Source organism: Nesoenas mayeri (assembly GCF_963082525.1).
Source record: "Nesoenas mayeri genome assembly, chromosome: 3".
Classification (NCBI taxonomy): domain Eukaryota; kingdom Metazoa; phylum Chordata; class Aves; order Columbiformes; family Columbidae; genus Nesoenas; species Nesoenas mayeri.
In genome coordinates this window covers 114,248,661-114,537,018 of record NC_137544.1, presented here as the reverse complement: position 1 = coordinate 114,537,018, position 288,358 = coordinate 114,248,661, and the positions used below count along the sequence as shown (strand labels likewise).

Here is a 288,358-nt window from a genome sequence, read left to right as displayed (position 1 = left end):
TCTTATTACTCCCAGCTAGAGTAATAAATATGCACCTTAGGTGCCCAGGACCACAACTTTCTCATCCTCAAATCACGCACAAAGCACCTCTTGTTGTTTTGTCTCTTCCCCCATCATTGGGAAGGAGAATAAGTTCAAGAGATCTCTTTCAGACAAATCAAGTTTTCTAAGGAACGGGTTTGGAGCCCTTTGTTTTAAACACCACACTAGAAACCAAACATGCACTTATAGACACGCAAAGCTGCAGAGACTCTCTGCACACACAGGAACTTTCTACATGTTTGAGCAAAAGCAAAATAGGTTTAACACACATACCCCACTAAGAAGCAGCCAGTCACCACTTACCTGTGTCTAGCAGGAGATATATTCCCACAGCTCCCATCCCAAATGGTGGTTTCACAGTAGCTCCTGGTCCAAGTTAGCAAGGCAGAGTTGAACTTGGACTCCCAGCCTCACATTCATTCTGAACCTCTTGCTAGAAGAGGAAAAACAACCCCAAATCTGCTCTTACTGCAGTAGAACAGGCTCTGACCTAACACTACAAAGATTGCCACAGGTGCAATGCATTCTGATGCAAAATTTCCCTCCCATTTGGCCCCAGCCTTCCTTACCAGGTGCTGCTCGTTTTGCACATGTGGGGCATTAGTTCTTCCAGCTAAAAAGTGATATTTTTTTAATTATTTCTTTTTTTTCCTGGGAGACATCTTTTCCCTTTATGGTATTACCCAACAGCAGCTGGAAAAGGTTGTTGCAAACACCTCCAGGTGAGCCCCTCCAGGGCTGAGAGATCTCAGGCTTCTCCACAAATATCACTTTGTTCCAGGAGGGGCACAACCTCCTGCAGCAGCCCTGAGGAAACGCTCTTCTAGGTTTTAACAAAGCAGAACCCACAGGAGGATGGAGGTTGAAAGGTTTGACTTGTGGCTGCACAAGGGACAAATAAAATACAATAATATAGCAAACAAAGAAACCAGACAAAAAAAAAAGGGGGGGGGGGGGGGGAGAGGAGAAAGGAGGCAGGACTGGCAGACAGGGATCTCAGTCCACATGGCCACCATACGGTGGGGTAGAGAGGGGTGTGCAGAGCTGAGAGTTTGGTGTGTGGTCAAGAGTGTCACAATTACAAGCCAGATTTCATTGATCTGGAATGGCCTGTGGTGGCATTTTTCACTCCAAGTATGTTGTTAAGAATTTACTTAAAATAAATATTAAAAAAAACACATTTTCTTCCATAAAATTGCCTCTGAGGACTCGCAAAGCTGAGTGCGTTTGTGGAGTAGGAAATGGGAAAAAAGAGATTTAAATAATTACAGCTTTCTTCCAGTAAGTCTGCTTAAGAGGAGATTAAAAAAATAAAAAAAACATATTGAAAAAAATCCTCTTGACTCTTCCCTCTGTTAGCATCCATTACTGCTTACCTAACCCATCCCGACATATGCAGGGGAGCTGTGGTGGCGGTGCTGCTGTAGGGGACCACTGGATGAAGGTGACAGGATGGCTTTTTCCTCCCAAAGACTGACCTGATGTCCCCACACGTTCTTGGCTGCCCCTCCTGCTCCTGCCTCCCTCTCCACTGTGGTTTCAGTCTCACACTGAACGTATTTAGATATGTTTTTAGAATAAAACACTATATACAAAACTAAACTATTTCAGTAGGAAACTTGTATTACCTTCTGCAGAGAGATCCCAAATGCTTTGTTTCACAGAATCACAGAATGTCAGGGATTGGAAGGGACCTCGAAAGCTCATCCAGTCCAATCCCCCTGCCGGAGCAGGAACACCCAGATGAGGTTACACAGGAAGGTGTCCAGGCGGGTTTGAATGTCTCCAGAGTAGGAGACTCCACAACCCCCCTGGGCAGCCTGTTCCAGTGTCTGTCACCCTCACTGAGAAGAAGTTTCTTCTCAATTTTAAGTGGAACCTCTTGTGTTCCAATTTGTACCCATTACCCCTTGTCCTATCATTGGTTGTCACCGAGAAGAGCCTGGCTCCATCCTCCTGACACTCACCCTTTAGATATCTGTAAACATTAATGAGGTCACCCCTCAGTCTCCTCTTCTCCAGGCTAAAGAGCCCCAGCTCCCTCAGCCTTTCCTCATAAGGGAGATGCTCCACTCCCTTTGTTTCCTGCATACTGACAAGGACCTGTTAAGAGTTACTTCTCTGGGGGGTCCGTATCATCCCATGCTACCTGTGTTCACAAAAGGGTCCTGGGGAGTTAAATTAACAGCAAAGTGACATTACATGGGAGGCGCCGTGGTGCAGTTGACCTCCATTTCCACTCAGCGTGGGATTACATCTGCAGAGGACAAAAATTAAAAAAAAAAAAAGAAGAAAAATGTTGTGGAACTCATTTCTGAGAAGTTTTCAGTGCGACAGATACTGATATCAGTATTTTTTCCCCAACACATGGCCCAGGAGGAAGAACGGCTGGTGACAAACGCCAGCAGAGAAATGGCTCCCAAGCCACCATGGAGATGATGGCAGCTGAGTCCCAAAGGCAAAAGCAAACGGAGAGGAGAAGAAACATTTTAATATTAATAAATACAGCAAAGCTACAGTGAACATTTGGAAACAGTTAATGAGGACCTGGGGAAACCTTTAGCTATTTGCACCGAAATCGGTGAACACGCCTCAGAAAGCAGGCTGGCCATGCGATGGCGTGGGGGAACTTCATGGAGCTGTGTGCACGGTAGGCTGCCTCACCGCCCCCGTCCCTCCTGATGTCAGATGCCCTTTTTCTGTGCTGGATGATTTATCTCCTTGCCCTGGGGTAAGAAAAACCCATTTGTGTGCTTTGGTGTTTCTGGAAGGGAAAGGAAACATCTTTCTCACTGTGGAAATCCAGAGAAGTTGCAAGCATTTTCTGAGTCTGAAAAGCCTGTGTTCCAGTGTGCGATGTCAGTGCTTATGTATGCAATTAATTTACATAAGAAAATTTTAATAGCAATGCCTGATGAATTCTCAGCTGTGCTTTGCCTGCTTGCAAATGGGGAATCTCTGACTAAACACCCAGTGCCAAGCAGCAGAGGAATTAAATCGACTCCAACAGCAGCGAGTGCCAGCAGACCCAGGCACTGAGTTAGAAACCAGCCTTTCCTCCCACCAACTCGGGCAAACCCCTGAAATGGAGGATGCCAGAGCCCGGGAAGCTCCTCTGGATGTAGAGACCAGCAGACACCTGTGCTGGGATGGGAATGGAGGAAGAGCTGAGTCTTCTGTAACCCCTGGCACAGGGACCACTGTGCTTCAAGGAGCCAGGGGTACTTGGATCTATTCCCCTGACATGAATAATCCTTCAAGCACAAGGAACATTCATGAACACTGTCAAACAGACCAAGAGGAAATAAATAAATATGCAGGCATCTTATGTGTTTCAGGTTCTCCTTCCTTACGTATTTAAGTTCTCCTTCTGTGGCAGTTAGCAATGACAAACAGTTGGCAGAGGTCCACTCAGTGTGGCACATCCCCTTGGTGACCACCCCATTAACTGACCATAGCAGGGAGGCTGTGGTCCAGGACCCTTCTCAATCCCACTCTTTTCTGCTGCATAAGGTCCTCAGCTATGTCCTACAGGCTTCAGGGGGCTGAGCTGCACCCCTGGCTTCCAAATTCCTGTTGCTCTCTCCATCTGCTTCTATACATCTATGGGCAAACCAGAACCACCCCCCAGCCACATTCCCCCATGCAGCAAGCTGAACAGCCGTGTCAGGTCCCTATCCTGACATGACCTGCTCTGCAAAATAACCAAGTCATCTCTAATTAGGTGTAAGATGACTGTATTCATTTAAAGGTGCCATATTGATCAGAGCTCATGCTGCGCCGATCAATCACTCCAGTTTAAACTTCCTGCCTCTCTGGGAATCGATACACGCAAATAAAACTGCTAGGGAATTTAGATGATTTAATTCTTACCAAAACCGCCAAAAGATGAGAAAGATCTCGAGAGGAAAGCCAAGCGCAGGCCTGCCTGCCTGCCACACTCCAGAAAGGTGTTTCGTAATGTTCTTACACCTTGCTTTTGTTGATGGGAGCTTAGGTCTTCTTAGGGTTTGGGGAAGGCAAGCAGACTTACAGGGGTAGGTGGCATGCCAAATTGAATTTCATTTGACTTTTATTATTTCCTCCAGTCTCAGCAGGAGCTATGGAACCTGCTTGTGATGGTCTCCAGAGGGACAGATGGTGAGGTCCAGTCCTACTGGTGGGCAATGCCTGGCAACCCTGGCCCTCAGAAGGACCTGAGCTATCTCCTCCTGCTTGCCTCGCAGGCAGCTCATGGTGGGGGAAGTATAACACATTGGTGGATAAAATAGGCAGAGAAGAAAAGTTATAGAGGGGAGGAAGAAGAAGGGATGAAAAAGGACAACTGTATATATATATAGAAAAGCTCTTAGGAAAGGCTGGTTTGAAGCTCCCCCCCCAAAAAAAAGCTTTCACAGCTTCAGCTTCACAGGATTTTTCAAGCCATTAATATAAAAGAAACATTAGGAAGTCATCATCGTCTCACCATCACCCATCTCCACTGCTCACTTTCAGGCTTGGTCCTGGTAACCTGTGGGTGAAGGAATCCCATTTTGAAAAGGATGGTGGTCTAATTTCATCTCTTTCTTCTATAGGAATGATGGCAGCCTCTTTGATTACCTCACAGATTGCTCTAGTCACCAGGAGACCACTGCTTCTCAGGACAACATCATCACAATTAGACAGCCCCTAATTAGATCCCTCACCACCCTGATGCACATTTAAATACAAAGAGGAGCCACTCGAAATCTCCAACGTGCTGCTGAGGTAATTGGAGTGTTTCATATTTTGGCATGTCAGCAATTAAATCCAGACCAAAATGGTCAAAAGCATTTTGCCATTTTCTTTCTTACTTTCCCTTTTCCCTTTCTGTATCTTTTTGCTGCCACAGGTAAAATCTGGGGAGGACTGAAAGCTTTGGCTGCAAAACCAAAGGCAGAAGTCAGTTACTTAGATAACTGCCCCCAGACAGACTCCTGTTACAGCTTGGCCATGGATTATTGCCCTTTTAAAATCCTCTTTGGAGGAAATACACCTTTGCAGGGATTTGGTGACACCAGGGGAGACCCTTCAAGCACTTAGAGCCAGGGGCTGGTTGGACAGACCCAGGTGCTGGGAGGAGATAGATTTGTATGTACATGTATATATAGAAAAAAAAAGCTCCTTCACCAGCCAATCCAATGTCCCATTTTGAACTGCTTCTCCAGGCAGCAGACTGGGAGCTAATTGCCAGGCATCAAGCTTAAATAGCCTTGTGACAGGAAAAAAAACTGCGGCGAGGTGTGCTAAACGCCTATGCGATAGGCTGCCTCAGCATGTGTGGTTTGCTGCTGGAGGCATTTGATGCAGATTAACCTCATCTAGGGTGTTATTAAAGACAAGAAGAGTGGATGAAGCCAAGGGTTATGGAGCTCATTTATCTTTGCGTGCCTCCCTGGGTGCATTCATCACTTACTCTCTTGCAGATGGTGTCTCTGTAAGTGCTCCCGGCGCTCAAGCAGGGCAAAGCCACGTCCATCTCCGCACCCGGGCAAGGCGACTGCCAGCCATGCTGGGACCCGCTGGCTACCAGCAGCTGTGAAAGGACAGCACTTGAAGGCTCATGCACATGGTGATGTGGGTGCCCCTAGGATTAATTTTCAAGCACCATCAACTCAGTGTGGCAGCAAAGCTCTGCTCAGGTATCTACACCCCCTCCATACTGCCTGGCCCTGCGGTGTCAGCTCTGAAAGACAGGGATCAGTCTCCCTGTCCCCTTGCTCCCGTGGACTCGATGATAACCTGATTAGGTGGGATGGCAAGCAGAGAGGGAAAGTGTGGCCATGTATGGCCTTGACGAAGGCCACGAGCTGGATCTCCCTCTCCCTCCACACAAACTCTGGCCTCTCGGGTTTCTACATCTATCAGAGGCAGGTCTACCCCTTTCTCTAACAGATGCATCTTTAAAAGTGACACTTGGGAAGGACTCAGTATCATGTGTCCAGTCAGGAGCGTTGTCCCGATCTGGATTTTATGGAGTTAGAAACCTGACATTTGTAAAAGTTCCAGTTTTGGGCACTCTGACCCCAGAAGTACCTGTGACAGCAGGGTTCTTTGCCCCTCCTTCACACATATGTACGTCAATCCTATGTGATTAATTCATTAACACATCTCCCTTCAAGGACAGCCGATTGTCTTAGTGGGCACAAATCCCCTTTGGGCATGCATGTTGCGTACTGGAGACCCAGCTAATTGGAGAGGCTGTGACAGCCCCTTTGCTCACCTCACAGCCACTCAGGACACAAGGCAGTGCTCGTTGATCACGTTGCTGTGGGGCATCGCTTGGCATTTTTTAGTGGCATTAAAACATCACGGCGCAAATGAAGCCATAAGTAAGCCTGGTTTGGGGATGATGATGTCTCCGTAATGCTGCGGATGGCGACAGTCAGTGTGAGCACTGGAGGCACTGCAGACACTTGCAAAGACGCTGCCGAAAGCCAGCCCGCAGCCTGACTGCTGGCGATTGAGTGCTGGAATACGATGACTATGCTCCGTGCAACTACTCTGCTCTCTTACAACCCTGTGAGGAAAAAAAAGGGAGAAAAATAAGTGTTTCAGCTGCAGATTAAGTGTTGATGTCAAGCTCTGCTCAAAGACAAATCCCGCTCAGTATTAGCCTGAAAAAAACACTAAAGCATATTCACTAAAGCAAACAGCGTAAGCAAATGAAGAAATAAGGCTGCATATGCATAAAACAAAGCAAAGACCAGAAAATGAGGTGATATTTCACCTCTTAGGAAATCACAGCATTGACACGATCATTTTACTGATTTGAAATGCTAAACAACCGAGTCACCTCTAATTAAGTGGAAAGCTGCAATATTAATCCAAACGTGCTGTATTGATTACAGCGAACTCTGAAACCAATCAATCTTTCCATTTTAAGTACTGTGAGTTTAAGAGCCATTTCCATTTTAAGAGCCACAAGTGAAGCAGCAAACACGGGCAACGCTTCCCGAATGCTATTGATAACTTCACACCCTGTTTCCAACCCCTTTCGAACGCCCAGCGACCGAAAATGTGTCAATCCCATCATTTTTACTCCCTGTCACTGCCTGCTCCTTACAGAGTTTCCCCATCTCTCTTCCCGTCTTCCTTGCTCCCACTTCTTATTTTGGGGATTTGCAATGTACCCAATGCTAAATCAGCCTGAAATGTGGTGAGAAAACCCAAGTATGGTTGCTGGGCTGTGCGTGGATGCTTGAATGGCACTGCAGTGATTTTTTTTTCGATATTGGAAGCAAAGCAGCACAGTAAGCAGCAGATCAGCTCTCAAAAGGGGATTTATTTATTTTTAATCTGATTTGTGCAGTGTGCAGCTCCTCATCCCCAGCCCTCGGGCAGAGCCGGGGCACAAAGCATCCCTGAAGGACACTCCAGCTTACGGGCATGGGAGCAAAGGACACTCTGGGCTGACCTTTGTCAATTTAGCTAATTTGAGTGGGTCAGGGATTTTTCTGGAGCAAGGAGAGGAGTGCCTCCCTTGCTCGTGGTGGCCTGGTCCTTATTTTGTTTTGCCTCCAACGGAAAAGAAAGAAGAGTCTTAAATAGCTATTAAAAGTGAGTTTCCATTTTGGTCTATTGGAGTTTCATTTTCCGGAGAAGTAAAATCTCAGACTCATTGTACCATTCCAGACACACATGCACCTGACCTGGCATTGGGAAAACACAGGCTGATAAGCCCAGTGTCGCCCATGTAACAGATTCCCCCCTACCTCCTCAGATCTCCATTCCTTAAAAAACATATACTAGGGGTTAAAAGAAGGCACAAACATACCCTTTCCCTTTCAGGTCAAGTTTAACTAGGAAAGCAAATCACAGCCCTTCTTGGACGTAGATGTGCACGTCATGAGCAAACCCAGTTTACCTGGCGTGAGGTCCAAAGTGGCTCTGGGCAGACATGGTCCTCATGCCACCCAAATCTACCAGGCAGGAACAGCAGCTTTCAGCAGAGCTTTTGTCACCAGTGCTGGTGGAGAAAAAGATGCTTCCTTTCTGCTTCAAACTCTTCCAGCTCTGCAGATATCAGGCGAAATAAAAAATAAAAAGCCAAACACTCCTCTATCTGTCTTCATCATTTTAGGCCAGTCACTTTAATTTGGTGGGGAGGGGAATTAACTCTTTAGACTGAATAAGTAGGAGTGGTAATAACAACAACAAAAAATCACCTTCTGGCATCAAGAAATAATTTGCCATTTGGAACTTTTCTCTAGCTCATTTCCCAGGAATCTGCAATCTTATTAATTACACGAATGCATTATAATGCGCCAGCATTGCGTGAATTTAGAAGTTTAGAAAAATGAGCAGCATGTTATGATTTAACTTAGTGAATACAGTTTTCTCGCCAGAAATTATTTTCTCGGTTTCAGACTTCTTTGAGAAACTTGCAGTAATTGTTTAGGAGTGCCAGACAATAAAGTGAAAAACTGTAATTAACCATGTAGAGAAGCAGTAAATGTTTTGCTCAGAGTAAGGCACGTATCTCCCATTCATGAAAAGCTGGGAACTGAAGATTTTTATATTTTTTTGGTAAGAGTCATGTTTGCTGTCAGAGATGAAATATTAAAAAATCAATATTAATGAGAAGCAGATAGAGGAAATGCTATAAATCCAATCGTGCTGTTTGCACCATCTTCCTGAACGGAACGCTGTTACTTCCTTTAAAAAATTACAGTGAGGGAGGGGGAAAATAAAACTAGAATGGGATAACAACCCCCAGCCTGAGGACATTGCTCACAGATGGGCCGGTCTCTTTGCCACTCGCTTGGACGAGAGCGGCACAGCTCTGCTTGCCAGTCTACGAACTTTTCAAACACTTACGCCATATGTGTACTGCCGACTGGATGCCATCTCCAACAAAACGAATTACAGAGGCTCCCTCTGGTGCAAATTGGATGCGTTCTCAGTTTTCTTTAACTTTTTAAGCCTTGCGTTTTCAGCCAAAGCTGGTCCTTAACTACTTGGCGTGCAAGGCTGAAGCAGAACGTGGGAGCGAGAAGGCCAAATGGTGAAATGGCAGCTCCCCAAAGAGACTCCTCTCAGAAGAGCCTTCTGCTTACATGAGGAAGGCTCTGCAAGGAGCAAAGCTGATGGCTGGAGAATGAGGAGACCAGAGGACTTTGATGCCAACCAAGCACGAGATCCAAGCCATGTGTGTTCAAGAAACCTACAGGAAACAGAATTTGGACGAATTTGCTTAGTTTGGAAGAAATCATGCATTGCCTGTGCAGACCAGAAATTGTCACCAAGCTTGAGATGCACTGGAAGGTATCCTGCAAGACGGGCCTAATTCAGAGCAGCTTAAAGCAACTGACTGAGGCTCGTCTGGACTTCACCCATTCTGGATAAAGTCACTGAGAAAACTTCTTGAAAATGTCACTTTTTCCAGGAGACTTCTGAGTTCTTTGAAACCCCTTCAAAATACTTGAGTAATGGAGAAGCTGCTGTTGATCTGAAACAGGACACCTTGCAGAGATTTAGTGAACTTCTTCTTGGAAAAGCCAATCTTAAAATTAAAAGCATGAAATATGTATTTAAAATATTGTTAAATAGGCCGTGTTTCATTATGTTTACAAAGAGATTCCCGATTTATTTCCGATCTTTCCATTAACCACCATATACAGCAATCAATGATAGAGTCACGATGTTTTCCTCCAGATTTGGTTATTGACTCAAGATGTCCCAGGATAAATAATTTGGTCAAGAAAGTACCTGCTTTGGGCACACACCACCTGAAGTCCAGAGTCCTGAGTCTGTTGACGTTGAAGGCAAAGCAATCCCCGACACAAGTGAGGCCAGGTGTCCTGTAGGAGGTCCCTGGATTTTTGGAGTCTAGAGGGATGGACAACCACTGTACTTGCCGTTTCCCGGGACCCTCTTGTATTTGACAGCTAGTGATTTGCCCAGGGCTCATTTGTCGCTAACGTCCTCTGCTCAGCTCTCCAACAGCCCCAGTGACACACTTCCTGGATTCCCATTTCTTGTGTGGTTTAGGAGCTCAGGTCTTCTTTTACCTTTATTTAAGTCTTTGTTCCACCCTGTACTTCAGTGATCCTTATCAAACATTTACACTTCTCTACTTCCCCACTGCAGACCATTTCATTTCCACTCCACTGTGACATTTTGTATCTTCGGCCTGCTACTTTCTTTCTTTTTTTCTTACCTGCTACACAAAACCAGTCTTTTTCATACAGTTATATCTTTTTATTCCCAATGTGCTGCCTTCTGACCCACATCATCTCTCTGCAATGCAACATTTAAGGATGCAGACAACCCTCCTATGACACCCTTCTTTCCTCCATGCTTTCTTGTGCCACTCTGAGTATCTCAGCCAGACATCTGCCCCTTTCTTTTCTCTCCTCTGGATATTGAGCTCTAGATCATAATAGTCTAGACTTTTCTTTACTCTAGCTAATGTTATTGATGACTGCATAACCAACCTGATGAATGACACAGGAAGCATTTGGGAGGGTTGGACCCCATTTGAATTTATTTTGGAGACCTCAATGAGCAAACAAGATAATCTATAAAATGGTAATTGTGGCCCAAACACTGCCTCTTGTTCAGACTGTTGCTGCTCATCAGCTCTTACAGATCTGCCTCTGGGTGAGGTGCCACCTTGTCAGTAAAGCAAATAAACAAAATCTTTGAAGTGTGTTGTCATAAACTATGCCATGGTTGTACATGGATAGAAGTTTTCCAGTGACTTGGTAAAAGCTAAAATCAGGTCCTAGCTCTTTTATTCTTTTTTCCCCACAACTTTCTCACATCCTTTTGAGCAGCTAAGTTATTCCAAAGTGCCAGCGCAATGCTTAGTGGCACGCAATAGCCATGACCTTCAGAAGGAAAACGGTGTGGTGCACCCACTAGCATGAGAGTTTTCTGAAGGGAAGAGCTTCTAATGAACATATTTTACTAAAATATGCCCATTCCCAAGGGGCAAGAGAATTCTGATTTTTTTGAAAGACATGGAACTTTCCAGGAAATAACACTGGCAGATTATTTTGTCTTGGAAAGTGCTTACCTGACTTTCATGTGAAAAGCTGCACAGGAGAAACTTCGGTGGGACATGAGGCAGCACTTCTGGCGGGCAGCACCAAGAATGAAATCACTGCAGAAAGGCAGGGGGAGGATGTTTCTGAGGACTTCAATAAGCTCAGTTTCCTGTAGACGTAATGAGCAAAAGATGACATAAAAAGAAAATCTCCCAGTTTCATCCACCACAGTGATTATTGCAGGTTGGGAGATAAGGGTCACAGCAAAAGGGAAAATTCCAAAGGTAAAAATTGGGCAAATTGAGTTGCTTCATGTTCCCAACAGGAAACTCAAGACTTCGGGGGTGTAGGATTGTATTTTTCTTCTATTTCTCTTGTTTTCAAAGTTCATATTGTTTTTATAAAGTCAGTTTTAACAGTGTCACATTTAGACAAGCATGCCAATGCAAGTCAAAGAGACAAGAGAAGTGCCACAGAAATGCATGGATACAAGAGGCCCCATGAGACTGCAATGACAGATCAATACCCTGGAAAGTTAGTAGGTTATTAAGATAAATTATTATCGTGACATTGGTTTGAAAGTTTGCAATACCTGCAGAAATTAAAAGGCCTGCTTAAATTATGGTGGCAAATGTTACTGCTTCAGAAAAGTTCTCCTAGCAGCAAGGAATATGAGAGGGACAATATATAGGAAAAAAAAAAATCAATAAATGCCTGTGAACTAAATCTGGGGTTTCATATTAATTGCAAAGTGTTTTTTTAAGGCATCTGAATCCTCAGCTTCTGTTGCAGTGTTTAAAGCATTAACATAGTGATACTCTGGTTCTAAAAGGAACCACAGGAACAGAGCAAATATAAGATCTATTTCATAGGAAATGAGTCTCTATGAAAAGGATAAGGAGGTATTATTTTTTGTAACTTTTCTATACAATGAAGTAGTTTTTAGGTAAAAGGGAGAGGGTGTAAAAATTCATGAAGCCCAATGGCCTTTTTTGTCCTTGTGGTGATTTGTGCTGGCATTAGAATACTATTGGCAATTAACTATTTTAAGTCCCAAAGCTATTTGACTTGAAAAAAGTTGTTATAATTTTGTCTCTGATGAGGCACAGGTCAGATTCATCTAAAGAAAGTCCATTAATCCATTCTGACTCAAGAGACAAAGTACACAGCAGTTTAACTGCCTTGCCCAGTGCAGTTCTCCCTCTGTTTTGATTCAGAGGTTCTGTAAAAGTTGAAGAAACACTGATAACAACTGATTAAAAAAGAAGAAGTTTCAGCTTATCATGAGTAGAGTAAACGCAGCTGGGCAGATTGCTTTGGAAAAAACCACAAGTACTGACAGAGAGAGAAGGTACAAGATCTTGTGCTGACCAAATATCAACCACTATCTGGTTGGGTCTGAACAAATCCCCGATGTGGTAAAGCACTGCGTTTTGATGTACTGCTTAATGCAGAGGGCATCAGGGCTTCCAGCTGTGCAACAAAAACACCTTATGTTTTTGTCATGTGGGATGTGATGTAATCTGAAGGTTAAAGACAGACTGGAAGCCATTGGGTTAACTGGGTTTACATTGTTTTCTTGTTTAGAGATGGGGTTTCAACACAAACCGCTTTTTCTCCTTTATTTTGCTGGCTTGGTACCTCCTGGCAATGAAACCTCCTTTGGATAACTCATTTCTTGTGTCTGATGCAGAAGTAGCCTCTGGCATTTAACATGTTTTGGGTACACGGTTTGGAGCAGTGGTTTATTGCCAGCTGTCGCTTCAACAACTTTGCAAATGTGAGCACTGAAGGACGTCTCTAGAAATCAGCTTTAAAGCATGCACAGTGGCATCTCCTGCACGCTCTGGAACACCGTTTCCAGGATGCACTATAGACAGTATCCACCCAAAAAGGATCTCTCCATAAAGAGGAGACAGAGAACTTGATAAAAAATTTGGAGCTAGATACTGTCTCATGTTTTCATCTGAAAAAGAATAGCTTAAAACAGTATCTGATATGTTTGCCGTAAATGTTCAAAGGGGCAGTTAGGAAAGGGAGAGCATCGCCCACAGGTAACAGAGGAGTGCACAGGCCGCACGTTCCTTAGCAGACTTTTCGTGGTGCAAGAGCTGCTATTCAAGGTCAGTGATAAACAACTGCTGTGTTTAAGATAACAAAAAACATAAAATGAAGTTCTGCACAGAAAGTGGACAGCCTTGCACATCAAGCCTCTCTGGACACTACAAACAGACAATAAGAAGGACTGCATTTGTGCATCTTCCTGGAGAAAGGAGTTGTAGAAAAAAGTAAAAAGCCCCAAGATGTCTCTGTGTACTGGAGAAGCCTCATTTTATATGGTCTGCCATCAAGAGTATGTTCTTCCTTTCAGCAGAAGAGGATCAGGACTCACCATGGAAACCTCATTCCTACCTGATTAATCTGTGCAGAGGGTCACTTGCTTGGCTGTTTGGTGTATAAGACGCTGCCATGAGGTTCTTCAGGACTTCAGATGAGAGGTAGATTATTCACGAATGAAGGGAGGAGTGTCAAGGTTCAGAGCATCACCCTGAAGATGGTATAAGGACATGAAATCTTAGCACAAGAAAACAAACAGGGAAAGCTGAAATAACTTTGAAAACAAACATTTGGAAAAGATTGGGAGGATCAAGTAGAGAAGACGTCAAGGAGATAATGAGGCATAAATGGCTGTCAGAGAATAGGAAGCTCCAGAGGGTGGATGAGATGCTCATGACAGAAAAGTGAAAACAGACAAAATAAGTGATGAAGGGTGAGCTCAGATATTCAAAGAGTATCAGGCTCTTCACTGGAGGACTGAGATGCTTTGAAGCAAAGGATGCAGTCGGGAAGGTGTTCAAAAAGGGGTGGGGACCGAGCAGGAAGGAGATAGAGATGAAGTCAAGGGACAAAGACAAATGACACAAAGCATGGCACTGCCAGAGACCAAAGGGAGCCCATGTTCTGTGTGCGGCAGTGCAAAGCGCCACCAAAGCTGGGGTGCAGCCTCTGCTTGCCCACGTCCATGGGGCATTTCTGCAAGCAGCAAATTCAGGCTGATCATTAACGGAGGGCAGATACCAGAGGGAACATGGGCTTCAGAGCAGCAATGGAATAGGCCATCTGACCAGCAGCAAATCTTAAAGGATCAACGTGCAGCTGGGAGGGGGGAAAGGGTGAAGTCTCAAATTGAGTGATCTGCTTGTTCTTCTGCCCACCTTCTTTCCCAAGCGGCTGCGGCAGGCGGCTGGGAGGTCCGGCATCACCGCAGCTTTTAGGGCCAGTGTGGTGAAAAACTGCTGGAGTTTACAGGAAGCTGCCCCACTATCATCCTGTAATAAGGCATTTTTTTACAACTGTTGATTTTCTGTCCACTAATATCATCCAGACTTAATTAAAAGCAACTAGAGGGAGCAAGAGAGACAGAGGGAGGAGGAGAAAGGGGAAAAATAAAGTTATTTGACTTCATGTTCCAGAGACCCAAGCAAAATTTGCCAACAAAGTGAGACTCTTGAGGGTTTTTTTCTTTTTTATCTTTTTTTTTTTTTTTTTCCTTCTTTTTAATGATATGTGCTAAGTTTATATTTATAGAGCTCCAGCTCCCTGGCACTGTCACTCCCAGCCAGCCTCATTACAGCTCTCGCAGTACATGGCCGTTAATACTAATTCCATAATGACAGTGGAGCACTGAAGTAAAATTTAACAGTTCCTCAGTTAATCATTAAAATTAGCCTAGCTCGGTGGATGCTGGATCTTCTAATGTTTCAGTGCAATGCAATTTCAGGTAATAAATGAGATGGCAAAAGAGGGTTTTAATGTGTTATCATCACCCCGTGGAGGGCAATAGGAATCTCTCCATCCTGGCTCAGAAATGTTGGAGGGGGCTGCGTGAGCCGATTCCTTTCCACAACGGTTCACCAGGCAAAATCTATTTGGATGCAGCCACAAGGGATCGAAAGGTCAAAGATGGTTAAGCAAATCAAAGACAGCAGGAGCACATGGCAAGCAAACCACCGTGCTGTATTTTTCTGATGTACTTTCAGAGATGATGCTGGGGAAAGGGAAATGAAAAGGAAGGCACAATGCTGGTCAGGTTGATCTGTACTGTGATTAACCTCACCACAAACAGATGCTTGGGGCTTTTTTCTGGCTTCAGTCGGATTTTTTTACTATTATTATTATTCATTATTTTTTATTTTATTATTACTAAATTGGATAGTCTTGCCTACAAGATGAAATGCTGTGGCGTGACCTAGAGATTAAAGCTGCCTCAGAACCTGGGGGGGATGTTTGAAATGGTTCAGGAAAGGGACAGCTGTCTTATCAGGGTAATGAGGAATTCTTGACGATGAAGGCTTTCTACCAGGGGAAGAGAAAAAAAAAAGAAAGTATTTTATAACTGAAAAGACAAGACTGGCAACAATAAAAGATGAAAATTTTGTTCTTCCTTACGAGTGGATGACTGGTGGGAAATCATTATTACAGATACTTCAGAAATAATCACCGTCGTCTCTTCTCAAATGTTGCTTCTTAAAAGCCACAGACAGGTTTTCTTAAATAATGGCCTCAAAATCTTTGCTCCTTTCTAGAAGAAAGCCGCTGAGCTAAATAACTGCTAGGCTAATAAGTACTTTAAGTTTTGGTCTAGTTGCTCCTTTATGAGCTATCGGCTTTAATGCCATCACCTTGAGTGCTGTGGCCACACAAAGCTGTCGGTACTCCATAGGGCGATGATTTTATTTCAGAAAACCTTAAGGTAATTCATCCTGTGGGGCTGGAGTGCCCACCTCTGCATCCTAATTGCAGATATCATCAGTGCTGGTGACGGACGGTGTTTCAAGGCAGCCCCTGTAAATAAGTGCAAGTTGGTGTAAGTCAGAGCCGCTGAATTTGTTTTGATCTTTGAAGTCAATTTGTGGCGCTTGTGGTCCTGCTGCTGCCCTGCGTGTCCTTTTCTTCCACCTCGTCTTCGTCCCTCTCTGCCTCCTGCCACTAACACCCCAATGCCGCCAGCTAAGTCAGGATTTGTCTTCTAACAGCTGCTGTGAGTCCGTGACCAAAACCAAAGCTTGAAATATTTTGAACAGACAGATGCTGGTAGATGTTGACGGAGGTTTCGAGTGACTGATAGTACCACATACTGTGCTTATCTTTCTTCAGCTGTAGGAAATGACAACAGCAAAGAGGAAAGATGCATTTTTGGGAGTTGGTGCTCTCATTTCCCCTTTTTGGCCTTTGCATATACTGTTTTGTCTTCAAGAAAACAGCATACACTCTTCATAACAAAAGCAACTTGCAAGACCTCAAGGAACTTGTCCTCTTAGGCCACCTGTCCTCCCAGGAGACATTCGGGCCCTCTCTTCATCTCAACAGACTGCTGAACCAGGGGCATATCCTTTTCTTAAAATAAAATTATATGCAAAATAACATTTTTACTGCCAGTGAACGTGTGCGAGAGGTCAAGGCCAATCGCAGATCTTGTTTAGCTACATAGCATTGTTTAGTGTCAAAGCCAAGTTACCACCTGTGACTCCCCATAGCTGTTTATTCCCTATCATTAACAGGGCAGAAAAAGCACGTTGTGAATGGCATCACTGTGGTTTTAAGCACACAGGGAGTGGCTGTACCTGCTCCATGGCTTCACAAGGGACCCGTCCTGACGATGCTCCTGGTACTGCCTGTGAGCAGCCGGCGTTGCCGCCCAAATCACGGTAATAAATGCTAATCCCCAGCACAGCCCTGTGTCATTTCCCATTGACTTTCCCGCTTCTGCTCTGCGTTTTATCCAAGGTCACAGCTCCAGGCAAGTATTTGCAACCCTTCCCTGGCTATTTGCAGGAGATTGTTTATTGCTGGAAATAAATCTTGTCAGGGTGCTAATTGACCTCCTTTCTAGTGTTTATTATCTTATTCTTCTCTGCAGCTTACAAAAAGGAGGTGCTCGATGTAATAGATATTGCTTGCTTTGCTGTTGAGCTTTTGGAAGCAAAGCTGGTATTATCCTTAAGCTTTCCCTGTAGCATCTGCTTGTAACAAATCTCAGCAACTTGCAGACTGAAGCCAACCTCCCCAGCAAGGCAGGAGGGTTACTCTCTCCCTTCCAGGTGGCTGCTGCAGTCTGGCAGCGATCAATAGACACAGGGCCATGAAATGAAGCTTCGCAGAGAGGCTGGAGAGCTGCCTGCAGGTGGGACCGCTTGGTTGGTGGTTGATTTTGCTGCTGCAGAAAGCCAAGGAGATTTCCTCATGCTGCTGCCCCCTCTCCCCTGGCCCTCAACGCTCTTTCCGTCTGGCTGCCGGACACCCCAAATACTTTATCAAAGCAAAAGGATGCTACATCATCAGGAATGGTGGGAAAATGCTAATTAAGCAATGTGTTTAATGAGCTGGGAACAAGATCAGAGTTGACTGTGTAGCTGTGAGGCCTTCTTTAGGCAGCAAGAAAACAAAAATATACGGAATAAGGTTAGTTAACGTTGTCCGCCTAAACGAACATTATAAGGACAAATATTCTGTTCACATGTACCCTTTCAGAAGCATGTTTAATTTGTTAAGCCCAAGTGGATTCATAAAATGAGCCCCTTTATCTTCATTAAAACTGATGAGAATGAATTGCAAGATGTAGCGTTATTATTCTGGCGTGATTCACTCCGTGTGCAAGCCTCCGAAGCATTAAAGAGTGCAAATAGGCTGCAGCACGGCCACATTAGGCTTTGCCATCGCTAACTTGACAAACCCGAGCTGTTCGCTCCCCCACCTCAGGATACATTAAAGTTATGGCAGTCCAGCAGCAGTGGCTAATAAAAAAAAGGCAGAGAAGTCTCTCATTTAAGGCGAAATTAAAGGAACTGGTTTTCTGATGTCAAAAAGAGACTGCTACAAACCCAGCAAGGAGATGCCGAAACAGCTCTTCAGCCTTTACAAAATATTGCTGCATGCCCCTTATTGTACGACAAAATCGGTACTTAATGTTTGAAACCGCTCTTTCTAGGCGTACAAGGATTTCAGTTGACATTTTCTTCATCATAAAGAGGCAGAGCTGTGTCACTTCTTGTTCTCAGATTGCCTGTAGTATGCACCTTTCTTTTGGTCTCTCTCCCTGGCGCTGATATTGCTTCCAGAGCTTTTCAAGGCTTTCTGAGAAAGATCATTACTTGGGTCATTAGTCTAAATTAGGCCAAAAAATAAGTTTAAGAGTAAGCAAAGCATGTAGACAGACTGCTCCAACTAGAAGGTGCCTGTGGGCTGGGCAGAGCATCCTTGAGGCTCGTAGATATAACCATAAACCTTCCTTTGTTTTGCAGAAGAACCAGTAAAAGTCTTACAGGAAATAGCAATGGCCTGTCAACAATGATGCCACATATCACAGCTTCAGGAAAAGGCATATATGGGACCATTCAGGAATGTGCTTTATGTGGACATAAGAGTAAAATGCTACAGCTGAAGGAGGAGACAGCTTCTAGCAAATCATTGCTTTCCTAGTGAAACCCTTTGGTGAAACCTTACGTGAATGCCAAATTCTTTAAACAGAAGAAGAGTCCACTAAGCACCACAATGCTTGGTTACAGATGGGCACCAAGAGCTCATCAGCCTTCCTTTGCCAAGTATGCAACCCCAGCAGTAAATTATCTTTGCCTTGTGGGACACAGCTATGGCTTGGTCACCCAAAGCAGCCTGAAAGTGTTTGATATGATATTTCATCGGGAGAATAGTGTTGCTGCTACTAGTTCAGTGCCACAGCGTCTCCCGCCTCTGGCTTTCTCAGGATGAGAAATTTAATAAACAGCTATCCCAGACATGGTTAAGTGCTAAATGCAATGCACATATAGAGCAGATTAGACCTACTGTTCATATATTACAGCTTCATTAGATCAAATCCATAGCCTCACTTCGGTACATGAAGAATGACTGTCATTCAAGAAAAAGACTTCTTCTCTTGGCCAAAAATGCATCTTACCTCCAAACTCTCAATCAGATGATCACAGCATCTCAAACCAAACTATGAACCCCTAATCAACACCTTTATGTGCTTTCTACCCAAGAGTGCAACCTGATTATACCCTCATTCATTGATCAATCTTCTCCCTTTGTTAGACTTGTTTCTTTGAGATCCTCTGGGTGAAGGCCAGGAGAGGACGAGGTCTGTATCAAGTTCTGAACATGATCCATACAGAATTGATTTCCTAGAAGAGGCACTCGCCCAGCAGCACTGCTACCGGAGGCACCTTTCTGCAACTCAACAAGCTGGTGCCATCCCTTCCACCCTGGATTTGGGTCTAAAGAGGGTGAATTCCTCAGACATTGGGGAAGCTGTGGTCCACCTTGCTTTGAAGATTAAATTCAAGACCCTGCACCACAGTAAGATCAGAACTGAGCATAAGCCTCTCACCTGATGCATTTTCAGATCCTCTCTGCTCCTTTGGCTGCTCACAGAGATGGCATGAAAAGAAGGCACAGTGAGCTTTGGGCAGAAGGAAAATGCCACCATAAGGGAAATGCAGTGGCAGGGAGCCCAGAGATGTGTCCATACCCAGTGTTTCCCCAAGAGACACAGACATCACTGTGTGCTGAAGGTGCAGCTGCTCCTGCGGGTACATAACACTCAGTGAGCAAAAATGAATCCAGTGCCTCTGAGACTTTGGTTCATTTTGCTGTCAAGAGGGCAGGCATCCCCACCAGCTCCTGGTAATCAGATTTTGACTAGCTTCTCAATACATTTCTTTTTCCTTCTCCCTTATTTTTGTTAAACTTCAGACAGTTGTCGCTTATCCGCATACGTCTTGCTGGTGCACACTGTGACATCTGTTTAATGTGCTGTCGAGGAAGGACGAGGAGCGAAACAATCCCAGCATTTTGGTTATTAGTTTTTGAGGAGCTAAAGGCTCTTTCTAGCATTTCAATGTCAGGAGGAGACAGCTCTGTTCTTCTTCAGTGGGACTTATAAATATGGATATGAGGAAAACGTCAGAAATAAGAGGCAGGAAGAAGCAAACAGGCTGGCTCTGACCTCAGGGCGGGCACTTGCTCGCTGTGCTGGGTGTATGAAATCTGTAAATAGATGTAAATAACCAGGGCAAGGTTTTTCCTTCATGTGTTTGCTTTTTAAAACAATGGGTAGACAAACCAAATTATTGCTTGGGTGTTTACCCACCTCACAACTCCTTAGAAAGAGATTTGCACATAAAAATCTCTTGTCTGTGTGGGAAAACTTGGCTGTAGCTTCTCCACCAGCACCTCCAGGCAAAGCTGGGTGCAGCCCTCAGGCACCAAGTAGCAGATGAATGTTTGATGATGCCACGTCTGTCCGCAAAGGGATATCGAGTGGCTGATGGGACAGCGGGGAGCGCAGAAACCTCCTGTCCCCTGAGGCAAAAGAGCAGGCAGGCATGCAGATTAACTTATAGAAATTAATAGTTAGCTCACTGGAAGACCTAAAGGCAGCACTTAGTACACGCAGGGAGAAGCCCATGCTGGGGAGCTTTAATTAAACTAAGCAGCTTGCAGAACAACATGGCAAAAAAGTGGATAAAAAAGCACGCGGTGCCAAGGAGTTATTACCATAAGCCCTCACCAGACATCCCACCGGGGACGCACTCCTTTCCCCATGCAGCTGATTTAGGATGCCAGCGATCCCACAGCAGCTGATGGATGAGCAAGCGGGTTGCCAGAAGGGATCCCTGCTCGGGGCTGGCAGCGGGAGCGCGGCACAGCGCGGCGGCCGGCTTTCCTCTCATTACACCGGCGCTGGCTGACGGCCAGGGCTCTCGGGGCTGTCTTGGCCCTGGCTGTGAGCAAGGAGCCAGAATTGCTCCATCTTGGATTTTGGAGCTTGCAGAAAGGGATTTTTTTCTTTAGACTGTCTCCTTTCAGACGGCACAGCTCGGCTCTCTGCAGATTGTGTAATTTTGTCCCCAGGCTTCTCTGGGCAATGTTGTGGCATTTGCTTGGCACCAGCATTTTTGTTGTCCTTTCTTTGCTGGCCTTCTGAAGACAGGTGCCCTTGCTCTGATCCAGTTTGGAGCGCCAGTTTGAAAAATGTAGGCACTGGCTTTGCTGTTATTTCATGATGTTTTATGGTCGCTGCTGGAAAAGAGATTTTTATTTGGAAGCTGCCTCCTCTGCTTATATAAAGGGGGGAAATCTCCACAAATCTTACAAATAAAATCCTCGTGGTATAAAATGAACACATGCATTCACATGTGATTCCTCTTTAGTACCTCTTCCTCTTGGTATCTATAATTTAGCAGTGAACTCGGTGCTTTACACTACAGCACAATGGAGCTTCTGAGTGAGCCTGTGGATTACATGATTCCTCATGGGTGGGATTGAACTCAGAAATGTTTGAGAGAAGCCTAAAAACAATCGATGGATGGATCAACCCAAGTGAATATTTTACCTCTGCTACAGCCACAAAGCATCACCTACCCTTGCTCACAGTGCCCTGACTGCTGGGGAAGGGGTCCAGGATGCCAACAGAGGTAGCTGGACTGAGGATTTTCAGGTTCATTTCTGGGTTGTTTTCACTGGTCTTCATGGTCACAGGGGAGACAAGTTCAGACAAAGCTGTTTCAGAGCCAGCATGCAAATAGCACTGCTTTCTCCTCTTCTGCCCCACATCACCCCTTATGGGGTTGAATTGCTCCATTGCACCAGTGGGCAGATGGTGAAACTCCAGCAGTGGTGTTTTCTAGCCCACAAAAGTGCTTGTGCAAGAGACACCAAACATCAAAACCATCTATTTTATTTGCTGCAGTGGGTCTGAAGGCAGAGAGCTCGGAACACAAGTCATGCTGCTGAAACCCCTTGCTGTTGGGTATTGCCGTGTGTGGGATGAAGTGTCCTCCACCAGCACGTAGACTGGTGGCGTGATGCATGTTGGAGATCACTTTGGCCACGACAGGGCACATCGGATGCAAGGAGACTGTGCCAGGCACCCACTCCTCCGCTGCATAGCCTGTGCTCAGTATGTTGCCAATACATGGGAACTTTTACATAATCGATATTTGAGGGAGGGATAATTACCAGCTTAACTTGCCCACTGACATCAATATTATCAAAGAAGCCTAAATGCATGCTCTCTTTTCTGAGGAATTACCACCCTGTAACGCAATACCTTTGGCTCGTATCGATCCACTCGTGGCGGATTATGCGCAGCTGTTGACAGATAAGACCGAAAATATGTAACAGCCCCCTCAAAGTGCTGGTACCATACAAAGCCTTTATTGAATAGCAATCTAAACATTCAGGCTGCTCCTCTCAGATAACCTAATCTTTTCCTGCGTTAACACCTCCGTACTGAAAGGAATCAATTATGTCTATCATCAGTCCATATAGATTGGGTGCTGCATTTTTGGAAGCTTACTCTTGTTCCTTCATTATTGGGTGATCAATAAATCCTTTCAGTAGGAGCATTTCATGGTTATGTAATGAAAAACATCATATAAGTTTGGCTTCAGCTGATCCTCTGTGTTGTTCTTTTTTGGGGGGGTTGGATATACATTTTTTTGTTGTTTAATGACTATGAATTAATCACATAAAGCAGCCTTAAAAACAGAAATCCAATCTGTTCTTTCACAAACTGGGCAATTATTTTGTTGCTTATAAAGAAGAAAAAAAAAAAAAGGAAGAAAAGAAAACTAGCAATAATAAACCAGAAATGAGCTGTAAATATTTCATGTTTTCATTTTCACTGAATTAATTGTTACTCTTCCCTTATTAATAAGCTACAGAAGCATTGTCATAGCAACAGCAGCAGCTCATTGAGGAAAACACAAGTGAAATGTAACCCTGAGGTGGCTGCAGCCGTGCCCTGTGCAGGTGGGACCAGAGCGATTGTCCAGATAGGTTCCAAGGGTGCTCCAGGAAAGGTTGTGCATGCCAGCACACCAACATAAAAGGTGCCAACAAACTCATTACACCAGTGCTTGGGGCAGAGGAGGCTACTCCTTTTGTTCTTGACACATCTTACCTTGCTCCACTTTTCTTCGGAAAGAGATCCATCGCTACCATTGCATCTTAGTGGATGTACCTGCAAAGCTTCTCCAGCTGAAAAGGTGAAAAAGTCAGTGAATTTAAGCAAAAACTTTCAATAACACACACCCAATTAAAAAAAAAAATCATTGGAAAGGAAGTGTCCGGATTCCCCAAAGAATTTGCCATATTTCCCCAAGGTCACTGTGAGATAAACTGTTTCTTTTCTTTTAAATCAAAGTATGCTGGAACATGGTATGGGTTTATCGAGCTTTCAGAAGGATGTTCTCTGTTTATGAAAAAACTTTGTCAGTGAGGGAAAACTGTGCCTTGAGTTGGGATAAAAATTCAGCATTCCCCACTGAAATGTATTTGCAGACAAATTTATGGGTGTTTTTATGGCATGTATTTTCACAAATATTTTCTGCTGAAAAAAGTCTGACCAGTTCTGTGTGGGTTGTTTTTATACTATGTCCAATGGAGCACTGCCAATCCCAAACATGCACAAAACCCCCATGTGTCAGACATTTAAACCATTTAAACTGGCTTTTCTTAAAAGCAACAAGGACTAGGGTTGCCACACCATTTCTGACTTCTAGGATTTATTTCAGTGATGTTTCCAGGTTTTTCTCTGCAAGCATGAACGGTACAGACCTGGAAGGTACAGGAGACATGGACACTTCTTTTTTGGTGGCCAGCTGTTGATGTCAGTCAGGCTTCTGTGGAGTGAGGTGTCCACTGTTTTTCAAGGGTTTGAAGATGTTTCTCTGTCACCTTTCCTCCTCTTTCAGCTGATCACCTCTGTCAGAAGAGATGCAAAATCTGGGATGTTTTCTAGACCAAGTTTTTCACAGAAGCAAGATGTTGAGTGATGGCAAAGTTGAATCCATGTCCTCTGCCTGCTGCAAGGCCACCAGCAGCACCGAGGCTGCTCTTTAAATGCCCCCTGGAGTGGGGACAGCTCAGGTGCTGTGAAAAGGAGCCATTTATTTTTCCAAAGCTCTGCTCAATATCAGATAATTCAAGAGACTTTCTGCATACGTGCAGGAAGCAATCTGTGGGAAGCATCCTATCAAGCAAGACACTCAGGATGGTGATCTGCATCCCTGGTCTCCATCATTTGATATTAATTTACAGGCCAGATTCAGCGAAGGCAGAACACCCTCAGCTGCTGTTTCACCTGGTTCGGCTGCTTTAGGTTTCCAGTTCGTGGCAGGCAGAAGATGAGCTTTGTAAAGGTTTCCACTGGCTCTTGCAGTACAACTGCTATGAGCGGATTCACCCCAATGTCAGGTCTAGTGAAGGCTTCATGGAGAGCCTGCACCTCCAAGGGTCTTTCATTCCTCCAGAACCTTTTTCACCATCAGCCGCAGCACCATGCTCAGCACCAGACTGTCACATGCATTGGCATATTGCTAATTGCTTGTTTGCTCCCCACTTGTTCATAAAGATTTACAGACTGCCCTACCTCCCTCCAATGGGAGGGAAATAGAGGGTCCCATTCAGCTTTTCAAGTGTATCTGAAAGTGCATTCAGGCTTTGTTTTCTGAAAAAAAGCCTGTAAACCACTGGACACACAAAGATGTTGTTGCCAGCAACATGCCCAGTTGTCTTAAGATGAGGGTGATTGCATGCAGATGAACATCAAGGTGTAGAAGAGCTATGGGAAAGGATGAATATCAGATGAATACATGCAGCCGTGATAATTACATTGCACTAAATAAAATGTCAAGGAGACTTGATGAAGTGTTAATGAGAATGGTTTTCCAGGCTTTACTGTGCTAAAGCAAAAAAAAAAAAAACAACATTGAAAATGTGGCCCAGAAGCCATCAATGTAATAATAATTTTGTGGTTCTCTTGGAGAGCCTGAGGGAACAGCTCTGGAAAGGACTCTGTGTCCCAGAGCTTCTCAACAGGCAGAATGCCCTAAATCCTACAAATGGGAAACCTCAGGCACTCATGCGTCAAGTCAGTAACTCATATTAATATTACAGGTGCACTATTTGGAAACACCACAACGGAGCTTGAACTGAGAGGCTGGGAAAAGGCTGCGTAAGGGACACTTTTCCATAACACCTTCCACGGCAAACCACGCGCCGTGGCAGGCTGGGCTTCCCATAACAAGCCTGATGCTGGTCATGTTTCCAGGGAGGGTGAAACCCCTACGTGGTGCTCTTGGGGCACCTAGCTTTGCAATGTGCCATAATGAACTTAATGGAATAAAACAGAGAGATTTTCAGTTGGAAGTGACCTACTTTGATCATGTAGTCCAACTCTCTGACCACTTCAGGGCTGACCACAAGTCAAAGCGTGTAATTAAGGGCATTGTCCAAATGCCTCTTAAATGCTGACAGGCTTAGTGCATCAATCACCTCTCTAGGAAGCCTGTTTCAGTGTTTGACCACTCGGTAAAGAAATACTTCTTCATGTTCAGTCTAAAGCTCTCTAGTTTGTGCGTATGGTTCTGTGGCCCTCAGGAACTCCCTTTGCTAATGAAGAGAGTACTCACGTATGCCCAGAGTTGTCTTCAACATCTTGCAGGCGCTGACATGCCAAAGAGAAGCTTCACCAGGAATAGGGCAACTGAATCAGGAGATAAATAAAAGTTAGGATTGAAACATGGTAACAATCCTGAAGAAGCAACTGAATTCCAGAATGTAAATTGGAGTGAGAAGCCCGCAGACAAGGTTTCTCTCCAAGGAACACCATGGGGCCATGGAGTGAAATGGGCTACAGGGGAAATCTCAGGTAACAGCCCAAGCTTGGCTTGGGTTGCGGTTTTGGGTTGTTTGTGGTTTTGGTTGGTTGGTTGGTTGGTTGGTTTTGTTTGTTTGTTTGTTTGTTTTGTTTTCTATATAGGTTTTCCAAATCTGTAATCAGATGCCCAGCATTTCACTTAAATAAAATAAAGTTAGTGAAACATCTATAACTAAAAGCACTGCTGACAGAGAGATCTGAGACACCCTGGCATCTCTAGAAACATCTGCCCCCAGCCTGGACTGGGACATTCCTGAAGTGCCTGGTTGACAGGGATTGTTAGCAAAGCCTTATTTATTCGTTTTTTAAAATGGTTCACACATCTTCCAGCAAGCTATAGTGGCAAGTGAACAAGCCAACCTTGAGAAGTGCCACGTCGGTGGAGAAAAACCTCCTTTGCCATAGAGAAGCAGGGCATCAACTTCCTAGGCTGTCAACAGAGGGAAATATGGACCCCAGACAGACAGCCTGTGATCTTTGGGTTAAACGTATAAATTAGGCTCTCCCTCTACACACCTTCAAAACAGCAAGGTGTCTCTCCAACAGGCACTTCAAATGGCAAGTCGGATGCCTGCATTAGATCCAACTTCCTCCCTATGGACTCCAGTGCCTCTATCAACCTTCACTTTTCTACTATTCATGGCATAATGATGTAATTAGCACTCATTATTACTGCTAAATAATGAAATACATAGCTATGTCATAAGCAAAATAGATATATATATGAAATACAAGTATTATATAAAATATAATAAAATGCAAGTATTATACAATGGATAAGTATTATATATGCACTAACAACATCCTGGGCACAAACCAAAATGACATGGTGAGTTTCTTTGCGGTTCTTCAAGACACCCTGAATGCTACAGCGATTCATTGAACTGCCCATCAATCTAGAGCAATTTGGTGCTTTTTGCCCCACACTGGGTAATTGTTTGGCTAGTTTGCTTCTAACAGCTGATTAACTGTGGCATAAAATACCTAGAAGCCATTAGCCTTCTGTAAAGCACTTATAAATGCACTCATCTGGTAATTTGTGGCTACTTCTTTGGGAAAAAAACCAAACCACCATGTCTACTAGGAGCACTTCTAGCTGCATATTTAAAATTCATAAATATTTCAGTGTTGAAATTTTCTCCTTCCCAAACTTGATTGCTCTAATATTCATAGTAAGTGAACTCCAAAAGACTGGAAACAAATGTAGTGTTACTTTTAGGCAAGGAGACAATTTCCAGCTGTATTCACCTAATGTAACCTCTCTAAGGAAAGGTCCTTGCTCCCCAGGCTTTGCTGACAGACATTGTGCCCTCCCAGGGGTCCCTCTGGGGGAACATGATCTTTAAAACCTCTGCAATTCACTCTACGGCTATTCAGGCGTACAATGTGGAAAACAAAGTAATTAATGTGGACCTAACGCATGCGATTTTTCCTGCAAAGCAGCTTATAAGTACTGAATTCATGAAAAAATAAAATAAAATAGAGGAACAGGTTCTGCAGCAGCAATGTTTGTTTGCTCAGAAAGCCTCGGTCACAAATAAGCCTGACCCCGTTATAGCCTGAAGGATTTCTTAGTTCGTGGGAAACTCAAGTATTGACTGAGTAATGGTTATAGCTCTTGCTGCCATTGGTGTAAATTTGTCCAAGAGGAAAGACTAAATCAAGTTATTAAACAAGTCAACAAGCTAAAAATTTACCTTTTCCTCTAATGCTTCTGGCAATGGCTAAATGAACTACTAAATCAAACACATCATAGCAAATTAGCAAAGTATGTTACAGCAAAAATGAAGTTTAATGGCACACAGCAACTGCCAAGATTTTTAATCAATTCTTTGCAGCCTTAGTCTTTAAATGTTTAACAATGGAGGCATAACATAAAGAAGATTAGCTCAGAACACAAAAGGAAATTCCCTAGCGAAGTTAGCAACATGGAAAGTATTTTTTTCCCCCTTCAGGACTGTCTGTACAATACCACTGCATTTTCACACTAATTTCAACTGGAGTTTCAGTACTGCTTAAATTAAACAAACAAAACAAAACATAACTGCAAATGGCCATATTTGCTCACTTCCCCCTACATCTTTAAAGGTATGAAATGGAAGATAGGAAAATTACTAGGAGATAATCAAATTACGGGCTCACCTTTCACACTAACACAGGCTCTTCTTTGGAAGAAAAACAACACATTGTAAAGTTCCTAAAACTGCTACATATGCTTGCAAATTTTATACGCTTTTTTATATCTCCATCAAATACATGATTTCTTTAAGATGCAGTATTTTTTCTCAGGAAAAGTGTTGACTTTTCTGAACCATTTTGGGTTACACAGTGAAACAAAAGAGCTTTATGGTGCCAGTTTGGCCCATGTGAAACCACCAAACATGAAGGTAGGCTTGAAGGGTGCAGGTAAGACATGAGGCCAGACAACGTACCAGTTTTTAAAAGCTGTGTTCCGTACACTTCAGGTCTTTCATCTTATTATATGCTGTTACATAGCAGAAGATATCAATGGTTTCTTCAGCAATTAATGGAGTCACATCAGTGGGAGTAAAAGGAGGATCAAAACAAGGTGCTGCAGCAATTGCAGAGAAACCAGAGAGGTATAGGGCTTGGGGCAAAGGTATTTGTGACAACTTGGGCAAAGGACAGGAATGATGAAAAGACACATATTTGCAAGGATAGAAATGTAGAGATGACTGCTGTGACCACTGCTGAATGTTTAAACACAAAGGCATCGCTCATGGTGAGAAAGGGCTACAAGTGCATCCTTTCTGCACCTGCTAAAGTTTAATAATTTTGGCTTTTCAGGCAGATTGTAAATTGTCTATGTAATCAAAAGCTGCTAGGCAAATTTGAATATTGGCAAAACAAAAACGTGGAATAAAAATCAGTTGTTAGCTTACATAATGTAGCTCCATTAAGGTCATGATAACATCAACAACATTTGTCACTAACATTTGGCACTTGTCTGTTCCTCCCGGGATGCATTTTGGCAGATTTGTGTTCATTTCTGCACACATGTAGCTCTGTGCTTATGACACAGGTGAGCCAAAGACCTACTTTGTGTCCAGGGAGCAAAGGTGGGATGTCGGGGGGGTTGCTGCCCCGGTATAAGCTCACCCCACAGAGGCAGCATTGGCTTCTCTGCAGAGGAGCTTTGCTCATGGGGTGTCAGGCATTGGAGTTGTGCATCTCAGCCACCGCAACAGGACCTGGTGTGCCCCCAGACCACTGACTGCCCTCCCTATGAGGACAGTGTCTGCTCATCCTCCTGCACACACCGGCTGGGCCATGAATATTGCATTGGGTTCACTGAAGAGTGCTTAAATACAGCCAGCATCCATGCGTGTCCTCCTAAGGAGGGGAAAAGAGGTTGCCTGAATTCACCCATCGGTGCTTGCAGGGATGTCGCCTGGCACCAGGATGTACTACAAGGTGAGGGGGCAAGACAGCGAGGAGGTACCCGATACGGTCACCACAGCGTGTCAGAAACCGCAGGTTAAACACCAAACGGGGACAGGAGTGAGAGATCTGGGACCTGCACCCACCACAGCACCTGGAGCAGAGACGAGTCTCAGAAGGGCAGTACTTAAGTAAAAAAAAAAATCATCATTTTTGAAACAAACAAAATATTTTAAGTGCAAAAATCTGACTTTTCTTCATCCCCGACCTCTTGCCAATTGCCAACTGAACATGAATATTTTTAATGTTCCTGAAAATACTCCTGCTTCTCTCCCCAAAAAATCCTCCTAAGGAAAAAAGCCCACGGATCAATTTGCTTGTATTGCTTGTTTTAACAGCATCTCTTCTATGTTTTTAGCATTATTGACCACAGCGCCTGGCACATGGGAGCAGCATTACACCACAGCTGTGGTCTGCCCCAGGGACACCTGGGGACAACCCAGCCACGTACAGACAGAACCTAAAAGCCCAGATCGGTCCGGAGCAGCTAAAACCCCAAAAGAAAACATGTAAACTAGCTAAATCTCCCTGGAGATTGATTTTTATTCACTTATTTTCTCTTTGCATGTGCCTTGGGCCCTGATATAGGCTTCTACGGGAGCTCAGGGCACATTTCAGCACATGGATGCTCCTTACTCCTCCTGGAGCTGAAACCTTCTTTCTATATTCATTTCTCCCACTACTAATAGCTTTTTTTGATTTAAACAAATCCCCAGTTATGCATTCTAACGATGAGCAATGATTCATGAGCAACAGATGTCGGTGCCGGTGCTAACAGAGCGGCATTACTTGCTGCATAGTTTCAGGTGCCAAAATAACAACATTTATTAACCATCTCTACTGAGGCCACAGGAGCTTAAAAGTAGATTTTACTGCTGGCACACCAAAAAGCCAGTGAGGGTATCATTAATAAAACATTTACAAAATGTATGTCAAAGCTTGACTCCCCGCCACGCAGAAAATAATAGAGGGTTGGTTGTGTTTTGTTGTTGTTGTTTCTCTTTTTATTTGCTTGGATTGAAAGACTTATTATGAGACTCAAGATACTTTTAAATCAATAAGAAACGCTTTGGTATGTTTTATTTATTTATTTTAAGGCAATTCTAAAGGTATAATGAAAGGTTTTAATCTTATTTCAGAGATGTAATTAAAAAAATCTCAGCTTCTAAGCAGGTCAATATGGCTTGCTAAACAACATTGATTTTTGGAATATTACTGATGCACATAGTGATTTTTTTCAAGATAACTTCCATCTCTTGAAGAACTGTGTCACATATAATTTGATTGGTAAATACCTACTCTAAATTAAACTCGCACGGTAATTACAGGTGTCTCATCACAAATTATTGGAGAATTATTCAAAACGCTGAAGCAATTCTGAGGACACATGACAAATTTCCTTCTACTTCACATTTTGAACTAGACATTTGTTTGCCAGGGCTGTGGGGGACATGAGGTCCCTGAAGTGGAAACTTAGTCCTACAGAACTTCAAGGGACTCTGAATATTGATTTGCACAGGACAAAGATTTTACCTCTGGTTTCTAAATCAGGACCTTTTACCAATTTGAGGGTTTCTCGTCTGCAAATATGGGCTGTTAATATGTTGTTTGTCTTGTACAGCATTACTGCTTAGCAGTCGCTTTGGAAGCTTTAATTGAAAGGGTCGGGTTGTTCCAATTAATCATCATTGTATTGCCCACAGCAAATACGAGGCTTGGAGTGGGGACCACCGCAATGGATTAGCTGTCTGATAAATCTGCCCCATTGGTTTTGGTTTTCCTTAGACTTGGGGTTAGTTTTCTGCAGGGGCTGGTGTGAGGGTGAGACGGCAGCTGGTACAGAGGGCTCACTCAAAAGGACCACTTGGGTATTGCTCAAACACTTTTAGTTTCACCCTGCTCTGGTCTATGGGTGGGGATAGAGAGTCTGACTTTACTAAGCCCCACTTTACAACCAGAACCAGCAATTCTCCAGCTGTAAGGCAACCTGCCAACACAGGAGCCTGTCTATCATGTCTCCCAATCAGTCTTTTCATTTTATGGCTCATTTAAACAATTCCACATAATTATTCCACAGGAAACACAGTCACTGTTGTACCTTTGAGGAGAACGAGAGATGAAAGCATCATTCCCACCAAGGTGAGAGATTTCAACATTAGAGCAGCCCTCGTGCAATGGGGACACCTTATTAGCAGCTTTTCATTTAAGAATGAAACCCAGCTTAGGCTCCTTTCAGTGACAGAGACTGATCAGAAGCGGATTTATTTACTCATGATAAATAGCACATATGGCTGCAACGATCCTAAAATAATCATCTGCTCTGAAGGATATGGCCTTCAAGAGTGCTGCCTGAGAGAGGAGCCCAGCTGCTGTACACGAGCATCACTCCCATGTTTTTGGGGGACAAGTCTGCTTTCAGCTCTCTTAGCATGACTGAGCATTACTAAGGATACTCTATTAGCTTAAGGAGTAGACACAAAGGTATTTGTTCCAATGCCACATCTAGGTAAATTCACAGCCATAACCCTCATATTACAAAGGTGTTAACGAGCACTGAATCAGGCTAAAAAGCTATTCTTGTAGCTATATACAGCAAGTGAGGTGCCACTTATTGCTCCAGTTTTCCAGCCAATCATAGCTGCTTTGTTGGGTTCAGTGAAGCTATGCTGATTTTCATTTTTACATTGTTCTTTTTCAGCACACAAGTGACAACGGCTCCAAAGACAACTCCTGGCACACTTACAAACATTTGGGTTTTGTCCTGCAAATACCTCCTGGTTACTGTGTCTGATGCAGGGAAGAGTTCTTTAGAAGAGAGAAGTGAACTTGGGTGCAGATGTGCACATAGGTCCTTTCTTCTGGGCTCCACCAGCAGGTCCCATGATGGGGACACCTGGAGTCCCTGGAGGTAGGGACTCAAATGGGGTCTTCCCAAAGGAGCAACTGAGGAGTTACTCCCAAGCTGATCATAGAATCATAGAATGGTTTGGGTTGGAAAGGACCTTCGAAGGTCATCCAGTCTAACTCCTGCCATGAGCAGGGACATCTTCACCAGCTCAGGTTGCTCAGAGCCCCGTCCAGCCTGGCCTGAGATGTCACCAGGGATGGGGCATCTTCCACCTCTCTGGGCAACATGTTCCAGTACTTTACTACCCTCATTGTAAAAGATTTCTTCCTTATGTCTAACCCGAATGTCCCCTCTTTTACTATCACCCCTTGTCCTATCACAACAGGCCCTGCTAAAAAGGTCTGTCCCCATCTTTCTTATAGGCTCCTTTTAAGTACCAATGCTGATGGGCATCTGCTTACACTCTCACCCCTTCAAACATGTTTGTTGCGGATGCCCCCACGCCCAGGGTGCTGCCTGTCCTCTCTGTACACCCAAAAGCTGCACAGCATGCAGGCATTCACACATAGCCACTAAGAGTCCCCATGTCACACTGAACCCAGCAATGAGCCACCTGTGATGGACCCACCTGTACATGAGCACCAGGGGGACACCCAAGTGAGATGGGTTTGCAGAAACTGCTATTCCTGCAAGAAACCAAGAACAGCCTTTATTGCCAAGAGCAAAATGAAATCATGGCTCAAGACATGGAGGAGATGAGGCTATGGGATCACCCCAGGGCCACTGAACCTCGTAGATGTGCAGCTGTGTGCCATCCCTCTCCTACATGCAGCCTCGAAGCAAGGCCTGGGGCAGAGCTGAGTATGGTGTTTCAGAGTCAAAAATCATCCCCACTCTCCATTCAAACGCTAGTAAATATTAGAGAAGCATCAGAGATGTTGCTTTGCTGCAAATGGAAACCACTAATAGCTCTGTGCTCTTTGAGGTTCATGAGGGGCAGAGGAAGTGCATCAGAAACAAACAAAAAAAGGTGGTCCACATTGTTTATCTCCCTGCCATTCCCACAATAAATTTAAAATAATTCATATTCCACTCATACATGCATAAAGATGTAAAATGTAGCTTGTTATTTGGCATTTCAGCCTGCTGTACAAGCACCTGTCAATTTGAGTTAGAGAATCTCCATAAAGCATCAGGCAGGAATTTAGGAGAAAAAACATTGATAACTGGGTTTAGCTCACAGAGGGGAAAAATATAGCCACAGTTTGTACGCTGATACTTTCTGCTCATAAAAGGTGAATATTTTTAACAGCCCTAAATACTAAGTTTCAACCAGAGGGATGCATATAGGAGTATCGGGTGTGTACAGACACATCTCCTCCTGATACTCGTCTGTCACGCTTTAACCCCAGCCAGCAGCTCAGCACCACGCAGCCACTCACTCACTCCACTCTGGTCGGATGGGGGAGAGAATCAGAAGGGTAAAAGTGAGAAAAATTGTGGGTTGAGATAAAGGCAGTTTAATAAGTGAAGCAAAATCCACACACGCAAGCAAAGCAAAACAAGGGATTAGTTCACCACTTCCCATGGGCAGGGAGATGTTCAGCCATCTCCAGGAAAGCTGGACTCCACCACACATAACAGTTACTTGGGGAGACAAACATCATCACCACAAACATCCCCCCTGCTTCTTTCTTCTTCCCAATCTTTATAGACTCAGTATGGCATCATATGGTATGGGATATCCCTTTGGTCAGTTGTCCCAGCTGTGTCCCCTCCCAACTCTTAGTGCACCCCCCAGCCCACCCGCTGGTGGGTGGTGTGAGAAGCAGAAAAGGCCTCAACTCTGTGTAAGAGCTGCTCAGCGATAACGAAATCATCCCTGTGTTATTGACACTGTTTCCAGCACAAATGCAAAACACAGCCCCATACCAGCTACTATGAAAAGAATTAACTCTATCCCAGTCCAAATCAGTACGTAATCCTAAGGAAAAAAATGTTATTCCTCTCTCCAAACTGGATTAATCCTTGTTAACGGAAAAGGGAGGAATTAGCTTTTGACTGATTGAAAGCTTTGAGGTTTAACTTAGGATATGGCTGTGAGAAGTAGCACTGCATCAGACAAATGGCTTCCATGTCACCCCGAGATACCTGCAACTCCCTGTCCCTGCTGCATGTGCTGAAGCTCCCGTTTCCCCCCAAAAGTGCTCGAGCGCCATAAAATTACAACCTGCATCACTCCAGCTAACGGGTAGTAGATAACAGAGAAGGGCTTTAGGAGAAGAGCCAAGTGCTGTGTGATGTGATGGGGACAGAACTGGTGCCTGCAGCCTTTGGGTTACCTGCATGTGTCCCTGTGGGGGACTACGGTGGTTCCGTGGATTCCCTGACGGAGAGCATGGGAACAGAAATTAGCCTTGAAGATATGAAGGCCTACCCGTGAGAAAGATGGGCCTAAAGAAGTATCCAGAGATGTTAAGGATGTACCCGTGAGAGAGAAGGGAGTAGAAGAGTAACATTGATGATAGCAAAAATAGCCAATGAGATGTTACTGCTGTAACTTGTAACCAATAGTGAAGAGACACACGAATTGGTAAAACTGTATAAAAATGTACTTGTGGCAATAAATGGCATCTACTACTTTCATCCTGGAAGAACTTGGTCTATGTCATTTGTCCGTCTCAATCACGACATGTCCCCCTTTCCTGGAAGGCTGGATGGAGTAGTTCTGGAAAGGTAAGAAAATAGGAGCAGCACATGAGATTGGCACAGCAAGGGAAAATAGTACTTCTGTAAGGCAAGCCTAGTCCTAGGTTTATCTAGTATTACGCCAGTCTTTTATTCTAGCTGTTCAGCCTTTCATTCATATTAAGAAAAGAGATTGCTGTCAGTTTCCAGCACTTCCTTTTTAATAAATGAGTTCAAAGAAAACTTAATCTGTTAAAAGATGGTTAATTCTCTAATTAAGCGTTCGTCTCTCTCTCTCATCAGTAACACCAAAAACATATCAAGACAAATTACCTATATGCAGATGCCTGGCAATAGCATCTTTTCTTCCTAAATCCCCTGGATAAATCCAGTTAACTGCAGCACGAAGTACGAGAGATAACACCTGAGCTCCCTCCTGACTTGCAGTGGGGAGCAGAGATGTCTGTTCTCTTTGCTAGGTTTTCCATCTGCTCCCTTTGATCACAGAGAGAAGACAGAAAGAAACACGTAGTGGAATGAACTATAACTTACAACCTTGCATGAGGCTCCACTTTCAAATCAGGGTATAAAAGGAGGGGGAAAAAAAAAGGCCACACACCAGAGGTGGAATTTGGAGTGGCAAGCAGATGCCCCGGTGGGTCAGAAGGATGCGGTCCAGCCCGGGCACTCAGTGGTTTGGTGCTGGAGGAGGGAAGAGCGTGAGTGGTTTGAGTTTTCCCTTGCCTCAGTTTTGGTTAATAGTGGTCAGGGGTTGCTCTTGCCTTATGTACCGGATTGGGAGAATAAACGAGGCTGACTCCATGCACAAGGTATCAGCATTTTTGTAGGTCACAGGCCACCTAAGAAATCCCACCCTTGTTTAATTTTGCCACATAACTGATTTGAGCGAGACATTTCATACATCCATAAACAAGCTGTTTGGTTTTGAGAAATTGAGAAACATACTAAAAAATGTTCAGCAGAACTGGGAGCCTTATACTTTCACAGAATCACAGAATCGACTGGATTGGAAAAGACCTCAGAGGTCATCAAGTCCAACCCTTGGTCCAACTCCAGTCCACTGACTAGATCGTGGCACTAAGTGCAATGTCCAATCTCAGTTTAAAAACCTCCAGGGACAGTGAGTCCAGCACCTCCCTGGGCAGCCATTCCAATGCCTGACCACTCTCTGGAAAGAATTTCTTTCTAATATCCAGCCTAAATTTCCCCTGGTAGAGTTGAAGCCCATGCCCCCTTGTCCTATTGTTAAGTGCCTGGGAGAAGAGACCAATCCCCACCTGGCTATAACTTCCCTTCAGGTAGTTCTAGAGAGTGATGAGGTCACCTCTAAGCCTCCTCTTCTCCAGACTAAACAACCCAAACTCCCTCAGCCTCTCTCCATAGGTCTTGTGTTCAAGTCCCTTCACCAGTCTTGTTGCCCTTCTCTGCACCCACTCCAGCACTTCACGCGAAGGGTCTTGACTGTTCCCTCCTGGCCAGCCATTCCCAGGCATGGCAAGTGCTCAGGTTCTCGGGGGCTCTTTCTGCACATCCTAACCCTCAAGTGGTCCCTCATGTACCTTGCAGTGGCCAGAGAAGGCCACCCTGGCCACTAATGACATATCCCAAATGCCCCAGCCCCGCTCGCCTCATCAGGGGAACGTGCTTGCCTTGCTGTCACGAAACTGAGTGCTGTGCATGGGGAGCGGGTCCCACATCGCCAAGGAAACACGCTGTCACCAGCCTGAAAATCCTTCCCAGCAATATTTTATATCCCAAGCCATGTTTTTATTTAGCGCCAAGAGCGAATCTCCCTCCCAGCCGCGTTTCTGCACTGCAGGAGCCAAAGTTCAGCCAAAGGGCCATGAGATAGAGCTACACAACAGAGGGAACACCACAAAGAAGTATGTTTGAGTAAAATGACAGTCGGTGAATACTCTCTAATTATGCCGACAAAAGAGACAAAAAGCACATACCAGCTGACACTTGGCTGCGCTTCCACTGTGCTAACCGGCTGCGATTAATGAGACGGCGGCACTGAAGCTAGAAAGAACCCAAGCCAGAAAGAAACCTCACTGATTAATTACAAAATTAAGAGAGACCCAGAAGAAAATCTCCCTACAATCCTTCCACTCTGCAGCCATCCTTGGAAAAGCTTGCCAGAGGAGGGGCAGGAGAAGTCTGAAAGGGAAGTAAGCCCCAAAAATTCAAAGTGATGTTTCAGAACTGGCCAGAGAACTTGCATGTTGTCCATCAACCTCATGCAAATCATAAAACCCAGTGGCAGGTGGCCAGTGATGGCCTGAAAATGAATAGCGCATTCGTGCTGTTAACATCATTGGAGACAACTTGCATAGATTTATGCTGTGCTAATGTTCATAAGTTGTTGCAAAGGAGCGAGGACAGATAATACCTTTGATGAGCCAAGTGCTGAGGCACAGTGGGACGTGTGCCGAGAGTACGAAGGATCTATATGGGAGAACTGGCACACAGCTGGTGTAGCTTCCCAGCTTCAGCAAAACCCTTGTCCTGCAAGAAGCAAACCCTTGTCTGGGAGCCAGGATACAGAGAGCGATGAGCAGCCCTAGCTCAACTCTGATCCTTATCAGGCCCTTTACTGAATCAAACCCCAAAAGAACCATAAACCAGAAAGGAACGAAACATAAAATGGGATTGAACTGCCACACAACTTGTCTCGAAGAAAATATTTGGGTCTGATCCAAGGCTCAGCAGTCAGTGGTCATCTTTACACTGTTTCTAACAGCCTTTGGATCTGATCACTGTATAACGTATCCTGTTCATTTCTTGCCAACATAAAAAGCTATAAAAAAGCCAAGAGAAATCCATTCATTTTAAACAACAATAGGGCAATAACGCTCACCGACTTCACAGTTGTTATGAAGACTAGTAGTATTTTCAGTGCATTAAAAGACATAAACTCTGTTTTAATCAAAAAGCACTATTAGTAAAAATAGTTGGACATCAGAAATAATTTACATTTCTATTACTCTAACCTCTTTCAGCTCAGACATTAAAGTCTAGACTTCCTTAGTATGCCAGATTCATACAGGAGTCACACATATATATATATGTAACTTGAAATACACGTATTACTAAAGAAACTAAAATCCTAACCAACTAGTCAAAGCTCCTTTGTATTAAAAGACAATGGCTTGACTTCTTCCCTCCTCAATTTGCGCTAGCACAAATGTAGTTACTAATCACCTGTTCATTGAGTGAGCTCTGCTTGCATATTGAGCATATCTCATTGCCTGTAGTAGGATACCCACAGCACACAAATAGGGTGCATGTGTGTGTCTGGGGGCAGGAAGGCATCCAGATGGGAGCAGAACTAAACAATGGTTTCATCTCTTGCCTGTTATGGCCTTAAGTTGCGCCAGGGGATGTTTAGATTGGATATTAGGAAAAAATTCTTCATGGAAAGGGTTGTCAGGCATTGGAACAGGCTGCCCAGGGAAATGGTGGAGTCACCATCCCTGGAGGTGTTTAGACAAGGTTCTTAGGGACATGGTTTAGTGCTAGAGTTAGGTAATGGTTGGACTCGATGATCCTGAGGTTCTCTTCCAACTGAAATGCTTTTATGGTTCTATTTTTCTGTTTTTCCTGTTTCACAGCATTGGCACCACCACACAGCCTCACAGCTCTGTGCTCTGTCCCTTACTGAGTATCAGAAGATGGAGAAGAGCAGTTTGGAGGGCAGCAGGAACACAAGAAGGGTAACCACTCATCAGTGGGGCACTTCAGCTCATGCAGCTGTTGTCACGCATAAAGAGGCCCTGCAAGGGGGATATACACTGTACGTGTTGGCGGATGTACACCTCAGATAGGCAAAACTAAAGGGTCACTAAGGTGAGCATTAACACACCCATCACCCCTGTAAGATGCCTTGCGAACCTTGAGCAGTGGGAGATCTCCAGGCTGGTGGGGCAGCAGATCCAGAGCATGGCACTATTGACTCGCTTGACCTGCAGCCTGCAGTGCAAAACCTCTGGCCACCACAGAAATAATGGACCAGCATCTTTTTTCCACATACTTGGGCATGAAAAAAAACAAATTCTGATGACGTTAGTGTTGATTTTTTTCATGAATGAGTCAAAACTCACCCCCTGTTTGGTTTGACTATGCAGTCCACTTTCACACAGTATGCACCACTTCAGCTTATCCCACCTATTTTATTAACAGAATTAGCATAAAGATTTACACAATCTTTAGAAGACTGTCTGCCATAAACTTAATTTGCCTTCTGTGTCACTCAAGGGAAATCAAGGACTGAGATAATCAATGAAGTTCACAGGAGTTCCTGAATCAAAAAAAAAGTCTTGAGAGGACAGAGTTTCTGTGTCAGGATGCACTTAGGTGTTAATTCAGGCAAATACATTATTTTCTTCAACCACGCTAACCCACAAGCTCAGTGATAATAACCTTCATGTTAGATTGCTTTGACCCATCACCACTGCTCAGGATTTGGAGAACAATAGATTCCAGTCTGGCTTTTTGCCACCTCAAATAAAATGAAAAAGCAATTTATCCTGCCTCTTGGAGGAAAATGATAGCACTCAAAGAAAAGGTGCTCAAGATATAATTTAATTTAGGTGTGATGAGCTTCACACATTTCTCCTGGGTAAATCAGTCAATGAAGTTTCCACCTCATCCATTAGATGTGTTAGACTATTTTAAACTTTAAAAAAGAAAACTCAAAACTCTTATAGAGCAGGCCAGGAGAGAAGGTCGAAGATATTAATAAAGATGGTTGAAACAACATAACATCTAAAAAAATTGTGAGGTACCATCAGCCTGGGGCATATCAAGATGGAATCTGTACCTGAGACCAACTGAGATTTCCAAATAGCTGAGAGTGCCATCGATACAAGGGAGCTGGAGGTGGGCTCCTCCTCCATCCCCAGGATCTGCTCCCCCTTTGTTGACTCTCTGATGAACAGTCCTTTATGATCTCATAGCCTTCACCAGCTTGGTGCAGCCCTGTCTCATGTAACCACGGGAACTGGAAGCAAACGTGCATGGCAGACGTGAGGAACAGGCCAGAGTTGCACAAGAAGGTACCTAAAGCCAAGGTGAAGCAATAACTATACATCTCATATTCATACACGATGCGAAGATATATATTTTATATACTTAAGGACTTCTGGTCGGCATGTGGACAGTGGCCAACTTCGTGAAGAGGGGAAAGGACACAAAATGCATAGGGCAAAATAGCAACAGGTACCATTAACAAGTCTTTCTTTAGGGTGAGGTAGCAGAATACAAATACAATATACTTTGTTAGTATTTAGGTCCCCATCCCCAATTCCTGCTTCTTCCTGCTGACCCCTCCAATGTGAATGCTGCCTTTCCTCAGTGTGAAGTTCAGTGTATACCTGTATCCTTACATGGACCAAAGTCTTAAAGGCGGGGAGAAAAAATGCATCCTAGCAAAGCCCACTTATGATTTCTGCTGCCAAGAGGAGGCCTGTATAAAATGTTGCCCATTTTACATGGGCAATGTATTGCAGGCACACAAATCTGTGCCCCCAACAAAACGCCCCGAGAGTGCAGATGCAAATCAGCAATTTGACCCTGTCGAGATACTCCACAGCAGCAGGAGACAGTAAAACATGAGGTGGTACCTTGTTCGTCACCTCTCCCAGCCTCCTTGGCCCACAGGGGACTTGGCAGCTTCCCTGTATCTTGGGATATTCAGCTGGAGATAAGGTCTGCTTGGGCAGGATGAATAATTAACGGCAAGCGCTTAGTGCAAATGTTTCCGTGCAGCTCTCACATTGGGCATTAATCAAGCAGCTCCCTGATCTTTAATTGCCACATTGGCTGGTGTTTTCCCTCTCTGTATAAATGCAAAGCTGATATCGCTCTGGTCCCTGCTTGTTGTGTATTTACAACTAGAATCAGAAGAAACCCAACCTGCTCGGTGCAGATGACATTAAGAAGAGACAAGGAGGCAGCGAGGTTAGCTACTGTCAGCTTATGTGTGAAGGAGAGAAATGAGAAAGTTTGGGCTGAAAAAGGAGAATGTCATCCAAAGAGATCCAGGAAAAAAAAAAAGAGATAAACAGGAGGAGTAAACAAAATGAGAAAGCACTTGTTAGAGTAGGGAAAAACAGTAACATCACCAAGGTACCAGGAGTGCCCAGGAAAGCAGCCTCTCTGAGCTAAAAAAGCTGGCTTTGAGAAAGATGCTTGGAGAATCAGAAAACCAGCAAGGGTTTGCTGGAAGCCTCTGCTGCAGAGGAATATTGGAAAATTTGAGCATATGCTATCCAGTGATAAACATTCCTCAGCAGGGAACAAATTAACTGAGGAGCTCGTTGCACCCAGATGCTTAATTAACCAAACTCTGAACAAGCTACTTAGGGTGGCAAACAGAGCAGAGCAGCCTAAACATGGCACTAACCAGCAAAGCATCTTGCTGTGAGAGGGGCGTCACTGGATGTCACGGGCCATTGCTGGGTTGAAAGGCAGCAGGACTGGCAGGTGAAAGGGGGAAGGCGCTTGGGTGGTTTCTGCCCAGGACACTTTATTGCCAGAACCTTGAAGTAGCAAAGCTTGCACCTGGATTTCAAAGTGAGCAAGTGACAAAAGGCTTTCCAATGCTCAGCAAGGTCAGAGCCTGAGCTAGAGCAAGTTAAGTCTAGAGATCTCAAATTAAAGCCACTTTGGGATGAGACAGGTCAATAGTCAAAGGTCTAAAAAACATCCTCGCACCTCTCTGCCAGCACAGAGGGGTTTGTCATAGAATCATAAAATCATTTTGGTTGGAGGAGACCCTCAGGATCATTGAGTCCAACCATAACCTAACTCTGGCACTAAACCATGTCCCTAAGAATCTAATCTACACGTCTTTTAAACACCTCCAGGGATGGTGACTCCACCACTTCCCTGGGCAGCCTGTTCCAATGCCTGACAACCCTTTCTGTGAAGAAATGTTTCCTAATATCCAATCTAAACCTCTCCTGGCACAACTTGGGGCCATTTCCTCTTGTCCTGTCACTTGCTCCTTGGGAGAAGAAACCAACCCCCTCCATGGTACAACCTCCTTTCAGGCAGTTGCAGACAGTGACAAGGTCTCCCCTCAGCCTCCTGTTCTCCAGGCTGAACAGCCCCAGGTCCTTCAGCTGCTCCTCATCACACTTGTGCTCCAGACCCCTCACCAGCTTGGTAGCCCTTCTCTGAACTCTCTCCAGTATCTCAATGTCTTTCCTATAATGAGGCGCCCAAAACTGAACACATTTTCTCCTCATTTCACTCCAGCAACTTCCAGGTCTTCCAGTTGTGTATTTAAGATGGACTTTGCTCTGTCAGCCCACAGCTGCTGCACCAAGCCCCTGGCAAGGGCTGAAGGTTGAGCGGTTCCTCTGGCCAGTCTGTACCACACTAGCAATCCAAACACAGGAAAGAAATAGGACTTGAAGAGACAGCAAGCAAAAATTCACAGCCCCTGTTTGAATTTCAGGGCCAATTTCTGACTGAATCAAATTGCAATGCAGTTTGGTTAAGTAATTAATTTCTTCACATGCACACAAAATAACAAGAAAAATGCTGCTGGTGTCCTGGGTTTCAAGAGGCTTGAGATATTTGCTGGTTCTCAACCTCACTCGTTGGTGTCAACGCCTCAGCCACAAGGCTCAGCTATCCCTGTGCTCTGGGGAAGTGCTACATTCCCACAAACATTATTTTTTCCTATTTATATTCTTAGAAACAACCTAAAATTCTAAAAACCTGATTTGCCAAGTGTCCAGGGGGACAGCAAGTGCCTGCCTAGAGGTTTACAGCATTCCTCAAAGACTCTGGTAATTTCCCAGGAGACAGTGACTAAACAAATTCAGCCTTTCATCTGCAGCTTCCAGTTAAATCACCTTCAACATAAACTCGGGAAAGCAGCCTGTAGTCTAATCTTCCTTGGTTTTCCACAGCAGTCTCAGCTACGCAGAAGAGCAAAGCCCTGTCCTAAACCAAGAACTTGGCTTCAAAGCCTCTGTATTTCTGCAAGGGAGAAGATTATGACCATGTTGGCTTTCGAGCTGGGTCAACTTCTGGGAAGACTGATTAATCTTCAGCTTCCAGGCTTACGTGCACTTAATGCTGCAGTTTCTCTAAGGTGTAACAAGGACAAGATTTGGGTCAAACCCCTAAGCTCCTAACTGAAAGTCATTTAAGAGCCCATAATAAACTCTTGGAGAAGATCTCTAATTTTTTAAGATTTTGAAAGAAAAACCTCATAGGCTCCTCTCCTGAGCTCTCTGACTTCTGATTTTTATCAGTCCCCATGCTGTATTCCTCCATGCTATGCGTGTTAATGGTCTTCTCATGGAAGTGCAGTTAACTCTCTTGACACTAATTCCAAAGCATTATTTTTTAGTTAAATGTACGTATTGCAATAATGAGATGATCTAAGCTTTTTTTTAAAGCAATCCATGGAAAGCCTAGCTGATACAAGAGGATAGGGGGAAATATAAATGTCTCATTGGTTTCCAGTCCTGGCAGTGTAAATGCTGTTGCAGTGATTTACAGTCCTGCTGTACAGAGCAAGGACATGGTTACATCCCTGGGGGTGAGCAAATGTCAACAGCACAGCCAAGAAAAATCCTGGCTCCTGGTCACAGGGTGAAGAAGGGATTCGGGGTGTCTCAATAAACTGAAGCCAAGTTTCCGACCAAATAATTAGGAAATATTAAGCGGAATGCATTCCCTGCTCTCCGCACACCTCCCAGCACCAAGGCTGACGTGATGAGGTGGACGCCGACTGCAGCGCTTTGCTTCTAGCGGGACAGCAAAGCCCTTTAGCACCCTCACAGTTAATAGCACCAATTTGGCATTCACACCACCTCCACAGACACATCCCTTCTCCTTTTCTTGCCTCAGAGACATTTACATGGGCTTTTCAAGCACTGGCATCGCTCATTTTTCAGACCCGCTTAATTTTGCTTTCAGGAGGCTTGGCTGCTCTGTCAATCACACCTTCATTCATATGGTCCAGGTGAGGAAAACCTGCTGCATTTTAATAGGCTCAGGTAAATCTTCCAAAGTCTGAGGATTTTATGAACTCCTGTTCCTCATCTGCTCACTGATCTCACCCTTTCATCTTGTCCCATTAATTCGCGGGGAGGAGAACTCCAGTTTTCAAAACTCTCCTGTTCCCACTTTTCCTGTGGCTATGCCGCCGTCTCTGCTGTTTTCTCTAATCTGATTTGGATAGTGATATTGTTCACCTTGGATGTGCAGGCAAATCACAGCTTAATCTCGGCAGATAAAAGGAAGTTCACCCAGCTCGCACCATCTCTGCCTCGTGCTTTTATCCAGGAGGAGGTGCAGAGAGGCAGCAATCGGAGCGCTCTCCCAAGTCGATTTTGCAGACTGAATCTCCTTTAATTATGCTTGCACATGAATTAAATATCACCCCTTCCCTCACGCACACCCTGAGCTCTGTTTGCCAGGTGGGTGTGGGAAGCGAATGCAGCTGATTACAGCCCTGACTCACATGTGGCTGCAAAGGGAACCGCCTTGTGCTCCCGCAAAACCCTTTGCACGCAACTGCCATTTGCACACAGTTATTAATGGGCTTGCACTCCCATGGTGCAGCACACATACAGGCACACACATGAACCGAGCCCTAAGAACATAAGTAAGGTATTCAAACATACACATGTTGTGTTTTGTTTTTTAAATGCATGTTCTCATAAATCAGTTTGTTATGGTTTTTATATACTCTGAGGTGGGTTGATTCTAAGCACAATCCTAAAACCCAATAAACATATTTCATACTTCTCAAACACATGCTCAGAGCATTGCTGCATAAATCCCCTGGCAGGTCCTCAATGCTGCTATCTGGGGCACTTGAAGCAGAGGCGGAAGCAAGAGAGTTTGCTCAACAGACATAATATCCATAAGGAAGTAAGATATGAACTGCAAATCAGAGCTTTTATCAATATAGAGGTGGATCACAGCGTTACACTGGAAGAACTAGAAAACTTTGAGGAGCTGGGAAAAATGGAAATGGAATGAGGCTCAGTATTGCAGAGAGAGGGTCGTGCATTTGGGGATTACCAAAACATCTACTCTGTTGGGGGTGCACAAGATGAGTGCATGTTGGTGGGTGCTAATGCAAAGCAGAAGAAGACAAGATTTGGACAAGGGAGCTCTGCTGAGCCGCCATCAGCTCATGGCTACGCAGGAGGGAAATTTCCTCCTAAATAGTAATAAGAAAAAATATTTACAGTAGAGCCAAAGATGCAACTATCAGTGTACAAGCAATCGGTGCTACATTTACCGTATAGCAGTGAGATTTCTGGGGTGTATTGCTCAGCTCTTACTGCTCCTGGGAGCTTGTCTGTCCCATAAATTATCTCTCATTATGCTTGTTATTTCTGAACAAGTGGGGAAAGAAGAGCGACGTGATGAGATGCTGAGAAAGTCTGGCCAGGGGATTAGCTGTGAGATTGGGTTTGCTCGCGTCCAAGCCTTCCTGGGTCAGCCAACTCATGGTGACAACCCCAACCTCCCCCAACGGGTGTTTATTCATACACAAATATGAACACAGAAGCTCTCTTTAAGGTTTATACAGAAAATTACAGGAAAAAACAAAAGGGTGAGAAGGGGAGAGGTGCAAGCTGATTAAGCCCAGCCCAGTCAAGACAAAAGGTAAAGTTCTGGGTGCTTCCAGCCAAAATTCTCTGAGGTAGAGAGAAGGTGCTGTCAATCCATTCCAACACATCAGTTGAAGAAAGGCTCATCAGCACCAGCTGCTTTTGAGCATCCTTTGGCTGCATAGTCCACCCCTTACCTCTACACACAGAAAGCTCATGGCCAGGACAATGACAACCCTGTGTCCTCCACCATCTACTGCCAGAATTTCCCTTGCAAATAACATTTTGTTCCTATGTACATTTACCTCGAAGCAGTTTGGCGTTAGTCAAGCAAAGATTATTTTAAAAAATTAGCAGGAGAAAGGTGGGCTAACTCTGATTTTCTCCCAAGAAGAGTATATTCTCAAAGACCTGTGAGTTAATTCACTTGGGTAATATGTGGAGCATCTCTGCTTTGCTGCAGAAACACAGCTTCCTAGGGGATTTCCTTGCTAGGTTTTCTTAATATCACCTCTCAGCTGTCAGGTTTATTTTCTGTACACATGCTCTTCTCCAGATTAACTTTCAGGCAGGTGAAGTCCCCAGCCAGATTATTTTGTGGTGAAATCACTGGATGTTTCAGGCTTCTACAGATCCCAGCGAGAGCAACGTGTAAGTACAGTCCATCGCTCATGGAAAAGTGAGACAGAATTAAGAAAAATCACCATAGAAAAATGAGACTGAATTAGCCAAAATTCACAGTAACAATCTATCACAAGCATATCACAAGGGACAGAGTTTCACATCTGAAAGGGCTTTTCAGTCCACTGCTGAAGGGTAGTATATAAATGCTACAGGTTATTTAAGTTGGCCTTTCGAGTAGTATAAATTGGTGAGTCAGCCCAAATATTAATCATGAGATAAATGTTAAGTCAACCTGAGTTCTTTTTCTTGGGTTTTTGAGTCTGCAGGGTCACATTTGTGACCATTTTTCTTTAGCCATGAAGAGTAAAAAGAAAATAAAATGCTTTTTTGATGAAAGCTGATACTCGCACAGAACTGAAGAATTCCCAGCGCTGGGGTGTTTTGTAACCCCCAGCACCATGAAACACGCAGCGGGAGCTCACAATACTAAAACCACTACAAAGCTGCACCTCCCCTTGCAGGGAGAGCCCCCTCGCCTTGAACTGCTTCTTCCAGAAATGCCCTTCTGCAAATCTCACACCATTCCCTTTGAAATGCTTAGCAGTCAACCTTTGGTTTGTGTGGTATACCATGATAACCAAATACAGTGATTATTTATACTTTTTTTATTTATCTCCCCAGAAAGCAGCGTTTTAGCAAGAGCATAATAAATTATTTACAAGATAGAACAAAGCAAATTCGTTCTTAAAGACACACTCAAACACACAGAAAAAGAACTGTTTAAGCATAGCCAGTGTTGATATGAAATCATCCTTCTCTCCAGCCATTTAATTACTCCAGGATTAGGAGTGCATAAGTGATGGTCTGCACTTTAATTAATAAAAACATCCATTATTATTCTTTTATGTGGAGCAGTGGAGCACCTGGAGGCCTTCTGCAGCTGAGCTCCTTATGCCTGCACCCAGGCTTAGGAAAAATATGCCCACAAACACATTTGGATCGTGACAGATTCGACTGCTAGTGAACGTGGTCTCATCATACAGCAACTCTGAAATACTATACATTTTAAAAGCAAAAAAAAAAAAGTTGAGTCCTTCAGGAAACTGGCTTTGGGCATATTTGAGTGATACGGGTGAAAGTGTCTTGCTGAGCAATAGCGCTTTGAAGTTGTTCCCAACTGGATAATGAATGATTAAAAGAACAAAGGAGTTAAGCCAAGTAAAACGCATGGGTGTGCCCACAGCACCCTTCATCTCTGGAGCACGCTGGCTTCGTAAGACTATTTCAAATGTGAGAAGGCATCTCCCTGCAAAGGAGTGCAGCACAGCACCTGACTGCCGACAGTGTTCAAAAAGCCCATGTCAGCTCGCAGCCAAAATGCTCAATGCCAGATGGATGACACACATCAGATATGTAGCCCTAGGTTAGAAGACACAATGTGTTTGGGTAGGAAAAAGGCACCTAAAGACTCAGTCCAGCCTTGTGGGTGCTCTGGGGGAAGTATGACATCTCATACCTAAGTACTTGCCTAATGGAAGGAAGGTTTAGCCCAAGCCCTTCTCCTGTCCCTTAACACCAAGACATGCTTTTCTAGGCGATGCTGCAGAGCAGCAAACAGGTACATGCTCTGGTCCCTGATTTAACTGCTCTGTTAATTCTCATCTCCCTTGCAAGGCTGTCACCAGCACAGTAATTGCTGCTGTGTCCTTCTTCCAGCTCTGTGCCTGTGTGACAGCAGTGCTGGGAAGGCTTCTCCTTCCACAGAGCAAATCCATAGCTCATTCCTCTCAGGGCAATCAGAGGAGGGATTTCCACTTGGGAAAACCTCCCTGAGTTAAACAGCCCCTGATGGGGCAATCTATGCAGCACCCTGAATAGATAATTAATTACAGTGGAGAAAAGACAGAGACTGCTCAGACATACGGGCTTTTCCGCTTTAAAATCAAAGGGACTGCAGTTAAAAAAAGAACCAAGGACAGAACTGGTAAATAATGCCTCCTGAGGCCCTCTGAGATGTGCGGATGACACTCACCAGCTAAGAGATTTGCGAGTCACCTGCAGAAATGCCACCTGAGACAAAAGCACAGACAGGAACTGAAAGCAAAGCTGTTTAGTCCAAGAGGAATTAGATGCAAGCTACAGACACTCCAATCTGAAAAGCATCCCTTGAGAAAGGATACCGGTGGCCAAATCCTCTATTTTCAATTTGATACCCCAACTTCCACAGGAGAGGGTGTCCAGAAAAACTCCACACTGAACTTAAAGCAGCGGAGGAGTCGCAGAAGCCCACAGCATCCATTTTTTAGCTCTGGACATTACTGTGTGACTATGAGCAGCAGCAGGGGAGGTATAAGGAGACAGCATAATGCTTGTTTGCACAACTTTTATTGCTAATCAACATTTCTGCAGAGGTCCCCAGCCAGTCCCAGGCAGCACTGGTTGGCTGGGCCACAGAAAGCGTCCTGTGCAATACCCAAATGGGGGCCAATTTCTGACAGAGACTCCAGCAAAGTAGTAATAGGTATAAACATGCCTAAGTGTGCTGAATCTGAGCAAAAGCACTTGCAGTCAATCTTTGTTCAAACAATAGGACTGTCTTACAAATTGCATACTTCCTTTAATTTCCACATTTGTTGTGAGATGAGCTAAATGCCTCAAGGACCATCAAAGCATCTCATTTAAGAAATATCACTGTATACAAAGGAAAGCTTTCCTTTCAACCAGTGAGAATGGCTTTAGAAGCTCATGAAAGGCTTTCTCTTGTTTTGTTATTCTCTGCATTTAGCTCATCCATCTAGGGAAGTAACAAGGTGTGAAGACAAACTTTGTGATCGTAGAAGAAAGTTGCTAATGATTTCCCTTTCAACTGCTTGCTCAGCTTTACCTTTGCTAGAAAGCACCACCTGTTGCTGACAAAAGGTGTCATCTCCACTCAGATTAATTGTACTCACATTAATTACTAGTGTGGACCAAGGCTGACTGTGTGTAACATCATTTCAACACATTAAATCTAACAAGCTTTAAGTAGAGCTTGTTGTAATCGGACAGCACATGGTTCTTCCAGTCAGATATACAATCGCTGACCCTGTTATTCACAACCAAATAATCCTTTTAGTGTGACTCGAACCATGACAGCCAGGTTTTCAAGCCTTTTCTTTCTCATTACTTCTTCTCCCTTTATATCTGCTTTTCCTCCCCTCCATCACGGTACATCATGGTACGTTGCCTCGAGGTTTATTAGGTGACTTGTGGCAGCCCATTTCCCAGCGAAGAGCCCTGCAAGAGCAATGCTCTGCTCTGCTGAAATTGCATCCCCTGAAATACACCACTTTCAGGATTACATTTCCCCACAGCACACAGTGAATGCCTCAGACTCTATAAAACATCACAGCACCACTGACTTTAGATTCATAGAATCATTTAGGTTGGAAGAGACCCTCAAGATCATTGAGTCCAACCAAAACCTAACTCTGGCACTAAACCACGTCCCTAAGGACCTCATCTACAAGTCTTTAAACATGTAGAGAGCGATAGAAACTTTGATTGAGCCCCAGCAGCAGGCGTGAGTTGAGGATCTGCTCCAGCCTCAACAGTCCTGTTGAAGATTTTGCTGATGCAAGGAGAACAATAAACTTATCCAGGTACCACAGGGTCCAAGCAACTTCCCGTGGGTTGCGCTGGTTGCAGCCTTCAGCTGACACACACAAACCATAGAGAGGATGAGCTGGTGCCACACCAACTGGGAGGCAACCACAATTTGGTCTCAGAGGTTTCCTAATGCTGGAGTTGGGATTAGTCCTACCTGTACCATCGGTAAATTTTCACTTGGCTCAGCACCTGCTTAATTAGCTACACAAGAACATGACAAGTGGAGATAAGAAATCTAAGAGAACTTGTACCTTAAGCATTTCTCTATCTGTAGGCAGACCCAACACTGCAGTGATGTTGCAAGAGTTCATTTGCCACCAGCCCAAAGGCATGTGCTGAGCCAAAGCCCAGCAGGAGATTGATCTTCCCCTTCCCGGCGAGGCTCAACCCATAGATGAGGAATCTGCTTCCCTCAGAAGCTTTGCTCTGCTTTGAGAAGCACAGCACAGCACCACAGAACCTGGCCAAAGCTCTTGACGGGCTCAACCAGCAGTCCAGAGCCTAAGAGCAATGCTCACTGAAGGGTTCAAAAGGACTTTTTCCACTAGAGCTGAACTTGATGCTTGGTAGGACAAAATCGAGAGCTGAGTTCACATGAGGCAGAATATCTTGCAAGCAGGGAGCTTGTAAACGTATGTAATTTCTCATATAGACACAGGGCAAATGTCAAGGTTTGATTGCGGGGCGACAACAAACCGTGGCAGATGTATTGTTAGCCCACTCTCCTCCTCCTCGCCCCCCTTCCCACTAAGGACAGGTGATTGGGAAGGAAAGAAGGATCGAGAGAAGAGAGTTGGAAAAATTAAAAATGTTTTACTAATGCTACTAATAAAAACAGAGAAAATAATACAAAATACACAAAACCAATCTTGAAAGTCCCGGTAACTGCCCCACCAGATGAAGGGCTGGCACTCAAAGTCCTGGACTGGACCCTGCAGCCAACCGGAGCTGGATTCAGTCTGTCACTAGGCCTCAGTTCGCAGGGACGACTCGCAAGGTCCTCTCTTAATGTCAGCTATAAGGAAAAGGGCCAAGATCCTTGTGATCTCCCACTTCTATATGAAGTATCACATGAATGGGATGGAATACTCAGTCAGTTTTTGGTCACCTGTTTCTCGTTGCCCCTCTCACGGGATGTACATCTATCCTTATCAATAACCTCTCATTCCATTGCTTTGTTTACCAAAACACGTATCTAGCTCTTCAGAAAAATGCAGCTAATAAGAAGGCTATAACTGACAGGCAAATTCACTAAAAGAGAAACTTGTTTTTAACAAAACCAGGACATTCCACTCCTTATAACATGCCATTCACGGCATACTTAGACCTTGGCAATACAATCTAATTAATCACTACTACTATATATATATACACACACATATATACACAGGTGTAATTTATCATTCTCTTAGTCTATGGACCATCCTTTGAAAAGTTCATTAAGTTCTTTTATCACAACAGTCACCCAGGGCAGGAAAAATGGTACATCTAGTACATCTCATGACCACTGTTCGTGGGTTAAAGACATAAATTTTGAAGAAGTTGTCAGGCGCCACTCAAAGAAGCTAGCTCTGGTTTCATCACCACTGTCTTGATCTGAAAGACACTTATTAAACACTGTTAGTATGGCAATTAACATCACACAGTTCAGTATTGAATATTTTCACCTAAAATCAAATCATCTTGAGGTACACACCGAACTTCTTCATCCCACCAGGTGCTGCCAGGTCCTTGAGCAAAACCAATCCCACGAATGGGCTTGCCTTTGCCTGAGGCAGGAGTAATCCAGACTGCCTTTCCTAACATGTTTTTCATGTATACTACAGGGACTTTATCTCCTTCTATAGTACATTAGAATTTCTGATTGGGCAGGCCCGGCTTGATTGGTTGATCCCCTAGTGTTGACCAACCAAGTGGCTTTTGTTAAATGTGAAGCCCAGTTTTTAAAGGTTCCATCACCCCATGCCTTTAGTGTAGTTTTTAACAAACCATTGTACCTTTCAATTTTCCCAGAGGCTGGTGCATGATATGGAATGCGATATACCTACTCAATACCATGTTCTTTGGCCCAATTGTCTATAAGACTGTTTTTGAAAAGAGTACCATTGTCTGATTCAATTCTTTCTGGCGTGTTGCCAAAGGACTTGCTTTTCAAGGCCCAAGATAGTATTCCAGGTTGTAGCATTAGGTATGGCATATGTTTCCAACCATCCGGTGGTTGCTTCCACCATTGTAAGTACATAACGCTTACCTTGACATGTTTGTGGAAATATAATATAATCAATTTGCCAAGCCTCTCCATACTTACACTTTAACCATCACACCCCATACCACACAGGTTTTAACCATTTAGCTTGTTTTATTTTGGCGCAAGTTTCACATTCACCAATAACCTGTGAAATAGTGTCCATAGATAAGTCCACCCCTCGATCACAAGACCATTTATATGTTGCATCTCTACCTCGATGCCCTGAAGCATCATGGGCCCACCGAGCTAAGAAAAGTTCACCTTTATGTTGTCAGTCCAAGTCCACCTCAGCTACTTTGATCTTAGCAGCTTGATCTGCTTGCCGGTTGTTTTGATGTTCCTCGGTGGCTCGACTTTTAGGCACATGAGCATCTACATGATGAACTTTTACAGGCAGACTCTCTATCCAAGCAGCAACGTCTTGCCACAGTGTGGCAGCCCAAATGGGTTTACCTCTGCGCTGCCAGCTGCTTTTGTTCCATTCCTGTAGCCATCCCTACAGGGCATTTGCTACCACCCATGAGTCAGTATAGAGATAAAGTACTGGCCACTTTTCTCGTTCAGCAATGTCCAAAGCTGGCTGGACGGCTTTCACTTCTGCAAATTGACTAGATTCACCTTGTCCTTCAGTGGCTTCTGTAACTCATTGTGTGGGACTCCACACAGCAGCTTTCCACCTTCGATGTTTTCCTACAAGACGGCAGGATCCATCTGTGAACAGTGCATACTGCTTATCAGTCTCTGAAAGAGTATTATACGGTGGTGCTTCTTCAGCACGTGTTACTTCCTCCTCATCTGGAGACATTCCAAAGTCTTTACTTTCTGGCCAGTCTGTAATCACTTCTAAGATCCCTGGGTGATTGGGACTTCCAATCCGAGTTCATTGTGTGATTAATGCAACCCATTTACTCAACGTAATATCAGTTGCATGATGCGTAGAGGGAACCAACCCTTTGAATGGGCAGTCAAGGTGCTAGGAGCAGCTGTGCTTCAGTACCAATCACTTCTGAAGCAGCTTGAACGCCTTCATAAGCTGCTAGTATCTCTTTTTCAGTTGGAGTATGGTTGGCCTCAGATCCTTTGTATCCTCAACTCCAAAAACCTATGGGTCAACCTCGGGTTTCTCCTGATGCTTTCTGCCAGAGGCTCCAGGTAGGTCCATTATCTCCAGCTGTGGTGTGCAGCACATTTTTAACACCTAGTCCAGTCTGAACTGGTCCAAGGGCCACCACATGAGTTACCTCACGCTTAATTTGTTCAAAGGTTTGTCATTGTTCTGGGCCCCACTCAAACTGGTTCTTTTTACGAGTCACTCAATAGAGAGGGCTCACAATCTGGCTGTAGTCAGGAATATGCACTCTCCAAAAATCTACAATGTCCAAGAAAGTCTGTGTCTCCTTTTTATTAGTAAATGGAGACATAGCTGCAGTTTTGTTCATCACATCCATTGGGATCTGACAATGACCATCTTGTCATTTTATTCCTAAAAACTGAATCTCTCATGCAGGTCCCTTGACCTTGCCTCATTTTATGGCAAAACCAGCATCCAAAAGAATGTGAATTGTTCTGTCACCCTTCTTGAAGACTTCTTTCACTGTGTCACCCCATACGATGATGTCATCAGTATATTGCAAGTGTTCTGGAGCTTTACCTTGTTCCAGCGTGGTTTGGATCAGTCCATGGCAGATGGTAGGATTGTGTTTCCACCCGTGGGGCAAGTGATTCCATGTGTGCTGGGTGCCCCTCCAGGTGAAAGCAAACTGCAGCCTGCACTCTGCTGCTAAAGGAAGAGAGAAAAATGCATTAGCAATGTCAGTGTTAGCATACCACTTAGCTGCCTTTGACTCCAGTTCAAATTGCAGTTCTAGCATATCACTCAGTGCTGGCATAACTTCATTCAGGCCACTGTAGCCTACAGTTAGTCTCCACTCATCACTAGACTTAGGCACTGACCAAACTGGGCTGTTAAAAGGTGAGCGAGTCTTACTGATCACCCCCTGGCTTTCCAGCTGACAAATCAACTTCTGGATAGGAATCAAAGAGTCTCAACTGGTGTGATATTGCTGGCGATGCACCGTCGTGGTAGCAATTGGCACCTGTTGATCACCAGCTATCAGCAGTCCTACAACAGAAGGGTTGTCTGAAAAATGCAGCTAATAAGGCAGCTTTAGCTGACAGGCAAATTCACTAAAAGAGAAACTTGTTTTTAACAAAACCAGGACAGCAAGACATGGGGATTAGACCACATGTCTTGGCATTTTCTCATCTTTTCCTGTTCTAGTGAGTCACTAACTTGCAGTGGCCTCTGTCAGACACCCTGTGGGGACTCTGGCCACATCTCACCCAGCCTCACCATCAGGAGCTGCACAGGACACGACTGCAGGCCTGCTCTGCAGAGCCCCAGACCCCAAACACAAATGTGGGGTCCTCCCACTCATGAATCTGAGCAAAACCCATCCACATGCAGCTCCTCTTGGGACTAGTTAATAAATGAAAGAGCCAAACCTGCCCTCTTTATGCAGGACTTAATAAGGCAAAGCTCTCTTACATACCACATGTGCTGAAAGGTCTGGGGTGTCTCACAAGCACAACCCACCCCACGAGATGACATCCATGGGGCGGAAGGAAGCTGGTAGGATTTGCTCCACACCCGCCATGGTCCCACATGAGCCTCTTCCGCTGGGCTGCCACCAGGAGGCCAAAAAACCCAAGCCCCATAATACCCAACCCAGCAAAACTCTGCTGTTCCGTGATGTCCATGTAGCCTCGTTAAGAAGGGTTTTATCAATATGCTGGTAAACAGCAAGAAAGTTAAATTAGTTCAGTTCATACATATTTAAGTACCATGACCTGCATTATCAAGCTCAGGCTCAAAATATTTGTAATGGCACAATTAGCCTCAGGCACATTATCTCACTAGTATCAGCAACTGTATGTATTTATTTACAAATGACACAGGGGGGAATTAAATATTGCTGTTGCTGTTGTCAGGGAAACAATCTACTTCTAAATTTTTAATTTTTTAATTTAAAATGTTGTATTCTAAGCAGGGATAGTCATTAAAATTGTATGAGAAAGAGGGGAAAAAAAACCTGGTGTATCTACCTATGGTGGAATTGATGTACACTGTAATTACAGCAGGTTACAGAGGGAAAAAATGTAGCTTTTATGTGAGACCATGGTTATGAATGTTTCTGCACATTACTTATGATTACTGTTGCTTAAGAAGGAGAAAATAATTTATTCTGCATGTGTAAATCCTTGGCAAAAATTGCAGGTTGGAATACGTAATTTACCTTGTGTACTGCAATTTTTATGCAAATACTAGGATCATCACCATAAAAAAATGGTTGCTCAGTAGAGACAGATTTGTAATGATATAAATGATAATTTGTGTAGTCGAAGTTAATAACTAATATCCTAATTCAGTACTTTCACAGAATTGGTGATACCGGGAACACGCTCTCCTTGAGCAGATACCTTCCAAAGCTTCCACAGTAGAGATGGACTATCAGATCTGTCAGGAAAATTGCTGCAAATCTTGTAAAGGCATTTCTGTAGGAAAAAAATGAGGTGACACTAAGAGGAAGACAGCATACTTTGAATAACATAAGGTGAGACCGCCAGTCTCCAGCCTGATGGACCCAGGAATTACACGTAATCAGTGTTTCAGCCTGTTCCTCCAAAAACATGAATCCCTGAAGATTCAGCATCCTCTGCAAATCCAAACTCACCGCCTCATTCCCTGCCCATCTCCTTGTGTTACATCGCATTCGCATTTTGCTTTGTAAACTAATGCGTGATTTGTGTGGCCAAAAACCGATGCTGCACTCCCAGTCCGTACCCAAGCGGTGTGGGGAAACAAGCCAAATTGCTGCGCAAAGCTGGGAGCAGGGGCGGGCAGCGCTCATCCTGGGGATACCCGCACTCTTGGGGTCCTCCTCGCCGTCTGGCCACAGCTCTCGCTCCCATCCCATGCACTGCAGGGAAGAAGCATTTGTTGATGGAATCAGATGGAAAAGCTCAATTTTTTTTGCTCCCTGGCCTATTTGTGTTACCTGAGCTAATAGCTGGCAAGGAGGGGCTCTCCGGGGTATGCCGTGCGTCTGCGGAAATCCTGGCTTTGATTTCTCAAACGCGCAAGCCATCTGTCAACAGCTCCATCACTGGGAGCAGGGGATGCCTTGGAGGCCATCTCCACTCCCGTGTCCTGGCGTGGCCTTCCGAAGTGTCCACGTGCCCTCGCCCACGCTCATCCCACATCACACAGTTGGACTGGCGCTTGGGGGAAAACGTGCCCAGAGCTGGGAGATCTGTGGGACAGCTTGACCAAACCCAACAGCCTTCCCACAGGCAGCCACTCCAGACCAGTCTGCCCAGTCTGCTCCAGCCCCCGTGGTGCCACAGGTACCACACGCACCACCCCACCATAGTTGCACTGAGAGCAGAAACGTGGAGGAATATTTAATAATTAACAGTTGGTTTTGCCCTGAGGCCCATTAACATGGGATACATCTCTCTTTAATTACTGCTGGTTTTCACTCTCAGGCCCTTTATTCACTTTCCTTTACAGCTCTGAAGTAGTTTGGTTTTCTCCCAAGTCTATCCCCAAATAAAATACCTAATAACACACGTCCTTGGACATTTTTGTGGTGGGGTTAGTAAGTCACAGCGCTAGCTGTGATTCTGTAGATTAAAGCTGAGGACATTAAACAGTGGCTAATGGGTTAACCCCTTGGTGTCAATAGGTTTCCAGCTTCGGTAACTCCATTTGATAGAGTTGGAAAATCCTTGACATTTCGCACCAAGGGGTTAATTTGAAAAGGGATGAGAGTTGTTTTCAGTTACAAGCTTGGGTTTAGTAATAGGGGAATGAAAAATTTAGATTACCTGGAGACCAACCAGAGTATAAAATTGTTCTTGAAGGTGCATTTCTATGTGATGATGAAAATAGGGGTTTTTGAACATCATAAAGCTGGAGGAACTGAGAGGAAATATAAAAACAAATGGGTACTCCAGCTTGCTTTTTTTTTTTAACCACCTACATCCCTGGCAATATGTAAGGGGACAGTTAACAAATTACACCCAGGGAATGAAAAGCGATCAACACAGCATGTGCGTTTAATCTCTGAAACAACTCAAATTTAAACATGATTCACATTAGAAATGGCCTGAGCAGAAGAACCAGAGGAAGTGAACATCATTGGAAACCCCCAGAGACATCACAGAGTAGCTGCTTTGCACTGTTTGTGGGAAGTCGTAGGAAGTAATTAGCTTTGTCAGGCAGATTAACCTGCGGAAGGGGTGTTAGACGTAGCTCTTCAGGTACCCAAGTGGCACCAGTACCCTTCTTGGTCCCCTTCTGCCACCACTAGTTTCCTGCATTTTGAATGGGTATGTACCACAGAACGAAAGTTTCCACCTGAACAGTGAATATTGGCTGAAGTGAAGACAAATCACAGGCTCACAGAACAAATTAGTTGTCTTAAGTTCAGCATATCTCCAAGGAGAGAGACATTGAACACTAAATTTTCAGCACAGCGCTCTGGGAAGCCTCAATAACCACAGCCCCATCTCTCCTATCTGAATAATAAATCACTCAACCCAAGAAGGTCCTGTCCTCACTGATTTTCAAGGATATCATCTAGGCAGTCTCACTTACTAGCTTTGTAAAACTCTTTCTAGAAAGGTATTACAACAGCCTTCGTAACAGTATAGTGAATATTATGCCATGCTTTTTGTTGTGTAATGTGCAGGATACCAGATGGGCGTTAATAAAGCAGGCACACTTGCCCTGTAAAACCTCAGCTTGCAGGTAAAGGCCAGACTACTCAGTACAACTTCAAAATGCCACATGATTCAGTTCACACAAAATGAAATACACATTGCCAACAAAATTGAATAGAGTCCCAGTTAGGACTGGGAAACCCTCAGCACTTCTCACTGCAAACCTTGCTCCACCACTAAAAGAGAACCAGGGAAGTGAAATCCTCTTGCACGTGAGGTGTGCTGTGCTGAAGGATCCTCTCACCTGGTGGTGAGCTTCCCTCATTTGAGCAATACCAATTCCTTTCAGTGGATAATGCTGTGCAAATATTATTGTTAACACAGATTAACAAATTTGTGATATATGTGTTTTTAGAACAAGCACTTCTTTTTATAATTTTCCTGCCATTTTTTTGGCTTGCTTCCATTCTCCACTGCTTTTCCTAATGACACTTAGTGCTACTGACACAACGGCTAAAGCCGAAGTCTGGCATATAATTAAGATGTTAAGAGGTAACTTCATCTGGACACATAAACCTGAGCACCTGCTTATGAAAGCTGGTGCCAGAATCAATACGCTCAAGCAGCTTGGAAGCTTGTCCAAGCGTCTGATTTCACAGGCTGTTGAACAACCTTTTCGTGTCGGAGCACAGAGGGCGTCCGCTGTACCTCCTGGAAGCACTTGCTTTCCAGAACTGGCAATTTCTTTTAACCATGCTGCACTAATGAACACTCCCAAGCTCAGAACTGGACAGATGTGAGTACAGGACAAACTGAGGTATGCATCTAATTTCTCACATGGTCTTAAGCTACCCTGTCAGAGGGTTGTATTGTCCCTGTGTTGTCCAGTGCTCTTCCCCTGTTACTCAGGCACCAAAAAGACAAGAATTAGAGGTGGTTATAGACAGAAATGTGTCATGGCTTGTTTTTTCAGTAGCAGTACATTACCTTGTCTTATGTTGAAACCAGTGAGAACAACAGGTGCTTTGATACACAGATAATTTCTGCTTCCATAGAACAATCCTTGAAGCTCTCGTTATTAGTATGCTCATTTGCACCATGAAAAGGAATAATTTCCAACCCACGCATCTCCCAGCTATCAGTCTTTGGGAATAAAAGACAAGTGTGACATGGAAGTCCTGAAAACATGCTGAGATTTCCCAGGTCACATAATATCATCTCTTTTTCCTCCCTCATTTTTGAGATCCTGATTTCTGATGTAATTCACAATACCAAAAACCAAGAACACTGATTTTTCCAGAAGGTGACTAAAACCTGGTTTCCATCGGTGACCTCATCCATATCTTAAGGAAGCAGAAAAACAGATTACTACAGAATAGGTACTAACCCTGTCTCAAGGTGACATTAAAATAGGTTAATGTGGAGAAAATACACTGTTGGGCAATGATGCTGACAAAAGTCAGAGTCCCACAAAGACCTCCTGACCTAAACAAGGAGGTATCATTAAGTAGAAGGCTCTCTCTCCTCAAACACATTGTTTGAAGAAAGGCTCATGTCAAATGCTAATTACAATGGAAAAGAATATAGGGATGATCATGAAAAAGTAAGATGCCCCAAAAAGCTGTAGCATGCGAGACCTTTGAAGGCTTAGAAGTTCAAAATATGTAAAAAGATCAAAAACTCATGTTCCACTTTGCTACATCAGAAGAGGATGAGATAACTACCTCTTTTCAGATAATAAAGGGCTTTCTTCTTCTTCAATTCTTCCCAGCACATTCTTCTAAATTGTCTGTAAAACAAGAAAACAGAAAGGAAAGAATTGAAAACTTATGAAGAATGAGAACAAGCCATTTGAACAAAACTGCTATAAGATAAAAGAAGCTATCAAAAGAAACCAAGAAGGACTTAGAAAAAGAAACAGATCTATGAAGAAAAGTCTACAGACTTTTTCAAAGACTGATTTCTTAAAAACAACAACAAAAACGCTGCCAAAACCCTGTGTGAATGCACAAGCTGTGCTACGGGGAGCTGACACTTCAGCTGTCATCATGACACTGGAGAAAAATGTCAGTGTTTATAAAGAAAACACAATGATAAAGAATAGACCAGAAACAGGGCTCCTTGTGCTGCCGCTAGCATTTTTTTGCTGAGACACAAGACTAAAGCCTCTAGTCCAAAATCTTGCCTCCATTTTATGAAACATCAATGGGATCCCTTAATAAGGCTTCCCCACACACCCACTCCTTTTAAAACTGTTTTAAAACTCAATCTTGAGAAGACAAAAGAACAATATCTTTTGTGATGTGGTATTCTTGTCCAGTTGGACAAGATCTTTTACTGATTTAACTGAAGCAGACAGGATGGTGTAATTGAATTTTACAGATTTCCCCCAAAAAAACAAACCAAACCCCATGTTTTCAGGTCACAGCTCTCTTTCCCTACTTGTTTTAGTTTTGAGTTTCTTTTTTTATTGACTTTGTTGTCATTCTTTTGACAAAAGTGCATCCACAATAGCATTCTGCTCTGCAACCAATTATAACAAAACACTCCCTTGAAATAATAAACCAACAATTTAAAAAAAAATAATCAAAAATTCACTTCATAGGTCCCCAAGAAAATATAACCAGACTTCAATCCTTGAACTGGATCTCAAGGTCTAAGCAACTCCATAGAACTTAATTGCTCATGAAGACTTGCCCGCAAAAGAACATCCTCTGTTTCCCATGGTGAGGTTGAGAAACAACAATTTTTTGCTCTTTAGCCTATCAAATCTATTTTTTTTTCCCAGGATTGAATGAAACACAGAGAAAACAAACCCAGGGGTGGACATGAGAATCTTGCTAAGTGAAAAGTAATTCATTTCTTCCAATTCTGAGATAAAGCAGCAAGGTGGCAGCATGTAAAGTTTCCAGCTTTATCACAGTCTAGTACAAATGCGTTTGTTATTCTGATATACAGGATAGGTCGCATGGACAGTAAATAGGAAATTCTGCAATATCTTTTAAAGGACCACTGATTAAACTGGACAGATTGGGTCTGATTGTCTGGAGCAACATATTCAGTGCCCGATGGCTTTATATATCTATTTATCTATCTATAAATATATCTATCTATATCTCTTTCAGTTCCTCATTTTACCTGCAACTGCTCTACCTCTTTCCATATTCAGCATATTCATAGGAAGGGCACTTCCAGTTGAAGGAGTGGAGGGTCAAGACCAACCAGAAGGCTTTGCCCAAAGTTAGTTTGCATCTTGATCAAGTCATCACGGAGAAAATAGCCCAGTATCATCTCCAGTGGGCTTTTTAGCCTTTTTTGTGCACTACTATCAATGACAAATTGCTGCAGAGTCAGCAAGAATATGAGCCAAATGGTTTGGTGACTTAAATGGAGGCCCAACTTCAGTTACACTGGTAGGAATGATGACCCCAGTTCAGTAAAGCACTTAAATACACGCATTGCTTAAAATGGAAAAAGTCCTGATACAGAAGTTAAGGTTTCATTTAAGGACTTTGTTGATGTGAAGCCCACAGGCCAATTACAGAGGCACCTAAAAAACCCAAAAACCAAACAAACAACAAAACAAAACCAAAAATAACAACTGTATGAGTCCTGGAGATGACTTTAATAATATCTTTGAAAGTGTTAATATTTTAAAAATAAAATTCATAGAGAATTTTAGAGCCTGAAGATACCTTTACAGAAATGCAGTTTGAACATCTTGAAAATAACTACTAAATTCAACATGCATCTCAGCTTTTCGACATGCATCTCAGCTTCTGCTGAAAACTTCTTATAAAGTCTGGATTTAAAGACCATAGGTTATAAGATCCATCATATCTTTAGTGATGAAATTGTTATAAGATGCCTCTTAGTCCAGCCTAAGCTTGCAGTCATTGACTAAACTGTGAGTACCATTGAAGGATATATAAGAAGGTGGAAAAAGCTGGTAGCCTGGGGCTGCGGTCCTAATTGCATGCTTACACTTGTGTTTCTGTAGCTTTTAACTTGATGACATCTTAAACAGAGCGATTAATCAGCCTTTACTTTGTTATTTGCTACATACACATTTAATGCTTCAGGCCAGATAAACTAGCCAACATAAATTAGCCACTTTATTGGCAGGTTTATATCACTAGAGCATCTGGTCCTCCCTGAATTAATTTGTATCATAGACAGGAACCGAGTACAACTCGTCTTTTAAATTAATGTGAAAAATATGAATATTAATATTCTTCACTTGACTTAACTCTCTGTCTAGTTGTGTTTTTCTTAAACAGGTTCTCCAAATCCAATGTGACACAAAGTGTGGGACTTACCTCTGGGAGTCCTGTGCGCTCAACCCTTCTCGCAGATCAGCATTTGCCATGTGGCACGATGGGGTGTGCTCATCAGGCTCTGCGCTGCTTGCCATGGAAAAGCACTTGACACTACTGGGTTTTTCTTCAGGTAGGACATCTGCAGAAACTGGGTTTGTGCAACACACAAAGCAGCTTGCCATTTCTTGGCCTGCCAAGTCTTTTCATAGAAGTTGCACACAGGAAGTAATACTCTACAGTTATGTAAAATTCATTATTTGAAATTCTTAAGCATTAATTCTTTATCATATTACATTGCAACGAAGCAGAATTGGGAGCAGGCCAAGGGAGAAGGAGACACAGAAAAGACTTTCCAGTTTTAAAGTGAGATTTAGGGTCAAAGTTCCCAGGCCACTATGAGAACCAGCAATACCATGCCCAGTTTCTGCCTCTGAAGCATTCCTGTTGGGTCACGAGGGTCAATACAGCCAAGTGAAGAATCATAGAATCGTTTTTGTTGGAAGAGACCCTCAACATCATTGAGTCCAACCATAACCTCACTCTGGCACTAACCCATGTCCCTAAGAACCTCATCTACAAGTCTTTTAAACACCTCCAGGGATGGTGGCTCCACCACTTCCCTGGGCAGCCTGTTCCAGTACTTTACAACACTTTCCGTGAAGAAATGTTTCCTAATATCTAATCTAAACCTCCCCTGGTACAACTTGAGGCCATTTCTTCTCATCCTATCACTTGCTACTTGGGAGAAGAGGCCAACTCCCTCCATGCTACAACCTCCTTTCAGGCAGTTGCAGACAGCAATAAGGTCTCCCCTCAGCCTCCTCTTCTTCAGGCTGAACAGCCCCAGGTCCCTCAGCCGCTCCTCATCACGCTTGTCACCAATCTTCCATCAACATGTGCAGCAACATCAAACTCCAGTTCCTCAGCTCACTGTAGGAACCCAGCAAGCACCCAACCTCCACTTTCTGATTGGGGAAGCAGGAACATCGTCCAACGACAGGGTGAGGAACAAAGACATGACCTCTTGGTCAGGGGGACGATACGTGCAGAGAGAGGCCCTGGGAGAGGTTGGAGAGGCATAACACAAGCACAGGGCATGGTAAGGATCGCAGGGGCAGGTCCCTGTCAGTAATGAAGTGCAGGGGAATGCAGCACTCCAGTGTAGAAATGCACGAGGGAGACTAGGAATGGCTTGAAACACAGTGCAAAACCAGCTGGGGAATCGACCGTTTTGTTTGCAATGTTTAGCTTAAAAACCTGGCTCCCAATTGAAGGCGTTAAGATGTCTAAGTCAGATACAGTTAGACACATCCAAAGACATTAAAGTCTAACCTGCTGATAATAGGGCTTCGGTGGTTTAGAAATTTTACCCTAACTTTTGTTTTCACTGAAATGAATAAAAATAATAATCTCAAAACTTATATGAACTATAGTGATAAATTTTACTTTCTTTTTTTTCACTCCTTCAATTATAAATGCTTATTGTAATTGGCTAGGCTTAGTAATGGAACCCAATTATCTTTACACATCATATTAAATGTAAAACATTAGTGGTCCTATAATGTAGGTCATGAAATAAAAATGTCACCAGTGTTGTTATATTAGGCTTTAATAATAATTTTGCATATATCTTTGTAAACATTCAAGTTACCCAGGCTCTTTAACTCTTCTTTGGCAAACTATACAATTATACAGTCAAATAGTTTAAAAGTGTGTCTGGGAGGGGAAAAAAAAAAGAAACAACAGTGGAGTATGAGCACGACCTTAAATGCCGCAGTATGCTTAAGGAAACAGAAGAGAAAATGTTCTTTCAGAAACAGCTTGGCCAGAAACTGAAAGGCTGCTCAGAAACCCTCTGTCCGCACGACACGTCGCCACGGCAAATGGGTTGCTCTCACACCACCAGAATAAATCCTCTGAGCAATCGGGAAGGAAGCGCTCCGGGCTAAAGAGTGGATCCAAACGCAGCATGAGACTCAGAATCTTTGTACAGTATTAACAGAGCAACTTACAAAAAAATGTTTGTATACCCCATGCCGGGAAAATGCAGGCACTAATATGAGAGCTGGTACAGGGGACAGGCTCGCAGTCTGTAACTGGAGTTGTTTGGATGCAACTCCCCAGGTAGGGAGGCAGATACCTGCTTTCTTCCCTCTATTCCTCTCGCAGCACAGAAGCGAAGGCACCACTCTGACTGCGCTCCTCTGGCAGAAGGGTCCTGGCCCAAAAGTTAGCTGGTCCCATGGCTGCTGTAGTCAAAAACGCCTTTCCTGAAGAAGGAGGAGAACTCGCAGATGGTGTGTTTCGACAGAGTGAGCCCCACTTTGTCAATGTGCAGCGGAGACGATGGAGATTTCAGCATGGCAGAAAAAAAGCTCCTGAGGTATTTCTGTGGAATGAAACGCAAAATGTCATAAGGTTTACTTGATCAAATTGATTGCGACCACTTTGAAGAATTAAATGAACAGTAGAATAAAAAAAAACCAACAAGATCTCCATGGACTGTGAAAAGTCCTTCTAATAACCATCAGCATTTAAATCCATCTATAAAACCTGTCTAGTGAAATGCCTGTATAAAGCTCAGGAAAAGCAGAAAAGAAGTATTTTCCAATTTCCTCCCCTGCCAAGCTTAGTGACTGTTTTATTCTGTGCTTGTGTGATGCTTTCTGGTTTATTCTGCAGTCATGTAATGCTTTCTGCTAACCATGACCTGCTAATGCTGCCGTCTAGCATTACCAAACACCATAGCAGGTGCAAACCTCAAATCCATTCTGCAGGAATTTCACTACATATGGACACAAAAGGCCTTCAGAAATCCTTCCCTCATCAAGCCTCCACAATCCTTGCATCAAAAAGGATTTGTTTTGATCAAGGCCATCTGCACAAAGATTGCGCGACTTTCATATCATCTCAGAACCCACCAGCATCTTTTCACTGAGCTGCCCTCTAAATTTCATGGCTTTTAAAGCCTTACACATAAGAAGCATTCCCCTTCCCAAACGTTAATATTCACCAACTGTTGTGCAACTTGCATCCATTTCTACCTAGAGAAATTGTGACAGATGTACATTAACACAAAGTTTTCACATTCCTGATGGGGTTTCCTTCACATATGGGTGGAATTATTACAATCATTTAGCATGATTTAATAAGTCATATTTATAACTTTTGAATGAAACATAGTACGTAAAACATTGATTAGTCAGGTGCTAAAAAAAGTACCCATTGTTACCCAAATAGCTGTAAGGCAAATCTCATGTGGAGCACAGGGATAAACTCCTTTGCTCTGCTATAGACCGACCACACTAAAAGAGAACTCGAGAAATTATTCACTCATCTTAGATGTAGTGGGAAATACATCTGCAAGACAGAACAGCACAATCTCCTGTAAAGACCACAAGGTTGAGTTATTTGAATGCAGCAGCTTTTGGGTCACAGAAGTGGTTCCATGTTCAGAAAGCAGTCCTAATTATTCACTCTTTTCTCAAGGAGAATTCCTCCATGCTCTAACAACCTGTTACCTATTTAAGTACCTTGGAAACCAGCTGTAGTAATTCCACAGAAAGCAGGATAACAAAAAAAACCCACCAACAAAATAAAATCAGCTGGCGCATAAGCTACTCTCTTGGCAGGACTTGGGGATTTTCTTTTATATTCAGATCTCCCACAGGTTGTACTAATGTTCATGAAAAATAATTTCATTACAAAAATGCCTTCAAGATGAATTCCAACAGACTAAGAGGTAATTTAAAGTGAGTAACAGATGTCATATCAACATTTGCCACAAACGGTTCACAAAGTAGGGCCCTTTAAACAAAGTCCCAATCCAGTAAAGCCTGAAGGATGAATATGATAGAAAATCAAATGTAAAACATGGGATTCTATTAGAGTTTTAGCACTGTGCTGAAAAGTTACTGCAGTAATTCCAGTTTATGGCTACTGAAGGCTCAAAGGTACCCAAACATTTCGCTGGAGACATTGCAAGACCTATTGCGTTCACCTTGGTATATATGGCCAGATAATTGACTGTCATGCCTTTCCTGTACAGCCATTATTCATTGTTTTGGCATGATAGCTCTAATGGCAGAGCAAGAAAATCCCTGTGCTATAAGGGTATACTTATCTGACAAGGAAACACTAGGAACAGCAGGTATACCTATTTTCCCAGATCTGCGCACAGGAATTGCTCAGTGAATATCACAGATTCTTTGAACATGAAAAAGATCCTTGGGAAAATGGCAGCAAGCGGACCCTAGCAGATTATGATGGAATTCATTTTGTGTGAAGGTTTCCAGCCATATGGCTTGGCATTATGTGCTCTTTAACAACCACCTCTGAGCAAATTAGCCCTCTTTTAAATCCCATATCTGCATTTGCCCTTGTTTGCAATACTGATGTATTAGCATAGCACAGAGCTGATGTGCCCTTGACACAAAGAAGCTGTTGCTTCAATGAAATTAAGGCAGATATGCTGGCTAGGAGTTAAGTCACATAGTGAGGAGAACAGTGACTGATGGCAGAAGTGTTTTCTCACCCCACAAGCATATGTCTCGATTAAAGAGCTGTGGCTGGGCAGTAAGGGGAAAGTTGCTCTGTCCCGTTGGCTGCAATGTGGACAACAAAGTGGAAAAAAGTGGTCACAGAAAAGGAAGAGCGTTCCTTATCGCTGTGTGGAAAGACACTTCCCAAATTCAGATGGGACAGGGAGAGGATGAGGGTCACGGCAAGCTGGGAGAGGGGCAGGGGCACATCCACACCAAGCACCAGAGGTGATGGAAAGTAAACTTGGAGTGATCCAGGAGATACGATCCAGAAGTTTGTTGCAAGGCAGGCAGCCACCGCAAGCTGCTGGAGTGGGAGCAAGGCTAGATGAAAGGACTCAGGGAGAGAATTATTTGCAAAGCTTTTACATTAAATCCATTTCCAGCAACAGATATGATTTTTCTCTGTTTACCAAACAATATTATCTGTGTCGAGTTAAAACTAGGTGGGAAGCACTCTTGTATCCAGCAGGCACTGGCAAGCTCAGGGTACCTTTATAGAAATGTCCAGATTTTTTACAAATCAATGCTGTGACTTCCTACCAGCATTTCGCCCCTAGCATCTAAATCACTGCCCCTAATATGCAAAGCACTACATTATAGCAACCTTACTTGTGCTAGGTTTGCAATAAAAAAAATAGATCACTGCTACAAATATCCCAAAAGGCTTGGATTTATTACTTGGTTTTGTTTGTTAGCCTTTCAAAACTCTAGCCATTAGTTCTGGATTATTTAGTCTAGTAATCAGTGTTCTTCCAAATATACTTAGGAGTTTTGTTTCACTAACAGTGTTCAACTTGCTGCATTGCTGGTTTGCTGGAAAAGTTCCTAATTATAAATATGTCAGCATCTTAATGTGAGGGCAAAGGACCCAGGCACTGTAATAGGGTTGTAAAATGGGTAACTTAACACACCGATCGTGTTGGTTGCTCAGTCTAAACACACATTCAGGAGCACTAGTTTAGAGTGAAATAGTCTTGGCATGTACAAAACTCATACAGATTGAAAGCCAGGTTAAAAAAAAAAATATGAAATAGGAAAAGTAGTGATTTTGCCCTCTTGGCATGTATTACAACTTTCATGGCCTTTAACTTACAACTTATGACAGCCGTACCTGCAAGTTTTAACTTTGTATTCCAAGTGTTCGCAAAGGAAAAAAGATTGGAGAAAGTGTTGTGAGGCCCAAAGATTATTCTTTACTTACAAGTTTGAGTAGCTTTGCCTCCCTTTTAATTATGTGAATAGCAAAACGGCAACCATTTTAAAAGCTTATTAAAAATCATTTTAATAGGGTTCACCTTTTTAGCAGTAGGCCAGTGTTCATCTCATGCTCAATCCATCAGCACAGCAAAGTCATTCTAATGATTTTTGCACTACTTTGTGATGTGGGGACCTCATAATTTTGCACATTTTAATATAAATCCATAACTTAATTTAAAGTTATTAAAGTTATTACAATCAAAAAGCTTTCTGGAATGTGAAAGTGTTCTTATCATCCTTTCAATTGTGGCATATTAAAGAGGAGTTCAGTTCAATGACATTGTTCTCATAATCCATTACAAACAGCGACAGCCTCAGAGACCAATAGCAGAGCTTAGTAAGAATTGGATTTTTCATTAAACTTTGGCGTGTTTAAAAACTCATCAACTCTGGTACTTCCAGAAAGTGAAGAAACTTGGAGCTTTCTCTCTCCTGCTGCCATTTCTACCAATTTCCTCAAAAAAAAGTCAGTGTTTTAAGTTCTTTAAATGTAACACTTTACAATTAGCATTATAAATATCACCTGCTAATATTTGACGCAGCTGAAAGCACAACAAACTTGAATAAGATAAACCTTACAAGGCTTTGGGTATTTTTGAAATGATAGGCTCTTTTCTTCAAAACAATACCCCTCTTTCAACACCTACACACCAATGTGACAGTCAAAAGCTCTACCACAAGGTCACAGAAGGTCAATGGCAGCAGAGTCAGGACTAATTAACTTGCTAATCCAACTTTTCACATTGGTTCCTCTCTCCTTTTAATATAGACGCTAGTTTCTCTCAGCACCAATCACATAATTATTCTGTTGACTAGTGTTAAGTGCTGCAAGCTCTAAATCAAATCTTCATTTGAATTATTCATAGAGCAAAGCATATGCAGGTATCAGCAGCTGTTTTCTATAGGACAGGAATCTGATTACAAAAAAAGAAGAGACAGATTGAAGCATATTTCCTGACTCTGAAAAACTACATTATGCTGCAATTAGATATTTGCAAAGTAAGATCTTCCCAAAGAAGACTCCGGCCCAAAACAAGCAGACAGGAACATACTGCACTTCCAATCTGTGATCACAAAAATAAGGACTTGCTTAGAGAACTACGCCTTCTGTAACGCAGAGTAGGAGTGCTTCTGCCTTTGTCTCATAGAAATAAATCATTGGGCATATGCAAAGGAAAATGAACACTTGAGGATCCTTTCCCAAATTAACCAACTCTCTCTATTTTGGACCTTTCCATTGGTGTCGTGAAGAGAAGAGAAAATAAAATAAAAAGATTACCTCTAGTGTGGTTTTTCAAATGCAAAACGCTACAGAAACACTATCATCACTACATACAGTTACCAAGCCTGGCTCACATGGCACCGACAGGAGATGGTGCCCCACAAAGACTTCAGGCTGGCAAAGGGCCCTGTCTGGGGTGATGCTATACACAGGATCTGAAGATATTATACATGTTCCCAAGAAAAACAGGATCCAAACTTCACATTGGATCTGTTTCTTCCATAGCTTGTTTTTTTTATACCGCAAGTGATATTCAAACTGTCCAAATCGAGGTGTTTTATCCAAGCAGCGGTCCCAGCAGGCTCCTCCTGTGGTCTGCAAGGTTAACTTGGCCCTCCAGGTCACGATTCGGTTCACCACATTTAAGCTTCTTCCCCACGCCTGCCACTCAATCCATTTTCCCTTCCCTTGGGGACCACCTGAGGCTAAACCGGCTAATTAGGAGTGACTAATTGCCAGCATAGTGCTCTGATAGCTCACTGAAGTAGTTTCAGATCCATTTCTGGATCTCTTAAATATGAGCAAGCAGAGAAAGAATTGGCAGATAGCAAGAATATAATATAGGAGGTGGCATTGCTTTGGAGTACAGCAGCTCAAAAGGATGGGGGACCATACACAGATTATGACCAATATCTTCACCTCTAGCAATTCAAGATTCAGATCAAATGTCAAGCTCAGAAACATTTTGGTCTTCTGTGGGGTTTTCTTTTTAATTAATAAAGAAAACATGAGGCTTCAATTCTTTTCCCCAACACCTTGACATATATTGCAAGATATCATAAAGCAGATCTGAGTAAAATGTGTGCGCAGGATAGCAAGTGATATTCAATATCTCAAGTGATACTTCAGGCCCTTCAGGAAGCACCTAATGTCACCTCTGGGTTTTACCTCCTGCACACACCCTTAGGTCATTACGTGCAGCTCTGATTTCACTGCAATGAGAAAAAGACTGCCTGGGAGGCTACCTTGTGCCTGAAGGATCTTATTTCTGTGCAAAATTCAGAGAGAAAGCTTCTAAAATTATGATATGATCACCCAGGCGCATTTCTTTTGCAGAAAAACCAGGATGGCTGGATTCTCCTTACAAAAACTACAGCATTAGACACTGTCAAAGTCGTGTGCAAAGCTTCCTTGAGGAGTCAGAGGCAACAAATATCCCCAGAATGTATCTATCCCATAGGTATCAGAGACCCTGCTCTGGTCACACACAACTTGTGTGAGCACAGAGAGATTTTTTCAAGAGAATAAGACAGATTCGTGCATGTTTGACAAATCACCACCACATCAGTCATAATACTAAAGAGGGAGGTTATTTGCTTCAGATTAGCAGACATTAACTAGGCTGAGGACCAGACTAACTGGCTTCACATTACGCAAGCCAAGAATAAAGAAATGACTTGTTTTAATCAAACCTTTCCTGTTCACTTTGATTAGACCTAATCAGAAGCAAGGCTGTTTACAGATAAGGCTTAGTAGTCACTGAAAAAAAACCCCACAAAACCAAAAACCAACCAAACAAACAAAAAATAACTTCCCAATCAGTATAACTTTTTTTTTTTATTGCATGTCTTATACCTCTACATACAAGTCCACCCCATACACCAGCGATTTCCATCCCAAATAAATTCCACATACAGATTCTGCATATAATTCTACAGCCACGCACAATGCACCCCACAAGCTCTTTGATTGTGTGGGTTTTGTTGGTTTTGTTTAATATACTTGCCAATGTGACTGTATGTTTACATACATAAACTCTTGTTAGACTGAACTTCTTTGCTCAGGAGCTAGATAGGAGGAGCTGAGATTGAAAGCTCCTACCAAAATATAGTGTAGCTCTCTTGTTAGCAAACAGATTTACCTATATAGCTCCCAAATGTTGACATGGCTGCAAATGCTGGATCTATGAAAACAGAATATGCCTTTGCTAGCTGAGAATTTAGCCTTTGCTAGCCGAGAATTTAGCCTTTGCTTTTGTTGTTGGAGCTACAAAACTGAACTATGGAGACCGGTGTTCTTGCCACTGCAGTGGCACTAACACTGCAGCAGTCTGCGTTGGTGGTGGACTGAACCCAAAGCAGAGAGAGAAGCAGCAATGCCATCCACACTGCTCCTCTGGGCATCTTTAGAGGTACCTAAATTACTTTGGAACTAAGTAGGTGAGAATCAAGCTCTTTAAGCAGCTACATTCCATTAAGAAAAAAGAAGGACTCCCATTTTAGCCCCTTGGGAAACTCTCCAGTTTTTATGCACAATGTAATGCAGGTTCCTTGAATCAGGGTTACAGTTTCCCCCACAGCTATGCAGGTGAAAGCAGATTTTAGCACTACCTCTTCAGAAGTATTTGAGTGCCACTAAAATTAAATTTTACCCAGGGTAGTACTGAAATTTACTTGCATTCATACACCTTTTTGAATTTTTGTAATGTACAAGCATTCTGAGAGATGCCAGTTATGATTCAAGGTGAAATCGCTCTCCTGGGTATTCAAAATCCAAACTATTCATTATAGCTATTTAGAGTGTTTTTCTGTGCAAGTCTAATGGTATGAGCACATTATGTTGAATTACTATTATGCCGCATCAATTGAATTAACTTCTGAAGTCAGTCTACATCCCAAATTACAATCTTATTCTGCCTGAAATTCATTTAAAATCCACAGGACTTAATATTTCTTACAATGCCTGCATGCTAAAAGCTTAGATTCATTGGCTTTAAGCAGCTCCAATGGAAACTGAATTGTAGGCTAGCAGGAAAAAAAAGGGCAGCTAGGGCTATGATTTATAGGTGCTCTATCAGTGCGAGTCTTCTTTTGGAAGGGAACAGCCATATTAAAAAAGATCAAAACAGACCTGACTAGTGAAGGAAACCAATCCTTCCTCCGGAGCGCAAGTCAAAACAAGTCCTGTCAAAATCTATTCCAGAAAGAACAACAGGATTGAATTTACCGCGCCTCCCTGGGCCGGCAGCGGCAGCGTCTCGTCTGCTGGAATGGCCTTGGCAAACAGCTACCAAAGCACTTGATACGCGTCTCCCTCTGCTTTGGCGAAATCAGATGCCGGGGAATGACTGATACGCTTGCTTTGAAAATGCATCGCGCCAAGTTCAACCCGGCATCCTTGGGCGAGCGCTCCCTTTATTCATCTGCTCACATCTGAATGTGGAGGGCAATGACTGGAGACCGGTAAAGGTAAACAGCTTCAAAACGTGATTTGTAGCAGGATGTTGGGAAATTTATTCTGAACTGAGAGCAAAATACACTGTGATGTGGAGCTAAACTAGAGTTCAAACTATACACTGTCACGTTTTCTGAACTTACTAAATTATGACAAACATACTTCCTTATTTTCTGATGCTCTGGCATCTCTAAAAAGGGAAGAAAAAAGGTCTCTGATTTGCACATCCTACTTAATTATTTGGTAGTAATGGAGATGAACTTTTTATCACAAAAGCTCCAGTTTTTGAGGTAGGGATCTGAAGTTATACATCTGAAGAAATGCTAAAATTACTGTAAAGGCGTATATGTATTGTATGTAAACTTACCCCTAAGCAAACTCTGCAAAACAGGGTTTCAGACTCTACCTTGAATAAGGCACTGAGTCTAAACAAGTGAGACCAAGGGGCTGCTTATGCTCAGCGTTCCTTTTGCACCCAGCCTGTTGGACTTGAGCCTAAAATTAACTCATTCAGAAAATAACCCCAGGCTTTCACTCCTCCTAAACCACCATCTTTCTCTTCTATTGCTATTATAAGAATAATATCTTGCATTTGCCGTGGGCCTGGCTGAGAGTCTATGGTATTTAATCAAAGTAACATCTTATTGGTGTAGGATCAACTGCTGATGTACGCAAAGTCCTAATTTCGACTTACTTGTATGCAGTGACTGTAATCAATAAGTAAAATTAATTTTATTTACTCACTTTTTGAGGCCAACATGCCTTGCATGAGAAGCAGGACCACTCAAACAAAGATGAAGTGCTTCACTGCTGAGTGCTGCTACTCCTCTTTGAGGGCTGCCGCTTCAAAGCAGAAAAGCCAAGGCCTTGGGCAGCCCCGATGCTGCACAGAGGCTAGAAACCTGGTGTGTGAAATTGCTTGCAGTTTTACTGGCTGCAAGCAAGTCAAGACTTTGGTGTCATTGCTGAAAAACAGTTATTTTTGGTTTTAAACGGTTATTAGAGGTTATGAAGGGCACTTGGTACAGACTGAGTGTACCTAATATATTTATCCTTGACATAGATTTAACATACTCTGCTCTAGTAAGACCCCACCTGGAGTCCTGTGTCCAGCTCTGGCTGGCCAGAAATGAGAAAGATAATTTTTAAAATGAGGGTGTTGAAACCCTGTCCCAGGTTGCCCAGAGAGGTGGTGGATGCCCCATCCCTGGAGACATCCCAGGCCAGGCTGGACGGGGCTCTGAGCAACCTGAGCTGGTGAAGATGTCCCTGCTCATGGCAGGGGGGGCACTGGATGGGCTTTGAAGGTCCCTTCCAACCCAAACTATTCTATGATTCATATAATTGATATTCACAATATAGCCCAACCAGACACACTTTTTTCTTGTCTTTGTGGATGCATCTATGCTCTTTCCTCCTGTGCTCCTGTTGCATCCGTATTCCTCTAGTGGGAAATTAAAAACATCAATCCAAGATGTTGCATTCTGTAATTTAGACTATGGCTATGAAACAATCTTCTCTAGGATTATCAAACACTGACATTTGCAGCAGTTCGCTTTTGTGCTAGCAGTCATATCTAGTGTGCATTCATGTCCGTAACAAAAGGAAAAGCATCCTTTTATCTTTCAATGATTATCAAATGTATTCTGAATGCTTTCTAAAGTCCTTCTCATTGAGATGCTTCTAAGAACAGTATTTACAACCACGATGTCAGAGGCAAACATTCAATCTGCAAGAGCCAGGCTGGTGAGCAGCTGGCTTTAAAGCTCTTCAAAAAAAGCTTTGGTGTTAGGGATGTTGTTGTAAGCTGATACTGGAGTCTTATAGTTTCCTTTTAATAATCACTTTGAATGGACACATAATCAGTGGGTTTGAAAGGTCTTTGTGTCTGGCATCAGAGTCAGGAAAAATCAAACAGAAATGGTAACTCTGACTCCACGTGACAGGGCTTTGGCACTAGAGAGATCAGTTCACCTGTAACTAGTATGAAGCAGGTTGTCTCAGTTAAAACATAATACAGGATGGGGCTGTGATACAAAGGCCAGAGGGATGTACTCCTAAAGTTCATACTGAATGTTCAGATGACGAATCATCTAAAATCTCATTTAAATGCTTCTGTCCTCATGACTGCCACGAAAATTTCAAAAAATGAGGTCTCAGACAGACTCAAACATCTTGTTTGCCCACATTCGTCAACAAATACTTTTGAGGGTCTTCATTCCCCTCACATGTTTCTTCTGCTGGTTGCCATTGAGCTGTTACTTCTGAAACTAATAATGCATTTAAAAAACAAGAATGAATTCAAGTTCAAAGAAAGGTGCCATTTTCATTATTTAATGTTTTCCTTAAGAACCAGATGCTTTGAGCCATGCAAAACCAGCAGAATCTCACTTTTGAAAGGGAAAGGCAGAGCAGCTAACTGTAGAGCTTTATTAAAAACAAACAAAATCCACCAAATCAAAAACCTAGAAACAACACAACCCAAAACACCAACATCAAAATAATCCCCTGGAACTTCAAAAGACTCAGGTGAAAATACAAACTAAAACCAAACCAACGCACTTGGCTTCTAATTTAAAGAATCTTGTTTTGGAAGCTTAATTTTGATTGTAGGGAACAGTAATATTTCAATCAGATCAGTGTCTATGGTGCCTTCCCCAGCCAGTTCTACAGATTCAAGAGCATAATTGAATTATGCAGTTCATACAAGATTTATTTCTGCCTCTTGCATTAACACCTATCACTGAAAACCTCATCAGATGACAGCAGGAAGTAAGGAGGTTAAGGACAATTGTATTATTAATTTTAAATAAATTGAGCGTGTCTAGCTTTTAAAGAGGTTCAAAGTACCAAGAAAAAAGAAGAGCAGAGTCAATGCCAGGAAGATGTATGTGCTCCAACAAAACCTGAAGTAGGCTTCGCTTTACCATACTGTTCCAGCTTGACTTTCTTTCATTCCCTGAGCTCTGTAAGTGGCAGCAAAAGGAAACACACGACTCTACCAACTGTTGGTCTTTTTGTCGGTGCATCCTTGACTGGGGATTCTGCTTGTCCCACTTTGCAGTCCACAAACAACCTGAAGAAATGCAGCAGTAGGAATAGGGAACGGGAAACTGGGAACACAGACAAGGAGACAAGCTGAGGCCTGGGGGAGTTTCTGTTTTCCTTTACACAACCACCTCTTGGGGTTTTGTCAGCATAACATTTGGGGTTTTTTTCTGAGCACAACGGTAACAACAAGAGCGGAAAAGAAAGGCTTATGTGTCCATGACTGCAAGGCTTCTGACCAAGGAGTAAAGAAGCACAACTTGATCTGCTCCATCAGCTTAGACAGTTACTCCTGTCCAGTTTTTCTGGCTGCACAATAGGACAGTGGGGCTAATAATAATCTTCATTATTACAGCAAAGCATGAGTCTAAGAGAAGAAGAGAAACAATCAGGGCAATGATACGATATATGATATGCAGTATCCAAATGCTGTATCCAAAGAAGCTTGGATTTCAGGAAAGCATCTTTTTACTGTCATCCACAGACCTAACAACTCACTAAGGAATAAAAGATAGTTTGCAGTTAAAATAGGAACAGATACATTCACTTAATCACGCATCTTGTGCCATGTGTTTCCTTTACAAAGTTTTTGCTTAAAAAATACAAAAAGGAAAACACATCATCTGATTTCATTTTAAAAAAGGATCCTATACTCTTATCTACTGATTTCTAATTGCACGAAAGGATAGATACACACTACCTTCTATTCATTAACTTTAATCAAAAGAATTCTTGGCTGTTTCATTTAAGGCGGATTTAATCAAGCAAGGTTGGCTCTGAAGTGAAATTAGTGTCTTTAGACTGCGGAACAATTAATTTAGAGTTTTTTTCTGCAACAGGTCCCTGATGAAATACTAAATTAATAGATTGCAATACAGCGTTTTGGATAGGTAATTTTAAATACAATTTAGGTGTTTTCTTGTAAGATGTATAGGCAAAACCTTTGTGCAAACTTGCGTGTTATTTTTCCAAACCTCAATGGAAATGTAAGATATTGCTCAAAAGACTTTGCAGTACCAAAAACCATGAAAACAAAAGTGTCTGCATTGCAACTACTTATCATGCTAGAGATCAAAGACTTCTTCTCAGGTTCATCTCACACAAAAATAGTACACATAATGTGCTTTCCTACCAACAAGGTATTGTGAAGCTTTTGGTTATTAAGCATTTGTACCAGGTAGGATAAATAAAATAACAATGTTTTACATAAACTTTGAGGATTGTGATTTGAAATCACAATAAATGCATAATGTGGGTCTCTCTGGAGTCTTTTACTCCAAGTAATTTCATCTCCATTATGATGAAATATGCCCATTTCTCATCTCAAGCTGAAATAAGGTAACTCCACACAACCACTGTAAACCAAAGCAAACCCTACAGTCAGCCCCCCGATTCTAGTTGCCTTGAAAGGTACCAAACCCCCCCTGCTGTCCTCAGTACAAGAATCCAAGAGGTGATGCACAGCAAAGAAACGAACTCTTCCTAAACTGTTCCACAACGGATGTTTTGGACAATTTTTTTATAACTAGGTGCAAGGCAAATTTCCCTGACTAAAGCCACAGTGAGTCAAATAAAATAACAGTTTAGATATCTGCACTAGAACCAGTTGTCTGATTGTTGTATGTTTAGTTAATTGGAAGAGTAGTTTTGCTCCTACAGTGACTTCCAGTCTATCTGCTTCATTCCTCTGGATCAGACCGAGAGCTGCAATTTTGTTTTGGTGTAAAGAAAAGAGCCTTCAGACCATTTCAGTAACCAGCTGCTGATTCCAGCAAATACTTTACCCAGGTTGTTTGACTGAAACAACAACTTAACTTACCCCCTCACACAGGTATACAGTGGAGTTTGAATGTTAATTTGGTATGTGCATACTTTAAAAAGAATAAAAAGTAAAAAAAGAAAATGCTGTTACTCAGAGATGGCCTGTGCATGATGGCACTGGCCTAGCCAAAGCTGTACTATCCCACTTCAATCCAAAAAGTTCAGGAAAAACAATGTGAAGTCACAGCCTGTTCAAGAGGTACAAATACCTAATGTAAAAAACTGAAGAGCAATTTTTTTGTCGCCCACCACTGGGATGACAGCTCCACTAAGGATCTTACAATACAGAATATATGTTCAGAACACTTATCAGACTGTTTATCAGGCTGTCTAGTCAATGAAGTCAGCTCAAGACGTTGGATAAGAATATACATGTTTGTTGGCCTGGAAGCTGTGCTTTGCTTTTTCTAAAGATACTGTATTAGTTCATTAGCTCTTGACTAACCATGTGGAAAAACCAAATAAGCTTTTATACTATATGACAGCTCTAACAGCACATCACCTGCGAGGCTTGGAAGAGATTGCAAAGGGTTTCCGGCAAATCAATGTACAGGATCAGGTATGGAAGTCAACCAAATACAAGCCATGTTTCTGCTTGTTACCAAGGTCTAATGCCCTCGCCTTTTACCTGATCAAATTTCCACCTGAGAAATGCGCTATAGTCAAAAGGCCACGAACCCCCATCCCTTACAGAGGCAATCCATCCATCTACCTCATTCAAGTTAGCCCTCTGAAGCATGCTCAAGGTTCATATCAACCTGAAAACCACTCGGCGATAACACTCAGTGTTCTGAATACAAGTGCTGCCTGTGCCGTCTTCCACCATCGCACTTTGCCTGCCGAACACTTTCTCAGTATAACTCAACATGTACCTGGAGTCTTCAAAGCATTATGTGACTTTGGAAACTATCACTACTTAGGTGGTTTCTCCCACTGTTCGCCAAGTAGGCTGTAGCTATGTTAGCTGAAGCTCTCCAGTCGTTGGCCTACAGTACAGAGCCAGAGGAAAACACTGCAAATACACAGTGGAAGGAAAATACCACAACTAGAGATCCAGACATAAGGGGGTTTTGACCAGCTTGTTGCATCAAATCCCTTGTCCTGGTTTTGTTGGCAAGAATGGTAACATTTACTTGACTGCTTGTCCTCTTTAACTTTCCCTGGGCCATAAGGGATCTTCAGTGTCAAGATTATTGAATGGCAAGACCAAGTATACTATATGGCACACGGCAAAATATATGCACGTGAACAGTGGTCACATATTATTTTTTATTATTATTACTAGGTTTGCAAAATGTATATGTTGTAAGTTTTAATGACTTAACTTAGTTAAAATAGATACAATTTAATTCCAAGCTAAAAACTGGCTATATAGAGAGAGCTATAAGTACTGTATGACCATGATCAAAGCATCACTATACCCAGCAGTTTTAACATTTAGAAATGTTACATTAAAATTTGTTATTAAATCAATGAAAGGTCAGAAAGATTAAGGGATTAAATTTCTTACTGGTACAAAAACATGCAAATCAAGTACTAGACCGGAATGTGGCCATGCCTTTATGCCTTCTATAGAGGACACGAACAAAAACCAGATTACATTTTGTGCTCCATGTACGACAGAATCACATCAAAAGTCTGCGGGAGGATGTTTTGTTTGTAGATCAAAGAAAAGGTGAAGTATGTAGAAAAAATTCAAAACATGCATGAAAATATTCCAGTTGGAAGCAATCTACTTTTATATTAATTTCTCTAAAGCTCTACTTAATGCCACTTTAGGTCTACAAAGGATGTAGTTCTTAATGATTTGCATGATCAGGTAACCCACATGCGGCTACAATACAGTTGTGGGGTGTATGGTTTAATTTTTGTTCATGCCTCCTCTTCTTTCCCAAAACTCAAGCTCCTGACTTTGGGCTGCAATAACACAGGCATTAATATAGAAATATAAAGACTTAATGTGTGATAGGAGTCAAAACTGTGCCATCTACATGGCACTGCAAAAGAAGCAATAAAACCCAAACTCTTATAAACTCAGTAACCTTGTCCACGGTAAAATTAATTTTAAAAACTAATTGAAAGAAAAAAAAAATACATTTGGAAAGCTGGGTTACAAAATAAAGCTCAAAAATGCCTAAATATTGCTTTCTTTCTGTCATGAGATATTTGGATATAAAAACTATGGTAAAATAGCAAATCTTCAGCTCACGAATTGCATTTGAAGTAGCGATATTTTTTTTGATCTTTTGTCTTGCACAGAGACCATCTGTCTACAGCGAACACTTACCTCACCCACAATCTTTCCCCCTTAAATAAATGTATCTCCTATGAATATCTCTAAAGAGACGCTTGTTTCCTAGACTATGATTGTTTTTTTTACGGCAGTTTCATTACTTTGCAATCTACTGCTGCCATCTCCTGTGTTAAATGAGGCAGCAAGTAACTTCATTCATACAAGCAGCTATTTAACTTTCACCATATGGGAATGGTTTCTGTTGGTCAAGCAGAGAGCACTCCACCTAAATATGTTGCAGAAACCTGTTAAAAAGTTGGCATTACCTCTAAGTGACTCCGTCGTTCTGCAATCACTCGTTCATCCTTGTTTCCAAAGAGCTTCTTTGGAGGGAATTCTAAAGTGGCAAGCTGGAAGACATTAAAGGATGAATCTGCATCAGAAGTGACAAGCTCAAATGAGAAAATTCTCTTTAAACTACAAAGCAACTGGGAAAAAGAAAAAGCCACATATTCATGAGCTACACTATGTGCTATTCGCAAATATCACGTTACACATTTCTACTGATGTTAGTACGATCTGGTCTGTAGTACTGCTAAGATAACAATGCGTTTTGTCACAAGTGAGTGACAGAAAGCAAATTTAGGAATTAGGCTGCCACGGTTTGCCCACATAAGGATTACAAAGCCGCAAATTGAATCTGATGTGATAACACCAACTAAGAACTATGAAAGATCTCTTCAGAAATTCTGTCTTAGAAGAATGCCATTAGTCTCTTAAAACCTGTGGTCTCCAACCACACTGTTGTGTTAATTTGATTGCCTTATGTTGTATCATAAATGTAAGATCACTGAAGTTACATTGTGGAAGATGGCATTGTGGGACTCCAGTTGACATCTGAGCTGGATCTGAGGGACCTTTTAGTTGTGCCTTGAACTACAACTTCTTCCTTCACAGTGGGGACAGACTCAAGAGCATGTACCTATACTGTGATGGCAGCTAAGATGATGGGAAATGGGGCTTCTTGAGCTGTAACTCAACTGTAGCTCAGTCACATTCAAATGTGTGTCCACGCTGGAAGCTGATAGCTTTAATTTCTGAAGAGAATCCACACAAGCAGGCAAAATCCCATTTAACATACTGAAAATGAAAACCAGGCAGCAGCACAGCTCCTGAAAACAGCTATTCAGATCTGTCCTTTTAGGAGTTCTTCCACAGAGGTGTTCAAAGCTATCTTCTCGTTTCTCTCTAGGAACTGTGGCAAGCTACACTGGTAAGGAAGAGAGTGAGGGAACTGTCTTCCTTTCTTGTACACTGACTAATAAAATGCTTGAACAAATTCCAGCCAGCTATATCTGGAAAGCACACAAAAGACTCAGGAGTTGGTAACAAGTACCAACGAACCTGGTGTGCGAAGCCGCTGCTGCTGGGAAGGCTGCACGCAAAAGCATCATTTGTGTTTGCACTTGAAGACACATCAAAACTAATTTATTCCTCGTTCTCACTGTATGAGACAGAAATGTGCAACCTCACACTGGTATTGCTGGAGCTGTTCTGCAGGCGAAAGCCCTCTGTAAAAATGCCTCTTACATGAATTCCCCTGGCCATTTGATGATATCGAAATAATAAACAAGATGCATCATTTTTAGTATATCAGCACATAAAGCACTGTAGAGAATTTATGGCGCAGAAGTATACTGAATTAAATGAGGAGCCTCACTATTAACATTGAATGTAAGCATCTTTAAAATAGAGGAATTCTGCAATACAAATAATTTATGCCCATTCTCTGGTTCAACTCCAGCTTGGAGAATGAGTGACACAAAGTGACGAGAGACACTGAGAGGAGACGAAGGAGATGTCTGCTCAGCATCAGTCTCACCAGTGTGTCCCAGTTGTATTCCTCAGGTTTCTCTGACCACATTCTCAGGGTGCTGCTGCTTCATCTTGGCAGGACAAGCAGTACACAACCAAACTGTATCCTATAATTATGTCCTTGAGACCTACTTTCACTTCTTAATCTATACAAGATTATAAGTGCTAATATTTTTAAGGACTTCAAAATCCCACACCTGCAGAAATTTTATTTTTTAAAACACTACTGCATGATGTAACTGCAAGAAACAAGAAAAGTAAAACAACTACCATCACAATCCCCTTCAGGCCCTAGAAAGACTGGCTTTGTATTTATTTACCGATAAATACTTTCGTTACAGGATTTTAAATTTGTATGTTAAAAACCAATTTGCACTAATAAAAAAAGCTACTGCTACAACATCCTCAGACATATTCTGTAGAGTCAAAGCAAGGTATTATAGCTAAAATCAGGAATTGTTTCTTCATCCAATATAATTTGAATTTAACAGACATTTGGGGACTGATTCTACCAAACTATGGGATGGGAAAGTTGCTTTTCTAATCTGTTAGCTTTCTGAATACATTTTAGGAGAAGAACAGTTACATTTTCTAAAGCCAGAAAGTTTTGCTAAACTCATTTAAACCGAAGTAGCTACTCACATAGTTCTAACATTTCTTATCTCACAGATCACCATGATGCACAAATCTTTGAGAGCAAGCCAACAGAAGTCCATTATTACAGTCATGATTTTAATATGCAACAGAAAGGCCTCAGCCAGTAGAACTGGCTCCAAAATGTTCAAATTTGCAACATGTACCTAAATGAAAATTATAATTTCAATGGTGATCAAGACCTGAATCTGAATACTTTGGACTTGGAGAACTACAGATAACAAGGAGTTCTATCCAATGGGTCAAATTATACTTGGCATATTATTTGTGTTTATATTACATATATTATTATGCATATTATATAATCTATAAAATATAATATATAATGTATTATATATTATAAATAAAATATGTATACAGAATATACCTATCCATGCAACTATGTACTTGGAAGGATTTTGCATCTTGCAGGTGATATATCACGAGGCACTGACCACCTCCTGCAGTCACCACCTCTATGGGGCTGGATGCAGAAGGCACAAAACCTCGTGCTGCTGGAACACTTCCATGTCCTGTTCTTTGCTGGCATCTTTCCAAGGGCCCTCGGCCTTCCCTCTTAGCCAAATGATTGGCAGATGTCCATCACGCAAAAAAATGAAGGCCATTTCTGTCCCGCAGATGACCACCCAACTATATGACAGAAAACCTCCAGCCATAGACTTCATCACCACGGCAGCAAATCTTGCTGATGACACCAAGTTGGGAGGGAGTGTCAACCTGCTGGAAGGCAGGAGGGCTCTGCAGAGGGATCTGGATAGACTGGAAAAGTGGGCTGATTCCAATGGGACGAAGTTCAATAAGGCCAAGTGCCGGGTGCTGCACTTCGGTCACAACAACCCCCTGCAGCGCTACAGGCTGGGCGCAGAGTGGCTGGAGAGCAGTCAGGCAGAAAGGGACCTGGGGGTACTAATTGACAGGAAGCTCAACATGAGCCATCAGTGTGCCCAGGTGGCCAAGAAGGCCAATGTTATCCTGTCCTGTATCAAAAATAGCGTGGTCAGCAGGACAAGGGCAGTGATCCTTCCCCTGTACTCTGCATTGGTGAGGCCACACCTGGAGTACTGTGTTCAGTTCTGGGCCCCTCCGTTCAGGAAAGACATTGAAGTGCTGGAGCGGGTCCAGAGAAGAGCAACACGACTGGTGAAGGGACTTGAGCACAAGACCTATGGGGAGAGGCTGAGGGAGCTGGGGTTGTTTAGTCTGGAGAAGAGGAGGCTCAGAGGTGACCTCATCACTCTCTATAACTATCTGAAGGGAAGTTATAGCCAGGTGGGGATTGGTCTCTTCTCCCAGGCAGTCAGCAATAGGACAAGGGGACATGGGCTTAAACTCTGCCAGGGGAAATTTAGACTGGATATTAGGAAGATATTCTTTACAGAGAGAGTGGTCAGGCATTGGAATGGCTGCCCAGGGAGGTGGTGGACTCACCGTCCCTGGAGGTTTTTAAAGTGAGGTTAGACATGGCACTTAGTGGCATGATCTAGTAAACAGACTAGAGTTGGACCAAGGGTTGGACTCGATGATCTCTGAGGTCTTTTCCAACCCAGTCGATTCTGTGATTCTGTGATTCTTGCAAGCCCTGAATTATTCCAATATGCTGTACTCCACTACATGCCAAGAGTCTGAATCCAGTAAAATAAAAGAGATTTAAAACTCGCCAGACTTGAATTTCAGGCTGTCGAAACGCTTTTGCAGACATGACAGCACCAGTTTCAACTTGGTTCACAGCTTGAAAATTATCTTTGCAACATGAGAACTAGAACCATTCATGCGGCAATGTGAATTATGCAGTCCTCTATGTGACCGTGTAATTTCACTGTAATAGGAAGTTGTCTATTGTAGTACATTGATCTAAAAATACAATATTAATATATTTAGCAGAGGTCATGTGCTTATATGTATGCACCATTGATCTCTGTCACTCTAACTTACAGAGTTATTCTTTTAGTGTGGGGAAAAATACATTGGTGTAAGAGTTCCACAAATATGCGAAGTGATGACAAAATTTTCTCATCTTGTCAGAACTGTGGTTTATAAAAAGAAAAGAAAAAGCCCAGCAATACAATTATACTGAAGTAATGACAAACGTTACAATAATTTTCTATAAAGAACCTCTATCCTGATGTATCATTTGACATACAGACTCTGAATGTAACTGTGTGCAATTCAGAAATGCAATGATTCAAGAGAATTTTGCGGTTTATTTGCAATACTTTACTCATTTAAGCCAAATTGCAGTAGAAAATATTTCAATAAATCCAAATTTTGTTATTAGTAGGACTACAATGCCTTTAAGAAACGGCGCAGTAACTTCAGATGAGCTCACCCCTGCTATGGGTTAATGCACATAGCACAGTATGTGAATGAGCCGCATTTGTTCTGTTGCTTAAATATAGAAGAGATCTGCAGGTGGAGATTTTGCATCGAGATGTTTGCCTCAGCTAAAACACCGTAAGGGAACTTCACACTATCTAGATGCAGGAGTATAAATTATTCTTTTAGAATTAAATGGCCATGTACCCTCTGGCTCAAGTTAATTCTTCAAGGGTCGCACCTTGACTACAAGACAAATAATTTGCGGCACTAAAAGGCGTTAGAGCGGGACTCCACAGGTAGCAAGGTAAACCATTTTACTTGCTTGAAATTTCTGCAGCACGCCCATCCTCTCCCTGTCCCCCTTACAGCAGCAGCAATGACAGCGTTTGGCAGGCAGTCTTTTTCAGCAGGGATGTTTTGTCATTTTTTAGGGCTGCTGATAAGGCGATATGTTTTCTGTCAGGGGAAATTAAGAGGCATATTCCCTGGCCTGACAGGAAGAGAGAGCTCAAATGATTTCCTGAGAAGCTTCTGCATGTAGTGTGCAAGAATTCTAATTTGTATTTTGGCTGCAGAAGCATTGCTGCATACAAATTCTATTACATACACACGAGTGTGTACATGTATACCATGGAACAGGCTGGGACTACTCTTAGACCTAAAATGCAAAGCCAGATAATGTTTTAAAACAGTAGAGACACACCTCAAGACTGCACATCAGCACATCTAATGTCTTTTAGACATTAAAGTTTTTACAGTTAATGATGTTTATCCTATCTGGCACTCGTTGCTAGGCAGTAGCAGTTTTAAGGAGAGGCAAACAGTCATTTGCAATTTATTCCCTAATTTCTTTACAATAAATAAAGGCTGTGTTTCATTTCTGAGTCTTGTATTACTTGGGGGTATGCTATTTGTCTGTCTCAGTAACTTCATCTGTAAGAAGCAATACCTACCTACCATGACATAGTATTTGTGAGATTAGTATGATCTGGTTTAGACAGTACTTGGCCCAGTCCTCAAGGGGAAAGTGCTACATCCCTAGCAATTATTATTCTAGCAAATTTTAAACAGCTTAATGGATTCCTGTACTTCTCTCACTTTTCTGCCAGGAGATGGGTTTTAACAAGGTTATCAGCAGGTGGTTAATGCTGGTAAGAGTAGATGGCAGAACAGTAAGCAACCCTATTTTATCTTATATACAACTCTTTGACATTAAGATTTGCCTACTTTGGGCAACAGCATATACCTAACAACATCTATATGGAAGCACAGTCCTTTCAAGTGAAACCATACATCTTCAACTACTGAGCCCTGAGAAGACATGTAAATTTGGATCACGACCTTCTGGAAGCCGAGAGAGTGCACATGAAGGTTCCAAAACCACGAAAGGCTCTGCCTGGGACAGGGTGAATTCTCATTTTAGGACCATTACAAAATGAAGCCATCAGCATTTCAAGGGTGCCCTTTAATTTCTATTATATTCAGTTGGAGACTCTTCACTGACATTAATTGAAGGTAGCCAGGGACCTGCTGGATTTAATTCAGTTCAGGGGTTTTACAGTAGAGCAGAATATAATGTTAATAGAAAGTCTTGTACAGTACTTTGTAGATCATATTTCAATATATAGTGGACCAAAGTAAAATACCACATAATACAGTCATGTAGGCTTGTCACTTCTGAAGTGTGAAATTGCTCCAAGTGTTATGGCTCCCTAAACATTAAAAAAAGGGCCATTTTCAAACATCAAGCAAAAATCTACAGGATTTGAAAGATCTCATTATTTCTGGTGAGTAAAATCTACGTTTTAGTGCCTACAACGTGGTAAAAGATTTTTTTAAGAAGAAAAACAGGGCAGACACTGATGGAGGCTGAATCATCTTTAATCTTTCATCCCAAATTCTCTTTGTGCTTCAATGTTTTGATATATTTAAATGGGGGGAAAAGGAGGAAAAAAGAAAATTAAGAAAATGCTAACTATAAAATTTAAAAGTCAGTCTTCTTTAACTCTCCTGTTACTTTTACAACTCTGAATTTTCTCATTTTTCAAAGAGCACGCCTGACTTTTGATCCTTTGTACCAGAAATCTCTGTCACAGATGAGAAAAATCAAAGAGAAGAATGTGGCTTGGTTTTGCAGCCACTGTGGCTGCACCTGACTTGATTTTGCAGTAAGTAATGAAAGAAAAAACTGTCCTACTTTTAGGTTTTGAAGTTCAAACAAAGTAACTTAAGCCTCAGCTTCTCAAGATGTACTAAGACTCTAAAGAAACTGGACAAAAGCTGGAATCTTAACTAGGAACCTGCACTAAATATTCAGGGATTTGACAACATAGTAAAAAGAAGAAAGCTTAACTTCTGTATTTTTACTAGTATTTTGTGTGAAATAAACTGTGACACACCTATTCTAAACAATTTCATAAAAGAGCCTTAGGCAATGGAAAAGAGTTAACACTTAATGAACAAATTAAAGCAACTTTATACATCCTGAGGGAAAAAAAATCAAATACGGATCAATTTGAACATGTACTATCCACTAAAAAAGAAACCAACAAAATAACTTAAAAACCACCTAAGTCACATTTTCAGGTGATATAGCTCAAACTATTTAAAGTTAAAATGATGTTTTCCCAAATAGGAGTGAATAAAACTCTAAACTTATTCTCTATTAGAAAAATAACAGTATAGTCCTCCATCATGTAAGCCCTGCAGTGCTTCATTGATATGTATGCTACAGGGAAGTGATGCTCTCAGAGGACAGGAAAATCAAAGACAATACTTTCCATTATCACCTAATCCAGGAGAGGGAATATCCAGGAGATTATTTTCTGGATATCCAGCTTGTCACCTACTCTCCTCTTCCATTTCTAATATTCTCTCTCAAAATTCTTTTCCATCTCTTCCAACATGTTCTCCCACACTTCCCAGCTTGCCTCTACTTTATTGATATGTTTTTTCCACCCTCTATGATCTAACTAATTATTTTTCTTGCTCCATCGTCCATTTGCCATATCAAAGTTCCTGTTCCACCCCATCCTCTCTACTATGTGCCAGAAGGAGAAAAGGATTTGATATTTTCAGAGGCAGGATAGATATCTGAGCAACTACAGATCAGCCAAAGCTCTGAGGTGGACCCATGTCAAACTTCTTAACGTAGCAAACTCCTCGGAGAAGACTGAAGAGCTTTTAAAGAGCAACAAAAGGCACCACTTATTATAACAAACAAATAGGAATAATTAATCTCCTAAACCAAAGAAAACTCAGATGACCAGGAAACAGAACTCCCCAGGTCTTCGTGGTGTTTGGGACCTGAGAAGCTGCTCCATCAGAGACAGATTCCAGCCCTCTGGGGTTGTCCCTCCTCACTGCTACAGGCTGCACCTCACTCAAAGCAGACCAAATAATTAGGAGACAAAGGAATTAGCATCTTACTCGTTCCTTGAGGGAGTCTGCTTTGAAAAATCCTAGCTAAATCAGTCAGCTAATATTCTCTTTCTGACAAATACAAGAAAGACCACATTGCAGAGTGATGTGGTAGAGTTTCATTTTTGGGTTTTTTGGTCTGTGTGTGGTCTCTCCCAGATACAATTTATGCCACAACCTGGTTTCCCTGTTTCTTAACAGTGCAGCCTTTCCTCAAAGAGGAAGCTGTTTTGCCCCTTATACATGAGAACACTTTCTTCTCCCTGCTCTCCATCCTTTTTGCTCTGTGCTAAAGATTCACATGCCCACAGAACTGCTTTAACCTTTGCATTTCTGGCTGGCAGCAGCAACTCCAGGTTTGTAGGTTGTTATTTGCCTGGCCCCTAGTGCAGGCAGCCTGGTGAGCCAGGTCTCTTCTCTGCCCTCCAGAACACACCCCATTTTGGCCAGAGCATCCTGGAGACCCTGTTGGGCTTAACCTGCCCGGTAAGCAATTCTGTAACTTCCCCGCTGTACTCAAACTGGAGACAATTCCTTGCCTTCTTCCTACTTATGTCTCTGGCGCGTCACACATTTATAAATAGGTACCTCCTCTGCACCATTTCCCTGTGATACTGGCACTAAGACATGCCAAGAAGCACAAGCACTTAACATCTCCTCCTGTAAGCAGATGCAGTTCTGTTCTGAGGCCCCTCAAAGTCTGGACGCTGTGACTAACCCCCACACATCATCTTCTCTGGATTCACCAATACATGAGCATCTCCTCAGGATGCACAAGTTCTTACAGCTCTGCTCTCTCTAATTCTGCGAAACTCTCTTTAAACTTCTAAGATCTTCCCGGCATGCTTCCCAGTTACCTTCCTCAAAGACAGGCCCAACTGCATCTCCAAAGAACATTTCAACTTCATCTGTCACTGAAGAGGGCTAAGAATACAAAAAAGAAATTCACCTCCTGTGAACCTCTCTGAAACCTCAGTCTGACGATGCAAAATTACCAAGTAGAACTGGACACCAAAGATTCCTCTTTTATATTTCACTAAGTGTGCCTCACTGTCTTTCTGTTCTGCCCACCTGCCTATCAAACATAATCTATAATTATCAACAAGGTTTGGCAGTTTCATCCAAGTTTCTCCTTAAACAAGCAGGCTGACCTGCTCAATATGCATTTTTGGAGCTATGGTGAGATGTGGAGGATTATTTTAACTCCATTTAGTCTGCCTCCTGCTGCTGAGAAAAACTGAATTAACTGCAGCCAAAGAAGTTACCTTGCATTACAGGGGGGTTTTTCTTTTCCTTAAAGCAATTTCTAGACTAGTCAGAATAATAACATACTGAAAAAGAGCTATAAACGATGGTTAGTATAATATTTGACAAATTACTTCATTGTTTTGTTCATTACAAGTAGCACGATAGCATTTAAATACAGAATAACTATAAAAATGAGCAAGAGGATGTATCAAAGTTCATGTAAACCTTTCATAGTTCTATAAAATTATGCAGCTTCGGGCTTTTAATCTCTCTTATGAAAACTGGCAACTAATACAGCCAGGGCATCTTTCTAAATGTGAACTACTATCTGCATAACTCAGGATTATGAACTAAGGAAAGAGGGACAAAAACTGGCTCAAATGCAAAGGAAAATATATTAATATATTCTGGCTGCAGAAAGGCAGAATAAGATGGTGGAGGAACAGCATACACCAACCCAAAGGATATCATTATCTCACCTGTAAACCAGTCAAAACCAAAATAAAACATAATTAAATACTCTCCATAGATGTGGGAAATAAGCATGAAAAAAATTGTAACATACTATGGATTTTGCTCCCCTATTCATCTATCCCTTGCCCTAAAATATAGGTCTCTGGGGGAAAAATACCAGTACCGCATGGCAGACAGTGGCCTAAGACAAGGGCACGTGCTGACCTAGAGAGTCTATGGGCAAGTTTAATACATATTCTCTATGATTTCAGCTCATGATTTTGCAAACTAAACTAAGTTTTTGTCATGTAATCTCAGGTCATGGTGCTTGGTTATTTCTTTAAAAAAATGGAAACTACCAATGGGTTTGCAAGGTCACGTCTTCAAAGCTCAACACATTCATCAATCTTCACCTGTGCATGGCTCAAATCCCACTTCTCAAAGAGAAGGTAAAAAAGGAAATTTCTGGTACTCTCTGCAGAGTTTATTTTCCTTTCAAAAATTATTAGGGATTTGATTCACTATCTTCCCACTGGGATTTCTAGCAAGGTTAAGGAACTGTCCCTGCTGCACGGCAGACATCACTGTGGCAATGCCATGGTGTCTATGAAGCCACTTCAACTGCACACCGAGAAGTCCCAATCCCATTTGACTTCAGCAACAGAAATACGTTCAGAGAGGAGAACTCACCAATGCAGTTTTAACAGCTCTTCCAAAAAAGATTTGCTTGTTGCGTACGAGCTCATCGCGGTGACAGCTGGCAGCACTTATGAAACATCCTCATCTCGTGCGGCCAACTGATGCCATAAATTTCAGTCACCCTCGCCTTTGAGAAATGCTAATAATGAAAACCCAAAGAGCGGCGATAATTTCTACTGCTGACTAGATGGATGCCTTTCTGACTACTCAAAATTAATGGCAGATCTCAGGGTCCCAACGAACAGCTGTCAGAGAGAAACACACCTGCAAACAAACACGCAATGTGCCTCTGAGTTTGATTTGTTACAGATATAAAGCTGCCGCTCTCACAACAAACTGGACTGATTAGAAGGAGAAGCCAGCTAGCCTTCTGCCTCACTTCAAATGATACAACCCGAGAAAGCGCAGTGCAAGTACACAAATGGGAAGCCTAAAAGGAACTAATTAGTGCCCCCTCCAGCAGTAAGACTGAGTGATAGCCACGTAGGTCATACATCAATTCTCACTTATGTCTAGTCTTACAGACATAGAACTAGGTGCTTTATCACAAGACTAAAAACTAGCTGTAAACCTCATACAAATTCAGGATTTTCCTCCCACTATTGTTGTCATTAGGTAAAGTTGAAAATGACAGATAACTAATTAAATGTAATACCTTGAAAAGATACATTTTCAGGAGCTTCCTTGGCAAAGGATTTTGAATCTGCAGGACAGAAAAAGCAATTATGGGGACCAGAAAGATCATTGTTATGATCAGATTTTGAATTGCTCTTGAGACCCTAGATGCACAGTGGTGGGTGAGAGTAGATATTCGTTTCCAAGTATAACAGAATTTCTTGTTCAAGCACTTGAAAATAAATGCTTAGCAAGCAAGATCCATGTATATACCACATACAGAGGGAAAACTCAAAGACGCACTTGATTAAAATGACATGATATCGAAGCCACCATCATTATTAAGGGTCAGGGAGAAAACAGGGATGCGTTTAACTATTGCAAGTATTTGGGTTTGGATTACGTCAGTAATTTCACATCTACTGTCTTATCAGATGATTTCTAGAAAGCTATATTTCCATCCTCAGCAAGCACTAAATCACTGAGTCCATATACATGTGATGCTGCTCCACCTACACAAGTTTTAGTAACCCAAGAAAGCCAGGGCAAGCTACAGGATGACACGGAATTATTATTTTTTACAGCATCCTTAGAATGAGTTACAGCACATAGGAGCCTTCAGGTACGATCAGAATGGAAACTATGCTATTCTAGATATGTAAATCAAACCCTGCAGTACCTAAAGGGGGTACCTGTGCCTACAGGGGATGTACCAGAAAGCTGAGAGGGACTTTTTACAAGGGCATGTAGTCATGGCTTTAAACTGAAAAAAGGGTAGATTAGATGTAAGGAAGAAATTGTTCACCCTGAGAGTGCTGAGGCACTGGAGCAGGTTGCCCAGAGAAGCTGTGGGTGCCACATCCTGGGAGTGTTCAAGGTCAGGTTGGACGGGGCTTTGAGCAACTGGTCCAGTGGAAGGTGTCCCTGCACATGGCAGGGGGGTTGGAACTAGATAAGCTTTAAGGTCCCTTCCAACCCAAACCATTCTATGATTCTATGATCTGAAACTATTTTACTGATAATAAAACATGATTATGATACTATGCAATTCACTAGATCACTGAGCAGAGCCTTGAAAATCAAATTATCAAACAATCAAAGCAATTATTATGTCCAATGGATCGTGCATTATGAGATGAAGGACTCACCCCCCTCCAAATGTTTGGTTTTGTTTTTTTTTTTAATTTCTACATTACTAATGTAAAAGACTTTTGCACAGCATAATCAGTGAAACCTGGCATTTGATGTCTGCCTGCAGTTTAATTGTATCTTGTGCTGAATTTATCATAAGACCTATAAAGCTAATGGTATTTTCACGGAGAACTATTTGGAAACTCATACGTTTCATTAGCTGCTCAGGATAGACAAAAACCAAACATACACAAAAAACCAGTCTCATCATTGACCAAAACACAGGAGAGAGGACGGGAAGGAGAGAAACTCTTTCTGCAGGATTGCCTGTACCAAGCCAAGAAAACTTTGCTGCACAAATCTAGCACACAAAACCCCAATAATCACAAATTAGTCCCAAAGCCAGGCTCTCACAAGGCTCTTACACGTTCAGATTCAGTTCTACAACGAGAAATTCACACACTGAATTCATTTTACCACTAGAAGTACATTGGGAATTGCATATTATGCTGGTAGCAAATATACTGGGGTTGGGGGGGGGTTGCTGTAGCTCAAGATACAGTCCTGGTTAGCAGCTATGAATTCAGAGGGACCACACGGAATAAATACACTTCCCTGTAATCGAACTTGCATTGAACTACATGATACCGTTAGCAGCAATGTTTTTCACACTTCACTTATGGGAACAAATTCTCCTGTTCATAGATATCTGTAGACTGATGTACTGAGCAAAGTCCTGAAGTTTCTTTTAAAAACAGCAGCAGCCAAACGTCTCTTGCTGCCGAAAGGAAGGCAAGAGAAAGTATTTAGAGATCTATCTCTTAAATCGCTTCTGTAGCTGGTGGCAAACTAAAGCTGATCTGGAAGTACTACATATATAAACCTGCAGGCTTTCAGAATGCTCTGAACATACTATAATTAGGAATGGGAGCTGGAAGCGTGTATATGACAAAATATGCTTCCTGTGTATGTACTTCTTGGCTGTTATAGGTGACAAGAATATGAATGTTAAAAATCTAAAATTATCTATACCATAATTACTGTAATTGGTACTGAATGAAGGTGAAGGCTATAATCATATGCTTGTATAATGGTATTACAAGGTTTACACACAGATATGGATTCTAACATTTACTACTTTGTTTTTCTTTCAATATTTATGGAAAGATATATTACTAAAGCTAATGAAGTTCCAGGCTAGAAAGTAAAAATTAAGGTTTACTATTAGTTTTGGTTTTACATTTCAAAAACAATTTTCTAAATGCTTTTCTATATACTTGCAATTCTGCTAGAGGTATTATTTTAATACACATCATGGCACTTGATATTTACAAGCATATCAATGTTGTAAATAATTTTCATTCTAATCTATGCTCAAACGTAGAGTTTCTTGCAAAAAAGCTTTTAGACTTTTCATGCACGCTTGGTGTTTGTCTTTAGGTTGCCATGTTAAATTTGTTACTCTTCTATTATGTTTTCCCATTGTATAAAAGCAAATCGACAATGCATATTCTTGATTATTAAAATGCATATGTATATCCAAGTTTGGTAGTTAATATCCAAAAGCATCCTTCCAATCCAAGCAGAACACATCAACAAGCTCATTTCTTCACTGGATCAAATTTACACATACAGAAATAAATCTTAAAATATTGTCATATACTATGCGCACTAAGGGTTATGGAGCTCCTAGAGGCTGAAAAAATCCGAATTAAGAATCCATACACAGGCAAAACTAGACTTTTTAAAATAATGAGAACACATTTGTAGCAAGATTTGTACCATCATGTTCAATACTATGTGCTATATCCTGCTGTCTCTAGTACATGTAACCCTTGATTTTAAATAGTTTCTTGGTCAATTTGGTTTCTATACATCAATCTCAATAATCACTGAACTTGTGAAGGGATTGGGACTTTAGTCACTGCAGGATCAACGCTTCAGCATAAACATTGAAGGTTTCAGAACAAACCAATATAAAATATAATCTTAGAAGTTTTTAGTTACAGTTATGTACAGCTACAGTGCTTTACACTACCTACAACACTAGAAGCATCCAAATGTCCAGAACTTGGCATTCAATACGAGCATACTCCCTAGATCTTCTATATTAATTAAATATCCAGTTACTGACACCAATAAATGAGGCAAAAAGAAAAAGGTAAAACCAGCAGAGATTCAGGCTGGCCAGCTCTGATGCACCAAGCTTTCTCCTGCTGCCAAAGCAGCTCCCAAGCCCCAGGAGCTCACTGGTTACGTGGCAACCAGCTCGCCAGCCGTGCAAGCCAAGTGCCTCCAGGGTATTGCTTCCTCCTCCTTTTCCCTTTCCAGGTCATCCCAGGAGATTAACACAAATTTTACATTTGATGAGACACTACAGCTGCACAGTTAAAAATCAGAATCGGCCAGATAGCCAAGACCTCAGCCAGAACGCTGCCCTAAGTGCTCTGCACAAGTCTGCTGCCTGGCTGCTCTGCTCCTGGTTTAATTTCGCTGTGTTCTTCCTTACGAGGGAGACCTCTGCATCTGTGCTAAGGAAGTAATAATTACATAAATAGAGAGAAGTTGCCTAATTACCCTTGAGGCTACTGGCGGGGGGGGAGGGAGGAAGGGAGTGGGCAGAATAAAAATCCCCAAACTCCCACCAACTGTGTCTTAAATGTTAGTTAAAAAGTTGCATTTCTCTGTCAGTGATCCTGGACAAAATCTCTTCCAGAACCCAAGGATGCTCTCCTAAAATTAATGGCTTCATCTCAAATCCATTCCCTCACCATTATCTCTGCCAACATGTCAGGTTGCAGATTTCTTCTACATATAACTTATCAGGAGCACCAGATGTATGGACCACTGAAAAAGAGAACGGAGATTCCTCCCTGGCAATCACCCAAAAGAAGAGTAGGGAGGCAAAAGGAAAGGACAGCAAGATCAGTCAGTGGTGATTAAACGAACAGTTCATGCCTCTTCATTCATCAGCGGGGCAGAATTAGTCCTAAATAAGCGGGTCTATAAAAGAGTTTAAAAAGAACTTAAGAAAGGATTACAAAACTGGTGCCTATTATATTTTAATAGCAAACATGTACATAAAGTTGTGGGGTTATGGCTGGATGAAATGGGAAATGGCTTCACTGAGATATAGCATATTTCTTATATCTCTTCTCTGAGATAAAAAACACTTCCAGTAAAAAAATTAACAAGCTACTTCGAGTGTTGAAAAATCTGAACTATTTAAAAATATTTTTAAAATAAGCTTGCAAGAAACATTTTGAATGCAATATGTTTTTAAAAACATTCACATACTATTTTTGAAAAACTAGAGAAACATCTTCTGCTCTTTGAGTTTCATGCAGTTCTCACAGGTATGCAAGGCAAAGATCAGCCTGCTAACCCCTCCCATTGACAAAAGCCTCGAGTTCAAGCCCCAATATTATTCAAACAGAATAATATTCTGTCAGAGATTTCTGATAAGCAGAGGATATTATCTTCAGAAATAAAAAGAAGCAGTATGTAACTCTCATTGACACTACCAATGAAAGCCCTTCCTCCAGAATACTACATTAAAAAATATACTACACTTAACGTACCTGAAAAAACCTGTCATCCAAGCAACAGTCTCTAATCCCAACCTCAGAGATTCCTGATATTGATGTGCTACTGCAATATATCCTGCACGCTCATTTCCCTGGGAAATAGCAGATGGGGGTAGATCACCTGGGAACTTTGGCTTGAAGGTATAAGTTTACATAGATGTTTCTGATATGGGTGTTGTGCATCCATTCAGTCATGTAAGACAACAAAAACCAGACCAGCAGAAGGGGAAGCTGGCTCAAATACAACCTAAAATTCCTTAATAATTATAAACAGTCCTTTTGTGCTTTAGACTGTGAAAGATATGAATATACACTTACACACAGAATCCACATATTAAATACAAATACACAAATGAATACATTCTCTTAAATAAGCTAGAAGGTGATAGCTTCAGCACTCCTGTAGCAATCTTACCTATAGGCATATGTCCTTAACTCCATGAATGAATCTATAAATGCAAGCATACCTTTTAGCTTCTCTTTGGCAGTTTTCTATGGATTTGCTAATATTTTAAGTTGAGAATCACTATTAGTAGTAAAAATGCCTCAATAGTTGGTGCTCCCCTTAACACCATGTAGACATTTTTATGGACACAGAAGTTTCAAGAAGATTCACAGGCAAGTCCATAAGCAGAGTCTACAGTGAAAGGCCCACAAACCTTGGCCTATAAACCTGGATGCAAATAGGAATTTAGGATGAGTGACTTCAGAAGCTTTGGATTCAGGTAGGGAAAACAAACAGACAACTGTTCCTCTTCTCTCCTTTTAAAAGAGGGAAGAAAGTGGTAGGAAGAGGAAAGCACTGGCCACCACAACAGCGCATCACTTGAACTTGCTGAACTAACAGGGATGGGAGAGTGAGTTTTCCCTCACAGCAAAATAAGGATAAGGAAGGGAAGGTTTTCTGCAGGAAGCAGCACCCCAGTAATATGTCAAAACCATGAACTGGTATGAGAAGACGAAGGAAAAGTTAACCAAGGAGGACCTTACTCTGAAAGTTCTCATTTCTCTATTAAAGAGCCCGTTTGCTCCTGCTTCTGACAATGACAATTAAAAAGTACATTCATTACAAAGACTACTGCAACTAAAAGCCAAGTATGGTCTTAATTAAAATTCCAGAAATAATAAGAGAGTCATTAACAATCTAGCAGCATAAGAAAGCTAAAGCTGAGCAAATGACAATCATGCAGACGTAAAAAAATGAGGCACTGTTAAAATGCTGGTAGTCATCTGCCTGTGGCACAATCTCACCTTGCTGCAGCTTCTTCAGTCTTTCAAAATTTGCATGTGACATATTTCAATTAAATACCCAGTTGTCAGCAACCACTTAATTACATTAGAAGAAATATGCAGGTATATAAAATATATGGCATATTATAAGACTGGAAGACATTTCTGCTTCTGAAAGAGATACTATTTAAAAGAAAAGAAAAAAACACAAAAAAATCCTTCCTAATAAATCAGTTTGCCAATACATTCCTTTGGGAATCCAGTGGCAGCAACACGAAATGCAAGATCAGCAAATTATTAAAATACTGATGTAGTAACTCTGAGCTGAGCAATTAATGAGCTGTAAAGTTCACTTCTAAAAGCAGGACACTCATACATTAAACACGTCCGCAGTATTTTCGCTGTTCATTATAAATATTAATTTAGAGTTGGAAGGTGAACTATGCAAAATAAAATTCAACCCTGATGGATTCTGATAACATTGCTTTTAAGGATCAAGTTTCTCTGGAATAATATACAGTAACTAAGGACATAACTTTGCAAAGTTTGGTATTAAAATGCATTTTAGTGTCATGGTGAATCCCAAATTAGGTCAATGACAGATGAGCAGAAGCAGACAGATTATTTTCAATTTACCAAACAAACTGAACTCCTACTTACATTGCAAAATTAATCCAAAATTACCATACATAAAGGCTATTTTAAATAAAGGTAAAATATGGGAAGCTATCGATCATTCACATATGCAACATTGATAATGAAATCTTCACTACAGTGCACGACATTACGAGTTTCATCCATCACAATGTGCTCTTCCCCTCTTGTAAACAAGGACAGAGTAGTTTGTAGAAGTGCTGATCAGTGGAAGAAACGAACTGTATGTCAGTCGAGTTTCCTCTGTCCCCATACGTGCCTTTTCCTTCTAGTGCCCTAAGTCTCAAAGCAGGAATGGACGCAACAGCTGTACTATGTAAAATAAAGAACACAGTATCAGTGCTGCAAGGGTTTCCAAAGCCTGCACTCTAGTGATAGTAACTATCGAAAAGCAGGAGATGGCATGGCCAAATATTTATCTCGCTTCTCCTGAACTTCACTGTGCTTTGTATTTATCAAAGATACACATACTTGAACCTCACTGATAATTTATTGAAGGTTATTGCGAAGTGAAGGCTCAATAAAGGCTGGAAGAAGATACTACTAACACTATAAATCTATTGTTTTAGAAAGTAACATGACTAAACATTTTCTTCAAGTATATTAGAAGCCAAAACACATTACTATGCTTCTCCAAATAGTATAATATTTTAGGGAATGTTATAATGGCAAACTTGTGAGACGTGGTATTTGCCCTGACTTCCAAAAATCATTGAGAAGGGAACAGATAACATTAATATTGATATTAATAATAATAAAACAAACTACTATATGGAAATTCGAACTTTAATCATCTGCATAGTTAAACAAATAGTTCCATTAATGTACTAGATGTGAATCTCAATAAGTTTAACTAAGACACAGACATATGGCAACACAGAAGTGTCAATCAGAAACAAACTGGCACATTAAACTAGACAATGTATTAACCTTGTGAGCATGACCGCAAACACAGAAAGAAGTTATTAAAAAAAAAAAAAAAAAGAAGAAAGAAAAAGAAAATTATCTGTATAAGATACCTATAAAGTGAGTGGCGTAGAGAATAGAAAACATAGATAAAATCCACAGGAAAAATATTAATCATGAACTATTAATTACAACCAAAATAATTTCAGCTGAGAAGACTCCAAGATGAAGAAAACAATGTACCTTCACTCTGTGCTAGGATATTATCTACTTTGTATGCTCTTGGATGCTAGACTTCATTTTGACCTAATAACACCACTCCTGTGCTCATAGAATCATTTTGGTTGGAAAAGACCCTCAAGATCATTGAGTCCAACCATTAACCCACCCCTGGCACTACCCCACGTCCCTGAGAACCTCATCTCTGTGTCTGTTCAACCCCTCCACGGATGGCGATTCCACCACTGTCCTGGGCAGCCTGTTCCAATGCCCCACAGCCCTTTCTGGGAAGAAATTGTTCCCAATATCCAATCTAAACCTCCTCTAGTGCAACTTGAGGCCATTGCCTCTCATCCTGTTGCCTGTTACTGTGGAGAAGACACCTGGGTGTTGGTGTAGCACCTAGAGTTAGAAAGACCCAGCACCGCAGCTACAAGGCTTACTCAAGGATATTTCCACGCCCACGAAAAGCCCCACTCCCTCCTGTAAAACCAAGAAGGCCTGAATTTGTACTGTGAGTCACAGAGGCTTGATTTAAAAGGTGACATTAATATATTGCAGCACACAGGACATTTTAATAATGGCTTTAAGAACATCAGATTCCTCCCGACCCTGATTACTACATACTACAAAGAAGTTGCTCTCCCTCTGACATAACTGTAGAAGCCAGATTCAATTGTTCCTCGATGTATTGTCAGGACTGATAACAGACTCTGGAAAAGTCTATGTAAACACATTTTCACAAACGGGGAAGATCAGTCTGCAGAAGGATTCAAGCGGCCCTTTTCTGTTTCCGCTGGATGACTGCCGAGCTGCTTTTTCAAGACTAAGATGCAATTAGGATATTACTGTCGACAGACTGTAAGTTTAACATCCAAGAGGAAATGGCAATTCATTCAAATCGAAAATATGATACTGATGTTCATTCAGAAGTAATATTTTTAAAAGCATATGTGGAAATAGCACTTTTCAATTCTCCATGCAAAACTCATTTTTAGCTTTTTCCCTAATTCTCTCTCTCTCTAAGCTTTTTGTTAAATATTTGGTGTGTGGTAGTTTCAATTTCTGGTTTCCATACTGTATTGGAATGTGTCTTAATGACCAGAATCCCCAGAAAACACAAATCTATATATTTTACTCTTTAAAACTCAAGGTCTTTTCATGCTCAATTACTTTTTAGCTTAAAGAATATGTCAATGAAGACCAAGGAAGCACTTGCACACTATTCCATCTCTCTCTTTCTTGAACTTATAAATGTTTTCTAATATATTGCCCATGAATATATGGCCCAGGCTTCTTTACTCGTGTTAACTCTCAAATCAGGATTACTTCCATTGCTTGAATGATTTACTTCTTCTAATATCCAAGGGAACAAGTAGAAAGTAAGAAAAATGTTAATAATTAAAAATCAGATGTGGAAACCAAGAACTGTAATTCTACAAATGTTCAATTCCAATGAACTAAACCTCTGTCAGCCATAGCTGCTCATATCCCAAACACCCAGAGTCTCCCAGGTGGTCAGAATGATCAGTTTTCCATTTTGCAGAAACCTGGAAGCCACTAAGGGTATCTGTGAGACAAGGCTCTTCTATTAAATGAGGAGTTGTCAGGCTGACATGACTGCAAGTATCTTGCAATGAACACACCAGCAGCCTCCAGGGAACGCCGCCGGTCAGCAGTAAAGGGAATTAATGGCTGGAGGCAACACGCGGAGTCACAGTTTCACCGCTATATCCATCCTCTATCTAGGAGTCTTTGAGCTCTGAACTGCCAAGGGACTTGCCAATCTTACTAGAAGATGCAGCTGAGAGGAATATTGGTTTTAGGCATAAAACTTTAAAAACAAACAAAAAACCAAACTTATTTTCAAGTCTCTATCTCCAACATTTTCTGCAAAAGAAGTTTTACCAAAACTTACCTCTGGGTACTTCAGTTTTAAAGTTTTATGCATTTCCCGAAAACGACTGTACCGCCTGAACACCGTCCACGTCTCATGCAGGACTGTTATCTATATCAGATAATATAAGAAGAAAAAACAGAAGTAAAACCACACAATGTGTGACACTGAAAACTTGCAGTATACAAGGTTATCAGATTAAAACAGACAATTCTTAGTTCCCTTAAATCATAAGCTTTTATAGGTTTACTTAATTTTTCTTTCATTACAGTCACAGTACTCCATTTAACAAGGAGCACTGATTGCAAAGAAAAAACACTGAAGGCATTTAATTCCTTATTCTGGAGTGGTTTGGAAGGCTGTAAATACATTTAAATATCCCAAATCATTCCTTGATGCAGCTTTTCAGCTCATAGCATTACAATCAGTGGATGTTCCACTGATCAATGGATACCACCCAGCACAAGCACAGTAAAGGCTCTCTATACATTCACAGAAATGGAAATGTTCTCATACACACACATATATGCAGCTACACACGCAGATAATAAATATGTGTTTCTTATACACATGGAGTCCATTACCAGGATGGAATTCCAATTTGAAGGGTAAAAAAAATTATATATGCCGGCTTTCAGTAGAAGATATTCCTTTAAAACATTTTGTGTCATCAATATGTTGAAGTACATCTCATTTTACAGGAAGTTTCATTGAAATCAACAGAATTACTCCTTGGCTTTTAATCCTAAAGTGACTCCAAAAATGAAGGAGTAGATCCCTCAACTACTGAGTGTATCAGAAAGTTAGAGAGTCACAACACAATAAGATAAATGAGTAGAAGAGAAACAAAACAGTCCAATAAAGTCAGAGGAAACCAGGACCCCAACCACTGTAGCTCACGCTCATCTCTGGTCCAGCCTTCCCCATCCCCACTGCCTTTGGTGTACTCAGAACAGGGTAACCATGGGAACTGTTCTGGAACCCCCAAAACTATTGTGTGTTTTATGACATCAGGAACCAGGTTTTGGGTGGGGTGCTTTTCCCCTATTTTAACCTCTGTTTTTAGCTAAAAGACGTAAATAAGCAAACTCAAAAACTTTTCACAAATATTAAAGCACAGGTTCCTTCTAGCACATCTCCACAATCCAAATTCATTATTTCTGATAAAATTGCTTGACTGCTACTAGGACATCTGCATCACAGACTATATTCCCTGTTAACAGGGTCTCAAACTTTACAAACCAGGTGAATGGATTTAACATGCACAGGCAGGTTTAACAAAGAAAAGTAACAATTCAGGAACATGCAGGTTAAACTTATCTTGATTGACCAATTAATCATTTTGTTTTGAATCATTTGAATATAGAAATCACAAAACCCTTTAGGTAAACATTAGAGTGCAATGGCTAATCATAAAATACAAATGTGCTTTAATTCTGTATTTTAATACTTCTGAGTTGTGAAATTTTGCTGTGATAATTTCATTTGTATGCGATCTTTATTCAAAAATGATCTCTTTTTCCCCTTGAGTTTTCACAGCAGCGTGCCTTTAAGGAAGCAATCCAGCACAAAGCACCCAGGACTGGTCCAGCTCCACAGCCTGGGGAAGAGCACGGATGTCATCTTGCCAATCAAGTTGTTCTCTGTGCATCTGACAGCTGTCTGGGTGATAAGGTGGCACCAAACATACCCAAACCAAATTGCCTGCAGCCAATTATTTATTAGCTTTCTTCTATAAAGTTTAATGAACAACTTGTTAGAGATGGACAAGAAGGAAAATAGCAAAGCCGTGTAGCTGTGCTGCCTAAGATCTGAAGGATCTGTTCTCTGGTGGCTTGGCTTGACCCAACTCGGTCTCTGTCATCTTCTTCATTTATTTTCCTAACTCTTGTAATGCGACTAGCAGGTAATGCATTGCAAAATCTTATTGTTGTTACTGCTGAGATTGTAGGAAAACACATTTTAAAGCTAAACCAGTCCACAAAGCTTAACAATAATGTTATCAGAATAAGTAGGAGAATCACAGCTCACCTGGCATAGCAATAGCGCTTCTAAAAAAGAGTATTTTATTTCTAAAGCTGATCCAACCAGTTTGGGCTGGGATTCTTTTTCTCCATTCAAAAAGCTGTATGACAGACTATATAGGCCCTGTGCATATGGCACTAAGACATACGCAGATCTTCTGGACAACAGCAAGTACAGCAAATTTGAAAAGCTCTTCACTTTTTACTTGTAATTTGCTAATATGGTAGTTAAAATATTTTCTTAATATATATGGTTGAGTAAATCTGTAAGACAGATTTTCAAAATATTCTTATCTGGGCACTTATGTGATCCCAGACTTGCCTCAGAATTGTGACTTTCTTTTTCTTCAAGCACAACATTTCCTATGTTTTCTTAGAAATTTGAAAGGAGATGCTACAGTCCCATCTCCTTAATTTTTCTTCTACACGATGACTGACAGCAAATAACCTAGCAGATCTTTTCAACTTATTTCACTGTAGAGCATGTCACAGAGTTTGTTCCCCCTCTGCCCCATATAAATGGAAGTAAAACCATAAGGGGAGGGAAACATACATTCCACCTGATTCTGAAGCAACCAGAAGGAACAGAACATGCCTACCTGGGCTGGCTAAACTGTCTACAGCCATTGTGAAAGCTCATCTTGCTCAAAATGGACCTTGTTCAAACTGTTCCTCACGCTGTCTATGAATACAGCATCTGAAAAGCTAAAACCTGCTGTAAAATTTCTTAGAACCTTTTAAAATTCATTATTGAGGGTATTAAAACAATAGAGTTGAGTGAAGATTGGGCTTTTTCTCTTTTCTAATTTAAGTAGATAGGAGGTGTTGATAATTTTCTTTAAGAACTCTGCATCAGTAAGTACTGCTTCTGCTGTACTCCAATTCTGCAATAGTTTGCTGAGCTCAGGAAGAAACTTTGATTAGAAACATGGACAGTTTGAACAGACCCTTCACAGCATTTGGCTGAACAAAACTGTGACCAGACCCAGAGAAAAACACTGCTTTGGGGTGCATCTGCCTGGGTCTTCTATAGGGAACTCGTCAGAAATTACTGAAAGGCTTTGAAACACATGGAAAAAAAAAAACAGGTGTTGAGAGAATACCAAAGAGAAGAAATAAAATGAGAGAAGTCAGAACAACCAGGAAAACTGAATAAGAATGAGAAGGCTCATCTACAATTTTCCCTCTTGGCAGAAGATCCCTTGCAGGGCTGCGCTCGGTTCCAGGCTTTGCTTCATCACCTGGGACCCTGCGTGTCTCTATTGGAGCTGCTGCCTCCCTGCTCCTTCTGCCACCCCCAGGTACCGTCTGGAGCAGATGCCATTGGTTTTATTGATGCAAAAACTCTTCCCATCTGCTGTTTCCAGCACAGCCTTGTCTGAATATTCTGCACATCACAACATGAAAGGAAGGGGAGAATAAAAGAATATTTTTCTGCTATTCTAACATAAATATGTTTAAACCTGATCAAGTCACTACTGTTTCATCATGTCTGTAAAGACAACACATAAAAACATCACTCAAACAGAAGGGGGTTTTTTTAAATGTATCTATTCATACTGAATAATTAACAGCAGATCGGTACAAACCGCTGCAGGATGTCTCCTGCTGTAGAAGGAGAAGGTGCTACCTGAACTCTAATAAAGTATGGGTTTGCTTCTATTTTGAACTCTTTCCAGTAGGTTCTAATGGGAGTCACTCAACAACTTAACATAGGATCTGCATCCAGTGGAAGAACCTGAGTGGACAGACCATCTGTCTAGATGGACAAGCTGCTGAACTTGCACTAAAAGAAAATATTTTTAGATAGTATATTAGGGTTGAAAGACTTAAAAACTGACTGTGATGGTGCCAAGAAAAGCAAAACAAGCTCGCTCTCTTTTGGCATCTGAAGGAAATAACCTTTACTATTGTATATCACAAGAAGAAATCTATATATTTGCTATAGATAGAAATTTGTTATATTTCTTCCTCTAAAGAGCAATATGTCAGGATGTAACTACGAACACAGTGACTAGAAATATCTACTGAAGAAAATACTTCTGAGATACCTACAAATCAAAGGTTTATAACTCCATTCAACCATCCCATGTCCCTTTGTCAGATTTCAAAGTGCTGTTACATGCAAATAGGTCAGCTACTGATTCTCCCAGGACTAAGGGGAACCTTGGTGAAAAAAGATTATATGGGAGCTGGCAAAGAAAATGAGATAATCAATGGTCCAACCCTTCCCCAAGACCTAACACTTATTCTGGTATGAGGTCATGTGAAAATAAACCTAAACAAAGGACAGTTGATATAAGGAATTATTTCAGCAATTGACATTGTGTCCTGACCCATCAAGAAGGGATGAAATAAGCAGGTACACGTTCGCTCCTCCCTGCCCTGTCTTCCTACTTTCCCCATTTTTAAGGAAAAAATACGATTACTATACATGTATCCTTATTTCCCATAAAAGTAACAGCAGCTGAATATTATAATGGATCAAATTATTACTGAGAGATCTGCAGGGGAAAGGTTTAAAGTTTTGTTTGTGCAAGGTCTGTGGATTGTAGCTTGGAACGAAATCCTGAGCACAGCAAAAGCAGCCCACTGACATACAGAGACCTGGAGGCACAGGAAAGAGCATAAATAGTTGATTGATCAGTGTAAGGGAATGACCGTAAGAAACATCCCAAAGATAGCCAAACTAAGGTGCATAGGAACTGCAATAAAACGTTTAGCGCTCTAAGGAAGTTGACAGCAATGCGATACAATTATTGAAGTGATAACCCATTCCCTAACCCATATGTCACCCATTAATTTTGCTTTGAGCTTCATCAAAGCAGTTATTTAAACAGCAGTTTCTTTCAGAGGCAGACTAGAAATGGCACAGGAGAGAGAGAAAAGGTGGTACTGGCAAGTAGGACAGAAGAGAAGAGCTATTCCATGTACAGCTCTCTTAGCCAGAGCATCCGCTCATTCCACGTTATGACTGAGGTGAGGTTGCAAGACTTGTTTCTCACAGAAACACAGTACAAGCCACAGAACTGCTGGAGCCATTTTTCATATGCATTTGTATCTCTCCTCAATATATCCTCCTGTTCTTTCCCGGTTACGAGTCTCACCCATTTCCAACATTTTTCTTCTATTACATCTGCTTCCAGGTAAGGCCAAGTCTTCCTGCACATACTCTTTAACTGTCCGTTCATCCTATGATATTGCAACTGCTTACAGTGGTTTTAGAGGTGAAGGGAGAATATTTGGAAAAGAAATCCACCAAGAGAAAATACCTTTTTACTGTATTTATCTTCCCTAACCATTATCCAGTTTAGTAAATCCTATGTGCTGAAAGTAGCTGGCAGCTAGACCAGCACTCGGGGAAGTTTTGTATGCGCTTATTCTTCTCTCAGCATCTCTTTGGCTCTGAGCTTTCGCTGGCCCCAGGAAATTCAAACGTTCAAAAGGCAGAAGCAAGTACTTCATCCGCAAATTGTGTAGTGTGTTTCAAGATGAAAATTTAATTAGCTCAAACAGAGCTAAGATTGCCCATCTTAGTAAAAGCCTTTGGAAAAGAGAATGTGAGGATAGTTCAAAAGTGGTCCAGCACACCATGAGGGCAGGTCACTCCTCCAACTCACACCAGCTAATGAAGCATCTGGCAGCCCATTCGGCAACAAAGGCTGCCAAGTCTGTCTCTGATGCCATGTACATCACTTATGCTACATGTCCACATGCACCGAGAGCACATTTCCAATTAGACTTCGCATCTTGCTTTGAAAAAACTCTGGCTTAGTACCAGAGGAAGCATAATGAATATGCATTTTCTTCCAGCATTTCTGCATAGAAGATCTACTGAGGAAGGCACCAGAATGGAGGCGAAGCAGATAACAGTTTGGAGAAGCAAGATCTTGGAAAAGCAGGGTGGCAAGAATTTGAACAACAAAGAGAGCCAGAAATGAATCAAAACTTTGTTGTGGATATGTGCAGAATACTTTAATTATGCTCTCATTTCAGGTAAATATTTCAAGTCTAATAATTTTTTATACCTGACACATCTCAGTAAAGGGCTTTGCTATAACCAATATGCTTATAACCAATATGCAACACCTTTAACGGAATTATTTGACACTGGATCTGGAACTGCCCACCCCAAGAGTCTGACCATCAACCTCCTGCGCACAATCGATCCACTTGGAAAATACCTGTCTCTATAGTGTACTGTAGCATGCATGCCTTCTCACAGCCTCTTGCATTTAGCAGTACTGAGGCCACTTAGACAATGAAAAGGGACAGAACCAAAAATCGCAGTTAGTGGAAACAAAAACTACATTTCATTGGAGTTAGTAAAGTGATTTTTGGAATCTGCAGACTCTCGAGCATGTTTCAAGTTAGCATCTCCATCTTTGTCAACTATGCTGCTGTCACAGTGAACACTGACGGCTGGACAGAGTGAACTAGGAACTATTTGGTTTTAAACAAAAGGCATTTTTTCTATTATTATTGCTACTACGATGCTGCTGTTGTTCAAATGCAAGCAACATGTGTATGGAAAAAACAAACATGAAGGAGAAGCAAGTGAAAAGGACTTACCTTTATTTCAAACTCATAGTGCTCATCCCTTCCTTGTCCACACAGGACATAGCGTGGAATACTAATTTTAATTGGGTCCTTTAGGTCATCTGGATTTGGTGTCAGAGAACGACAGACCAGGCGCTTTCATGTGCATACCAAATAGGGAGAACAAAGGAAAACCAAAATCACTACGTAAGAAAAAAAAGAAAAGAACTTCACTAAAAATGACAAAATGTTCTTGGCCAGAAAAACAGGGAAAGAGAACATGGAAGAGGTAAAATTATTTCACAAATGAAGGAATTACTTGAAAATAAAGTGGATCTCCTTTTATAAGCAAGCCCTATCATTTTGTTATGCATGGAAAAATTGAGGTGAACTGTCTTCAAAAATATTGCTTATTCTTTGAAAAGGCATTTTTAGCTTAGATATCAAAAACATGGGAAAGCAGAAGACTTTGTATTAACCCTCTTTTTTAAAAATATATGAATCAAGCATTCACAGCCAGTCATATTTTTCTATATCTTATATAACAAACCTGTTTACAGGTTTGCAATTCAGAAATTCTTAGACTCTTAAATCCAAACTCTTTTTATAATTAAGTTATAACTAACACAGTAATCCACCATCAGAACAGTTTCTTACTATTTTATTTAAATAATATCTAATTAACAGAAAGCTCAATTATGATAAATTTTCGTGGTCCTGACAAAAAGTCTAAACAGGTATTTGTAATGAGGGCACATTCCTCTGACTAACAGCCAGATGGAATCTGTAAATCTGAAGTTATGTCAAAAATAAAACAATTTTGCAGCTGAAAAGATTAATGCTTTGCAGTGAGTGTGTCCACAAGTAGCATAAGTATTTACAGTGAATAAGTACAGAAACTGCCTTTTAGGAAGTCTTCCACTTTCTCAATAGAACATATTTGGTCTGAAAAGGTTAATGAACTTGTACTTAAAAGACAACAGCACCATGACAAGTTATACTTGATAACAAAGAAGACTGAGAAACTATCACTTTAAAGTTATGACCATGTTGTGTTATCTATCTATTTGTACTTAGTGATGTCATCCATCACTTATATAGATACCATATTCTCAACATTCATTTTTGATGCCTTTGCAACTACCACAAGACACGTTGCTTGGTCAAAATTCTTCAGTCTTGACCGACACTACCCTTACACAGGAACGTGCTCACACCTCTGCTCAGTGACACCTGGTCTCTCAGGGGCAATGCTTGGGGATTCCCAGTACACGTGATGCTCTGTAGGAGCTGGAGAAAAGTGCGAAACTCATTCATACATGCCTCTCCGAATGCTGCGTGTTACAGACAGCTTTTTGGCACCTTCATGTGCCTCTCGAGAAGGGGAGGCTGTTGTTTCATTCTTAGTCAATTATAAATGCCAATGCCATTTCCCTTAAAATTAGCATTAAGACTAAAAGAAAATACAAAGAAAGGGAATTTTACTTCCAATTAACTGACTGTATCTAGAAGGTGTTTTCCACTAACTTCTTTTTTTAGTGAAAATACAAAAAACATTTGCATTGGAATGGAAAAACATTTTTAGCAACCTTTGTTTACACAACAAGTATTTTCTCCATGCCATTTTGCCCTTCTTCCACTTCTCCCCAGGTTACTGGCTTTTTCAACTAAAACTCATTTCTGGAGTGTAGAAATGTAAGTAATTCTGTCCTTGGGGGAAAGAGGAGTTCATTGCCTTGACAACAATATGATCTGTTTTAAAACAACAATAAAACCATAAAGCCACTCTTAAAGCCACCTCTGTCAAGATGTAATTTATTTGCAGTCATTTCCAGGGAACTATTACAAACAGCTAATAGTCAAAGAGAAAATAATCTCAAACACAAAGTACTGTGAAAAACACACCATGATGTATTAAATATTAAATAATGCTTTGATAGTCATAAACATTGGCCATTATGTTACGTTTCCTTTACAGTAGAATAAAAGAAATTGCTGTGAAGTCATTTGGGTCACAAAAGTGCAGAATATTCATCAACTTAAATTTGAAAAGAAACACAAAAGAGGAAAGCCATGTTCTCTGGAACACAACATGCATAAATATTTAACTTTGAGGTATAATCTGAAAAGGCATTATTTGCAGAAATTGCTGTCATTTAACTGATTAAGACAGTCCTTCCAGACAGAGCCACTCAATGTTCACTTTTGGCAAGGCTCAGAAGAAACGCCAACGTTATTGACTCTTGGGCTGGACTGACACAAGATGAGGGTCCAATTCATAACTACTCTGTCTACCGCATGTTCTGTGTGATATATGTACATACCTTTTTTGTTAAAAAAAACCAACATACTTCAAAATAACGTGACACATTTTCCTCACCTTTGGACTTCCTTAAGGTAGAAAGGTTTGTTATGATTAAAAAAAAACCTTAATTCTCTATCCAAACCAGCATTCATCCTTCCAGACACTACTTACTCATCCAATGCAAGTTATTTCTTTTTAAATCCCACATGAATTACATTACCCTGTCTCAACATATGGTAGGAACAAATGGGAAATGTTCTTATACCAGTAGAGAGACTGAAGTCTAACTCTGTCTAGTAGAAGATTGCACCTCTACTGGCAATATGCTTACAGAATTTAGAATTTTAGATTAGATACCACTGTTTTTTCTGCCAAGGACCATCTTCCTCAAACAAGGCAGATGGCACATCCAAGCAACAGGATTCAAAGGTATTCAGCTCCCTTCACCAGGGAAGAAACAAAAGATGGGAGACAACAGCTTATTTATTATTTCAACATCTGACAGGGGTTAACAGGAAAAAAACAACCTTGTACTAAGCTAAAGTGAAGTCTCAACTAATGGAAATCTTTTATTAATGTTCAATACCTCCATTATTTCTTGGAATGTAATATTAAAGAGACTGTCAGAGACGCAATCTCACAGCATCAAAACCCCTATTAGTAAGCAGGCAGAAGGAGAGGAAAGTCAAGCCAGACACGTTACATGGAGATAACTCTAGATTTAAACTTACTCCATCCTTCAGGCAGTATCCCCAGTCTCTAACTATCTATTTAACAGCATGAGAAACATGTACGGAGATCATACACCTCAAAATGTTTGTCTTACCCTAGGTATAGTAGCACGACCAAAGGTCGAAATGCTATTTAAAGCACAACAAATGTGTACAGCCTTTAAGCAGGTTCATTTTCACGTTACACTTTCCATAAACACTCATATTGAGCGAAGTGAAAGACTTACTCTATTGTGTAGAATACTTCAGTATTTGGAGAAATAAACAGGAATTACTTAAATGACATAGTTTCCCACTCAGAAAAAGAAGAGAGGGGGAAATCTGTCAATGCTGTTCTTCCCAAAAAGTACAAAAGCTATAAACATTCACAGTATTAAGAGTATGCAGTGAATGTACCATAGGAACCTAAACATACCTTACAGTTCAAACAAACAAACAAACAAGCAGATGTTTTGAAATATTGAGATCATAGGCATAAAACAGATGAGAATCATGAAAAACAAAGATATTCAGAAAGATTAAGGAAAAGGCAATAAAGGAGGAATGGAGAAGACATTAGTGAAGGGAGATAGGAGATCGAGGGAGCCAGAAACTACAGCCAAAATGGAAATCAGAAGACACAATTGTAATTTTAGTTTTGATCCAGCTACTACATAAGACAGAAACATTTTATTTCTTCACTTTCCCAATAAAATTTATATACAGCATATCAGAGACTCACAAAAAGTAAGTACTCAAGTAATAACGTTTTTTGCTAATATGTATGTTCATATTGTACAGTATTCCCTTACAGGTTTAAGAGACTCTTTTGCCTATTGATAACATAAAATAAAAAAAATATTAAAAAAAAAATATCAGTATTCATTAACGTATTTGGATTTCAACACCTAGTCAGATGCTTAATTAGCCAAATGGCTTCTTCACTTGAACTGAATGTTAATTTCCAGGTTTCCAAAGGGATATGCAAACTGGTTTGAAGAATTGATGGGATGATTGTCAGTTGAGTATTTATTTCTTTTTCACAGTATTTAGAACAAACAATTCCTGAATCAGATCCAACCTTGCTCCTTCTAGAAAACACAAGCTCAATTTTTGTGAAGTTCTCTTTGTCTGGAAAAACTACACATCGGATATCATTCAAACTGTACAACTGAAGGCTGTCAAATTGGGAACGCTGGCATGAAGCACCCGGAAAGTTAGGTGAAGGATAGAAGACTTTATTTTCCCTTAAGAGACCTATATGAGTAGTTGTAAGAATGAGAGTTCTATACAAAGTCTGCTTAGCAGAGTCTACTTTCACTGAAGAATACAGCAGTACATGAATATCACCTAACGAAGGTTTAATACTTCCCATATTTTCATGGAGGATGTAAACCAGATCAGCTAATTCAGTTCTAAAATTACAGGACAATCGTACTCCATTTGAAAAAATGAAATCATTTACTTCTGCTGTCCAGTCCAGCGAAATTTGCAACAAATCATCTTTCAAGAGCTGGTGATTTAAATAAATAGCATCATCCGTTGTAGAAATCAAAAGGCTTATTATATCATGGCAAATTCTTTGAGTCAAGCGTTTGTTATAGGTAAATATTGTGAGTAAACCATCTTCAGCAGAACACAGAAGACTAATATTCTGTCCGGCAAAGCCAACTTGAATTTCCTTTATCGTGACAATGGGAACCTCATGAAGCATTGCCAAGGAACTCGGGCAGACGTCTTGTTTGACTGGTGAAACAACATAGAGGATGGAGCTGAACAAAAGCAAGCACGCAGGTTGTGGTTCAGGCTTTCTGCAATTGGCAACCACAAGCCAATAGACACCTTTCAACTCCTCCATTCTCATACAAATTTGAGGTAAGGCACAGGTCAAAAATTCCAGGACTTCTTCCAGAGAACAGACCTGAAGCTTCGAAAGGACAGCAGGAAAATGCACAAATTCCTGTCTTAACACAAGACTCTTTTCCAGCTCTTCATTTTCACAACAGCATGCGAATCCTTCGTAGGGCTTTCTTGCACAAGCGCCAGAGATCTCTGTGCTTGCACACACTGTGATAACCTCTTGCCCAGGACATTCAGGCTGAATGACATTTCCAGTATGAACTTTTGCATCATCAGTAGAGTGGGACACGTCTTGATTCGTATCTGACTTGAAGAATATATTTACTTGCAAGTTTCTTATAAATGGCAAATTTTTTATTAATGATACCACTTGTGCACATCTCTCACTTCTGTCACACAAACTTCCCAGCTCCTTAATTTGTTTCGAAACCACTGTACCGTTGAGCAGCTGACTACTAGTATCTTTGTAGAGGCAGGAAAGCTTACTGAAAAGATAACCCAAGCCATAGCTGTGCTCTGGGCTCACATCAAAACGAGAAGCTGTTGACTTGAAAGAAATCAATTCAGAGGTTTCTTGTGTTGGAAGCTGAGGATTACTAGCCTGGTCTTTGATTGTCTGGTGCATCGTCTTAAATGGGCTGTTTTCTTTATAAGTTATTATTTCAGAATGCACATTAGACTGAGAAAAGCGAAGGCACAATACACTGTTAAAGCCATCCTGCTCATTAGCACCCATTAAGGATCCTACAGGAGACAGCTGTTTCAAGTGGGAACAATCAGATTCAGTTCTTGAGCTGTCAAAATCCTGAGAAATTGTTATTTTGTTGTCAAAATGACTGAAATTTTCAACCTTGCAGAGCGAATAAGCCACGTTATTTAAGTCATGACTTCGTAAAGAAGTAGATAAAACATTCTGATAAGGAACATTCTTATTCTTTAAAGTATTAATATTTTTAGAGTGAATTAAACTACTTTCAACGTCACAATGACAAGCAAAGTTCTCTTGTTCCAAATTATTCCCTTCATTCTCAAATGCGTTCTCTGATGTAAAAGAGGAGGAGATTCTTCCAGAACTGGTAAATAAATCCCACATCTCTGTATATTCCATCTGTCTTTTATGGCCTCTTACTCCTGCGTTGCCTCCACACAACTCAGAAACACAACTGCCATCTTTAGGCATAAATGGAAAGCCACAATGTGGCTGCCACTCTTGACTTTTCTGTTTAAAAATTTCAAAAGAAGAAAACAGAAATGTCTCTTAAAAAAAAAATCTTCTGATTTGAACATTTCTTAAATTGATGACTAATTTTGATTAGGTTTGGATAATCATTCAAAACTGGTACAATCATTGTACAATCTCTCAAAATTTGAGTGAGAGAATCCAAGAGAAGCGATTGAGATCTGATTCAGGAATGGTTGATCCGCCCGGCCCACGATTGCTTTTCCTTTGTACAGTATCCATTTCACTTTGATGATATTCGCTTTACTTGAAAATGATAGGAAACTCAAGGGGTGATGCAGAAATTTTAAGCCCTTTATTATTTTTCCACACATGCACACACACAAAAAATTCCTATACTATCACAGATACTGTTCAAAGTCCAACACAGTTTAAAAATAAATGTAAAAGCAAAAACACAGTCCAAATTAGAATTGTTGCAGCTCTCCTACTACTAAGGTTTAAAACTGTGAAGGTATTTGTGATTTACTCACCAAGACGAGTAAAAAACCATGTTTCAAGCAATAGTTAGGCAACCAAACACTGTGGGAGAGGTCTGAGCCTCAGCTTAAAAATACAGGTATGAACCCTTCATGACAAATTTGTCTGATGCTGCTATAGACACACTTACAGCAGTCAATTCCTTGTGAGTCAAAAATGCCAAGTATTCTGAATTCAGACAATCTCTCCTCATTATAACCTTTTATCCTTCAAAAAATCAGGAAAAGGATACTGTTCCAAATTAAGAATCATGACAAAACAAGGAAGAAACATCCACAATAACACCACAGCTTTCAGATAGAGAAAAAGCTATGTCAAATCTGAAAAAAAAATCACTTTCATTCCAGTTGGCAAAACACATTTCTGTTTCTACTAGCCATTAATCTTGCTGTGAATTCAACATTCTAATTATGCAGCTAAACATTAAGAAATTTAATTATAGGACATGCCATAATTTAAGACAACCATTTCATTCTGACAAATTATGACTTACCTCATACTTCAGCTTGCGTTTAACAGTGCCATTATTAAGCCTCTCATTATCCTAACAATAAAAAAGGTACATGTGATTATTAAAAAGAGTGCCTTCCTTGTACAAGTTCACTTAAAACTATTTAGAGGAAGAGATACTCTTTTTAGTAGCCAAAAATAACTATTTCCTTATTGATATTAGACCATTGGCTTAGAAGTCAATCAGCGCAGTCTTGAGATGAATTAGATGATTAGTATTTAAATGAGAATTTGTTTGCAAGTATAAACAATTACCATTCTTCTGGATAGAATTTTATCACTGTATTTTACGGAAATAAAATCAAGATTTTTATTTCATCTGTAAGCTTCCTATTGCCAAAAAAAAAAATGGAACACAACATAAAACAGCCACTGGGAAAAAAATATGAGCCAAATCTAAAACTGATATCTCTGATTTACTGTTTACTTTTTTGAAAATCAGAATTAAGTACACATAGGAAAACATGAAAATTATTGAACAAAACTAAATCAGTTGTTACACATGGTATAGTGAAGGTCAGAATTTCCTACCCATCTCTGCTCACCTTTCCACTTTCTGCAGACCAGGATAGGCTAACGTCATTATCCTCAGCTTTATGATGAATATTCTGGAGCCTTCTCTGTACTTCTTGTTCAATAAAGGCATTTATCCTTCAAGATATAGACAATTTTTTTAAAAAGTAGCTTAGATAAAAATCAAGACAGGCTAAAGGGCTCTTTGAAATGCTTACGAAGCCCCAGTACTGCACAACTGCTAATTGGCAGGCTTAATGTTAAACCAGGTTTTATCGCTCCTTAAGGAACATGGACTTTTAAGCAAGTGTTCATTTAACAGGCAAAGGTTAACAATTTGTTTTCACAATTAGACAATTTAATGGAGCACAGGTTAAGCCACTGCTATGCATACAGCTCTGCCTACAAGTGGCACTGAGTGTACGAGAGATGAAGAAGAAATAGGAGGCTGGGGTTGCATCTTTAGTTATTCAATGGTTTGCTTTTATCACTTGTGCAATATCGGCAACTTGGGCTAACAAAGCTTTGGTCTTCAAACAGAAGGAATGTTCCAAGAGTTGATACTAACAACTGTGTGTGTAAGTGTAAACAGAACAGAGAGGAAATAGATTTTAAGTGATATCAGAGAGCTACCATATTAAACAAGGCTTAAGACAATTTCATTTACTTTGTTGCTTTAAGTGGATTTAAAGCAATTCCATATAGACAAGTAACGGTAAACACAAAAACAATTTAAATACATTTAAGCCTACAGTTTCACAAACCTCTACTCTAAACCAAACTGCACAGGAGCAATAGATCAATCTTTTGGTTATTTAAAGTAAAATACAGCTAATGAATTTTCTTTGCAGATTAGCCTTTAAGTACTACTACAGTATTTAATTAAAAAACAACCCTGGAGGAATGACAATTTAATATATTTGTTTTCTAAAGCTGTTGTTTGCATTCCTAACAAAATCTTGCAGAAATGCAGGTTACCTACCTATCGTCAACTAGTGGAGCAGCAGGCAGCTGTGGCTTTGTCGGGCTGGTAGGGAAAGCGGGGTGGGACAGTCTCTCTTCTAACGTTCCATGATTTCCTTTCTGACAACCATCGCCCTCGTAGATTTTTTGCTTCAGTTGCTGAATTTCCTGGTCCAGCCTATGAAGAGATCTTAAAATGTAATTCACTTTGTCTGGTTTAGAGCTGATTTCCATAGCTCTTGTGGGAAGTGCTGTAATTTCACTGGGACTCATGTATGTACGACTGTAAGTATTAATAATTTGAAGATATAAAAATAGTAATTGCTCTTTAGGCACAGATCAGAAAATAGAGACTGATCAAAACCACATTACAACAGCAGTTTTAAGTTGAATAAAACAACTTCAGTAACATCCAATGCTAAAGGTATCTAACTCGGAACATTAAATATTAATAAGATTTAAGCCATTATTAGCATAATTCAAATAAACTTTCCTCATTACAGAACTCTATCAATGACATAATTTATTAGCTTCCAGTGTGAAGTAAATTAATAAGTAGGGAGGGGGAAAGAAAAAACTCAAAATACAGCACTAATAATAAAAATACTAATTAAAAAAAAAAGGACAGACAACCTGAAACAATGATGTGGCAAAAGATAGCTGAAGGAAAATCTTTAGGTTCTGTACTATACAAAGTAATCTTGTTTTCCAGTTATTCCTTCTGTCTGTATATGTATTTTTGAAAATGTACTTAGAAAATTAAAAGTTAGTATTTATTTTATGAATACCTAACAAATCATCTTTTGAAATGGAAACCTCCTTGATTTAACAAATACATTTCATAACAGCCAGATTCATGCACAGAATAGAATGTGTAAAATCGGATACTGTATTTTTGACAGAAAATGCCTAAGGCACCTATTATAAAAGAGGAAGCACTTCTTGCACTATTTATCACCTAGTCAAATTAAATTATATTATAACAAAGTAACCTCCAGAACACACTTTTCACTTGCAATGTAGCTGAGATGAGATTAGTAACACAGTAATAATCTTCCCCCTTTCCACAATGACTTTTGTCTCTAAAGGCAATTGGTTTTTCTAGGGGTTACTTGAAAATTAAAGACTAAAAGAAAACAAGTTCCTGTACAAGAAGGGGAAACAATGCAAAGCTGTGATTCTACCACTTACCCAACAACTGCATATATCTAAATGTAAATACAATGCTACAACTACTTTATGCCATCCTGGAGGTTAAACCAGAAAATTAGAGATGATGAATGCTGAGGCTGAGGTAAAGCGGGTTGAATTGTTACTTCATTTTTAGAGTACTTTCTGCAGCACTGCCAGGAGCCATCTGCTCCTTTTGATTAGCAGCAAAACAATCTCGCATCCTGAGGGAAAGTGGATGGGAGGTGGCTGATGGATACAGCAGAGTGTTTGCATCTATAGAAAATCAATTTAACCACAAAAATCAGAATGACATTAAAGGAACAAAGCTTACCTCTTGATCTGTAAACATTCTACTACCAAAAGATATTGCTTTTTACAGCTATAAGCTTATGCGTCTGTGTGATGCAACTACCAGTAAGTTCACTAAACTGCGCTTTGGGAACAATACATCTCATTGTCTCAAAGGTGACTCTAAAGATACTTCATGCTCATCCTATTGCCACAAACCTCTGCCAGCAAAGACAAAATGTGTATGCATTATTCCAGTATAAATTAACTTCAAATTATAATTCTGGGGGGTCATCCTGTAGGTGAAAGAATTCGCACTAACATATTATTCAAACTGGGGAAAAGACAAAACAAAACCAAAACAGTTATGATGGACTTATGCTCATAGAGCATTTCAAATAAATACTGCATTTAAACATTTTCAGAGAGTTAACACTGATCTGAACCAGAGCACATCATCACATAATGGTACCTAGCTAAACAATAAGAAACATATACAACTCATATGCTTAACATAGCGCCTGAGGCATTCTGTACTGTGAAGTGTAAACTCAAACACAATAACACCACGTAGCCCGAAACATTTAACATACCATCATGTACCTTAATATTTTCTTCAGCCTCACAAAAAATTTCATAAAAATATTCTGAATTGAACTATTCAGGCCCCTGGGAAAGCCACGGAAAGCCTTCAAAGTTTTATTTAGTTTGTGCAAGAGGACTTTAAAGTAAACAAGAAAGGAAAAAGAAATAGAAAAAAGAGGAAAGATCTTTTCACTTCCTTGGTACCTTTTCCAAACCTTAGTCTTCTAGCTGACAATGTATTTTTTCACTTATCACACAATCCAGCAATCTCTTGAGGGCTAACTAAGCAGCCTATTTTTGTGGAATGTCCAGCTGTTTATAGCTGACTTTAGTCAAGCGAGATGCTTAGTGTAGAAAACAGGATTTTATGTTGAAGGCAATTATGAAAAATAATGGCAATATCCACAACAAAATGGTAAGGAAAACGCTTAATTGAAATCCACACAATGTGGCTCTAAACGTTGAAAAAGTGACCTTTCACAGCATATAGAAAGGAACTATTCTCTTCTGATAACGGTTTAAAAGGAAAAGGATACAGAAGAGCTCTTCATCTTGGCTATAGGAAAGTTTCTAATCAAGCATCTGTTTGAAGAGCTTATGAAAGAAGAGCACATAATTACTAAATACTAAAAGCCAAATGGCAAATGCTACCTCAAGAAAAAAGATATCACTGTTTCACCAATAATCACCAGTTTTAAAGATCTACTGTTAGCAAAACAGATGACACATTTTTCCATACTGCATGGATTAAATGCATTAATCCCAGAGGATTTTTTGATCAAGCCAAAAATAAAACATAATATTTCTTCTTCTTCCACATAGGAAGATCCTCCCTTACCTGAATCACTTTTCTCTGACTCTCCCATACTTGGGCTGAATGTACAGATATCATGCATATAACTACAGATATGTGTATAATTGACGAAATGGCTACCACCACTGCTTCTATTTGTCATCACATAGGGCCCTATGAAATCCTTTGTATACTTTCCAACAAGTTTTAAAACCACCATCAAATTTTACATTGATATATGGCTACTCTATTTTATTTAGCCCTGAAACCTACAGCAAAAATTAATCATTATACCTGTTCACTTTGAATACCAGAAGTGTTCACTACATCACCACTTGAGACACATGGTTTGCAATCTACTATCACTAGCCGTCTCCAAATCTTGAACAAACATCTAGTTTGTTACACAAAAAGAAACAGAATGTTACATGTTAATGTTTTAAGAGAAAAAAGTTGTTAGATGGTCCATGTTTTTGTAAGGGTAGATCATAAGGTTGGCTGAGCTTTGTAAGTAGGTAAAAAGATTTATTTAAGTGTTTTGATGGCTAATGCAAATACTATATTGCTGAGGATGGGATAAGTTTCTAAACAAAACCAAAATCCATGAGTAACCAAGAATTCTTTAAAGATCAATACAGAGTCTCATTTCTAGTTCAACTACTTGAAACTCATCAAGAAACTCAAACACTGGGACATGGAGCAAGTTGCTCTCTCAACATGCAAGGTATAAAATGATTCACTTTTTGTGGACAGGTTTAATAAATGGAAGCTCCCACAACACTTACCTTTCTCGGTCTTGTTCACGGGCTTTTTGCTCAGCTTCCAGACTGGCCTGCAGCCCGGCCTGGTCGCCGCAGGTGTTGTTCAAGGTGGCAAGCTTCTGCTTCTGCTCCTCGATTTCAAAGTTTATCGTCGAACGACGCTGCAAAGCAGAGTGTCTTCTTTCTAACTTCGCGACAGCCAGCTCCAGCGCCTCCCTCTGCTGCTTTTCCCTTGACTCAAGGATTTCTTTTTCCTTTTTCCGAACCTTTTCTTCCTGACGAGCTACATTGGCTGTGAATTCAAATGTTTCCTGAAGCTGCTGCAGCTGATTTGTGCTGGCTCTATACTGGGCAAGCTGCTCTTCTTTTTCCTCTATTTCTTTCTCTATTTGATAGAGAGTGTTATCTAACCCTAACAAGCCCCTATCAAGGACTTCAGAAGCCCTTCGTTTTTCTTCCAGCAGAGCTGGCAAATGATTACTTTTCAGGTACTCAAGCTGGCGTACTTTAGATTGGAGCCTGTACTCTGCTGGCTTTATCTTCTCAACTTCTTCAGCCTTGAACGCAGCATCCACAAAGTCTTCATCATCTCTCTTGAGATTTAAATGTTCCTCATGTGCAAATATTAAGTGTTCCAGAGCTCCTTTGCGATCTGCTATTTCCTTTTCTAGGTGATCCATTTGCTGAATTAAATCTTTTTCCAAAATAGTCAATTGTTCCAGTTGTTTCCTTTTAAACTCCACAAAATCATGCTGTGCTTTTTCTAACTCTTGACAGTTTTCATCACCTTCAGATCGGGCTTCCTTGACTTTCAAAAGAGACTCCTTAATATCTTCAAGATCTCTTTTCTCTTCTTCAACTCTTTGTACATCCCCTCTCTTCAGGAGCTCTATCATTACTTGTTTTTCTCTAAGTTGCTCTTCTAGATGAGTCACCAGCATCACCTGCTCCCTTTCCTGTTCTTCAAGTCTCTTTTTTTCTGATTCCAGCTTAATATACTGTTCATCTTTTTCCTTTTTAAGTTTTTCTAGTTCACGGAAAATCTGCATTTTCTCTGATTTCTCATCATGATTAAGTTCTTGTAGTCGCTGCAACTCCTCTTTGACCCGGGCAAAAATTTCTTCCTGCTGCTTTGTCTTTTGAAGCTCTATCTCCTGTTGTTCCCGTAATCTCTCTTCTTCGAATTTTTCCTTTTCAGCCAGCAAATCCTTTAACCTGCTCTCAATGTGAACACTTCTCCGTTTCAGACTCTCTTCTTGTTTTCGAATTTCCAGCTGTACTATTTCTGTCTCTTTGCGCTGCGACTCTACTTCTTGCTGCATTCTTACAAGTTCGGCTTTGTCAGATCTTTGTTTTTCTTCCATCTCTTCTATTTGTTTCCTACAGTAAAACATTTAAATGCAACGTTTCAAACTTTTCTTTTTTTTCCAAAAGACAACATATCCCTTAGAAGTTAAAATGGTTTGGACAAGGATTTTGCCGTATATATAGCAGTTTTTAATAGTTTTGTTTTGCCACAGATTAAGACCTTACATTGCATGGAAGTGACTCAATGCATGAGACAAACGGTAAAGAGATTCAGATAGTCTATACAGATAGACCATATCACTGCACACAGTGAAGAGTAAATACATATATTTTTATGTATACATTCATTCTTATATACACAAACTTGTATAAAAGGAGCTGATTAGAAATTTGCCTCACTAAATTTAGAGCCAATAGATTAATTGAAACAATGTCTTCCCTTTAGATGAACCCAACTGAATTATTGATAAACAGGATTATAAGATTAGGTACAGATGTATTTGAGAGAGAAATTACTTTAAGACAAATTATTTTGTCCTGTGTAACATCTCGTTAAAGGTTCCAGTGCATTCCAAACGAGGACAGACTGAGACTTGAAGGTCACCACTATCCCCATGATATAACTGCCTGAATACAGAGACAACCTGCATATCAGATGGTTATTTTGCAAGAAGTCACATAAATTAAAGCACAAGTAAACTGACTTCAGCACAACCTGAATTCAAATCCTATCAACATAACAATGAGGATAAACATCAGTGATTCTGTTGCATCAGTTTTTGAATAACACCTCGAGCTTCAGAGTTTCAGGGTTTTTCTGAGTTTACTTAACTCAGTCCAACCATATAAATAGCTCTTTCAAAGCAGAGCCAGCAGTCTAAAGCTGAGATGACAGAAAGTGTCTTTCAGCCTATGAATCTAATCAATGCTGTGATCTGCAACCAGGTGACAGCTATTCCTTCTAAAGTCTCAGCAGGTATGATGAGCCAGAACAGTCAGCTCAGTTTGCCAGCTCACAATACTGATTGCAAAATAATGTTCTGATAAGTATGATGGGTATGCCCACAGCAGCACTACAGTTTTATTGGAGAGAAACAGAGCTTCTAATGTGAGTTTTTCCAATCAAAATTCAATCCAAAGACAACTAAATGCTAAAAAAGATCTGAATAAAGAATGTAATTTGCCATCTTTAAAATAATACCATGAAAATTAAGAGTAAGAGTAATACAACTGAGCTTGTCTGTTACTAACCATTAAGAATTAACAGTTCAAGAAAATAACCAAATAGAAGACAAAACAAAATAAAATTACTCATATGAGGATTGTCTGCTTGCTGAGTAACACCATGTTTTCAAATTAATGATTTAAATGAGTCTACTACATGTATATATACACACACAAACACATGTAAAGACCACCAAGAAAGTTACCTTTTACTTTCTAATTTTTCAAGCTCTTCTCGTTGCTGCCTCTCAAATTCTAGCCTGAGTTAACAAAACAAAAAGAACACAGTAAAAAGGTTATTATTTCCTGAATATGACAAAAAATAGGAAGCTATGATGTAATTCAATGTCTATTTAGAAGATTATAACAATGGTATAAATCAAAAGTCTTATAAAACTACTTTCTACAATAACAGAAAATATTTCCTTCATTAGGGTTAGAAATTAGAGATCATGCTGTCTGACACGAGTACAAACAAAAGTAAATGAATGTCGGGGGGTGAGGGGGAAACTAATTAAAAAGTAAAGGTAAACAAGAGAGATAAATGATTAGCATAGCCCCTGCAAGTTAACTACATGCAGACATGGCAATCAATACATAGAAACTGAATTTCTCTACCTTAGACAGATCGGTCCTTTTACAGGGAAAAGACTGCCATGGGAGGCAGAGGGGAACAGAGCGATCAATTAAGAAAGGAATTGATAGAAAAAAACATATTAGCGGTACAGAATATTTACAAGTCAACAACACTTTGTTTTCCGAGAGGTTAAATTGGTTAGATTCATGGAACATTCATCACATTACAACTCAAAAGTCAAATGTAAATAATTACTCTTTCTAAACACATTTTTCAAATGCCAATGACAGTTAAATTGATGCCCATCATCCTATGGTTTATTAACTTGGCCACTTCTGAGAAGGGAAAGAGCTAAGAAACTAAGCTACGGCACGCTCACAGATCTTCCTTTTCCTTCAAAGAAATAACCTATGTTATTATAAGGTGACCTGTGGGGTAGAAAAACCTCAAACTCCTGCAAATGTTCAAGTACAGAACACAATTCAAACTCATTTATCTAAAATATTTTGAGATTTTCACATAGTTAGTTTGATAAGGTTTTGAATAATCATGGAAGAGTATGTCTTTTTTAATATCAGCTCTTACTACAGTATCACACAGTATCACACACAGGATGTTTGGGATTGGAAGGGACCTCAAAAGATCATCTAGTCCAATCCCCCTGCTGGAGCAGGAACGCCTAGGTGAGGTTGCACAGGAACATGTCCAGGTGGGTCTTGAATGTCTCCAGAGAAGGAGACTCCACAACTCCCCTGGGCAGCCTGTTCCAGTGTCTGTCACCCTCACTGAGAAGAAGTTTTTTCTCAAATTTAAGTGGAACCTCTTGTGTTCCAGCTTGATCCCATTGCCCCTTGTCCTATCATTGTTTGCCAACAAGAAGAGCCTCGCTCCATCCTCGTGGCACTCACCCTTTATATATTTATAAACATTAATAAGGTCACCCCTCAGTCTCCTCTTCTCCAAACTAAAGAGACCCAGCTCCCTCAGCCTTTCCTCATAAGGGAGATGCTCCACTCCCTTAATCATCTTGGTTGCCCTACGCTGGACCTCCTCCAGCAGTTCCCTGTCCTTCTGGAACTGAGGGGCCCAGAACTGGACACAGTAGTACAGAAGTTATTTTAATTTTCTTTGAAAGATTTGTTTTCTAAGGAAGTTTTTCAAAATAAATATTCTCCTTGCTTTTTCAAAGCATAGAGAACCTATATATGGACTTAAATACTCGACTAAATACACAAATATCCAGTCATTTCAGACCTGCTACATCTTAAGGAGTTTAAAGGTTAGGAAGATGATTCACAAACACTGAAAAAATGCAAGACTGCCCCACAAGTTCACTTCAAGTATGTGAGGAACTGCAGCTTAAGATGTCATGACCACAATTATACAGTTTTTAAAACAATAAGATAGATTTAGTATTTCTTTGTAAAACCATACAAATGCCTATGACAAAAAGGACTCACCCTTGGAAATGTGCAAATAATCCAATAATAATCTAACATTTATGAAGCAGTTTAAATGAACTTTGATTCCCATGTGCTCAAGCAGCATCTTTCTAACTGTTGCAATAACGGAGAAAGGCTAGTTTAACAAATTCCTTTTTTCCCTACTTCTCACAAATTCATAAAAAAATACTTTCTACAATGCCTAAGAGATTAGCAAATGTAGATTTTTATACAGCAGTCCAGACATTTGGAGCCTTCATACAAACATCTCACCAAGAGCCCCTTCACGGTTGCATTATGACTGTCTAGGCTGGGCACTTCTGAGCACTATCTCAACATTACAGCACAAGGAGAGATGAAAACAACTTGGTATTTTTAATTTTTATCATCATTTCTATAGCAGCAATGCAAAATCCACAAAGTTACGCAAAGAGAACAAAAAGCTATCTTAACGGACTTTCAGAAAGGAAAAGCTTAATTTAATGGTTATAACACATCTTAATTTTTTCCTTAAGCTATATGTCAAAAGCCCTTTTCCTGGCTACTGTCCACGTCTGGAACTCATAACTGTTAGTTGTCACTTCTTACCCAGGGCTTGGCTGACAAATACCACTATATCCGTCATTACTCCAGTCCAAAATACTATAGGCCCTGGGGAATATAGTTCTGGTCTGTGGAAATGCAGATGTCTGTCGGGCGCTGTCAGATGGAGACCGACTTTGCTCCAACAACTGGCAAGGATGATTTACAAGTATCCCCATGCTTGGTTAAGCCCCAATGAAGTAAAGCATTTCAGGATCAGCTAACATAATGTGCAAAACCCAGGGCAAAATCTTTTGATATTTTGACTGTCCCATAAAATACATAATTTGGCAAATGTATTTTATACACACATAAAAATGGAAACTAGATTTTGATTGATACAAGGAAAATGAGCCACCATAGAATCAGTCTGATATAAAAACAGATCAGTTGTGAAAACTCCATGATTTTCTCTTGGAGGAAGTGTCTCTAATACCTTCAACAGTGGTATGATGACAATCAGTTTTACCTTCCACTGAAATGAAGCAGCTGGTGCTCAAAAGGTTCAGGAAAGAAGAATGAACTATGCAGAAATGGTTCTTTCTTCAGTGAAAATGGCTGTTTCCCAAAACTAAACTTGGATCACCATCAACACCTCAATCAAGAGCTTCCAAACACTAGGCCCAGCCATTTTAAAAATGCACATTTAATGTATTTTAGACAAGCACAGAATACTCCTATGAACAGACAGGGTAACGCAGCCTGGTGTTTTGCTGCTATGGAGATTTGGTGGTGCCTAAGAAGGTCTGAGCTCCCTCTCCCACCAGGGTTTACTCACAGTGTCTCTGTTCTCTATCAAGGGCACTCATGCTGCAGCCTTTATTTCTGCAGGGGTAATGATGATGCTTTGTTTCTTTAGCTGGCTGCCTCTTTTCTTGATATATTTAGGAATTCACCACTTTTTGAGACCACTACCTCAGCAGTATTTGCTTCAAACTGGTTCTGAGTTCAAAGTTATTTCAGGACAAGAGAGAATCTGGGGAGGCAGGACAGGCTGCCAATGATCGCAGAAACCTTATGTCTTCAAGACACTAGTAAATAAATAAACCTCAGCATCACCAAAAACATCATCAGCTATAACAAATCACTGCCAGTTTTACAAAGTACAGATGCAAGACTGATGTTTTTCAAATTAGCTTATGCATAATAAAACCCTTTTTCACATAACGCCCTGCTCCCTTTATAAATGTGAGCACTACTGTGAAGAGGAGAAAATATTAACTTGAAATTAAAAAGAAAAAAAATACAAATATTAAAGACTAGAATCCACTGTTGTTTTGTAGATCTACCACAAAGGAACTTAATCTGATCATAGAATTAAATATTCACCATTTTCCTGGAAAACGTGGCATATCTAGTGATAAGAGCAGAGTAGATAAGCTGCAGACAAAGGAAGTCAGTTCTACTAGCACAGTACTACAATAGCTTCATTTATACAGCACAAAAGTATGATCTGGTACTACACATATTAGGAAAGACTGAGTATTGGCAGGACTACAAAGATGTTATGACAACATTCAGTAGCCCAATTTATGAGATTAATTAAAAAAAAAAAAACCACAAACATGCTAAATCTATGACAAGACCAACGTTTCTCATGAGTGTTTTTAGAGTTACAACACAATGTAGCTAATGAAAGGTCCACAAATGAAATCTTCAGCATAAATCTATGGGCAAAATTCTATTTTATCCAAAGTTTATTATCTGAAGCAGTGTTGCATGACACCAGACTAAAGACAAAAACTGGCAAAAAGTAGAACAGAGAATTTTGCATGTTAAGCGTAAATTTTATGCAACTATACGGGAAATCAACTACCAAACACAAAACTCCACACACAACAAAAGCCACACACAAAGACCACCCATCTGAATACACAATTAAATATAACACTGTTTTTTACACAGCAAAGATACAGATACAGTCAACAAGAACCATCATTTATCTGCTTTCACAACAACTGCAGATTACCCCACAGGCTCCTCTGCCATTGATTGCTAACCACGCTAAATCTTACAAGCTCTTTCTTGTAGCCTACAGAAATTGCAAATCTAGCTGCTAGTTTTAGCTTTTCAATACTGAAACTGGAAGAAAAGATGGTCTTGAAAGTGCTAAGTTAACAAGCAGAATGCTGGTCAGCTACAGAAGTCATGAAAAAAATAGTCAGATACTGAATCTAGATCTACACTGCTGGCGGGCAGTTCGCGATTATATTATGAGTTACGGTCTACTGTAATAAAGGGTCGTATCAAAAGGAAGTTGTCCACATCCTCCATTGTCCCTGATTACAAAAAAAAAATCCAAGCCAAATTTAGTATAGGATATTCTTTTTCATCGGCCCTTTTCCAGGAAGCAAGGTGCTCACTCCCACCTAACGCCTTGGATACAATTAACTTGGCCACAATCACCTTGACCTTCGACAGCCAGAGATGGGATTTACCGAATGTGTTACCCAGGCTGAGCAGTCACCACGCAGAAGAATCTCCAAGACAGCACTTCACTTGCTCAGCAGCATTCCCAGCACAAGCACCCTGCAAGCCACCTAAATCCTTACAGACATGGTGCCATTGGCTTCAGACTATTACTAAGCCCTAAATGCTTGCGGTCTGCTTTATCCAAAACATGGTTGGTTTTGCTGAACTTGCAATTAGTCTCAGGTACCAGTTCCCTTTAAAGGAATTTCTGCTTTCTGCAGCATTATCTCTTTGGACAAGTTCAACACATGACCAGAAAAAAACCCTGTGCTATTGCAAAGGAAAACCAGTGTTAGTAACAACATAAATAAATGTAAAATTATGATGGAACCCCAGCCTGAGCTGAAAAGCTGATGTATCAATTGTGGAAAGTACTTTGTTCTACTCATTTGTAAGACCAGGGCTCAGTTAAACTGTGGTGCAAACTCCAGAGCCTACCTTCTCTTTGCAGCAGTCACAAAAGCAGTAAAAACAGATTTGAGATTTATTTACTTTTAATTACGGATCTATTAGGACAACAACCACTTCTGCACTTTGTGGGCAATGTGTATTATAAAGTATGGCATCTACTATTTTAACTATAGTTTAAGCACCTAAATATAGGGATGAGAGTTTAAATGATGAATATGCAACCATGAGCTTCCTTGCTTAGAAAAAACATATGTACATAGCAGTAACTATGGAACAACCTCAGACAGGTTTTATTGCTCTCAAACAAGTGACAGCCATGCAGATCTGCATTCCTCCTTAATGTGAGCATTAAGCATAATCCTTTCTTCTGTTTACAAAGTAAGCAGGACAAAATACCTATTCCTGCAAGCCAGTTCACAAATTGAATGCAGACTAGCAGGAGAACATCAATACTTAACCCTCTGCTCAGAGTTTACAGTCTAATAAAATACAGGCCTGAAAGTGTTCAGGAATAGGAGGATTACTTCACATAATCTTATCCTCAATTTCAACAGCAACAGCACTCTCATAATCACACTCAAGAAATTAAAATAAAAGTTATAAAAAGTTTTAGGAAAAATGTTTTTTCTAAAAATTGCTGGATACCTTGATAATTTAATTCTATTATTCATCATGTTTGATTTCCAGGAAAGCAAGGCAAGATGTTTGAAGAGCTGATAATGAGAAGGGAAGCTATATTCCACAAAACATACCAGGGAAAAAGAAGAACTTGCTGCCATCTTCTCTATCATAGAGACAATCAAGTAACTCTCCAGACTTTCTCCCTCTCTTCTATTTTTTTTTTTTTAGTAAGGGTTATTGGAAAAATCCTCTTTCTAAGACACAACTTGGCAATATCTGAAGAACATATGACCTTGTTGGGCAGGTAAATCATTCTTAGGCCCATCTTCAACTACGCCTCCTTGCCCATATCATTATATTTTGCTGCAAATCTGAAAAACTAAAAGTGAGGCGATGCTGCAACAATCTGCCCTACTCTATGCTGACTGTCAAAATCAGTACTGTGGACTATAATGCAGTGATTCGTAACAGTATTGTAGCAGAGTAATGTTATTAGTCAGAGAAAAGCCCACAGTAGCTGATCAATAACTAGAGGTAACAAACAATACCCAGAAACTTTCCCTAACCCACAGAAAATATTTTATCAGTAGCTTTTAGATAGAACTACTTGAAAAGCTAAAGAAATAGAAAAATAATACATATATTTTCTGATGTTCTCTTTCATCTCTGTCTGAAAAAAAGATGTAATTAATCAGCAACTGGCTCACTATCTTGAAATGTCTGTGCGTAGCTCAGTAGCAAAAGAGTAACAGTCACATTTGAAGCAGTTATTATACATAAGCACTGTTTTTAAGACATCGCCTAACTTGAAGTTATTATTACCAGTCCAATCTTCTTAAATTCTAATGGATAAAGACCAACCTCACAGTAAAACCTGGGGATAAAGCTGCACTATCCAAGCCTGTAAATCAATTTCTAGTCAATATTTGAAAAGGTGGTTAAAGTGCCTCATCTCACACCCAATTCAAAACAGAGGCAGTAGCTATTGAAAAAAAATTAAAAAAAGATAACAAAACACCATCAATTTTCTGTAGATCACTTTAAGAATACTGGTAAAAACATTAAAACCAGCTTCTCTAAAATAAGCAGTCTATGTCATTGTAAGTGTATAATAAAACTGGTTTCTACATCCTAACTTGGCCACCTACTAGGATCTATATAGGTAAGAACAGAAGACATTAATTTTCCAGCCTTTTTGTCCTTATATTGGTACTATATGAACTCAAGAAACCTTAATTTTCAGTTTATAACACATTTTTCTCAGCAAAAATAGTTAACTTTTAAGAAAGCATAAACACAAAATTTGTCACGGCGTTATTGTGCTGAACTGCCTTGGTTATAAGACGAGTGTGTCCCTGACTCCAGGTACAACTTTCTCTGTGTCAGGTCTGTCAGTGGGGCTGTTTGCTGGTGCAGTCATGCTTCTTGCATTTAAGTAGAAAAGTCCCAGGTAAAAAAAAGTTTTAAACAGGATGGAAAGTTCCTCAGTGTCCCTTCACTCTATTTTCTATCATGGACTAGTTCAAATAACGTTTCTGAAAGATTCTGGCCTCATTCAGAAGTCCATTATTTAGCAAGCATATACTATTAACCCAAGAACAAAATATGTTCTATTACTGCCATCTGGAACACTCAAAATGAAGATCAGTTGCAATTTTAACAACCGCATTTTAGAAGGTACTCACCCTGGATTATAAAGCATAACTGCTGACAGGTTCTCACAAGATTTTGAAAGATCTGTCATAGACAAGCTGAAGGAAGACAGCAGTCCAATCTAACAACAGACCATAAAATAAATGTATTAGACAAACACTGATGTGCTTACAAACTCTTACTTTGTTTCACTCGAAATATTAACGAAAGGATGTGATGCAAGTAAAAAAAGGTATTCTACAACAATCAAGGTATGTATACAACAATCAAGGTACGTATACATTAGCAAAAAAATTGTGAAAAGGTTTAAATTTCCCAAACACTGATTTAATTTCACCTTTCTTTTCTCCCTTAGTTTAGCAGCTTCTTTGGGGTGGTTAAAGCGAAACATATTGGTTCTTCCAAGTAATATAACAGCACCTGATGAGAAAAACATACACCATTCACTGGCAATATAAAAAACCCACACATGTTCACACACAAAAAGGTCAATCATGTTCGTTCAGTTAAAAAATAAGTATAGGTAGAGGAAGCAGTGGAAACAGATGCCCCAATTTGACCTATACACCCTTCAACAGCTTTGGAGGCTACCAGAAGGTACCAAACACAATGGGAACATCCATAAATGTGACTAAGAACAAACTGTTATCCATCCACTACTGGTCGCAGTCAGGTTTGAATTCACCTACACTGAAAGCCCCAGTTCTACATAATCTGGACTCTGATTTTCTTGTTTTTCTTCTTTGTGTAGAAAAACATTGAGGTTTATTGTCACTCAAAGCAGGATTACTAGACTTTTATACCCAATAGTTATTTTCTGAGGGAAGAACCATGAATAATTCATATTGCTCAATGCATATCTATTATTGTATTTTATCAGTCAAGGTACAGGTCACAAATAATATAATTCTGGGTAATTCCTATATTTTAAAGACAATGGCACCTAGATGAAAACTTTCCTACTAAGAAGTATATTGTCAGCTACGTGTCATTGCTGTCACAACATGGAAGTCTTCCAGGTTCAGCACCACAGAATCAAGCATTTATCTGTTGGTCAGTGTGAGGCATTTTTAAAATGAAAAGGACTCCATCACCCTCATTTTATGAAAAATAGTGCACTTCCACTGTTCACTGCAAACAAACTCTTACCATCTGAGAATGAAATGCTGTCCTTAATAAGGAATGCTCCTCTTAAAATTATCTTACTATTGACCCAAATAAGGCCATCCAGTCTTGGCAAATAAACAGCAAAAAGCATTATTGCCACATCATTGCTTCTCACTGTCTATGCAACACCTCAATTTGGACCACAGGAACTCAGGTTTATCTCAGTCTAATCTTAAAAAGAATTACCTTCCCTAAAGGTGCAAAGTCATTTTGACACCACCTCTGTAATTTGCGTGATGCTGCAGGTTGACCTTTCCTTTGGGAATTGAGCTGGGCACATTTTTATGTAAGTATATTAAAAGGGGTCCATGATGGGGTCAATTGCTGTAGTGAAAGGGCCAAAACTGTTTCTGTTTACCACCGCTTCATCTGCTCACCCAAACCTGTTCCCCTCTTGCTGACTGCCTGGAGGGGGATTTGGTGACAGCAAGGACTTCTATGGAAGTCCTTCAGTTATCGAATCTTAGAATCATTTTGGTTGGAAGAGACCCTCAAGATCACTGAGTCCAATCATAACCTAACTCTGGCACTAAACAATGTCCCTAAGAATCTCATCTTTTAAACACCTCCAGTTACTTTCAAATGAAGACAAAAATAATAAACGGTAAACATTTTTACCATGTTACTAGGTGGAAGCAACTTTAAATAAACAGATTATAATTTCAGAACATTTACAGATATAGATACATGTTCCCAACTTGACAAATTTAGAAGAAGAGAGAGGGGATTAACAGCATGTCCATGACAGTCAAACCCAGACAATGGATCATATGAACAGTTCCTAAGTTTCTCTTTTAGTACTTGTCTGAATCCTATGATCATGAGCCCAGAGGGAGATGTGGCATCAATCTGGATGGGAGGAAGGAGAAGGGACACATACATGCCACATGATGCATGGCTATGGAAGTATCCAGTGCACTAACATGGCCAATGTACAGATTAGAAGGGGAACTATGACTCCCTCACTTCTCCCATCACATTCCTCTTTTGTATCCAAACGTGTCACAGGCATAATTACTTCATGATGCCACTTATTGCATTATGGAACCTCTCTGCAATTTTTATTTTTTGTTTTAATCTATTATTAAAACTACACTACAATCTCAATTCTCATTTGATAGAAGCTCCTTTAAGAAAAGAAGTCTGGACAAAACCAGACACTCATGTTTCCTAAGCATAGGTGGGATTGTCCATTGTTGTACAGTGCAGCTCCCCATCACAATGCAAGTGTGCAAAGAGCAGCATAAATGTCGTCATGGAAACATAACTGGATTTGCTATGGGGTTTGCTTTCCATTTATTTACTGTAAGCAACAATTCTTGTTCTCCTTGACTGTTAAATGGCAAAGTAAAAAGTTTTGTCAAATGCAGTGACAGTACTAAGAATAGCAACAAAAACTAAGCAAAAGAAGTCTCTATCATTCGTGAAGCTCTGATCTCTTAATTTAACCGGCCTACACAGAGCAATATTTTGGAACTGTGCAAACAAATGTACCTATAATTAAGATACTTGCAACTTCTAAAAGTCATTTTGCATTTTTAAAAGGTTTTTTTAAAATTAATGAACTATAAAAAACAAGCAGTGGGAGGTTATGTTAAGTACAGAAGGGTTGGCAGTTTGGCCTAAAACCAGAAAAACTTGGTTTCTAGTTGAGGATAAATTTAAGGTAAAGGACAAATTATGAGTATTAATTCAGTCACCTCTAGAAATCCTACCATCTGTTCTTAAGAATAAAACTTATAGTAGCAATCTGCATTTACACAAAAAGGCCACATCAGCCAGAATTCACAAATGCTGGAAGTAATCTGAAGAAGGAAGTGATAATTAATTAATATGCCTTTTCTCTTTTTAAACTCCATGCCAGTCTAAAAACTTAATACATTTTCAAATGAACAGTTATTAATGATGAACGGAAACATTTAAATACATTAGCAGTTAATCAGCATTACCTAAAGAGGATGTTTAAGGAGGCTGGTACTTCATGCTGAGAGACTAAATGCTAACACAGCTAAGACTGACTATGCACAAGCCATTAAACTCATTATTTCATCAGCTATGCCCACCTGACGTCATAACTGCCATCCTTCTGTCAGACTCAGGCTGGCTACACAAGCCACAAGTCAGCTTATGCAGCTGGTTTTCACAATTTAGCAATGCAAAGGAATGCTCTCCCCTTCTTTTGAGTTGCAAATTTCTTTAGAAAGACAGACATTTGGGAAGAAAAAAAGTCGTGTTTTCACTCTTCACAGTACAAAAATCAAGTTGTAACATATGCCTAGAAGAGGTAAATCGCATCCAAACTCCTACTTTCTTCTGAGGTGCATCAAACCTTTCCTGCCTTTGAAATTCAGTAGGATAAAATTAAAGATGAATCATTGCAACTGCAATTCTTTTTGTTTACAGTGTTATGTGCATTAATGCCAATGTTTCTATTGCTAACAACTTATCAGTGGGATTTAACCAAATAGAAGATAAAGGGGGCTGGGCTTGTTTGGTTTCTTGTTTTTTTGCCAGTATTTGTACAGAAACAAGTGTGTTATGCCTCTGGTTTTGTATGAAGAAATAGATGCTTTCCAAGATCAATGTCCTCTCTCTACACCAAAACTGAAAGCCGACATTTGAATCACTTGCTTGAGTTCAGAAAAGGCACCAAGACTCTCCTTGTTCACCTCTGTGTCCTTCCCTTGTTAGAATAAGCTTATAAGCTCACTCTGAAAGCTCCTTTGCAGGAATGTAAAGTGACTTGGTTTTTCGGCAGCTGAGCTGTGTCTCAGCCTCACTGCTCAGGCCTTCAGCTCACTGCTAAATGGCAAGATATTCTGGGTGCTCCTGGAAGATAAAACATCCCAAATCTCCTCACCAGCCTACATGTTAGCTCATCCTTTCCAGGCCAACATAATGCACCTTTGTTCCCAGCTGTCCTGCCTGCTTTTTCACTTCCAGATTGTAAAGCTTTTCTATTAAAATTATAATTCTCTAAATTTCCTCCATAAAAGTTAGCCTCCCCCTTTTTGTCATTTCCCTACAGCTGCAGTGAACAGATACTCCAGCTGAATCTCCTGCTATTCAAGCCGATTTGGCAACAGTGTTAAGTAGGACTGGCCTGAAGCTTCGGGAGGTGTCTCTGATATTATTTTAGTCCTACAGAGACCAATATTCTTTCCCTTAATATTACAGCAACCTAAGCAATCTGGCACAGAGTTTAATTTATGTATAAATGTGGAATGAAATCAAAAGGTAACTATCAATTCATACTCAAGATTATGAAGTGACTTAAATTAGTAAAGAATTCTCTTTTCACCACATGGCTATGCTTTGACAGAACAAAAACTTTGTAGCTCTCCTGATCGTTTTGGGTTCTAGTTGAGAACACATGGAATTAAAATTGATTAAAGAATAACCTTTTTATACACACAGAGATTTTTTTCAGTGCTGTTGCCAGAAAGAAACAAAGATGCGGTATCAAAAATGACATTACACTGGGTAATACCTTGGTTTAGTTGTGTGGCCTCTGTAATCTGAATACCATTCACAGAACACTGTGCTCCATTCAGTGGTATTAGATTCACAGTACCGTTGAGATTCTCAAAGATGCAATGCTCACTTTCCAAATCAAGGCCATGAAGAACTAAATACAAAGAAATAAAACAGCTTAATTAGTCTTTCAATGACTAGTAATATTAGCATGCTGATATTAATTTATTAAGGACATATTGCACTAAATATTTGAGAGTATCTTTTCTCTTTATTCTGGACAATGTTTTTTCCCTTCTTTCATCACATCCTGCATGCCTAAATGTCAACACTGTTTATTGTTTTATTGTAGTGGAAAGAGAAGTGAGCTGGGCTGCTTGGGTTTTTTGGTGTAAAGTTCCTTCCTCCTACGTTTTAGCACCAGATCAGCAAATGCTTCTTTCCTTCTGATAGCAAATGGGAAAGCAAAATTTATATATTTGTGGAGAAAAGGGTTTTTTGACCCGTTTCTAGGAAATTATGAAAGCTTCTTGACCTTAAAGCAACCATGCTGGTCTGAAAAGAAAGGATATGATCTGTGTTTGTAGACTAATGATGGCTGAAATAAGGTTCTTACCTTCTACTATATTCAGGCCTTTTATCAATCAGTTATGTTACTTTCTGTCTCTTCTTCAACTAATGTATGATTGTCTCTACCTGTATTGTTTAATACCACAAAGCAAGTTTGGTAGTTTCATTAAATTCATATAGAAATTTTAATCCAGGCACTTTTGACCCACAAAAACATACCATATCACTGTATTTGACTCTCAGTCTCTCACCTGAGAATTAAAGGAGTCCAAAGACTCCTTTAGGTGTAACAATATAACAATACAGTCATTATACAAAGGTTAAAAGAATGACTGTGCAGTAATTGAGACAGGTCCTGTATCAAAGAGGATGGTATTTTTAAATGATGCTATTTCAAAAGAAGCGATAAATAAATTAGTAACAAGTATATGAATAAATTTTAAGCATGCAAGCTATTCTAGGAGTCATGCTCCTTGAAGCATATCGCACATAATTCAGCTCTCAAATTTTCTAAGACTTAATATATGCAAGAACATATAGACTGCCAATTGAAAAAAGGAAAAAAAGAAAATGAAGCTTTGTTCACATATTGGGACAAAAGAAAGAATGTCAAAAAATCCCAGATTCCATACCAATATCCTGTTCTGTCACAGCATCTTCTCTGCCAACATACGTGTGACCCTCCTAAGAGAGAAACATACATTATTTTCAGTTGAAATCTCCCTTCCTCCCCCACAAAAAAAGTTATCCTTCCACTTTCTCTGAGTGACCTGAATGAAATATATCTTTAAATATACAAGAGAAAAATTGGGTAGCATTATTAGAATGCTTTCACAGTCAATAATTATACAATATTATTAACAAATTCAAGTTTCAACTGTCCTTTATATTTTTGAGGCAATTAATCTACATTTGGATTTCAAGTCAAGTTTTACAGTGAAATGAATGAAAACTCAATATACACGGGCAGGAATATTAAACATTTATTTCTGGTTAACTATTTGACCCTCAGGATAAACCTAAACAAGTAAATTAACAGATATTTTAATTAAATCTGTTGCAACCTCTTAAGAGCTTTTCTTACTGCAGTGGAGAGATGTAGAGCTTTTCTTACTAGGGTGGAGAAATGTAATGAGCACTATATTTAGATAGAAAATTAATACTACAATTTGACTACTGAGAAAAAAATAATCATGAGGCATAGGGAGGCTGTGGAAACACAGATGCGTATTTACCTTCAAGTGGTACAAGATGATACCTGTACTGAGCAGATCATCATCAATGCCAATGAGATGAGGCAGTTCAGAATCCAAAACAACACCTATCCCTTCTTTCCGCAGAGCCAACGTTTGTTCCTGTAAAGGACAAAAGTCTATTTATTAGGATAAGCACAAAATACCACTCTTCCTTCTTTTTCTAGAACACATTATATGTAACTTATTCTCTGTTACATCACACACCAAAGAAAGGCACTGTATTTTTTCTTTAATTGTGTCTTTTATATTTCCATTAAGCATTCCAAACTTGCTTTTCACAATATCTGTGAAGGTGTTATTTGAAAGAAACCAGAAAAACAGCTGAATTATACCAGATAAGGAAGATCAATCAAGAGCATAACAAAGCAACGCTGTCTAAAAGCAAGCTACATACCACCTTGCATAACGGTGAGGAGAATTTAAAACTCCTCAGAATTCAGTATGACTAAGGTATAGAAAACTGGAAACTCTTTGACGATCCTTTAGATGAACTGAACCTTGCTCAGTAAAAACCCCAGACACCTGAAAATTTGTTAAGTCTAAGCAGTTAAAACTTCGACCAATGCAAGAAAAGTATTGACAACAGTAAATAAATGTAAGAAATATTTGCAGCACTTAATTTCAATTCTTCAAAATTCCTTTGAGCCACCTTGTACAGCCACCTGTAGGATGAAGCATCATTCAGTAGGACAAGTGAGAGACTTCAACCTTGGATAAAATATAATGAGATGTAGTACTGATCAGACAGTCTATGCAACAAATGAGAAATTCATGATAGCTTTGAAGTAAGTTTTAGTATTTATAAAGTTTATTTTTCAAGTTGAAAAAAATGCTCTTGGCTTTTAGGCCTGTAAGATAACAGCAACAGAGATTGTGAATGCGTACACACACCCCCTTTCAAAATTAATGTGTTTTTCTACGTAAAGTCATCAATACGCTTTCTTCAGAGCCAAGCAAGACACTACACTGGTAGTAAGAAAAAACAACAGCTAGATTGTTATATGTATTTTCCCAAGTACAGCAACTTGCAAATCTGAAGAAAACAGATGTAATATCTCATTTCCCTGCACAATACAAAACATCATCAATAGTGACACTGTTTACAAAATTCTAAGTATGGATACACCTGGGCAAGACCAGATGATGACACAACATACAAAGGACACTCCAAAATAAAACTGGGAAATCCCACTCTGGCCACGGATGAAAGAGAAAGATCTCCCACATCCAGAAAACCATAAAGAACCTGTGATTCATGTCGCCCTGCAGCTCTCTGACATTCAAACTGCACCTGGCTATTCCTTGCTACTATAATAGCATCACCTTATAAAGCCAAAAAATACTGCTTAAATCATGGTTTGAGTGAAAAAGTATTTTCAGTCAAAAAATACCTATCACACATTAAATATTTATTGAGTAGCATCTACTGTTATACATAATTTATAATGCTCGTATACGACGAGGCTGAAGACTTCAAACATTGACGATTGGTGGTCATATACACAACTGCTGACACCTTTGCCCCAATGGAACTGATAAAATATTAAGAGCTGAACACTTTTTCCCCAGCATAACAAAGCATTTGCCAACATCCCTGACTGAGGAAAAAATGGACTTCCCATGAGGCCAACAAATTATCACTGGGTGAGAAAAATATCTCACAAATAATTAAGAATAATTGTAAAAATGATTCCTCACTTTCCAGTCTTTTAATATTTAACGTATTTTTACCATATTCAGAAATGTAGCATATATAATGATGATTTAAAATAGATGTGTTGCTTATTTATTCAGATCTAAAATTAAAGAGCACAAATTAATTGAGTTTCTAAACGTTTATTTTGTAAATTACTACGATTCACACACAGAATGCATCCTGTTGATGGAAGCATTATCATAAATGCAGCGCACAGTAGCTGCGATTAACTGAAATGGTTTTTTCTTTACTACTTGTAAATTAGCTTTTCTCTTCAGATAGTTTACTAAAAATCCTCAATCTTAATTAGGTATCTGGACTAACTGCTAAACTTTAGTCATTTGGTTTAAAATTTAATTCCAGATTCAAACGCTTCTGCAAGGATGCCCTCAAACTCCAAACTGTGCTCTTTCGCCTTATACTGAAATCACAGAAACCTCTTTATCGCTCTCTTCTCCCACAGTGAGAGAAAATGATAAAGGTCAGAAAGAAGTAGCCAAATTGTCCCTCTTTGATCCATGACAGCATAAGAAGGATGCTTCTGAAGGAGGACAGACCTCTTTTGAAATAAATTGAAGGTCTGTAAGCTGGTATAAGACAGGGAAATTATTACATTTGAGCCATTATTTGATTCACTTGCATTTGCGCAACACAATTTTAAGAAGCGGTGAATCCATAAGTCAAATGACAGCAGCAGGAAAGGTCACTGTCCCTATTAAAAAAAAAATCACTAATTTAGAAAATTTCTGAAAACCTTAAGGTACAGTTTAAGAAAGCTGAATGTATTGCATGCATCTTCGCTTCAATTATCCTTGAATAGAAAAGTGTACATGTACTCCTTCAGTATTTAAGATGCATTCATAAACTCTGGAAAATAAAGCAAGCCAAGTGTTATCCACAAAGGAGCACTCCAGTTAATATAAACAGCTACTGTGTGAGGAGGAAAAAAGGTTTTCTTCTTTAGGAGCTCCTAGATCAAACAGACTCATTTGAAGTCAGGACACAAGGAAACCCTTCCCTGAGCCAAGGTTAAAATAACGGAATCATATTCTGTATCTAAATAATAGTCTCTTTGAGTTTAGCTCTGACTCAGCAGTCAGAAATATCCTGATACAGTAAATTCATTAACACTTTGAAAGAGATACAAGAGCTATTGTGAAATCTCATCCCTTCTGCACTCATGTTCTAAGTTCGCTGTATTAAGTGATACGGGGGCATCTCCAAACTCACAGCTAAGATATATTTCTGCAGTTTAGAAACAAAATGTTTGTGTAAAGAACTTACTTGAGCCTATGAGTTCATTCATCTTCACAGTATACAACTGCTCATGATAAAGAACACCTTCGTGATACATAGGATTTCTTTAAATTCATTTATTTACATACATACAAACACACATGAAAATGGAATCACAGAATTTTACTTTTTTAGCCAATAGGATATTGAATTAAACTAAAAAAGGAAAACGAGCCCAAAAGATATTTCTAACATCACTTGACTAATCTACCAGTAGAGCAAAATATATGCTGCTAGTGGCCCAGCACATATTAAAGAGCACACGTAATTAGCACACTGCCCTTTTAATGAACAGAACCTCTTAGAGGAGTTTAATTTTTGTTACACTTTCCAATGCAAAAACTCCGCTATTTTATTTAAAAATCGAACAGTTAGTGGCTGGCACACAGTCCTGAGAATACACTGTGCAGACATTTTCAATAAAACATAACATTATGCTGGCTAAGTAAATTGTCCAGATGTCTATATTTAAATTATGCAAAAACGCATAATACCAAATTAAAGAAATTATGGGTAAAAATGTGCAACAGCAAAAGTCTTTGCATTAATATTTAACCAGACTAGTAGAGCAGATTCTTACACTAACAGGTACTTTGGGTACATTTGATTTCAGTGAAAATATGCTATTATACACCGAGCTCACAAAAATGTCTGAAGATACTCGGTGGCCCCGCACTAACATCAAGCTCTCTATAAAATAAACAGATGTAAACTGTACACAAGGGAAGTTCTTAATTCTAAATTGCTTTTCCTCCAGTTATGTGTTCAGTACACCTTGTGTTCCCTTTAAATCACTGGAAACAAATGTTTCATACCTACAGAAAAGAAAATATTCCATACTGCTCAGAATTCAAAGGCATCTAGAAATGTTGATTTCCAAACCCAGCAGACACATGGCATAAAAGAGGCTACGCAAACAGAGAGAAGAAGAAATATGGATGAAGTAGACTCAGTTGGTCACTCTAATTAAAGTGGGTGAAAAACTCAGAACTTCATTTACAGTAAGCACAGGAAGGCTTCTGGGCAGGATTGTTACCTCCTTGCCATGTTTTACATGCCAAAATCAGGTATTTTCAGACAAACCCTGCTTCACCTACGGGGGTATTTAATGAGAAACTGTATAATTTTTCTTTAAACAGCAGCACAAAGGACAAGAAGTTTGAAGTTTAACTTAAAACTAGATTTCCTAGTGCCTTAATAGCATGGAGAGCACTGGTCTCTTCTCCCAAGTAGCAAGTGATAGGACAAGAGGAAATGGCCTCAAGTTGCACCAGGGGAGGTTCAGGTTGGATATTAGGAAAAAAATTCTTCATGAAAAGGGTTGTCAGGCATTGGAACAGGCTGCCCAGGGAAGTGGTGGAGTCACCATCCCTGAAGGGATTTAAAAGACAGGTATATAAGGTTTTTAGTGCCATGGTTTAGTGCCAGAGTGAGGTTATGGTTGGATTTGATGATCTTGAGGGTCTCTTCCAACTCAAATGATTCTACGATTATCAGTAAATACACCTTAGAGATTTGTGTCACCAGTACAAATTCTGACCCTCTTTTGGCTCCTGCTAATTTTCTAACTTTAAAAAATTCTTACAGGAATGAGTTCTTTGGCTACTATGAATAAAAATCAACATAAGAAAACAGTTCTCATTCCCATTTACTCCTTTTTTTCATACAATGAAGTTGTTTTATCCAGTCTTTCTAAGGGAGTAAGAAAGATCACAGAATGTCAGGGATTGGAAGGGACCTCGAAAGCTCATCCAGTCCAATCCCCCTGCCGGAGCAGGAACACCCAGATGAGGTTACACAGGAAGGTGTCCAGGCAGGTCTTGAATGCCTCCAGAGTAGGAGACTCCACAGCCCCCCTGGGCAGCCTGTTCCAGTGTCTGTCACCCTCACTGAGAAGAAGCTTCCTCTCAAATTTAAGTGTACCCCAGTTTGTACCCATTACCCCTTGTCCTACCGTTGTTTGTCACCAAGAAGAGCCTGGCTCCATCCTCGTGACACTCACCCTTTATATATTTGTAAACATTAATAAGGTCACCCCTCAGTCTCCTCTTCTCCAAGCTAAAGAGCCCCAGCTCCCTCAGCCTTTCCTCATAAGGGAGATGCTCCACTCCATCATCTTTGTTGCCCTACGCTGGACTCTCTCCAGCAGTTGAAACTCAAATTTGAGGTTAAAACAAAATTATTTATATCATATACTGATTCACTATTCAGCATTTTCTGCTTTTGGCAAGTTATCTTCCAAGAGATCTGTGCACAGATGGGGCAAATATGGAAACAGCACTTCTGAAGAGAAATGCCTCCTCTCCTGGCCACCTCCCCAACTTTGCAATTTGTGAAACGTTCCATAATTCCTGACATTTTTGAGAAAACAAGAGGAAAAAAATCATTGGGGGGTTATTGTAATTGTCTGTCTTTACCTAGCCCTTTCTTCTTAGTTTCCACAAGGTCTAGCCCAAGAAGCCTATAGACATTGTGTTTTCATGGAGATCATATCCCCTTTAACAATGTGCAGCTTTCTGCTTCTTTGCATAAACAAAGTACAACAATGCTACCAGTGTTATCAGCATTCATAGCTTTATATTTTAATAACATGCACAGTCTGTCTTATTAAGAGGAAAAAAAAAAAATCACTACATTTAATTTGCATTAGAAAGCAAAAACCTGTGTAGATTCACTCACCATCCTGACAACTGAAGAAACTAAACTCCAATTTACCAGCACAAACAATTTTTCACTTAAACTCTGTTAACCTGTAAATCATTTCTGCATTTACCTGCAGGTTGTCATCACATTATAAAGCCAAACAAGCCAAATTATGGATCAGTGAGGTTTTATAGAATAAAACCCAGAAATAGTTTAGCTGAATAAATTACTAGAGCTTCCATCAAACAATTGAAGTACAGGAGCTAAATTATTCTGCAATTTTCCATATTAATATACTGCTTCAACACTGTAACTAAATTATCCAATAATGAGGAACTCGGATCAACAAAATATTATCTTATTATTGTACGTGTCATCTGTGCATTCCACAGAAGTCTAATTTATCTTTAGAGTTTAAAAATTTTCCAGATATGTCATTGGGATATCCGATTCTTTTATTATACCTATATCACCCTGAATACACTTATGCATTTATCTACATTAATCAAATACTCTTGTAAAATATGAAAGCTTTCAGTGCAAATGAAAAAATACTGTTTACCATCATGTTTGATCCCCCTTCTTTTTCATTTTAAATGGAGGAATGTTTTGCCTACTTAGACAAGAGGCAATTCTCCAGCATGCAATTCCCTCCTTACATAAGCTTTAAAAATGTTGTTTGCAACTGTATTAAATTCCATATGGCTCTGGTAAACAATAACTGTCCCTCATGAAAACGTCTCTATAACTTTGGTCTCATTCTCCGACTTGCACGCACTTCTGCACGGCTCATGTAGTTGCTGAAGCCTCAAGCCTGATGCAGAACCCACAAAGCATTTCTATGGCGTGTACTCTGGTGTTTGACCAAACGCTTGCAAAGCATCAACCCCTTACCAAGTCCAAGGTCTCTGACAAAAGCCAGTTTGTGACTACACAACAAGATAACCACCCTTGTATCAAGCAGATGTAGGTCATGGCCGAGCATTGGCTCCACCTTATTTCTTTTCCCTTCCAAATACAAACTTTTTAACTGTTATTTCCAATTAGAGCTTATTCCCACAATTCGGGTGGTACAGTCCTAATGTTTGGAGAGGTTTTTAATAGATCAAAAATAGCAAGATTTAAGAGGAATGCACTGCAGGCAGACTTCTGGTTTTTATTTACAGAAGTTATATCAATAATTCTAGATTTAATTCTTCTGAAAGAAAAGTGCTACATAAACAGATGGATGACTCTGAATTTTCAACTGCATTGCAGGCTAATTATTATATTTATAAAGAAGACACAGCCAACTACTGAAGTTGCACTCACAATATTAAGAGGCAAGCATATTAAATTTTCTGTAAAGTTGCCAGTAAGCCCTACAAAACACAAGAGAACTCACTTGACTGGTTCTGTAATTTAAGCAAAATTTCAGGAATTTTACCTCTGCTTAAAATTCCAGCATTGTTTCTCCTACCTGAGAGGGAAGAATTGAAAGTGACCTCCTATGTTACCAAGTGCAGCTCCCAAATATCCTAATAAATCATTTTATAGATTATGCTTAGGGTCTTATCCCTTATATAAGGTTATTTTTCTCAAGTATTTGGTCTGAGCTTAATGAATAGTTCATATTCATGTATTTTGCATCGTTATTGACATTCAGATGAAATAATTCTCTTCCTTCTCCGGCATTTATTAATTGATACAGTTACTGACAGCAGCCATATCCACTCTCCTTACTGTGGTTTTACCAGGCCAAGCTCCAAGCACCTCCTTTCATACAACCAGACTCACCAGACCCAGGTATTTCATGTACCCTCTCTCAAGGGCATCTCCCTTGACCTTAATGACTTACACGCTGTTTTCCCAGTGTGGACGCAATTTTGCCAGCACCATGTACAACTGCACCCCTGTTTCCCACTCACTGCACAAAACTTCTATGTGATTCTTCCAAGATTACATTTCTCTTTCATGTGGACATACTATTTCATGAAAATAAAGTCTCACGTCATCCTCCTCCCCTTCTGTGGTGTATTACATTCTTATTAGTCCCAATGCTTTTGCACTGCAAATTATTTACCAGCAATCACCCTTCTATTATTTTGATCCTTAGCCATCTCGTCCTCTGCAAGATGTTCTGCTAAACAAATAATGTCTCCGAGCTTTAATATCAGCAAACTTCACTGGTTAACGCACCTAAAGATATTGCTAAATGTGATCAAGCCCAAAAATGAGCTCCAACACCACCTCCAAAAAACTCCACTATTACTAACCAGTACCACCACTTCCATCACATCCTCTGTATAACCATTTTTATTTATTTAAGTTTTAATCGCCACACTGTCTAATTAAGAAAGTAGTTTCCTCTGTGTCACGGAATCAAATGCTTTACTGACACCCATTGAGATGAGAACCAGTCCCACAGCTGTTCCTAGCAGGGATTGCTGATGGGCCGAACCAGATCCACACACACCAGCTAACTCTATAAACAATCACAGACTACAGACATTATTAATATTAAATAGGAAATGACTATTTGAAACCCAAAATATTTAGAGGAAAGAATTTAGTTATGATCGTTCCCGTTCCAATTTTTGGGAGACATATGGAAGAAATAAATAAGCCATTTTAAAGAACTCTTCACAGCAAAAATGAAAATGAAATTCTCCTCACTAGTCCAGCAAATATAAGTAATGCAGGAGGTGACATTAGTTAAGGTTTTGAGTCCCTCCACAATTTACTTCAGCATAATGAACATAGGGCAGAGTAGCAGTTCTGAATTTAACATTTGCATTTAGCTTTAAATGTTTAGTTCCACTAGGCAGTATTTTAGCAGACTGTTTTCCTTTCATTTCATGTTGAGAACAGAGTTTATAATGCCTTTTCTGGTATTGATGAAGGTATAGTCACCTTACTTTTTTCCCCAGAAATAATATGCTAGTTTTTATTACATCGGTAACAGCAAACAGAAATTGTCACTTACGTGAAGTTTTTAATGCAAATTAAAGGACTACTAAAAGGTCAGAAATCACCAAAAATATAATCCCTTTGATCTCAAGGCAAACATTTGAGGATGCTACAAAAAGACAGAATAAAATGCCCTTTAAAAACTATCAGTTTGATTTTGTGTACACAAAGCATAAAATAAAATAATTGGGGCTTTAAGGTGGCACCAATGGCATTAGCAATGGCTTCTATGTGACAAAGTGACGAGGATTGTTGATGCTCTTCTTTTGTAAAGCTGGGAAAACACATTTTTTCTTAGCAACTATACATCCTTAATTCAAACTCCTGTGAAGTAAATCTCATCTAAAACCAAACTCGAATTCTGTCATTAACAGTATGCGAGTTATACATATGTACATATAAATATAAACTCTCACTATATACGTAGCGTACTATCAATTGACTTGAATTCTCTAAATCACAGCATTTACAGTACAACTTGTGAAAGCCAGGAGAAGAGACACAGGAGATGTCCACGGTCTTTAACTATATTTAATGAAACTACAGTTTGTTCCAAAATTTTAATAAAAATGAACAATTTGCAATAGCCCAACAGAGTCATTTAACTGTTTCAGAATGAGGGGATGCCACATGCTTGAACTGTAATTGTAACAGAAGGACCTCAATTTTAATTAAAAACAATAACGAATCACATGTATAGATTCCAAATAAGATTAAAGCATCCATTTTAAAAAAAAGAGAGTAGGTCAAACAAAGAGGATAAACATACAAAAAATAAAGAGAAAGGGCATGATGACAAGGGTATAATTCCCAAAATACACTCACAAAACACAGGTACTATTTGTACCAAAGGGAAGTGTCCTTTAAAAATCATTTCAATAAAACAACCTATACTGCAAAATCTATAATCTGGCATCAGTCCCTAAAACCAAGGCCAAAATAAATATATCTAATGAAAAAAAATACTTAAATCGTATTTCATTGCCAAGACAGACATTCCAAATATTGACTGAACGGGAAAGTTCACATCACATTTTGGATAAGTTTATGTAAAACTGAATCGAAAAAAAAAATTAGAAGAGAGGGAATCTCTCATGATCTATATTATCTAGTCTACAGTACATTATGGCATTCTCCATAGACTGTAGTTTTGCCAGATTTGAGTATTTTTCAAACTTAAGGCCAATCCAGCCAATGAGAGTAAATTAGCACAGCTTTGCCAATTACTAATGGAAAATAATTGTTCCTTAAAAGATACAAACCTCCTGTATCTTTCGGGAGAAAATGCAAAGAAATCTACTCAAACCTCAAGAAGGTATCACTGACCTCTGCATTTAGCGGATTGATCTGAATCCTAACTCAGAAAACTGTCATCTTTTTTGCATTCTCAGAAAAACCTCCAAGGGCCTAATTTTTGCCAGCTAGTACAAAATACTAAAAAAGAAAGTCATATTTGCCAAAAGACGTATGACACTTTTTATATTTACATACTGTAAAAAATGAGGGAAGCTTTTCTCCTTCAGTGGCAAATTTTTATGGTATTTTTATAATCCTACTGAGACTTGCAAATGTTGGTGCACAAATTCTGCGTATCGTGGCGGCCTTGTCTCTCACCTCAATTCTCAGCGACTCCTGACAGGTATCACTGTACCTCAAAATTCTAGATCTAGCAGAGAGAATTCATCCCACTATGTAAATGAACTCAAAAGATTAATGCACTGATATGGAGTACAACATAGCACTTTTCCATCCACAACAGATGGAGGGCAAATCCACTCTTTCAAGCCTAGGTCTTTGAGGCAGCCAAGACACTAAGAGTTTCATATTTTCAGAAGTTATATAGGACTTCATAATAGGTCTAATGTTAACTCTTACAATAAAAAGCAGACTAGGTGTTTGAAATATTCATTAACATGAACTGTCAGGAGCACATTAAAAATATCTTCTAAAAATGTTGCCAACCAGGACTAGGTGACATGGAAGTCAGCTTGAATTTCACATGTACAGTGTCCTTTCTTAATGAAAACCAGTTCATAGGCAGATTAAGACCAAAAAGATAAGTGGTAAGCAAAAGCTTATGACTTCTGAATACCACTTGTGGAGTTAGGACAAACTTTGATATTGCTTTACCAAAAGCTCTCCATGGATTTAACATTTAAATATGTTATTTTAAAAATAGAGAAAACTTTAAGATTTCCTATCTAAGGCAGCTTATACTTGGACAAAACTACAGAGATTTAGACAAATCTAGAGATTTAGACAAAACTACAGAGATTTAGACCAAATATAACCAAATTGTCTCCCAGGCATATTTCAATTAAGTGTCTTAATGAGTGTTTTAAATTCAGCTAATCAATTTAGGTCTTAAGAGACTGGCAACTTTAAAGGAAAAAGGCCAAAAGAAAATTCCTCAGAAAGAAAACCTCTCCGATTTCTCTGGGTTAGGGATACAATAACATTTCCCTGGGTCTTTAGCCTTAAAATCCTCCTTTGCCTTTCTGCTATGCTCCCTAGATATGATCCACACTCTGAAACCAACCAAGGTCCATCAGACCACATTCTCCTTCCCTCCACATCTCAAAACTCCGTGTTGGATTTTGCAGCCATCTGTCCAGTGACTGAAACCAGAGAAAGAAATAATGAGGGACCATGACATGATCATGTAATTAAAGACTGGGTAAATAGAGGTAAATGGCAGCAGGATTACTGTAATACAGTTGGGCATTATAAATATCTACATTTCACCTGCCCAAAAGTGTGACTTTATATTTGCCACATTATCAGTTGCATTTCTCAATGGGAAAAGCTTTCCTTGCAAACATTAAGTTAGTATATGAATCCAAAAAGACAAAGAGATCTGTGCTTTCCTGTAGGGGCCAATTCACAAGTCAAACACCAGAAAACCAAAACTACATGCCTTTCTTCCTCTCTCACCTTAACACAGTTAATTCTTGGTTACATTATATCACTCTGCCTGAATAATATTTATTGTCTTCCCCAAAATTCAGGCTGTCCCTGCAGCATGTAACAAGTAAACACATGAATATTGCCACACTGACGTTCCAAACTCTGGTTTTCTCAGAGTTCCTATTAAAAAACTGTCACCACAGATGCTGCAGAAACACAAATGACAGGTGGATCCCACTAGAAAAAACAAACAAACAACAAACCAACCAACCAAACACTAAGGACATGTCATTCCTTCATGCAAAACATAATCCACAACTAGGTATCTTGATTTTTTTCTTTTTTTAAGTTTCTGGGTAGCTTATCTTGGTCCTTAGAGCAATCAAGCTTTCCATGATGACGAGGGTATGGGATTTTGAACTGTTTCCCTTGACCAGAATTTTGTCTTTAAAACAAACATCCCCATATTAAACAAAAAAATCAATTATATAAATATGAATATGAATATGAATATGAATATGAATATGAATATGAATATAAATATAAATATAAATATAAATATAAATATAAATATAAATATAAATATAAATATAAATGAAAAGTCAAGCACAACCACAAACAAACAAAGCAGAAGAGTCCAATTACTGCTTTTTCCTAAAGACTCAAAGTATATTTTCTTCAGTCATGTCAGCACCTTTCTTGACCCACCATCACCTCACCAAACCCTTGTGCTGACCAGGCCACTATCCAACCAAAATGAGTGGTCCAGTGTTGTAGCCTGAACTCAGGAATGCAAATTCCCCCTACTTAATGCCAACAGATATAAAGGGAACAGCATCAAGTGGCTGTTCCATGTAAGCGGCCCCTAAAAACCAAGAGAGATAAATCAATCCTGCCCCTTCCTAAATTTCCATAAGCCCCCCACTTAAATGCATCTCGGCCCTGATTTTCCAGACGGAGCTATTAAACAACAGCAAAAAGACAAGCAGAGAATAGCACACTGAGCGAGTCTAGCAAGGAGATGAAAGAGCTTCAACAAGGAGGTAATAAGCTAATTTTGCTTCTTATGCATCAGGCTGCTTCTTCAAATAATTCAGGTCTGAGCACCTTTGGGCTGCTACAGAATATAAGAAGTCGAAATGTTGTTCTTCATGAAGAGTTTTGTAATGTAACTCATCTCCAGATTTGTTTCCTTATGCTGTATGAACATAGTCACAAAATGAGAACTCAAGGGGAAATGAAAAACAGTTGGAAACAAAATAAACTCCCAGCCTTTGACAAGCAAAGATTTGGAGATGTGCTCATGCAGGAAGATGCTTGTCAACAGAAATGTGCCATACGGAAAAATGCGAGAATTGAATAAAACACATTCAGAACAAATCCTTCAGCAACAGTTTGTCCAGATGCTGCAAATCAGACTTTTAGAAAAATTAAATGTAAATATTTAACAAAAAGCTTTACAGAAGTTGACATTTTGAAGACAAATAAGTCCTTAACTGGTCTGTTGCGGACTGGTTGGTCTTAATTATGCCTTCTGGATTTACCTAAGGGTAAAAACTCCAGACGTAGAAATGGTGATATTTATGGATGAACTATTACTAGGTCAGAAGCTGCCCAAAATCACAAATCTTTTGCTGAAAACGTTCCTGCAAAATAATGAGATTTCTTTCACACGGAAGGAAGTTGTGCTAGGGAAAAGAAAGAATTAACTACCCCAAGAGAGGGGCTGGACTACATGACCTTTGAAAGTCCCTCCCAACCCAAACGACTCTATGATTCTAAACACGGTGTTTTAAGGTACTCATAAAGCCAAATCCAACCAAAATTAATAGGTATTAGGCATCTAAAAGACTTTCAAGAGCAAACTGATGTTTCAGTACCTAAAATAGGGGTAACGTGAAACACCAGCACATTACCCTCCAACAAATAAAACTGAACCTGCACACTCTTTAACAAGAATCTATTGGATGAGTCAATTACTGCTGACAAGATTTTTTATTTCCTTCTGGGAAGACTGGAGTGGAAAGAGAAGGATATTAAGTTATATTAGATTGTCAGGGCTGAGTATTCTCTATACTATATGTCTCAATAACATCCTCATAGTCAGAGAGGAAAATATTTAAGTGTGCCAGAAAAAAAATGCTCTGCATAATAAAGCAATTTTGCTATGGACCAGCTGGAAAAATCTACAGTAACAGTGGCAGAAAAATGATTTTGAAACAACACAGATATGTTCACAGAGCTTTTTGCATTTTTGTTGATGGGTTAAACTATCCAGACTACACGCTGAGAGATGGAACAGACCCACTCCTTACTTTTAAATGCTGGAGGGCCTCCTGGATGACAGGCAGACATTTCATCAACATTTTTCCAGACAACTAGCATATCCATAGTCATTGTGCCAATATTAGGAAATATTGGAAATGTATGCCAGGAAACACTAGAAACGCCAGCATTAGCAAAGTTATTGATACGATGACTTAGAATGTAAAAAGATTTCTCCAAGCACAATATTGCTCAAAGAACTAAAAGAGGAACAAGGAACTTTACTGCAAAGCATGAGAAAACATTGGTTGGTTGGTTGGTTGGTTGGTTGGTTGGTTGGTTGGATGGATGGATGGATGGGAGAAACAAGAGGTAAGAGGAAAAAAATACTTCAAAAGATTATGAAATCTGGCTTGGGCTTACTACTAACTATTTCTTAAAAGATAAAAGAAGAAGCACAGCTGAGTATTTAGCTTGTTTTATTTTAGATGGGAACTGGTTACATGGAGACCCTTCTAGCTCCTCAGGATGGCTCCCTTACAAAATACCTTCTGCAAAGAGATCAGCCCAGACAAAACACTGAGCAGTAGCTGAAAGAAATTCAATTGTGTCTAGTCGTGATTGACAAGACAATTCCAGGGTAAAAAAAAATATCTCTCTTCCAAGAAAACAACTTTGAAATATTTGAGATTCCCATTAAAGTGGCAGCCTACACATTAACTAGGAAAAGCTGTTTTGTTCCATATTGTATCAGTGTTTCTGCTCCTTTCCTTAGTGGGTGTCTGTTAAACAAGCTTTTTCTGTATTCTATAAAGTTGTATACACAACATCAAATATCTGTACTATGTTTTACTATGTTCAGGTTCACAGATGTATGATTTCTAGAATAATAAAATAAATTCTGAGTACCTGCTACAGGTGCTATTTGGGAGGCAAGGGGAAGAGAGGAGGAAATATGGAACACACCATCAGTGATGAGGCATATCCTTCTTAATCCGTGGACATGCCAAAGCTATGTTTTGTACTATCCTAGGACATCAATAAAATGATTTTGAACATTAAATAATATGTTTTTCCTTTATAAGCAATAAATAAATTATTTAATCATCAATTATGAAAGAGGATATTGATTCCCTCATATTTTAGGTAAGGTACAAATTCCCACTGCATATTCTCTTTCTAATCAAGGGGACAAAGTAATAACACCATCTCTCTGGCTGCCAGTCAGTTTAAGTACAATTAAAACACAAAGGTTAGTAAAATTAAAACTCTTTAGCCTTCCAAGAGGAAGAAAATTCTACTATCCAGAGCCATAAAAACCACAACTGAGGAGAAACTTCCCAGATTTTTCGCAGTCTCCTAGAGCTTTAGGCCACATGATCCCCGTCAATCAAGAAAACCCATTAAAAAGTGTACAACAACTAAGATCAGAAAACTGTAGTTTTGTTGTGAACTGCTTACTGTGAAAGTGCAGACGCTACAGCAGCAGCCCACACAGGCATCGATAGCTCTCTGAAACTAATGTCAATTAAAAAGGCAGAAGCAGAACTGCTCAAATGATGAATTCCTAAGATAGTGAAGCTAAAATGATGGAAAGTTAATGATGCTATTCCTTTAAAGAATAAGAGAATTACAGGAGCAGGTTTTACTCTCATAAGGTCATCTTACCTTTCCCATTTTTCATTGTTTCTCTTTCCCCCTCAAAACTGATTGCCACGTGCTCACTGCTGACGTGCAGCTGTCTATTATTACAATACACAGAAACCCTGTTATTGTAGTGGTACCTCAAAGCACCACTATACTTAACAAGCTGCAAGGATTTCCATCAGAAGTTTTGGCAGATTCAAGGTAATTCCTCAGGAAACTGGGCCTTCATTCCTAGAATTGCAAGGACAAACTTGACAAGTTGCAGCCTCTGCTCCTGGACACTTTAGACCTTCTACAGACAGAACTACTGCTGACGTCTGAGAAAAATTCCCTGAATAGAACGGCAGGATTTGGCTAATTGTTAATAGAAGTGCCTGCTTGGCTGCTCAGGCTTCCTGGATACTAGCCTGCAAAATCCTGCTCTCCAGTGGCTTATAAAACTCAAACCATAAAGGCTGCCATTTTCTCAGCTAGAGCATCTGCTCCAGGCTGGTTTCTGCCCTGACCAGTCTGGGTTTAAGGGAAAACTCTTCCTCTAGTTCAAAAAATGAGGTACACAGAGCATTTTGCTGGAGTGGAGCAGGCTTCATCTCTTCCTATTCGTGACACACTGAGCATACACCAGTCTCAAGGGAAACACAAGTCTACGTGTTGCAGCACTGATATTTTGGGCTGAGAACAAGACTTTTCTTGCCATTAGTGATCCTTCCTAGCAGGATTAACTATACCTTCCAACAAAGAGACAACAAATCTACTCTCAGTATTCTTTGTGCTGGTATCTAAAAGGGAGAACGGGCCTGGCTTGAAGAGAAAGAAACAGACTATCTTAATTCATCCTCTTCTCCCATATGTATTACAATACAGTCTTTAATTACATGATCATATATTTTCTACAGGACCTGTGAATAATTCATTCCATAGACTGTACTCTGGGAATGAATCAAGAGAATGCAGTGAACTAGACTATTATCTACAGGACTCCTACCTCATCTGTTGCTAAAGCTGCATGATGAATGAGTCCTGGAATTGTACAGGAAAAAAAATAGTCTCATAGCTAATACATTTATTCATTTTAAAAGCTTCTTTGGTTTTTGTGTGTTTCTTTGTGGATGGGAGAATTAAGAAGTGTGTCACTTATCTGGAGTTGTGTTTTGTTTATTATTTACCTAAAAATTCACCTCTAGTTCTGCAGAGATGGATCTAATGTAATAGATTAAATCTATTAGTTCCTTCCTCAGGGACAAAATGTAAGCCTTGCCATTGAAAGAAACTGAAGGAAAGAGTAGGACTATGCAAACTAGTACGCAAGAACTACCAAGGAGGGAAAAAAACCCAAACAAAACCAAACAAACGAAAAACAAAAACCACAAAAGACTTCAGGATTAGCAATGCAATAGCAGTGCCTTTTGCAGAGGAAGCTGCACAGGCTTGGTTGCCAGCACATCCTTGTCCCTCACAGCCCAGCTGCTGAGGTACAGAGATTGAATGAAACTGAAGAACAGTCCCATGTGCTTAGAGCCATCAGAATCATGCAGTAATAAACTCCTAAATACACTGCTAAAAACACCAGGTGAATAAAATTGCTCTAGTATTCATAGTCAATACACACTGCCATTAGAAATAGTTCCTTGCTGAAGGACTCAAGATAAATTTATGGTTTTTGTCTAAAATGTTGATATTGGAATGCTTGTTTAACCTTCCATAACCAAGAGCAATGAGGAATTTATATTGTCTTTTCTCCTTCCCACTGCTTCTCCACTGACCCTTTAGAAGAAACAGCTTTCAGGGCATATTTCTTCTTCTATTTTCTACAGGCTAAATTGGGAGCTTCCACTGCTTTCAATTTAGCTCCCCTTCCTGCCACAAGAAAATTAATAGAAAAGCAGACCAAATGCCCAGGAGGAATTGTTGAACAAGTGGCATCTGAGCCGTAGAAAGGATTTCAAAGGCAACTCACTCTTGTTTGACTCCCTCTCATTTGAAAACCTCCTACAAACCCAAGGGATGGATTAAAGCTAAGCGTGGCCTGGATAATCTACAAATGCAGAGCCCCAGTTGTAAGGAGGACAGCGGTGAAATACTTGGGAGTATGGTTATTCCTAGAAACCCGAGGGCCTCTTTTGGAATGTGTAGCCTGGATTAGCCAAACTATTCAACCCTGCCTTAATCCGTGGTTGGTGAGCTCAGAAACGGCGACCTCCAACCGTGCTTCTCTGATGGTCCAGGTGGTTTGAAGTGGGTAAAACGGTTTAAAACTGAAATAAAAAACAATCAGTAGCATTAGGCATCTCTTGATTGCAACCTTCTAGCAGAAACTGAAAGTTAAAAGTGGTCAGACCAACCGCAGAGCCATCGTAAGCAGCTAAAGAGGCTACAAGAAAGAAGGGAGGTTTCTTAATAAGATGAACACAGGTGGCAGAGACAGACTTGAAATCAGACAACTATTTCTTTTGAAATCTACTTTTGACTGCTGCACTTGGCGTTCCCCAGGTGGCTGGGACCCTTTCAATAGCGCTTCTATTAGGAAAAGACCTACAGTACATCAGTAGCACCAGTTCCCAATTTGGTATTTTTTCTTCCTCTGACAACAGCAAGCCAATGCTGAGAGTAGACAAAGCCCTGAAAAAATCACTGGTGAGTGAAGAGCAATGAGAGCTGCCCTCCCGAAGAAAAAGTAATGTGTATCTCAGGACAACCATAACACCCCTTAAAAAGTTCCTGTTTGTTTGCTTTTATAGGAAATTCCACTGTCTTTCTTTCTTCTCAGTCAGCATTGTCCTCGGCATACATACCAGACTGAAGAGAGATGATCAGTTATAATAATAGTCATAATTTAATAATGGCATCTGTTTCGTAATACAGTATGAAAAAACAATGTCTATCTATGGTAAAACAGATCATGTTGGATTGATCTCTGTCCAAACTCAAACTCCAAAACAGAAATCCGTGTGTTGGCCAATAGCATAAAGATCCTGGGATGTAAATACATTCATTTCATCTTAACAACAACAACAAAACATGGGGCAGGAAGATACAATGCCACATTTTCATGTTCTGGCTTCTGAAGAGACCCCTATAGAACAAGAAGTCTATCCATAGAGGCTTTGGGGGAGGGAAGCTATGTGACATTTAGTAACGACAATTCATCCCATCTTTAAATCTCACAAGCAGAGCAGATGATTTTATAGACTACAACCACTGCCAGCAGCTGCTGCACCTGGGAAATAAATAAGTAATGCACAAGGCCAGGTATAAGAAAACAAACCCTAAGAAAACCAAGAGCTAAACTAGATATTACTGGTCTTCATTCAGGAGGCAGGAGTTGTGGGTAAATACTGGATTGAGAACAGGAAACATTTCCTTGTTGCCAGACAACTTTCGCAAAAAAAGATGGGAAAATCCCCAAATTTTTTAAATTATAATGTACTGACATTCAATTCTAAATGTACAGAAGTGATTAATGAACAGAAGAATGTTAAGGGAAATGGTCATAAATAGAAGCTGCACATCATTGCTTCTGGCTTTTCAACTGCACGATCCATTAAAAGAAAACAAATAGTAGAAGCAGCCTGGTGAAAGATCTGTATGTGCAAAAGCCTGTTTGCTTTCTCAACAATATTACCTGGTCAAATAAAAGATACAACCTCTTCCAGAAACTGTTCTTTTATATCTATAAAGTATCAGAGCTATAATAAAGTTAAGAAAATAAATATGGTTTAAAGGCTTTAGGTAATTTGTGAACTACTCTAGATACATAGTATTCTGAAAAAGAGAGTTGAATAATGTACTGACAAATAATTGCAAAAATTTCAAATGTACATAACCACTTTACAGTGCATCCCACCTGTGAATCGTTGTTTAGAAGCATTTCTGTCAAAACAGTTACTCAGGTTCTTCGGGACTTGCTCCTAAGCCAATGTTTTGGCATTTTCATAATCTTATTTTAGTAGATCCGAACAGCAATGAAAGTCAAGATATTGCAAATCATTTTGCCTTAAAATATCTGTATTAAATCTGAATTAAGCATGCAGAAAAACCTGTATTTTTGTATCTGCAGTGACATCTAGTGTAAGAAACCAAAATCACATTTAAACAGGCTTCTAGAAAAAGAAGCTATCATCATTTATTGTGATTTCTGACTGAGATAGGCAAGAATAATTAACATCAGCACTTTTAAAACTTTCTTAGTATCTTGTCTTCTGCATAACATTCACAAACCGGCTAAAGGGAATCCTACTAAGCGTAATATGTTAATAAGAGACTAATTCAAATGTGCATTTTTCCTTTCCATACAAATTCAGTTTGATAAATGTACATATACTACATAATTCTTGGAGGGCAAACAACTGTTGAGAAAGCAAATATAGAATCAGAGAATGTTAGAGTTTGGAAGGGACCTCAAAAGCTCATCCAGTCCAATCCCCCTGCCAGAGCAGGAACACCCAGATGAGGTTACACAGGAAGGTGTCCAGGCAGGTTTTGAATATTTCCAGAGTAGGAGACTCCGGTTTGAACCCATTACCCCTTGTCCTATCATTGGTTGTCACTGAGAAGAGCCTGGCTCCATCCTCCTGACACTCACCCTTTATATAACTGTAAACATTAATGAGGTCACCCCTCAGTCTCCTCTTCTCAAAGCTAAAGAGCCCCAGCTCCCTCAGCCTTTCCTCATAAGGGAGATGCTCCACTTCCTTCATCGTCTTCGTTGCCCTGCACTGGACCCTCTCCAGCAGTTCCCTGTCCTGCTGGAACTGAGGGGCCCAGAACTGGACACAATATTCCAGATGTGGTCTCACCAGGGCAGAGTAGAGATGAAGGAGAACCTCTCTCAATCTACTAACCACCCCCCTTCTAATACACCCCAGGATGCCATTGGCCTTCCTGGCCACAAGGGCACAGTGCTGGCTCATGGTCATCCTGTTGTCCACCAGGACCCCCAGGTCCCTTTCCCCTACACTGCTGTCTAATAGGTCATTCCCCAACTTATACTGGAACCTGGGGTTGTTCCTGCCCAGATGCAGGACTCTACACTTCCCCTTGTTATATTTCATTAAATTTTTCCCTGCCCAACTCTCCAGCCTGACCAGGTCTCTTGGATGGCAGCACAGCCTTCTGGCGTGTCAGCCACTCCTCCCAGCTTAGTGTCATCAGCAAACTTGCTGATAGTACACTCTATTCCCTCGTCCAAATCATTGATGAATATATTGAATAATATAGGCCCCAGTACTGACCCTTGAGGCACTCCACTAGATACTGGCCTCTAACTGGACTCCGCCTCATTGACCACAACTCTCTGGCCCTAGTTGTTGTTCTATTTATCCTATCAACTTTTCTAAAAGAAAACAAATTCAGCAGTAACATCTGACAAATTCTTTCTGCCAGGTCCATAGATACGCTACCCTATTTTAATTTTGCAGTGATTTTTGAACCTCTTCTTAAAAATGCAAGCAGAAGACAACTTGTAGAAAGGAAACAAAAATGAGAAGCACACAATGAGCGTTGTCTAATACAGATGACAAATAGAAGAAGTTATAACAAATAAAATCAAAGTACAGATTTAACTCTCCTATTAAAAGTAGTTATGTTTCAAACACAGCCAACAGACATCATAACCAAGATGCAACACCAACATGTCTAACTAGGAACAACTCTACAAAAATGATTCACTTACTGAAACGTTAAAAATCCTTAGAAACAAGCTTTTCTCTTGCCAAACATACAAATAAACACATATGTCAAAACTGAAAATGAACAGTTTAAATACAGTATGATGCATACATTGTTTTGTATATAAATGCACATCATTCTTATAACTCTCTTTTTTCCATTCAACCTGTAAATACAACCATTTTAGGACCTGTGTTCCAAAGTTTCAAAGAGATCTCAAAAAGCCACAGGTACTTTTTAAACTCAGGATTAAAGCCTACATTGATGCCTTTCATAAAAACAACATTATGTGCAACTTTCCAATAACCAAACTTAACCAGTGCTAAAACAATTAAAGTTATACAAACAATCACAAATATAAAGCTGTAGATTTTTTGTTCATCACATAATTTTACATATATAAAATGTACATATATCTAAATTTAAAAAAAAATCACCACCAGCTATTCATTAGTGATCAAGAACTAATATATTATGCATTCAGTTCCTAATGTTCTAGTAATCATACTATGGAATAAGCACAAACCCCACAAGATTTTATTGGTTGCGGAAGGTATTGAGTGGGGAAGTGTCACAATGACAGATTTTTGGATAAGAATTACATTCCATGACTAATGCACGATCACCAAGTACTGGGGTAGAACATAAACCAAGTGAGAAGAGGAGGAGCCAAGCCAGTCAGTGTTAATAGGAAGTAACAAAAAGACAGAAAACGGCGATGTGTGCCCAGCCTTTACAGGCAGAAGAACGGAGATAAAGGTCTATAAATACCATTCAGCAACTGTGGCTTAAAAATTATGTAGATTAAAGCAGCATTTATAGAGAACACAACACACTGCTCTTGACAGGGTTCACTACAGTATACAAACCAGCATGGAAAGGAAATGATTCAAATAAAAATCTGTTAGCTTCTGCCACCCTAATCAGCACCTCATAAATAGTTACACAATTACTTTGAGTTTTGGTGTCCTAGTGTCTTTGCTGGGTATAGCCAAGATTCATAAAGAAAGAATATTCTTCCATTTAGGTGAGTTTGCCTACCGAAATATCTGAGTCTTTATGTATTCATCAGAGCAAATTAAGACTATTTCATCTCCCCAAAGACGCATGATATAAAAAAAAAGGTACCTGTTAATGCTTGAAGACAGACATACAAGCAACAGTTTTCTTCCCCGGGTAGGAACAACCATTGTTAAGTCATAAAAATGCACTCTAACCAGCAGTACTCAACCAAAGAGCACAAAAAAAGATCAAATCAACAGTGTTCAATAACATATTTACACAACATGCGGTAAAGGGCTGCAGCAGAATTAGTATTATTGATGAAAGTGAGGCTGTGCCACTAAATCCAACAGGACAAAGCCAGTTGACGCAGCTACTGGTTAAACTATTGACCATGAGAATTAGACACATACAAAAAAACCTCTGTCCTTTAACAGAATCCATGAAGACAGATCTCCCTGCATCCTTTCACATCAGCTGAGCTCTGCCACACAAAGCTAATGACATGATTAGATGCAAACAACAGGAAAATGAAATAAAGGTAACTTTAAATCTACTTTAAAAAAAATAAAGTCTCTACCTTAATGCTAGGTGCAAAAGATATACATCAAAAGAAGGCAAAAGCTACACAAACAGTAAAGGGGAGAAGAAATTTAAAATAAAGTTGGGAGGGAAAAAAAAGCAGAGGATTATATAAAGGAGTGTACATTTTAAAAAGATTAATACAAAAGCTGCTAAAGGTTAGAGAAAGAAATTGGAACATGCACAAGAGATGGCAAAAATAAGACGCCAGTAAAAGAAAAAAGATCTCTAGGAGAATGACAACACATGCAGGCAAATATAGAAGCCACATCAAAAGAAATTTTGTACCAATTAAAGCCTCAAAGAAAGAGAAAAATCGAAAGTTGGATAGGTTACTCTAACATCTTAGAAAGCATCCGAAGAAATTACAGACCCCAGGATTGATCTCTAACAGAACAATACATAAAGGGCTAAACTAAGAAAAAGAGCAAACAGTTTTTCTTCCTTCCTCCTCTTCTCCTCAGGGATATGTACAGAAGATCATTAACAGAAGGGGAAAAAAAATCCATTGAAATTTTCAATGAGAGCCAGATGAAAGCAAAAACCTAGAGTTAAATAAGTGCTGAGGTTCCAAGCCACCTGAAGATACAAGAGCAAAGTAAAGCAGTGCTAGTTTGTAAAGTACAATTCTTTCAACAGCTGCTATCATTTGATGTAAGCCAAAGGTTACAGGCTTCAGATAAAATGCTATCACTTTGGCTTTCAATTCAGTATTTTACCCAATGCTGAAGCATCATTCTACATATTTATTAAGTTTATTAAGCACTAAACTATCCTCCCCTTGATTAAAAAGAGCAAGAGGGGATGGAGTGTAGCACTAGGTAAATAAGGTTAGAGTGTCATAGAATCGTTTTGGTTAGAAGAGACCTTCAAGATCATAGAGTCCAACAATAATCTGACTCTGGCACTAACCCATGTCCTTAAGAGCCTCATCTACACACCTTTTAAACCCCTCCAGGGATGGTGACTCCACCACTTCCCTGGGCAGCCTGTTCTAGTGCCTGACAACCCTTTCCATGAACAACTTTTACCAAATATCCAATCTAAACTTCCCCTGGCACAACTCGAGGCCGTTTCCTTTTGTCCTATCACTTGCCACTTGGGAGAAGAGACCAACACTCTCTATGCTACAATCCCTTATTTCTTGTATAATAGTGAGGAGTTCAAGCATGAAAGCAAACATCATCATGGAAAACAACACTTGTCACTCAAGAGTGATTAACACTGCCATACCTCATATGGAACCAGCACAAATTTAAACCCCCCATGTATGCAGTGTTCTAATCTTTGCATAAGGAAAATGGGAGGATTTGGGCTTTAGGTGAAAGAGAGTGTGTTATCAATACTCCCATCACCTGTCCAAGACACGTCCCATCTGACAACAGCATATATGAAGGATTATACAAGATGTTCACAGCTGATAATGACATTCAGCCACACAGACTCTGCACCAAATCCAGAACTGACAACATTTCAAGATAGGGTAGTCCAACATCCCCAGCCTAAAGATGCACACTGTGATGGAAACCTGCAACTTTGGGTGAAATGCACAGAGACAAAAGTGAAAAGGGATAAAAGCTACAAGCAGAAATAATGAAGAATACTGGGATGTGCATGTCAGCTGCACACATGGCACTGTGCCAGCTGAAATAATTGAATTTTAAGCTGCCAAGTACTTTTTATCAAAACCTTGCCTTCGCACGGTATTCCCTCTTCCTCAGTATTTTCTAGCTGGATAGTATTTTCCATTCTCTATGAATTATTTTTAAGGTAGGATTTAGATGTTGCTGCTCTAATTTAAAACAAGGTTCAAAATAACTGGCAAGGGTGAAGAAGTTTGAGGAACACCTTCCCTGCAAAACAGAAAGCATCGCTTCTTTGTGAGGCCTGATGAAAGCGCTGTGTTCAGTAAAAGCCAGGTAACTTTTTCCAGCAATATCTGTTAATCTAGTAGAAGATACCAACATGCTCTGTGAATCTTGCTTCCTGTATTTTACAAGCCTTATGCAAAACCCTTTCAATTATTTTGGGTTTAAACATGAACAGATTTTCACATTCCCCTGTGAGAAAAATTCAAAACCATGTGAACTCTCATATTTAGAACCTAGAATGAAAATGCGTGACTACATATAACAGAATAGCAAATACCATTCAGTTACTAGTAAGTGCACTTGCATCTAGCAGGCATGTATTAATAGGTAATAGGTAGCTGTTTACATTAATTTTCAAAACCTACTGCCTAAAAGATTCGGAGCAAAAGGTGTTAGGGACTGAAAAGCAAAAGGTTTTTAATTCTCCACTGTAGGGCAGCAACTATCTCAGGACCGTGAGCCCAGGGGGAGGCAAGGAGAAGCAGGTTTTAATCATAAATAAATGCAAACGTGAAATTCTAAGTACTTTAATGAAGAATGACCTGAAAGATACTGAATTATGGCATGGAAAAAGTTGCAGTTGTGGCTGTGGTGCGGTGGACACTCAAAGCCAGTCTCTCAAGGGGTGCTGAGACATTCTAGTTTTACAAATGAACAATGTGTCAGGTCTCTGTGTGCAAGGGGGTGTACATCAATAATGAAACAAAAAAGCCAGTGAAATTCTAGGAGTCCAACTACAAGAAACACGGCTGCTCTCCATAGTTTAAAATCAGCTTTGTAGCTGCTCAGCCTGGCAAATTTTCAAACAGCCCTTTTCCACTTGTCTGCTGGCAATGATTTCAGGAATCATTAAACAAGGAGTGAATAAAAGTACTGATATCTTCAGTAAAACTGTGCAAAATAAAATAATACAACCAAGAAAACTTTTGCAGATTTTCAGCTTTCAAGGCCAAGAAAGTCTTATCAGCTTTAACCCAAAAGTGAAATATAAGCTATGTTAACGTACTCAGATCTCAGCATATAAAAGAGCAAAATACAGAAGGCACATGAATTAAACTAACAAAAGCTCCATAACAGAGAAGCAAAATCACAGCTTCTGTGTTTTTAAGTCCTATGTTCAACTATTTAACAAATGCAACTTTCCCTTGTTTATAGGAACTATTCACTTCACAACTTCTACAATGCTGTATTTTCTGTGGAAGAATCAGTGCATTTCCAACATTAAGCTTTAAAGACTTCCCATACGCTACATCATGTTCATTTTCACAATTGATTAAAATTCACAAACTCTCCATGTGACAATGAACGCCCCAACCTAGACCTGAGTAAAGAGAGGATTAATAAAGTTCTATGTACATATAGGTAACAAAATAACAAAGAAATAATGTAAAACTGGACCCAAAACATCTTGGAGGAATATGCAGATGGTAATTCCCAGTTCAGTAGGTGGACAGACATTAAATAGTCCATTCTGTCACGCCATCTGCTAGGCAGTTACCAACTCTGCTCTGTTCTCTACGCTATTTGTGCTTTATTTTTAAGCACGGAGTCATTCAGCTTACTTGGAAGTCAGATAAAAGACATGGTGGTGAACTTTCAAAAAAAATTAAAGTGATACACAGAAAGAAAAATCAACTACAAAAATCAAGTTTCAGTGATAAGGAGAATTAAAAAATTACTTCTAAATGCTTGCTTGAATTGTAGTCCTAACAAGCTTATGTACAGCAAATCATGAATGCTTAAGATTTGTTTTCAAAATGTTTATTTAACAGGGTAGTTAAAAAATTTGGTAAAAAATGTCAGTCTATGTTATGGAATGGAAACTGTGAATTATTCCTCTGTGTGTGTGCGCACACACATGTGCTTATATACGTGTGTGGAATTATAAAGCAGCCTATTAAAATATCACCTTAATCATGAGCCAAATGCCAACATAAAATCTTACCGATACAACTGAACAGCAGCAAAGATACATGCAGAGAACACAAAAGTCTGAAGTCTACATCATGCAAAAATCACAGCACAGAAAATCACCAAGTTGCCCCCTTGGATCTGTTTTAAATCTATAAAACACAAGAGAGCACCGCATGGATTTAACTGCTCCAGATGTCATATAAAGAGCACAATGTAAACCAGCTTATGTGAACCAGTTGCAAAAATCCCTGTGCTTGGGACTCCAGAGCATACTTAGCTCAGATGCATCTGTCTGGTTTGATCAAGACCTACTGGAGGAGATTCAACTGCAGAAATCCCATTGAAAGTTGTTTTTCAAGTTTACAAGCCATTGCTGACCGAAACATGAATCTGAAGGCCAATGCAAAAATCTGTATCCACTATGCAATACATTCACTGAGATGAATGTTAGATAAAAGGTGATTACTCACAGGTCTTATTGATACAACAAAAACACCAAGAGAGTGAGAGATGTACTGGTGCTTCTGCCATGTTTTCTTCGTTTGTAACTCAATAAGAACATGCAGTATTTTAAAGATTTGTTAAGAGATAAGCTGTTTTGCACCAAGGTCAATATGGTGAAAACAAAGAAAGAGTTGTGCTCATTTTTATTAACAATTATTTAAAACCTTATTCAAAAATAGCAGCATACCTGAATATGTGCTCTTAGAACAGAAACATTTTTTGAAGGAAAAACTTTTAAGACTAGTTCAAATGCCAAGTTGAAAATGTATTTGTTTTCCTTACTTTCAAGATATCTTGAGTTTCATTCCACTTGTTTGTCCACTCTTTGGTCAGTTCTTGTACCTATAAAATAAAACAAATATTGAAAAAAAAAAAATCACATCTCTTCTGAAGTCCTTGATAATGCATTCTCAGAGAAGTATTAAATATTTGTGCAATTCTTTGTGAACATTAGTACTTAAACATCTAGAAGAGCACTGTTGCTCCTCCAATAAGTGGCAATACCTACAATTTCTCTCTCTCAAAAAGAAAGAAACAATCTTATTTATAGTAGAAAACAAAACAAAGGACAGGAATAGCCACTTCAAATAATGGCAGGCATTTTGGAGGAAATGGAATAATTCCATTAAGTGCTTCATCAGTCCTATAAAGTCTACTGCCACAGATTGATCCCTTTGCTATAACAAAACAGCTCCTTTCCTAGAGTGCAAATAGGCACGTTCAGGCTAAAATACCCTGCAGAGAATGGCATGCAGAGGAAAAATCCGACAGGCAGCCTTCAGGAGAGAATCAGAGTAGAGTTTGCTGCAACTTAGAAATCACATACTTGATCAAATTCAGCACACAAGAGGGAAGCTGCTGGCAAAAGCGTTACAGACAGGGACAGTATTGGCTATGAACACTTAGGTTTTGTCCATCTCATGAGTTAACTTTCACAGTTGTCATACCAGGAAAGGTTCCTTTCATTTCAGAGCCTTTTGGGCTTTTTAGAAGGCACTGCATAGAGGGTGCTTCAGGCACATCCACCTCAAAGCTTTGGCTGACTTGGAATCATAAATCACCTTGGATACAACATGTATATAGAGAGACACTTTCATTTATTAAATCACCAGATTTCTGTGCAGGAATTAAATACAAAGACTTTTGAAACCATAAGCAATTTTTTTAATTCACTTTAACTGCAAAAAGCTGAAAAAACCCAAACCAACAAACAAAACCAAACCACCAGCTACATCCCTGTATTACTTTATGTATAAAACCATTGTAGAAAAAGAAAAAAACAACACAGGTAATCAGTGCAGTTCCTCCAAACATCTCCACATTTGATATCTCCAGCTTACCATCCTACCTGTCTTTGCAGATCAGCTACAAATTAATCAATGGGAACTAAAGAAGTTTTTCTCATCTCTATATCTCAAGATTTCAAAAGACAAAAGTAAATGCATCTTTCAATGCACCATATGGGTCCTAGTGTTGCTTTTAAAGAAAAGCATGGAGGTCCATAAGTCTATTTACCATACCAGAATAATTTCTGTTCCTCAGAAATCATTTAAACATTGTTCCTATATGAGAACAAATCAGCTCATTAAAGAAAGCCTCCATATATTTGTCAGATAATTTAAATATGGTGATAAAATCTTTAGATCTGTATAAACAAATTAATTATTGCACTCATTCAATTATTAAAAAAGCCATAAACTGCAACACCTAGAAAGACTTTTCAGTAATTATGGCTATTGTAATTATCATGAATAGTAATCACATAACCTTCTAATGAGGCTGACAAAAGATAATAAAATATGCTCGATATACTCCCCACGCAGAGGGGCCAACACTTCTGAGCAGGACAAGCAGTGATTACTGTCAAAGCATGAATAACATACTGTAATTAGCAAATAATCAGCACTTCATATTACTCAGCTACTGTTAGATAAAGGCCTTATGTTTGTGCCCAAAAATAAAACCATACTAAATGTACTATCACAGTATCACAGTATGTTTGGGATTGGAAGGGACCTCAAAAGATCATCTAGTCCAATCCCCCTGCTGGAGCAGGAACGCCTAGGTGAGGTGGCACAGGAACATGTCCAGGTGGGTCTTGAATGTCTCCAGAGAAGGAGACTCCACAACCTCCCTGGGCAGCCTGTTCCAGTGTCTGTCACCCTTACTGAGAAGAAGTTTTTTCTCAACAATACTACTACTACCAATATTATCATTCAGCTCTGATCCAGCCAAACTGTTTTCTAAACCTCTTATGAAGATGAAAAAGATAATTTGCAACTGAAGGCTCCTACTACGGTTACGCAGGTCCTACTTTAATTTTTGAACACAACACAATAAGGGTTCTTGCATATACTACCAAGTTCTAAAATGCGTTTCCAGCAGAAACTTGGCTTATGGAGAAGCCTGGAGTCTATTTTGCAGCTATAGTTCATACTAAAACACATGTTTTGTCCATTTTTGTCATGAGGTTTATTTTTAGAGTATTATTTCACTGAGAAGTTTCTTTTAAAATTGGTTTTACCAGTGGGAATCCTGAAAAGCACAGACAGACACCGTGCCAATTACTTAGGTCAAAACAAGATGCTCAAAGCAATGCATTCATGCTCTAATTGTATTAATAAAGATCCAAGCAGCACCAGCATAAACCTTACCATTTAAACCACCTAAGGAGCCCCTGTTTTTTAAAAGCATCATCATCTATAGTTGATTAGCAACTTCTTGAGAATATACAGAACTAAATATTTGCTGCCATGTAGGTGAATGACTCCATATACTTTCCTCTCCTCTCTTCCAAAGTCTGAGTAATGCTATTTTTTTTAAAAACAGTTTGCAGTACCATGGTGGGAGAAAATTAAGTTGTGCATCCAAAAAATCCTGATAATTATCAACACTATTGCATCCAGGCTTCCCCACTTTTCTTTTCCTGGATTAAAAACCGCTTTATGAAATTATAACTCACCCTTGCTTCATTCTGCTGAAGCTTTTCTTCCATACTCAGAGCTATTGGAGAATGCAAGAGTGCAATCTGAAATTGTAAAGAGTAAACATAACTAAGTTTAGAAAAAGAAGGAAAATGTAACAATTTCTGTCTGAATCAAAGAAATTCAATTGTTCAACTTTTTAAATTGTTTATGATAAAGTATTTTAAACTGCAATATATATAATTTTACCTTGAAATACTGTAAACAGAGTAATGAATCTTGTCAAAGCAAATACTTCAAATACCAGTTATCGATTCGAGGGCACTATTTTCAATCACTATGGATATACATGCATGCAGACACTGGAACCAGCCACAAGTTTCTAACAGGTAATTCCTGATACATCTATCCTTATATTTTTTATTATGCATCAATAGTTAACCATTTTGCTATAATACTTATGTGCACTGCTTATCTTTAATATATATTAATGTAACTGGCCTTAGAAGAGGAAAACTACTATACAACATGTACACACATGCGCAATACTCATTGTTCTGTGACCTTCTGCACTGAATCCAGCACTATTTTTTGGTAACCAGTATCTTCAGTGATCTACATAAAGATTTGCAATACAGTATTCTGGGAATAGAAAGGAAAACTACAAAAGAAATTAAACTGAGATTTATATTCTACTGTGCATACATAACACCACCTGCTGTTTTACCAACCATCACAAATTCAATTAACTTCAGCAAGTTTTCTATTGTCTCCCACACAGCCATTTATCACATCCTACAACTGAAACAGATTTATTTTGCGATATCCACTGTTTTACAGCTCAGAACTAGGTTAAAGCATTAGATCTTCAAAGGGGTCCAAGTTACATCTACTTCGACAACTCTAAATCAAATCATATTCTGAAAATAAATTAATTTTCCCCTCCTAAAGAATAAAGAAGAAACAAAAGTACAACAGAGTAATTCAACCCCATGAAGAGTTTTCTAATTGTTTGTAACAAAGCAGAGCTCTCCGCCTCAGTCATCTACAATGCCTATTACAGCTTCCAACTGTGGTCCCATCCCCTTTTTCAGCAAATATTTTATAGCATGAAATCTTGCTGAAGTACCAGTCTTCTATTAAAAAAAGTCTGTGCTGAGTGACATTTCACATTGCACAGTCTATCTAAAGTAAAATTAAGATGGTTCTACAAATAAACCTGAAGTATCGTTTCAGCTATTTCCCAATCGTATTTGCTCAAGTATGAAATCTAGCAGTCCCAAGTGACATTATTTAGAAAAGACAACTGGTCTGGGCCAATTGCATATTCCTTACTGATAGTTTGGTTTCACTATCCTGGAAAGAGAGGAGAAATAAGCCTGAGCTTGTGCAGCAAGTGTTTATAACAAGAAAGAGAGCTGTGCAAAAGGGAAGCATAGCATGACACACGTTTTCTTACACCACCACTGAAAATACTTTTACATATTCAGCATGTTACGTGCTTTCCAATGTACCATGCAGCCAAACACATACACACACACAAAAAATTGTTCAAACCCATCTATACTCCTACATTTTAATATTTATACATCTTAAATGCCTTATACCTTCTACCAGTAAATAAAGTACCTCTTCAGTCCATCAGGCTAGACCCAGGAAATAATGTTACTGCTCAGACTCCGTATGCTGTGGTGACGACCTGTTCCACAGCACACTGCAATCAAGCTCTGATTATATCAAGAGAAAGCTAAAAGCTTTGGGATGACAATTTTTCCCCCCTTATGTTAAAAGGGGTAATCTACTGGCCATATGGAAACTGATTCAATCACGAAAATAATATTCATTCATAGCCTCATAGAGCTTGTTTACTCAAATCAATATAATGAAAGATAATTATCTCATTACATTCTAGAAATAGATGTTATAACTCAAGGAAAATTACACATAAATTTCAAGTAAAGCTAACCTGATTCCCTTGAGCAAGCAGGGCTTTTAATCGGGCTATTTCAGCTCTCAGCTCACGGATCAGTTTGACGTTAGGATCCTCATTAATAGTAGGCTTGTTGATGATGTTTTTGGCTCTATTTGCATAGCGAAGTGTACTTAAAGTTTCTCCATAATTGACATCAGCAGGTGAAATAGCTAAGAAGATGAAATCAAAAACAGTTTATCCAGCAGCATATGTTTCATTTAGTAAAGTTAGTCTATATTTTAGAAGTCAGATAAACTTAATGTGGATGAAGAGACAAATATATGATTAACCAGTGTGGCTACAATTAGCTCTAGTTCTTCATCTATCTCCACTGCTTTCATGTCATTATACCTTTGGTTAAGTAAATACTGTATTAGAATAGTGTATTAGAATAATCAGGTCCAACAACCAAGTGTTGTAAAGAAATCTTGCTGTCAATCTACTTAACATTTACATTTCTCTGGTAAGCATAAACATCCTATGTGAATACTTCACAAGCTTTCTTGGAATGTTTTTACAAGAATGGTGGGACAAACAGTATTTTGTAGTCATCAATGTAATCATGGCATGGAAAAGTCACTTCAGATAAGAACACAGTAGGTTCAGTCCAAGTTTTGAAGAGAAATTAAACAGCATTTAAACATAAAGCAGGCATAAAAAGTAAAACATATGAGAGCTTCTATAATTTACAAACCTAGCTGTTCTGCTGAGCTGCAGGCATCTGGCAGCACACACAACTACTACCTAGCTGATGCATCAAGAGAAATTGGTATTATTTTTACAGGTAATTTAACCAGGAAAAACAATGGAGTTTAAATGAAAGTGCTAATGCTCTCCTTCACTTAATTTTCCTAACAATATACAAGATGTTCCCAATTAAAAAGATAATTACTGCATCCAAATAGATGAGGAAAAACACAGAAGAGAACGCCATGCAGAAATGACAAGGGACCAGAAATCAGTAATCAAACTGAACAAGAGACCCAGAGAATCCGACCATGAAAACACCTGTAAAAATAATCAAGTAACCAAAATATTCTGCCCTTCCTCATTCTCTCAACAGTAATAAATATTATTCTTGTGGTAGAGACTCCCTGAATGAGGGGAGATGCACTTGGCAACCGACTATACTTCCCTTGCTCACACTATTACTTCCCTACTTTATCTACAGTCTCCTCTGCACTAAATTATTCTCTTTCTGGAAGGATGTTACAATACGTTATAGAAATATGGCAAATGGGAATTGGATATTTAAGAGCCTTTCCTACAGTCTGAGATGATCTTGCTGCTTTTATGTGTGTTTAGTTACAGAAAAGGAAGGCCAAACGGATCTGGACAGCTTGTCAGGCTCTGTTCGGCAGTTCAGCCGCATTACCAGCTCAGTTACTGTTGGAGAAAAGATCAACCACCAGGGCTCTGTCCAGCAGAAGCATCCTTAATAGACAAGGAGGTAGCTGAAAAAGCAGCTGGGCACTCTAACCATTAGTATAGGCACTAAAAGCTCACTATGTTTCTATAATTTGTCTTCCCAATACCTTTGTCAATTAAAAATAAAAGAAAAAATAAAATTAAAAAAAAAAGAAACGCAAACCACAACCCAAAACAAGTTACTCGACCATCCCTAACATTCTGTGATTGTATGATTGTGTGTGATTCTGTGACTGAAAGAAAGCATCAAGAAGAAAGATGTCAATACAGTGTGATTTAAACAGCCAGGGAAAAAAAAAAGCAGAGTTTGGTCCAAGATCCTCTCTTGGTACTACAGTGATGAGCCCAAGCAAAGAAAGTGGCATGGATTCCAAAAACAGCCCCCAAAATCATGCAAACAAGGAACCGCTACCCTGAGAATTTGACTGTAACAAAACCACTGGAGACCCAGAACTTAACCCAATGCATTATTCCCTTAGTTCTGCTCTCCCACCATTCCCAAGAGAGGATAGTGAAACTCCATTTCGTTTGAGCAGGAAAGAGTGAGAGAAATTTCAGAGCTGCTCTTCTCTTCACACCTTATATCCAAAATCCTCCCCTTCCCTTAAACATCCTCCTGGCTTCACCTGGTTATTTTGGGAACGGAATTCCCATTCCAATTTGTTCAAAAACCTGCAATATGTGTGCTACAGGTAGGTTTTTAAACCAAGTGATCCTTACAGAGCTTCCTACAGGTAAAAAGGAAACTGTAAGAAAAGTTTGCTAGATGACTGATTATAAATAATTAAATTTAGACAGAAAGTTAAAACACTGTGTGCATTCAAAAAGTAGGTTAAATAAAAAAAGACAGTCTTACCCACTGAATGTCAAATGAGACCAGGTTGTTTCTGCTACTAATGCAACAAAGCCAACAGTTTTGGAAAGGTAAACCAATTCACACGTTAGTATTAAAAACATTCCAGCTTTACATATGTACATATGTACTGGAGATCGAAGACTGTAAGCAGGGGAGGAGAGGTGTAAGGGGAGAGAAGTACAAGACTTTATCTAGAGCCAGGTTTGAGCATTGACCATAAATAACAGAGCTGTCTGGAATGCGAGTGAACCTCAGGAATAAGCAGGAACTGTTACTTGAAGTTTAACTGATCGGATTGGCCGTTACACTGGGTATGTGTCAAAGAATCACAGCAGTGAGGCAGATGAGCAAATGAAAGAAATTAGGCACATACATTTAGATGATCCTTACTTATGCAAACAAATGTCTAACGACTGCACATACACAGTCTGGATGCTTTGTTACCTTTGTGACCAAGCAGCCAGTGACACATGCACCCATGTAGGTAAAAGCAGGGTGTTACTAGAAGACTCAGAAATAAAGAAAACATGAATACATATAAACAATTTTCTGCCTTAACAAAGCATCTGGAATCTCATTATTTACAGCCACTCCTATTAAGAATGCACTATTCAGGATGCAAAAAAAAAAAAAAGTACTTTAAAATACACTTACTGGCAATCATAATAGTTTTAGAGTTTCCTCCTAGGCTATCTTTTAACAGCCAAGTCAACACAGAGTCTCTGTAAGGCACAAATACTTGTTTCTTCTTTGAAAGAGGATTTGTTGCATCCTGAGATAAATCAGCTGTGACAAGGAAATAGGAAAAAAAAAAAAATACAGTTTTTGAAAATGAATGAAAATATGTATGTGTTAGACCTCTGCTTGTGTAAGTAAATATGAACAGAAGTGTAATGATAAAAAAAAAGACAAGTATAAAACCCAGTGACTTACCTAAGGCAGAAATTACATTTCCCAGAGTAACCAGAGACTTATTAATATTCCCTCCTTCCTTTAATCTAACCCCTGTGGCACCAGTGGCATCTGCTCTTTCACTTCCAGCAAGATCTACCAAATGAATCTTGCTAACAGTCTCACAAGGCATTTCAGAATCAAATTTAGCCTACAGAGAAAAACACAAAGAAAAGTGTGTTAAGCTTCCAAATTCTGAAATTTTACTGAATCCAACCTAGTAGCCTTTTTCATGTCATGACTGAATTTAACTTGTTCACAACAGCAGAGCTTGAGAAGACAAGTGGATTAGAGATGCCACAGAAAGGCATCTGAATTGCTGGATTACTCCCACACAAGCACTTCTTTAAATTGTAGTACTTGCAAATTTCTGGTCATTTATGCACATGCACTGACTAATGAGAGTTGCTATTTACACAATGCACAGTGAACACATGCTGATACCATTTTATTATGCTTTCAACATATAAAGTTACAGCATACACAGACATATTTACAATCAGTTTCTCCCCCTGCCTCCAAGTTCAAGGAGGTAGCAACTGCAACTTTATTCTACAATTTTAACTGAGGTTTCTTCTGATTTTTATCTTAATTCACGTAAGTCAAATCCAACTGTCCTGTCTCAAAATTCCTTCTACTTTTACAGTACAACAGTAGAACAAAACCTTTCGCTGCTTGCCTGTCATCCTCTTTCAAAAGCTTTGTGATGAGCAAACCATCATTGGTGAACAGCTGGTGCGTGTGATTTTGTGTATGTTTGGCAGGGAGAGACATGCAAGTTCTGTCAGCAGAGCGAACCACCTCTGTATTACCTTTTCATTTAGCGGGTTATCCATGGACCATTTATAAAGCTCCCCAAAAACAACGATGAAGAGCAGGAGCCATTAGAAAAGGAGTTTACCACATATAAACCAAAAGATCACTATGTCCTGAGAAAATGTGTTAAATCTCTCCGTTATTCCATCAGTAAATCAAGGAATATAAATAGTTTTCCACTAGTAACAGAGTCAGCAAGAAAATGCTCAGAAAACATTTCTACACTATGATTCGGGCCATGGAGACAGCTAGCTTCATAAATCTCGGATGTGATTCTGTGATTCTTTGATAACACGAGAGCTCTGGTTCTCACACAACAGGCATCTCACCCACTCCTCCCCATTGCAGCACCATGAAACAACCTGGCACCAGTCTCTGTTATTCAGCCTAAACTCCCTATAGTTATCTCCTCAAAATCAACTAAATATCATTTTAAGTAATCCCATTACACTTCAAATTTTAAAGATTATAATCACTGATAAACATATTTATAATTCTCAAAACAGTACTTCCACACTTTTAACTTTCCCTAGCACAAGACAGCAACATAGTCCTTTTCTACCCATACCTGCTTATTTGACAACCTTATTTTTCCATTATCATATGAATTATTGAATCTAAACACATATTAAGACAAGGGCTTTTGTTTTGTTACCTGAGTGAAGTTGATGGTGAAAATGGCGTGCGACCTGCTACTGACAGCATTCATTCCAGTTGCAGCCGTCGTTCTATTTATGTTTCCTGCATCCATAAGTTCCTCCACATCAGTGTAATTTTGCACTAAATGTTTAGACAAGTCTGAAGAAAAGCAGAGTGGTTCAGTATGCTCATAGGTGCACTTGATTGTCGTTGCAAAAATATTCAAATTACCCTCACTACTGCAAAGTATTGCTGCAATTAGTGTTTATTGTCGTACTTGTTTATCAGTTAAGGAAAGGAATGAGGCCTCGTGAACAATGGAGAACTTACACATTTACAGTAAATTAAGAAAAAAATATGCAATCTTACTAAAGTATTTAGTGCAATAACATAAGCGTAATCCCTCAAGAGACATGAACCTTCCCTGGTAGAGGACAGATAAAGACAATTACTTCCTAACAGGTTGTTTCCATCTAAACATTAAAGATTTATCATTTATAGGCAACAAATCCTTAAAACCAATTGCATCTCTTAAGGTTATTTAAAAATGTGTTATAAATGTACAGATAAAGCTCTATATGTATAATAATCTTAGAACTATGGAAGCGAGTGGGGATACAAAATGAGAGGCTATTCTCTTTTAATGCTTTTATATCAAAGAAAAGCACTGTATCTATCATCATTTAGATTTTAAAAGATTAAAATGCCCTATGCAATTAGACATGACATTTTAGAATATATAAAGGCAATAAAATATCCAGTGCAAAACACTGAAAGTGTTTTTACCCTCAACATAAGGCCCTTCTTTTGGATGTTCTCGTATTCGTAAATTGTTCGTTTTTGATGACTTCCGTCTGAGAAGATCTCTCACACGTTCATTATAAATTTCTAGGTAACTGAAAGAGAAAGGTTGGAAAAAGCACTGACTGAGTGTTTAAGGAAAGGAAAATCACGTTAACACTGTGTTTGAAAGCAAGATGGATCCAAAGTTGGCTTAGGATACTAGTAACTACAGTGCATTTGTATCATAAGGAAAAAAAAGCCAAAAAAGAAGCGAGTAGAAAGGAAGCAGACATTAGCGATATCAAGATCTCCTAATGTCAGCCTGAAATAAAGAGTAAAAATAAGGAACATGCTGTTCAGTAGCAAAGGCATTTTCACAATCATTTACGTAAAGCAAAACGCACAGCTGTTGGATTGAAGTTAGAAGTATTGTGCATTTTGACTACGACTGCCAACAAAAAAATCAATTATAGGACTGAGGCCAAGCATGGAAAGTTATTTGGAAAACACACACTTTTCTCAGAGATAAAGTGAGACGGGGTGGTTGTAACTGAAACAAGTTTGATAAGCAGCAAACTATTAACATGCCAAGACCTACCTGACTTCTGTTCGAAAGGATGCCTCATTCCGCTTTGTTTTCTCACTTATTTTGCTGAATAATCCTTCACAAATTCGAGGTATTAAACCTGCATCACCCTGCAATAACAACAGTTCTTATTTCGAAGGCTGTATAGGCATGCACAATATATTTTGAAGAATAAAATCCAAGATCACTAGTTGAGAGTTCCAACATGCAGAAAATGGGGGGAAAAAAATCAAAACTTTTCAGCAAATACTTTCCTGCCCTTTATTTAACTGCAGTCACCTTGACACTAATCCTCGTGTTTACTGGAATGCATAGACTTGCTCCAATTCTTTGCTGTTGGGATATATTTTGCCCTTTGAATAATCCTAACTGCTTAAGGCAGAAACTGGTTCCTCAGAGCAACGTGTGAACTGTCTTATCTCAACACTATCTTTTCTAACTTCGTCCATCTCATTTCACCATGGACTTGCCATCTGCAGACAATGGGACAGGATCCATCTCCCTGCATCCATGAGCCATTCTCATTCAAAGCCCAAATCCCCAGCTTCTGTCTTTAAAGATGCAGCAGTAGATAAAGTAGCATGCAACGGCAATACTAAAACTACATTCACTGTATCTCACAGTACAGCCAAATTTAATTTGATATTCGATTTCTGAATGTTCGACTCTGCAGTTAGAGTTTTCATGCATAAAGTTGGTTGAATAAAGCAAACCGAAAAAATATATTCCTTCTCACAGATCCCTACAGACCACACGGTTTACTAGCAAGGCTGCCACTATCCATTACAGGCTCCTTGCCACTTCAGCTCACAGCAGGATGTCATCTTCCTGGTTATGCTGGCACTTGAGAATTGAGCCTCACGCCAGCGAGGCTGTTGCTGCACCACTGATGTCAAGCACATATCGGAGTGCGAGGCAGCTGCTAACAACACTGAGATACCCAGAGGCTCAGCGTGCAGCTTTCCCCTTCCCGGTGCTCCAGGGAAGCTTCATTCCCTGCCCGTTGCTCCCTTCCAGCCAAGAAGCAAGGCAATAAGTCAAAGCCAGGCTTTTCCCCAGCAGCAGCTTTTCCCTGCCACCCCATTGGCACCCAGTCTGATGAGGCTGATGACCAACAACCTGCTGTGCACACCTCCTGAGGAAAACAGTAGCTAATGCTCCTTCAGAGCTGAAATGAGTGAACGTGGCTCTCAGGAATGAAAGAAGAGGACGTATACATACAGATGAGCTCTGGGCTCCGAGCTGCAAACTCAGAAGCAGCTTACAAAACAGTCTGTCAGCTACAATTTGCCTCCAGTCCAAAAATGCAGAAGATATTTGATGCGATGGACTAATTCCAATTCTACATGCCGCTGAGGCAAGAAGTGTTCTTGCTTAGAGATCGGGGCCTTGTAATTCAGCAGGAGGCAACTTAGGACAAACCAGACTCAACATCCAATGTGAGCACAGCCCAGGCACCCAAGCAAGTTTGCCTGGTGGGATTCTACAGCTATCTGGCAGCAGGAAAACACAGAGAGTGGACAAATCTGCAGCAGACTCTGGCAGAGGGAGCGCTCCTTGGGTGAAGATTTCTGTTCTACTTGGACTCCCATACAAAATCCAACACTTTTAGCCCAAGCCCACTCCAGTCTGCTCCTGAGCTGGTCCCCTCTGTTCTCATTCTTCAGCTTCCCACTGCATTTTCTGTCCCAGCAGTCCTCTTCCAGGTGCTCCTCTTCCTCTTTCCTTTGCCTAGATATAACTTGTGATTCATCATGCAGTCTCTTCTTTATTTTAATCATACTCTTATCCCTCCATTTTGCCCTTTTTCCAGCTCCTTCCTCCTCTAAATCACAGCCTCTCTGTCCTTTTCAAACCAGGCTTCATTCTTTGAAACAATAATCTGTTCTTTCCTATGGCACCTAGCCCTTCACCTGACTGCACCCTGCTTTAAAGAAAAATAAAGTAAAAAAACACCCCCACCTAGACAAAGGGAAAAAGTTGCAGCTTAACTGGGCTTTTTTTGAGACTTTGATAAGAAATGAGCCACCTTTGCCAGTATCAGTCTCTACTCCAGGTAAAGCATCATGGTTCAATGTTGGAATTTTCCCTTCACCTTTTGTTTTTTAAGCCAAAGGAACAGGAAAAAGTAAGACTTTTCTTTCATCTCACACTTGGAAACACCTGAACAGTTTTAATTAAAGCTTAAGGATAAAACATGAAAGATCCATCACAAAGTTTCAGGTAAGTCATTAGTGTCTGACATAATTTAGCAACTGTAAAGAGAGTCTTAAAATATGAAATATTGGTTCTAATTGAGTAACTTCAACCACAGCAATATAGTGATGATAAAGGAAGAACACACAGTTCCCAGCATTCTTCATCAGTAAAATATACATCTCACAGAATGTATACTCTTTATTAGAATCTATATTTAAACGTTTTCTCCCTTTTTCACTCCCTACAGCTTCAGGGCAGGATCAACTACATCTTTGACAGGTTGTTTTCTGAGTTATAGTTTCCAGCCATGGAAGTCTGAAGAACCAAAACAGGGAGTTCACTCCAGAGCTTAATTTTCTCATTAAAAGCCTTTCTTCCCCTCCATGTTATTCAACCAGAAAACTCCTTATTGCAATTTAAATGTATTGTTTCTTACTCATCTACCTCGGACACAGAGAACAAATAATTCAACCCCTTCTGCAGCAGCTTTTCACGTCTTAGAAGACTTTTGTTCCTCCACAGTGTTCTTTTCTCTGCTTATGCAAGTCTGACCTTCTTGATAGATCATATTTTATACATCTCTGATCATTTCAATATCTCTGCTCAAGACTTATTCTAAGTGGTTCACATATTTCTTGAAATGATTGCTGCACACAGTATTGCAGAAGCCTTTCAGAGCCAGGAACAGCAGATATTGAAAGGAAAATGAGAAGGGAATTCATACTTTTTAAGGAAAAGTAAGGAAAAAAAGAAAATTCATTTCCAATTCAAGTTTTCTTATACCAATGTAGTCTCTCTGACAGGGCCATCAATTTTCAAGCATTTAACTTGGCATCTGAGACTATTTTATACACACGCTGTACAAATCCAGGTTAAAGTATTTATGTATCATGGCAAGAAGATTAGACCTTTATTATTGAATAGTGTCAAACAAACTTCAGCACCTATTCATTTGCAAAATGTCTTGATGATTACGGTCATTACATACAGTGAGGCAGTCTCATAAAAATGTCACTTTTATAAATTTCTGAAATAGAAATCCACATCTAGGTCATAACATATTTTCTGGTTACAAAAGTCTAATCTGCTTACCATATTGAAGTCAAATACAAGGCTACTTCTTCAGTGACAACTGAAAAAGATTTACAGCTAATTTACTCTCCTAAACTAAAAGAGGTGCAAAGTAGCCAATCTTACTATATTTCAAAAGAGTGATCTAGCTAAGGAAGCACAAGTGATAGTATTCCCCTTTTTCAATTCTGCTGGGAAAAGAGATGCTGTGTTGTTTTCTCCACAAGGTCTAAAAGAGAACAAAACCTGCAGAGGTTGCCTTGCAAACAGGCTTCATGAGTCCGCCCTTTTAAACTGCTCCACTAGGTTCCTTATGTCCTTGGGCAGTCATGGAAGCAACTCTCGTCCTTCACTCAAACACTGCCAAATGCTCCTCTTGCAGGGTCTTCACTGCAGTGCTAAACAGGAGTTTAACCTTAAAATTCAAGTTACTGTACCATCTCATAATGGTTTGCTGAAACTTACCTTTAGCACCTCGCATCCCCAGTTTCTACTCCTCACTAAACAGGGCTCAAGGACCTATTTTAATCTTTCAACCCTTCAAAACAGGCCTAAAAACCAGATCTCTTCAGAAAGAGCTGATCATTCATATTCTCAAAATCAGTATCTTCTTTCTTGCCTCGAGTTCGGCACAGAAAATCAGCAGTAACAGTTGACATTTTTGGTTTCGTTACTGAACAAAAATATTTGCTTTTCGTCCAACATAACAGAGTATCACTTAAACACACTTCTTCCAACTGTAAATACCTACCTATAAACAGCTTCTAAAACCTCTGATTACCACTCCAAGGTTCAATAGATGGGGGGTCAATAGCATACAGACAGGATCAGCAATAATAACGTGTTCTTGCAACAGCATTATTTCAACACAATGCTACAGAATAAAAATGCGCATTTGCAAAATCCAACATACCGCATTTCCCATCATGGTGTAGGACTTCCCAGATCCAGTCTGTCCGTACGCAAAAACACAAGCATTATAACCTTCAAAAGCAGACCTAATTACATCTGTACCAAGATTCTTGAAAACCTAAAAACATAGAAAGTTTTTTAAGACAACAGAAGCTTGGGGAAAAAAATTTGTCATCAGTCAGCAATCCAGCACAGCAAATATCGAACAATAAAATGCCACAACATAAGCTACTGGCATCAACCAATGATGTTTACTATAGGACAGGAAATTAGTACTTCAAATATAATACTAAACTTTACTACTGTGTTTATTTTATAGCACTGCAACGGTATATTTTCTCCTTCTTTTTCTGTCAGAGATCTACTTGACATGCAGAAGTACAAAAACAACAAAAAACCACCAACACAACCTCCTTCCTATAGCTCCAATTTCTTTCAGTTTATCTCAGACACTTCATTTACTTTTCCTTATTGTTAATCTCACTCTGTATCTTTGCCAGCTCTCTATGTTCTGCAAATACTCAGCCCCTTCTCAAAAGGAAAGGTTTCAATGATCTTGTTGGTTTCTTGGTTTGTGTTTTTGGAGGGTTTTGCTTGGTTGGTTTTGGATTTTTGCTTTAACCAAATGTAAGAAAATATCCCGTTATTTTCTCTGTATTTCCTCCCTAACTGGCTTTTACATATCTTTATTTTTAGGCTGACAAACATGGAAACATGTTGGCGTTTTTTTTTAAATGTGGTATGTGGCCTTCTATCATCAGCTGGCCCCTTTTCTTTTCCCTTAATATGTACAACCTGGTATCGATTCCTCCTCCACATCTCATAATATGGGAGTCTGTTCTCAGCTAATAACCTCAGCTCTCACCAGATGCCTTCAACCCCCTCCCAGATCCCCAGCCTTTAATTATCCATCCCTGTCCATCCATCCCCACACTGGTCAAGGAGTAACACTTGGTGCAGCATTTCTCTCCATTAAAATATTAATCTAGGTCTCCCAATCCAGACATGATTTTCAAAAAAACTCATAGATGTTTCACATAATTTGGCTACTCATCTGCAGAATGTGTGGTTTAAATTAACCAAGGTGTACAAGTCATTACTGATAGCAAATGGCACACCCACACAGTATAATCATGCTGTTCCTCCCTTGGAGGAGTGCTGGGTAACTTCTTTAATCATTAACACTCAGTTGAAAGCATGCCTTTGGAATACTTAACTTGACCTTCCCTTGAGCAAAGGAGTTGCAATTCTGTAATCTGTGATACTTCTCAAAGAGGAAGAGTATAAAGATCAGCCAAAGTACAATTTCACTTGTCATTTGAAAAGGAGCATCTTAGTCAAAGTCTCCCTCCTAAATAACTGCTCCTTTATTTTTCCACCCTTTCACTATGTCCAAGTTTTTACCTCACCATCTAGACCAAGTCTTCATGCACTAGTTTTGACTAGTTTCTCTTTTAAAAATGTGTGTATACCTTGCAAAATGATATGAGATAGTATATGGGACACTTAGAGTCAGTGTTGTCTAAACACAGAAGCTTAACACAGGTTAGAAGAAAATACATTATCTGGATGGAACTTAGACAGAATCAAATGACTGGGACACTGGTTTATCCCAGAAGGGCAGTAAACTCATCAAAATTCTATTTGTTTCTCATCCATGAATAAAAACTAAGTAGCTTGATGGTAAATTGCCACTCCCACTCCAAATTTTTAATACTAAAGCATATTTTGCATCTACAAGGCATATTAATGCAGCATGTAGCATTAGACACCCATTTATTATTTTTCTGCCTTTCAGAAGGAAAAATACAACAATCATGAACAAAGCGCACTAGGCAACCACATTACCAACAATCAAGATCAATTTTATTCCGTGGCACAATGAATGTGAATGAAAGACACCCTTCTTCTATGCCACCGGTGCAGCAAACTGGAAATTCTGCAGCAACTTGATAAGAGCTTAACTACAAAGTCTTCCAATTAAACACAAAATGAATAACATAAGCAAAACAATAGCTTGTGCAATATTTGTTTAGAAATCGCACTCCCATGGTTTGAAAACTCCTTTTGTTTTCAATGTGCTGCGCGCACTGTAATTAAAATGACACTTGACGCGGGGACAATATTTTTGTGGCTGAGAAAGAGAAGTTTGTGTTCTTGCCAGTAAGGATGGAGGAGACAGTCTGGGGCTGTGGGACACGCTGTAATAGCAGGATATGGAACACAGACAATCTAAGCCATGTTTAGGATTTATTGTTAGCATCCTATTACTATGAACCATAAAGCTCATAGGTTTAAAAGAACAAAAAAAATTGTTGATCCACTCTGAAATAGAAGCAAAATGGCACCAATGAGGAGGAATTTAAAACAGCAACTGAAGGTCAGAACTTTAATTGACAGCCGGCCTGATGAAAGTGAAGAGATCTGATGAAGAATGGGGAGACCCCAGGCTCTAATCTTGCAGTCAGCCCAGAGTGACACACAGGGCATGGTGGCTTCAATTGGGGGGTTATAATTGTCCCAAGTTTTTTTTGTGCTGAGGATCCCTCTAAAGGAGGCACCCAGCTTGAGCTGCTCTATGCTCTACCTTGCAAATCAATCATTTATTTTGGAAGAATTTCCGGAATCCATGCCTGAGTCTCTGCTACGGAAAAGCTTATCTAACACAAGAGAGGAGAAAGAAGAATCTTCTTCAATGTGTACCAAGACTTTTGGAAAAAAAGAAACAAAAACCACTTGAATCAGATAAGAATGTTTCTCTCCAAGTGAGTTAAGGATAGATACTGGTTTCTCAAAAGTGATTTTTTTCAAAAAAGCTTTTCAAAAACAAACTTAGTGATCAGAGGAGTTTTCTAATTTGACCTTACAGGACAAATCAGACCAGAGAAGTAGAAAGAAGGAATTTAGCCTGCTGTATTAAAAAACACAGCACTTAAGAAAACAAAACAAAATTCAAATTCTCAGGCACCTAGGGAATTTCTACATTGCACAAGAAGCACTTCCAATGGAAAGAAGTTTAAAAGAATGCTTTTAAGGCAAAGAAAGGGGAAAAAAATCAATTATTAACATTCAGAAATCCTACCATTTCTTGACAAACAAAGCTGGGACTTTCACTGTCTGCTGAGAAATAGGAAAAATCATAGGTAAAGGTCTTAGTTCTTTCTCGTCCTGGGTCTCCACTACCACCCTCTGGTACCTATTTAACAAACAAAAATAGAGTGAGAGAGAGCTGGTACAATACATCTTGATGAAGTAATTAAATTTTTTTTTACACTAAATAATCAAAATATAAATTTAACATAAGGATATAAACATTTAGAAATTTACAATGACAGGTTAGCCTATTATTCAAACAACAGCAAAAAAAATAGCAATAGATATACCCTTCAGTAAGGACAGTTATGTTACACGACAGCACAGCAGGAATTATTTGGATTTCAGCTTACTGCTCCCTAACACCACTCTACATTTTTGTCACTTATATTCAGTTCAATCAGTCCTGTATATGAAATTCAGTTTACAATAAGGGATTATCCCACATGTATAAATAAGAGCCAGAGAGATCTTTGCATTGTGAACAGCATTTCAATGTGGACTCGTAATTAAATGGTGTTACCTACCTGCTGCTTAAGGCCAGCGTCATGCTCAAGACAGGACAGTTTGCACTACACTTCAGCAACAGTCACTGCTTCTGAATCAGTCCAAACAAACCATACACTGAAACTCCTTTTCATATATTAATATTCCTCATTGGAAACTACTTTGCAAAAACCTATTTGCTGTGCATGATTTCTCTTGCCAAGAGAAAAGTTAAAATATACCATGAAGAGATCATAGCAAGCGATGGGTACTTTGGATTTAGTTCATTTTCATGGGAATCCCTGAAGACAATTTCTACAGATGAAGCAAAGGTTTAATAGCTACCAGGCACGTACCTCTCTTCTATTGCTGGCTCTCATCTTCCACCTACATAATGACCAGAGTGATAAACCTTAGGAAAAACCTATGAGATACAGCCTAGAGTGGTTTGCAGAAAACTGCGGTGCAGTAAGTTAACAGTTTAATCTGTTTCCCCAAAGGATTACTTCAACAGTCTATTTTAAAAACTAAGGGCTATTCTCCACAGCACAGTGAGCACCACTGTTTCATCCAGTTATATTTTGTCAGATATTCAGTTAGCAGTTCCTTCTTTAAATTGTGTTTACTCACCTTTAAGTTTGTGATTGTTGTTTTGTTTTTGTCCATTGAAATAATAAACTTCGCATTAAGTTCTTTCTCCCTGAAAGAAAAACCAAGACTTGAGTACATTAAATAAAATGTATCACAATAATCCATAGCCATATTTCCACTCATGAGGTTGCTTGCCACAACCAGCTACCACGGGAATTCATTTTTATTTCATTGGTTTTGTTTGGGTATTTTTGGGGTTTGGTGTGGTTTTGTTTCTTTGGTCGTTTGTTTGTTGGCTGGTTTTGTTTGTTTGGGGCTTTCTTGGGAGGAGGTTCTTTGGTGTTTCGGTTTAGGTTTTTTATTGTTGGTTGGTTGGTTGTTTTATTCTTGTGACCAAAGTTTACTCATTGCTGTGGGATCCAGTTGAAGTACTCAGGTTTGCCTCCAAATCCTTTCATCTACAAAGAGAGCAGCAACTCAGGGAAACCTGCTTCTGGAGTTTGACTCTGCAGGGCAATTAAGTAGTTTATTCTTGATTTTAAGTACTCTGATCCAAAGCCCAGTGAAGTCAATTACATGGCTCTAAGGAACTATGAAACAGAACATTGTAAGATAAGACCTGGCTTCTTACCACCATCCTAGCAGTAGCAGTCCCCATTTACCCATATAGCCTAGGTAACAGGGACTAAATATTTAATCCACAAGACATCAGTATTTTAAACTTCACTTAAAAACAAGGTACTCAACATTTTTTTGAGCTGTGATGCCCATGGCAATGCGCAAGAGCGGCTCTGCTGCTAAGGGAGTGTTACACAGGTCTGTTGCTTCCCAGAGCACAATGATTCCAGGAAGAAGAAAAGTCCAGTTCTCCAACAGTGTTCTTGTGCGTCCACATTTATTTCACATCAGTTGCTTCTGATTGTTTTCAAAACTATCATAAAAAAATCATTAGCGTAGTGTCTAAAAACATCATGTATCAACCTGCTTGCTAGACATGGGATTTCACTGCAGTTAGTCGTAAGAGTAATGCAGGCTGCTCTTGAATGAAAACCTGGAGCATAACATCTCCTGTGTTGTTAAAAATATGTGAGAAAAAGCAATGGAAGAGGAGGACTGTTATATACACCATACAAAAGCTCGCTCCCCAAATGCTGACAGACATGCTTGTTCTAAAATCAGCTGCTAAATCGCCCGACAAACTAGTGTGCCTGCCTGGTGCCAAGGAAAGCAAAGGGCTTTAAAGTAATAAAGTGCTGCTTTACCACATTGCATGGCATCTCAGAGATTACTGGATATCTGCTTGCACCAAGCAAAATAAAAAGGAAAAACCTGAGTTCAGGATCTTGGTGACATTTTCTTACTCGTGGCACACTAGATCACCCAGGTCTATGTTCATCAGCTGACACCGCAGCTCCCCTCTATTCACATTCAGTTTCCCAGTAGAAATTGTAAAGAAAAGCAAAACCCCATTTTAAAATCTACATTAATGAATAAAGATTAGGCAAATAAAAGTGCTTATTTAAATATCAACACATTAAGTTATTTTCTAAGGTAATAAAACATATAATTGTTATAATTACAGCATTAATTATACAACTGAATTTAGATCTACCATAGAGACACGTCTTAAGAGATGCCTCTCAGTCATTTCCATGTCATCCTTAGTAGCTTTTACTAAGGTCTACACTTAAGAGACTGAAATACTAAGATGCAGCTATGAGTAATAAACAAGGAAACTGAGAAGTTTCCAATGGTATTTTTAGTAATAAAGAGATTTTGACACGGCAGTAATGCCGCCTGTGCATGGCTACTACCCACCCTGCTTCCCGAACTGCCTCTACCTGTCTGTAACTATTTGCTCAGCAAAGCTGTAATAAGTAATGTGGCCCAATTAAATGGTCTATATTCCCACGAACATTTGTTTCAAATATAATTTGGAACCTGCTTCCTATAGGAAGTTTAGAAGGACTCTAAGGGGGAAGTAATTATTGCTTTTTTGTCTGGATTTCTTTATGCTTGAGATATATGAGAAGAAATAGTAAAATATGTTTGTGCTTTCTTTCTCAGAGCTAGCCAGCTCTCCATATTACAAAACCTAAAGCTATTCAATAATGGAAAACTGATACAAAATGATCCAAGTCTAGCACCCATGTACAAACTACACACAATTCTGAGAAGTCTACAGTCATTAATTTTTGTGGTAATACCAATAACAATATTAAACACTAAAGAATGAGAATTTCAAAGTGAAAAAAAAAAAAAAAAAGCCTTGTAAAGCACTAGCCAATAAAAAAATTAATAAATAGAACCCTGCGTTCTTGTAGGGGAAGGGATAGAGAGAAGACAACCTGAAAGAGGAATACTAAGACCAGAATCAATAAGCCAACCTGCAAGATGTGAAAAGAATTAACAGGAACCAAATGCTAAACCCTCATTTAAATATATGAGACAGCTGAGTATAATTTATTGTACACATAAAGAGGTTGAGAGGATCCCATAAAAAACACCTGCTTGCGTGATGCCAGTCATTTCCAGGCACTCACTTCATGCAGTTCAGCGGGGTCTGAGTCCCTTCCAAAAGTTCTGATTGCAAGTTCTACCTTAATTAAAGGTTCATGCTGTAAATAGCTGTATGGCAGTGTTGGGTACCATTCTGAGAACCTTCAGGGCAAGGAGAACCCTGCTGCAACCAGCTACTCCTCCAGCATCCATAGAAACTCATTTCAGCCCAGAGAGAAGCCCCAGCCACTACGCAAAAAAACACCCCTACCAACTCCATCCCCTTCATTACAAAGCAACGTAAAGGGGCTGGCTGCCAAAACCAGTTCACAATTAATGCTTTGATTTAAGCAAGCCTGCTTCCCCCCAAGCCCAATGTGTTCCCACAGCGGTGATTTGGGCCAGCCTCCAGGCTTCCCTTGCTGCTGTTTCATACACCACGTGGAGCTCCAGGATCACAAGGGAACGAAACTTCTAACCCGTGATCTCATGGCTCCAAACCAAACTACGAAGCGATCAAGGAGACAAGTTTCTTGGCACAGATACCAGGAAATACAGCAGCCCAGTGCTACTATTGCTAAATTCAGCTAGTCATCCAGCAATTAATGGCGAGGAGAGGAGAAGGAGAAAGAAGGAGAAGGAGAAGGAGAAATCAGAATGACTACTTCAAATAATACCGGCACTTTGTTTTAGTATAAACAGTATCAATGTTATTACCAAGATACACTTAAAAGAACTAGTCTACTACACTTGCAATGGGATAACTTATTAAAACTTTGCCCAAGTAAGCAATTTATCAATTTTATTTTCACCACAAAGGGCACATGGATTATGAAGAACCGCCCTAAACTGAGTGTGATTCAGAAGCCATATCGAAACACAGCAGCTCCATGGAAGAAGTTTAGAGGTAGATCTCTTTATGCCAACTTTCTTTCTCTCCTTCCTTTGTATTCCCTGCTTATTTTCAGGGCAAGGATCAGAGCAACTTTTGCACCTCCATGGGCATCTGGTCAAAATCCTACTACAGGCAGCTGACTATTAGCACTATCTCAAGACTTCAAGGCAAATTTCAGTGGCCTCTGTTCATTATGTCACAAGACTTTCTGAACATCCTCTCACAGAGAAAAGGAAGAAGAGCACCAAAAAGCACTGTTATCTCAAATATAAATCAACAAGGAAAGCTTTAGAAAAACTCTTATTACAGACATGCAAAATGTGTTTGGTCTTTTTCCAAGTTCAAGTTCTTTCCTTTAAGGTCTTTCAATGGGATGTTCGGTTATTTAAATAGTGCCTTTTTATTGATCTCTTCTGTATTATTCAGACACTAGAGCATTTATTATAGCTTATTTCATTAGAAAATCATGATACTAGGTTTTCCATTAAAATAATACTACGGGAATCAGTTCTGTTTACCGTAATCCCTTTCAGTCATAACTCTGAAAAGAGAAAGATGCATTTCATCTAGAGGGTGGGAGGGGAAAATCAAAAAGGACAGGACAGAAAGTGTAATCAGTTTTCCCAAATAGTGTTTCAAAAGACCACTTCGGAAAACCTCCAAGGCTGCACAGCCAAGGACACAGGCACTACCACAACTGCCTGCAGAGCATCTCTGTGTCAAAATGGAACAACTGCCTGTAAAATATACTCTTGGAAATTCACTTAGCTATAGACATCTAACAGAACATCTATTGGAAAAGGATTATACTGAAGAGCAGACATGCGATTTTGTTTTTCAGCTACTCAAAGACATAGTCTGAGCACTTGTAAAAGCAACTCAACCATGCTTAATGGCTTTTCTTTTCAGCAAAGTGCCTGCTGCTTCTTATATTCGCATTTTAGGCACAATGTTACGGATTTCCTATTTTATCGCTCTGCTTGTTCAATACCCAGGTGTATTTCTGAGGTCACAAAGTGAAAGCATGAGGGTTGCTTAATGACCAGGAAAATTCAAGGTAGATTTAACTGAAAAACAAGCACAAAGTGTGTCACAGAAAGAACTTGGCTTTTTCTTGTAGCTTGGTAACATACCAACTGTACGTTTGCCCTGATGTCCCATCGAATTACACAGACCAAGAGCACTTCCCTTTGTTTGAGTAACTCTTAGAAGGGGAACATTCAATTCAACCATATACTTTAAAAAGTCAAACAAAAACTCTCCTACACAAGAAATTCTTTGTTACTTTCTGTAACTACCAGAAAAGCAAAGTTTGTGCGATCTGAAATATCACACAATTTCTCTTTCCTATTCAAAGGTTTTTGTTTGGTTTGGGTTTTTTTTAACTTCTTCAATGTTTATCAAATAACTTTGTAGAAAGTGCATTTTTTTTAAATGTGATTCCATATCTAGGTGCAGTCAAAAACATAAATCTGGAGGTCTATATATAAAACACATTCATTACCCTTTGGGTTAAAATAAGTTTTTCCATAAACATCAATAACAAACAGTTTGAATGTAATGTTGGCTGAGATCTAAAATCAGAACAAGTCAAGCAATCTGATTTAAACACAAGATTTGGGGAATCCATTGTGGCTTGAGTTACCAGTACTACATGACTACACTGTATAAAAAAATCACAGTCATCTCCATAGTGGGGCAACAGCCCAACAAATCCTGAGCTCCAATGACCCCATGCTCTTGACCGATGCTGCTACAAGCCCATAATCAAAGGACCCAAGCCATGTTTACACTAATATAGTTTAAAAGGCACTTCTTCCATAAGGGGATGGCCTATAAGAAAGATGGAGATGGACTTTTTAGCAGGGCCTGTTACAACAGGACAAGGGGTGACGGTTTAAAACTAAAAGAGGGGAGATTCAGGCCAGACATGAGGAAGGAATTTTTCACACTGAGGGTGGTGAAACACTATCCCAGGTTGCCCAGAGAGGTGGTGGATGCCCCATCCCTGGAGACATCCCAGGCCAGGCTGGATGGGGCTCTGAGCAACCTGATCTGGTGAAGATGTCCCTGCTCATGGCAGGGGTTGGGCTGGATGAGCTTTGAAGGTCCTTCCAACCCAAACTATTCTATGATTCTCTAACTACGCATTGTACATCAAGCAGCATAACTACAATTAGTCGCCCTTCAGCCTTGGTTTGAGAGAAGGTCCCTGGATGGATCATCTGACGGCCAGGAAGGGCTGCAGCCTTCCCCTCGTTCAGGAGAGCTCTGCAGCCTCTATACAGCCACCCGTGTTCTCTGAACAACACAACTTCATTATCTTCCAGACCTGTACCAAACTGTCAAATCTGGCTGACAGCAGCCAACAGATTCAAAAGCTGCTTGATGAGAGTGGGACCGGCTGATAGACGGGCTGCGCTGTCTCTCAAGTTTCATCTCAAGAAGCCAGACAAGAAAAAAGCAGAAAAAAATGCTGGGAACTGAAGTGAAAAGAAACAGCTTTCTACGGATACCATTGCGATTGTGTCTCAGTAAGAGAATGAAACCATACACGTACTTGGTACTTCAAAAAAAGTTTTGTCAAAAAGCACATTTTGTGTGGGCGTAAGGTTTTCTGTGATCAACATAATCTTAATAAGTTCCTAGTGCAGACCCACATTCTCTTTTCTGCTACTTGTTTTGTAAAAAGCATCGGCAAACTTTGCAAATACTTAAATGCAAATAGCAAATAGTTAAACTGTGAACTTCCGTCACAGTGCAGCAGAAACCGGAATAATAAACCCAGCGACAGAGAAAGCAGAAGCAGGGGAAAATCTTGTACATCTCATGAAACAGATATATTCCCTTAGTTTATATGCCAGTACACACCTATCAGCTCTTGTATGAAGGACAAGCTAGATTAAATGCCTTTAGCCATAAGAATAAATTTTACCAACAATAGTGAAAGGCAGTGGTTTAATCTATAGCTGTAAGGCTCTCCTGCAAAATGAATATACTCATGTCCTTGTGCTGTCTTCTCTCAAATGATATCTAGCTTTTTGGGGGAAACTATGCACGCTCGTGATAACACACAGACCGGTCATTATATTAAATCATGTATTTGACCTGCTTTTTAAATTTGCATTTTTAATAATATTTTAGGTAAACTTCACCTCCCAACAACTCAGATCGGGTCTGGTAGATAGCCACAAAAGCAAATTTTTAAATCACCAGGAAAAGCTAACTCAAAAAAAAAAGTGAATGTATCCACACATGCCATGGTCAATGATCACATAATAACCTGAAAAATATTTAATGTTCAATTAGCAGACTACCTCGACAGCAACTTTTTTGCTTTGCCCGTGTAGATGGAACATCAGACCAGGCTCAGTAACGGTCTTACCAGTAGGAACTAGTCCTGCATAGCTAAGTTTTAAGATAACCACACGTAAAACCTCTTACCTGCTTCTGATTTTGGCCTTTAAGAAAATGTAGCAAGTGCTAATCTTTGGCAGAAGCAACATAAAACATAAACTCAGACACAATTGAGTTGATTTGAATGACAGCCTAGAATTTTGTTGTAACTATTGTTATGACACTATGAAATTTTTCTAGGACTCCTGCATTTTAGTCCATGTGATATTTTGCTTTTAATACCTTGTTTCTTCTGATTTGTTCTTTTAGTCCTGCTATCCCAAGTCATAAAGACAGTATTGACTTGACCTCTTATGTACAGCAAAGCATGATTCAAAGAAATCACGCTGCTTCTCTGCAGTGCCCTTGTCTTTTGGGGCAGGAGGTCCTCAAATTAGAAATTCAAAACTAAAAAATTGTACCTGATCTCACAGATCTATTAACCCATCAAGTAATCCAAAAGGCCGTTCTGTTGCTATTTCCTCTACTGAGACACATACAGGCAATCTGGACAGAACAACAAATTATTTCAGTTATGTAAGTACAAGTATCTTTCGAATATATAAGCATTCAGAAAAATGATGGGTGTACTCCAGGTTTCTGTATCTCACTACTGCTTTGTATTTACAACACAAATGCTTTGGAGAAGAATCTTCATAAAGAACAAATATTTGAAGTGTCTGAGTTTTCAACAATAAGAACTTCAGCCCATCATCAATTAAGATGCTGAGTGCCATGTACACCCTCTGTTAGATGACTCTGAAAAACCCTCTCTGAATAAATAACCCTGGCTTTGTATTCATAGCAACTGCAAAATAGAGGACTTTGCTCTTCAATTCAGTCAGCTGTTCTCACCAACAATACCTGCCTTTCACATGCTCAGACTTCTAAGAGTCTTCAAGTCCAAGAGCTCACTTAGGTTAAAAGAGCTGAGTGCTAATCCCATTTATTTAAAAACTGATCTTAATTTCAAATAAACAAGACCAGAGAAACCGAGAGGCTCACCTTACTCTCACTTTGTTTCATTATGAAGCCTGCAATACAGAGAGACTCATCACCTTTTACTCTGCTGGTCTCAAGGAGCTCTCAACAAAAAGCAGCATTTGAAAGTATTTTATTGCTCATCATTTTAGTGATATAACATGAGTAGGTAGCCTGCTAAGGTGTTTGATAACACTGAAATAAATTAATTAGGAAACACTATTCTAAAACTTGGATTTTAAGTTCAAACTGCTCAAGATCATAACGTTTTGGGGATTAGAAATTGTAAATGAGGCCAATTTAATTACGTTTCCCCACACATGCCCACGCTGCTGCTGTGCTCCAGCACCACTGGCACTGGAAGGTCTTTGTTCTTCAACGCTAGGGAGGGGGACAGACCGAACAAGGTAGCGATTGTGACAAATCCCACAGGCTTGAAAACCTTTTGAAGCACTTGCATTAATGCACTAAAAAGGACAGAAAAATAAGCTGATGTAAACAGAGGCTATACGTGGGTGTCCCGATCTCTGGTGCTTTATGCAAGATTAACTGTCAGTCCCAGCCATTAACTCTTCAGTCAATGGGAATCCAGTATTTTGCTGAAACTCCTTAGAGCTCCTTTTGCAGCCATCAGGTCTGTTCCATTTTTGCTGCTCACAAACACAAGGATAAATCTCTGCATTTGGGACTCTCTCTCCCTCATACATCTTGCCCAACAGATGAAAAGCCAAGATCCCATTTTAAAGACTACACAGGACAGAGAATAAACTGGGTATGCACAAAGTTGTGCAATAACCACCACAGAGGAAGTTGGAGGCAGAATGGCAAATGCAGGAGCTACTTATAAGTCACCCAGGTCTGGTCTCACCTTCCCATTCGAGCAAGATAATTTCCTGTAATGACTTTCTTCAAAGGAATTAGCTCTTCCCAACTGCCTGGGCTTTCATTCCCTTTGGGAGACTCTTCCACAACCTGCACTATCTCATTAGCAGTAATTCCTTAGGTACAGTCTAAGCTGATCCATTATTAGCTTCATTCCATTACTCCCAAGATGTTATGAAGGAGCCATAACTAAATATTTAATTCCTCTTTTCAACATTTAAGCCCTGCAAATATTTCTCGATTTCCATCTCCTAATCCATTCTGGTAGTCATAACACATACAGTATACATTTTGCTCAGTATTTTTTGAATCGATGATTCCAGACATTTCTGTTGATGTTTTCTAACGTAATTCAGCTGTTAAGGTTCCAGAAATGCGTCTTCAAGGTATATTAACCCAGAGGCTCTCTGGGCAAAGCCCCAACCACAGCTTCAGTGTTTGGCTCTGCAAGATATTTGGAAACAAGAACTGCACTGTATTGTATGACACTCTCAAGTTCAAATTCATTGGTTCTAAGCAGAAAAACTTCAAAGATTAACCTCAGAGGAAAAGAAGAGGAAAGCAAGCTACAGGCCACTGATGTTCAAAGACCATGTATTTCAGCAGAGGTGAGAAACTCTAGAGACAGAAACCACCAGAGAGTGCTGTTATTCTCTACTGCTTCTACCCATAAGTTGCAGCTTGCAGCGCTGCTGGCACTGGCTATTGTGGAAATGCCTCAGGAGAGTCCAACAAGTTTTTCTAGAATATCCTGACCTGTGGCATCCAAATTTCCAGCCAACTACCATCCTTGGTGTTGGCTTCTCCATTTGGCTTTAACTTTTCATTTTATCAAAGGTCACACGCTCGGTCTCCGCTCCTCAACACAGCTGCCCAATGCTGCGTTTTAACAGCCCTTAGGAACACACAGCCAGACCATTTGAGATTTAAACTCTTCAGGAGAGCAACTATTCTGCTTCACATTTGAAATGTTCTCTTTAAAATCATTTTGTAAAATAACTTTGGCGTTTTTCCCCCCCACCTCATAACTGCTGCTTCTTCCCATTCTATACAACCATGTCTGTACTATTTTCTGCTACTTACTGCCTTTATGCCCCCCTCCCAAAAAAAACAAACAAAAAAACCAACCTTGAAACTTAAAAAGTAACCATTACCCATGCTACTATATTGATTATAAGACCTTCATCACCTCTTATCCTTGCCACTGACAACCAAGTCCTTTCTGTAAGCCCACTAGGTTCTTATTTTTTCCTAATCCTTACAAGTTTGAGTCAACGCTCTGCTATGGGCAAGCTGTCATTTCTACTTCATTTGCTTCAACAACAAGTTCTCCAACCTCTCCTCTATTTTCATATGGTCTGCTTGCAGCCTTACAACACAGCTTACTACATTTCTTTCTCAAACATATGATGCCCATAGATACCATTTAAAGGAGCCTCACAGTATATAGCACCTATGTTCCCCAACAAACACTGCTATCTCAATTGCATCTTCATTCCAGAACAACTGACAGCAATAATGACAGCCATCAACTACCATGATTTAAACTTTTCTCATCTTTGAGGGCATTTTTACATAATTACAAATGTTTATGCCACATTTTTTTGTTGGTACCCATGCTTGAAGAACACACGTTCAATGCATTTAACAAGCAGAACCCTCCCTAGGACTGGTCAGATACCATCTAAACCAGGGACTAACAGCCCCTCTCAGAGCAGAGCCACCTGTTTTCCTACCCACCCTTCCTTTGCTTTCTCTCTAAGTCCTACATACTAAACCATCAGGTAACATGGCCATACAAAGATCATTTCATTTCACCTATAGGGAAAAACTGATCTTATTCTACACTTCTCATAACTGAGCGAGTACTGGATTTTTGTGCTCTTTCACATCTGGCAGTCTCACTTTGCAGAGCTGCAAAGGCCAAGTGGATGAAGCACCCACTGCTCTTCACCCCACCCCAGAACCTGGCCGTATTCACCGGGTATCACCACCTCATCGCCAACCAGACCCATCTGCTAAGCACATCTTCACTCAGCTCAGGGAAAAGGTAGTGATTATGAAGGAGAGATGACATGTTCGTTGTCATGCCAACACTCACCTGTCTGGTCCTCACAGTACTAAGGGACCTGTCCTGAGGAGCTGAGCATGACCACAGTGAAGAATAAAAACTCTTACTGCTGTTTGCTTCTCTTGAAGAGGTGAGAGATAATAAATAGTAAATAAAACCATTTCTTCATGTACCTTACAAAACAAAACATACTATACTTTCATTTCAGACTAAGTTCTCCTAGGATCAACTTTACATGATCCAGGAACTCAGATCACTGCCTACACCTTTAGGCACTGGTCCAACGCTAACAACAGAAGTAGCATGCTGACAAAGGTCATTACACATATATATATATATATATATATACATATACACAGATACACTTCTCTCCCTGGGAGTAAGCTGTATCTACTCTGAACACTTTCGCAAAGGAAAAAATCTGCTGGAGGTCATTAGGTGGGTTCAAGGGTTTGGACACAAAATACAGCAAGGTGAAAAGGTCACATTCAGAACAGTTAGTCTGTCTTGCCAACTCAGCATCAAAGTAGACTTTTATTGGATTTGCACTTACCCACAGATAAAGGCAAAAGCAAGAGACAGGCACACTCACCCCAGGAACACTAGAGCCTCACCTATTCTTACAGATCTTACAGCTTATTTTTATCGTAGAGAAATTGTACATGATTGTAAATCAAATCACAGGCACCATTATTAAAACAGAAGTTCAAACACTTTACATAAGAAATAGCAAACTCAGCTTGCTGATAAATGGCTTATCCTCATCGGTACTGCAGTTTAGAAAGTGACAGTATTGCAACACTTGGCTAAATTTAAGCTTTGAGCTGCATTACTGTGATCACTCTGGATCCTCTTACGAGCAACAACCAACAATCAGTGCTCAGAAACAGTCGCAGCAAAAATTTCACCGTGCACTTCAGAGACAAAAATGATATTCAGCTATGGGTGTCCTTGCTTGTAATCACTCCATCTTTTCTCACTCTACCTGTGTTATATTTATGTTATACACATTTTGTCAAAACACTCTATCTTTATAAATTCATGAAAATGAAAAATATACACAGTAACCATATTTTAGACATAGTAATTCATCATGAAACAGCACCTCATTCCCTTCTTCCCTGCACTGGAAATTCTATAATATATTGCCCGTGGATTTCTTTTGCTTCTCAATTCTAAAAAGCAAGGATAGTTAATTATAACTTTCATACTGCCAGTAAGCTCCTACCTAAATCACTTGTAAACATCCAGAAGGAAATTAAAATTTCAGCTGGCTCTTCACTGTTTACCTGTTTATCTCTTTTAGCTGCTAGAAAAACACTCTAGTCACAAGTTCCTTGTAAAATGAAACTGCTTCATTTACATCTCTGTCCTTTGCATTGCTGTATTAATTTCAGCGGTTGAAAACTCTGCTGTTGACACTAGGGCTTGGATTGTGCAAGCGGTTATTTTTAAAGATAATATAAAGTTGCTCCTAAATTTCCCATGCTACTCTGACTCCAGCTCTGCACACAGATGAGTCACTTAGACTTACAAGCATAACTGAGGTGTAATAATGTAAAACCAAGAGGGCCAGTCTTACATCTAATGAATAATTACATGGAATGTACTTGTGGATTTAAGTATCGACATTGGCCTGGCTTTTAATCCAAACAAATCCCAGAGTCACACAAAAGCCTTCCCTGAGCAATAAAACACATTTTTCACCTCCCCACTATCAAACATAAAAGCTGTTTGTCTTCATGTGGTAATAACCATATAACCATGTAAAGCACTATAGCTACTGGGATGCATTGCTGTCCTCCCCATCAGTCACTTCTGTTTGAAGAGCAGATCTAAGGAGTGTGTGCATACAGGGTTAAAAATTGATCATTTAAAAATTAAATCAAATTGGAATTTCTATGTCACTATGCTGGAAATATCAGAGCTGTGGGAAAGACCACGCAGCTCATTGAAATAAACATTTAAAAATGCCAAGAGCACAGGATAAGCACAGGGAAGAAGAACTTAGTGCAGTGCAAAACCCCATGCTGATGTTTGCTGCAACTTCTGCAGTTAAGGACAACTTATGACCCTCGTTTACTTCGTTCAGACAGTTAAATACATTAATTAGTTTATGCAAATGCAAGAAACAGATTTAAAAGGTTAAAAAAAAAAAAAACCTCAGACAAAGCTTGTTTTTCTCTATTACTTCATGAATTGAAAGCCAAACAGAACATAGCTAACAGGTGTAAGAAATTGAGGGGCCCAAGAACTAGTATCTGAAAGAGTCAAGTTGATATTTCCTTTATTAAATATAAAAATATTTGTTCTTATTTAGCATACTTTGAATGGTTTAATTTACCTGACAAAAAAAGTTAAAAGTTTGGTTTTCCCAAACACTAACTGAACTCTAGTTTTCATTCAGACAAAATGTGACATAAAATGCAAATAAGAAAGGATCACCCCTCATTCTTCTGCAAAGACTCTGAGCAGAAGAACATAAAGCAATGCATTCACTTGAACTGTGCAGACGCAGTGTATAATACAAAATTGAGAGCCAGCATTAGGTTAGGCTTAACAGCATCCCAAATATCTCACACTATGCAGGAGACAGTGACTAGTAACCAGTAACCCAAACTCATCCGTGCGGTAAGTGAAAAGTGCCTCAAAGCTGATTACACTTCTCTATAATCCCATTATTTTACCCAGGAAACAGCCATTCTGAGGAACGACAGGATCTTGATGAGAAACTGCACTTTGTGAGAGCAGATATGGGATTCTCCAGTCTGGTCCTTCAAATAACAAGACAATGAATGAATGCTTCTAGTGACTGTTTCAGAAAATGAACCTTAGAAATAATGGTGACCAAAATCATTAACTTGCCAGAGCAAAATACATCACCCAGCCAACTACACCTCCCTGCAGATTTCTACTTGACGAAGAAAACCTAGTCTTCTGCCAGCTGGCAGGTTTGTAGCCACTTTACAGGTACATTAAAATATAAGCACAAGCTGAAATTCAATTCAGTATTGAATTAGGGAAACTGAAGGATAGATGAAGACTCACCAAGTAACTTGACTTTCTAAGCTCATGCTCACAACTACTTTCAGAGCAATAACTGTAAAGCTATTAGACATCATTTTTATTGCATTATCCAGAGATACAGTCAAAAACCTCTAGTGTGACCTCTGTGTAACACTATTTGGGATGTTAACTACTTTAAGAAGAATGGTCAAGGGCTCTGCAATAGCACTGAAATGAAGAAATTCCTTCTAGGTCAAGCAAGAGAATGAGAAGACTTAAAATAAATCACAGAAAAAAAACAAACCTGAAATTTGTCACCTAAGCAATGCAATAGCAAGTAAACCTTAAACAACAACCCGCCCCATCACATGATTCACTCCAAGATCCATGTTCATGACTTATTACACAATTAGCAGCACTATGACACCACACAGTGCAACTGCTCCATAATGCAGGAGTCTTACCAATAACCATTCATTTACTGTCTTCTCTAATTAAAAATGACTCATAAAATAAGCTGCATTGTATGATTAAGCTTTGAAAAAAACAAAGCAAATTTAGAGACACAAAATTAAATTTAACTCTATACAGTATCATGGTACAGATTTTGAAAATAAGTGCTGCAGATTGAACACGGGATTGAAAAGTTCTTTTGAAGAGGCAGAAAGGCCCTTCCTCTGTAAATCAGTGCAGTGACCCATAGAGTGAAAGGAAAAGCTGAGAGAAAACACATACAAGAGAAACCAATAAAAGCTAAATATTATTCCTGCTCCTGTCTTAGGGGTCACCATACCTTCACTATCACAATATGAAACCTGTGAGATCCTCTAAGGCTTAGAATCTGTTTTACAACACACAGCACACAAGTCCAGCACTGACTGAAGGAGAGAAGCACCACCGACCCCAGCACCGCATCTGGGCTGCAGTACTGGGTGCCACACCAAACAGCAACCGTGCCCCTGAAAATAGAAACTCAGATGCGACATCCCATGACATTGAATCCAGCTTCCTGAGAATTATTTACAAGCATCAAGCACCATCCCATCAATAACAAGGTTTTAACAACTTGAACTGGAAGGTTCTTCACAGTTTGCTTAGCTCCACAGTCAGACAGTAGTTTTCAGAATAAGGTTATTCACAGTTTACCCTTTGCCACTTAGTACACGGTGGCAAAGACTATGTTGATCACACCCGGCCTCTGCCTGCCCTGCTCTTAGGTTCTTTCTTTTCCATCATTTTCTAGGTGCATTCTGATCTAGCCCCATCCAAGTTGTTCTCCAATGTGCACTCTAGATGCCAGGTCCGGAGTCAATGTCTGTAATATTCTTTTGCCACAACATTTGCAAACTTCTGCTCACACTTCACCTGTTGGTGATTCCACTGCCTATCACAATTACCAGCCCTTTTCCCTTCTGCCATATGCTTTCCATTTCCTTCTCTTCTGTCTCTTGGCAAGTCATGGTTCTAGTTTGCAAATAAAACTTCTCCCTGCTACCAAAACACTACAAATAAAGAGCCTTATCAACACTTTAAGACTTACGCTGTCATCAGAGATGCTGAAAGGAAGAGTGAAGTATATATATATAGAATCATTTTTAAAATTTATAGAAACCATATGGTTAAATAGCAGGGGAGTATGCAAGGGGGAAAGCAAGAGGATGTGACAAAATTATTCACCAACCCTGACCCCTTCATCAAACTGACTCGGCTCCATCAAACTGCCTGAACTACTTGAAACCAAACTGCAATATTTTCCCCCTTACAATCTTCAGCAACTTTATTTTCATGTTTGTTTGTTGTTTGGTTTTTTCCCCCACTGAAAATGACAAGATACAGACTGACTTTCAGAACTTGGCAAATTATACTTATATTCAGAATTATAATTATATTCAGAACAAGGGAAGAAGTAAGAGCTCTACCAGTAGAATGTGAACATTTTCTACATTTCTCTTAAATTATATAATTAAAAAATAACTCTATCATGCACATTATGCACTTGTTTCACCAAAGAGTGTTTATCTCCTGGACTCATCCCAGGAGGCAGGTGATAAACTCTTGTCAATATAGTAAGCGGGGCGGACTGCCTCTTTTATAATGTGAGCTTAAGCAGCCTACTAGTAACCTTTACCATAGTGGCTCCTCCGCAAAAACTGGCATTATAAATGAATTAGACAATGTTTCTTTTTCTAGTCGGTAGAAGGGGTTGCAGTTGCCAGATGAAATGAAGTAGCTTCCTTTCACATTTCAGAAGCCTGGTTGTACACGCTTGGCAGGTCACTGCCTCTCAGTTTCCTAACTTCACCGAAGTAAACTTTCTTGTCATTACAAAAGAAACAGGCGAACCAATGCTCAAGACCATGACACAGTGAACTTCCCAGGAAAGGCCCCGCACCTTCTTATAACGGGGGAGCCACTTTCCGGCCCGCCGGGGAGCAGCGCTGCCGGTAGCCGCCCCGGCACCCCGAGCGGCTCAGCCCCCAGGTCCCGGGCAGAGCTGCCCCTCAGCCGCCACCGCCTGCACAGGTGCGACACGGAGTGTCCCGCACCCCCTGCGTGAGCTCCGCCACCGCCGGCGGCTCTGGCGCTGCAGCCCAGCGCCTGGGACCGCGCAGCCCCTGGGGAGCGAGGCGCAGGAAAGGCCGGGGCGGCCCCGCCACCGGGCCGCACTCACCTGCGGTTCATGGGCCGCACTCGCACGGCCACCTTCACCGAAGCCATGGCTCATCCCCGCCGGGCCGCTCAGACCCGCACCTGCTCCAGTCGCCACCGGCCCGGCCCAGCCTCGCCCCGCCCGGCCTGGCCTGGCCTGGCCCCGCCGCCGTCCCGCCCGCCGGGGCCGAGTCCAGGCCGGCTGCCGGCCTAGGCCATGTCGCTATGGCAACCGCCCCCCCAGCGGCTATGGGGGCTGTGCGGGGTCAAACAACGTCACAAAGCGCTGCTCCGTCCGGCCCCGCCCTCGGCCGCGGCGGGGGAGGAGGAGGAGGAGGAGGAGGAAAAAGGAGAAGGAAAAGAAAAAGGAAAAGAAACAAAAGAAAGAAGAAAGAAAAAGAAAAAAGAAAGAAAAAGAAAAAGAAAGAAAAAGAAAAAGAAAGAAAAAGAAAAAAGAAAGAAAAAGAAAGAAAAAGAAAAAGAAAAAGAAAGAAAAAGAAAAAAGAAAAAAGAAAGAAAAAGAAAAAAGAAAGAAAAAGAAAAAAAGAAAGAAAAAGGAAAAGAAAAAAGAAAGAAAAAGAAAAAAGAAAGAAAAAGAAGGCTGGGAGTGGATGCCTTGGGGAGGAAGGGTACGAGGGCCATACCCCAATGTTTATGTATATAGTTTATATATTATATATATTATCTATAATATACATGTATATATTTATATATTTGGAGGTGTGTGTATCTGCCTATACATACATATACATGTATATACACACAAACACCCCCTATCGATATGTATCTCCCCATTATCTATAGGGATATATACATAGTTGTAGGTGGGGATGGCTATATACATATAGACCTATATATATACCCCTATATACACCCCATATGTATCTCTCCTTATATATCTACACACCCCTGTGCATATACACACCTCTCTCGTCTGCCATTTGATTCAGCAATGAGTTAAATCATACTTTGCTTGAAACTCTCATTGGTTCAGTTGGCCCCATTAAATTACTACATTCTACATGAAACATCTGCAATTTCAGTGAGGAACAAGTAAGTTCTACAAGAGGAGGACCCGGGAGGAACCTGCCTTCTTAGGGCTGTGTCCTGTAGCTAAGCCGCTCAGTGGATGTTGGAAGGGTTGAGGCTTTAGGAAAGCCGCTCTATTCTCAGCCTGACTTCTGCAAAACTTGCCAGAAAGGGATATTTTTGAGACTTTCATACACAGATCATAGTGTGTAGACATCAAACCAAAAAAAAGCAAATCTAAAGGTATGTGAATATGCTTATCCACACCAACCACCTCAACTGCTTTTCTCTAAAAATCTGGTAGAAAATATAGCGTCGGTTTCTAAATGCTAAATATTTTACACTCAGAAACACCTGGCAAAGTTTGTAAACCCAAATCCACACCAGACCCAAAGCACACACATTCCTAAATACTCCTCTACTCCTGTGATAGAAATGTCTTTGATGAACACACGGTTCAGATACAGTTAATGAAGCATTTCCAAGGTTTTTTCTTGCATTATCACAAAGAGCCCCTCTGCTGCCCTTCACTTGGAGCTGGGAAAGCCAGTTCCACCTGCAGCAGAAATTATCCGCGGGTCTTAGAGGTGGCATCTAACAAGGTGGCATTTAACAAGGGAAAGTGTAGAGTCCTGCATCTGGGCAGGAACAACCCCAGGTTCCAGTATAGGTTGGGAAATTACATATTAGAGAGCAGTGTAGGGGAAAGGGACCTGGGGATCCTGGTGGACAACAGGATGACCATGAGCCAGCGCTGTGCCCTTGTGGCCAGGAAGGCCAATGGCATCCTGGGGTGTATTAGAAGAGGGGTGGTTAGTAGATCAAGAGAGGTCCTCCTTCCCCTCTACTCTGCCCTGGTGAGACCGCATCTGGAATATTGTGTCCAGTTCTGGGCCCCTCAGTTCCAGAAGGACAGGGAACTGCTGGAGAGGGTCCAGCGTAGGGCAACAAAGATGATTAAGGGAGTGGAGCATCTCCCTTATGAGGAAAGGCTGAGGGAGCTGGGTGTCTTTACTTTGGAGAAGAGGAGACTGAGGGGTGACCTTATTAATGTTTATAAATATATAAAGGGTGAGTGCCATGAGGATGGAGCCAGGCTCTTCTCGTTGGCAAACAATGATAGGACAAGGGGTAATGGGATCAAGCTGGAACACAAGAGGTTCCACTTAAATTTGAGAAAAAACTTCTTCTCAGTAAGGGTGACAGACACTGGAACAGGCTGCCCAGGGAGGTTGTGGAGTCTCCTTCTCTGGAGACATTCAAGACCCACCTGGACATGTTCCTGTGCCACCTCACCTAGGCGTTCCTGCTCCAGCAGGGGCATTGGACTAGATGATCTTTTGAGGTCCCTTCCAATCCCAAACATACTGTGATACTGTGATACTGTGATCTCTGAAGCTTCTGTGAATCTCCAGCCTGGTGGCAAGATGAGCAGCACTGCAGCTGACCAGCTCCTGACCACCGGCCTTCTGCACTTCCTTCTTACTCCTAATTGACCTCTTGCAATGGACCTACTCATTCAGAAACACCTTCAGACACATACCATCACTTCCTGGGGTTGCAAAACAGGTCCCAAACCCACGAGATGACAGGCTGGACCTTACTAATAACAAGTGGTACAAAGTCTTTCATTCAGGCCCTTTAATGCACACTTCCCCACGATGATGACCAGTTCCCTTTCCTTATGGTCACATGCAAATAGCCTGAAAGGGCAAGAATTAACGCCTCAGCCAATGGTTACATCTCATCTGCTATAATCCTTTCTTCCCATCACAGTTTGAAATATGTTTCCATTGTGCCAAATGGGGGACACATCGACCAGGACCTCTACCTCAGTGTGCTGAGATACCCTCCAGGCAGGCAGACAGTGGAGGGGACAGACGGTGGATGGGACAGACACACAGGCACCTCCCCATCCCGCAGGACTCACCATCGAGATGGAGCTCGTCATCAGCCCTGCTTCAGTTTGCTGATAAGCAAATCAGTATTTGCTAATTCAATGCAGAAAGCTCAACGCTTGCTGCTGAAGAGATTAAGAGGTTCCTCCATGGCCAATACTTGGGAGAAGGTATTATCTTGTCACAGATGGATCCACCAGGAAAGTTATCCATCTCTCCACTCCTCAGAATCCTTTGGGGACAACACTTGCTCAGCATCATCCTCCAGCCTGTTTCTGTGGGGCTTTTCTCACCTGACTTGCCATGCAGAGTCAGATGTTATTCTGCTGCGCGTTGTGAACTCCTTTATCTCAGCCAGGGGAATCGTCCTCTTCCTCAGGCTGCTCTGATTTTCCAATCTGCCAAAATCACAAGGAATAAACAGCATTGCCCATTCCCAGCAGCACACAAGCACTGTCCTTTTGATTCATATACACAATTTCCTTTCCTGAGTTCATGCCCAAGCCAAGCTTTGTGTCAATATTCATACCCACTTTGCATGGAATGCGTTTGTACATCTCCAGTTTGAACTCACACTTGTATTCAGATGGATAACTTATCAAGGGGACAAGTGCCCTGCTGCGAGCCCCAGCGAGTACCAGGGCTTCACTGCAGCTTCCTGATGGAAGTTCCAAACAGAGCCGCCTGATGGGTGAAAAATAAAGGATGTCACTGTATTAAGAATTAAACCAAGTGCTGCATGAATCCACACTAAACAAGGAGAATTATCCAATTTCCAGCAGGTCTCAGCATGCAGTATCAAGTAAAAAACAATCAAGATGTCAGCTTGAAATTCTCCTTGGGAGCTGTGCAGTTTTAATGAGCTACTACTGGTGCCAGGTTTTGGTATTTCCCCCTTCGCTCCTTCCTACAGTTGCCTTTTTCTTTTTAATGAAATGCCACGGACATGGAGGCGGACCATCGGCCAGGGTGCTGCCAGCAGCTCAGGATGGGAGCAATGAATTTGGGGCAGCCCCAGAGCTGACACTGCCAGCACCATCCTCAGCAGTGGCTCAGGGAGAGCAGCAGCAGCCATTGCAGAAGACACAGCAGGACCTGGTGCCTTTGGCAGCATCGGCAGCGGCTGCTGCTGTGCCAGGCTGTGTGCCAGCACTCTGCTTGCCACAACTGGGGAAACTGGCTTAAACTGAACAGTAGCGAGTGTCCGTTTCCCTCGCATCTTTGTCATCTGCATCCATCCCTCTCTTTGACCTTCATGGTTGGGGTTGTTCAGCCTGGAGAAGAGAAGGCTCCATGGGGACCTTATTGTGGCCTTAAAGGGACCTGTAAGAAAGACATGGACAGACTTTTTAGCAGAGCATGTTACAACAGGACAAGAGGTGATGGTTTTGAACTAAAGGAGGGGAGATTCAGGACAGACATAAGGAAGAAACGTTTTACACTGAGGGTGGCGAAACCCTGGCCCAGGTTGCCCAGAGAGGTGGTTGATGCCCCATCCCTGGAGACATCCCAGGCCAGGCTGGACGGGGCTCTGAGCAACCTGATCTGGTGAAGATGTCCCTGCTCATGGCAGGGCTGGCACTGGATGGGCTTTGAAGGTCCCTTCCCACTCAAACTATTCTATGATTCTGTGGTCATAATGGTGATAATATAAACCAGAAGGTGACCATTCCTTTCACACTTGGAGGAGGGACTACCAGCAGCTCATCTGGCAGCTGGATGTCATGGCTGGTGAACACTGCCCATCTTTCCAGGTGCATCCCTTCCTGGAGAGCCCTGTGTCCATCACAAATGTTTGGAGGCTGCATCATGAGAGGCTGGTACCTGAGACAGTGTCCTGTTTCCTGTGCAGACAGCACATGTGCAGGGATCCTCCAAACTCCTGGCTGAAGTATATAGGTGTCATGGTTTAACCCGAGCTAGCAATATAACCATGATAGCTGCTCGCTCACTCCCCCCAGACCCCACCCCTAAACAGGGGAGAGAATTGAAAGGAAGGGAGAAGCTCATGGATTGAGATAAACAGTTTAATAAAATAATGAAATTACACCAATATACTACTAATAATAATTTTATATATACATATAATGGAAATAGAATATACAAGATAATGCAAATATATAAGATAATGCAATTCCTCACAAAGTCCATCCACACCGAGCAGCCAGTCCCAGGAAGCAGAACCTGGTCCCAAACAGCTGATCACAAAGAGAGAATAAAGGAAAAAAAAAAAGGCAAAAAGGCCCAGAGGCATCTGCAAAACAGCAGAATGGCAAAAGGCCAAACTAGAACAGGTCTCCATCCTGAATTCAATCTGACTCCGTCCCTAGCCAGAAGGTCCCGACTCTCCTTAAATATGAAGCATAATGCTAACGGCACAGAATATTCTTTCTGATCGGTCTGGATGCCTCACACCTCTGGGCAGAGAGCTCAGGACCGTCCTTGGCTCCTGGACAACAACAATTAAAAACATTCACTCTGTCCGAAGTGTTATCTTCTTGTTCTTAAACTAAATCCAAATGATGGCTGTACTAGCTATGAAAAAGAAAGGTTTCTAGCTGCACGAGGGAAAATTGACTCATTTTCGGTTAAAACAGTGCAATAAGGAGATGTCTAGCTGGGTTGAAGGGTGTCTTTGCTGGCACCTCATCACCCAGACCTTTGTTTTAGCCACAGGGCAGGTGCAAAGGGGTTAAGGCCACCCTGGCTCTCTTGTTGGTTTGGGGAAGCAGACACAGCCCCTGGTCCCGCCACAGAGGGACCCAAGAAGCCACAGTGGCGTCGCTGTGGCAGGATGAGGAAACACCAAATTTGCACAAAAAGTTTCCTGTGGTCTGCCGGACCACACAAAAGAATGAAGTTTGTAAATACCCCTTGAGTTGGATCATCTTGGGGAATTAATCAAAGATTCAAACTGCTGGGTATACATCATCATTTTCAAGTTGTTGTGTTAAACTTGATCCCGAACTGAACCAGAACAGCTTCAGCCAAAGCGTAGTTAGAACTGAAACACAAAGTCACCAGCCTGACTCTGTGCTTCTTTGATCCACTGCTAATGGGTTAATTAATTCTTCCATGAGTTGAGTTTCCTTTTGCTTTGCTTTCCACCTCCATTTAGTTTCAAAGTGTTTTAAACATACTTCATGTGGGAATAAGCAAATAAGGTACATAACAATGGAGAAACAAGTTTACTGCTTATATCCTTATATATATTCTATAGAAGACAACTTTCTTCTTTGACACATAATTGTCACTTTGATCTCTAACAGGGAAAATGCAGACACTTAAATTCTATTTTAAAATATTAATGAGAGATGGCTTTGCACAATAGAAGTTTGCCCTACACAGAAACTTTTCTCATTACAAAGAGCACTCATGAGTTTCACAGACTATGCTCTAGCATTTTAAATGTGCTGTTGGCTTCTTAAAAATGAGGTTGTTTTCGTCCCCTCTCCTGCTTAACTTGCAGTTAAGGAGCCTGACAAGGAAAAGTATGGTACAGAGAAGTGGAAATGAAGAATAAGTGGTTGTAGTTGACATTTAATTTCTGCACAGTCGGAAACAGAAGTGAGATTGTCTATTGTTCAACTCATTATTTTTCCCAGCCACCCAAGAATGGAGCAATTTGTTGTTTCTTTATTAAATATAATAAGGAGATGTTCTGATAATTTCTCCATATCAAGTTCTTGTTATTTACAATTCATGGATGGTGCCAGCCTCTGAGCTCTCTCATTTGCTCTGTTTTCTGGTGTATCTTTCAATTAACATAGAGGCAATATGTTATGTCCAAAAGGTAATATGACGGGGCTTGATAAGCAAGCAAGCCACAGAAAGATTTAATAACGTTTAATGAATTATTGCAGTGCCGTGTTTGAGACGTTCTCTCAGCAGCACCCTGGGATTTACACAACACATCAACATGTCACTACTTGGGATCAAGAACAGCTGTATACATCAAGGCTATGTCAGGGCCAAGTTCTTGCGTACGCCAGTGCAGTTTTATCCACGAGGCTAAGGGAATTCCTTGCACACAGCACTGCCATTTATTCCTGGCTTTTTAAAACTCAAGCACTGCATTCCCCCTTGCTCTTCCCTCTGAGACCCCTTTTATCGCCTTTATTTGTATTAAAGATGGAGGAGGTTTGGGGCTGCAAAGTCTCTTCCAGACTTTCCAGTGAGACACAAGACTGAGGACCTGTTGCCATCTCGCATCCCCAGCCATGCTGCACCTCAACGAGACACAGAGCTGAAGGGACCAAAGAGTTTAGGAACAAGAACTGTTTCTTCACTCTGCATCCTGAGAAGCGAAGCAGATGATGCTGATGCCAACATCCTCACCAAGCAAGACATAAAGGTTGTGAAAAGCATCTGTCTAGCATCTTAAACCCAAGATCTCAGCTATGGTTGCTGTCAGGGTATGGAGGTTTAAGGCAGGAAAGGGTCCTTCAGGTATCCACCTTGGAGGACATCAGGCTGCAGACAGAAACCATGAGTTGCATGGAAGAAATTAAAAAGCAAGAGCAGCTTTCCTAGAGGCCAAAAAGGTTTGGTTGATAGCATACGGGAAAGGAATAATAATTAAGCTTGCTTTCTGTATTTCCAATGTTATTTCTATTCCTTCTCATGGCAAAGTCCATTTTCTTTTACCTAGATTGGTTCAGGGAGGAAATTAGTGAGTGATTTATACTGTGGGTTTAGGGCAACTGATAATGAGTGACTGCTTGAGGCTGGACACTGGAAGGTCACAGGCACAAAAAGTATCTCTGTGTGTGTTTCACACTAAGTTTGTTCCTTGATCTTCAGCAGTTACTGGATTTCCAATGGAAATGAAGGTTAGCATTATAGCCAAGCTCAGAATAAAATAAGAACAACCTGGGAAAATATAAATTGATGCAAAGCTGAAAGTAAAACACTGAAAATCATTGAGAAGTCTTGTACTGACTTCAGTGCAATTTGATCAATATCTACAGGGAAAAGCAGACAAATACATTCTTGGAATAATGTTCCCTGAGAAAACAGTTAGAGGATTTGGATAAGCCAAATTTGGAGAGAAATAAAGAGATTATTCTGAGTTAGTACAGAGCACATTTATGTCCTAATACACTGCTTCTACATGAAATCTTGTTGTATTTAACATTAAGATTAGGATCAGTGGAAAAATAGACTGGAGTACGGGTCAGCCTTCTTAATAAGATAAGTCTTTATCTGTAATCCCCAGGGAAAGAGACAGTATAGGACTGAGCTGCTGAATATGGTAATATCCATAAGAAAACTATTTGAGGAGGTACTTGAAAGGCAGTACACACATCTTCAAAGGATCTACAGGTTCCTCTTGACTGGAATGAAATATTTAGGCAGTCTGGAAAGCAGTTTTCCTGTTACTCGCTCATGAAAATAAACATAACCTTCATTCTAATCAGGCTAGTAAGCCAAGTCTACCACACAGCCTGGCAGCGTGCAAGTCCTGCTGAGAATTTCAAGGGGTAAAAGAAATGGCAAGAGAAGAAACAGCAAACAGAAGTGAAGGTGCGATGAGAGATGGGGCTGGGGAGGGCAGGGGGGCTCCTGCTGAAGAAAAGAGCCCATGGGAAGCACCAGGAGAAAGAGAATGACTGACTGATGAATACAAGCTGTGTTTTTGCACGGGGTGGGCAAGGGAGGATTCAGCCTTTTGGGGGAACATCCCGAGAAGCCCACTGCTCACGTCCATCCCTGCACTTCCCGCACATCCCCTGGAGATCCACTGAACTGACTCCACTTTTGTTGTCCAAAAGATAAATTAGCTTCAAAGGCCAGTTTTCCCTGAATAAGGAGTAATAACTGCAGGACTTGGCCTCTTTTGAAAGGCAGATGGATGGGTAGAGTTGGTGTGCTCTCCAAAATCGCTGTCTGTGTTGCTCCAGCTGCAGAGCAGCCTCCACGATGAGGGCATCCCTTTAGGGCCTGCCAGGGTACCAAGCCCATGAAACACACTCCCAAACACAGCCCTCAGCAGACAGCTTTAGATGACTTCATTCAGTGACGCAAAAAGGATTTCGTATACTGTTCATGAGCAGAAGAGTTGTTCAGATAGTCATTAAACAGCCCACTCAAACAAAACAAAACCCAACCAACCAAAAAAAAACCAGATTTGGGGAGTGGTATATATTTTTAAAAGTGTTTAGGGGAGAATTTAGCAAGAAACTAACATCACCAGAAACACTTCTTCCTTCCAAGTTGCCAGTGTTACCCGCTCCCAGTTCCTTTCAGAAACAACCCTCAATAATAAGAAACTACTCATTTATTATTAAGTAGTCTTTCAACTTGCAAAAATTATGTCCTTTTTAATAACATCCGCAAAGGGCTTAGGCAATGCTCGCTGCAATTTACGCACAAATCAAGCCAAGCAAAGTATTTTAATAAAACTACAGCTTGTCATTCTTACTTCATTGTGCTTCTTCAACAAGATAGAATTAGATTAGGATCACACAAACCAGAACAAGAAAAACAGGTTTTATGTGTCAGTAACTGCATATAGAAGATGTATTTAACATGAATAAAAAGTATGCACGTTCAAAACAAATGCAGAACCTATTCTCCCTCTAGTGGTAGATGTTGCTCCTTAAAAAATATAAAAGAAAAGGCATGGAGATAAATCACACCACGCTGGAAAAGAAAGAACGAGTGAAAAACACCCGAAACTGCTTTTCACATTTCAAGTGTCTACTATTTTGGTCAGCAATGTCTCACTAACAGATCTAATGCTGCTGGTCAAGGGCAGGACACCAAGATCTTGCACATCCTCCTGCATCAGCTACAGCAAGAATCATCTGGTTTAAAACCACATCCAAAATTATTTAGTTGGCGAGGGGCCAGCTGCCTTTCAGTTGCTGAAAAAAAGCACAAACCCCATTTCTAATCTGCCATATAATGATTACATTAAAAAGTTGCCCCTCTTCGCTACAGTTCAAAATAGAAGAAACACTAAGTTACGAACGTGTTTTTGCTAAGTACTTCAATTGATACAGCTTCCTATATTTGACATGAGGTATAACCAGTATTACAATTATTCAAAGTAATATGACTTTCTTATTGGCAAAAAGTTGTGCGTATAAACACATAAAACACTAATACGGTATTTTACTGATACTTGACTGCATAAAAAAACCTGATAGCATTTGTTGGCTGTGAGAAGCATCATCGCTGCTATAATGATGATGGCATATTTAGAAAATTTACATGGGATATTGTTGCACACATACTTTCAGATGATAAGCGTTGCCAGAGAGAATTTATGTTTCCCCTCCTTGCCTTGGGATAAACATGGTAACATTATTATCGGCAATAACAATTTATATTGCTATATAAAATGTCTGGAGTACCCACTCAGTCAAGCCAGAAAGCCCATGGCAGCAGATACGTTGCAGCAGAGTTCCTTCCATGCCAGGAATGCACAACCCGAACAGGGAAGACAGGTAAAAGAGCATGGGAAGAAAGAAGGGAAAGGAGACACACAGAGTCACACAAGCAGTCAATGAGCACCTAAGAACACAGGTTTTATGAACAGAGGTTTTAGGCACCATGTGCTCACAGCCCAACATCAGGGTCACACAGACCTGACGGAAAGGGCAGAGCCAGAGCTCAGTGTATGTCGTGTTAGAAAACCAAGGAACAGTCCCCTGTGTCCCCCTATCTAATCCTTCCACTGCTTAAAAAGAAGCAAAACACTAAGGATATAATGTTATGCATATGTTTTATCTCGTGTACCTGCCCAATCTGGCATGCCACGGAGAAATAGGCCCTGCCTCTAAACAAAAGCCAACTTGCTCATGTATGAAATTGAGTCTAGTAAATCAATAAAGTCCTGAAATTTAAGTCGGTGCAATTTTAAGGTGTATTTACCATTCAAAGGCTGAAATAAAACACCTCATAACAGTGTTTAGTCAGAAGGCACATTGCTAATCCCATGTGGAAAAGCAGCGGTAATCAGCCTGTTCCTGCACACTTTCCAGCGAAGGAGAAGCCCTGGACAGTAAAGGCTAAATCCAGATCACAGTTTTCAGCCATTATGTTTGTAACGTAGCCCTAAATCAGCTGTCAGCTAATACGAGTCCCAAAAGACGTCCCTTTGACTAAGAGCATCTTGCTTGGTCACATCACCATGGACATCTTCCAGCTGTCCACCCACCACCAAGCAGGCCAAAGCTGGCGTTCATGTCGCTGAGCAAAGGCATCCTCCTAAAGGCAGGGCAGTAGGCACTTTGCCATTAGAGAGGCTGTACCCATTGCAGTGGTTTCACACAGCCTTAGGGAACCATCCTTAGGGAACCATCTTACTTCCCACTTTCTCTCTGAAGCTGTTCAGATGAGGCGTCTAACACAAAAGCAAACTCAACACTTTGGGCCTCTCTTTTGGTCTGCTTTGTCTTTTCTCAGAAGCTCCCCTCCAAGGAATGAGTTCTGCCTCTTTAATCTCCCCATTTCCACATCCCATTGGCTGGAAAGGTCAAAACCACAGGCACATTTACCGAGGCTCCTTCCTTCAGAAGCCGGATAATACCTTTCACAAGATTGTTTTTGCTTCTCTCAAGAGATATTTACCAGAGGTTAGTGCACTTTTTTTTTCTTTGGAGATGATTGCTATCAGCACTGGAAGAGCTTCCTAAGATTGCTAAAAGGAAATGTCATATCACGGTATCTAATTTCCAAAGTGATGGTACAAAACAGCCTCTCTGCATGCGACCCCAGAGCAGTGCTCAGGAGCTCTGTATCACTTTCCATCATGGGAACTTTTGAGTATTATTCCAAATTTAAACACTTCTCAAGGAGCGCTATTTGAATAATTAAGAACCAGATGTAGGTTTGCTGCTTTCAGGATGATTGCAATTGAAGACACATAAATGGCAGGCCAGCTGTCAGAAGACGAGCGAGCTTTCCAGGGTGACGGGCACAGATAATGGCAAGCGCTGCTGCTGCTCACCCCTACGTCCTTATCCCCAGGGTTGTTTCAGCTGAGCTATACTTTCCACTGAGCATTTATAAAAGATGTATGGAGTCATTTTACAAGAGCCATGCACACGAAGATTGCTTTTCTTGAAGATTAAAGAACAGAAGAACTAAAAGCAGGCTAGGACTTTCATTATAATCAGCCCTCTGCCTTGCAAGGAGTCTCCTGTATGAGAGTCCAGCAGAGCTCAAGGACACTGAGATTGTTCAATGTATTCCTTTTAGACACATATAAACAAATTATTCTGAAGGAGTGGTAAAAACCAAAGAAGCAGATTCATAAAACTTTACAAGATTTCATTGCCCTAGCTAAGAACTGACGCTAATCCCTTGAGAGGCAGCAGGACAACATAAAGTGCCCTATACAGAACAAACCTTTAAGAAACTCTACCGTATTATGAATGCACAAATATGAACCTTATGTCTTTCCCACTAGAAAATATTACACATGATAAACAAAAATAAAAGCCCTCAAATTTAGGTGAAATCCTGACCACTCCATCTGCATCACTGGAACTTACCACAGTCTTGTCTTAATTCTGCTCACAGGCAAGCCTATCTAGAAAAGCCCAGTCACAATTTACCAGGTTTTTTCTTTGCCTTTTGCAGTAAAACATGAGCATCCCTCTGCTTTTTAACTAACAATAACACCTGATGGTCCCTGATCCTTGCAGAGGCAAGTCACCTTAGTTACACTCTCCTTATGTCAAAAGCAAACAGCACAAACACTTTATTCACTAGTATATCCCACAAAACTGTATTCTACAGGGTAGAGGAGATTTTTTTCAGAGCCCTTGCATGATGCTGTTGTTGGCTTAAGCTTTTCTAATGTTCCACATTTCTAGAAAACCATTAGCAAAATGACCTTCCGAAATTTCCGTCAGCCTGTGCAGGCATTCATGTTTGCAAATGATAGAGATCTCATGTCTGCAAAGCACGGGATTAATGCCGCCGCCCCGTAGCCCTATCATCAAGCTGGCATCCCTATACTTTCATTACCGTTTCCTGGCAACAAAGCACCGAGGCACTTTTATGAATGCTAACAATCCGTATTCATCCCACCGGCAGACCTTTCCAGAGAGCCCTGCTGAAATGAATGAGCGGATCAGCGGTATCAGCTCCTGCAATACCAGACTCAAACACAAAATCTTCTCTTTTTTTCTCTCTGCACAGAGAAAGCACTATTAATGTGACTTTTTTATCTAAAAATCACTTCTATTTTTCTTTCTAGGGATTTCTTTTTTGAGTCATCCCATATTATTTCACCCCAAACACATAACAATCCCAGTTCTGTTCATATTGCATAGAACAAGCCTGTTTTTATCAGGAAGTTTGGCTTTATCAGCTGGGTGGTTTGATGGTTGGGGTAATTTTTTTACAGTTTGCAGGATCAATGTGTGGCAATGTGACAAATCTACTGCTGGGCATGTAACAGGTCTTTATTTTAAAAAGGAAAATAATTAGCATTTCCATTTTTCAACGGAGATGCAGGGAAAAGGAAGGGAAGGGAAGGGAAGGGAAGGGAAGGGAAGGGAAGGGAAGGGAAGGGAAGGGAAGGGAAGGGAAGGGAAGGGAAGGGAAGGGAAGGGAAGGGAAGGGAAGGGAAGGGAAGGGAAGGGAAGGGAAGTTTTGAAATATATGGGAAGAGAAATGAAAAGATAATTATTCCCTGTTCTTGGTTACGGAGAACTTCTACCAGGATTCTGATACCAGGAAGCTTCTCTCTTTCATTTCCATTATGCTGGTTATATTAGATTATGCAGGGTACCTGCAGTCCTCTGATGAACATCTCATTTCACTCTCACTCCTCACAACTTCCCTCCTCAGCCCTGGTAAGGCTTTGGTTAATGTTGTGGTGTTCTAACAAATGAACAGACCCTTACACACTGTGCCTGCCTTGCCCAAGGGCTTGCTCATGCCGAAATGCTGTCAGCTCCACAGCATACAGAGAAGATACATTGCCTGGTCTCATCATCAAGAAAAAACACTTTATTTACAAATAATTAATACATGTGCTTGTACCGGTGTTGTCTATATTCTTAATACTGCAGTGTCTTAAGGCGAAGTTTATTTGACTTGTAAAAGGTCTGAGCATACCCTGGAACAGTAAATTTTCTGTGCTTTTCCCTCTGGCAGCTGGCTCCGGTTTGAAGTCAGAGCAAAGAAACCTTGTCATTAACATAGCTCTGTGATTGTCTGCATAGTGAGTTTTCCCCCCTCAGTGATTGTTTTCTTGGAGAAAACTAAGTAGTGAGAAAGTGAGTAATGTGTTTCAATCACACTTAGCAGACCTAAAGGGTTAGCTGCCCCTTTTTGTAATATACAGCTGTGGCTGTGTTAGCCTAAAATGAGTTTAAGATGGATTCCCTGCAGAAATGGTTCATGGCATATCATCTGGCTGCTGAGCAGTATTTCTTAGGGTGACAGCATACCCAGCCGACTCACTCAAAGGCTTTAATTGTCGAACAAAATCAGCATGGGGATGTTCCCTGTGTATAAGCAGATGTCCCACAAAAACAAATAACATTTCTGAAGGACTCACTGGAGAAGGGAAATTCAACCCCTGACGGATGAGCCTTGACACAAGCCACCGCTGTGGACATTCATACACACATGTGGTCTCAGTACACAGGAGCAAGACACCGTTATGGCCAAAATGGACCAGGGAAACTCACATAGGGTGCAGAGATGTGAGCACCAAGCACAATAAACAATATTGATCCTCTCCTCATTGATAGGCCCACTTAAGCTAAAGGACAGGCTACTCCCTCCTCAGGGTATGCATTTCTTCCTTCAACTGTCACCCGAAATTGAGAGTTCAAAGTTTACTGAGCTCCAAAGGGGCAATGTCAGTCCCAAGCCTTGTTCATTGCTCAGCTATAACAAGCAGGCATGGATGCAGCATGATAAAGTCCAAATACAACCGATTAGCTGACTCTCCTTCAGACACGGTTTTAGATGTCAGTTCCCCCTCACAGTTCCTGTTTTCAGGAGATTAGAAGCTGATTTACCAGCGCTGCAAAGCTTCAGGCTGTACCTCACAGGGCTGTCTGCAGATCAGCAGCTTGTGCTTGGACACAGACCCAAATCCAGTATAAGATAACAGGATCAGAAACAGGTTTGTACCTTTATTTAATATTAATAATATTGCATGGAACAGGCTACTGAGATTTCATCTCTGGCACAGAAAATGCATTCAAATTTCGATTTGTTGTTACTTGTGAATGGTTAACACCGCTTTATTCTTAATGCAGTGTTAGGAAGGGCTAAATATTCACAGCGACTGATAAACTAGTTAAAACATAGACCAAAAAGCCTCAAACTCTAAAAATATTTTACATTCAGCAAACAGAAAGAGACTACACATTCTTTTTTATTGTTTAGCTGAGATGCCGTATAATTTGGAAAAGGTAGTATTGGATTTCTAACACTTCAGTGCAGGTTTAGGAGAGTGGAGTCTAGAAGGCAGCGCTGTATTTTGAGGCAATGCTACCCAATAGGTGCATCTTCACTGATAAACTCATACAAGCTTGCTCTGCCCTCCTGGTCCTGTCCTGTGGATGGAGGAGATCTGGGAAGATCACTTTTCTCATCTGTCTTATGACTTTTTCACGCCTTCTTAGATGGTTTCCATACCTACCTGAATCAAGTGGAAGAGCGAAGAGCGATGAAACGCTGCCATCCAAGTACCTGAGATCACCAGTGGTTTTGCAGAAGTCATCCTTCTGTGCTTTTGTCACCCTGATCTTATTGCTTCATGAGCTTGCTAAGCTACTGTCTGAGCAGAAATGTCTCGCTGTGCTGGAAATCACACCTTTGGCAGCGACGTAGACTTACCTTCGGATAGCAACCGCAAGATCATATCTGCATATTTATCTGGAAATTACTAACCTCAAGATAATGAAGTTGTATCAGTTGAATGGGATTCTCCCGGATAAACTATCACACAGATTTAAGGAGGCAGAAAGAGGAGTATGGGCAGACTTCATAGTTTCTCTGTCTTGCAAGAAAAGAACAAAATTCCTTTTTTTAATAAAATTTTTCAGTGCTTGAAAATGTCCAAGTGTTTTATCCATTTTATAAATAACAAAACCTTTTATAAAAAAATTACTGTAATTTATAAAAATACTCTTAAACTGAAGTTTTTTTTGTCACCACTACTTTTCTCTTGAAAAATTACAACCAGTTGTATGTGAAATAATTACCTTTCAGGCTGAAAACAGGAAATTTCTATTTGATTTAGGATGCTGACTGCTTAATATTGTATAGACTTACTTTGTAACTAGAAGTGTGGTGGAAAGGATTGTCTTAATCCACCTGTGCACTTAATTTTAAGCCAAAAGATTCATACATTCATATATCCAAGCACCTGTTCTCATTTCACTCTCTGGAGGTGGGAAATTTATTCATGCGGAGGTAAGATCTCATCTCACAGAGCCAAGATTTATTTTTATGTTACTAAAGGCAAGGTGGTGTAAATCATTCTCTGAACTGAGTCTTTCAAAAAGCCAACACGCACAGAGCTGATCCGTGGTGGAATTCTGATGGCAAGGAGATTGAAGCCACATTGGATGTTGCTTTTGACCTACACTATTTGTTGATGTAAGGTGTTTTTTCTTAAGGGGATGGCATAGGAGAAACCAAACACTTGGAAGGGGCTCTGTTACACTGTGGCTAAATGAGAAATAAGCACTGAAAGGCTCTCCGGCTCCCAGCACGGCTGCAAACATAAGGTAGCACAACAGAGACGGTCCTTTCCACAGCCAGCCAAGCTTTAGGAGTGCTAAAAGAATTTATGGTCAGCTCGAGTCTACCAGATATGGCAAATTTACAGTGAACTCAAGCACCAGAGATGGCATGATTTACCATCAGCTCCCCAGTGTCTGCTGTGACTGAGAACTAAACGATTTAAAACAATAAATGTTTGAAGGAATGAGACAATCAAAATAACTCACGAGCTATATTAGTATCCATACAGCACAAGCCCAGGCAGAACTCGCTAGAGGGGCTTCCTACTGCTGTTTGCTCAAACTGCAGTAGTTATTAACCATAAGACTAGTAATAAACAAGGTTATTTATGGCTTCATAGCTTGATGCTAGCATGGGTCTTGGCAATTTGAAGATTGAGCTGGCTTGAGAAGGAAGCATTTAGAAATCTAAGAGGTTTTTTAGAGGACCTTATCGTTCATGGAGCCTCACACTTCATGCTGACGGCAAGCTGCCAGCGCTGTGGGAACCCTCAGCTGAGGAGACCTCCCTCCTCGTAGAATCACAAAATAGTTTGGGTTAGAAGGGACTTCCAAAGGTCATCTAGTCCAACCCCCCTGCCATGAGCAGGGACATCTTCACCAGATCAGGTTGCTCAGAGCCTCGTCCAGCCTGGCCTGGGGTGTCTCCGGGGATGGGGCATCCACCACCTCTCTGGGTGACATGGTTGCGGTGGTTCACACTTCCCCTAGTTGGTGAGGCTCTCTTGACTAAATTACATCATCTACCTGAAAGGTCTGCCAAGCAGTGTATTTAATAACTGAAAGTATAAACTGCCAAAAATAAATGTTAGACAAATGTGTGGTTGTTCTTTTCTTCTAGATCAAGTAGTAATACACTCAAGCATCTTTTTAAGAGATTATGAAACAGTCTTATTAAAGGAACTGCAGTACACTTTTCATCTTCCACGTGGTTTTTTTGTTTGCCTCACTCCCTACCAATGGGTGTTTTATTGTCCCCCAAAGGGGGCCAGCCAGCTCCTCTTCCCAAATGGCTACAGTTAATTCGGGCACTTCAAATGATGCTTTTCCAAGTGCTTTGCCAAACATTTGCCAATACTGACTTTCTCCTGCCATCACGTTGTCCATCCACTTTGTTAGTTTGCAGAGATCAGGTATCCTTAGCCTGCGAACAATAATCTGTAAATCATTGTGGCCCCCTCAGCTCCTGGCAGTTCACACTGGGGGATGTCAGTCAGGAAAGCTGCCCAGCAACCACTGATTTATAGGACCCAGTTCCTTCTATTCTACACCTTCCAATTGAATATAGATCCCTAAGCTGTTCACCCTTCAAAGAACCTTTTCTGTCTTAAATGTGAGGTGTCATGTATATCGACTTTGCAAGTGCCCACAGCACCACTGTTAGCACTTGCGAGGGAATTTCCTGATTTCCCATAATTCTGTCCACTGCCCCTGTCCATGTTCCGATGGTTAGTGGTGTGTTGTGTTATCACACTACTTGATGCAGCAGAACACATCGGTCAAAGGCTACAAACCAAGTAGCACAGACAAATCCAGCCGTATCACAAAGCATTCACACATGTGTCTTTCTAGCATGATAACACACACATAGGTGAGATGAAAGTATTTCCATACTGACAAATTAGAGTGACTTATTCCACAGTCTTCATATAGGAAGGTAACAACTGTGAAAAGTGTGAAGCATCGTTATGTGATTCTGGACCAAATCAAAGCTGTGAGGATTGGATGATGATGTGCAGCTTCCACTATGTGCAGCTCTTGGCTCTTGTTCTGCTTTAGTTCAGAGAATTGCACTGAATTTAGAAAAGGAAAATAAATAAAAATAAAAATAAAAATAAACAAAAATATTTTTATTACAGGTTTTGTAACAAACAACAGCAATAATAATGAAATGCTAGGTGACCTTGACCTTGAGCAAAGGGCAGGAAGGGGGAAGAGCAGTAGCTACAAAGATATTTTCAAGAACCCTCTGCTTTGCTTCTCCAACACTGTTCGACAGTCTCTGAGGAAGCAGCTACCTGTTGGAACTGGAACCCTGTTGGTGATGAATTATAACGGCTTACTAAGTTGCTACAGGCATTTTTGCTGAGAAACTTGAAATATTTTTTACAATACTTCAAGCTTTCAAGGACTTTTAAACAAATGACTGTTGTATTGAGTATGAGAGCACTGTAGCTCTCTGTTTGGGGATTAAGAAAACAAAAGTAATCCAAATAAACCTTGGGGAGAAGGAGGGGAAGCCAGCCTGAGGAATGAATGTCACTTCTATCGAACCGGCAGGCAGACTGTGAAATCCCACCTGAGGAGCAAGAAAGACACAGCTTTTCTGGTTTATTGCATTCAAATTCTGCAAGAATAAATCAGCTGCGCTTAAAATGACTTTGAGCAAGCACTAGTGTGGCACGATGCGCTGGAAGAATTATAGAAGCCATGAATTCATCCTTACTTTGTGTCAGATTGAGTTTTTTTCATGTGTTTGTTTTCTTTAGAGCGTCTTCTCTATGAACCGTTTAAGGATTTTATTTCAAAAATCATTTATAATATGTCAGTATCTTTGATTCCACAAGACAAATTCCCTTAGCTATGTTGACTAAATAAGAAGTAGTTTTGAACATTGTTACTGTATTATAAAGTTACGTGGACTATACTGGTGATGAACGCATAAAATAGCAGTCAGCCTTTTTTGAAATATCATGGTTTAGTGTATACTTGGATTTCAAAGTTATGCTTTGGCTTAACAACTACTTCTAAGACAATAAACAAAAGAAACGAGAAAAATAAATAGGATATGAAAACTTAACCAAGCTGTACATATCACATATTGAATTGGTAGCATGTATGCATTGCATATGGCACTGTACCAGCACACTGTTTCCCATACAATGCAATGCTATAAACAACTGAAGCACACACTATTCTCTTCAACCACTAGGTAACATCTCAATCAACGGTGCTTTTTTTTTAATTTGCTTTTATATCCAACTCAATGTGATCCATGTTGTTCTTTACAGGCTTCCTAAATACCATGTCTCATTTTACTCAAGTGAACTTTAGAATCTGGAAGTAATGGGTTTTTTGTCTGAAATGTAACTGAACCAAGAACTCTCTACCTAACATTCCTGCCTCCTCACAAAGGGATGGCCTGTCCAAACATAATTTATAGTTTAACTGAGAGCTATCTTATTGATTATATTCCCCCCTGCCCCAAGAACTTCTTTTTAATATGTAACCAGGTCAAACCTTTGCAACTTAAAATTGTTTCTGTAAAGGCCTGCATAATTATTCATAGAAATGAAGGTATGCAGCCTGCAAAATTATTTCAAAAATTCAAAGGCTGCAGCCTCAATCTCTACTTTGTTTATTTATCCTGAGCAACCCCTACCCCATGGATTTTCAAAGTACCTTCAAGAAATTACATGCTCAAATACATTGCCTTTTTTCATATCAAAACTAAAAAAAAAAAAAAGTTAGCTAATGATTGTCTACAGGCATTTTTGAGTTACTTCTTCTCTTAAAGAACCATAGAATGGTTTGGGTTGGAAGGACCTTCAAAGCTCATCCAGTGCCACCCCTGCCATGAGCAGGGACATCTTCACCAGATCAGGTTGCTCAGAGCCCCGTCCAGCCTGGCCTGGGATGTCTCCAGGGATGGGGCATCCACCACCTCTCTGGGCAACCTGGGACAGTTTCTCACCACCCTCAGTGTGAAAAATTTCTTCCTCCTGTCTAGCCTGAATCTCCTCTCCTTTAGCTTAAAACCATCACCTCTTGTCCTATTGCAACAGGCCCTGTTAAAAAGTCTGTCCCCATCTTTCTTACAAGCCACTTTTAAGCACTGAAAGGTGCAATAAGGTCCTCACGGAGCCTTCTCCAGGCTGAACAACCCCAGCTCTCTCAGCCTGTCCTCACAGCAGAGCTGTTCCAGCCTCTGATCTTCAATCTCCACAATGCTGTGTCAAGTGTTAAATGCGAAGAGACAAAAATCGCAGCTAACTGCTTATCACTGTACTGGCACCAAGCAGAGCTTAAGCCTGGGGCAGGAAACCCTCATTTCAATCACTGTCAAGCCTCTCTGCCCATCTATGACCCCCTTCCACCTCAGGGCTGATGGAAAGATGGACCGAGCCCCAAGGCACTTCTGCAGGGTTCACCGTACTGAACTGCAGGCTGCTGGGCCTCTGGGATAAATAACCCATATAGTTTGCTACCCCATGATATTGAAATCCAGATGCTGGCAGAATGGCTTCATAACCCATTTCCCCTTTTATCTTGCTGCCCAGAGCGTGTAGTCATCACCACTTAAAAGAATGAATCCTGTTGGCAATGGCTAACCTAAAGATACTCTGTTTCTCCAAAAATAAGACAGGGTCTCATGTTAATTTTTGCTCCAAAACTTAGTACTTTTTGACATGTATAGCTGCCTGGACACAATTTAAATTGACTTTTTAAATGGTTTGTAACTAGGGCTTATTTTTGGAGTAAGGCTTATATTTAGAGCATCCTCAAAAATACTGAAAAATCATGCTAGGGCATATTTTCAGGGTAAGTCTTATTTTGGGGGAAGGAAGTTACATAAATCCTTTCAGGTTTAGGTCAGTCTGTCCTCTAACAAAAGTGAGTGACTTGCAGAAGGCTCATCAGAAACTACACATCACGCTGACCTCGCAGCTTTGGACACTTTGAAACCTGCACAATTAGTTCAGTCTTAAGATGTTGAGACTCTTGGGTTCAGTGTCCTTTACCTCAACGTTGCTCATACGGTAAAATTATGATGTAACCAGTATGCAAATGTGTAACCCGCTGGGTCTTCGGGACTGCCCTGACTGTGGTAAGATTCTGTTTACAGTGGTTGTTGCTTTTTTTCCTGGCGTGCTGGCTTTATTCCATCATCCAGACCTGTGCAACTCAGCAATAAGCAATATCTCGTCGCTGTGTGTAAATTCGGAAGCACGCGAGGAAAAGAACCATTTATTTGAGCCAACTGCCGCGCCAGGGCCTGAGCGGCCCCAACCAACATGGCGCCCGCACTGCAAACCCCGCGCCGGGCGGCAGCCGGCGCTGCGCATGCGCCGCGCCGCATCGATGCGCCGGCGCTCGGCATATCGATTGCTGCAGGAGCGGCTCTGCTGCTTGCGCTGCGCCCGCGCGCGCGCGGGGCAGGGCGGGAAGGGGCGGCCGCCATCACGGCGGGAGGAGCTGAGCTGAGGTGAGGCGCGTAGTGTGGGGCTGGGAGCCAGGATGGACGGTGTTGCTGGGGGTTGGGGTGTTGCCGGCGGTGGGAGCTGCCCTCTCCGGGGGCTCTGGCCGCGCCTTGGCCGCTGCTAACAGCTCCCATGTGTTCTCTGCCCGCAGGCAGGCCTGCAGTCGCCGCCGAGGATGGACATCAGGCCGAACCACACCATCTACATCAACAACATCAACGACAAGATTAAGAAAGAAGGTAGCGGTGCCTGTGACTCGCCGTGAGAAGGGCGGATGGTGTCACACCGGGCTGGCTGCCGCGCCTGGGCATGGGCTCTCTCATAGGGCTGGGTGTTCGGCGGTGTCGGGGTGTGAGGGGTCCCCGGGGCTGCTCTGAGGTGCCGGACGGGGGCACCGTGCACCCAGCTCAGCAACCGGCGCTTGTCATGAATCACAAAATAGTTTGGGTTGGAAGGGACCTTCAGAGCTCATTTAGTGCAACCCCCCTGCCATGAGCAGGGACATCTTCACCAGATCAGGTTGCTCAGAGCCCCGTCCAGCCTGGCCTGGGATGTCTCCAGGGATGGGGCATCCACCACCTCTCTGGGCAGCCTGGGTTTTACCACCCTCAGTGTAAAGAAATTTTTCCTCATGTTTGGCCTGAATCTCCTCTATTTTAGTTTACAACCATCATGCCTTGTAGTGTTGTAACAGGCCCTGCTAAAAAGTCTGTCCCCATTTTGCTTACTGGCCCTTTTTAAGCACTGGAAGGCCACAGTAAGGTCTTCTTGGATCCTTCTCTTCTCCAGGCTGTCTCGCAAACATAACCAACAGTGTTTTGTGTCATACTAATTTCTAATTAACTTTTATGACAGCTTACTTATGATACATGTCTATCACTTGAAATCTTTAAACTATGGCTGGATAGTAATATATGTGTTACAGACATGTCATAAGTTATAGCCTTATTATGTAAACTGTTGGTTTCAGTTCTTTAGGATAAATTATGGAAAACACAAGATGAATTCATAATTCCTTTTATCTTTAAATTCTTGCAGCAATTAAAATCAGCAAGAGTAGCACAATATCTTTTTGTAAAGCAGGGCCTTTGTGTCTAAGGAAGCTTCTTATTGCCTCTCTCCTGTGGTTCTGTAGCTGACTGCGTAGGTTAGACTTGATCATGAGTGAATAACTGTAACGATAGGAGTAAGGAGAATATCCAGGGGATGCTAACAGGCATGTTGGTATAGATTTCAGTGGTCAGCTGTCCCTTCTCACTGAAATGTGAGGGCATTTGTACGCTCCTCATTTGTTTTAGCACCGTGCAAAAGTTGTGAGCGTGACATGAGCCAACCTGCTTTGCATCATCCTGTTCGATGCTGCCTTGCAGTTACAACAGCTCTCACTAGAGATAGATGACTTTGTGTTGGGAATTATATATCCTCAAAGTGTGCTGAAAACAAAATCTCTTGCCCTTATCTGCTGTGTATTCAATGTCTGCATGGAACCATTCACTTAAAACTCATGCTTTGCTTGTACTCTGAAGTGATCGTTGTAATTTATTTGTTATTGTTTGTGAATCGAGTGACTGGATCTGACTAGTACTAATTGAATGTTTCTTCAGGGTGCTTCAGAGAGAGATCTGAAAGTGGGAACAGCTTTGCTGAGGAATTATTTATTAACTTGTAAAGATGGTTCTACTGAATAAATTTAACTTGGGGCTTTGTTTATAGCTTGTTAAGTGCACTATAAGCTAGTAAGTCTCCGTTATGAAATTGTGTGGGTATAATTTTTAAATGTAGAATTTCAAATTACCTGTGAAGTCTACAAATGAGATTTTTAAAAAATACAGATTTTGAAGTTATTTTTAAGGACACTGTTTTGTTAAAACTTTAAAAAAATATATAGCACTGTGCCTGGTCAAGCACAGCTGGAGAAAGTGACAGTGGGCTGGTATCACCGAGTCTGAGTGAGAAACAAGAGGCAGTGCTCTTAGGATTTGTGAGGTAGAATGATTACACAATAGAGAGGGTTTACTTAGTTTGGATGGATAAAATTCAGGTTTAGGTTGGCTTGTAGTCAGGTGTTTTTAAATAATGAAAACAAATCCACTGCAGTTGTAAGGTACAGTGTGATCATACAAAAACATAATCAGATCCAGAATATAAAAAACCATAGTGTGTGACAGAATTTATAAAAATTACAAACAAAATGTTGAAATTTAATTAGCCTTTCAGTAGTTACTATTTTGCCATGTTCTTGTTTTAAGTCATACCTCTTTACTATTGCATGTTAAAATGGGGATTTTCTGGTCAGTCTTTGGCTGTCATACATCATACTTGAGCGTGCGTGTGTCTGCATATATATGCATTTGAAGAAATGTGTATACATACCCATGTGTGATTGTTACTCTCTTAGAATGGATGATGGTACAACTGTTTCCACTACCTGAATACTCAAGTTGTGAAACCGAGTGTTATACACAGACTTCGAAAAACTGGGCAAATAAACTCGTACATGTGCAGTTTTGACTAAACTCATGTAACGTCACACTGTGAGAGCTAAAGCTGGCAAAAAACATTGTCCCTGGAGAGCAGCAAACTCCATAGAAGTGGACATTTGCCTGTAACCTGTTGTAATCTGTTTTTTCATATTGTCAACAGAACTGAAGAGGTCCCTGTATGCGTTATTCTCACAGTTTGGTCATGTGGTCGACATTGTGGCTTTAAAGACTATGAAGATGAGAGGACAGGCCTTTGTTATATTTAAAGAACTTGGTTCATCTACCAATGCTTTGAGACAATTACAAGGCTTTCCGTTTTATGGGAAACCAATGGTAAGTTATTCTGTTCTCTTTTTAAAGCAAAAAAATATCGCCATGGTACAATACAGTATATTGTGTACTTGTACTGTTATTTGGTCACATCACGTATTGATAAATATATGTATTTATGCAAGCTAGAGGGATGCTGGTGAGACTGTAGTTAAAACGCACATGGAGTTTGAACTTTTCATTTAGATTTTCTAAGTGATTGCTTTATGTTTTTGTATGCTGGACTATAGTTTTTAAGATCTTAAATACTCACATTTTCGTCATCGTATCTTCTGTTGAACTAATTAAATTCATTCTGTAATATTATTGAAATTAGTTGCTTTCAGTTAATTTATCTAGAGTAGCCTTAATTACTGTTATGTTAATGATAAACAGCTGGAATATGATGCTTCCTTTGTGAGGTAACAGTGAGTATGGTGAAGATCTCTGCCGCTTCCCATGGCAGAAATCAACAGATGTGACCAGTGATTTATTTTTTGAATCCATGGCTAGTTCTGTTTTGTGCATGCGTCAGATCACCAAACCAAATAACTGAATTTTAGTGTACCTTCAGTGAAGCAAATATACTGCTGGTTGATAGACTATCATTTAATAATGTACTTGATAATGTGTGGAATAGCACAACAATTGGCACGTTGTTGCCTGCTTGAATAATTAAGCATCTCTTGATTCTGCAACTATTTGTGAGGTGTAATGATACATGCAAATGGGCTGCTTGACTTCAGTGATGGATTAACACTGGCTTTCAGCATTCAGGAGAGCACAGACTGTTCTTGTGTTGCTGAGCCACAAACTTTTTTCATTAACACTTTCAGATTCTCTAATGAAATCCTTAACAAGGAATTGTGCCAACTTAGTTCTGTCATCTTAGTTCTGCTGCTGACATGATTTACGCAATCCAGTTGCGGCTAAGGCAGGTATTTTCCCTTCTTTTGAAGAAGTCTGAGTTTTGCTGAACTCTGTTTTCTGCAGAGATCTGGGATATCACTAAAATTTTAAACTCTTCTTAAAATAGGGTTAAAAAACCCTCTCAGGTTTTCTAATAGAAGCTAGTGCCAATTTTGTCAAATGTCATTTTGTAGCTTTGTACATCTTTTACAATGACAGATATTACAAAGGTGCTGTTAGATCAACAGAGCTCCAATGTCAGTGAATTAAAATTACTAATTTCCATCTTAGGGGTTTTTTTAGAGTTCCGTAGTTGTGTTCAGAATTACGAGGAATAGATATGCTGTAACTATACCTACAGTTTATAGCAATATTATTAATACAAGAAGTTTCTGCAAAACAACATGTAAATGTAAAGTTAAGGAAGGTGGTGCAAAATGTTCAGTATTATTACCGCAATTTTTTCTTTTTTCTTTTTAAAAAGCGTATTCAGTATGCAAAAACAGACTCTGACATAATCTCTAAAATGCGTGGTACTTTTGCCGATAAGGAAAAAAGGAAGGAAAAGAAGAAGGCCAAGTCTCTGGAGCAGTCAGCAAATGCGGCAAATAAAAAGGTTATCCAGGTAAGTTGCTTCTCTGTTTACACAAAAGCTATTTTAAATAATTTTTTAAATAATCAAGTGTTGTATTTTGGTACTTCTCAATTCCTTAAACTGTAGTCTATATCTAGTGCTCTTGAGCACTCACTGTAAGTTGAAAGAGGGGGATGGTTACATAGTCCTTGCTGCTCCTTTAATTTTTTTCCCCTCCTTTCCTATTACTAGATGATAATAAGATGTAGGGCAAAGATACAATAAATCAAAGCAGAAACTAACCTCTTTTTAAAAAGGAAAAAATGGAAGCATGTGTGCTTTACCAGCTTTCAGTGCTAGAGCAGTTTTTCCCTTCAGAGTTTTAGTGCCCTATTTGCTCTAAGCACTGAAGAATGGTACATGGGAACAAGATAATTCTTTCACAGGTGGATGAAAAGGAGTTGCAAAATCAATCACTATATACAAACCTCTTAGGAAGAAATAATTGCTACTAGCTATAATGGCAGTGACTTTTTTTCTGCTATTACGTATGTCCTGTCTAGGCCTTCATTTTCAGACCTGCTTCCTTCCTGTCTATTAGACCAAATTCTATAATGTGGAGAAATAGTGATTTGTTGGATCTGCTGACTTGACCATTAGTCAGATTAGATACTACTAATGTATTATCTTTGCCTGGTTTTGGAGTTCAGCAAAATTCATGTGCTTTATGTTTCCCTTTGGGAGGTATCTTATAAGCAACAAATGTTTGTCTGATTATAGCTTAAAAAAACTTTAGCATACTTCTTGAGTTGTACAGAAACATGGTGATATGTGTTTATGTATTTCTGACAGAACACCTCTATAAAACTATTTTGTACTTATTTGATAGGGAGCAACACCAAATTCAGCCAGTGCCCCAGGGACTGCAGCACAGAATCAACAGGTAATGCTCTTTTTTTTTGTGACTAAAAGCACCGATGTTTAAAATGATTCTCCAGGAATAATAGTTCATTACACATGGACACTCGAGGGCATATTTTACAACTTCCTTTTTGTTTTATGAGACATTTGTCTAACAGTGAAATTACAGTAAACATATAAAAGAAGTCCCACTTCTCCTGTATCTGGTTGACATGAAATGAAAGTCTGAAGTTTCTCAGAATTATACAGAAAACTGCACTATTATCAAATCCCACTTAATTCTTAAATTTTGACTGTGTTTATTATTGGTTGAAGGATTTTTAATTTTTCATTGTTAACAGATTCCTTTTAACTTGGTTTGTTCTAGTAGTGGAAATGGAGAAGGAAATGTACACAGGGTGCTGGAATATCTGCCTTAAAGCTTCCTTTCAGGAGTTTTGGGTTACTCTGCTCACTTTTTTGCCCATAATTGTCTCATTTTCCAGAGGACTGTGTGGAGATGCAGTACTAAAGAGCCAGAATTTGCAGGAGGACAAATAATGTAGAAGAATCTCTTTGCCTGCCCTGTATCTCTTTCTTGAGTACTATCATTGGAAATTGCATATGTAATCCACAGGGAAAATGTCTTGCTCCCAGTCTGCGTTTTCTTTCAGCTGCCATTTGTAACACAGCACAATATGTGTATGTCAGTTTGCATCAAAGCACAACACAGAGTATTTAGATATTTGTTTGAACTTTGGAAGTTTATTTTTTCATGGCACTGCCTGGAATATTTCCATCAGCTCAAGGAAATTGTTCTGCTGAAGCAGTAACTTACTTGGCACCGTTATTAGGACATTTGAAGTAGTGTCCAGTTTCTGTTTATTTTTGTAATTTCCTTGATGACTTAGGAAGGTTCCAGCCTTTCAGTCCAGTGTCAGCAAACCGACTGCTCAGCTTTGCAGGTTGCTGCAAATTCATATTAGCAGACAAATCTGTTAGATAAAGACTCTAAAGTTTAAAATCTAATGGAGTTTCTGATTAATACATTTGAGTAGAACACTGTAGTAAAACCGTGTGTGTTTTATGGGTTTCAGTTGCCCAAAGATATTCAGTATTGTGGTACTACTCCAGATGCACAGGGTATTTTATCTTGGCCTCCAGCTGCTCTTCTAGAAGGGTGCAAGGCTTTCCTAGGTTCTTCTGATGGCATGTGGGTGTTTTGGGCAGCACTACAGCCCTGACAGTACCAAGGATACTGCAGCATCAGCTGCTGAGATGTCTAGTTTAAATGACACCTAAGACAATACGTTACTGTGATTTTTTTATTTATTTATGGTGAAAATAAGAGCCTCTCCAAATTAATGCATCATTGTAAAAGAATCAAGGGGCTACGTGTGCATATTGCATGAGGGTGCACTGAAGTCCAGCTAGCAGTTTTGCAAACAAAGCTAAGGGTACATGAGTCTTGGTTCAAATAATCATGCAGACAGATGCAGAGGAACAGATAGCTGCGTATAATCTTCTGAGCTTTGATCTTCTGTTGTTGCAGGTGCCTGATAACCCACCAAACTATATCCTTTTCCTTAATAACTTGCCTGAGGAAACAAATGAGATGATGCTGTCCATGTTATTCAATCAGTAAGTTTTGAATAGAAAGGACTTCTCCTTTGAATTCTTCTGTTACCTGTATGCTTTTTCTTTCTTGGCAAGCTGACTTTTTAGAAATGAGAGTTTCTTCTGAAGGTATTTCAGTTGTCTTACTGCCAAGATTGCAGATGTCAGTTCTGATGGCTTGGTGCAGAAAGCAAATAATATTTTATTCATAGCTGGTTTGATTATTTAAGTTACGTGCTATCAATCTGCACCAGATTAAAGCTGGTGACTGTAATATGAAAGACTTTACGACAGCAGGAGCAGTTTTTAAACTAGCTTTAGTTGCTTCTATATGTGCGCAAGACTGATTAAATTGCTTCCATGTCATGATCCCTAATTGAGGCATAGTTCTAAGGACTGGACATCTAAAACCCTTCAATTTAAATCTTTCATTAGTAGTAACTAATATACTAGTAGGTACTTATGATTAGGTCTTATGGCTACTGAAGAGAGATGTATTATCAAACTAGGAAGTACTATCTGACTCTTTCACTTTATTTTAAAGGTTTCCTGGATTCAAAGAAGTGCGCTTAGTGCCTGGGCGCCATGATATTGCGTTTGTGGAGTTTGAAAATGAGAATCAAGCAGGAGCTGCTCGAGATGCTCTCCAAGGATTCAAGATTACTCCGTCTCATGCAATGAAAATCACTTACGCGAAGAAATAACCATATGCTCCTATAAAGGACTTCTGTGGATAGGGGTTGCTTTTTTTTAATATGATGGATGATACTTTGATCAGCTACTGTGTTTGCTGTTCTCTGCAGAAAACTTAAGACTTGTGTAAGATTGCCAGAATGGCTAGGACGGAAGTAGGATTTCCACAGATCTACTGGATAGTAAATTTTTGTGTTGAAATACTAATTTTTATAAAATAAATTTGGTTTATGGTGTTTTCAAGCCATGTTTTTCTTTGAATTTCTCTTACTTGATCTGTTAGGCTTGCAGGCCTTATCCACTATATTAGTTTAACTACATTTTAGGTGACTTTCATTTCTTAGAAGCGAGTATTAGAAAATTAGTTGTTTTTCCAGAGCAAAAAGCTTGAGCAGGGGATGCTAAATGTTATCATATTTAGAATAAATACAACACTCAATCTTCAGCTTCATTATCAATGCGACAGTCACTTTTCAGCAAGAATAATTTTGTCACTTAAGAAAAACGGATTATCATCAGTAGTTTTTTTCCAGATGTGGGTAGAAATTGATGAGAGTTTGACAGCACTATTGTTCAACTTGGTTTTGTCTTCATATAATGGTGGCTGGTAGTAGAAGCAGGTCCACGGAAGAAACATAAAAGTTTATCTTTTGTCTTCTGCTCTTTCCAGCCCTACTACCAATGATTTTAATACATGGTTTAGGAAGAGCTTTCTGGCTCTTTACAAAGACAGTGTAGATGAGCCTGATGATCTGGTTTTAAGCCGGATTTTCTAAAATACATGTCCCAGTGCTTCTGGATATGATTTGTTGTTGGTTTGGGTTTGGTTGTGGTTGTTTGGTTTTTGCTTGTGGGGTTTTTTGTGTAGTTTTTTTCTTTGTTTTGGTGTTGTTTTTTTTTTGATTTGTCATAAACCTTTACAGGTCTTGTGTGACATGAAATACACTGAGGTACACAGAGGTAGTTCTGTGAGTTGCAACTGTTCTAAATATTTGGGTGCAACAATCACTTCAAAAGCTGAAGTGTTGTGTTCCAGTGATGGAAGACCTAGAATGATATTTTAGGTTAAGAGAATAACGAAATTTACTTAAAATATTACTATATTGTGAATCTCACAGTATCTGTAGCATGATGTTGCCTAAGATTGCATTCAGACTCTTGCAGATTCTTGTTTGAGAGGAAGCGGTTGCACCGCGTGCTCATGTTGCACCATTCCTCACTTGGTCACTTTCTCTGTGAGGCCACTAACAACCCTTTCAGACGAAGAAGTAATGGGACAGAGTTAGCATGGTTTCCTGTAGAAGTAGTTAAGGCAAGTATTAGAGTAGCTGGTGTTACAAGGAAGATGTTTTGCAGACTGGCTACATTGCAAGTGTTGAGGCTTTTTGTTTCCAGAGTAATTTGGTCAATGGGGGTGGGAGGAGGATGCTGGAAGCTGTAGCCTTTCTGTCGTGGCTGTGGCTTGGTGCAGCCCGTCCTGTGTTGTGTGGGCTCGGCTGTAGCTGCAGAGCATGATTCCCCCAGCTTGTGTTCTGAAACACTTGAGATCTGACTTAAACCTGCTCTTTGGACAAAGTGCTGCACCTTCAGGGAAGCATAATTGTTTTGTATAAAATCTTGGTATGCTTAGTAGTTTTGGCATGTCCACTCAATTTCTGAGAAAAAGTTATGCATAAAACTAGCTATGTAAACCACTTATTTTGCACAAGACCTAAAAAGTCTTTTATCTTCTTTTGCCAGAATGCATTGCAAGATTATTCCCCTTTTAGTGCCATCTAGACTACTGTCATACCTCCATACGCATATTTTTTTGTTCTTTTTAGTGGTTTTTTTTCCTGTGATTTCATTAATATGCTTGCAAGTGAGAACCATTTCAATGTGCCTGTAAGGGAGCAAAAGTGACTATATTATTTTCTCATGAACCTTATGCTTTTTCTTCTGCAGTCACAATTTTATAGGTATTAGATAGGCTGTCTTTGCATCCCAGTAGTCTGTGTACATGATACCATTGCATACCACAGCTCTTCACCTTCACTTGCTTTGAAGGGTTTGCATAGAGCTGTGTATGAAAGAAGTTAGACACTTCATATGGGAGGCTGGAGGAATGAATAATGGGCTGGGAGAGGAGAGGAGAATACAGTGAAGTCAATTGTTATAGGAGGGTGATGCTAGAAATTGCAAGATGCTCTTTCTTTAAAATAGAGCATGGGATTTTTTTATGACAGTTGACAGCTTCCTCCGTTCTGCTTGTGGACTGAAGGCTGGTGCAGCCAGCAGCTCTTCAGGCCTCCTCATGAATCAGGTAGGTTATCTGGAGTGACATTTTGGGAATTCCCAAACTTGCACTTGGTCATTTTTAAGGGCTGATCCAGAGCAGCCTTCTGCAGCCTGACAGCTGGGATGCATATTGCTTACAGTGCGGGAACTCCAGTGGCTGTTCCTTTTGTGCATGTCTGTGCACGTATTTTAATTAAAATACTTCCTGTGAGTCTTGCCTCATGTATGCTAGGACAAGATTTGGGGAAGTTAGATGAATTCTAGATGTCCTCTCCAAGGTTTAAAGAGGAACATTGAATTCAGCCTGTGGCACTGTATGTTGCTCAGTGTCTTGCATCTGCAAACTCAGCTGAACTCAGCTATGTCAATAAAAGTGGTCACTGTCCTGATGTAACCTGTGTGTTTTGCTCTCCACAGCATCCCCCTGTGGAAGGGATCTTGTCTATATGGCTGCGCAGTGCTTGAACCTTCTAGACTTCAAATTTAAATTGCTGACTTGCAAAACCTTTTTACTGGGTTTCAGCTCCCTAATGGTTTGTTTACATTTGCATCCATGTGTTAGGGTCCTAGTAGGTCCTTTCTGTAGACCAAAACAGGAGACTCTCTGCCACAGAGGGCTGACAGTCCAGTGAAGATTATACTTGTCAGTCAGCATTTGTGAAAATAAAGAACTTGAGGATTTGGAAGGATGTAATTTCCTTTGCTGCTTACCAGGGTCTGACTTAGTTTTCATTCTTGAACTTTTCTTGATGTAAGATTAAGATTATGGACAACTACAGGAAGGCTTAGAACATTTAAATAATACAGTTACTGACTGAAATGTTAATGCAGAACAGCTTTGGGAAGGGATTGAGTTTCGTGAGCGAACCCTGAGGTCTTCTGCCCGCAGCTCCTCTGGTGGGGTGGAATGTCACCCTGATCATTTCCCATTGGCCCAGCATGTTTGTCCAGGTGTCTGCCTCTTCCATAAAGGATGGGGATCGCTGGATCCAACACATTCAGCAACCACTGCAGCAAAGAAACAAAAATGACACAACCTGTTTATTTGGTTGTTTTGTGTGTCGGATTAATGTGTCCTCTTGTAACTGGAATTTTCATGGACAAGCTTGCTAGCAAGAAGCTGTGTGCTGATGACAACTGTGTCTGTAAGTAATTCTAATTTTGAGAATGTGGTCTTAAGAGTGACTGCAGTGTTTGGGTGCTGTAGTGTGAGGGAAAACTACTCTGCTTATTTAGCTCAGTTATATTTGCATTGGTTTGTCAACTTTAAAAGCAGAGTGGTAGAGTTCGTGTGGAATGTTACATGCAGTTTTACTGCAAAAAAAGTTTTTGTAAGGGACATTTTTCATTCCAGTGAAAAGTAGGTGCAGAGAGGATTGTAACTTCCACTGTGAACATTCTTAAGCTGTTAACTTTGCTTACTGGAGAATATAAAAATAAGCAGAACAAATTCTTGAAAACTCTTATTTATTTCAGGATAACCTACTTTCTCTGTAGATAAAGTTTTACATGTGTGCACACATAAATTTATATATACTTTGGTAGAGAGAAATACGAGTTTGTCTACCTCATTCATGTATTTTTGTTGTTTTGTTTTGGTTTTTTTCTAGACACCATTTCCCTTGCCAGAGCAGAAGAGGATTACAATGCTCCAGATTGCAGATTCATTAATATTAAAAAAGGGCAGTTGATTTATGTTTACTCAAAACTAGTGAAAGAAAAAGACTCTGGAGAATTCTGGGCTGGAAGTGTAAGAGGAGATTCTTGTGTATATGAGAAAACCAGAAGTAGATTAACACGCATTTCTGTCAAGAAATGGATGCTAATGCTGAGCTATTGTGGGTTTTAAAGAAGCTACTTAGTTTTCAAAGTGAATGTTTAAACTTAAACTGATTTAGGAGTCTTCAGGGTTTTAAGCTTTTTTTTTTTTTGTAATGGAATAACTATATGGTAATTATTAATGGAAGGGCTTGACAGTTTTTTCTGTGCCTGTTTGCTGAAACTGGAGGAAAAAGCTTTTACCACAGTTGGTCATAAACCCCTTAAAATTAAGGGAGGCAAAGATAAACATTAGCTGTATTTATAAAAGATTTCCAAATAAACTATAGGCAGTATTAATTTACTCCAAAAATGTATGCCTGGATCAGAACTTGTGCTAATGGTTCGTTTCATGTGCCAGCTAATTGGAAACTAGGAAATCTAAAACCAGGGTAAAAAACACTATTAGTCACTGCTTTTGACTAAATTACAAACTAGCTCCAACCAGATGAGAACTGTTTTCAGGGACCTAATTATACATCTCCTTGCTTGAAGGTTTATGGAGAGCAGTATGAAGACCATATGGGGACAGTTGGTTATTTCCCTAGCAGTTTAGTCTCAGAACAACACGTCTATCAAGAAGCAAATAAGACTGTTCCTACAACGGTAAGGAATTTGCAAAAGCCCAGCTGGCTACATAATTATACTTGGCTGCGTAATGCTAATTTGCTGTAAAAACAAATCATAATTGTGGCAGTTGATTGTAGCATATCACAGGTGCTTAGGGATCCAATCTTTGGGCCTTTATACAGGCAAATAGCCTCAATAAAATCCCTAACATAAGCTCTGACATTGCAAGCATTGCGAATACTGCATTAAGGGCTTGATCTTACCGGAGTTCCTATTGATTTGAATAGTATTCCTTCAAGAAGTTTTATCCAAACCATTTGTAGTACATTGCAAGAAGCTTTCTTTTTTAGAGTCTGGATATTGTGGTGTGAACTTCAGCAACACACATAAGCACACTTTCTCTTAATTGTGTTTATAGATTGACAATGTCATAGAGAACTTCTGATTTACAGTCCTTTATGAGAAAGCAAGCACTCTTTCAAAGGTATTGGTATGGCTATCAAAAAGCTGAATTAAAATGTGAATGGAAACACGCTAGTGTTCTGTGAGTGAGCAGATTGTATTTCTGAAAGAGTAATTGTCCCCAACGAAGTACAGTAGTGTCTCATACACCAGACAACTCTTAATTTAACTGAAGATCTGAAACACTTCACAGAGCAGTACAAAAGGGGGGTCCTTTCTCAGAGGCTGGTATGGTTTAGTTTACAATTAACACTTACTGGTAGCTTATTTCTGCGCTTAAATTGAGTCCTATGTTTCCAATAACTACCTTCATCAATGTTGAATACTTAGCTATATGCCATTTTGAAGTATATGGCAGAATACAATTAGTGTGTTGATCTTGAAATTCTATATAGAGTTTTTAATCCTAGGTCCGGATTATTAGATGGGTTTCATTAACATAGAGGAAGTAAGTGAAAGAAAGAATTTTGTTTCATGTTAATAATTGCTAGGATTTGCATTGTCAGACAAGCTTTATTTGAGGAAATGCTTTTCTTGACACTATATTCAGTTATTCTGAATTTGGCCTAGAGGCATTGCAGCAATTAATTAATCACAGAACATGAAAGAATTGGTAATATGTTTCTAAGCTCTTTTCTCAACAATATGACAGCCATTCTGCTGCATGGCAAGCTGAACTGGAAGCAGAGGTAGGTTAAAGCAATGTTGTAGCCTGCAGGCTGACTCGGGGCCCAGAATGGGCTGTTGCCAGGCTGCAATGCAGAACTTTAATTGGAAGGTAATTTTCTTTGGCAAAACTAGCAATGTAGACTTTCACAGTGTTTTTTTATCCTTGTTTCACATTCTCGTAACAAAAATGAAGGGTGATACAAGTATGTTCTTTTCCTTGTTCTGCTGCTCTCAGCTGTATGTTGCAAATGTGACCTTGAGGATATGACTGGAAGTTCCCATTTAAAACTGTCTGCAGCACATCTGGACCCATCTGTGGATGGGCCTGCTTGTTTGCTCCAGCAATGTCCCTTAAAGATGCTCTTTTTTAATACAGAGCTAGTGTTGCACACTGACAGAATTCTCTTGGGAAGGCTGTGAGAACCAACCTTCTCCACCCACCTCTTCTCTTACCCCTGAGCTCTGGTGTTTCATTTATATGAGGCGTCCTGCCGATGCCCCAAGGTTAACAATTAATCAGCATGCAGGACTGATGGAAGCACTGGGTGGCACACACAAGTGGCACATTGCTCAGAGGAACCTGATGGGCAAAAGTATTTGGCGGGGGGCGGGGGGCACACGCTGCACTGGAGAGAAGCCTGAAAGAGGACATTAGTCTGGGGGCCTCTGTATCTCTGAGCCTCCTCTTATTTTGCTTCTCATTCTTGATTTTGTTCTTTTTCCAAAAAGTAACTTTCCATTTTGGAGTCAATGCCATCAGCTACAGACCCTGCTAATAAACACTTCTGCCTGTGAACTTCTCTGAGCATCCTTTTGTGCAGCACTGGCTAATCCATGCCTGTTGGTTGCTGTTCGAGCAATACATTTCAGGAGATTTTTTTTTCCCCCCTAGCGCTGCTACTTCTGATTCACACTAAATACAATAGACTCAACACAATAGACTGTGCACTACAAAGTGGTGTTGGATTTGCCTGCCTTCCCTCCATCACTTAAAACTGGCCATTTGCTGGCTAAGATGAGAGCACTTTCATTACCAGCAAGCACCTGCTCTGAAACAGCTCCCTGGCTTCTCCTTCCAGTGGACAACTATATGCAATATGCTGGGATAATGTAAATATTGTACAGTTTGAGCACCACAGCGTGATAACTCCCTGCAGCAGAATCGAGATCTACATAGCTGTATGAGATAATAGTGGGAAGTTAGATGAAAGCAATCTGCTGTGAATGTCTGGCCCATGCTGGAAGTTTTCGAGCAAAAATACTGGCATTCATTTTCTAGTCACGTTTCTCCATAGCAAGTGTATTGCATAGCCCCAGTCTGTTTAAGGCATCTTTTCATGAGTGATTAGGAGCTGTTTAAGGATAAAGGGTTACATATGGCTAATAATTCCAGATATGGATGTGGGAATAAAAAAAAAAAAAAAAAGAGATAAAAGAAGCATTTCAAATAAAGGGAGAAGGTGGTGTTGTCTAGTTCACTTTAAATATATATATCAGGAACAAATCACTGCAGCTGTGCAAAAGGAGTTGAAAGACAAAGGACCTTTTGCTTTTCCAGAATTGTGTGAAGTTACTTTGTTTACAGAGTATATTATTGTGTGTTTTGAGTATATTATATTTGGTGTTTACATCTACTTATGTACCTTTGGGGGTGATACAGGAATGCTAATCCTTCATAATCCCAAAGCATCTTTCCTTCTTTTTCAGGACATCGATTTCTTCTGTGAATAATGCTGGAAGCAGCCAGGTAATCTCTTGGCTGCTACTCGGGAAAGCTGGCAGGAGGAAACCTGGACACCCTCCCTCGACACACAGCCTTGTCTGTAATGGGCATTTGTGAAACAAGTAATCGGTCTTCAAATCAGTAAAGTTTTCATTTAAAGGGAGTGATTTGCGATGGGGAAATAGTCCCATGCAGGATTTGTTTTTAGATATTTTTTACCTGTGTGTACTTAATTACTTGTTAATAAAGCTAATAGCCTTTGAATTGCTTTAAGTCTTGTGTGGTATAAATGTCATGTCTGGGATTAGATGTGCAATCTCGACTTGCACTTCTCTGCCACAACCTCACACCACATTAGATATTAAAAATCATTTCCTTGGGTGAGCCATGTGTGACTCGCTGGAATAAATAACTTTTGTTGCAAGAGACTGCCAGCAATTCAGAAATCACTGATTAACTAACTACAGGCCTCAGCCATGTGTCAGAACAGTGTCTCGCCCCCCGTGTGTGCTGGAACGGGGCATGTTCAACCTGAACCTGTGGCTGAAGCAGGAGGACGGGGTGAGGCTGCGGACGCTGCCTGCCTCGGGGCTCCTTCCGCGGCTTCGGGGCACCACGGCGCCTAGTTTCCCCCCGGAGTGCTGGTAGGGAAGACGGTCACCTCTGCTGGATGCCGAGTGCCCCCTGCGGCAGCGCGGCTCCGGGCTCCTCAGCCGGCGCAGAACCTTCCAGAAGGGCGGGGCCGAGCGCCCGCCGGCGCGGCAGCCAATCGGAACCGCGCATTTGCCCGCGCCTGCGTCTGTGAGGGGAACGGCCTCCTGAGGTAAAATGGCCGCGGGGGGGGGGGCGGTGGTTGTGCTGCAGTCAGTGCCCGCTGGGCTGGTTATCGCCCCCTGGGCTCTCTGCTGCCTCCACTCGAGACGCGGGGACGTGTGGAGAGATGTTGGGCTGAGCATCCTGCTCCCCCCCGCCCGGTGTGGGAGGTTGTGTTACTCAAAGGTGTCTGTGGCTGAAGGTGGTGGTATTCAGCCCCTGTGCTGTCAATTCAGCCTCAAAAAGCAGGTTCTTCAGGTGAAGTTTTGTGTTTCGGAGGGGTTTGAATGACAACGTTTTAGGACTAGCAGTACTTGAACATGTCAAAGGCCTCTGGCGGTGTTTGTGAGCAAACAGTTACTTTTTAACACAGTGTAATATTTTAGCTGGGTGGTTCCTACTCAGCACAGTTTTCAAAGATGAGGTGTCTGCAATCGCATGCATTCATTTTAGATAGTCTTGCTACTTGGTGGAAATGCATCCTACACCTCGGCACATGCTAGGAGCGGTGAGTACCACAATAGTATGTGTAGCAGGAGGTGTTTGCAAAAAACACACAAAATACATAAAGTTGCCCTGTGGATTTCATTAAAAATTGTGATATTTAGCACTTGCTATTGGAAAATACAAGTTTTGTCTCAAATCATCAAATCATTGCTTAAAGTTATTAACATACCCAGTTCTACATGGGCATATAGGAGGCAAATGTAAAAAGTGTTATATAAATTTCTCCACAAAGATACTATCCTATTTTCTTCCCATACAGTGCAAGAGCTCCAGGCAAGAACGGACATTTTGTGATATAAAGTGAGACCAGTGTTTATAGTCCTTGACGTTGCAATTAATCCAAAAAGCTTGCGGACATAACTGGTTCCAGCTCCTGTTTGCTCTCTAACCAGCTTCTGTGAGCTATGGATATTTCAGGATAGCAGAACAACTAAGAGGAGAATACTTTCAGTGCAGCTGCATACGACAGAGCATAGGTACGTGTTTACTTTCCTTTTGGTGCTTGTACAATGGGCAGCATTTGGGATATCAGTGAAAAACAGCCTGCTATGACTTCCTCAGGCAGTTGGGGCCAGTCTGGGGCCATCGTGGCAGAATGGTCAGCATGTGTTTATTTCTCTTTGCTTTTGCCCTGGCTGCCATCAGAGACCCTGTTCTGCAGTTGTCTCTTCTGTGCTGAAAAAAAACTCAGCAGGCTTTCAAGAGGCATCAAAGTCTGTCTTTGCTACTTGAAAATCTAATTCCGAGGAAAGTAAGATAAGGGTTCACTTTGTGGTATTCATAAAGCATCTGGCTGTGAAGAAGCATTGTACTGGCAAAGCCACTAGTCGACTGAATTCAGTCTCTAATGTGCAACTGTTGGATGGTGTCCAATCTAATGAAGCTTTATAGCACCTTTAGTCTGCACAATGTCATAGGCGCTTGTTTCGTATGCCCACATTGTGTAAAACAGTCATCTCACAAGCACTAGTGCCCTATGCTATAACCTGACCGCTGGTGTGATAGACTAGATAAATTTATAGCTTCGTCATGTGACTTATTAGCAGGATCCTTTTTTGAGTTGTCCAAAAGAGAATTGTGACTCCATTCGTCAGTCACCAGGGATGTGATACAATGAATGCAACAATTCCTGATCTCTATGGCCGTTGTCTCTCTGAGGTCAATCTCTTCGCTATGTTGTGAATTCTGCACTGAGAAGGTGTGTTGGGTAGATTCACTTCGCAAAGGATGATGTGTGTGCTTGGAAGAGTGGAGAAATTGCAGTCTGACATGGTCTTCTCACTCTAGAGAAGAGGCACAATGTGCCTCAATTGTCATTATTTTGTTGTTTCACAATGTTTAATTAAAACTCCCATTGCTGAGGCTTGATTATTACTTGAGAATCTCTTGTTTTTAGAGGAAAATCTTAAGTTTCTACTATTTACAAATGCAGGGAAGCAAGGCAGCCTTAATCTTAACAGTACTAGCACCAAAGGTAAACAAAATTATCCCAGCCTTGTATGGTGAAATCTGGGGGAAGTGGAGAAGGCAGAAGTGGCAGGGGAGCACAGAATGTCTATAGAAAACTTTTGAGTGCTTGCAGTTGGCAGCACTATTAGTGTGAAGTTGACAGTTAAAGATCAATAGTTTTGATGCTGAACACAGATCTGCTTTCTGCATTTCACATTCTTAGGTGAAGCTCGTTTCAGAACACCACAGCTTGCCATTCAGACCTCTACATGTTCATGCTGTAGCGTACCTGGCTGAAATAAACAGGAACTGACTTTCAGGAGGAGAGTAGAATCAATATTATGCTAGGAGGCAGTGGAGGATGTTTTTGAATTTCTAGTTTCTTTTTCCCCTACGGTGATTATTGTCCTTGCAGTTTCCTTATAGAAATTATAGCAGTTTCAATGTTGCTGTTTTAGTAATACATACACAATATCTTACATGCAGGGTGTGCTATTTATATGACAACATCTACTGCTCTGTTTCTATTCACTTTATCCCAGCATAGGGGAAATACACACCCAGCTTGATGTGTATTTCAGTTTTGCATTTAAACAAGACTGTGGAGGACTCTTGATGTGCCCTTGTACTGCAGTCTGAACTTGTGACCTCATGGTATCTATTTGGCTGAAATTAGCCTTAAGTTTTCAACCTTAGGTGCAGATTCAGAAGCTTTTAAGCTAAACTATTGTGTATTTTTCAGCAAGGTTGGTTTTGAAGGAGTGTAATACTCCTAAGTTATTACCTGAAGTAAAAAGCTTGTAATTAAGTAAGCCTTCCTGCTGCAGTGGGATGTGATCCTTTGTTTGCGAGTGCGAGCAGTGCTGTTTGGCGGGCGCAGGCTGACATCCAGTGGTTGGCTTCTGCCTGGCCATGGAAGGGATCGGCTGGTGAGCAGCATCACAGGGACACCCCAGCCGGGAGGCTCATTCCTTAATTATTCTCATAGTGACAACTACTTTATCTAAAATCTGGTTTTTTTAAAACTTATGTCCATTGTCCCTTTTCCTCCACAGAGCACCTCAATAAAGGTCTCAGATCAGTCTTCTTAATAAACCTCTTGTAATTACTGGGGGATTGGTTTTGGGTCCCCCTGAAGCTGTTTCTTGCCCAGGCCTAACAAGTCCAGCTTGCACAGCCTCCCCTCTTGGGTTCGGTGCCCCTGCCCATCTCTGCACAGAACATGCTCAAATTGCACAGCAGCAGGTCAGCTTTCACATTTGGCTTGTTGCTAACAGTAAGGATGACTGAGTTTATAAAGGATTCACAGATGATTATCTAATTCTTACTTGTGATGGCACTAGCATTTTACACTAGAGATTTTTTCCTAATTACATACGCTGATGTAAGCATACTGTTATCTGTTTTACTAACAATAAACATGCCTCAGGACTTACGAAAGGTGACAGAGTTGACTCAGGGCTTTCCTGTAATGTGTTTCTTCCACAGAAAATGTGACCTTGCCACCACAGCTTTGTCATACCAATGCACCCTGACAAGAAGAACGCTGTGTGTTCCTGAAGTTGGGCTGGCAGGTAGGGCAGTTGCGTGAGAGGATGAGATGGGGTGACCTCTCATCTGAAATGTAATGGTCTGAACTGTCCTGTTCTCTGTTACCCAGCGTACTTTGTTTGAGCTGGCTGTTGCAAGAAGATACCTTCTAATATGAATCTGAAGTGTCTTGTGACCTTAAGATTTAGGAACCCTTGTTATGGAGTGGCCAGGGAAACCAAAGAATAACTGGAAAATATTATTGCTAACCTTGGGGCCTGAGTTGACTCTTAAAATAGTGCTTGCTATTAAACTATTCCTGATTTATGATTATTTACTGGAAATATCTGAGTTAAGCTTAAAGATAGGTCGTCTTTCTTTTCTTTGGCAAAGGAGAGATGCTTTATCTTCTGTTGGCTGACACTGACCTGTCTGCAGGGATTTTTTTCTCTTACAGCATCCCACTACTGCTTAGTGTTCTTGAACTGGCATGATATGGCTGTATCACCAGCCCTCAGGTGACTGATGGGTTTGTGGAACAAAGTGGCTTTCAGGCTTAAAAATTGCTGTTTTTTCAGAGGTGTGTGGAAAAAAAACCTGCTTTGGGATGGATGAATAGTGTTACGTCAATACAAATCATAAGGAACCAGTGTGAGGCTGATATTTTTTCCTGTTCACACTGAAATTACACTGCCAGCCAAAAGAAGCAGGAGCTCAAAATATATGGTATTAGGTAAAACTGCATGAGCAAATAGCGTTGAATGTATATGCATGTAATAAATGAGTTCCTTGGCATGGCTTAAACAAAGGTGTGAATGTCCTTGAAGAGTGTAAAATGCGAAAGAACACTTAGTCTTGAAGAAGTACACAAACTGTAAAGCTTGTATTATATCATAGTGCAGTGAGAATGCAGCTTAAAGATGGCTCACCTGTCTGTATTGTAATGTTTGGTTTTATATATGCTATAGCAAAGCACTGCCCATTGTAAGGTCCTTAAACAGTGGCAGTGAGGTTAAGATTTGTTAGAGGATTTCACCAAAGTTTGTGGTGTTTTTTGTTTTTGGTTTGGTTTGTCTTTTTTACCAGATGGGGGAAAATTCCCATAAAAGGAAACTGGCCTCCACTGCTGTAATTTTGTCACAGGATTGTGTAAAATTGCTTAAAGGGAGGATTAAGTTTGGGAGTGTAGTACCCAGCTCTTAATCAGATTAGATTTTTTTTTTCTTCCCTTATGGCATACCATTTGAGGCCACAGAAAGGATCAGCTGGTGAGCAGCATCACAGGGATACCCCAGCCAGGAGGCTTATTCCTTAATTATTCTCATAGTGACAATTACTTTATCTAAAATCTGTTTTTTTCAGTGATGTTTTGTTAGCTGAAGGTTGCTCAAGTCCCAGGCAGGCTTTCTGGAAGCCAGAGGTGGAGAAATCCCTTTTCATTCTTAAAAAGTCAGAGTGCTGGACATTCAGCTGTGATACAGGGAAGTGCTCTTTCTAAATCTTAGTATTTGAAACTCTGACTAACTGCATCCTACCAGTTCTCATTTTTTAAGGTTACAAGGGCAGTTATTGGTGGCAGAAGGGGATGGTTCCCAGTTCTGGTGCAGAATAGAGAAATTCCTCTGTAAGAAAGAGATGCCTGGGTTGTTTTTTAGGCAGTCTCCAGTACTTTAAGCTGCAAAAGGTAAAATTGCTAGCAGTGGTCTAATGTAGAGTCAGACTGGTTTAATGGGCTGTATAGCATGTATTGATCATGATGCTAGCAAAAGTATTAAATTGCCTTGCATCATCTTTGATATGCAAATGGCTTTCTGTGATATTCCACATGCTGTGCCTGGAAATATCTAGAAGATGTAATAGAGAAATGATAAGCTGACTGCTTTAAGGATATCTTTAAATATCGTTATCATTCTATGTTGCCCCTTAAAAACAGAATTGTCAGTGATTCAAATGGGAAGGCACTTCTGAGAAAAGGGATGAAGTAATAATTCCCGGGGGAAGTTTGAAGTAAAGAACTGTAGCAGTATGCAAAATAATAGGAGAAGCAGAAGATGCAAAGTCACTATGAGGTCCTCAGTGTGTTATCCCCCTACACTGTATAATGAGGAATTGTAGAGAGTTAGCAAAACTTCATATGGGCTGTAGCTCCTTCTCAAGGCTATGCAAGTAGAGACCTTAAGCAATGCCTGGAGGAGCAGACCTTACCCAAGTAGCTGAGATCTGTAATCATTTTCCATTTCTGATATAGACCCGTTTCTTGTGTCTCTTTCTGTATAGCAAATATGGCCTCTTACTATCGTGTTGCCCTTTCTCCTTGGCATATAACTCATCTTGCTAAAATTAGTATTTTAGCCTCGGTTTTGTGGGAGGAGACAGTGAATGTTAGACCCTGGGATCAGTTTTCAGGGGACATTTGACATTTGGTTGCAAAGATATGATATAAATCCTTGAAATAATTCACAGCCCTGAAGAGTACTCTATCCACCATGGTCACAATCTGAGAAAAGCTCTCTGTGAGATCACTGCTGTAACTCAAAGCAAGAACGATATTGTAAATGTAAGAGTGTACCAATAGGTAAAGTCTCCTGGCTTGAATTATACCAATGGGGATGAAACAACTGTGGACTGAAAGGAAGCAGTGAGAGATGGGGTAGAGTGCTGGGGTAGAGAGATGCCTGGAACCTCGAAAGAGCCGAGAGGCGCAGACCTAACATTGGAAATAGCCCAAGTAGGGGGAACAGGGCACGGATGTTGCAGGTTGTGCATTCAAGAATGCAGCCATCCTGTGTTAGATGAGAGATTCAGCTCTACACTTCTGGGACTACACGTGATGTCTTTGCAGTTAGTAACTCTGGATGGATTCTTCTTTCAAAGTTTTGCTTAGTTGCTCTGTGAACCTCATTCCAGTCACCGTAGCTGAATCTACTTGGTGTGCCTGCCTTGTTCCACTTTCTGTGTTGCAAGGATACTCAATATGCATCAGACTTGGCTACATTTACACAGGCCAGAATCATGTTCCAAGCTATGGATGTGGCTCTTGGCCAGGTGAGTTTGACATTGTATCTGGTGTAAATTATCCCTGTCTTTCAACTCGATAAATAGCTTCCATAGCACACCACAGTGTTTTAACTCTAATGCTCACAGCGTGTTTTTAGCCAGCTCAAGGCCCTCATCCTTACGCTGCTTTTTGCAGGGTGGACAGACTTGTGGATCTTGCTGTAACTTGGAAGAAAAGGTCAGAGTGTTGTGGCCGAAGTGCCATGCTTTTCAACAGGAAAAGCTGCATGTACAGAGAAAGCCTTATGTTCTTAAACCTAGTCAATAGAGGGGAGACAGCAAAATCTCTGTCCCTAAGGCATTACCACCACCTTCTTCCCTGGGGAGACGTAGTCTTCTGCCAGAACAAACTCAATGTTCTTTCACTATCTTGTGGTTTGTTTGTACTGTAGAATTGTAAGCAGATGCTACGTGTTCTTAAGGGTTTGAACTGCCATCTTTTGTTCCAATTACAGAGCTCTGTTCAAAATGTTGTTCTTTTTTTTTTTTTCTTTTGTTTTAAGGGTGAGAAGAAAGTGCAGAACGAAGTATCTATTCAAGGATACTTAGAACAGTCATGGCATAAAAATAGTAGTTCTGTCATTCAGGCTGTTAATTCAGCCTTTGTTATTTGCAGCATATGTGTGTGTAAAGTCATAATATGCTGCTGGACAAATTCTTCTTTTTAGCTTGTGGTTTAATTTGTGCAGGATAGACACACTTGGGCACCAGGAAAACACTGAGTAGTTTGGAAGTTCATATAATTTCTGAGTAAGTGTTAGCATGTGTGTAAGTACTTTCTGGAGTTGCTTCAAATTGCCTGAATATGACCAGTGAACATGGGGAGTCTTGCTGGCCAGCTATGGAGCTTTTTCAGAAAAGTGATATTGTGTGTGTATCTAGCTAAGAGTCTATGGAGAGGAAAAAAAGTGTAGTAGAAAATGTGTATTTTGACTCTTTCTGCAAATATGCATACTAATATTTTCCCACACTCTACCTGTCAGCTGAATACCACTGTAACTGTAGTACAGTGAGTGATGGATATGCTTCTTGAAGTATTCCTCACACTGACAGTTCTGCAGCTCTGCTCTATTCTACCTTGAGCTGATTGTGGCACTTTGCCTCTAGCTGTGCTGCAACTTAAATCTGGCAGCAGCAAGGCCCCTCCCTGCAGGCAGTGGCTTTTTCATTCTCTTCAGTTTTGTACCTGCTGATGGCTGGTTGTGTGTGAAGAGCAGTTGGTGTGATTGGGAAAATTGGTGGATTTTAAAGCATTTCTCTTTGTGGGAAGCACAATCCAGCATGGATTAGATGTCTCTGTGATGTAATGTAGCTTATTACTCTGGTCTTCAGTTAGTGTTGCAATGCAACTTAAAGCAGTAGAGTTCTGTATATTTGAAGTGTGACACCATGGTCATCTTGATGTGACCATCATGAGACTCCCACTCATCGGCCAGCCTTGTTGGTTTCTTCATCTGCTTGCAGGCACAACCTGATCTGTTTTCTCAAAAGTTCTGAAGTCAACTTCTTTTAATTTTTCTCTTTCCTCAGGTAACATTTGCTTTTATAAACAAGATGAAGCTACTTACGGCCATCCATTCCCATTGATAGTCTAGAGCACAAACTTGTAAAAATCAAGCCCTGTTATTTTTGGCACAGTCTTCTTGGGGGTGGGAATAACACCTTGCTTCTACTCCTATGTTGGGGTTGCTGTGATGCACTCAGAACGAATGACAATTGCTACTCTGTCTCTAGCTAGGAAAAAAAAATTAGGATTCAACCACTAACATAAATGATGGTAGCCCTAAATAGTTCTACTAGCTTATGCTTTTAAGAATTCAATTTGTACCCCTCTTATATTTAACACCACCACCAAATTCCTTCTCCCATGATGTTAAAAATGGTAATGTAAGTGAATCCTTTATTGTTCTAGTCTTAGAGAACCTGCAAGATGTTTTTGGAGATCTACAGGCAAGTAAAGGATGTTGCCCTCTTGTCATATGCAACAACAGTTTCTTCACTGAAGCACTACTGAGATTCACAGAACTGTCCTCAGTCCCCTTACCATGCAAAGAACTGGTTTTATTCAAAGTATAGTTTGTTCCACGCATACCATGAACAGTTTCCCTACCAACCCCTTCTTTGTCAGCATGGGTTTACTGGCATCCCACAGGAGTTCAGGCTGTAAAGCCTATGGAAATACAATCAGCCACATTTTCTAACTCCAAATGTATCCTTAAATAGATTTAACTTCTTCTACAGCTGGCACTTTATCCAAACTAGAAGTGCCAAGATGGATGTGTACACAAACTGACCTCTTCCACTCTTCTCACAAACCACTGCAGGGAAAATATTCGAAGTGATTGTACCACCACATAGAAAACTAAGTGCCTTCACAAAGCTGGCTGCAAGCCCAAATGTTAGCAAGCTTTGGCAGGTATTGTCAGCCACTCCCTCTAATTTTTGGGGAGAATGCTTTTGTTTTAATCCTGGCAGGCACCTTTTTAAAAATAAATTGTACTTTCTCTTGTTTCTGATCTTAACTGATGAATGAAGAAAAACTGTTTGAAGATAAAAGCTATTAATCCTTCAGGAGGAAAAAGTAGCCTTAGTCTCTGTAGGGTACAGGATGTGCATCTCAGGCAGCATCTCATCTTGTCTGAGGAAAATGAGTAGAGACCCTATCCTGCACGAACCTCCTGCTCAGTCTCTCAGTTGCCATAAAAGGTTGTGACCAATATATAATTAGGAGAAGATTTTTGGTTGCTGGTGACTAAAGTGTGTTGTTTTGGAGGCCTCAGTTTTGAGGGAAAGTCAGTTGAGGAATGTATTCTAAAAAAAACAAACCAAAACAAAAAAAACCGCTTGTGATCTGTTCTGTGATACATTCTATCACCACTATCCTGCTGTGAACTATAATAGCTTAAGGGCTTCTCTGAGGCATAGAATTAGGCTGTTAGATCAATGGTTAAGTTCTGTTTTGCACATCTAGTGTTATCTATCCTTTTTGTGCTGGAGGGTCATGAAATTTATTTAACATGCTGTTTGTTTCTCTGAATTGTGACATGAGGTGTATTAAAGATACATTTTTGTGGGCTCTTTTTCTTTCTGTGGTTCTTAATGTGGCAGTTCATGAGTTTCTGCCTCGCGTGGCTGCAGAGGCTGTTCTAGTAAAACTTGTGTGAGCCTGATTTTCTTTGAGTACCTAAACACAGGGATGTTCTAGGTTTCCCGCTTTCACAAGCTACCTAGCTAGAAAATAATGCTTCATTTTGCTCAGATGAAAACTTTTAGAGGCTTAAGTACCTTCCATGGTGCAAATGAAGACCTGAGCCCTGTAAACTTACTTTCCCCACCTGGCAGTGGGGAAACACTCAAACACTTTTGGAAAATGTTGACAGAAGTCTGATTTTGTTTTGTTAATGCAAGTGATGCTTTTACTGACAGAGCTGCACCTTAGGGGCATTCCTGTTTTAAATTCTTCAGGAGCTAGAATTGATTATGTGAACTTTTGAAGCTACAGTTTATGAAGTTAAGTATGTCCCGAGCATGGGGAAAGAGTTTGTGCTGCAACTGGGGGTTCACTGGGATTGTTGACTCATGGGTTCCTGACTGCAAAGACTGGGAATCTGCAAATGCAGGGCAACTGATCATCTTTTGGTCTTTCTGTGTATTATACAAGACCAGACCCAGGCCACCTGAATGTTATCTCTATCTTCATCTTTCTTGCTGTTGGTCTGACATTCAAAGATCTGTCAAAGGATGGCAATATTAAGGGTAACCACATTTTCCCAGGAGATGTGCTGGCAAGAGCTGCAACAGAAAGGCCTGCAGCAGCATCACAGAGCTGTGTGGGTAATCTGAATCTCACAGTGAGTTGTTGGTATGTGCAGCTTAAAATCTCTTCCTGGAGGCTTCCCCATAACTTCCTCCCCACTAGGCTGATATAGTTCCTAGGTTCCATAGTTTCATGGAGCTGAAGAGACAATTTTCTCTGAGAAATCAGAAGCAGCTGTTGCTGAAGCTTTTGAGACAATGGAACAGATTTCTGTTTGAACAAGTGTTTGAGAACAGAGACAAGATCTCTTTGGACACAAACACCCTACTAGCAAAGTGGTGGTGTTTGTTGTGTGTGATGTGGGTTTTTTTGTTGTGTGTGGTGGGGTTTTTTGTTGGTGGGGTGTGTGGTTTTGTGGTGGTTTGTGTTTGCTTGTCTGTTTGTTTTCCCCTTACAGTAGGCAGGCTGCTGAAGATTCATAGTTATTTTGCTTTAACCTGTGGGTGCTCAAGAAGGACACTTTGCAGGCTGTTGTTAATGGATCCATAATTCTTAGCATCTGATGCACTAGTTTACTGCTTGTAAAACTCAAGTGTGTTTCATGCATGTACAGGTCTGCTTCCTCCAGTGTAACAGGCCGGTAAAAGGGGGCCTGTGCCTCGAGATCTTCAGTTTAAAGGAATTAGGCTTCGTATATCTGCAGCTTTCATATTCTGGCTGTACTTGGCTTATGTGGGTCTTTTAGGTTTGTGTTTGTGGTGTTTTTCTTCCCCTTTTTCAGCCTCTACTTCCCTTTCAGCCTGCATGAATTATGTCATAGCATCAGTCTCAGCAGTATTGATTTAATTCAAGGAAAATAATTTGGGCTCTGCGGTATTATGTGCCAATAAGCTTCTTATAGAGGGTAAGATCTCTTAAAATATTTCCATCAAATACCTGATAAAGAGGAAGGGAAGTCTGCTGGGTGATACAGTGAAATAATAGCTGGATCCATTTGGGCACCCTTTTGTAAAACAAAAGGCTATTTGCATTTGATTTAGGAAAACAATAAGTTATTGGAGGATGAAAAGCCTGCTGCTTTTTTGATAATATACATCATCTTATTAAATCATTCTTTGCAATTATCTGCATTTGTTGTGTCATATTTTTATGCAATGCTTTCGATGAGGGTTTTATCTGAGAGTTGGGGGTTGTATATCAATATCATTTTCTATTTTATTTGTAGTTGTTTGTTTCTGCATGTGCAGCTGACATTTTTGTTGCTGTGGTTGCATGTCAGTTAAATGGGAATTGTTTTCTCAAAGGGAGAGTCTGTAGCTGTTGAGGTGCTAAAGTGAGTGATGAAAAAATCACTGGAGTAATTTTACAAATTGCTACAATCCTGTTTTTAGAAGGCTCTAATTTAAAATTCTGTAAAGGATAGCTTATACTTACAGCTCTTCATATATACATTTAATCCTAGATTAGATTGTATTCAGATTTATTTTTAAAAAAATCAAGATTTTAATGCGTTACTTTGTACCAGCTACAATGATTGAAAGAACTATGTATTTACCTGCCCATCCTGTTTAAAATGAATCTGGGTAACAGCAGATTAAAAGTGTTCATTTAGCACTTTTAAGGGGGAAAAAAGGATTGCTTGCAAGAAAGAGGGCAATTATTAAGCCTGGCTCAGGGGAAGATGCAGTAAAAGGGAAACACAGAAGCAAGTTTGTAGGGTCAGAGAAATGCAAGGAAACAAAATTGAAGATAATGAAAGCAGATTGACAAACAGAAAAATAATAGATTCTTCTGGATTAGCGGGTACCATGAAGAAAAGAAGAATGTGTTACAAAAGCTAAACCTCCCTTTGCCTTTTTCTTTTTTTTTTTTTTTTCTTTTTTAAGGCTGGAGCTTGAAATTCCCAAACAAACAGACTTTAAAGTTGTGCTTTTCAAAGCACATAGCAATTTCATCTGGAGGAGTGACACTGCACTGTAGTTCTGTAGAAAAACAGATTGATCTTGGTGTTGTCAGAGTCCTATGAACGTAGGCAGAGAAAACAGTATTTCTTTCATGGTAGTTCTAGGGCTGGCTGGTTGGTTTGTAATCTAAGCTATAATTTGGAGTAACACATCATTGAGAGGGTTGGTTTTTTTTATTTTGCTTAGTACAAAATATTTACAGTTAAATGAAGGGAAATAATTATAAGAATTTGGTTGATTGTAGGCTGTTTTCTGAGAACACCTTGGCCATATTATTACAATATTCTGACAAGCACTTGTGCTGCTGGAGGGTTTGAGCTGCCGAAGCAGCCGCAGTGGTGCTGCTGGCACTGGATATGCTGGCTTGAGGATGTTGTGGTCTGGAAAGAATCACTGCGGATAGAGCTGGTGTATCAAGTCTCAGGTGGCCCTATTTGAAGTTACAGGAGTCTCAAGCAGTGCAAGACTTACAAGACATCTCTAGCCATACTAGGCATGCCACAAAATGCAAATCTTCTAAGTCCTGGATGTCCTTGGCTTTATTAAAACTCAAGTTCTTCAGACTCTCTTTTGACTGTATGTAGCAGCATCTCCAAGCAGTATCACTTGCTCTTAAATACAAGCTTAATGGCATTATTATTTCCAAAAAGAACGGCAATTCTGTTAGAATGCCTGTGTATAGAAGACTAATTCTATAATTATATGAGTGAAAATGGCAAATTTTTCGTTTTACGACACTGAAGAAACTCAAGTACACTTGATTGCAGTATGCTGATGTTTATTTACCTTTTTTTAAAAGTATTAAACAGCAGGACAGAGTGAAAGGGTGTGGTTGTGTGTGTGTGTTGTTTGTTTGTTTGTTTGTTGTTGTGGCTTTTTTTTTTTGGGGGGGGGGTGGTGTTTGTTTTTGTTTGTTTGTTTGTTTTAAATCTAAAGCTGGGCTTTAGATTTGTTTTGCCTGACGCCTATTCTTAAGTTTGGTAGCTATTATAGTTGGTCGATGTTTTTCATGTGGGAACTGCTGTCATGGACTCATGCTACAAGTTGTCATTTTCAATGGGCAGTCATGATTTATAGATAACAAAATACAGTGAAAGGATGACTGCTATGTTACAAGGCTTTCCAGTGCCTCTAATCCTTATTTTGGTCAACTTCAGAGCCTGAGATACAGCTCATCTTCATAGAGCTGTTTTTGTTGCTTGACTGCCTTTATGGACTCCTTTGGGAGAAGTTCTGCTTGATTTATTTGCCAAAACCAGTATCACTGTGAATGTGTGAGCATAACATTTTGTGCTCGCCGCTTGAAGCATGCTGGTTACAGTGCCTCTTATTTTTCTGCTATGAGCTTTTAAAAGCTTTTTTTAGTAAAGTTACTGGTTTCAGTTTTCTTCCATGAGTGGACTACAGGCATTGTTACAAACAAGTCTCTTTTAACCAAAGAAAATCCTACAGATTCACCCAAAATGTGGAATGCAGCTGAACTGTTTGCAACAGTAAATAGAAAGGCAAGTGTTTGAATAGATGCAATACTCTCAGTGTGGAGTGCCTCCTTGTACCTTACTTTCCCCTCTTCTCCATGTGAAAAGGGTTTGTTTGCACCTTCATTCCCCTCCAATTTCTTGTAACAGCACCAGTGAAGGGGAAAAGATCAACAAGGCAGGAATGTGGGGAGTTTCTGGCTCTGACTTTAGCACCTGAGTGAGGGAAGAAAGTCTGGGCTCTGCCTGATCCCTCTTGTGAGCAGAAGTGTGCTCAGGGTTCTATGGAGAGAAGGTTCCTGGAGCTGTGGGTTGGACGTGCACTGCGTGCTCCTGTCCTGATGACCTAACAAGGATTTGCTGTCTGGCTTTGATACGATTAATTGCTCTGTTTCTAGAATGCTGGACTCATTTTCAGGGAAGAGCTTGTTTTGCTCAGTGTAATTCATCACTTACCAGTAGTGCACTAGACAGAAGAGGCCTTATCACAAACTCAAGTTCACCTCTACAGTGACTCAGCTGAAACTGGTAATTGTATCTGGGGGAAGAATTTTCTCCTGCAGCTGTGGAGTATCTAATGTGGTATTGGAAAAGCTGCTTTGTCTTGTGCCTCCAGAGGTATTTTCCATGTAACATTGCAAGCTGCTGCCCTTTGGTGAAATACCTCAGCCATGTGCACAGAAGCCTTTGCTGAAAGGGAGTGATTTATCTTGGACTTAATGTTCTGCCAGTCATAGGGGTTTAAAAATGGGCAATGTCAATAGTTGTGAATAAAACTTCATAGACATTTGAGGGGGAAGGCAGCATTGGACAGTCTCATTTTCTACACAGACAGTTAAAATGTTCTTCATGGGCAGAAACAAAACTGAGGAGACGATGTGAAATGCTGCTGCTTGGTTTGAGGTTGTGGTTTGTTTGTGGGTTTGGTTTGTTTGTTTCTGTTTGTGCTTTGTGGGGGGGGTTGTGTTGTGTTTCTTGGTGGTTGTTGTGGGTTTTTTGTTTGTTTTGTGGTGTTTTGTTGTTGGTTTTGTTTTTTCCTCAGAGCTACCTCTTGCATGTAGGGGAAAAAAGCTCCTGCCTTCAGGGCTACTGAGGCTTGTTAGACAAAGCAATGCTGTGGGTGGCTAGTTGCTTTCCATCTAGTTTTGATGGGCCTAGACAGCTCGTAAAGTTTTGTGTAAACAAATCTGACAAGTAAAATGTGCTTATTGATCTAGTTGAAAGAAACACATTGTGGCTTTTCTGAAGTTTTGGTTTTCGAAAGTTTGAACAAGTTTCCTAACATGAATTCTTTTTCTGGAAGCGGGTCTGTATTCTAACCTCTTCTAAACAGAGAGGCTAAAGCAGTAATTATGAGGCAAGGAATTCTTACTTCCCTGACAGCCTGGTTAACGGGCCAGTTCTCTTTGTTTCAGGATTGATTTTTATATTTTTTCCCCCTCTCACATAAGTATGCACTCATTTTTAAGGTGCAGGTATGACCACAGATTCTGAGCAGCATCAGCTTAACTGTTCAATGAGCTGAACAGTTAGGAAGGGAGAAAGGAGAGGGTTTATTTGTGAATGGTGCCTGAAATTCGGTACGATGTACAGTTTTTCAGCTGACCAGGAAAAAACAAGATTATGCTATAGAGTGCCAGCAGACTTCAGGGGAGATTAAAAATTCCTTGTACTTGCTTATACTTTACAGCTGAAAATCAAGAGGGCAAAGCAAGACATGACAAAATACAATACATAATGCTACAGTAGTTTGGGAACATGGCTGAGCACAGAGCCCAGGTCACCCAGTCACTGTTATGTGTCTTATACAAATAGTTCCCTGAGGCTTCAAAATATGGTTCTTCAAGCTTATACTATAGCTACTCCAGATGAATTGCAGTCCATGAAAAAGCCCATTTTCTAGTGATTTGGCCCTCCCCAGAATGAAACCTAGACTATCACTAGGAAATTACTACTTACATCTTTTCAGTGGATCTGAACAGCTGGGGACATGTAAGCAGTTCAACCACTATTAACCAAAAGTATGTCAGTGTGTCTGTAGGTGATAAGATTTTTGAAAATGGAGGATGAGGAAGCCGGTGGAGAAGATTCAGTGTTCAGTGTAACTAGGAAAAAAAAAAAAGTCAGTGTGGCTTTTGTTTTGTTAGTTAAGGGAGGAAAATTATTATTTGGAAGCTGAGTGGAAAAATAACAAGATTTGGATTTTGTGGTGGGGTTGGAAAGCTGAAATCTAGACTGAAATGTAAGAGAAGAGGAAGACGCAGTGACAATGGTGTATGGTATCTGGATTTATCATGAAGAGGGAATAAAATTGTTGGCTGGTAAGGCAAAGCATTGGTGTTGATCACATGGAGTCAAAGCCTGCGAGGGGAAAAATGGCTGAAAGTAGAAGTGATCACAACAGGATAGAAGTGGGAGGAATTATATTTGGTCAGAGCTATTTGTATAGAACTTTCAGTCTCTGTAGTAACTACATTTAACTTGTTACCGAGAAACAAATTGCACTGTGTGGCCTAAATGAGTGAGTTTCATTTCTTTTTTGCTACTGTGGACAGATATTAGGAGCAACACAGCAAGTGTTTTCAGAAGCAAAGCCATCTGGGAGAATTGCCCTTGCTAGTCTCTTAAGATCCTTGCTGTGTGTCACTGTGGCATTGCCTGAAGAAGAGATGGAGATTCCTGAGCCTTGGCACAACCTGTGATGTGGGGAGGCTGCAGAAGATGTTAGCTCTGTCAGAAAGGGATTTCTGTCTCCTTTCATGGGGAAGGGGAATGCTAATCAATGATGATGGAAAACTACGTTTGCAAAAATGCTTCTGTTACAGACTAATTTCCATTTTTAGTTCAGTGGCCATGAAAATTTTCATGGAAACAAAACCATTTTCACTTGGAATCTGTAGGGTTTGATTTGATTAGAGTTTGAACAAATAGCTTAGCTTTACTGCATTCATATCAGTGTAGAGCAAAGTCAAGCAATGTCTCAATGGCAGAAGCAATTAAGCTATTTTTATTTCAGTGTTAAACTCATTATTTTGGCAGAGAGACCAAGGCCTTCTGGAACACAAATCAGCTGTGTCCATTATCACTAAATGCATTGTTTTCATACAGTTTCTCATACATCCTAGTTCTACATCACAGATACTAGTTTGCTGTTGCTTTGATGAGTTAAGAAAATAACAATCTTGAAACAGCCTGTCTCTGTGGCACAGTGGTAGACATATTCTTGACCTTTAGTATTCTTGCTCTTGAAGCCAAGCTCACTCTATTCAGCATCAGTATCTTGTGCCTTCTGAAAGTAGCGAAAATCAGGAAGGGGAAATGCACAGAAAATGAGAAAAAGTAATTTCCACTTGCACTTTGCCGTCAGGGTATTGTTCCTGTGTCCATGAGGATGGGAACATCCCTCTACAATCTTCTGTGTATAAAGCTGAGCAATTGATCTCACACTGAATTTAGTCAGACTGTTTTTCAGTAGCTGTACACACTGAGCTTGCCTGCTAAACATGGGTACGTGCATTACACGTGTGGAGAGCGTGATGTCAATGAGGTCGGTATATATACAGCTACTTTGCGCTCATATAAGTTTCTTCTGTTGTAACTTGGCTTGTTTGCACAGCTGATATGTGCTAATTTCTATATAACTGCAATGTATCTCTGCTTTAAAAATATGGACTTTAAAAACTCCATGAAGAATATCTGTAGAGTACCTGACATTATTTTTTTTTTCCCTGTGGGCTGGTTTATAAAATCCAGTTTGTAGTAGAAAAGCAGCTGTTATATAGAAGAGTCACTAATATGCCATGAATTGTCTTTCTAACTTGAGAGTTCATGCGTATGGATTAGATGGTGGCAGATGACTTAATACGCTAGCTCTTCTCTGCCTCGTTATTTGTGAAATGCAGCAGCTCATGTCACTTGCAGATCCAAGAGTCAGGGTAGCTTTTGCTCAACAAAATTGCCAGCCCCTTATTTCTCCCTTGTCTCTTTGTTACTCATTAGGTTTTAGGTAGACTGGCTTTTCAGCCATGAAGCAGTAATTTAGTTTTCAGCACTACGTATGTATTTTAATCTTAATGACAGTTTGCAACATGCTAATTTAGAGTGGAATCTTTTCCTGCATTTCCATTTTCAAGGACCCCGGAGTTCTATTACACTCTCTCTGTGTCTATATAAATGCAGCTACTTCGTTAGCACAAAGCTTTTCAGATACAATGTGAAAGGTCAGGTACACAAAGCTTTCCTGATAGCATTTCAGAAAGGATGGTTTTTATTTGGAGGGGGAAAGAGAGGAAAGGATGGAACTTAAGGGATTTTTTTAAATGCTGTGTTTACAAACAAAGCTGTAGAACAAGAATGTGTTGGACAGATGTGCTGCTGTTACACATCTGTGCAAGTGTTTACTGCAATGCGTTAAATGTACAGGCCAGAGTCCTGTTTTCTGTCGGAAGATATGCTCACCAAATAAGATACCTAAGTCAAGGTCATCTGTACAGATGGTCCTAACAATTGGTTACTTAGAGCAGGAGTTTTTCTGCTTGCAAAAGTACTTCCCTGACAGGAGGTGTTATCTGTTGTGATCGGAGAGGGGTCAAAAAGAATATAACCCAATCAAATAAAAATAAAATTAATATGGTGCATATCTATAGAGCCTTAGTTAAGTTGGTCAGAATGCAGTATGAGTTAAGTCTGGTACAAAGGTGCTGCTTCAGGTCTAGGTGGTTATGGTGAAGGCCATTTATATCCCCTCAGACTTTAACTTCCATCTTGAATATGAGAGGAGTTTTCACTGGAACTTAATTGTTTTGGAGAAAAGCTTTGTCTTGAGTGAAGAAGCATCAGGAAAAAAAACCCGAAAGTGCTTTTTGGCTTGATTTCAAGTGTACCAGGCTTTGGCTTTCTGCTGTCATTGTGCTCCACTGATGTGACCCTAATGTCTAGCAAAAATATCTTTACTCTGCAGAGCTTGACTGAAGGAGAAACCGAGCACTGACAGGCTGCAGAACAAGCAGATACCATTGGGTGGCAGAGGAGACTAAACCATGCAACAGCGCAGTGAGTGGCTCTACATCTTCTGTTCACAAGTACAGGGAAAGGGATCGGACAAAATGTGCCTCAGCTCCTTGCTGATATTTTCTAGTGCAGGGGTGTCCAACTCATTTTCACTGGGGGCCACATCAGCCTCGCCATTGCCTTCAAAGGGCTGAATGTAATTTTAGGACTGTATAAATATAATTACTCCTGTCAGGAACTGGAAAGGCAGAGAAGGGTAAAGATTACTGTACACCTAGTAATAAACCTAAGAACTCTGCAGACCAGCTTGACTCGCTGCACTAGAATTCCATGGAGAGTCAACATAATCAGATTGCACAGTTACAGGGTGGGTTTTGAATAACATCTGTGTCCAAAAGCAACATATGTTTTTACCGTTGTCCTTTTTTTCTATTTGCTTCTTATACAAAAGATAAATTATTGGCTATTTTAAAGAAGGTGAAATGGGAAAAAGCTCTCTGATTATTTTCCCTTCTCTGGTGTACTGAAAAATTAAATATTGGTATTTTTCTTCAGTAGGATAGTAGCATATTCCCATTTGCCTGTTGGAGGTGAGGGGCATCTCTTATGCCCTGAACTCTGCTGCTTCTCCACTCACTGTTCTATCTGTGACAAGGTTACAGAGGCACTTCAGGATTATAGCTTTAAAGAAAGTGAAAAAATAAATTTTCCAAGTTGTAGCAGGGGGTTTCCTCTGACAAAACAGTTCTGCATTCGCCTTGTTCTTAGTTTACTAGATTGGTTTCAATTAGATTTTCCTTGATTTATAGTCAGTGATATTTGTGCTGCAGCTGACTCTGCAGTTCATTACTTGACATTTCTGCACCAGTTTAGTGCCAGCAAATTCCCAGCTGGCAGCTCAGGTGCCTGCCATGAAGCAGGGAGATGAAGTATGTGGTCACAGCCCTGGGGGGGACCTGGATGAAGGCCACATGTTGAAGGAGCAGCTTTGTCTTCTCTCTTGCGCTCTCTGTGTGCCATGGGGTGGACAGGGGCACGCGTCATACCACCTTGGAGTTGCGTGGAAGCTGCCCCTTTAACTAATGATGAACCTTTTCTGCACATCATCTGTGAAAATGTACCTGCTAGTATAAAAAAAAACAACCCAGAGCAGCATCTGGTAGGTGAGCAGCAGACAGCTTGTCAGTAATAAAGTCCAGTTATTCACTTCCTAGTATCAATGAATAATCTAATTTCCCACTACATTGAGGAATACTGTTAATTGGCTAAAACTGAAGTATGGGGCCTGTGTGGCTGGTTAAAAACAGCTGCCTGGAGACTTCAGGCTTTGCAAGTTTGGCAGGAATAACACTGTTTTTAAGACCACACAATTTCTGGATGACAGCATATGGAAATCAAATAGCAGGGAAACCACAGGTATCTGAAAAAGGAGGGTGTTACAAAGTTATTGTTTGCTTCATATTTTGGAACTATTTCCAGTGTAAACTTCTTTTCTAAAGCAAGCAAGTGGTGGACAGTGTCAATGAACTTATGTTCTCCTTTGCAGACAGAGCCTGGGACATGCATACATTCTACTTGTTCTGGAAATGTAATTTATGATTGAGGCTGTTCTCTGATTCATAAAGAGCATGGAAATCATTCACCTAGGGCCTGAATGCTCTGCCATGTGCTTTCTTTCATGTTTAGAGTAAAGCTTATCTGCCATGTGCTAACCCTTCTTCTCTCCATGCTGCAAATTAAAGTAATTAGCAAACAGAAGCCAGCTTGTAGACTTTCCATTGAAGCTGCAAAAGTACAAACAAACAAAGAAGCATCAAGGCACTTTTTCGTTCTTGTTTAAACATTACAAATGTCACTGATCACTTTACAGAATTAATCTTGGAAGGTTAAAAAAAGCCTAACAGCAGAATGATTGTGAAAGGGTAGGCAGTGAAAAACCATTAGGGTGAATGTTAACGCAAGTATTCTGCTTGTCACTGGTAGTGATTCAAGCAAACATGACACTTTGCTGTAGCTTGGCTGAAGAATATTTCTATAATACAGAGAACTGAAGTGTGTGGCAAAGTAAATGCACTTTTAAGAGCCATTCTTGGAAGCCAGTTTTGTTTGTATCATAGCCCATCACTAAACAAAGCATGGCTGCCCTTTTCTGTGCTTTTGTGCTGGGACTTTCCATTCTTTGTGGTGAGCTACAGCAATGTGGGTTTCCCGTTGGGAGAGGAAACTTTCCAGGAAGGTGTAGATGCTAAATGAAGCAAAGGGTTGCTTCTTTGCTTATGCAGAGTTTTGCTTGGAATAGTAACCCAGATTATGATAGCTCCTCCAATGATGATTCAGGTTCAAACTTGTCTGGGAGAACAACTCTCTGACTTTTTTTTTCATTAGTAGTTGAGAGGTTTGTGGATGGCTTTTGTGGTAGATCAAAATCTGACAGGTTGTTTAAAGTTGCTTCTCTTTCACAGTAACATGTTTTGCTTGCTGTACTGCACTATGGGCAGCTGTACCACTAATTTTCGATAATTTTTAAAATTTATTTTCTTTTAGTGCCTCTAGTTCTTGGTTGGATTTAAAGTCTCTGATGCTCAGCCATACTGAGCTCCTGCATCACATTACAAAGAGTGGATACTGCAAAATTTATGGGATCCCTTTCTACCAGGAGCTGAATAGATAGAAGTTCAAGTGCCTTAAATGAGTCAAAGCTGCACTGTCTCTCTGTCAGTCAGAGCAGGTTGTAGGAAACAGTCCAAGTGAACATGGTGTGCTGGCCCCATGTACTGTTACACCCCTCTTTTGAATTCTCCTGTGTTGTGCTGTAGAGATGGATCTGTCTGTGAAGGCCCTGTTATTTGGCTCATGAGAGGCTGACTCACGAGCCCCACAAGCTAGGATAAATGGCAAGATTCACAAACATAAATCAATCATCAGTGGGCCTAAAGGTTTTGTTTCTTTCAGGATAGTGGGTATTCCCATTTCCTTCAGTGCAAACAGTGCTGATTAGGCTCTGAAAAACTGAGTGTGGACAGAATACAGTGCTGGTGCGTTCTCCGTGAATAAAACGTGGTTTTATGCAACAACTGTTTTTATGCCTCGGCTGAGGTTGAACTTGTTTTTACTGGTCAGACTATTAAAAATGTCACGAACACAGAAATGTGTGCACCATTTCTAGATAACTACGTAAATAACCTAATTACCAGTCCAGATTTTTCCCCTTTCTATTGGTGTTAAAGGCAGCTATGAAATAGCACTAGTTTTCAGTGAATAAAAGTTCTTATTATACTTGGGCTTGATGGTAAATGAGTCATGCATTCAGGCAGTGGATAAAGTTTGAGAGAAGGAGGCAAAACTATTTCTCTACAGTGTCATCTGTGTCTTCGTTTTATGAGTCATGACACAAAGAAACCCCATGAAACTGTCTCCAGGTATGCAGCAGGGGTCCTTCATCAGGAATAAAGATGTAGAAAACAATCCTACCCCACAGAGTGAAAATCCAAATATTGCTGTCAGTGTAAACATTTTAAAATCATACTTCCCTGAGCTGCAGCTCAAACAACCTGTGCTCTTGCAATGATTTTTTTTTTAATCTGATGACAAAATTTTCAGGATTTTGGATCAACCTGACTTCTTGTTCAAAGATGTCTTGCTTTGCTATGTGTGTTGTGGTTGTGTTTGTTTGTGTTGTTGTTTTTGATTGTTTTTAAATGAGTTATTACTATTTGATGGAAAATACTGAGAAGAAAGCTTCATGGATGAGGAAGTGGCTGGGTCATCACATCCAGAGAGTAGTGGTCAATGTCTGGATGGACACCAGTGACAAGTGGTGTTCTTGAGGGGTTTGTAGTGGGATCAGTACTACTAAACATCTTAATCAATGACATAGACAGTGAGATCGAGTGCACCCTCAGCAGGTTTGCAGATGACACCAAGCTGAGTGGTGCAGTTGACACACCTGAGGGATGAGATGCCATCCAGAGGGACCTGGACAAGCTCGAGAAGTGGGGCCTTTTTGAACCTCATGAGGTTCAACAATGTTAATGCAAAGTCCTGTACCTGGGTTGGGGCAACACCCAATATCAATACAGGCTGGTGGATCTCTGAGATACTTGTTTATTTTTCTCTTTCTGTATCATTCAGGTGTTAGGGAGATGTGAGGACATCCTTCAAACAGAAAATTTCACACTAGGTGGAGAGTTAACAGAAGGGTGGTCTTGTTTTGAGATGTGTGTTTACTGACATATCCAGAGGTTCTCTGAAATTCTGGTGTAGATTCAGATCTCTTTCTGCCTGATGTTTCTTGTGACCTAAAGCTTAATTAAGATGTTTGTTTTACCATGTAAACTCTTAGAAATGTTAATTTCCCTTGGGCATGGTTTGTTGAAGCCATCTCCTGTCTAGATGGTAAACAAAAGTGTTAATGAAGTGTTAATGATTGCTCCGGTATATAACTTGGAGAAAAACAAATAGCTCATTTTGAAATAAGTGCTGTCTTTTCCCTGGAGCAGTGTGTGAGGGTGAGAGGGCTTGGAAAGAGAGTGAAAGGATTCTGTGCAGCCCTTACTCTATAGATTTTCACCTTATAGGACATCCTTTTTCATACCTAAGATGCGTGATGCTACATGTTGCAGATACATGTAGTCTGCATATGTATGTATGAGTAATGTCTGTAACTCATTATTAGCTTGTAGGAAATACTGTCACAATGCGAGCTAACTTCTCTGGGTTGATGGCAGGTTTGTGCTGCTGAGGTTGAATTTGGGGGATAATATAATAGCAGGATGATGCACAAATGGGAAATGAGGGTAAAAACAGTCTGGATAATGAAAGTGGAGGTTGTTCCATAACACAATACCTCCTCTTTTATGTTTGAATTAAATTCACATTTGTCTCCATATCACTTAGATATGCTCAGTGCCACACGAGAAAGGAAATATAGGAGGTTATTAAAGAAGTCTTACATGGAGGAGGGGAAGACAGAACCAGGAAAGAGAAAACCCTTTAGAGTTTTCTACTGTTGTTTGTTTTAAGGAATCTATTTCTGTAGGAGAAATCCTGCAAGAAGACAGACTGTACAAATTAAACCTCTTAGTGACAAAGTTAAACAAACCAAAAAGTGTCATTGCAGAGAAGGGGTCTTGGATTGTCCTGAAACCTTGAAAACAAACCTCTGCCTAGTCCAGGACCATGGACTTAGCAACGCATAATAGGAGCTCCTGCTTGGGGCAAATATTTTTTTTTCAAAACTGGGCATAGTTAAGAAGAGTGAAAGCAGCTTTAATGCCTTTGCAAACAGTGATAATGTTGGTCCTCCATTGAATACAAACAGCAGCCAGTTCAGAGAAGACTCACGTGAATGGAGGAGATTGTCAAATTTGGGGTCTGAAACAGCATGTGGAACCTGGCAGATGGGTTTGAGTGACTGGGGGAACTGAGGGGGCTTGGCCTCTGCTGCTCCTTTCAGGGCAAGGGTAACTTTCTGTAAATATCATAACAAGTGTTTTGTTTCAGGGACCCTGTTACACCTTTACAGTGGCATGATTTTATTCTATTGCTTTTTGTGACACGGTGCTCTCTTTGGAACAAAATCTCTGCATGAGCTGCTTAGTGCACCTGGCAGACCTGAATATAAACTTTGTAACATTAGGCAAAAGCGCTGATGAATTGGAGATCATGAGTGAGTCCTGCATGGACAAAGCTCTAAGGTAATGTACAACAATGTTTATCAAATACTATGATGGCAAATATGTACAAGATTTTACAGGTTGGGAGGGAAACTGGCAACTGCATATTAGCACAAAGCTTCAAAGGAGTGAGAGGCAATGTGTTTCAAACAAGATGTATTAACAGCATGGCAAGTGGGGTGACTTGTGATTTAAAATCACATCGCCTTTCTTCCTATGAGCATTTTCCCTGAAATGTATTGTTCTGTGTACCTGGCTGCACTAGGAATAAAAGCTGCTTACACATGCCAGACTCCAAATAATCCTCAGTTTAGCCTGAGATTCAGTTGACTAAATATGGACTACCTGCTCACTGTGTAGGTGTCTGTTTCCACGCTAGTCACCTTAAGCTGTCATCTTTTTGCCTTTTTAGTGGATAAAGTCAAGGGAGTCCAGAGCACGATTTGTTTTACCCATGCTTATGTTCATCCTTTTGGTCACACAGATCATGAGTTAAACTCCTCGGAGCAGGTTGTGGGCATTTCTACTGGCTGCAGGCAAGTGGCAGGTCATTTGCCAGTGTGTTGGCCTGTGTCTGGATGTCTAAATTTAGAATTTTTTGCAAAAGTCATCTCACCTTTCTTTTCAGCACGACCAGCGAAGGGTAGTGATAATTTTTCTGCATTGTTTCCTGGACTCTACTTTTGGTAAAGTGTTTTAAATGTCGTAAAAGGTGTCATGGCTTAGTATGCAAGAATGAACAGCTCTTCAAAAAACTGTTAATTTCAAAAGATAGATAAGACTCATCTATGACTTGAGTAGGATTTCAGCCTTGGCACATATGGAGATTATGCAACATCAGAAAGTAAACAAATTAAAGATTTCCAGGTATATACTTGCAAGCTGGTGAGCAGCAATTTGCTTAGAGGTGCTGGTTTTCCAGCAGAGAGCAATAGAGCAGGAATACAGGATGGGTAAATGTTTGCAGGAGGAAGATAAGCTTGTTTGTGATGAGTGCTTATCATGAGTTGGGTCATGAGGGCAGCTAGCATGTCATAGAAAATATTCTGTTCTCTCTGCAGCTTACGTATGTCTCTTAGCTCGAAGTGCATCAGAGCTTTAATTCAGATACAGTAACTCTGCTTCGCATTGCTTCATGCTGGAAAATAGATCTTTTCCAGTGAACCAGAATGAACAGATGCAGTTGCAAACAGCTAGCAGATGTTAGAAGCCAGTGAGCAGAAATTGGCTTGAGGGGCTTGTCTGGGAGATCCAGATCTCTCTGGAGTCAGGAGACAGGGAAGGAGCTGAGGACGTTTTCCCTGAAGAGATAGCAAACAATGCAGGAATGACATTTTTAGTTTAGGTGAGCAAGGTCCCATTAAATTGCAGAAATCTCTTCTATTGCCCCCCTTTCTCCCTGCTTTTTTCTTTTTAAGAGAGTCCAAGCATCTTACGCTTGTTGTTTGGCAGCCCAGGTGAGACTGCTGTCTTGAATGCATATATTTAGGGCATAAGAAAGCCCAACAATTATTCTTCTTAGTCTCCAGAAATTGTCAAGTATCTAAAAAGAAAGTAATGGCCTTTCTGTTACCTTTTTGAAGAGCTGCAGTGAATGGGAGATAATGCTAAATAAGAATAGGGCCATGTGAAAAAGATAAAGGAAAGAAAAACATAATTAGTCCCAGATTCGTTCTCTGCAGCTCTGAAAGAGCTGATTGTTCCCACCTACCAGTTTTGCAGAAGTTTTAAGCAATCTCTGTAAAAGGGTGGGCTACTGAATTAAAAGCTGAAAATTACTGTTGTGGGTAAGGTGCTTCAAATGATGCAGGTTGCCTAGTTAATTATTTTATGTAAGGTTTTACACATAGAGCATTAAGAAACTTTGTAATTTACAGAAATCTATTTTCAGTCTGCTTGTGAGACCATGCTGTGCTGTTGTGCTGCTCTGTTTCTTGGAAACAAGATGTTATGAAGAATCAGTTGATGTGGTGTTTGGTGTTGTGTTTGCTTTTCTAAATAACCACAGAGGCCCCCACCATTAATAAGGAAAATCTGAGTCTGTGAAGTGGAAGTGCAAAATGGATTTTAAAGCAGGTGGGTTGCCTCCGTGCTATTAAATACAGATGGATTGAGGAGTGGGTGGAAAAGGCATTGTATCATTCAATCCAGGAGCCGAGACTCCTGACTTAAAGGAGAAGGTGGCTTAGAACATGGGAGTTATAACTTCCCACTGATTGCAACAGAAATCATGGAACAGCTGAGGTTGGAAGGCACCTCTATATCTCATCTGGTCCAAACCCCTCCCTCCAAACAAGGTCAAGTAGAGATTTTTTCAGTGCTGCATCACAGAATTGCAGAATGGTTGGGGTTGGAAGGGACCTGTGGAGATCTAGTCTGACTCACCTTCTAAACCAGCTTCCCCAGAGCAGATCACACAGGAATGTGTCCAGGTGGGTTTGAATGTCTCTAGAGGAGGAGACTCCACAACCTCTCTGGGCAGCCTGTTCCAGGGCTCTGGCACCTCAAAGTAAAGAAGTTTTTCTTGATATTCAGAAGGAACCTCCTGTGCTTCAGTCTGTGCCCATTGCCCGTCATCCTGTTGTTGGGCACTATTGAAAAGAGTCTGGTCCCATCCTCTTGACATCCACCCTTGAGATATTTATAAACACTGATGAGATCCCCTCTCAGCTTCTCTTTTCCAGGCTCAACAGACCCAGCTCTCTCAGCCTCTCCTCATAAGAAAGGTGCTTTAGGCCCCTAATCATCTTCCTAGCCTACCGCTGGACTTCCTCCAGTAATTTTGTCCTTAAATTGGAGAGCCCAGAACTGCACGCAGTACTCCAGATGTGTCCTCACCAGGGCAGAGTAGAAGGGCGGGTAAACCTCCCTCGACTTGCTGGTCACATGCTTCTTAATGCATCCCAGGATACCGTTGGCCTTCTTGGTCACAAAGGCACATTGTTGGCTCATGGTTGACATCAACCAGAACTCCCAAGTCCTCCTCTGCAGTGCTGCTTTCCAGCAGGTCCACCCCTAACCTGTACTGGTGCCTGGGGTTATTCCTCACCAGGTGCAGGACAGTTGGGTATTGTCCATCTCCAAGGGTGAAGATTCTACAGCCTCACTAGGCAACCTGTTCCAGTGTTCTGTCACCCTTAGATCTTTCTTCAGTCTTTCTTGTTTAGTATAGAATGTCCTGTATTTCAGTTGGTGGCCATCTTGTCCTGTCACTGGGCACCGCTGCCCCCCTGTCCTGTTTCTCTGTACACACTGATCCCGCTGAGCGGCCTTTTTTCCAGGCTGAACAAGCCCAGCTTTCTCAGCCTCTGCTCATGTGTCTGATGCTTCAAGCCTCTCATGTTTGTAGCCATTTACTGGCCTCACTACAGGGTGTCCATGCCTCTCAGAACTAGACCTGGCATTGAAGATGTTTCACCACTGCTGAAGAGAGAAGGATCACCTCCCTTGACCTCCTGGTGAGTCTGAACAGAAATATATGCAATGATAAAAGATGGGTGAAGTCTCTCCACACCACCAGATTCCTGCCCCAAGTTGGAGGAGGGTGGTGCCTGAATGCTTCTTAGGTATCTGTGCAAATCCGAATGCCAGGCGAAACGCATGTGGCTTTGCAGCTTCCCAAAAGGTGAATCTTTTCCAGAAAGAGATATTATTTAGGGTATTTCACCAGTTTTCCTTGCAGTCTGTGCTAACCTCCTGTGCTGGCTCTTGTGGAGCACCTCGACTCCTTTGTACATTGTAAAGCAAGGGAATGTAACCATGGGCTGAGTACCCCTCTTTTGGGGCCTACACATGCCTGCACCCCTGGAGGGGCAGGGACCCATATTGGTTTCCCACCTTTAAAGAAGTACAATAGCATTTCTTTATATATATTGCAGAGTTATCTTGAAGGTGTACTCATTAAATGAGCTCAGAGGAGAGAATAATGGTCACCATATAAGTATATATTAGATATGTTAAAGGTTTAAATAAAGAATATGAAACAAGATCACCAGATATCTTCTGCAGCCCTTGCTGGAGCTGAGAATCTTTTAGTGAATGAGCACTCTCAGAAATGGTAGCATGGTATTTGACTGTAGCTTAGTTATTCTAAGTAGAGAGGGAAAGAGAAGCTGATGATCAATATAGTGCTTGCCATCAATTAAAACCAGTCAGTAGAAACAAAGTACTACCTAATGGCAGCCCTACTTTATTTTTAAAATAGGATAAGTGTTTAAGTATAGTGAGTACACTGGTATTATATTTCTATTAATGAGAAGACAGGGAAATTTTTTTCTGCAGCAGCATCTAACACAAGGCTAGCTTCAGCAATGGTGTTTCACTTGCAGCTAAAAAGCCATTGTATGTCTTCTGAGTAATTGAAGTGACACTACTGATCATTACCATGGAAAAAAAAAATCCTGTGCAAATCTCGGGGTGAGAACATATTAATGGTTGGGCATTAAATCTATACTGTGTCTACCCCGGCTGCCCTGCTTTGACTTGTAGTTATGGCTGATATTAAGCTATTTAGCAGGGGGTTTACTGTCAGTGTTATTGTAGTTAATGTTACAAATTCCTCATCCCGTGCTGCTTAATTCTGTCTGTAACAGCAGCCTCATCCAATATGATCTGTGAAGCCCCGATGTTTTTTGTGAGGTTGCCCACACTCTCTTAAAAGCAGAGAGTAGTTTGCAAAGCAAAATTAAATACATTTAGATCTCTTCTAGAAGTTCTGTCTTTTGGCATGACTAGTTACTGGTAGATCAGGACTTTACGAGCTCTTATGTAGAGGTTGGCTCTGCCATGTTGTCTACACCCTGTTGTAAATACTGTCCCTTGTGGGGTGGTGAGGAGGGCAATGTGGGCAGAAGAATGCTATCACTTGATTCGAGTCACTGTTGTAAGGCCTGTGCAGCCTTTCCAACAAAGCAATTTCCTTCATTTAGGAACAGACCTCTGCTTCATTCCTCTACCACTAGTCTAGAACAGAAAACATCTCTACTGTAGTAAGTAATGCACCATTTTTTGAGTGGAGCTTTCCTATGACATTTACAACTTGAGCACAAAATTGTTTTCTTCCAGAGCTCTTACTTTCTGTAACTAGCTTTGCAGGCAGCAGTGAAGTGGTATTTCATAAAAGGGTAACATCTTTGTTATTCAGGGGATGATAGCAGTTTTGTGCACTTAACTTTGCAACAATATAGAGAACTTGTTGTCTCTAGTATATGAGTGGCAGATCAAATGATACACAAAAATAGCTAATCCTGTTTACGCTGTCCTGTACCCCCTTTTTCCCAGTGCTCCTGAAGGATGATTCCTTTTAATAACGTTCAGTTGAAACATGTAACTCCTAAAGGAACAAACGGTTGAATACATTGTCTTTGCCTGCAATGGAATACAAATATCATCTGTTAATCCAAGTGGCAGACTGTAGACTGGTATATGGGTAGTTTTAGTATGTAACTTAATTACAAGTTTCTGCTCATGTGCTTGGAAATCAAATGTTTTCAGACTTGTGCACTGTATTCAGCTAAGACTTGCATCTGGGCTCTGTGCTGTATTGGTTACCGCAAGCTGTGCAAAGAAATAATAATTTGATTGCTGATTGTATGTAGTAATAAACTGGGCATTCCTGGTAGCTTGGATTTGCCTTGTGTAAAACTGCCAAAACTTATTGTCAGCTTCTGTACTTCTAGACTTTGATGTAAAACTCTGAAGGGGTCATAAACAAGTGAATTAAAAGCCACAGAAAATCCGGGGTTTATGTTTCCGTCGGTGATCTTAACCATGCTATTTTAAGATTAGTAAACACGTATGTCTTTCATGTATCTATTTGTAATTCTTCAGCTGTTAAGTTATACCTTTGGGGAAAACCAAATACCACATAAAGGTGAGAATAGTATTTTTGTTATCTTTTGGTGACTTATTAGTCTGGAAAATGTATGACATTGCTGTCATCACAGTGTCTTAAGCAAAGATGAGGTATTACTGCAGCGACAACACGTGTGAGTGTGTGATAAAGCATGTTTATTAATTGAACAGTTGCTGTGAAACTGGGGGAAAAAAACATTGTGTTTATATAGGATTGCTCTGTCGAGAAGAGATCTGAATAATGCCAGTCACTCATTCTGTCCTCACAAAGGTTACTATTTCCTTGGTTACACTGATTCAAACATGAGCCCTTCCTGAAACATAATCTGAGAAATGATCAGGCTTAAAAAAAAATCAAACCAAGCAAATGTTCCCCTCCCTATTCCAAAGAAAACCTATCAGAAGACAGTTTTGATTTGTTTTTTATTATGTATATGCCATATATATGTTCATATAAAATCCACATATAAACAAGAACTGGTAGATATGGTTTAAAAATCAGCTTTATGCTTCTCATGGCAGATCTGCCAATGTGATATCTCTTGGTAGGGTGCAAAGACAATTCTGAGAAAAGAACTGTCATCTAATGTTGGTGATAATTTACAGCAGTTCTACTGAGAAAACAGTTGATGTCACCTACACCCTTAGTATCAATACATTAAAAACAAACAAACAAAAACCCATACCCACAGCACCCAAACAAACAAAACCCCACTCCTCAAAACCCACTGTAGGCTATCTGTGAAAACTTCATTCCAGATAGATAGGGAGATCTTTTTGATGCTTGCTGTCCCCAGAATCTTTAGGTAAGTAAAGTCTTGCCATGTAGGGTCATCGTAGTTGGTTAAATGTAGAACAACAGATGGGGCCATCTAACCTTGTGCTGGAACTAAGAGCGTCCTCCTTTTTTGGTCTAATGCTGAGTAGATTAGGCTGAAAGATTGAGTACTGGGAAGTAAGACTTCTAATACAGGGTGTGTTGTTAGGTTTGTGTTTTGTTTCATGCAGATGTAGTAGCTTTGACTTTTGAGAGCACAGGCCAATGTAGAAACATTTAAAGAAACAATGAAAATAGATGTCTGCATAGCTAATCTGGCTTCAGGTTCATCCTTTATGTAATGCTAGTGCAAATTTGAATATCTTCTTTTGAGAGAGAGAGGAAAAAAGGAGGTCACCATTAGAGATCCTTCCTTCTGATTTTTGTTTATTTTGTCTCACAATATCCTAGTATGAGATTTCCTGTCATTTCTAGAAAAATTAAAACTTTGTGTCCTCTGTCCATCTCTCTGTATTTGCTGTAATTTTGGAAATAGAAGAAAAATCAAAGCCCAAAGCAAATGGAGTTTCTGCTTCCAGCAGGTAATTTTCTGGCCCTTATTTAATATTGAATGACGTACTATAAATAAATTGTGATTTGCGTTTCTTCTTTCCTCTATGAGAACAAAAATCTGGTACTAGTATTTAAGCTGTAGCTATGTTCTATGATTAAATACTGCCTGTCATTCTGCAATTAGGAAAGGTACCAAACAGAAAGAAACACAGAAACTGAATTCAGAGAAATGAAGGAAAATACTGGTGAAACAGGAAGCATTTTAGAGATGAGTATGATGCATTGTGAAACAAAGGCACCTTCCTGTCAATGAACAAAAGGATCAGGAAACTGGAGAGCAAATAAATCTTTGCAGTGAACTTCCAAAGAGACTTGACAGTTTATCTTATTTTTGCCTTCATAAGTCTAACATTGGTGGCCAGGAAGTAGTCAATTAAGAGTTGTCAATTAGGTCATTTACCTGACCAACCTAGTGGCCTTCTAAAATGGAGTAACTACATCAGTGGACAAAGGAAGGGCTATGGATGTCATCTATCCAGACTTCTGTAAAACCATTGACATGATCTCCCGCAACATCCTTCTCTCTAAATTGGAGATTTATAGATTTGATGGGTGGACTGTTCAGTGGATGAGGAACTGGCTGGGTGGTTGCACCCAGACAGTAGTTAGTGGTCAATGGCACAATGTCTGGATGGGTGCTAGTGACAATGAGAGTGGTAAAATACAGGAACATGTTTCCCAGAGAGGTGGTGGATGCCCCATCCCTGGAGACATTCTGAGGCCAGGCTGGACGGGGCTCTGAGCAACCTGATATGGGTGAAGGTGTCCCTGCTCGTGGCAGGGGGTTGGACTAGATGAGCTTTGAAGGTTGTACAGTTGATAGTGCTTTCTGTGGTCTCATGGAGGTTCTGTACCATGCAGTGTCTTACCATGAAGTCTAGGTAGGAATCCTAATTTTCCAGAAGGTATTGACTTTGTGTGGTAGCTTGGGAGACTTCAGACTAAACAAAGAGATTGAAACTCTTTAGCATAATTGCTATGTAGAATAAGGTTTTGTTGTCTGTAAACATAAAGCTTTATAAATTACCTTTATGGTGTCTTTTCAGGATAGATGAGTTGGAATTACATTAATACTTCTTAAACAAGGAACCTCTGACCAGGGAAATGCTAGCACATTTCTCTGCAGCACAGACATGTTGCCTGTTACAGAAGTACAAAACTTCTTATCCTCAAAAGCCATAAATGGCTTATTAAGAGCACTTTGACCTTGCTGTCTTATTAAATTTGTGGCAAGGTGTGAGCCTTTAAAAAGATTTAAAAGGGCTTGTCTTTGTTACTTTGAGAGAGATGTCATCATTAGTCAAAGATAAGAGTCTGCTTTTGAGTTGAACTTTCAGCATTCATTTCATGAAAGAATTCCCCATACACGCTAATTTCTGTAAAAGTGGCTAACCAGAAGGGTGGATTTTGGTTTTCTTTTTTGCACAGTAGTCACCTACAGAACAAGTCATACAGTTTATTCATCGTTACAGGGATGCTTTTAGAAAGTTATGGTGACATTTAGTCCTCTAAACTGGAAAGTCTGATCTTAAGTTTCAGTACCAGCAGTTTCTGGCTTAGTGTCATGACCAGCAGGCTCTGATGAGGGTACCACCAACCTGTAAAGAGCTTGTTTGTGTTTTCTGGGAAACCAGTTTTTAAAGACTCCTATGGATTTTTAAGAGACTTGTTGGATACAGCAAAACTGGAAATGGTGGAGTATTCAAATTTTGATCCCAGCTGAGGGCTACACCACTTAGAATGCTGGGTCAGAATCTGGTTATGGCCAGTATCAAAGATAGCTGAAAATAAACCAAACAAATTAACTATGTTTCTCTACACATGGTCACCTATAAAAGGGTCCTGGAATAGGAAATGAGGAGGTTCAGTAGAAAAATATGGGTTTAACTGCATTAACTGTAGTTTCCTGGAAGATTATGGAGGCACATAAGAAATATAGCAGGACATTTCCTGGGAGCTTTGATTTATTTACATTCATTTTTAATAGATTGAAGTGTTTCTGACTTTGCTCCCATACACTATGTGTAGCTCAATGCTGCATTTAGCTCTTATCATACCTTTATTTAGTGTGTCTCAACTTTTAAATCTTGTCTTTTACCCAGTGCACATGCTCTGAGCTGGATATTACTAGTTTTGCATCTCTGGTTTATCTGGAGTTCAACTAAAGCTCCCTTGACACCCTGAAGTGCTCTGAGTAGAGTGGCACTGTTACAGGGGGTTGGAAGTATCTACTGAACTTTTTAGAGTTGGGATTTTTTTCTGTAAATGGAGAGCACTCATCTGCACCACTTTGCTAATTGTAGACTGTACTGTGATTAAAAGGACTGAGAAGCAGAAATTGGAAAGGAAATGAAGCTTAAAACCAAAACAATGACAAAAAGCCCGTAGGGTTCCCTAGCAACAGGGATTTACAGTTTTCTAGTGCCAGACTGCTTTTTGAGAATTTGCCCCAAAACTAGAATCAATGCTCTGCTGTCCACTCGGGGGCACAGGAAGGATAATTAAATGATTTCATTGCCCCGGAGTGATGAGGAATGTTGAGGCTGAGAGAGATGCTCTCCGGGGATCATGTACTTTAGATTTCTGTTTCTGATGCTTCAAATGACCCTCTGGAAATGTGTTCACCTCTTAATCATCTTCTATTACGTATAGTCTTGTTTATTGTCTGTCTTTTTTCCGTTCTCAGAGTTTTGTTCTAAAACTTTACACTAACCTTTATACTACTGAGATTAATATTTACAATGCAAGATATGAGTTTGATTTGATCTATAGACTAAAACTAATCTGCTTTCCATGAGCAATAGAATAAGGCAGCTGAGTTTTCAGCAATGTATTTTAAGGCTTTGTTAGTGTCCTTTTGTTCAGGTGCATAGAGAGGAGGCACCACTTGTACCTACGTAAGTCCTTGGTATCCATATGAGGCTCATCCACAAATCCTTCTGTTATAAATGGCATTATGATTACAACAGTTAAACATCTGATTACTTTTTTTCTTGAGAGTTATAACTAATGTTTTTCCAACCCTGTGTCATTGCAAAAACACCTCCTCATATAAATTGCTTTGGTACACACTGTACACATCTCCTTGTGCTCTAGATATAAGAGGCAGCTTGAGACTTCACTTTGTTAGCTGCCAGTATTGAATACTGACCTAAATTAAAACTTCATATGCATAGGGACAGTGGCACATTCGGCTTTAGTTCATCTGACTATGTAGGATAATGGGTTGCTATGGTAAAAATTGCGATGATGACAGGCCGTGTGACGTCAAGCTAATATAAGAAGGTTTTAGCAAAATGAAGAAAATACATTGAGAGAAATATTAGGCAGATATTTTGGATGAATAATGCTCTTTATACTTAATGAAAGGAAATACTGTTCTACCTGCATTACTTCTCTTTGGCCAGTGAATCCAAACCAGATGGGGCTCATGTAAACACCTGGCCACTTGTTCTGATCAGTGTGCTCAGAAAAATGAGATCTAATTGACAGAGAAGCATTGTCATTTCATTTCATGCAGGCAATTTCTACATTTTTGAAGATTAAGCTGAATCACAGATGCTTCTGTGAGTGGAATAATAGTGTGTTCAGAGGAAAAACAAGTATGTCCAGGAAGATGTGTTGACCCTCACTCTTGTTATCGAGATTTCCTAAATCTCCTATTGCTGCTCTTCTGAGAAGTATGAGGTAGAACATCCATCAGTTTTCAAGATTTGTAGTTCAGTGAAGTCTAATGGATTCACACCAGGCTTTATTAGGCATCACTTCCATCGTGCTTACAAACTAAAGTTTTGTGATTATGTTTTGGCTAATTTGTCTCTTTCAGTACAGTGATGAGTAAAGGGCAAGAGAGGTACTGCTGTAAATGAAAACAATTACTGTCTTTAGTTCTGAGGAATGAAGATATTGGGAGATGTTGTTATCAACTAATCAAATCACAACATAAAACTGCTTAGAAATACATTAACGAATTAGTAAAGTACCTGTTGAGAGGGCACCATGACACTTAAATGAGCTCTTTTATATTTGAATTTGACCTGCAAGTTTTCACTCGCAGATGTTAAGTCGTTTTTTACAAAGAGGATGCTAAAATGTTCTTCATGCCCTGGCAATGGTCAATTTATAAAGTAATACAGTAACAGCCATAAAATGGGTATGTGGGCTGCAAAGTGGTGAATCTACTGTTCATCTAAGGTGAGGTTTCAGTATTTTTCCTATATTAAATACAGCACATTAGGTACTGCAAACACTGTATTTATCTGTGTAGTAGTAGAGTTTTTGAAGGTTGTGTTTGTTCCTAGTTTTTACTTTTAGGAAGGCACTGTCAAAATATTAGGTTGACTTCTGCTGTGACTATTAGGGAGGCACAGAAATTGGTACTGATAGAGCCCGTCGGAGAGAAACTACACATTCATGGTTGTCTAGGTCTCTGATTTTCAGAGGTTTCTTCAGTGCCATGAGTAAACTGAATTACAGCGCTGCATGTATTCACAGCTATTCTCACTCTATCTTCAAAAGTGCTGTGTGGCCACTTAGTAAGGATGGCTGACAAGTGGATCAGTTTTCTGTCACTTGGGATTTTCCTGTAGTCAACGCATATGCTGTTGGTTTTTTTTTAACCTTTCTTTTAAGGAGCTCAATGTTTACAGTGCCACAGAATTCAGATTTCATTTATATCTGTTTGTGGTTTTATGAACCCTTCTCACATTGGTCTTACGCTTCCCTGTGTCTTACCAATAACAGAAAATTGTGAGCCCAAACTGGGAAATCAGTCTAGGTGAGCTTACTGGCTCAGCTACCATGCTGTTGCTCGGCAGAAAATGTATATGAAACTTGCTTGAGCCTGTAAGAATGAGAAGCTTACTGGCATGGATAAAGTAAAGAGCAGTATAGCATTTAAAGGATATTTATTATAATTGTCATTCAGCTATAAATCCCTTTTTCTGCAGATATCTACCCATGAGTTCAAAGTATGATACCCTTTTTCATTTTCTTTTTTAAAGGATGAAATAGCCTTGCACTTGACAGTTTGTTTACAGCCTGAGCTGATTTCCTGTCTTGTGAGCTCTTCGACTGCTGGGCTGAGAGAAAGGGCTGCAGGTTTCCTTTAGCACTTGACCTTATGTCTTTCCATTCATCACATCTTATTGTTGGTGTTGTTTTCATCTGGAAGAAGTTATTTTCAAAGCTTCCTTTCAACTTCTTTTCCTCTGGTTTCTAAAGTGTTGTTTTGTTTGTTTGTTTGTTTTTTTCCCAAATTGAATTTTTTTCCCCTCAACTCTGCTGCATGCTGGTTGAGGAATTAATATTTTAAATCCAGACTATATAGAAGGCTTCTGTGTTGCCTCTTCTCAAAGCAGTATTAAAGCCCAATAACATTGGTGGTGTTGTGGCTTAACAACTGGCAGGAAGATCTCACTGATACTTCCTAGCGCCTACCCCAGCTCTGGTGCTATGTTTGCCCTTCCATAGTCTCTCTGGGTCCTAATGTTGGCTCAGGTGAGGGTAAAGGGTTTACAGTGAGTTATATGACTGTCCCAAATAATCATCACTGGGAGGAACGTGGTGTAGTTTTTAAAAAATGTTTTCTAGCAATCTTATGCCTTTTTCTTGACTATCCTGTATCTCCCCATTACATCCAAATTTACTATATATATGGTGTGTATTTAATTTGCTGGATAACTGTACTTTGTATGCTATTACCCTTACGATTATTTTTACCCAGCTCCTGGCTTTGCATTTACTTTTATCTGCCCATTGGCAAGTTCTTTATAACCTGGGGATCCCCAGTGTTAGCTCTGTCATCCCATGCCTGTGTGCCTTACATCAGGAGATGTTTTTGTGGGTGGTTTTGTGTTTTGTGTGTGTGGTGGTGTGATTTTTATTTTATTTTATTTTTCTCTCTAAGAAAAGAGTAATCTGTTTTGGGATGTCTCAAATGTCCTCAGCTGAAGGGTGATGTGTAGCCTTTGCAGACCAGCTATTGGGATGACCCAGCAGATCTTCTAGGGCTTGACCTTCCCAGCCCTCACCTCAAACACTTCCAGGGGATGCCTGGAGCCCTCTCTGCATCGCCCCCTGCAGAACAGATCCCATACCCCTTGGGGAAATCCTGTGGCAATTACTACCACAATGGGGATAGCAAAGATCAGCTGGTACCACTGAAGGAGTTCCACATGGGTTAAAAGCCTCTTTGTTGACTACGTAAAAAACCTTTATAGGCTGTAATAGGCCAGAGGGCTGCATTTTTAGTTCCTCTCTTCTAAGATACTAAGAAATCTGAGTAGCTGACGCAGGAAAACTGGAGAATAATACAGGCTAAGGTACAAAATCTATTTTTCTACTAGTGTTGCTATGATGGCAGCTTCAAAAAAAAAAAAAAAGCTGTATCTATAGTCTTCCCATGTCAAAACAAAACAATCCTCTCTTCCCCCCAACTGCAACACCAAAAATACCTTCAGTAGAATTTTAACACAGAATTTAACAGGATTGAATTAGGCTATCAAGCAAACTGACAGATGGCTTTTCTTCTACAAAGAAAGCAGTTAAGTAGAGAATATTGTGCCAGCCTCTAGCTATTGAAATATCATCAATTAGATTTCCCTCCCTTTCCTTCTCTACCCCTGTCTTCCCACCCAGGCTGCTGGGTTGATTCCCTGGATATGCGCATCACGGGCTGCTGCATTCACAGTCTGAGAAGCTGGTTGGTGCCAGCTGGGCTTCAGTGCCCAGATGTGTAGGGACAAGTGCGGCTTTTTGATTTGTGACCTGGTGGAGATTTCATAACTGCTGTAACACCCCGCTCTGTAGGAGGGTGTCTTTCTGCCAGCTCACCCTGGCACAGCCAGCCATGTCAGCTGCAGTTGCCCCAGGTGGTGTTTGAAATCAGTCCAGCACCTTACCTTGTTATTGTTCTGGATTTACTACTGTCAGAGTCTCCTCCTGCCCCATCTTCTCCACTTTCTGCCATCAGTTGCCCTTTTCCTGTATGTCTATCACTTTCTTACTCTCAGTCTATTCCAATGGAGTGACATTAATATATATTGTTGAGGCGAGTAAGAATAAATTGAGAAGAGATGAGTATGAGAACGAAGACTCAACAATATGTTCTTGATCAGGATTTAGATGCCTCATTGGAAATACAAGGAAAACCACTAGTTGGAGTATGTACTCATTTCATACAACCTTGTCTCCATTGTGCTGAGATGAGACAGTGGAAAAACTACAGGTTCTTTTTACCCTCTAAAAACACTCAATGAAGCCAAGTTCCTTAAAGAAGCTTGGAAGTGAAGGTGCTTTTTGGTTTGTCTATTCATTTCTCATATTCCACAGTCTTATGTAGGGGTGCAGACTTCTGCACTGGTGGATGCTTTATCAAATAAAAAGACTACAATCCAGTCTCCTTTTGATAAGCAAAATAATTGGATTTCTCTATTCAGCTAGCATCATGTTGCATTTTGACGACTTGGTAAACAGCATTGTCTGCCAAGTCTTATGTCTTAAAATTGTAGGAAACTAGACTATTGCTCTTAGAAGTGAAATAGATGATTTAGATTTGTGTGTCATCAAAGTGTTTCACAGACAGCTGAATTCATCCTGGTTTGTAGACTGTGATATTTTAAATTTGTTCTTAGAATTTCATTTGAAAGTTCTTGAAGGTCAAGTACGAAAGTGTTTCTTTTTCACTTGTAAGCTTCCAAGAGAGAATACATTCTTTGCTTTTAGCTCTTCTGATCAGAAATGTGACCTGCCGTTCACATGTTCCAAGACGTAAACCCCTGGGTTTTAGCACCTTCCGGAGGAATGTATTCAAATGGGCACCCTTAGCACTGGTTTGAGGAAACAGAAGATTCCAATTAAGTGGGTGTCGTAGCAAGTATTAGCTTGTGTCTGTCTTTGCTATTAGAAGAAAATAAAGGAGAGGAAATGAGATCTGCTAGGGCTTTACCTTGTATTGACAGACCCCTGGTGACAGTATTTGTAATCCAATCCATTCCATATCTTCAGAGGAAAATACTTGGGGGAGTGGCCTTACAAAGAACAGTCTTATTTGCAGAGTGGGAGGAAGGTGTAAATGGCCCAGAGAACTTGTGAGTCAGTCCCTTAGGTGCTGTTGTGAAGGCTGCAAATAGAGACAGCTTCTGAAAAGTCAATGTTTGCCAGTAAGTCAGTGAGAAAACTCAGGTATGTGCAGAAAAGCACTTGCAAGTGGAGGTCAAGACTTGAACCTGGCTTTTGGTTTAGTTAATTTGCTTTTTTCTGCTTGCTTTGGCAACCCCTGTAACCATCATTTCTCAAGTGAAAGATGCATTTGAAGCCTGGAAGAAAATGATGCACATCAGTGATGGCAAATATTGTACCACTGTGATTATCAGATTGTAGGTCCAGCCTGGTGCCCAAGGAAACTGATGAGCTCCCTTGAACTTCAGTGAGCTCTGCCTCATGGCAGCAGAAGGAATACATCTTCCTGCCTTGGATTTGGCTCAGGAAGTCTTACACTTTAATTCACTAGCTATATATTTGTGCACAGACCTGTATTTATAAGTGCCCTTTCCAATGATAGCTTATATTTTTATATCCTTCTGTCTGAGTGCAAAATTGGAGCAAAAAGAAAGGTTTAGGTTGAAAGTGGTTGCACACATATATGGTATCGCACACTAGATTCTTTCAAACCACTGGAGATTTCTGATTTCTCCCCACCACCACCAGCAGTTGTCCTCTGGATGTTTTCTCCCAGCACTGAGTGTTTTGTGGTGTGTTCTTTCCTTCTCCCTTCTCGTTCCCCCCCAGTTTTATTTATTTTTATTGGATTTTTTTCACATTACATTAAGTATTTTTTTATCCTTGCTTAGATCTGGAAGATATTAACATAATCAGAATTTGCACTGAGAATAGATGCAGAAAATAGCTGTTTTAAGTGAATATTTTTGTTGACTGTACCAAAGTCCCTTTCTCCCCGAATGACCTGACATGAGATTGAATGTTAGCAGTCAAAATGATATGAACCAATGTGTGTCTAACCTGAAATACAGATAATCTAGTTTTAGATTACATTTATTTAATCAGACTTTTTAATTTTAGTTTTTTCCTTCCCTAATATTAAAAATAAACTACTTTCAGTAAAGCAAATGGACTAGGTGAAGCTTGTATGATTTGGTAATTTATCAGTGTGGCTGCCAGGGAATAGGACCCAAGACTTTCGTCGGCCGCTTTGAAAAATGTGTGTTTGCTTTCATAATGGATCTGGAGTGCGGGCGAGTACATGAGGTTAGGGAACTGGCTTATCTCTTTACACAGAAAATGTTCTGATGAAAACATGCTGATACGTGCACAATCATAATTAGAAATTGTGGCGGTTTCTGAAAGAGGAGAAAGTCAAATGGAACTGTAAAGACTGCAATTTTTCCCCCTTGTGTAGAAAGCACTACCTTAGACCTAAACTAGTAAGGAAGGACGAGAGAAAACTAGCAGAAACAGGAATATGAAGTGAGTCGAGGCAACAGATGTTGTTTGGCACCCTAAATTACTTTCAGTTCTAGCATGAAAAGTTAGACTTTAGTCCATTGCTAATATAAATCAATTTAACTCCTGTTCTGGCCTTCTTTGTGGACTGTGTCAAATTCTTACCACAGGAGAATCTGACCTAGTATAAAAAGCTTGTGTTAGTATGACATTAGGAGCTCTTGTGCCAGAGTTGTCAAATTCAATGTAACTTAGTTCAGCAAAATGCAATGTGGATTTGTAATGTGGAACTGGTTGAGGACACTGTAAGTCTGTCATTCAAGCTATTGCAAGAAGTAAAGTTATATTCTTGAAACTTGAGTTATCAGGCTGTAAGTTGATGTAGCAGAGTCTGTACTGCTCTGGGAAGGTCTGTGCTGAGCATTGGTACAACAGTTCCAAAATATCAAACTAACAGGATCATGCAATGTACCGTTTTGCACCTGCACAGATTATTAATGCTCTTCTTGCTGCTGTTTCTTCCCTGTAATTCATATCCTATCTTGCATGGGGCTCTTATTTTACAAATAGATGTTTGTAATGAAACTGCATGTAAGTAGCTCCTTTTTTACACTACACTGCAGAAACTGAGGGCAAACAACAGTGTGCAAGTCTTTCCCCAAACTTGGCATTTACAGACATTTCTCTGTACACTTTTTTGAGTGTCATGTCATGAAAAATTCTGTAATGAGATGCATCATCTCTGCCCCTTCCTGTCCTACTCAGGTGATGCTCCTCAGTGAAGGAATGTACTCTGTGGTGTAAAGCTGTAGTCTTTTCCTGCAAAATACTTGAAATTTGCCTGTGTATGAGAGTCTCTGATATTCATACAGGATGTTTTGGTTGGGAGATCTCTATGTGAGTGAGAGAGGGTTAAGGGAAGTATAGATTTTTTTATTGTGGCAGATATGTGTTGTCTAGAAAAACGTTTTCCTGCTGAATACACACATTTAATTTCTCTGGGTAAGTATCTTTAGAGGAATCTTGACTCTCAAAATGTGGTAATAAGGGTAGTTAGTATTACTTATGAAAACTATTTGTCTATTTTTCATTTCAGTTTTAGATTGTATCGTAAAACTTCTGAAAGGCGAAAGGTAGAACTGCGGTATCAAAAAAAGCTGAACACTCACTTCAATAAAAGTCTGCATCTGATCTATTTTACTTTTTTATTTCAGTGTAAATATAGATCAGACATTTTGTCCCTCTAGCCCTTAACTGTGAAATCTTAAACTTATTCATGCAACTCCCTTAACTTTAAAGCAAATGAAAGACAAAGTTCATCTTCATAGCATTCAGCTTTCCATTTATGGTTCTTCTTTTGCAAGACTGAAGCTACAGGTCATTATGACACAGCATGCAAATACTGTATTATTCTTACTGAAGTTAAGGAGATATGAAATGTTTTTGACATTTTCCAGAATAGCTGTGGTTAGGCTGTCTGAAAGATCAAATCTGGATGCGAGCTGTAGTGCCATAAGATGAGTAGGAAGAAGTAAAATGGCAGAAGGATTTTATGTTTTGGGATTTTAATGATTTACAGTAACTTTGACATCGAATACACTGATTTGGGAGAAGATATTCATTTTTTCCAATTTTAAACACCACCTTTGTAGCTAATTGTGAAATTACTCAGCGTTATCTACCAGTATAGATTATTATATACCAAAATCTGGTACCTTAGCTTTGTCAGCTCAGGTACAGCTTGTGTTTGCAAGATGCATTGCTTTGATTTTGGAATGCAAGTTCTTGAAACAAAGCATTTGCTTTCAGCTGTGATTTGTTGTTGGTTATTTTGTTAGACTATGGGTTGTCTGTGTGAAGAATAGTATTTATTACCATGTGTTTGTTCATGTGCGCAGGACAGTCACCTCCCCTTCTTTTTCCCACACTACAGCATCAGTATTCAGAGCTCAGCACTGTAAGACTGGAAATTCACAGTTGAATTTTGTGTATCCCTCTCCAGGGATATTGCTGCATGGCATGTGAGCTTTGCCAGACTTTGCCATTTTGTTGTGAGCACCAGTATCCCCAGACATGCGGCAGGTGCGGGCAGCAGCAGGTGCCTGTGTACGGTGCTGCTGATTGTGCTTGTACCTGGATGCTACATGATGTTGCCTCATACTGGGTAATCAAAGTCACTGAGACTGGGCAGGGGTATTACTGCGTTTTCAATCTACTGTCTACCCACTTGCACACCCAGGCACTTCGCCTCCTTTAAAAATATGGGTATCATCGAAAAAAGAGCTCAGTTATTCATGACATAACTAGAAATAATGGTAAGAGAGTCATTGGGAGTTGGGGATGGAGCAGACCATGAGGTGCTTCTATTAGAAAAAAGGAGAGAGAGTGAGGGTAGGAGAGTTGTAGGAAGAAAGGGGGCTGTGACATAAACTTTACTTGCCTGCAACCCAGCAGCAGCAAAGCGAAGACAATTTAAGAAATACACTGCAACTTCATGCAGTAAAATATGATAACTCTGGGTACAGTGAATAAGTCGTAAATTCCTGTTTGGGGCATACATACTTCTTATGTGAAAGTGAAGCATTGATTCTACAAATATTAAGTTTGCAGGATGTTATGCGAAAGGTATCAGCTTTATAGTATTTAGCATTATTTCCATCAGTAGGTCTCAATGTACTTTGAAGAGGATGGGTCGACCAACTCTTCATCCCCATACACCTGGCTTTGGTGTCATGGTGTCAAGCAATGGTGTCATATCAATAACTTGCGAAAGGTGTCATGACCCAGGACCTGCTCTTCATGTTGGACCCCAGGGCAGGGCTCTGTCCTTTTCCACCTGTCCATGCAGATCTACATGTGAAAACATGTACTATGTATGACAGCTTAAGGTACTTTACAGAAAAAGACACTGGATGGTTTTCCTGTTTACCTTTTCGCACAGCTAGAACTCCCCATCAGTACAAGAAAAGAGGAATGATAAGTTAGTCACTAGTATGAGTGAACAAATGGCATGTGGAGATATGCTTTTAGATTTTCTAAACCAATGATTGAATCTTGCTTTGAGTTTTGCTTTATCAGCGGGAACTCAGCCTGGATATTAAGGCCATTGCGTTTTCATATTGTGATATGGCATTTGAAGCTGGAACTCTTCATAGTTCAAATATCCCCATCCTCTTGAGCCCACTGAGGCTTTCATCACCTAATTGTTCATTGTGTCTGAAAAATTCCAGCATGTCCCCAAAGGCCTCTCTGCCCTCTCAGGTGCCCATGGGAGCCCTGCACACAGAAGGGAGGCAGAAAGCTGTGCTGCTTTGAGCATGCTGCTGAGCACGGGGAGAGGTGTGTGCTGGGATACGGGGCAGAGAGGAGCAAGTTGGATGGATTGAAAGCTCTTTTAAGATGAGCGTTGCCATGGAAACCACCTCCTTTCCTTTGTGTGTGCAGAGGTATGTTGGATGCTCACCTCTTGTGAAGTGAAGCTTGTATCTCCGAGCTGTGGTGCAGAAGTGCCTCAGAGGTCGCTGGGGCTGTGCCTGCAGGAGCTCAGGGCTGCCTGGGTAGAGCTGCTTCCAATGCTGCAGCTCAGGAGCTGGCCTGCAGTTTGGCCGCCTCATCAATATCTAAGCTTTTGTGGCTTCCTGAGAGAGGGAGCAAGTGTGGTGCCTTGTCAGGCCTGCTCTGATGCCTTGAAAGCATGACCGAGCCCCATGGGACAGGGAATCTGTATCCCGTTCTAAACCCTGGACATGAGTCCCCTTTTGTGCCTTGATTTATCCTCCTGTAAAATAGCATAGATCTTTTTTTCTTCAATTACAAAAAGATCCGGCCAACATGATCTGTGATCCAAACTGATAAGAAATCCTCCATAAAAAGCTCTTTAAATTAGTCAAAGAAAGACACAACACCTAAAGTTGCTATATATGCTGAAGAGGCATCTGGTACCTCTTTCTGTGCCCCTGCAGTCAAGGAGAGTTTGCATGGCAGGATTCTTCCTTGTAACCCAAGTGCTAGGTTATTTGCCAAAGAAACATTAAAATTCCTACATACCCATTCTATGCAGACGGTTTGATTTTTTTCTTATTGGTCTTGTAACTCTGGGACACAGGACACATAGTGAGGGGTGCAGTGTGTTAGAAGGCACTGGAAGGTGAGCTAAGGAGCCTCTGGGTGAATTGCCCATCATAAAAATCGATCCTGGAGTTGTTCAGGCCTTGTGGCAGGGCAAGGCAGTGTGGCAGAGAGCTGGGCAGAGAGGACCTGTACCCCACCTCAGGGGGACTTGAGTTCACATTGTGTGTCCCACGGGACACATACACTGAGGTGTAAGTGATTAATATTATACCTATAGGACTTCGATCAGATTTTCAGTTGCTACTTTGTTAATTTTGTAGGGGCTGGAAGGTTTTCTGTATTTATGAACTGATGTCTGTTTGGTTCATGCATCTAAATGTACCTGAAAAGTCTCTCAGTTCTTCTGGGGTTTGTTTGTTCTATCTATACAGTACGATATGCTACCTTTATATTTTGCTTTCCTGAATTCGTCTTTGAATCTTTTAAAATGATTGATCACTTTTTCTTGTTGAGGCTTAAATATTGCTCATTCTTCTCCTCTATTAGAGAAGATATCCATGTTTCTGTCTGGAATAGCACTTATGCCTTTCTAATGGTGTGTGACATGCCTCCTTTGTTTTAACCTAATGCAGGTTAAAAAAACAAATAGCCTGAAAACATGATTAAGTGTTGTGATTGTACTTTACTTTCTATGTTTATTGAGCCTTCAGAGTTCCCCCTTTTAAGGACCTTTATTCTGTAGAAAAAATGGAAGCTCTGAGTCTGAGAGAAGAATTGGACTTCAAGAGCTGGAATTCCAGGAGAAACTTTGGCTCTTGGATGCAGATTTTGTTAGTGCGTCGGATCTGCACAAATCTTTACAACTGTTACAGAGAATCACTCCTTGTGGAATGTATTTCTTGGTCTCTGCTCCCTGTGTTTATGAAATGGAGATCTCGTACCTTTCTGTCATCACTCTAGAGGCAGTCAGTCTCTTGGCAGGATAAGGAAAGGCTGTTTCTAATTACTGTTTGCTTCATGCTAGTGCTGCTTTCAAATGTTAATGATGCAGCAATAGTTTAGAACCATCCTTTTTTGTTTGTTTGTTTTTGGACTTTGTGTGCTTCCTTATTTACCTTCTGCAGTTATTATAATACTTTATTGCATTTAAAGATACAAGGGAAAACAAGAGACCAAAAGCCATTGATATTTTAAAGACTTAAATTGCTCTGAGAACAGAGCAGGGCAGTTTGGTGACTGACATTTACAATAAGCCCAAAGACACAGGTCTTAAAAGTTCTCCCAGCTCAGAGCAGGTGTAGATGAGGGAGATGTGGGGACTGTGAGATAGTCTAGTCTGTTTACACCTTTCTGTGATCTATATGAAAACTGTTATGAAATCTTCTAGTTGAATTTATATTTAAAAGTGGGGCTGTGTATGTAAATTCAGAGCGTCTGTGTGTGGAAATTTAGGACCCGTGTATTCCTTGAATAGGCATCATACTATTTATGGCTTGACCTCGGGCAACTTAGATCATTGTAGAAAATCTTTCAGAAAGCTAGTATTTTAGATAAATGCATGGTAGTGAGGGTACAAAACTGTAATTAGCATGTGTTGACTTAATTGTTCCGGAGTGTGATAGGTGTTCAGATGGAACTTCAGTCATTGCTCCTTGAAACAAGGTTAGATAATTGTTTGTTCTGGAAAACTATAAAGCTTGCAAGACTGGATATTTAACACCAAGATTTTCATTGTCTGGGAGAGAGAAGGTTGTTATATAATAGTGAATCTGCCAAGGAGAATAGAGCAGCTACCTTTGTGAAATGCAGAGATGTTTTTTAATGGAGGAAGCAGACAACTATTTTTTATGAGGGTGGATGTTGCTGAGGGTTGTGGACAATGGCAGAAGCAGTTTTATTGTGTTCCAGCGTAATGATGCAGTGCAGGAAAGGTAGTGCTGAATCAGAGCTACTCTGTAATCATTCATCAGGGTCAGGAGAAGGGTGTTCTCTGCAGTGGGAACACGCTGGGCCCGAGCGCCAAGGGGGACATTACCAGCCAATATATGAGTGTTCTTCCAGGACAATGCTGCATAAGAAATGGGAAGGATGGATAAACAATTTACTGCTTTTGAAGCTTGGGTTCCTGCTGAAAGAGATCTGAAAGAGACCATTTAATTGCACAAAGGTCTGTCCTCCCAGTGCAACTTGTTTACCTCAGCACACTGACAAATACATATAAATAATGATGCTGAAGCAATATGTAGGTTATTTTCTTAAGAATTCTAGACAGTCTGTGATTGTGAGGAAACACCTTAGTTCTCAATAAATTTCATTATTTGTAAATCTAGATACACCAAAAACCTGAGCTGTGGCGTTGCACCTACTCTGCCACAGGCACTTTGTGATATTTGTCATTATTAAGAAAAAAGGAATGCAAATTATGTAAGTTCAAGTGTGGTAGTAATAGCTAAGAAACTACACTTGGGACCAGTTTTACATGGAAGAAAAACAGATGAGCAAAAATACTGTACTATTTGAAGTAACACAGAGAAGTATTGAAGCTAGTACTTTAAAGTCTTTATAGTAGGGGTCTTGAAAAAGGAAACCATGCTGGCTCTGAACATAAATTGTTCTGTGATCTTGAGTCTTAATGAATTTTAAAAAATTGCAAAGGCATTTGGATCACTCTGATTTTCAAAGATATTAGATGGTTATACCTACCCTTAGAGATTCCCATTGCTCTCTCACCTAAGGAAAAACAGGATTTAGTGCTCCTGTATTTTGAGGAGATATTACTAGTAAAATAATGCTAGAGCTTGGTTCTCTGAAGTGTTGCCTATGGAGAGTGAATAGATCAACCACATAAATGACATGGGAGATTATGAGGCTAGTACCATTTACATAAGAAAACGTTCAGCAATTGTTTTCTCTTTGGTAGAATTTCTCCCAAGTCAGGAAAGATTTTTCTGAGAGACGAAGTACTTATTCCTGTTATCTGAATTCAAGGCTATGATCTGAAGGCTTGTGCTAATCCAGAACACAGTATTTTCCAGCTGATTTTTATGGTGTTATCTTCACACTGTAGTATGAACCTTTCATTCCAGTGATGGAGCATGTGAATAGGGTGAGCTGAGTGCAGGGAAAGGCCACAGTATTTTGAGGAGCTCCCTTTGGCTGTTGTGCGGAGAGGGAGACTCGGGGAATGATCTGCTCCTGTAAATGAAGGTGGGTGCAGTGATTTTTTTGGCACTGCTGTACTGACTCTGTGTTAGTCAAGAGGTAGGGCTGGGCATTCTTAAGAGACCTTAATTTGTGCTCCAGGAGGAGAATAGTTGGTCACACGGAATATGTTTTTGGAGTGAGGGACCACAACCTGAGTCCTCTTAGCAAAGGTCCTGTGGTCTCCCTCTCCACCTGTAAAGCCTTGCAGGGTGACATGTATGTGAAGAGAAGAGACACAGAGTCAGACCTCCCCAGGAGGAGCAGGGGGTTGAACTCAGGCTACCCATGGCTCTGACAAACAGGAGCAGGGAACCTGAGCAGACACGCACCTGGCTGCTACCTACTGTGTCACTGACTAATATTTCTCTCTAATGGCACTGTAAAGCAGCAACTTTGTAGTGTGTTATAGGTAAAAGGCACTATTTACCCCAGATTTTACTGCCTGCCAGTGTCCCATTACCGAACTGTGTTAACAACAGAAATGCGTGACGGAGTTGACTTAAACACCATCTGGGGGCTAGTTTCATGACCACAAGACAGATATGCAGAAGATAAAGCTTCTATGGCTGTAAGGAATATTTGACAGAAGCCTAATGAATAGCTTGCTAAAATCCTTGTGACATCCTAAATACATTTGAGGCAAGAAGAGTGATAAAGTGCAGTGGGTCATGGCTAAAAAGCAACTTTCCATGCAACACCTCAAACTCTGAAAAATCAGTTTAAAAGCCTTTATAAGAATTTGTCCCATGTCAAAAGGGCTAGGCTGAAACCTGTCAGAAAGCAAGTTGTAGGGATCTGAGTCAGATGCATCCAAGGAATGATAAGAGCATTTAGGAACTCTGGGGAAATAAAGAACTACAGTAATTCAGCCCCCAGTGGAATACAAAAAAGGGGGGTGGGAAGTAAGAAAAGAAAAAGATGACATTTACTAGTAGCTGAATATCCTTTGTCCTGAGGGGCAATTCTTCCAGGCAATGTCATGCAGATGATAGATTTGTACTTTGCAAATTGTTCTGGGGACCCTTGTCCCTTTAAAGAGAGATCCCCTTCTGGGCATTTTGTTCCACATAAGTACAACTTGTGCAAATGAGGAAATCTTTCCTTTGTTTTAGTAGAACCTGGGGAGCCTGTCTTGTAATTGGAACAAATGCAGGAGGGAATCCCTAATGCTCACTACACCAATTATTCAGTACAGTGCTTTCTCTGTTACTAAAATATCATGTTTGACCTTGTCTGAATCTTGGGGAAGGGGCTGAGCATCTGTTCGGCAGTGGTGGGAAGAGAGAGATGCTGAAGGCGAGGTCATGTACAGTTCTGTCAGTCTGGAATGCAGTTCTGCTTCTGTGGTAGGTTTCTAATATGACTTGAGGCAGGTTAATTGGTGCTCTCCGATTGACTTTCCCTAATGCCAAACAGCAGTAATAAAGCCACTTTCCTCACAAGGGTACCATAATGACTAATGCTTTCTGAAGTATTAGGTATGATAAAGGTGAGGAGTAGCGAAGAAAATAGATGCTGGTTTGAAATTTATTGTGTACAGTCTGTGCTTATTTAGCTGTGCTAAATGAGCTGTAGCATATAATAGAGAATACCTGAAACTAGATATTTTCTTTATTAAAGTTACGTGTTTCTGGCATTCCTCACCCATCTTTCTAATATGCTGTTGTTATGGCAACAGTGTTTCTATCAAGAGATTAATGTGAACTACTAAACCCTCCTTGCACTTTTACCTGTTCTGACACACTCAGGATGCTTAAATTCATATGTTCTTGAGTTGCGTGGGTTTTTTTGTTTTGTTTTAACCAGAAGGAATTTAATCATAATTTTGAGCAGAACTTCACTGGCTCAAAGAGGACAAAGTCATATCTGCTGTTAAGTACTGGTTTTTTTAACACAACTTTTATTTTAAAAATGCGATGTCATATTTCCTCTTCGTGTCCTAGAGTTGGACACAGAGGCATCCACAGCAACCTCCTCGTAACTTCTATAATCATGGATGAGTGGAACCAGTATCACCACGTTCACACATGATTTACTACAAAGGTTTGTATTTAATTTTACTTTTGCACACCCTATTTATAAGCTCCTGCGTTCCTCTAACAAGAGCCTGTGGAGAGAGGAGATATCTCAGATATGACAGAATGTGCAGCTACATGCAGTGGTATCAGAGCTACCTCTTCATCCCCTACAATAAACAATAACAGCAAAGTGGCTCTCTGACAGGATCATGAAATAGTCATGAGGAGTCCCAAAATAACAGATGGCAGTAAAGTGTTATTTGGTCTCCTAACCAAGAGGAATGTAGGTGTGTGATATTACAAGCTTCCAGATGGCAGAATATGGAAAAGACAGCTTCATGATCTGCTCTTATGAATCCTAACCACTGCGTGTCACTGATGAATGAAAGGTATAATTATTTAGCGGGGTGAAGATGTTTTTTATTTCTTCGAGTGCTATTTCATTAGTTGGACACGTTAACTCAAGTTGCCTTGTGAAGTATTTTCTGGGCAGATAGAGTAGAAATTTATGCATGGTTCTGTTCAAGTGCTTGGTGTGTTCTGTTATTTTCCTTAATTGTGCCTCAAATCTTCAGTTTTATTGCTCTGAAAATACCAGTAATTTATTAAAATGGCTAGAAAGCACCTCATGAATAAATATCAACCATGATCAAAACTTGTCACATCTTGGTAACACTTTATACTGAGTTGTGCCTTTAACTTTGTTTGGAAAACATTCTTCAAGATGGATTTCTTTGAAACAACATTTCAGATGTGGCAGTCCCAGAAGGTTGTGACTGGAAATCCTAATCTTTCTACTAATTAGTTGCTTACTACAATGGATCTTGAGCAGTATCTGCTTCTATGATATGAAAAATGTAAACTACATCCTGATGTTGAGTAAATAAATTGATTTTTATTATATTAGTCTTAACATATACCTCAGTGAAAGGGTAATCCTGGGCTGCCTTCATTGCACATTGCTTGAAACACAGTTTGCAATTGTAGTGTTCAAGGCAATATTTGTGTGTGTTTGGGATTTGAAGGGGAAATGAGGGCATGCTGATGTTCGGTTTAATTAAAAAAATTGCTGCTAATCTAAGCAAATGTATCTGAAGATATTTGCCTGCTCTTTATTTCATATATATAATTTTTAGCTTCTACATTAGCTTTTGCAGCTAGCAGGCGGTTACTGGCACTGGTCTCAATAATCAGCTTCTATATGACTTTTGTGTATAATTTCAATCTGCAGGTAGCCCTGAGAGAACTAATTTTCTTTGCTTATTGCTCTTAGGCTATATCTCTTTATGTTAGTAACTTGGTACACGAACAGTGAACCAGTAGATGAAAACAGTTGGTACTATGGCCCTTCGATGTACCTTGTGTGCTGCTTGTCAGATTTGTCTGGGTTTAGCCTGGCCTTCTGGACTGAGTGCCAGCATTAAATGGGCTTTGAAGCTGACCGAAAGGTCAGTCATGGATTCACACTCTTCTGTACCAGTGAGGCTTGAAAATGCAGTCCCTGAGCTTTTTTTCAAGGTTTTGTTGCTATTGCCCTGGTGCTCTTCTGGGCAGTTCTGCAGGCCCGAGGTGGGAGCAGCGGCATTCAAGGCAAAATTTGGTGCAAATATTCTCAACTGGTATTTATCAAATGTTCAGTATCTGTGGATGATTGTTGCAGGGGGGAGATGAGAAGGTGATTAATCCTGATGGTGTTCCTAATTCTTAGTGTGTTCTCTTATTGAGGTATTTGCACTTAGATGTTTGTATGGTAAGCTGTTTATCTGGTTGCTTACTTAGTTGGTTTTTTGCTCCTCTGTCCTCCACATATCTGTCTCCACTGAGATACCTCATACTTTATGCTGCCAAATTGGACCTTGTGCTTTGTCCTTCATGACAGGCCAGTGGAAAGAACCTCATTAAG

General features: G+C 40.3%; 3 protein-coding genes across 6 annotated transcripts; 2 read left to right on the top strand and 1 right to left on the bottom strand.

Annotated features, from left to right (window-relative positions):
- Window positions 1–63,584: 63,584 nt before the first annotated feature.
- On the bottom strand, window positions 63,585–199,244 carry KIF16B (kinesin family member 16B). 4 transcript variants are annotated; one of them, XM_080341996.1, is made up of 26 exons: window positions 198,375–199,244; window positions 182,013–182,082; window positions 180,886–180,999; window positions 177,805–177,921; window positions 173,634–173,731; window positions 173,039–173,148; window positions 172,269–172,411; window positions 170,780–170,948; window positions 170,501–170,632; window positions 167,557–167,732; window positions 165,629–165,694; window positions 162,949–163,008; window positions 135,703–135,822; window positions 135,100–135,151; window positions 133,914–134,051; window positions 129,594–129,676; window positions 129,289–129,377; window positions 121,705–121,758; window positions 118,991–120,346; window positions 115,386–115,544; window positions 114,436–114,541; window positions 113,874–113,924; window positions 106,819–106,941; window positions 100,244–100,333; window positions 79,645–79,728; window positions 63,585–64,348 (listed from the first exon to the last, which is right to left on the bottom strand). In XM_080341996.1, the coding sequence occupies exons 1-26, from the start codon at window positions 198,419–198,421 to the stop codon at window positions 64,190–64,192; spliced, it is 3,966 nt and encodes a 1,321-aa protein (XP_080198122.1). In that variant the 5' UTR covers window positions 198,422–199,244; the 3' UTR covers window positions 63,585–64,189. The 4 variants fall into 4 exon arrangements, 2 of the variants coding, with proteins under 2 accessions (XP_080198122.1, XP_080198123.1); XR_013921984.1 differs by lacking the exon at window positions 63,585–64,348 and adding an exon at window positions 94,501–94,602 and having other exon boundaries at window positions 79,695–79,728; XR_013921985.1 differs by lacking the exons at window positions 63,585–64,348; window positions 79,645–79,728 and having other exon boundaries at window positions 100,321–100,333; window positions 106,819–106,988.
- A 20,910-nt stretch (window positions 199,245–220,154) lies between these two features.
- On the top strand, window positions 220,155–227,941 carry SNRPB2 (small nuclear ribonucleoprotein polypeptide B2). Its single transcript, XM_080342050.1, has 7 exons — window positions 220,155–220,218; window positions 220,365–220,452; window positions 222,857–223,029; window positions 224,399–224,539; window positions 225,378–225,431; window positions 226,941–227,029; window positions 227,550–227,941. Exons 2-7 carry the CDS (start codon window positions 220,389–220,391, stop codon window positions 227,707–227,709), a joined length of 681 nt encoding a protein of 226 aa, XP_080198176.1. The 5' UTR covers window positions 220,155–220,218; window positions 220,365–220,388; the 3' UTR covers window positions 227,710–227,941.
- Window positions 227,942–231,002: 3,061 nt separating this feature from the next.
- On the top strand, window positions 231,003–235,225 carry OTOR (otoraplin; the record flags this gene model as incomplete). Its single annotated transcript, XM_080341873.1, has 4 exons — window positions 231,003–231,120; window positions 231,586–231,725; window positions 232,289–232,399; window positions 235,202–235,225. The coding sequence occupies 4 exons, from the start codon at window positions 231,003–231,005 to the stop codon at window positions 235,223–235,225; spliced, it is 393 nt and encodes a 130-aa protein (XP_080197999.1).
- Window positions 235,226–288,358: the final 53,133 nt, after the last annotated feature.

Coding starts and splice junctions, on each gene's coding strand:
- SNRPB2 (XM_080342050.1), top strand. CDS start 220,389: ATGGACATCAGGCCGAACCACACCATCTACATCAACAACATCAACGAC. Junction 225,432..226,940: donor CTGCAGCACAGAATCAACAG/GTAATGCTCTTT, acceptor CTGTTGTTGCAG/GTGCCTGATAACCCACCAAA. Junction 227,030..227,549: donor CTGTCCATGTTATTCAATCA/GTAAGTTTTGAA, acceptor TTTATTTTAAAG/GTTTCCTGGATTCAAAGAAG.
- KIF16B (XM_080341996.1), bottom strand. CDS start 198,421: ATGGCTTCGGTGAAGGTGGCCGTGCGAGTGCGGCCCATGAACCGCAG. Junction 135,823..162,948: donor AAACTCAAGATATCTTGAAA/GTAAGGAAAACA, acceptor TGTCCTTTACAG/GAACAAACGTTGGCTCTGCG. Junction 120,347..121,704: donor GAAAAATTAGAAAGTAAAAG/GTAACTTTCTTG, acceptor GTTTTACTGTAG/GAAACAAATAGAAGAGATGG.